Genomic DNA, 288,358 nt, shown 5'->3' on the forward strand with positions numbered 1-288,358 from the left:
CTCAGACCATTATTAATATAGCTATGGACAGGATTGATGGAGATGTGAAAATGGTAAGGTATACAGCTTACACACTTGTACATGTTATGGCAGCCACTGCAACACTGTCTGTTGGCCTCAAGTTCTGTCTCTTCAGTCCAAACTAGGCTCAGTCTACCACATGTGTTTCCATAGCCCTAAGGGCTGCAAATAACCAGTGTTGCACTGAAGGCAAGGAAAGATTAAATCTGCAAGTGCAGAAGACAATGTGTTGGCTTGTACTGAGGGGTAGAACTGGGTGAGCTATAAAACGGACAGTGCTTACATCCTATAATTAGGGAAATAATGACTACTACGGAAACACATGGAAACGAGCAAGGGAACAACCCTCTGAAGAATGAATTGCGATCCAAATGCAATCCTCAATTACAGAACTACTTCCTACGACGAGTTGCTGGTTATGTCACAAGCCATATCATCTACTCTGCAGTAGGCCCTCGCTGTTTTCAAACATGGTGCTTACTGACGACTCAGAGATAATGATTCACTCCTAAACCCTGTGTCTGAATGAAGGCATCACTCGCACATGGGGCTGAATGTTGCAATTCTAATCACTGCTGGAACTTGGAGCTTAGTGACTTTTGGCTGATGACTACAAAACCTGGAGCAACACTGAAAGAGATGTGTTTTGAATTGGAGGTGATGACAGATGTTGAAGTCCAAGAGAAATAATTGAACAAGTGTCTTCACAGCGCTCATTTTGCTATCGCTCCACCAGTTTTCATTTTAAAGATATTAAAATACTCTTCCAATACAGATTGTGGTCTCTGCAACCAGTTATTGGCTAGAGTTGCTTCAGCTATGCTACTTACTCTAAGTAAAAAACAGAAAGGAAGAGATGTGATATAAGCACTCCACAACCAGCAGTATTAAGAACTGAAAATGTAGGGGAGGATTGGAGGGGGGGGTTGGTAAAGAGATACTGACCTGTCTAATTACAATATGAGCCCAATAACGACCTGCCTAAAACTAAAACAAACATTACTCCCACACTGAGACTTTAGTGCAAATTACTATAGAAAAAAGAAAGACCAGCATTATTTGGAAGAACCACAGAAAACAGGTAAATTAAGCCCATTATAACACTTGAAAATCTAAACCAAAAAAAAAAATCACACACCCAATGCCAGACCTATGGTCAAAGGTACCAGCAATCTGTCAGAGCCCACAAAACTCAATGCTTTACCTTTTTGGATCCCTTAGCAGACAACCACAACCAAGCTTTCAAACCAGTCAACCTCATAGCATAGAAAGGGGCCTTTGGTTAAAAAAAAAGCAACAACAGATGGAAGAAATATTAACCACTTGGCTGCTAAGGCACCTGATGAGCTTCCATTGACTTTCCATTGAAATCAATGGAAAGTCCATGACGAGTTACCCTTGTCATTAGCGCTGAAGTGGTTAAGAAAAGATATATACATTTATCCACAAAACATTTTACCCCCCAAATAAATGGCTGTGAATAAACATGAACAGAAAGATAAACAAAAAGACTCTTTAAAGGACATTTCAGAGGATGAACAACTACTAAGTTGCTGCATAAAGATCCGGCTGCCTATGAAAGAAGCCCACGTTAAAACAGACTTCAAATGAGGTCAGTGAATCCCGTTAGCGAGCCATATGGAGAGAACATATAAGCAGGCAACATTACCATTTCCACACAAGCTCTCTGAACTACTCATTTCGACATTCGAGGACAGTAAACAAGGATAAAAAAAAAATTAAAAAAAATGCAGCAGGTTCAATAGCATCTGGACCAGAAATAACATCCAGAGAGAAGAAATCGATTGCAACATGGATACTTACGGACACATGACCAGGAAAGCAAAAATAAAGGAAATTTTAACCCAGAAGAACGGGTAAGAATGAACAAACTAGTTCAAAGCAGAAAGGTCATGAACAATGGAGTAAAAAAGTTGCAAAAAATAAAAATGTCCCAGGCAAACAGATCAGTCACAAAAAGGAAAAAAAACTAAAAGGGCACATGAAAGCGTATGCTGCACAATCCAACTTGATCAGCTTCATGTAACACAATATTCAATTCTTTTAAGAGGTGTTAAAAAGCTTTCCCTACATCGATAGGGTGCTAATTATTCAACGTCGTACCCGGGTGTACAAAAGCCAAGTCCAAAATGCTACAATAAAAAACAAAATAAGTTGTAAGGATGTCTTACAAGCACAGCAGCAACATTTTCTAAACCAGAAATGTGTGGTACTTTTCTATAGGCTACCAGGCAGTTCTAGTGGAGGTTTCAGTAATGCAGGTCGATTCCCTGTATATATACATACAATTATATTACATCATCATACCTTCAAACCCAAAGTAAAAAGAAAGTAGACCAGCATCAGTTGAACTGAAATTACATTATAAATAATTAGTTGTCTAATGTCTTTCCTGTTGTAACGTGAGCAGATATAACCGGTTAACAAAAGACTTAGCTAGTGGTCAAGAAGAATATCCAAATCTTATGCTGACTTCTCATGGCTAATTTCTAATTCTCCACAATTTGATACAACTTTGGAAGTGAACATTAATGCTCTCTCAAAAGAATAAATTCCTTTCAGCAATAAAAAAGGAGATGCTTTTCTAGCTTAATGATTACTTCTGTTAACAGAGCAAGTGAAACAACAAGAGTAAAGTCATAGAAATTCAAACTTTTGTGGGAGTGGAGTAATAAAATGCCACTGCTTAGGATTAGCAAGTTAGCTTTTTGTCAATGGGAACCAACTTAACCATGCCTGAAACTGATTTGCTTCAATTACTTATCGGTACAAGTTACCCATTTTCTACATTTATTGTTTTGACATTCAGATTAGTACTTCCATAATCATCTATTCAAATGTTTGAATTAGTACACTGAAACACAGTTCCAGGAATAACATTTTTCAAAATAAAACATTTACAATTCCTACTTCAAAAATATGTACGCCAAAAACAGTTTTTTTTAAAAAACAAGTTTAAAACACTAACGGAATACACTTGGCGCAAACATTTTGTTTTTCTTCAAGTTCATACATACAATTCAGTAGGCGATATGCTGAACATATTCCTCTATAAAGATTTTATCCAGTAACTGGCCGAGGTAGAAGCCATTCATGAAATCAGCTTCTTTTAAGTACATCACCATCTGCCGACAAATAGTAGAAAATAAAAATCTAAACAATTTGCTTATAGCCAGACAAATGTTTTAGACCTTGTACTTCTGCTCTTAATTTCATCAGGAGAACTAGATGCATTATACTTGTGGGCTCTTTTATGTTGCTCCAGATCAGTCTTTTTGGCAAACGCTTTCCCACATTTATTGCACCTAAGAAGCGTAAAATTTTTAGTCACTTTAACCTCAATGCCAACATCGGCACTTTCAATCTTTGTAATTGGTGAGACAGGGGGAGTACCCTGTATTGTAGCAATCTCATTCTCTTCACTATCATTGAGCTCTGTGCCATCTTCTTTATTAAGAACAAACTCTATAGGTTTTTTAACTGCTCTGCTTTCCAAATTAGAAGTTATCTTTGCGAGTGAACGAGACGTCTTTTTATGTACAACCGTTATATGCCGTATTACATCTCTTTTGCGACGTGTATCATAGGTACAGATTGGACATCTGTAGAATTTAACAAAAATTGTATTTCCATCTGTATGTAAATCAATGTGCTTTTGCAAGTTTTGCTTCGAGGTAAACTGGCGCTTACATACTTTACAGTAAAGTTGCTTAAAGTCAAACCCTGCAGACAATTTTGGTTTCCTCAACCTTTGCTCGCCATGTGTTGCAGAGGAGCCAGGTGATTTGGCAATTTCAGAATCCATTTTTATTTTACATTTCTGCATAGCTTGTGTGCTAGTGTTCTCATTTACATGATTCGCCCCCTTTAATTCGTTTTGTGGTGAATGCACAACAGTGAGTGGCAAGGATACTATAGGTTTTACTGGTTCAGGGACTTCAACCTTTACTTCTGATTTTTTGGCAGTATTATAGCGTCTTTTTGGTCGCTGAGGGTCTACTGCTTTCAGAATGGTCTTGTGAACTACTTGCATATGTTTTTTTAACAGAACTTGCGTACTGTACTTCCTTCTGCAATGGGGGCATTTAGATGCAAGTAATGTGGACGAATCCTTTGAAGAATCCTTTTTCACAGTCCCAGTTTTCACAGTTTTTTTGGGCAAAACAGTCTCTGTGTGTATGGGCTTCTGAGGCTTTGCAGGTATTTCCGCAGGAAGGCCAGCATCTCTTCTGTGGCCTTTATGAACTTCATCAATATGCCTCCTCACGTTTGCTTTTGTTGCAAAGGTCTTTTTACATTCATGGCAAGTGGTAGTTGGTGTTTTATAGATTAACTTCTTACTAATCTTTGGAGAGGTCAATTTTTTTTTCGCTTTCATCTCAACACACCTCTTCATTTCTTCATACTTCTTTTTGTGTAGTCTTCTCACATGACGGCGGATACCCCGTCTAGAATTAAATTCTTTAGTACACAGTCCACAAGTAAACTGGTGAAGAGTACCAGGAACCTTGGATGTTTCCAAGAAAGATTTGAATACTATAGGTAGTTTATCAGAGGGTGTGGCTGATGTATCTTGTTTTATAGGCTCAGAAGGTAGGGGCTCTAAAACCTCTGCTTGAGGAGGTGAAGGTACTTGCTCTGTTGTAGGTTCTTGCACTTGAACTTCTGCCTGTTCAGGAGTTTTGCTTCTCTCATTGCTTTTGTCTGGAATGCTGGCACTATTAACATGCTGAAACACTGCATTTGGGTTAGTCTCAATGGGTTCTAGGTTAATTACATATTCTTCTTTGTCCGCTTTTGGATAGATGGCTTCCAGAAGATCTTTTATGGCTTGACTTTGCTTGCTGTTTTCATCTGGTGATCCTGCAAATACAGACATTTAGTTTGTAGCATTTCATTTTAGGAAAGACTAGGCACATTTGCATTATTACTTAAAATATTACAAACTAAATGCATAAGGAAATAGGAAGAGAGAACAATATGCAGCAAATAGGAAGAGAGAACAATATGCAGCAATACGCAGTGTTGTACACTTGTAGAGAGATTTTGCTTAAAGTCTTAAAAGTAAGGATAAAGTTGAAAAAGACAAGTGCTTTCAGAAATATGAAGTATTAAATACTTGTTTTTCATATAATGATTTCTACAGACATAACAGTCACTTTATAGTAGTGTGAGTAGACGTTATGGTGCATCAGAAATATGGAGAGTGGAGTCTGCCTTGTCCAACCCCCAGAAATCATGTGTTACGAAGGCCAACAACAAAGATGGGTAGAGCACTTTGAAGAACTGCTGAATCAACCTGTGCCACATTCTCCACCAGACATACAGCCAGACGACAAGGACTTGCCAATCAACTACAGCAGACCAGCTAAAGAAATGCAGGAAGGAAGCAGGTCCTGAGAACAGACATTGAAACATCAATAGACATGTTCTACCCCATGTTTCGAAGGACCAGGGAAGAGAAGGTGCCATCAGACTGGAAGGAGGGATATCTCCTTCCAGGACAGATATCAACAAGATCCATAAGAAAGGTGACCTGAGTAACTATACAAACCACAGAGTATCAATCCCAAGCAAAGTGTTAAACAGAGTCCTCCTGAACAGACTAAAGGAACAAGTCGACACTCAGTAGCGAGATCAGAAAGCTGGCTTCCACAAAGATAGATCCTGCACAGACCACAATGCAATACTGTGCATCATAATCGATCAGTCAATGGACTGGAACTGCCCCCCTCTATTTCAATTTAGACTTTGAGAAGGTATTCAAAAGCATGGACAGAGACCTTTTGGAAACTCTTCTGCCACTATTGTGTGCCACATAAACTCATAAGAAACATCAGGAATTCTTATGAGGGAGTGACCTGCAAGAAAGTCCATGGAGGGCAACTTGCAGAAGCCTTCCAAAGTGAGGACCGGAGTCCGCCAGGGTTATTCGATCTAGCCTTTTCTCTTCCTGCTGGACACAGACTTGATCATGAAGATGTCCACAGCAGAGAGAAGAAATAGGATCCTGTGGACACCTTGGATGCAGCTTGACGACCTTGACTTTGGAGACCTTGCCATACTCACCCATTCCCTATCAGCAGCTGCAGGAGCAGACAGACAATGTGGCAGCTACATCAGTAAAACATAGCCTAAAAATTAACAGGAAAAAAACAAGATCCTGAAGGACAACACACCCCGCACAACTGCAGTCACTTTTGCAAGCAATGCACTGGAAGAGGTTGAGGCCTTCAGCTCCCCAGGCAAAGTCACAAGCAAGCAGTTTGACACAGACTTCAAGGCAAGAATGGGCAAAGCAAGGACTGCCTTCATTCAGCTAAAGATCTGGAGCTACACTGTAGACCAAGATAATACTTTTTAACACCAACATAAAACCAGTCCTTCTGTATGGAGCAGAAACTTGGAGGACAACATTGACCACTACCAACAAAGTCCAGACCTTTATCAACACTTGTCTGATGAAAATCCTTCAAATCTGCTGCCCAAACACTAGCAACAACAACCTATGGCAGCACACTTCACAACTCCCTGTGCTTTAACAAATCATGACAAAATGCTGGACTGGATAGGCCACACCCTCGGCAAGCCTGCATCCAACACCACCAGGCAAGCCCTGACCTGAAACCCTCAAGGGTGAAGGAAAAGGGAAGGTCAAAGAACACCTGACCCTAAGGCCTCGAGGCAGACTGCAAGGAGATGCCACACCCTCTGCAAGCCTGCATCAAACACCACCAGGCAAGCCCTGACCTGAAACCATCAAGGGTGAAGGAAAAGGAAAGGTCAAAAAACACCTGGCCCTAAGGCCTCGAGGTAGACTGCAAGGAGATGGGTTTACACCTGGAGTCAGACCCAGCTGTACATGGCTTTCAGCAATTCACAAGTTCATCGAAGTAGGCCTGAAACCATTCCATCAGCAAACTATTGTGATAACTATTTTCTCATTAGCAAATAGGTACACATATATTTATACTTGTGCAACAAACTGCTTCGCAAATGCAAATACACTATCTTTCAACATCATGAAAAACATTTTGCTTTTTTCATCAATAAACTTTCAACCTTTTCCAATGTGCTGAGACTGGAGGGAGTTGGTGAATACCCTTAAACATGCAAGTCTGTTGGTGTTCACAGATTAACAGGGCATTACGACCCTAAAAATACCACTTCATGACTGCTTAGAGCCCCTCTGTGGGCTAGATTAACAACTGTACTGGACTAGCAGAATGGTAAATCCACACCGATAAAAACTGGCAACTAAAATTAGTTTTTTCTGCCAGGCTTCCAGGCTACAGGCTGCAAACACATACACTCTGCAGCTGATTACGAATGTTCAACCAAGATAGCTCAGGCAAGCAAGCCAGAACACATGGTTACTGGGTAAGTAGCATAATCGGTTCGAGGTATGTGTGCTGCAGATACACATGCTTTGCTTAGACTATTTAGCAGTATTCTCCCAAAGCGGTGACTAACAGGTAGATGTTGCTTGAAAAAGTGTCTTTTGCACTGCTTGCCCTACATTGACTTGTTGACGTGCTAACACATCCACACAGTAGTGTTTGGTAAAGGTGTGTGGTGTGGACCATGTTGCTGCTTTACAAATGTCAGCTATAAGGATGTTACCTAAAAAAGGCCATAGACGCTCTTATTTTACGAGTGAAGTATGCTCTAGGAGTTATAGATCAAGTTCTTTTAGCTTTCGCATAGCAGTTTTGAATGCATTTACCAATCCACCTTGCAATACCTGATTTAGAGATCGGATTGCCTTAGTGAGGTGTAGCAAATGCAGCAAACGGTTGTTTTGCCTTACGAGAATCCCCTGTCCTTTCAATATAATAGTACAATAAAGCTCTTCTGACATCAAGAGTATGAAGAGCTATTTATGCTACCGAATCAGGTTTAGGAAAGAACACAGGTAACAACTGATCGGTTGATATGAAAAGTAGAAACCATGTTGGGAAGGAATTTTGGGTTGGTACGAAGAACTACTCTAACTTTATGAAGTTGAAAGAAGGGTTCTTCTAAGGTTAATGCTTGTAGCTCACCAGCTCTCCTCAATGAAGTGATCGCAATGAGGAAGGCAACTTTCCATGAAAGAAACTAACAGACAGTTGTGTAATGGCTCAAAAGGTGGCCCCATGAGCCGTGCAAGCACAATGTTTAGATTCCAAACTGGTGGAGGAGGTACCCTGGGTTGTATTACTCTTTTGAGGCCCTCCATAAAAGCTTTAATTCCTGGAACTTTGAACAAAGATAGATGTTGCCTGTTATGCAAATATGCGGCTATTGCTACAAGATGCAATCGAATGGAGGTGTACGTTAGACCAGCATGCTGTAGATGCAAAAGGTAACACATTTTATTTTGAATAGAGGCATCTAGTGAATCAATATTGCTGTTGATACGATATAGAACACATTATTCCCATATTGCAGCCCAACACGCTCTGTTAGTATGCTTTCTTGCTTCCTTAAGAATAGTCATACACTCTGGTGGCAAGTTTAGATGACCAAACTCTATGACTTCAGGAGTCAAATCACTAGATTGAGCTCCTTGGGATTAGGATGTTTGCCTTCTCCATGGTTCTGTGTGAGAAGGCTGGAATGAAGATGCAGCTTTTGATGTGGAACTACTGATAGTTCAAAGAGTGATGTGAACCAAGGTTGATTGGCCCACGTGGGAGCCACTAGAATCAGTGTGAGGGATATTGGCCTGAGCTTCCGAATCAGAAATGGAAGGAGAGGGAGAGACTGAGAAGCATAGGCAAATATCCCTGACCAATTCATTCATTGGGCATTGCCTTTGGATAGAGGGCGTGGGAACCTGGAGGCGAAGTTTGGGTATTTTGAGTTGTCCACTGTGGCAAACAGATCTATTTGTTGAAAGTGTGGAAGGAGAACTTGGGGATGACGTTCCCACTCGTGTCTTTGTTGCCGCATTCTGTGGAGGAGGTCAGAAATTTGATAGTTCATCTTCTGGCAGAGCACCTCCCAGGAGTGAACAATGTGATGAATTGCCCAACGCCAAATGGTCTGAGAGAAGTGTGCCAGTTGCAGTGAATGTGTCCCACCCCCTGTTTTTGTACACCGTACATATCGGTCATATTGTCAGTGCAGACTAGGACAACTTTCCCCATGAGGCGAGAATGAAAAGCTTTCAGTGCTAGATACACAGCTAGAAGCTCTAGATCAGTGGTTCCTAAACTGGGGTCCAGTGTCAAGATAACGCCGGTGATTAATGTACCTGCTGTAGAGAGATGGAGGTTTTGTCCAGTGGCAGCTTTGACTCATCTTAGGAAGCACTGGTGGTTAATATGCATGCTGCAAAGAATGTCTACCAGACATTTTTTATTAAACAGTATTTTGTTTTGTGCATGGCACAGTGGGTTCCTGCTTTTGCCACAGATTATTTTGTTATTGTGCAATTCACAAGTTCCAATTTTAGTCTAGCACAGTGAGCTATGAACTGCCATCAAATAGCTGCATGCAAACTGCATAGTACAAGTTAGTAAGTAATGCTTTTTCCCAGTCTTTCATTACCCCGATGCTGCTAAAAAGGTTTGTTTGGGTAGAGATAAATCCTTACTATTAAAGTCAATGATAACCCCTGTGTTATGGTCTGAATCCTGAGTTTGTGCTTCGGCAAACCAAGCATACTTAAAAAATGCCTACCAGTATGGATGATATGCAAATCCTACACCTTGAAGTCCCCTTTGCCTTATGTAACATTTTCTATTCACTGATTTACACACATGAATAATTGTCCATGTGTGTGATGTAAAGTGCTCCGACACCCTACAGAGGTATGAGAGGTGCTAAAAAACAAATTAAATACATGTGACAGTGGGGCTATGGAGAGACAAGAGGCACTGTAGGAGGGTAGTAGTGAGGGAATCTTTGGAGAATGTCAATAATTGAAGATTGACAAAAGATTGTTGTATCCTGGTGCATAGTAAGGTCTTTGTTTACTATTCTTTAAAAGCTGATATAATTTAATATATAATGACAAATGTGTTGTAAAATGCACCATTTGCCCCCAACTTTTCTTGGGCGAGAGCTCCCCAACGCCCCCTTTATAGAGGTCAGGCTCACTAGCTGCACTTGGTGTGTACTGTACAGGGACTGCTCTGACAACATTTGCCAGAGCAGCTTTAGGTTTCCAGTCCAGCCTTGGCAGGAGCATGAGCCTCAGGCTGCAAAATAAAACCAAACAATTAAAAGTTAGTCGCGAGATACAGCACCAACCTTCCCATTAGGATTTTTCAATTTTTGCAAATATTTTTAATATGAAAATACAAAAAAGTTTAGTTATTCAATTCTAATCTTTGTTTGAAGTGCACAAGTGTGTGTTTCATTTCATTTCGAATTACAGTTTTAATATTAGAGATTTAAATCATACAAATTGCTTGGGGGTGCCCGGATTCCAGTAGTGAAGCAACGGGGGTCCTCAGGAGTGAACGACTAACTTTTTTCAATGTTTGCTTTTATTTTGCGGTATGAGGCTCCTGCTTCAGCCAGGGCCATACTGGAAACACAAGGCAGCCCTGCAAATGTTGTCAGAACAGTCCTTCCACTGTGCGCACCAAGTGTAGCGAGTGAGCCTGACCACTACAAAGGGAGCTTTGGGAGGCTGTCACCCCCCCAAAAAAGTTTGGAATTTTTTTTGCATTTCACATACATTTGTCATTATATATTGAATTGTATTAGCTTTTAAAGCATAGTAAATGATGACCTTACTGTGTAGCAGGATACAATGATCTTTTGTTGGGGCTCCTCAATGATTTCCTCACTATCACCCTCCATTAGTGCCTCTTAGCTCACCATCGCTCCTCTGTCACATTTATTGCATTTGGTTCATAGCATCTCTCATACCAGTGTAGGGCAGAGACAATGAATCATACATGTGCAAATCAGTGCATAGAAATGATTACATAAGGCAAAGGTGACTTTAAGGTGTGAGATTTATGTCATCTATACCTGTAAGCATTTTTTTTAATAGTGCTTGGTCTGGAGAAGCACAAACTCAGGATTCAGAACATGACGTTAATAATAAGAATTTATTCTACCCAAATAAACCTTTACTAGCAGCATCAGGATAATGAAAGACAGAGAAAACATAACTTACTACCTTGTACCATGCAGTTTGAATGCAGCTCTTTCACTGCAGTTCATAGCTCACTGTGCTAGTTTACGATTGTAACTTATGAACAGCACAGTAACAACAGAAGCTCTGTGACAAAAGCTGTAACTGTATGGTACATGTTCTTTGCAGCAGGCAGATTAACCCTCTGCACCTCCTTAGAGGAGTCAAAACTGCAATAGACAAAACTCCCATCTTTCTCTCCAGCAAGTACATTAATCACCGGAGTTATCTTGATGCTTTTATTGTTGCTTTTACTACTGCCTGGGGATCCCCTGGGAATGTGTCACAGACCCCTAGGGGTCCAGGGACCCCAGTTTGGGAACCGCTGCCATTGACCTTGAATTATGAAAATGGGCAGCCCAACCTGTGAGAGAGATGTGTATGCTGTTAGCACGGTCTATAGAACAGGGTTGATGAAGAACTGCTCTTTTGCTAAGTTTTGAGAGTTCCACCACTGCAGAGATCAATGGGTGAGCGGTTTACAAATTGACCGTGAGACTGATTCCATTGACGTGCTTAACACTGTTGTAGATGACGCATGTGTAACCTTGCATGAGGCACTATTGCAATGCATGTTCAATAATCACAGCAAAAAAAGGTTATTAAGGCTACTCTGCCCGCACTGGTTGTAAAATCCTAAGAGTTTATCGATATGAAGGTGCAGATGGTCTGGGACACAATCCCCTAGGTCCCAATGATCGAAAGCCAAGAAACTTAACTTTCAAATAAATAGCACAAGAATTTCAAAGTCAAGTTCTTCACTTTTGAAAAGGTTTCTTTATTCACAATAATGATTAAAATCAATAGCCAACGCGTTTCGTCCGTGACTGGACTTCTTCAGGGCTTATCAAGTTTCTTTATAGAACAAAGTTTGTCGTAAATCTTCACACATAGAAGTTCAGGTAATTTCACGGAACGACAATAGTCATGGTCCCATGACATGAATGGTTCCAATTTTGATAGTTCAAGACAGAAAGTGAAAGCCGCAGAAAAGTATCGGCGTCTAGTCAGGCGTGTGGTCATCTGGTTCGGAATGCATGATGCCATCCTTCCTAACAGTTGCACGAAAGTTCTGACTGCTAAGTATTGATTGGTCTGAAACTGTAGTAGCAGAGTTTGAATATTTTGCATTCTGTTTAAAGTCGCTTCCAGATAGGATTGAATTTGTGAAGATTGAAGATGAGACTTCTGTGCATTGACTGTAAATCCAAAGTGGTGGAGTAGATTTAATGCCCAAGTGTGTTGTAAACACTTTTGGTGTGTGCTGGCTTTGATGAGCCAGTCATCTAGGTATGAGAAGACATTAATCTGTTGTGTTCCGAGATGTACTGCCACCACTGCTAAACATTTTGGGAATACTCTGGGAGCAGTAGTTACTCCGAATGGGAGTACTTTGAACTGACAGTGTTTTCCTGCTATCACAAATCTGAGATATTTGAGTTGTGCTTGGGTGAACCAGAATGTGAAAATATGCATCTTTTAAGTCCAGTGTGGACATAAAATCACTTGCTGTAGAAGTGGAAGTACTCGTTGAAGCGTAACCAAATGTTCCGATGTATAGATATAACGTTCTTAGATCCAAAATTGGTATTAAGGAGCCATCCTTTTTGAGGAATATAAAGTGCAGAGAGTAAACCCCTGTACCTTAGTACTGCAACAGAACTGGTTCTATGGCTCCTTTTGCTAAAAGAGCGTATACCTCCTGTGTGATGAGCTGTTGGTGCTCTGATGAGAGTTTGTGAGTGCGAGGTGGAAATATTGGGAGGATTGCCTGTGAGCTCCAGCTAATAACCATGTCGGATAATGTCTAACACCCATTTGTCTGATGTTATGGATTGCCAAAGGAGGGGAAATTGTTGAACTTTCGCCCGACATGTGTTAAATGATCGGGGAGTGTAGGTAAGTCACTGTTTATTGGGGGAAGGAGGATGTGGAAGGGGAGCGCCTCTCACCTCAACAGGGAGGCGTCAGAGCATAGATTCCATGGCCTCTGATCCCGTCCCTCCCGCGTCCCTGTCGACCAGGACTACTCCTCTCTCTCTTTCCCTACAGGAAGCAGTGCAACCAGTGGGGTCGCGCAACAAACTGGAAGCGATCTCCTGTGACCCCGGAAGTCCCGCCCCCATCACCGGCCCGACACACAGAAAAGCCGACGCCGAAGAGAGGAGAGCGTTCAAGGCGGCGGACTCGTGGCAGGAGACAGCGTGCGGAGAACCGGAGTGGAAGGATTGCGAGGAGCGGAGACGAGGAGGACGACGTCTGGACCGAAGATTGGTGGAGTCCTCAGGAGGTTGCTGGAGAGCGGCCGCAACTCGCTGGAACGTTGCGGCGGGGCACATGAGTACACTTATCTTTTCTCCGTGTCTCCCTGTACATAGTTGTAGAATAGCTGTACATAGTATCTCCCACTGATAGACCACATCTGCACTGTATATAATTCTTAGCCATTTCACTTCACAGTAGCGCTGCGAGGCCTCCGGGTAGTTACGCGCTATACAAGTGCAATTTTTCATTTCATTTCATTTCACCTAGTCCTGTGTAACATAGCCCCTACACTCCTCCCTCACTTCAGCACGCTCTTCCCCTTTCCCTCTCTTTTTCCCCCTTCTCTGAGCCCTCCCTTACCATCCTCGCCCTCACGTTCTCTTTGGCCCCATCACACCCCGGGTGTTGGCGGTAGTACTCCGCCGGTCCAACACAAAAAGGACTAACCGCCCTGTTCTCTCTCTCTCATTCCCCCTCCAAGGCGAAACCGGATCCCGTCCGTGGACCAGAAGCCAACCCGAAGACCTCCTCACCCAGACGGCCAACCCAGTGGAGAGCAATCTTGTTCCGCCTGCGTCCCGAGAAAAGACTTCAAGGCAACCAGTCTCACCTCCTTACAATCCCTCTTACCTACCCTGGTACAGAACAATAAAAACAGCTAAAAATAGCGCAATACATCCGGCCTCCACGCCTGTTATTCCGGTCCGCCCATACCCCTACTTCACACTTGATGTCAGAAGTGGGATATACCGGAAGCATGGAGGCCGCGGTTAAACAGCTGGCAGAAAGTCAGGAGCTACTAGGGAAGATGATGGAACGCTTCCTCAGACGGCTGAAGACGATCGTGGCCAGCTACATGTCGTCCTAAAGGATCAGGGCGCCGTTCAGGATCAGGCCCTCGGGAGGCTAGCCGACGTCGTGGGACAGCAGCGACCAACGGCCTCTCTTCCCTCTGTAGTCCTACAAAAGTACGTCCCGGGAGAAGACCCGGATTTCTTCTTTGCAAACTTCGAACGCCTGGCACAAGCAGCTTCCTGGCCGGCCGATCGCTGGGGACACTACTTGGGACCTCTGCTAACAGGCGAACTGCAGGCGGCATACCAACAGGCCAACGTACAAACGCCCTACCAGGACATAAAGACCTGTATCCTGGAACGTCAAGGGATCGATGAGACGACGTATAGGGTTCGACTGAGGCAAGCCCGGGAAGGACCCCAGGAGACGCCCCGGGCTTTATCTTTCCGCATCCAGGATCTGGCCAACCGCTGGTTGAAGCCTGCCACGGCCTCAAAGGAGGACATGCTGTCCAAGATCTATTTGGAGCAATTCCTGGCCTCTCGCCATCCCGCTACCCAGAAATGGGTGAGACAACACGCCCGCTTGACACTGGACAGCGACGTTGAAATAGCTAGCGCTTACAGCAGAGCACAAGAATTCCAGAAGAAGGACGAACATCCTCCCCGTATACCCCATGGAAGCCACCCCCGGGCCCAAAGGCCCGTCGTGCCCCGAAAACCAGAACCTGTTCCCTTGTTTCCCTTCCCGGTCTTGCCTCGACCAAGTCCTCTCGGACCACAGTGCTACCACTGGAGGGCATGGACATATTGCCCGCTTTTGCCCGCAGAAGGAAGATCCCATGGAGGTAGGGCTTGCCAGGAACTATGTTTGCCTCACCACGGATGCCAGCCCTCCTCCTTTCCGTTGTCAAGTGAAGATCGACGGCCACCCAATGATGGCCCTCGCCGACTCAGGCTGCCGGCAAAGCGTCCTGAGACCCCAGGAGAAGCCAACCCCTATTGGGCCTGTGACCGGTACAGTGGACATCCAATGTGTACACGGTGACAGGAAGAGATATCCCACCGCCAGGGTCCGAGTACAACACCCCACGGATGAAGGAAGCCCGCTTACAGTGGGGCTGGTGCCCAACCTACCGGAACAAGTCATCCTAGGTAGTGACTACAGCGGTCTCCCCCATCTGCTACAAGACGCTACGGACTCCTTAGAGAGGTGGTGGGCCGAAGCTCCCTTTTCTCGAAACCCTCCCCCCGTAGAGCCAACAACCAAAACTCCGAAGTCCAGGGGCCAAGAGAAGAGGACACACACCACAGCTTATCCTGTCCAGTTGAACCATCCGTGGGAAACCGAGCGGGAGTATCGAGTAAGCATGAGCGTAAAATCCGTTCCGCTCGCGGATTTTGCGGATTTTTGGTAAATTCGCAATCCGCAAACTCTCACGAACTTGCCGAAAATCCGTAAATCCGTGCGAAGCGGATTTTTTTGCTTGGTCGCACTTGCCAACTAGAATACTATACAATTTCGCGGGAGTAAACACTTGCGAACACGTAGATGCGGCGAGCAGCGACAATCTCGCAATTGCGAGATTGCAAAATTTGCAATTTCGCACAAGAAATCCACCAGCAGGCAGCATAAACCTTGAAAATTATGATTTTTATCAGAATAACTCGGGTTGACATTTGCCTGCACTTTTTTTTTTGCAAGGAGTCCATTTTGGGGGGGGAGGGGGGCTTGAGAGAGGAAGTGCCCCACAGTCTCCAACTTCCTGTTCCTGTCCATCAGGCTCCTCCCAGTGCTTTCTTCATGTGCTGGTCACTTTGATTTGGATCTTGACCTGGAAGGAATACTTTTTGTGGATGCTGCTGGATATTTGGATTTTTGCAAAACTGAAAGCACTCAGCAGGTGCAAAAGTTCAATCGTATCATTAGTAACCATTCCCTGTAGGGCCTGGAAGGATTACTTTTTGTGGATGCTTCTGGATATTTGGATTTTTGCAAAACTGAAAGCACTCAGCAGGTGCCAAAGTTCAATCTTATCATTAGTAACCATTCCTTGTAGTGCTTCCTCTGGGGCCCCTTCAGAGTTCAGTTGCCTACTTGCAACTATTCTATGACCCTGCTCTGACCCTCACAGCAGGCTCAGAGAATAGCTACAAGTATACCACAAAGGTCCTGTTAAAAAAATTACACTGCACCAGAAAGCAATTACAGATAAGGAAGCAGGTGCCAGCCTGGAAGTTCAAATTCAGTGACACATTAATCAGCCCCTAATTCATTCATGTCAGTTGAGGCAGGGCAGGTGTGCTTTTCCACCCATAATCTACAGTGATGAACTAGAGGGTGGCATGGGTGAGCCAGAGGGTGGCATGGGTGAGCCAGAGGGTGGCATGGGTGAGCCAGAGGGTGGCAGTGGTGAAACAGAGGGTGGCAGTGGTGAAACAGAGGGTGGCAGTGGTGAAACAGAGGGTGCTGTGATGAACCAGACGTAGAAACAACATGTTCGCGACCGTTGCTACCCGACAAGTAAGTTCGCGTTTGCGAACTGGTAAAAAACCCTTGCGAAATGGCAGAAACACTTGCGTACACAAAAAAAAAAGGAATCCGCAAAATTCGCGAGAGTTCGCGGATTTTGCGGATTGCGAATCCGTAAATACGCAATTTCGCAGATTGCCAATTCGCAAAATCCGCCCATGCTTAGTATCGAGCCGCCCAACAAGAAGACCCCATATTACAGGACGCATGGGGGCGTGCCTTGGAGAATGAAGACCCACTGCAAGTAAGTCCTTATTTCATCAAAAAGAACGGTCCCCTATACAGGAAAGGCGGACCCCAGCAACCCCCTCAGCTACTCGTTCCCGGTCCCTTTCGTGACAAAGTACTGTTCCTGGCTCATAGCCATTTATGAGGGGGTCATTTCGGGGATGATAAAACGGGACAGACCATTTTGAAAAGTTCTACTGGCCTGGTGTGTATAAACAAGTTAGTCAATACTGCCGTGAATGCCCTGTGTGCCAGAAGAACAGTCGGTACCGGCCCCCCAAAGTACCCCTCCAACCCCTCCCTCTCATCGATATCCCCTTCAGTATGGTAGGGATGGACCTTATATGCCCCATGTTACCCTCAAAGAGCGGGTGTAGGTATGCTCTTGTCCTCGTAGACTACGCCACCCGTTTTCCTGAGGCCGTCCCCTTACGCCAACCAACCACTCAGAACATTGCTAAAGCTCTCGTCTCCATCTTCACCCGGGTAGGTTTTCCCCGTGAGATATTGACTGACCAGGGTACTCCTTTTGTCTCCTCCCTTATGCGCCAGGTATGATCCCACCTTGGCATCAAACAGATAAGGACCTCTGCTTACCACCCCCAGACCGACGGGCTGGTGGATTGGTATAATGCCACCCTAAAAACCACCCTCAAGAAATTACTAGGATTGGAGAGCCGTCGATGGGAAGAAATGCTGCCCTTGGCCCTATTTGCAATCCGATGTAAAGTCCAAAGTAGTACTGGTTACTCCCCTTACGTACTCCTGTATGGGAGGGCACCCAGGACCCTGTTGGATATGGCTCAGGAGGCCTGGGAGGCCGAGCCAGATCGAACCCGACCTCTACCTGAATACGTAGAGAATCTTAAAACACACTTAGGACAAATCAGAGAAATAGTAAGGCAAATGAATATGCTACTTACCAGTATGCATCTGTTCTTGGCATGTAGGGCTGCTGACATTCATATCTATAGCATAGATCGCCGCCTAGTGTTGGGTCCGGATGATTGCACATTGTTGTCCTGGAAGAGTCTTCGAAGTATCACGAGATAGGTGGCTCCTCCCCGGGACTACAGTGCGCATGGGCATCGACTCCATCCTCAGATTGTTTTTAGCCATTGTGGCAAAGATGGAGTGCAATAGTGTAAGCGATGGCCATGCCTAAGAGTAAATGCAAGAAAGTCTGCAGCCGCTACAGGCGCCGGGGAGGAGGGCGGGCGATATGAATGTCAGCAGCCCTACATGCCAAGAACAGATGCATACTGGTAAGTAGCATATTCAGTTCGAGGCATGTGGGCTGCTGAATTCATATCTATAGCATAGAATACATAGCAGTCCCTCCATTAACGGCGGCCGCCTGTGCCAGCTGCAGAAGTCTGAAAAAGTGTCTTAAGAACAGCCTGTCCTACAGCTGCCTGCTGTTTGGAGTGCACATCTACACAGTAATGTTTAGTAAATGTATGTGGTGTAGACCATGTGGCTGCTCTACAAATATCTTCCAAAGGAATATTACCCAGGAACGCCATGGAGGCCCCCAACTTGCGGGTGGAGTGGGCTCTGGGGGGGACCGTTAAAGTGCACTTAGCCTTGTGATAGCAAATCTGAATACACTTAACGATCCACCTGGCTATCCCTGCTTTGGAAATGGGGTTGCCTTTGTGCTGGGCTGAAAAGGCAACAAAGAGCTGTTGTGTCTTTCTAAAGTCCTTGGTCCTATCAATGTAGTACATCAACGCTCTTTTGATATCCAGAGTGTGGAGCATTCTTTCTGCTACTGTCTCAGGGTTCTGAAAGAATGCGGGCAGTTCGATGGTCTGATTGACATGAAGAAATGCGTTACTTACCTGTAACTGCAGTTATCCAGTATTAGTGTCTTTCATAGATTCACATGCCTGAATCATTCCCCGTCGTCGAGACGGGAGCCTCCGGTATATAAAAAGTAATGTCCTAAAGACATACATAGAAAAGAATAGGCCCAAAGGTCTCACCTTAGTAGCCTATCCACGTCCTTTTGTAGGAAGGACCAAACAGAGCAGGCCCCAAGGGTCCCACCTTGGTGGCCTATCTGTGTCCTTTTGTAAAAAAGGACCAAATAAAGTACAACAGCCAATCAGCTACCACCTCCTTCTAGAACCTTCCTGCCAGAAGCCCAAGTCTCTCAGATTTTCGTACGCACCAAGCTAGTTAGGCGTAAACTCATTAGAGAGAAAAGTGAGCCCTGCTAGGGGAGGCGGGAGGGTGCATGTGAATCTATGAAAGACACTAATACTGGATAACTGCAGTTACAGGTAAGTAACGCATTTCTTATCCAGTATTTGGGTGTCTTTCATAGATTCACATGCCTGAATCAGAGTAGCGAGCAATACATTATGCACATTCTGTATGAAGAGAAGGTATGAACATGTAGATAAAACATATCACATGACTACAAATCACCAAATGCAATGGCATATAAATACAGTAAGAGAATGTGCATACCCGTAAAGGATGGAGGGATGTAGTAGGGCTCACCTCACTGGAATAGATGGCGAAGCACTGCTCGGCCCACTGCTGCATCCTTCATCAGCTCAGTATCCAGGCAGTAGTGCCTGGTGAAGGTGTGCGGGGACTTCCATGTCGCCGCTCTGCAGATGTCCAATATCGGCACTCCAGCGAACAGCGCCGCAGACGTGGACATGGCTCTAGTCGAATGAGCTTTGACTCGTGAGTCTAAAGGCCGTCCGGCCTAGTCATGACAAAAGGTGATCGCAGAAGAGATCCATCTGGAGATGCTCTGCTTTGTCAGGGGCATGCCCAGTCTTGGTCTACTAAAGGCAATGAAGAGCTGGGATGACTTTCGAAAGTGTCGTGTCTTATCGATGTAGAATTTAAGGCATCTTTTTAGATCGAGAGAATGTAGAGTTCTTTCAGCTGCCGTTGTAGGATTCGGAAAGAACGATCTAAGCACCACCGGTTCATTAAGATGGAAGTCCGAAGGGACTTTTGGAATGAAGCGAGGGTTAGTCCTCAGAATGACTCTGTCCTCTCTGAATTGAAGAAAAGGATCCTGGATGGATAGAGCCTGCAATTCACTGACCCTTCTGGCAGAGGTTAGTGCCAGGAGGAGGGCCGTTTTCCATGAGAGGAACTTGATCTCAGCCTTATGGATGGGTTCGAAGGGATGCTTCATTAGTTGATGAAGAACCACATTGAGGTGCCACGATGGAGGAATAGGCCGTGGTCGTGGAAAGGACCTGAATAGACCTTTTAGGAATTGTTTGATGAGTCTGTCCGACCACAAAGATGGGCCTGTAGCCTTTCTTGTGAACCTTGAAATCGCCGCTAGGTGCACTTTGATGGAGGTATGCGCAAGGCCAGACTGCGCAAGGTGTAACAGGTATGGCAGCAGCTGCTGTGGAGTGGCCTGGAAGGGGTGCAAGCCTTGATCCACACACCAGGAACAGAATCGCTTCCATTTTAGTGAGTAGGTTTTGTTAGTGCTGACAGCTCTAGCTTTCGCAAGGACATCTCTGCAATCCTGCGGGATGTTCAGATGGCTGAATTCTCGGTATTCAGGAGCCAGGCTGATAACTTCAGAGAGCTCAGGTTCGGGTGGAGAACCTGCCCTTGAGACATCGTGATCAGGGCCGGAAACTGCTGCAGGCGAAGAGGGGGCCGGGCAGAGAGGCGATGAAGCTCTGTGAACCAGTGCTGCCTCGGCCAGGACGGAGCAATGAGGATCAGAGTGCAGGGTTCCGATTTCATCTTCCTGAGAACCCTGGGAATCAGTGGGAATGGCGGAAAGGCGTACGCAAAGACGTTGCGCCATGCGATGGAAAATGCATTCCCGAGGGTTCCTGAGTGGTGATGCCTGCTTGCGAAGCTTGGGCATTTGGCGTTCTCTCTGGTGGCAAAGAGGTCTATGTTCGGGGTGCCCCACTTCTGGAAGATATGGTCCAGCACCTCCTTGTCCAATTCCCATTCGTGGGAAGGAGACTTCTCCCTGCTCAGTGCGTCCGCCAAGACGTTGTCCTTGCCCGGGACGTACTCCGCTTTCAACACTATGCCATGTGTCAGAAGCCAGTTCCAGATTTTCTGCGATTCTCGAGATAACGAGATGGAACGCGTCCCCCCCGGTTTGTTCAGGTAGTGCATCGTCGTGGTGTTGTCCGTCCTGACGAGCACTGGGGAGTGACGAATGCGTGCAAGAAACGCCTGTAGAGCCAGGAAAACCGCCCGTAACTCTAACAGATTGATATGGAGCTTGGTTTCCTGTGTTGTCCATTTGCCGTTGATCTGGAGGTCCTGGAGGACAGCTCCCCAGCCTTCCAGGGACGCATCCGTAGTTATTACGTGTGGCTCCGCTGGGAGCAGGAACGGCAGACCCTTTGAGAGGTGGTGGAGAGATGTCCACCATTGCAAATGATTGATAATGGGTCGAGTGACTCGTATGCGGTCCTCGAAAGAACCTTTGACTTGAGTCCATTGCTTTGTCAGTGCCTCCTGTAGTGGGCGCATTTTTAGGCGGCAGTGTGGAACGAGCAGGATGCATGAGGACATCATGCCTAGGAGAGACTTGAACGTGCGGATCGGAAGAGTCTTCCGCGAAGCCACTGCCTTGGCCAAGGAGATGAGCTTGATTTTTCTCTCCTGAGAGGGGAAAGCCTTGACACGGTCCGTGTCCAGAGTCGCTCCAAGGAATGTGATGACCTTGGTGGGTTCCAGAGTTGACTTGGCAGTGTTGAGGGTTAGTCCTAGGCGGTGGAAAATATCCAGACAGGCGCTGGAGGACGAGGCTGCGGCGGCTGCCGTCGGTGCCTTCACCAGCCAGTCGTCCAGGTATGGGAACACCTGGTGGCCTTGTTGACGAAGAAATGCCGCTACTGGTGAGAGGCATTTGGTAAAGATCCTCGGGGCCGATTTGAGGCCAAATGGAAGGACTCGAAATTGGTAGTGCTGTCCTGCCACCGCAAACCTGAGGAACTTCCTGTGCCCTTTGAGAATAGGGATATGATAGTAGGCGTCCTGGAGGTCTAAGGACGTCATGTAGTCCCCTTTGTCCAGCAGCCCAAGGATTTCTTGCAGAGTCACCATACGAAACGATTGTTTCTTTAGGAACACGTTGAGTGCCCTGAGATCCAGGATTGGGCGCCATTTCTTTCCTTTTTGGTGGATTAGGAAGAAGTGAGAGTAGAAACCCTGATTGTTGTGGGCCCGTGGAACTCTCTCTATCGCTCCCTTCTGCAGCATGGAAGCAATTTCCTGAAGAAGCAATCGTAGGTGCCTGTGTGATCGCTGGCACGGTGGCGTAGTTGGGGGGGATAGAGGTAAATTCTAGGGAATGTCCAAATCGAATGAGTTGGAGTACCCACCGATCCGTTGTTATAGATTGACAATTGCGATGGAAGTATTTCAGTTTCCCTCCAAGTTTTAAAGAATGTAGTGGTGGAGGGGCTAGCGAGGGAGACAAGTCATTGTCTATTGCCAGCAGGTCGTTTTTGGCCTCTTCCTCGGTAATTGGACTTGCCGTAGGAAGACTGTCGGCCTTGTTGAGGTTGTCGCTGCTGAAACTGCGGCTCGGACTGTGAATTTGTGTACGAAGACCTATTCTGATAGGAACCTTTGTATGCAGGTTGACCTCTTCCCCGGTTGCCACGAAAGGACTGGGTCCGGAATTGTAAAGTACCCAGAGCCTTGGCAGTATCCGTATCCTTTTTTATGGTGGTAAGGGCTGCGTCAATCTGTTCCCCAAACAGATGCTGGCCATCGTAAGGCATATCTAATATCCTGGTTTGCACCTCCTGGCGGAAAGTGGTGGCCTTGAGCCAGCCCTGTCGCCTCAGGACTGCAGCTCCTGCCAATTGCCGGAAACCAGTCATGGCGGCATCAATGGCACAATCGATGAGCTCTGAGGCTGAGGTCTGTCCTTCCAATAGAAGTGAATGTGCCTCCTCTCTGACATCCTCCGGCAGATCTGCTAGATAGGGTGCAATGTCCGCCCAGAGTTGGCGATTGTAACGTCCCAGGAGGGCTATCGAATTAGCCACCTTGGCCGTCATGGCTGAAGTGGTAGTAAAGCGTTTGCCAACGGCATCCAGTTTCCTGCCCTCCTTATCAGGTGGCGTTGATAGAGGCGAGGATGGATTGCGAGAGTTCTTCTGCGCCGCTTGAGTCACCACGGAATCTGGTTTGGGGTGACCTGTCAGGCATGCCGGTGCCGTGGAGGTGGCCTTGTATTTCTTATCTAGCCTGGGCACCACCACCTGTATAGAGGCAGGCGCTTGCATGATTTGTTTGCCCTGCTTCCAAATGTAGTCAATTATGGGGATTGATCTTGAGGTCTTCCTAGTGGGCTCCTTGAAGTGATAAAGGAAGCATTCCGTTTCCTGAGTTTCCATGGACATATGGAACCTCTTAGCCGCCCGCTCAATGATGTTGTGGAATCCACCGATGTCTGCAGGTGGAGACTCCGAGGCCTGCGGATCCGGAGAGGCTGGAGAATGTGCCACATAATCTTGATCTGCATCCGGGTCCGACTGGTCGTCATCGACTTCACCTTCCTCATGTTCCCTCTCCTCATCGTCAGATGAGGGAGCGTCCTGAATCGGAACCTGTGTCTTCTCAATGACCAGTGGAGTTGGTCTATGGCGAGACGAAGGAGCTGGCGCCTGTGCAGCTGGAGGTGCGGACGCAGAATGTTTCTCCGGGAACCTTTCCTTATAATCCTGTATGAGGAATTGTAGGTCCGAGACAATGGATGCGGGGAGACACCATAGGAGTAACCTGTGCCTGGGGCGGAGGCTGGTCCTGTTGTTGTGGAGGGTCTTCCTCCTCTTCAGGTTCCTCGTCCGTGGTTTGGCATTTCAGGACTAGGTCCGATGGACTAGTAGCCTGCGTAAAGGAGTCCTCGTCCGACTCTTGACCTTGTAGTATACAGGCCGGAGGAAGTTGTTGTATCCTACCGGGCGAGATCTGGTGCGGCGTAATAGGCCGTTTAGTAATTTTCACAGTGACATGGCTCACTTGCGGTGGAAAAGCATCCATGGCGTGGGAGAGGAGTGCAGCCTCCTTCCAGGGTCCTGTCGACGTCGAAAGCGACGGTGCCATGGTAGATATGCTCGTCGACGGTAATTTAGTCGTCGTCGACGGTGGTTGTGACGACGATGTCTTCTTCGACGTCATTTTCGTCGACGGTAAAGTCCCCACCGTCGACGGTGTACTCGTCGTCGACGGCTTTCCCACCGTCGACGAGATGATCCTCGTCGACGAGGTAGACTTCGTCGACGGCGTTGTCCTCGTCGATGGTGTCGTCGTCGACGCCTTCGACGACTGTCTCGTCGTCGACGACGAGATCTTCGTCGTCGATGGAGTGACCGGGATGGTCGACGGCGTAGGTCTACTCACCGACGATGAAGGCGTAGTCCTCGTCGAGGAGGAAGCCGATGAGGCCGTCGTCGTCGACACTGTCGTCGTCGACGTCGAGACGGTTTTCTGTGCTGAATGCACCATCGACGCCGTCGTCGTCGTCGCCGGGACCAGTGGCTGTTTCCCTGGGACAGGCAGGTCCTTGCCAGACACAGATGGCTTGCCCTCTGAGGACTTTTTAGAAGTCTTCATAGGAGGGGTGTCTGTGGGGCTAGGGGAAGAAACCCTTGGCCTCTTCAAGGTAAATTGCGACACTCCAGACACACTCTCACCTTCGGATACCAAGTCATCAGTCTTGGTCTTGAGCCTGTTGAGCCACAACAGAAGTCGACCTTCTCGGTCCTTGAGGGTCTTGTTGGAGAAGGTCCGACATATTTTGCAGTCCTTTGCCTGGTGGTGAGGGTAAAGGCAATATAAACATTTATCATGTTTATCGTCAATGTGAAGTCTTTTCTTGCTACAGGAGGAACAAGCCCGGAAAAGACCTTTCTTCTGACTATCAGACATAACTTTAGAGACTAATAAAAGTTGTTTTTTGAAGAAAAAGAGAAATTCCTGAGGAGAACTCAGGTGGAGACTCCCTAGCACAACGTGCGGTAGAAAATCTGAGAGACTTGGGCTTCTGGCAGGAAGGTTCTAGAAGGAGGTGGTAGCTGATTGGCTGTTGTACTTTATTTGGTCCTTTTTTACAAAAGGACACAGATAGGCCACCAAGGTGGGACCCTTGGGGCCTGCTCTGTTTGGTCCTTCCTACAAAAGGACGTGGATAGGCTACTAAGGTGAGACCTTTGGGCCTATTCTTTTCTATGTATGTCTTAAGGACATTACTTTTTATATACCGGAGGCTCCCGTCTCGACGACGGGGAATGATTCAGGCATGTGAATCTATGAAAGACACCCAAATACTGGATAAACTGCGAAACCACCTTAGGAAGAAATTTAGGGTTAGTGCGCAGCACCACCCTGTTGGAATGAATTTGAATAAATGGCTCTTGTACCGTGAGTGCTTGTAGCTCACTAACACGTCGTAGAGACGTAATGGCGATGAGAAAGGCCACTTTCCATGTTAAGAACTGAATCTCACAGGAATGTAGAAGCTCAAAAGGTGGGCCCATCAACCTGGTGAGGACCACATTGAGGTTCCACGCAGGAACTGGCGGGGTCCTGGGAGGGATGACCCGCTTCAGCCCTTCTAGGAAGGCTTTAACGGCAGGCACCCTGAAAACAGAGAGATGCTGCCTGTTTTGGAGATAAGCCGCTATGGCGGATACTTGTATCCGAATGGAAGCATATGCTAGATTGTATTTGTAAAGATGTAACAAATAGCAGATGATATTAGGAATGGATGCATCTAGCGGGTTGATGTGATGTTCTGTACAGTAAATGTATTTATTTTAAAAATTTCTAAAGCGCACAAATACCTTGCGGTGTCTCGGCACTAGAGTTTGCAGATTGCGGGGGTACCACTGACATCTTACTGATTATAGAGCCAAGTCTTGAGATGTTTTCGAAATGATAGTAGCGAAGAATGGTCTTTGACATAGGAAGGGACCTGATTCCATAATTTTGACGCTGCCACTACAAAACGTCTATCTCCCCATGTTACCTTTTTTGTGCATGGAATTTGGAGCTGTTGGGCCGAAGATGAACGTAGTGTTCGACTGGGTTTGTACACTTTGAATGCTCTTTTGAAGAAATCAGGTCCGTTATTGTTCAAGGCCTTGTGAATAATACACATGGCCTTAAACTTTATCCGGCTTCTTATTGGTAGCCAGTGGAGCTCACGAATTGTGGGAGAGATGGAAGCGTGCTTAGATATACCCATGAGAATCCTTGCAGCAGCATTTTGAATAAGCTGTAGTTTGCTCAAAACTTGCTCCTGTGCGTTAAGCAATAGACCATTGCAGTAGTCAACCTTGGATAACACCAAGGAGGACATTAAGGTTTTACCTGCAGTTGGGGGAAGAAAAGGGAGCAGTTTCTTCACCATTCTTATGACAAATGACAAACCGCTTCCATTTCGCCGCATAGCAAGCTCTGGTAGTGGGCTTTCTTGCCTCCCGGATGATATCCATGCATTCAGGAGGCAAATCAAGGTAGCCAAACTCTAAGACTTCAGGAGCCAGATCGCCAGATTGAGCTGTTGCGGATCTGGATGCTGAATGTCGCCATGGTTCTGCGTCAAGAGCCTGGGTGTGAGGTGCAGCCTTTGATGCGGTACCACGGAGAGTTCTAGAAACGTGGTGTACCATGGTTGGCGTGCCCACGTTGGAGCAACCAGGATGAGTGTCATCGAGTGCTGCTTTAGTTTTCTTGCCACCAGCGGTATGAGAGGTGCTGGGGGAAAAGCGTACGCAAATCTGCCTGACCAGTTCATCCATATCGCATTGCCTTGCGACTGTGGGTGAGGGAACCTGGCGGCAAAGCTTTGGCATTTTGCATTTTCCCTTGTGGCAAACAGGTCTATCTCTGGATGACCCCACTGCTGGAAGTACGGGCGGAGTACTGATGGATGTAACTCCCACTCGTGCATCTGGTGGCTGTACCTGCTGAGCAGATCCGCCATCAGATTATCCTTGCCCGGGAGGTGTTCCGCCATGAGGAAGATGTTCCTCTGAATGGCACACTTCCACATGCTCTGAGCCAGATGAGACAACTGTGGAGTGTGTGTACCTCCCTGCTTCTGTATGTAGTACATGGCCGTCATGTTGTCCGTCCGGATCAACACGACTTTGTTGCACAGATGTACTTTGAAGGACTTGAGTGCCATGAAGATTGCCATCAGTTCTAGGTAGTTGATGTGCATCTTCTGCTGTGTCGTCCATAGTCCCTGCACCGTGTAGTGGAGCACATGAGCTCCCCATCCCTGGAGAGATGCGTCCGTCGTCAGGATAATCTGTGGCACAGGCTCTTGGAACGGTCGGCCCTTGCAAAGGTTGTGTGGATTCCACCAATGCAGAGAGTTGTATGCCCGACCAGTCACCAACACTAGGTCGTTCAACTGTCCTTGAGCCTGAGTCCACTGATGTGCCAAGCATTCTTGGAGCGGACGCATATGCAACCTTGCGTGCGGGACTATGAAGATGTAGGAGGCCATCGTGCCTATCAACTGCATGAACACTCTCGCTGGAAGCGAGTGTTGCGGTCTGAACTTTTGGATCAGTGACTGAATGTTGTCGATCCTCACTGAATTCGGCTGAGCCGTGGCCGCCAAAGTATCTATCGTCGCGCCCAGGTACTGCCGCACATGGGCCGGCTGAAGGTGCGACTTCGGATAGTTCAGTGAGAAGCCCAGACTGTGAAGAAGGTGAATGGTGTGGGACATGTCGGTGGCGCACTGCTGGGCTGACTTTGCCTGAACCAGCCAGTCATCCAGATAAGGGTATACATGGACGTTCTGTCTCCTGAGGTGCGCAGCCACCGTCGCCAGACATTTCGTGAACACTCTGGGGGCTGTGGTCACTCCGAAAGGAAGGACCTTGAATTGATAATGCCGATTCTGAATGGTGAACCGGAGGTATTTCCTGTGGGATGGATGGAGTGGGATGTGAAAATAAGCATCCTTGGGATCCAAGGTTGCGAGGAAGTCTCCCTGATTGAGTAATGGAAGAACCTGCTGCAGTGTTAGCATGTGAAAGTGTTCCGAGAGAATGTACTGGTTTAGGGGTCTTAGGTCCAGAATAGGTCTGAGGGACCCGTCCTTCTTTGGGATTAAGAAGTACAGGGAATACACCCCTGTGCCTTCCTCCTCCACTGGCACGAGCTCTATCGCGCCTTTTTGCAGCATGACAAGAACCTCCTGCTGCAAAAAGTGCAAATGCTCTGTGGACATAGGACGGTGTCTTGGTGGCATGTTGGGTGGAGTGGATGTTAGCTCCAAACAATAGCCGAACTGGATAAGTTTCCTGACCCACCTGTCTGTGGTGATGGATTTCCAGACTGGCAGGAACTGCTGGAGTCTCCCCCCGAGAGGTGTTGGATGGTCGGGGGGGGGGGGCAGTGACAGGGAGTCACTGTTTATTGGGGGCGGAGGAACAGTAGTTGTTGTTGCCCCTGCCTCTGCCCTTGGTGCTGTTGCCGCGGTATCCTCCTCTACTCTGCTTGGTGTAAGAGGATTGCGACCCACCTTTGTTGAATTGTGTTTGCTGTGACATTTGGCCCCTGGAAACACCTCTATTGCCTGAGCGACGAAAAGTGCTCCCCCGAAACTGTTGGGACTGGAGTGCCCCCATGGACTTGGCAGTCTCTGTATCCTTTTTAGGTCTCGTGACCTACAATGCGCGCAAGCGCATTGAGGAGCGAGAATTCAAGTGCTCGAAATCCTCGTCAAACCAAGGGCTTCGTTCCTTGCGGTTTTCTTGAAGTTCACGTGGCCACAGGCACGCGCTTTTGGGCCATAAACTCTGTTCCCCACAGCCTTACATTCATTTCTCCTCCCCCTCCCCAGCCAGCTTCCCCCAGGCCGTAGCAGCACTCCTCCCACACCAGCACCTCCCCTCTCTCTCCCCGCAAACACAGCCTTTACTTTAATTTCTCCTCCCCCTCCCCAGCCATGCCGAATTCTCCTCCCACCTCCCACGGCCGTCCTTTCTGCCCGCACGAGCCTTCTCTTCTCTCTGCTCTCCCCTCAGGCGCCGTGACATACTTCAAAGGCTTATCACTTCACACGGCCGCAGGCCGTGCAACCAGAGCACTTCAGTTGGTGCGCAGCCCCCCTCCCAGCACTGCCTTGTTACTCTCGGCAGCCAACTTTCGTTTCATGGTGGAACAAACCTCACTGATAACTATCGTCTATTGTAGTGAACAACACCAGGTTCAACTTGTGACTTCAGGCGCTACACGCATCTTTGCACGGTGTGTGCACAACCTAACGCCATTTTTTGTAGCTACCTTTACGAGTATCATTGGGTATTACGACCCTGTCTACGTGCCTTGAAGTAGCATCCTGATGGCTTAAGGCGCTTGCTCACAAGTCCGCACTCGATGCACTCTCTTATCTTCTCCTTCCTGCTACCCAGGCTCCGCATTTCACCCATTGAAATAACTTTAGAGCAGCATAAAAGGGTATACAAACAAAGTAATGTAACTAAACAGAACATATATTCTTAACTAAATGTAGCATATACATGGATAATATATGGAACGTATGTAAGCATAACATGCAGAGTGCAGAGTGCAGAGTGCAGAGTGCAGAGTGCAGAGTGCAGAGTGCAGAGTGCAGAGTGCAGAGTGCAGAGTGCAGAGTGCAGAGTGCAGAGTGCAGTTGCAGAGTGCAGAGTGCAGAGTGCAGTTGCAGAGTGCAGTTGCAGAGTGCAGTTGCAGAGTGCAGTTGCAGAGTGCAGTTGCAGAGTGCAGTTGCAGAGTGCAGTTGCAGAGTGCAGTTGCAGAGTGCAGTTGCAGAGTGCAGTTGCAGAGTGCAGTTGCAGAGTGCAGTTGCAGAGTGCAGTTGCAGAGTGCAGTTGCAGAGTGCAGTTGCAGAGTGCAGTTGCAGAGTGCAGTTGCAGAGTGCAGTTGCAGAGTGCAGTTGCAGAGTGCAGTTGCAGAGTGCAGTTGCAGAGTGCAGTTGCAGAGTGCAGTTGCAGAGTGCAGTTGCAGAGTGCAGTTGCAGAGTGCAGTTGCAGAGTGCAGTTGCAGAGTGCAGTTGCAGAGAGAACTCAGCACCACCACCACAGCACCACTCAGCAGCACCACAGCATCACTCAGCACCACCACAGCATCACTCAGCACCACCACAGCATCACTCAGCACCACCACAGCATCACTCAGCACCACCACAGCATCACTCAGCACCACCACAGCATCACTCAGCACCACCACAGCATCACTCAGCACCACAGCATCACTCAGCACCACCACAGCATCACTCAGCACCACCACAGCATCACTCAGCACCACCACAGCACCACCACAGCACCACCACAGCATCACTCAGCACCACCACAGCATCACTCAGCACCACCACAGCATCACTCAGCACCACCACAGCATCACTCAGCACCACCACAGCATCACTCAGCACCACCACAGCATCACTCAGCACCACCACAGCATCACTCAGCACCACCACAGCATCACTCAGCACCACCACAGCATCACTCAGCACCACCACAGCATCACTCAGCACCACCACAGCATCACTCAGCACCACCACAGCATCACTCAGCACCACCACAGCATCACTCAGCACCACCACAGCACCACTCAGCACAACCACAGCACCACTCAGCACAACCACAGCACCACTCAGCGCAATCCCAGCATCACTCCGCGACATCACAGCATCAATCTGTGCAACCATTCAACAACAACTGGTTCAATTATGTTCTCTCAATGTTTCAAGCTTTATTACAAATGTCACAAAAAGATGTTATTTTACTCCTGTTCTTGGATTTTCATCACAATAAAATACACTGAACATAATCTTCACAAACGTTATTTACAAAAGTTTAAGCTATTGCCAATATAAATTACAATCACTTTTATTTAAGTATTAATTATTTTAAAAAATTAAAAGCCGTTGCTATTTGTAATATCAATACATCTAAGTCACGTAAATACAAAACATGTTGCATTACAAATGCTATAGTCGTCACATGTGCGAAAGTTATAACTATTGGCATTGAAAATGACAAAGCTATTAATTTAGCTATTTTCAAAATCAACACATAAATAAACAAATTGTCATTTACAAGACCAATAGCTCAAACTTTCATAATGCGAGACCTATCGCATTGCAAATGCTTGTTTATTTTTTCCAGGGTGGTGTCCACCTCAGAACCAAATAATCGGTCAGGGTTTACCGGCTGGTTAAGGATGGTAGTTTGTATTTCCGGCTTAAACCCGGAGATCCTAAGCCATGCTTGACGTCTCAGCATCACACTGGTGTTAATTGCCCTGGCTGCAGTGTCCGCAACATCTAGTGCACATTTGATGGAAGCGTTCGAGATGAGCTTCCCTTCCTGGATAAGCATCTCCCCTGCCTCCTTGTACTGATCTGGTAGATGTTGCAACAGGGTCTCTAGTGTGTCGTAGTGTGCCCTGTCGTATCTAGCCAAAAGCGCCTGCGTGTTAGAGATACGCCAGAAATTGGCCGCCTGAGCTGCTACTCTCTTTCCTGATGCCTCCAGCACTTTAGATTCTTTGTCTGGGGGAGGAGCTTCACCGGTGGTCTGCGAATTCGCCCTTTTGCGGGCATTAGAAACCACCAGAGTCCAATGGCAACTGGCCTTTGATGTAGGTAGGATCGCCAGGTGCCGGTCTGTATTTTTTCTCAATTCTAGGGTTGACTACCCTTGACCGTGTGGGTTCTTTAAAAATGTCTCTTTAAAAATGTCCGCAGCATGCTTAAGGACCCCCTTCAGCATTGGAAGAGTCTTTACAGTCTTTTCGGCAGTTGAGAAAGTGTCGAAGAGGAAGTCCACCTCCACAGGGTCAGCATGCATTTCAACGTGGTGGTTGGTAGCTGCCCTCTCAATCAAGGCATTGAATGCCGCAGAATACTCAGTGGGAGAGGTCTTGACGCTGTACACCTGAGGGTCATGGCCGGTGTGCTGATCCCCTTGGTCACCTGCCTCCACCCATGAGTCCTGTTGTTCATCAGGCTCTGTGTTGGCAGGAAAATTGTACTCCTCTTCCTGCTCCCCAGCATCCTCTCCCTCAGAGTAGGTGGGTGAGGGTGTTGTAAGTCTTGGAGTCTGGGGAACTATTGGTTCGACCAAGACCGGTGATTCTGGAGCAGGCCTTTAGCGCTTTAGAGAAATTGTGTATGACTCCAAAGGCTGCGATGCCGTGATTTTCCTTTTGTAAAGCATAAGCTTTCCGGTGTCGGCATCGATGAAATGCTCCGACTGCTCCTCTAGTAAGCGTGGTCGATGCTTCAAGCTCCCAGTCGGGTGAGTCGGCTACGACCCCACAGAGTCCTTGGGCACAGACCGTGGTGCGAAGGCCTTCGGCGCCACCTTCGGCGGCAACGTGAAGAGGATCGGCGTCGAAGTCTTTGGCGTCGGGACCGCTTGCTTCTGCGTGGAAGGTGTCTTTGGTTCCGACGCTGAAGCCTTGTCCCTAATTCGCTTGAGGGAGTCCGAGACCTGCTTCGTAAAGGAAGCGGACGGTTTCGTCGACCCGACAGCTGACCTCGGTCCACCCACAGGAGAAGATCCGAGCGTCGATGACTTCGGTCTTTCTGAACGAGGCGTAGGAGCATCCTTCTCAGGGGCGCTACGATCCCTGTCCGTGGCCGCAGACGTCGATGCCGACGGTTTCGGCCCGGCGGCCTTGACTGCTGGCTTCGGGGTCCCAGTCTTCGGCTCGACGCCATTGCCTCACTACGGCTCGACGGCCTTTTTGGACTTCGGCTCGACGGCCTTGCTTGACTCCGAGTCGACGGCCTTCTGTTTTTTCGGCTCGACGACTTTGACCACTTTCGGCACTTTGACCGGGTCGAGAGTTTTCTTCGGCTTCGATGGCCCCGACACCTCGGAAGACGATGGCGTCGATGGGGGAGCAGACGTCTTCGGTTTCGATGTCCCCTCGACCATCTTTGTTGTTGTCGACACCAATGGTTTCAGTTTCGACAATGGCGGCTCCGCCGAAGTGTCCGTAGCCAGGCCGGAAGGCGGGGCCGTGGATGCTGGTATAAGGTCTTGGGTAAGGCCATGTGGCGATCCCTCGACCTGAGCCTTTGTAATCGTTCGAACGGGGCATAGCCCTTCCTCTGGGCTATCTTCCATGGCCCCATAGGCCTCATTGTCGTCTCCTACCTCGTCGACGACTTCTTCCACGTCTTGGCCTTCGACATCCGCGTCGTAGTCATATTAGATGTCCACCATTGGAGGTGAAATCTGCATCTGAACCTCTTGTTCGACTGCTTCTTCGTCGTCGAAGATGTCCACCGGTACCGGGGCCGAGCGCCGGGCCTCGAGGCGCGCCACGCGCTGAAGCCGAATAGTCTTCTACGAACGAAACCTGGAACAGGCCATACAGCTGGCTTCGTCGTGGTCCGGCGACAGGCACTTGTTGCACACTGGATGGACGTCAATGTGGGGATACTTCGATCCACACACGGGACAGTTCTTGAACGGACTCCGTTCCATGCCGTCGAAAGTCTTGCTGCGTCGACTGGGCCTCGATCCCGAAGAGTCACACGACTCCTTGGATATCCGACTCGGACTGAGTTGGAACTGAACCGGGCACCGAACGCAAACAATACCGACGGTTCGAACAAGGCCGACGGGCCTCGAAAAAGTTGATTCCGAACTGGAGATCACGAAATTACATCCGAACCCAATGGCGGAAAAAAACAATCTGAGGATGGAGTCGATGCCCATGCGCACTGTAGTCCAGGGAGGAGCCACCTATCTCGTGATACTTCGAAGACTCTTCCAGGACAACAATGTGCAATCATCCGGACCCAACACTAGGCGGCGATCTATGCTATAGATATGAATTCAGCAGCCCACATGCCTCGAACACATGGTGACCGCTCAGGCAACCCAAAAACACCAGTATGACTGAGGAACCAAGGTGCGGTCCTTTGTCCCCGGGGACCTAGTACTGCTACTCATACCATCCTCCGACCACAAGTTGCTAGGCCAGTGGCAGGGGCCGTTCCCCGTCCTAAGACAAGTGACTTCGGTCACGTACGAAGTCGAGCTGGACTCCAACCGCAATCCCACCCAAATATACTACGTAAACCTCCTGAAGAAATGGGAGGGACCCCGGCCTGTCCTAGCCGGCACACAGGGCCAGAAACCCCTGCCATTTGAGTGTTGTCTGGACCCTGATTTGCCCGAAAGCAACTAACAAGACCTAAGAAAAGCCTTATCCCCAATACAGGCGGTCTTTTCCTCCCTACCAGGGCACACAACTATCATTGAGCATGCCATCCACACGGAACCCGGAAAAACCGTGAGACAACGGCCCTATCGGGTCCCTGAAGCACGCCGGACTGTTATCAGAGAAGAGACTAACCAGATGTTGCGAATGGGCATCATAGAACCATCTATCAGCAGCTGGAACTCGCCCATTGACCTGGTCCCCAAACCTGATGGCTCCACGAGATTCTGCATAGACTTTCGGGAGGTTAACAAAGTCTCTAGTTTCGATACCTATCCTTTACAGAGGGTAGATGAGATGGTGGAACGTATAGGCAAAGCCAGGTATATCAGCACCCTGGATCTCTGCAAGGGCTACTGGCAGATACCCCTGAAAAAGGAAGACAAGAAAAAAACTGCGTTCTCCACGCCGGATGGCCTGTTTCAGTTCAGGGTAATGCCCTTCGGGCTTCATGGGGCCCCTGCGACGTTTCAGAGGGCCATGGACATAGTTCTACAACCACATGCCCGATACGCAGGAACCTACCTGGATGACAGCGTCATCTATAGCGATGATTGGCAAGAGCATTTGTCCGAGCTGAAACAAGTCGTAACGTCCCTTGGAAAACACGGGTTTACCATCAACCAAACCAAAACCACTCTCGCTGCCCAAACCGTAAAATACCTGGGTTATCTGCTTGGTGAGGGTGTTATCAGACCTCAAGATAACAAAATAAACCATCCAGGCCATTCCATTCCCACAAACAAGGTAAGACCTCCGTTCCTTCCTCGATATATTAGGCTATTATACGAGGTTCATCCCTAACTTCTCCCAAACCGCCATCCCATTGACAGACCTACTAAAGAAAAGCACAAGAACAGAAGCAGTACTACAACAACCCACTCCCCTGTTGTTGCAAGCCTTTCACAGACTCAAGAAGGCCCTTGTTTCCGAACCAGTACCAATCAGCCCCGATTACACACAACCATTCATCCTACAAACTGATGCCTCAGACCAGGGTTTGGGGGCGGTCCTATCCCAGAAAGACCAGACAGGGATGGAAAGGCCCATCCTCTACCTGAGCAGAAAGCTCTTCCCTCGGGAAATGAACTACGCAGTAGTTGAAAAGGAGGCCCTGGGCATTAAATGGGCAGTAGAAAGTCTTCGGTATTACCTGGAGGGTCGGGAATTTATCCTGTACATGGATCATGCTCCATTGGAATGGATGGCCCGAAACAGGGGCCACAACGACCGAGTGCTTCGGTGGTTCCTATCCCTGCAACCCTATAGATTCAAAACATTGCACCGAAAAGGGGCGGAACAGGGCAATGCGGACTATCTCTCCCGCCATCCCCCACCTACCACCCCCACAAGAAAGACAGCTAGGAAAAGGGGATGTGGAAGGGGAGCGCCTCTCACCTCAACAGGGCGGCGTCCGAGCAGGGATTCCATGGCCTCTGATCCCGTCCCTCCCGCATCCCTGACGACCAGGACTCCTCCTCTCTCTCTTTCCCTACAGGAAGCAGTGCAACCAGTGGGGTCGCGCAACGAACCGGAAGCGATCTCCTGTGACCCCGGAAGTCCCGCCCCATCACCGGCCCGACATACAGAAAAGCAGACGACGAAGAGAGGAGAGCGTTCAAGGCGGCAGACTCGTGGCAGGAGACAGCGTGCGGAGAACCTGAGGCGGAGAGTGGAAGGATTGCGAGGAGTGGAGACGAAGAGGAGGACGACGTCTGGACCGAAGATTGGTGGAGTCCTCAGGAGGTTGCTGGAGAGTGGCCGCAACTCGCTGGAGAGTTGCGGCGGGGCACGTGAGTACACTTATCTTTTCTCCGTGTCTCCCTGTACATAGTTGTAGAATAGCTGTACATAGTATCTCCCACTGATAGACCACATCTGCACTGTATATAATTCTTAGCCATTTCACTTCACCTAGTCCTGTGTAACATAGCCCCTACACTCCACCCTCACCTCAGCATGCTCTTCCCCTTCCGCTCTCTTTTCCCCCTTCTCTGAGCCTTCCCTTACCGTCCTCGCCCTCACGTTCTCTTTGGCCCCATCACACCCCGGGTGTTGGCGATAGTACTCAGACGGTCCAACACAAAAAGGACTAACCGCCCTGTTCTCTCTCTCATTCCCCCTCCGAGGCGAAACCGGATCCCGTCCGTGGACCAGAAGCCAACCCGAAGACCTCCTCATCCAGACGGCCAGCCCAGTGGAGAGCAACCTTATTCCACCTGCGTCCAGAGAAAAGACTTCAGGGCAACCAGTCTCACCTCCTTACAATCCCTCTTACCTACCCTGGTACAGAACAAAAAAAAGCTCAAAATAGCGCAATACATCCCGCCTCCACGCCTATTATTCTGGTCCGCCCATACCCCTACTTCACAGGGAGTTACGTGTTGGCGTGCTCTTACCCCAACCTTTGAAATGGTTTCCTATGTACCCTCCTCTATAGAAGCCTCAAGAGGAAGAGGGTTGTGTGTTGGACTTGTATGATGAAGCATTAGGGTCTGAGGACGTAGTTTTGGACCCACCCCTATAAAATGAGCAGCGAAAGGAGCATCTGCTTGATGACGACTGAAGTGCTCCCATGGATTTTCCCACATCAGTGTCTTTTCTCATCTTTTCTAAAACCTTATCAACTTGAGGTTCGAAAAGATGCTGTTTGTCAAAGAGGGTATTAAAAAAGATTGCTGGGCATCTGGTTTAAGACTTGAAATCCTAAGCCAGGCATGTCGACATAAAAGAATACTGGTGTTAACTTCTCTTGCTGCAGTTTCAGCAGCATCTACAGAAGAATTAGATATAAGATTTCCTTCTTGGATTAGCTCTTGTGCCTTTTTCTTGTGCTCTTCTGGGAGATATTGAAGTAGGACTTCAATCGCGTCTCAGTGTGCCAGGTCATAGCTAGCTAGTAGGCACTGCGTGTTGGCAAAGCACCAGTTGTTAGTGGCTTGAGCAGCCACTCTTACCAGATGTGCGAATTAATTTAGACTCTTTATCCGGGGGAGGTGCATCCCCAGACGTCTGCGAGTTTGCTCTCTTGCAAGCATTAGAAACTACCATAGAGTCTAAAGGTAGCGGCCCTCTAATAAAAACAGGATCGGATGGTGATGGTTTGTATTTCTTGTCAATCCTGGGTGTTAAAATAAGGGCACAAACAGGGTCCTTAACCGCATGCGTGCGGGCGGAATTCCGCCCGTACGCTGGGTTTTTAAAAATCGCATGTTACGTGACGAGCTGGGCTCGTCATGAGCGTGCGAGGAGGCTACGCCATGACGAGCCCAGCTCGTCATGAGCGTCGAAGGGGTTAAAATCTCATCTGCATGCCTCATCATGCCTTTCAACATTTGGAGACTGACTAGTCCTATGTGAAGAACCTATTGTCCCAAATAAAAAGTTGTCATCTAAAGCCTCTTTGTGCAGTGTAACTCCAAGATCAGCTGCTGTCCTTGAAATCCGCTCTTGATAAGATAAGTTATCCTCTGGAGGTGATGGTTTTGTAGGGTATAAATCTGGAGCATTATCCACGGGTGGATTAATATTAGAATTGTCCCATGGATCTGTTGGTAAAGGAACATTGTCATCATCATTTCCTAAATCATGCTGTGTATGAGGAGACCCCTATGGTGTTATATGTAGTAGATCTGAGCCTGGCAGTTGTGGTAATGGTGAAGAGGTTGGAGGGGATGGCTAAGTAGGGTGGATAGGACTTGTTGCAATGCCCTCCTTCTTAAGAGGCATCTTATACTCTGTGTCCTCTGAACTAACTTTACTTTTTGAAGGAGTTTTAGCTAAAACGCGTCCACTATCTGGGTTGATGTAGAGCTCCCTGTTTCGGGTCAAATCTGTTCTTCAGGACATCTATGATCGGTTCCGGGGGATCTGGGAGATCTTCTTTTGATTTAGGCGCTAAAGGGTTCGGTGCCAAACCGAGCTAGTCCTTCGAAGCTGAAGGTTTCGGATCCGAACCAGACTTTTCTTTCGGAGTGGAATGTTTCAGTTCAGAAGACTGTCTTGACTCGTTCCGGAGCCAGAAGGCTTGACTACTTGTTTTGGTGCCGGGCCCGAGCATCGTCTCGGTGCCTGCCAAGGTCCGAAGGCAGAGGTGGTGACGAAGCCTTATGTTTAGTGGAAGAGAGTTTATGGGGTATGCGCACTTTAGTACTCACGGCACCCTGTCCTGCTGGAACGTCCAGTCAATTTCTAAGTCAAACTCAGATTCTGGGACTGAGAAGGATCCCACTTCTTCCTCAGCTGTCGCTTTTCCTTGTTCTGATTCACCTCCGGAAAATGTTGAATGCAGTAGCGCTGCATTTCTCGTTGTCGAGCCAGATGACCGCAAAGAATCTTTCGATCGAAATGACCGACAAGCCTCACAATCTTCTATCAAGAGGCACAAGTTGCAGACTTGGTGTAGGTCGATACAAGGGCACTTGGAACGGACTCTGTGCCACTCCATCAGCAGAAAGCTGGACCCAAAGGCCGCCCACAATGTTTGCGACCAAAGATGGAGACTTTCCCGATCAAATCAATATGCGGGGAGAGGGAAACGCGTACAAAAACAATATCGTCAAGGGTACAGTGGGTTGCGCACCGTGGGGAACCCGAAGGACTCTTTTGAACTGGAGCGCAGCAACACAAGTCCAAACCCGATGGCTGAAAGAAAACAACGGAGTCGATGCCCATGCGCACTATCACTGAAAGGAGAAGACACTTTACCTTGTGACTGGAAAAGACTTCTACGAAGAAAAACAACCTGCAAACATCGGCAACCAACACTAGATGGAAGGAGTATGCAAAGCATGTGTATCTACAGCACATATGCCTCGAACGGTTGTATGTTTAAACAACTACTACCGGAACCACGACTTCCTTAACCACGATTGCCTAACCACGATTTATCTTAACCACTACCTTTTTTTAGCACTACTTCCTTAACCACGAAATGTTATATCTCGTTTTTGCCCATTAGATGGCACTATTGTAATTATAATACTTCTTGCGTGAACCTTTTTTTTTTTACAAAAACGGATCTAAATGTATTATTTTATTATTCTTTTACAACGCATACCATTATCTCTTTTTTTTTATTTATCATTTTGTTGTGGGGGGAGACCCCCCACCCCCCCTTTTATCCCTTAATTCTTTGGAGTGATTTTTTACAGGTGCAGAGTGTAGTGGAGAGACTCGTGGTTTAGGGAAGTCGTGCTTAATGAAATTCGTGGTTTTTGTAAGTCGTGGTTCCGGCTTCGTTGTTCAGGTAAGTCGTTGTACAATCTTCGTTGTTAAGGATGTTTCCCGCCTCGAACACTGTTTTTCACAAAGCTACAAGGCATATTTTATAAGCAACTTACACACAGGCAGCCTACTGTGGTGAGGGATGTTAAACGGTTTAATCCAGATTGCAAAAAATGCAAAAAATGAGACGAAGGGCGGCTATCAAAGGCCATGCATGGGGAGAGTAAAGAGGCTAGGGGAGAGTAAAGAGGCTAGGGGAAATAATACATTTGCTATAGCTAATGGCAAAAAAACTGGGATGATAAAATCAGGCCATATTTACTTCTTGCTATTAATCTGAAGGACAACAGATCTTTTTTGCCCATTCTGTCCCATTGTAGCAGAGATGACCGTAGTGCATCACCATCATATTCAGCCTGAGAAGTGGGTTTCTCATTTTCATGAGCTGTATGCTCCAGAGGTCCTTGTTCTCAACAGCGATACCCTTCCAAGCACTATGACCGAAATCTTCATATATGCAATGGAGTAGCACCGGAGACTTCAAATACAGACCTTGTGCACTTTACTTCAGAAGACACTGCTGAGGCAATTCACTCTCTAAAGCCAGCCAAACCACCATTTCAGGTGAATCTCATGTGACAATCTCATTTCCAACGCTGTAGCAGGACGATGTGGGGGATCCCGGACACTTGGAGGGGTGCTGAAATGATCCATGTGTATAAAAAGGGTGACCCATATACTCCTTCAAATTATAGGCCTATAAGCCTTAGGCCTATAAGCCTATCCAATCACCTCACGGACCCCCTCCCTGCTAACGCTGTAAAGGACTTTATCCCTCTGCTCCTCCCACTCTGGACTAAAATTATCAACAGCTCACTTGAACAAGGGACCATCCCTGACTCCCTCAAAGTAGGACAAGTCACGCCTTTACTAAAGAAACCAACAGCCGGCCCCTCTGATTTAAACAACTACCGTCCCATTACCAATATCACCACTCTCGCAAAATTGTTGGAAAAATGCGCACAACTACAATTGACTAAACACATTGACCAGTTTGGCCTCCTCAATCTTCATCAATCAGGCTTCCGAGCGGGGCACAGCACTGAAACGGCTATGACTCATATAATTGACGACGCCCTTCAAATGCTAGATCAAAATGATACCTGTCTCCTCATCCTTCTTGATCTCTCTTCAGCTTTTGACACCGTTAAGCATGAGAAATTACTCGAACTACTAAACACAAGAATGGGTCTATCTGGGACAGTCCTCAAATGGTTCACTTCATTTCTACACAACAGGTCGCAGAAATTCAAGAGTAACAACCTGATGTCCTCGCCTATACCCGTTTCGTTCGGCGTCCCACAAGGTTCCTCCCTATCCCCAACTTTGTTCAACCTAGTCATGGAACCCCTCACCTCCTTGTTACAAGAGTCCAATATACACTTTCACATGTACGCTGATGATACCCAACTATATCTCAAATTACAATCCCCCAAAGACATTTTGCTCCTGAACTCAACGATCAGAAGCACCCAATCCTGGCTTGCCGATGATCATCTCAAACTCCATGCTCTGAAAACAGAGTTCCTTCTTATCTCACCTCCCGCCAAGATCTCTACCACACAACTCTGGCTTAAAGACCTAACTGCACTCAATGTCCAACCCACCATCGTAGACTCAGCAAAATCCTTAGGCATTACACTTGACACCAATCTCAACATGTAGCAACATATCAGCAAGGCAACTAAGGGAGCGAACTACCAAATCAATACCCTGAGGAAACTTAAACCCTTCCTCCCTGCCAATGACTTCCGAACTGCAGTACAAGCACTAGTCATCCCTCGAATAGAATATGGCAGCATAGCCCTCTGCGGACTCCCCCTAACTACTACTGCTCCACTAAGAGCTTCTCTAAACGCTGCAGCGAGACTCATCACTGGTTCGAAAAAACACTCACATATCTCCCCTGACTTTAAAAACCTGAACTGGCTGCCTTTCGAAGCCAGAATACATCTGAAAATCGCCTGCATGACGCACAAAGCTGTCCACATGAGCTCACCAAGCTATCTCACTCAGAAGCGGACAATCTCTGGAGGCTCTAGAAACACCAGAGGCACAAACAATCTTCTGCTGAAGCCTCGAAGATTGCGGAAGGAAAAAACTTATAAACGCTCCTTCTCAGGAATGGCACCCAGGATCTGGAACTCACTCCCCCCTGAAACGAGGCTTATCTCCTCCACTACACTGTTTAATTATTATTATATTTGGTTTTGTAGAGCGCTCAGCTACCCATAGGTTTCCCGGCGCTGAAGATCAATCTAGACAGAGGAGAGGGCAGAGGGAGGAAGCTTACATATTGAATAGCCAGTGTTTCACTTGTTTACGGAATTTGAGATAATTGGGTTCTTTTCGTGACTGAATGGGGAGAGAGTTCCAGAGTGCTGGGGCTAGCCAGGCAAATGAACGGCCTCCCATTCTAGCTTTTTTAATTCTAGGCACTGAGAAAAGGTGTTGATTAGATGAGCGTAGAGTGCGGGGGGGGACAGTGATGATGGACCAAGGAGGTGAGATATGGTGGGGAAAGAAAGAAGTAAAAGCTATCCTCATGGCTAAATACACCTGAAGGGCTATTCTGAATTTTGTTAAGACTCCGCACTGTCTGTACTCCCTGTTCGACCCCGTGGCTTATTTGTTTTATATGTATTTATGATTTATGTGATTTATGTGATTTTCTTGGCTACCACGTGTTGGTACTACTAGCATTTTTACTTACCTGTTTGACTATGTTCCCTCATGCTCCCCTTTTCTATGTGAAGCGCTCTGATATCTGTAAAGATCTTGTTCGCGCTATACAAAACGTTCAAAATAAATAAATAAATGGGACAACTCGCAGAAAAGTTTCACTATGCAGGTCCTGGGTAAACTATTAATTTGGGTCAACAATAAACATGTTTTGTCTCCACTCCCAAGTCGAGTTTTAACCAAAGACCAGTACTTCTGATCAGGTATTCACATTGGCTCTTCTTTATCAGAAATACGCTTTGCTACTTAAGAAAAAATGGTATGTGGCACTTGCCCACTTCAGAGACACTTTTAATCTCATCCCCGGGGGGAAATGATGGTGTCTCTTACTTAAAATGGCTGTACCTGGGAACTTGTTCAACCTTCTTGCTAAACTGCAGATGGAAAACTATGCTCCTGTCCGTTGGGGCAGCAAAGGGGAATGGACAGATCACATTCCCATTTGGTGAGGTGTACGCCAAGGGTGGGTCCTTGCTCCCACTTTATTCATCTTCTATATTAACTCCTTCGCTGCGGCGGCTATTCCGCCGCCGCGCTAAGGGGGCGGGGCGGCCGCATGCTGGTGACGGAACCGCTCCGTCACCAGCCACGGTTGAGCTATGCTGATGACGGAGCGGTTCCGTCATGGCCCGCCCCGCTCAATAGAACGCTCAGTGCAGGCGCGGAATCCGCGCCACGCAGGCGTGCCGAGCGGGCCATGACGGAACCGCTCCGTCATCAGCACAGAGCAACCACAGCTGATGCATCGAAGGAGTTAAAAGTGTGGTACAGTTACTTTCAGACTGCCAAAACGATTTGCCGGTCTTAAACAACAAAAATATACCAATCTGTCTTATTTGCTTTCGATAGTCTCCTCATCTCTAAAACACCAATGGGGTATTAGTTAATAAATTTCGGGAATTCGGCAAAACTAGAGCCTTAGAATTAAATTAAACTAATAACAAGTATATGGTGTTTGGATTAGGGACTGTTAGAAGTTGTGCAGTGAGAGTAGGACAAGAATCCCTAGGAAAGAGTCCATAATACAGACTACCTAGCAGTCAGGATTACTGACAAACGTAGGTGGGAACGCCAACTCAGTAGAGGCTCACTCCTTATTCAGCCTGGATCCCAGGCTATTCTGCAGCTGCACAAAAAAACATATGCTCCCAGTTGGTGTCTCCTGCACTGGAAGTTTACTGCACGAAGGCCCAGAGTGCTGCAACCTCCGCCACAGAGGTTTGGGGGTATGCGAACACTGCGGAAAACATCTTCGAGAGATCACTGCTAGCTTGTCTGGTCAGGACCCCTTTAAACTCGCTCTTTTTTTTTTTTTTAACTTGTGCATGAACCGAACCTCAAGCCTGATATCACTGAAATCTCTAGTGTGCTGGGTTCGCTTGAGGACTACACCAGAACCTAAGGTAAACAGGGAGTCTTTCAGGGAAGAAGTGTTTTTAAACAATATTATGCAAGTTCCCAGATTGAAATACGTGTTTAATTGGTTTTTGAAGCCTGGCCTTCTAAGATTCTGACATGATCCTAACACAATCGGCAAATCAGAAGTATAAAAACATGTTATTGGGCCTATGTCCATGAACAATGTATTGCGTGACAGGCCAACACGTGGCTAACCAACACATTTTGGGAATTTAAGGTTACTCCTTTATTTGATCTTTATCTGGACAACATCACCACTCCATTTGCTAAGAGCCTTATTAAGAGTCCAGCAGTCCATAGAACCGCCGTACTCGCGGTGGTTGTCCGACCACCGCCACACTGTGGGCCTGTCTGCAGTATTATGAGTGGGGCATTCCGACCGTCACAGGAACGCTGCATCTGCTGGGGATCCAGGATCCCGCAGCGGTCGCGCTGCAGACAGGAGCAGAAATAAGCTGGTAGTGCTGCCGAGGCACCTCTAAATCAAATCATGTGCTCGAAGCTCACTGTAAGCAGAGAATATGTCCTGCAACAGACAGCACAGTTGCGGTCTAGTAGCAGAGAGCTAAAAAGACACTGACATACATTGCAATTTGAGGCTCTCAACCCATTAAGTACAAAAGTGTTATACACCCAAGTAATAAAGAGTTATGTCATTTTTCATGCTGCACCTACGCATTAAAATGAGTTTTATAAAAGCACAAACGATTTGTTAATGGCATCAATGTTTTGCTAAATAATCACACCAGTAAAATAACAAAACGAACGCCGAAGTGGGTTCCAAGAAACCAGCTGATTTATGAGTATTGAACATAGCATTTTTTATATTATTTTACACTTTGATATAGTGCAAACATTTTATTTACAAAAATATTATGCTCAAAAGTTGTATGCACAGAAAAGTTAAAACGAAAAAAAGTTTTTATAAAATAAGCTAGTTTAAAAAAAAAGAAACAATAGAATGAAAGTGTAAAGAAATCATGTAATTCAAATGGATTTTCAATAAGAAACGTATTGTGGGGTAACTGGTACTAAAATGCACTGAATGCAGTTTGGTAGTATGTTGTCCATATCCGTAACACCATGTGACTGACTGCTCCAAACAAAGGGAGGGGAGCAATGGAGCTCAGTGTGTGAGCAAGGCAGGGAGGGGATCCCGTCGAAACGTGTGACAGCAAGCTAGAAAAGAAATGCTATAATCTCATCTATTTTGTGATAGAAGGCCAATTTTTACTTTTAACTATTTGAAATGATTGGGTATGGTAAAGGCATACCTTAACACACAGAATAGTAGAAAGCTGTACATTCCAAACAAAAAAAACACATGTTGAATCAAAGAAACGGTCTTTAAGAATAAATATGCAGCACTTTCCATGTATACAATTTTTGTTTATGAGAAATTGCAATTTTTTTATAGTGTGGCTGAGAAGGATTACATATCCAGAATGGTCAACGGAATAACGCCTTTCATTGGTCTGGCTGGGAAATTGGAAGCAAAACGTTTCCACAATGTACAGAAGCGTAAATTAAAAAATAAGTTAACAGTTGCTCTCTAATAAACAAAATCTAGTTTTGCCGTAAAGGAGTTGGTAAAGCATCATGTTTTTCTAAATGTTGCTAGAAAACATGTATTCCAACCTACAATAAATCCTACCACTTCATTCAAATCAGATCTACAATGTCCAAAATTGGTGACTTGCATTCATGCTAAAATGATAATCACAAGTGAAACCTAATTCAAACTCAAAAGAAAATTTGAATGACTTGGTTTACATTGCGAACACCCAGTCTAATTTCCTGACGTTTTTTAAAAACACAATGCAGGTTAAAATACACTTGCTTTTGCCTTATGATAAGTTAGTATAACTTGAAGTCAAATATTTTCAACAGAAAATCTATTACCATCCATGCTGAACCTGGAAAGGCAGTAGTACTGCTTGTGAGTAATTAAATTCGGTAATCCTCTGAACAGACTGCGGCATGATCTGCACTCAAAGATGGTGTCCACTTCCTTTAACAATATATGTTTCAGTTGTTTTGTCCCTGAAACACAAAAACGGTATAATTTTTAATCGAGGAATTGGATACAAAAACAAATACTAAAGTCAGTGGTCCACAAAGCAAGAGGAGTATGTTCGATAACATAAAACACTCAGAAGTAGACCGAAGTAGACCTAAATAGAATGGCCATACTTTTTTTTATTTTTATTTTTATTATTTTAGTCAGCAAACAACCAGATCTCTTCCTTTACATACTACATTTCAGCATAATTCCGGATACAACAGTAATTCAGTAGTACATTAATTCATAACCAATTAGCCAGAGGAGACCAAAGTTTCTGCCCAAATAGCTTTTTCCTAATTCCTTTTGCTTTATACGCAGCAGTCTCTAAATAAAATATGGTTGAAAGCTTTGTATCGCCAGCAAGTGCCGCCGCGCCCCCTGGAGACCACGCCCCCCGCCCGGCCAGGTGCCAAAAGCCAGCGCTATCGGCAACCAAGCGGGACAGCATACCTGTGGGCGACGACGTGTGGGATTGTGACTCCCGACCAAGCTTGCTCTTCTCCCCTTCTCAGGGGCTACCGCTGACTGCCTGACTGCCTTCACCGCTCGCCGCATCCGCTCCGCTGGTGCCGCTTCGTGCAGTCAGCGAGGGGCAGCTTGGTGTTCCTGTGGGTGAGGAGCTGCTGACGTCCGGGAGTGGCGAGGAGGCGGAGCAAGCGGAGCTGGGTCAGTAATTCCAACTACACTGACCAGAAGGCTCAGCGTATCGCCAGCAAGTGCCGCCGCGCCCCCTGGAGACCACGCCCCCCACCCGCAACGCCCCCTCATTAAGGCTTGGCAGTCGCGCAGCGGGACGCGAGCGGGACGCCGAGCGAAGCCCGGGCAAAGGGCGGGCAGTCTGTGGCAGTCAGGGGCTGACAGAGGCTGGGTCACGTCCCTAACATCGTGCCTGTGGACCTGGTAGGTTGCGTGACTGTGACAGAGGGAGTATACCCTACTATGTCTACCCGTTCTGGGAAATTGCTCAGATGTGGGGGAGAGGGAGGAGCGGCTGGGAGTTCTACAATTGGATCTATGGACCGTTTCATAACCAGAGTAGCAGCGGTCATTGAGAAGGAGATTGTGATGACCGAACGCCGCCTCTCTGAGGTCTACCTACCAGCTAGACGCTCCTCCCTTGGTGTTGTGGCCCAGGCCTTGTCCCCAACTTCTGTACGGGTCCCATCTCTCCACCCCTCAGATGCCCCAGAGCAGCCTCGGTTGTCGGCAATAGGAGCAAGTGTAGATAGACTGGAGAATCTTGCTGCTCTTTTGCCAGTGGAGGTTGGTATCGAGACGGCAGGGGAAATGAACTCTCAACCTCCATTGTGCCCCGCCATCGGACAGACTACACCACCGTTACATCAGGCTCCTCCTATGGAGCCGCGATAGCCCGGCCTGTCCCAAGGCACCACAAAACAGGCGAAAAGGAAAAGGGCTGTGAGCTCCCGCAAAGGTAGTCACGCCACACTCTACAAGCGTCCAAGGAAGCAAGGGCAAAGGGGGCTCGGGTCAAAGGTTGAAAATGTCCTAGTACCAGCTCACAATGGTAGGGCAGGGGACCCTCCCATTGCGGGAACTACTTCTGATACCTTGCTTGTACATCCTAATGCCCATGATAGGGTAGCCGTCCCCCTAGAACCGGATTCCCTCAAATTAATAACGGATCTGTTTAAAAAGTTATTGGACCCGTTGATGGACCAACTCAAGGGTTTGGGGGCGAGACTGGACAAATTTGAACAATCCTCCCTTGACAATTTTTTCTCACTCAAGACCCTTATTAAACACCAGCCTAGAGTGAGTGAGGATATCACGGGAAGGAACATGGGAAAAGGAGTGTCTGCAGTTCCTGTCCCTGTGCAGGTTGTACCAACGTCGACTCCTCTCCCTGAGGTAGCACTCTGCAGGGATTTATCTCTAGCCCCCCTGGTCCCTCCCACTTCTAAGCCAGGACCTGCCCCTCAGACTTCTTATACAAAAACAAATCCCCTCGTGGTCTCCAAAAACCAGCACAAGAAACCACCTCAGGTAAAGACACCGGCCGGTGCGGCCTTGGTTAGGACCAGCCAAGATGCCCAGTCGAGGGTCAATGACAAGGGGGTCTGGGTAGCACTACTAGCTAAGGTCGCCAGAAGCAATCTGGCGTCTGACTCCAATGTAGTTGCTCCCCCAAAGGCCACCCCTCGGAGCCCTCCGACTAATCTTCCCCCTGATTGTCATCCCTACGTAGTAGTGCTTGTCAATGTCCCACCACTGAAGGCTAATCAGATTGAGACTCACCAGGCACTAAAAAACAAGAGTCTCCACTGGTTAAAAACAAACAAACCACTTCCAATAGGTGTGGATGGATTAATTCTCAGTGTCCGCAGGGTAGGTTGGGTGAGACAGGGCAAGAAGCGACTGGAGGGTGACTGTATCATCATTAATTTTCAGGATAATAGAGTGGCAAAGATAATTTGTGGCCAAAACCAAGAGGCGGATGGTCCTGGTGTCAGAGCAGTGGATTTGACTTACTTTTACCCTAGGCCTGTTGTTAACTTTTTCAGGCCTGTCACTAGGGAGACTTGCTATGGCCCTAGTGGAGGCCCGGGTTGCTTTGTGGCACCCCAGTCTTATCCCCAAGCTGGGTGGCCGGAGACTACTTGGGGCTCCAGGGGTTATTGACTTGAGGGCAAGGAAGGGACGGTGGAGGGGGAGTTGAGAGAGTCTCCATCCTCTACCATAGTGCAGCCCTTATCCCCAACCCCAGTTAAAACCCATTCTACATTACTCGATGTCGGGGGAATGGTAGAGACCCATGAAACTACTGGCGTATGTGGAATATCGGTGGACTCGCAAGAGGCGGCCCCCTGTCATGACCTTATATCCGGTAGCGTCCCAGCTGTGACGGACACAGCCTTTAAGGTCTTCAGCTGGAACGTTGCTGGAATCTCAAGGAAGCGGACACTGCCCGACTGGAATGCATTGGTGGAAGAACATTCCATATGCATTTTCCAGGAGACATGGAGCACGGAGCCCACCCATAAGGTGGGTTTTTCGGCTTATTCTATCCCAGCAGTATGCTCAGACTCGGGGAGGGGACGCCCTTCGGGTGGACTCCTCATCTGGGTTGCTGCCTCATTGAATTGTAGGATAGTGGAGCACCAGACCGGTTGTATGGACCTCCTTAATATTATTTTGAAGGACTCCAGGGGCCGTGCCATTCTAAATATTTATAATATTTATGCACGAGGCACAAAGGGGGGAAGGCAGTCCCCAACAATTGCACTTCTAGAGGGCCTCTTAAGATCAACCCCATACAAAGCATGCACCCTGGTTGCTGGCGACGTTAATTGTACGTTCGAGCCCTTAGGCTCGGACGTCTCCCTGGACCAGGATGAAGAGGATGTTAGGAGGGGGATTCCCCCTCTAGAGATGGCTCCCATCAAGAGGTGGACAGAGGTAGCCCTGCAGGTGTTTACCCTAAGTATGGAGTTCAACCTGAGGGCATTAAACGGGAGGTCAGAATCGGACAAGGGGGGGCCCACACTTATAACAGGCCCAATCACACATCAAGAATTGACTACATCTTGCTTGATGTGTGTTTGTGGAACTCGGTGAGGGACATGGTTGTGGTCCCCTCAGTAGAGAGCGACCACAACCTACTCTCCCTCACTCTAGTCTCCTGGTGGTTAGCCGGCAGGGGAGGCTCTGCTCCCTCCTCCACAGCAGATCTGGGCGAGGCGCAGGTATCGCTTTGTGGGAGACGAATGAAGTGGACGAAACTCGCCCTCTCTGTGGAGAAGGTTGCAGCAATAACCCCAAGCACAACTAAATCTGGGGACTACTACGGGAGGGATAGGGGCGGCCTGTGGGGCTTTTTGTGATCTTACCGAGGCCATAACTAATCTCTTCACTGCTCACCCAAGTAGATCAGGGACCAAAGAAAGGCAAGTGAAAGTTAAGGGATGGTACACCCACATATGTAGGGTGATGAAGACCAGACACCCGAGATGTTGGAGCAGGCGCTCTCGAAAACATCCTTGTCATCTCTCGGGTGATCTGGAAAAAGACACGGAGGCTCTGCAGCGGTAGCTGACGGAAAGGCTAGACGATTTTGCTCCAAAGGCTGCCCCTCGGGCCACGGTATTTCGGCAATCTGCGCCGTGGTTTACGGAGGCACTGCGGTCGGCCCGCAGCCAATGCAAGGTTGCGGAGCGGGCCTGGCGTCTTCAGTATAACGGGGAGGCCAAACTGGCCTATAGAGCGGCTGTTAAGGCTTATCACCGGGACATCTAAGGTGCCAAGAAAGAATACCTTGCTAGGAGGATTGAGATGGCGGCGAACTCCTGTAAGGAGATCTTCACCGTGGTGAGGGAGTTCACCACCCCCAGTTCCCACTCACCCCCGCCAGTATCATCGGATGCGTGGGCGTGTGATCTCGCCAATTTTTTCACCAATAAGATCAAGGCAATTCAGGCTTCTTTCTCGGAGTGGGTGGAGGAGGGTGGCTGCGGCCCCGGGGTGGGACATGAGTCATCACCCACGCCTGCCGCAGTACTGGCAGATTTTCCTGCTGTCTCTAGCGAGGCGTCCCGGGTATTGCTGGCCAGCCTCAAATCAGGCTCACCACTTGACCCCTGTCCTGCCAAATTTTTGGCAGAGATGGCGGCGGTGGTGAATCCCCTGGTTAATCCCATCCTCAATACCTCTCTGAGGGAGGGGAGAGTTCCTCGCACCTGGAAAAGGGCGATGGTGATCCCCCTCCTGAAAAAGCCTGGTCTTGATGCCGATGTCTTGGCCAATTATAGGCCAATTTCACTTCTTCCGGCTTTGGCGAAGATCACCGAAAAACATGTTCATGGCGTCTTGTCGAGCTTTCTTGAAACTAACAATCTGCTCCATCCTTCCCAATCCGGATTCCGTCCTAATTTTAGCACGGAAACGGCGTTGTTGGAGGTCTCTGAGATCATCAGGGAGACCTTGGATGTTGGTGGCAAGGCCATGTTAGTCATGTTGGACCTGTCGGCGGCCTTTGACACCGTCCCCCATGAGGCGCTCCTCGCCAGGCTCCATGACATCGGCATCAGGGGGACGGTGTTCAAATGGTTTACATCTTTTTTGGAAGGCCGCCGCCAGACGGTCTGGGTCTCTCAGAGCTCCGCCGAGATGCCGCCTTTGGGAGTAGGGGTTCCACAGGGCTCTGTGTTGAGCCCGTCGTTGTTTAACATCTATATGTCCCCTTTGGCGGCGGCGTTGGAGGCTTATGGGGCCCAGATCGTGTCCTACGCCGATGACACGCAACTCCTCTTCACATGCGGTAAAGACCTAGCATTTGATGGAGAGAATATCCGGGGTTGTCTTGGCATGGTATTTGATTGGCTCCAGCGGAATAGCCTGAAGGCTAACTCCAGTAAGTCGGAGGTGTTATTCTTCGGCTGTGTCACCGACCCTGAGTGGCAGCTATGGTGGCCGTCTGAAATGTGCCCTCCCGCACAGTCATCAGTGGTCGCCAAAAATCTGGGGGTTAAACTGGATAACAAGCTTTCGCTGAGGGCACATGTCCTGGGTCTGGCCGGCGCCTGTTTCGGCATTCTGAAAATGCTCCGCAAGTTTCTTCCACTGCTTTCTGCGGAGCATAGGCGGATAACCGTCCAGGCGCTTATCGGATCCAGGTTGGACTATGCCAACGCCCTTTTTCTTGGCCTCCCTGACTACCTTGTCCAGCGCCTACAGGTGGCTCAAAACTCCGCTGCCCGTGCCATCTTTGGTTTGCATAGGCGAGCACGAGATTCCGGGCTGTTGCAAATGCTCCACTGGCTGCCTATCCGGAAGCGGATTATGTTTAAATCCCTGACGCTGATGCATAAAGCACTCTTTAGCTCAGGGGCTGGGTACCTAAGGTGCAGGTTGGCCTTCTATCGCCCAACCCGCTCGCTACGGTCTGAATCTCTTTTCACAGCTGTGGTTCCGCGTGTGAGGAAGGCCCGCACTGGGGGCCGTTCTTTCAGCTGTAAGGCCCCCCAGCTGTGGAATACTCTTCCACTGGCGCTACGCAGTATCCCTAATTTGCTTCAGTTTAGGAAGAGTCTGAAGACGTGGCTTTTTAATCTTTAGTTTCTTCTGGGTGGGCTTTGCTCTGTCTGTTTTTTGTATTTGCGTTTGCTGTTATGTCACTCTGTATTGAGCTGCCTGTGGAAAGCGCCGGGACACTCTTTTAGAGTAGCCGTGCGCTATATAAACCTGGTTTAACATAACATAACATAACATTGGTAGAGGCAGTCAAATCTAAATCGCAAACTAAGATCAGGGAGGCTAGAAAGACTTACTCTAGACCCTCCAAATTGCCAAGAACGAATGGGAGGAAAAGTTCTGGGCGGACCTACTGGTTGCCAGTAAAAGTAAGGACGCAAGAGGGTTTTGGAATCTGGTGGGCTCCCGTAACAGACCCGACGAGACCTTGAGGACATGTAACATCCCTCCCAAGAGCTGGTCAAAACACTTTGGGGCCTTATACTCATTGGCAGAAGGGCCCCTAAGTGACCCAGCTGCACTCACCCTCTCGCTAGGGGATGTCACTCTTGACCTTTTTTCAGCACGGGAGGTAGAGAAGGTTATCAAGTGGGTGGCACCACGGAAAGCTGCAGGACCGGATGGGCTTCCAGGAGACCTCTTGCGTGCATACCCATCTGACTGGGGCATTGTAATTTCTGCGCTTCTAAATGACATTTTGAAGGGTGGCCCAGTACCAGACTCATGGAGAGGGGCGATGGTCGTACCAATTTATAAAAAGGGTTGCAGAGATAGCCCAGGGAATTATAGGCCAATTAGCCTGCTTGATTCCACGCAAAAGGTGGCAGGAAAGGCAATCCTGGGAAGGATTCTCCACTGGGTTGAGGAGAACAGAGTGCTGTCTGATTTCCAGGCCGGATTCCGCTCAGGAACGGGCACCATTGAGCAGGTTTTCAGGCTAGCACTCTTAAACTGGAAGGTCGTGGAACTAGGCAAGGGCAGTCTTTACTTGGCCTTTATTGACCTGAAGACTGCCTTTGACCTGGTCCCTAGGGAGGAACTTTGGAGGGTACTACAGGGCTTGGGGCTACCCCCCTACATTTTGTCCCTACTCATTAAACTCCATACCAGCAATTATGCCCAGGTCCGTTGGGGGAAAAATGGGGAAACAACGGACAGGATTCCGGTTTGTAGGGGTGTCAGACAGGGTTGCGTGTTGGCTCCCACACTCTTTTCGCTGTATGTCAACGGTGTGGTTGAGCATTTACAGCAAGAACCAGCGGACGCACCCTGTCTGGGGGGAGTACGGATTCCTACTCTGTTTGCAGATGATACCCTCCTCATCTCAAAGACTCCCCAGGGGCTACAGAAGTTATTGACCCACTTCCAGGACTTCTGCTCATCCAGAGGATTGGTAATCAATGTGGACAAAACTAAATACCTGATTTTACACCCTCCAAGGAAACTAGGATGCCCGCCTGTTTTGAATACAGTCCCATTGGAGAAAGTTTCCGAATTTGTTTACCTGGGGTTACGCATAACTGACAATATGAGTTGGTCCTCCCATATTGAAAAGATGGTCCTGAATCACAAAAAGGTAGGGAGTGCTCTGCTTAGGGAATTTCGAGCATCACCCAAACATTTCGTGAGACCTGCAATCGAGATCTACAAGGCCAGAGGCGTAACATCAGCATTGTATGGGGCAGAGTTGTGGGGTCACTGCAATTTGGAGTCCTTTTACAAGGCTGAGAGCAAGTTTCTGAAGGACCTCCTAGCCCTCCCCTCGAGCACCCCGACAGTCCCGGTACTCCTGGACGTGGGTTGTAAGAGCATCAAAGACCAGGCTCGCCTTCGACCATTGCTTTTATGGTCCCGCATATGGAGGGTCCCGGAGTTAAAATCTTATGCTGATGGCTTGGCGGAGGTAATGAGCATGAGAGGCTGGGCCAAGATAAAGTGGCTGAGGGACACCAAAAACCTTTTGGGGGAGCTGGGCCTGGGGGACTGTTGGACCACAAAATCTGCTCCACCAAAGGCTGTCCTCAAAAAACTCTATTGGGACTGGGTCTCTGGTCAACTTATTGGGAACTCAAACCACTGTAACTCGACTGCAGTATTTTTGAAAATAAAGGATGTGGTAGTCTACGAGCCCTACCTGGACTTAATCACCGTGCCAATAGATAGGGCTCTGTATTTTAAGCTCAGGGTAGGCACTCGCCCGATCGGGGCCTTTGTGTCAAAGTGGAAATCCGGTGCTCAACTATCGCCCTTCTGTGCCCTGTGTCCATCCAGGCTTGAAACGGTAGCACACATCTTCTTTGAGTGCCCGGACTATATTAATCCTAGGAGATATTGGCTTAAACCTCTATTTAGATGCCTGGGAACACGTAGGCATTTGGTCGCACTACGAATTTTATTGTCCGATACCTCCCCTTGTATTGTTTGTGCTGTCTCCAAATTTTTAAAATGCTCATGGTTGATTCGCAACAAGAGATTGTCAATTTCAATTTAATTAATCTTTTAGTTAATTTATCTAGGGTTTAATCCTATCTTATTGTCTTAATATCTAAATGTTGACATATCTATTTATTATCTTGAAATGCAGTTTTTTTATGTGTATGTATGCTTTCAAGATATCTTCCATATCGAATAAAAGCTTTCAACCAACAAAATAAAATATAGAAAGTAATCTGGATTGCCAATTACTAAAGACTGGTGTTTCTGCATCTAACCAATGGGTTATTACACACAAACGAAAAATGGACATACAAATAAATAAGAATCCCTCCTCTGCTGCCGTCCTATTTCTAAGTGGATTTGTCTGGAGGCTGATAATTATCATTTCCGCTGATAACTGAACCTGTATCCCCAAACTAACGTTCAAGAAATATTCCACATCAATAATAAATTGATTCAGTTTAGGACACAAAAAAAACCATATGAGCAGCATCTGCAGCAATAAGACCGCATCGATTACATTCATCCCCTTTCACGGATTTCCATTTGGCCAGTTTCGCCGGCGTATAATATAATTCAAATAATGACAAAGTGTTGACTTGTTAAAGGGCCATTAAATAATACTTTCCTCGATAATTCGATTACTCTCACCAGATCTATTCCATCAATTGAAAGTTTTCTTTGCCATTTATCCTCCCAAACTTACAGATCATCATCTAACTTATTAACCAAAAATTGATAGATTGGACCAATTTTAACTCTTATTCTAATTGCTTCAATGATGCTAACTTTATCGGTCATTATTTGATTTTGTGTTTTCCTTTGATCCAAAAAGCTTCGTAATTGAAGATATCTAAAAAATTCTGTCCCGGTGAACAGTTCTAAGCATATCAAGCTTCACAGTGCGAGGCAACCTGGTATTTCCAGAACATACATGCAATTTCAGGCCCACTTAGACAAATTTAGTCAAAAAGTAGGTTACTTGCCCTCCAAAAACAGAGACAACGCACTGCTGACCTTGATTCAGGATTCAAGAGCAGATCAGCCAGTAACATGTAGAATAGTTAAAAAAGATAATGCAACAAGAGTAACGTCTATTTGTTCAAAAACATATACGGTAATACACTAGTTTTGTTTAGGTTTCAGTTTCCATTAAAATGGCCATTTATGGTTTGCTCAGAATTATCCCACATTTGAGAGAAATTGCACTAAACTGGTTGGACTATTTGCACAACTGGCAGTGCCTTTTGGCATCCCAAGCTAGTCCAGATACACCCAGTGAAGTATCCAAAAATGGTTTTTCCATTCTGGCTTGATAGGAATTTTTGTTTCCTAGCAAAACAAAAACTAAACCGAAGGACGCAAAACATGCCATGAAACTTTGTTACGCAAAAAAAGCCTTTTTGAGATCTGATGGTAATCCGATGGGTAGAGTTATAATGAATATGCTACTTACCAGTATGCATCTGTTCTTGGCATGTAGGGCTGCTAACATTCATATCTTAGCATTAGATCGCCGCCTAGTGTTGGGCTCGGATGATTGCACATTGTTGTCCTGGAAGAGTCTTCGAAGTATCCTGAGATAGGTGGCTCCTCCCCTGGACTACAGTGCGCATGGGCATCGGCTCCATCCCCAGATTGTTTTTCGCCATTGTGGCAGAAGATGGAGTGAAAAGTGTAAAGGATGTCCATGCTAAAGAATAAATACAATAGTATATCTGCAGCTGCGACAGGCACCGGGGAGGAGGGCGGGCGATATGAATGTTAGCAGCCCTACATGCCAAGAACAGATGCATACTGGTAAGTAGCATATTCAGTTCGAGGCATGTGGGCTGCTAAATTCATATCTTAGCATAGAATACATAGCAGTCCCTCCATCAGCGGCGGTTGCCCGTGCCAGCTGCAGAAACCTGAAAAAGTGTCTTGAGAAAAGCCTGTCCTACAGCTGCTTGCTGCTTGGAATGCGCATCAACACAGTAGTGTTTTGTGAAGGTATGTGGTGTGACCCACGTGGCTGCTCTGCAAATATCCTCTAAAGGAATGTTCCCTAGGAAAGCCATGGATGCCCCCAGTTTGCGTGTGGAGTGCGCTCTGGGGGGTATTGTTAAAGTGCGCTTGGCTTTTTGATAACATATCTGGATGCACTTAACAATCCACCTGGCTATCCCTGCTTTGGAAATTGGGTTGCCTTTGTGTTGTGGTGCGAAGGCAACAAAGAGTTGTTTTGTCTTTCTAAAGGGTTGTGTTCTGTCTATGTAGTACATCAACGCCCTCCGTACATCTAAGGTATGGAGCATTCTTTCCGCCACCGTTTGCGGGTTTTGAAAGAATGCTGGTAAGTCAATAGTTTGGTTAAGATGAAACTGTGACACCACCTTAGGAAGGAATTTAGGGTTAGTGCGTAGCACTACCCTATTTGGGTGAATTTGAATGAACGGCTCTTGTATGGTGAGCGCTTGCAGCTCACTGACACGCCTCAGAGACGTAATAGCTATCAGAAAAGCCACTTTCCACGTAAGGAATTGGAGCTCACACGAGTGCAGTGGCTCAAATGGTGGCCCCATCAGTCTGGTGAGAACGACGTTGAGGTTCCACACCGGAGCTGGTGGCGTCCTTGGGGGAATGACTCTCTTCAGACCTTCAAGGAAGGCTTTAATGGCGGGCACTCTGAAGACAGAGAGGTGCTGCCTGTTCTGAAGATAAGCCGCTATGGCTGAGAGATGTATCCTAATGGAAGTGTACGCCAGATTGCACTTGTAGAGATGTAACAGATAGCAGATGATGTTGGGGATAGATGCATCTAGTGGGTTGATGTCATTGGACGTACAGTAGATGACAAATCGCTTCCACTTAGCAGCATAGCATGCTCTAGTAGTTGGTTTCCTCGCCTCCTTGATGATACTCATGCATTCTGGAGGTAGGTTAAGGTATCCAAACTCTAGGACTTCAGGAGCCAGATCGCTAGGTTGAGCTGTTGTGGATCTGGATGCTGAATGTCTCCATGGTTCTGCGTCAAAAGACTGGGCGTGAGGCGCAGTCTTTGATGCGGCACCACTGAGAGTTCGAGGAACGTGGTGTACCAAGCCTGTCGTGCCCACGTTGGAGCAACCAGGATGAGAGTCATGGAGTGCTGCCTTAGCTTTCTTGCGACCAGCGGTATTAGAGGGGCTGGCGGAAAAGCGTACGCAAATTTGCCGGACCAGTTCATCCATATCGCATTCCCCTGCGACTGTGGGTGAGGGAACCTGGCGGCAAAGAGTCGGCATTTTGCGTTCTCTTTTGTTGCAAACAGGTCTATCTCCGGATGACCCCACTGCTGGAAGTACGGGTGGAGAACAGAAGTGTGTATCTCCCACTCGTGCATCTGATGGCTGTATCTGCTGAGCAGATCCGCCATCTGATTGTCCTTGCCCGGGAGGTGTTCTGCCATGAGGAAAATGTTCCTCTGAATGGCCCACTTCCACATGCTCTGAGCCAGATGAGACAGCTGTGGCGAGTGGGTGCCCCCCTGCTTTTGAATGTAGTACATCGCGGTCATGTTGTCCGTCCGGACTAGCACGACCTTGTTGCTCAGATGTACAATGAAGGACTTGAGCGCCATGAAGATTGCCATCAGTTCCAGATAGTTGATGTGCATCTTCTGTTGCTGCGTCGTCCATAGTCCCTGCACTGTGTAAGTGAGCACATGAGCTCCCCATCCCTGGAGAGATGCGTCCGTTGTCAGGACAATCTGCGGCACGGGCTCTTGGAACAGTCGGCCCTTGCAAAGGTTGTGTGGAGTCCACCAATGCAGAGAGTCGTATGCCCGACTGGTAACCAACACTAGGTCTGTCAATTGCCCACGAGCCTGTGTCCACTGATTCGCTAAGCACTCCTGGAGCGGGCGCATATGTAACCGTGTGTGAGGGACTATGAAGATGCAGGAGGCCATCATGCCTATCAACTGCATGAACACTCTCGCTGGCAGGGAGTGTCGTGGTCGGAATCGTTGGATCAGCGACTGAATGCTGTCGATTCTGACTTGGTTTGGCTGAGCCATGGCTGTCAGGGTGTTGATCGTAGCACCCAGGAACTGCCGGACATGTGTCGGCTGAAGATGCGATTTTGGGTAATTTAGGGAGAAACCCAGATCGTGAAGAAGGTGAATTGTAGTCGACATGTCTGCGGCGCACTGTTGCTCTGACTTGGCTTGTACGAGCCAGTCGTCTAGGTAGGGGTAGACATGGATATTCTGCCTCCTGAGGTGCGCCGCCACTGTCGCTAGACACTTGGTGAACACCCTCGGGGCTGTTGTGACTCCGAAGGGTAGGACTTTGAACTGGTAGTGCCTGCCTTGAATAGTGAACCTGAGGTATTTCCTGTGTGACGGGTGTAGTGGAATGTGGAAATAAGCATCCTTGAGATCTAAGGTTGCTAAGAAGTCTCCCTGGTTTAGCAAGGGAAGAATCTGCTGCAGTGTAAGCATATGGAAATGCTCTGACAGTATGTACAGATTGAGGGGACGTAGACCGAGAATGGGCCTGAGAGAACCGTCCTTCTTTGGAATAAGGAAGTACAGGGAATATACCCCTGTGCCTTCCTCCCCCACCGGCACGAGCTCGATTGCGCCTTTTTGTAGCATCGCCACCACTTCCTGCTGCAATAAGTGCAAGTGCTCTGCGGACATAGGCCTTTGCCTCGGTGGGATGTTGGGTGGAGTGGATTTCAGCTCTAGGCAATAACCATACTGGACTAGTTGTCGCACCCACCTGTCTGTGGTGATGTTTCTCCAGACGGGCAGGAACTGCTGCAGTCTCCCCCCGACAGGTGTTAGGTGGTCGGGGGGCAGTGACAGAAAGTCACTGTTTGCTTGGAGTAGAGGTGCGGGAGCTGTTGTTTCTTCTGCCGCGACCTCTGTTGCTGTTATTCCTGTAACCTCCCTTGTTCTGTTTAGTGAACGAGGATTGCGCCCCACCTTTGGAGAACTGGGATTGTTGACCCATTTGTCCTCTGGTGACTCCACGTGCACCTGAGCGACGAAAATTGCTGCCACGAAACTGTTGGGACTGCAGGGCCCCCATAGACTTAGCAGTTTCCGTGTCCTTCTTTATTTTCTCTAGGGTGGTGTCAACATCCGGACCAAACAGACTATCAGGATTGACTGGCTGATTCAGAATTGTTGTCTGAATATCCTGCTTAAACCCTGAGATGCGGAGCCAGGCTTGTCTTCTCAGCATAACGCTAGTGTTGATAGCCCTAGCAGCTGTGTCCGCAGCGTCAAGTGCACACTTGATGGCTGCGTTTGATATTAGCTTTCCTTCCTCAATAAGCATTTTGGTGCCTTCTTGGAACTGTGGGGGCAGGTGTTGTATAACCTGTTCTAGGGTGTCGTAGTGCGCCCTATCATAACGCGCCAGGAGCGCCTGTGTATTTGCGATGCGCCAAAAGTTTGCCGCCTGTGCAGCCACTCTTTTGCCTCCTGCCTCAAGCACTTTGGACTCCTTATCCGGGGGAGGAGCTTCACCCGTTGTCTGGGAGTTGGCACGTTTCCTGGCATTGGCAACCACAAGAGAGTCCAGTGGCAATTGTCCCCGGATGTAGACGGGGTCCGCAGGTGCAGGCCTGTACTTCTTTTCAATGCGAGGGTTGACCACTCTCGCCCTCGTAGGCTCCTTAAAAATGTCCCCAGCATGTTTGAGAACACCTTTCAGCATAGGAAGTGTCTTTACTGTCCTTTCAGATATGGCAAAGGTGTCGAAAAGGAAGTCTTCCTCAACCGGGTCGGCATGCATGTCCACATCATGATTGGCCGCCGCCCTTTCAATTAGTGCATGAAATCCTGCTGAGTCCTCAGTCGGGGATGCACGTGCATTAAAGGTCTGCGGGTCTTGGCCCACACCTTGGGTGTTCTGGTCACCAGTGTCGTCGTATGAATCTGGTTGTACATCAGGTTCATCGATAGGGAAATTGTACTGCTCATCCTCATCATATTCCTCACCCACAGAGTGTCCTGGGGAGGGAGTAGGGCTCCGTCTTGGAGGAGGCTGAATCGGTTCCGTGAGGCCTGAGGCGTCAAGGGGCACCCTCTTCTTTTTCAGTGGGATGATGTAGGGGTCCACCGGCTCAGAAGTGATCTTCCGTTTATAGAGTGTCAGCTTGCCGGTGGCAGCATCGATGAAATGCTCTGAATCGTCTTCCGATTCGAGTACACGACGTGGAAGAGGGTCAGGCAGCGAGGAACCCTGTTTCGGAGCCGATTTCGTCGAAAACGCTTTCGGCGCCTCCTTAGGTGGCAAGAGAAAGAGGAGTTTCCCAGAAGGCTTAGCCGGAGCGTCTTTTTGCGGCTGCGGTGATGGCATCGGAGCCGATGGAGCAAAGGCTTTCTCCCTGATTCTCTGCAGTGACTCCGCAATGGGGGACGGTACACTGCCAGTGGGTTTCGTCGCCGACAAGGATGCTTTGAGCGGTCCCTCGGATCCGACGTCCTCGCGGGCCTTGTGCGTTTTGGGCGCGGAAACCGTCTTCGGCACCTCCGAATCTTGAGGCCGGGGCGCAGACTTCTTGTGCGTAGCCTCTTTGGAGCCGACCTTGGCGGGCTTGGACGGCGCCGTAGCCGCTGATCCGTGCCGACCATCTTTCTTGGGGGCCCCTTCCTCGGGCGTCGGTTTCGATTTCGGAGCATCGGAATCGACAGACTTCCTCGGCTTCTGCGGACCGGAGGTCGACGGAGCCGATGGGGTGACGGGCACCGACTTCTTCACAGGCACGGCAGCCATCTTAGGGACACTCGAGTCCTTAGGTTTCAGTTTTGATTTCGGGTCGGCCATTTTAGGTGTTGACGACCCCGATGGTTTCAGTTTCGGTTTCGAAACAGCGTGCCCAGCAAGTGAGTCCGTAGCCGGGCCCGAAGGCGGGGCTGTGGCTTGCGGCAACGGGTCCTGGGTAAGGCCGACAGGCGATCCCGTGTCCCGGTCGGTATCCTCGTAACCTTCGGGGCAGAGCTCGTCCGCTGAGCTATCCGCCGCGGCCCCATAGATCTCATCGTCGTCTCCTACCTCTTCGACGTATTCGAGGACTTGACCCGCGACTCCGTCGTCGTCTCCCGGATCCGCCTCGACCTCCGTCTGTGATGGGGAGATTTGTAGATGGTGACCCTGGACCTCTTCTTCCTGGTCGCCGAAGATGTTCTCCGGATCCGGGGCCGCTTGCCTAGCTTCCAAGCGCACCGCGCGCCGAAGCTTGAGAGTTTTCTTGGAGCGGAACTGTGCACAGGCCTTGCACTTGCCGTCGTCGTGGTCCGGTGAAAGGCACTTGTTACACACGGGGTGTAGATCGATGTGTGGGTACTTGGACCCACAGAGCGGGCAGTACTTAAACGGGCTCCGCTCCATGTCCGTAAAGGCTTGCAGTCGTGTCGCGATGAGAAGGCCTCAAAGTTTAGAAAGCGAAGAAAACTCCGCTTGTTCCGGCTCCAAGAGACGGAAGGCTCGAGACCGTGCGCAGACAATACCGACGCAAGAAAATCGAGGCCTTTTGGCCGCTAAAAGTTAGTTTTACTTGGTTCCGACAGTAAGACGTCGAGACCACATCCGAACCCAATGGCGGAAAAAAACAATCTGGGGATGGAGCCGATGCCCATGCGCACTGTAGTCCAGGGGAGGAGCCACCTATCTCAGGATACTTCGAAGACTCTTCCAGGACAACAATGTGCAATCATCCGAGCCCAACACTAGGCGGCGATCTAATGCTAAGATATGAATTTAGCAGCCCACATGCCTCGAACATGTGTGTTATAAATGGAATGGTGTCCAGCAGGCTCTGAAGGGTTAAATGACTTGATAATCTACATTCCCAGGTGAGCTCGGTGGTTTCTTCCTCTTTTCTGTCTCTCCGCACCATCCGAAGGGTCTCTCGGTTTTTCTCATTCACGGCCCTAAAACTCATCACACTGGCTATGGTCGTCTCCCGATTGGACTACGCCAACTCCCTCTACCACGGCATGCCGGCCTATAACGTCCGCCGACTACAGTTGGTTCAGAAGCAAGCTGCCCGCCTGGTCTACAATCTCTCTAGATCCCACCATGTCACCCCCCTTCTGAAATCCCTACACTGGCTCCCCATTCTCCAACGCTCTCAATTCAAGGTAGGCTGTCTTGCCTTTCAGGCCTTATCAGGCTCTGCCCCTATGTTTATCTCCTCAGAGATTAAACCTTATGTTCCCAGCAGGGAGCTCCGCTCCTCTACCCTGCATCTGCTGGTCATCCCCCGATTTCGCCGTAAGAAATGGGGAGGTTCCAAATTTTCCACTCTTGCCCCCATATTTTGGAACTCCCTCCCGGCCCACCTGAGAGGCACTACTCAATATCCACTCTTTAGAAAGGCTTTAAAGACATTTTTATTCACCAAAGCCTTCCCCCAATAAATTACCGTCCATCTCCGTTCCATGCTTTCGTCCTCTAGGACTTGGTTTATCACAGCGCCATGAAACCGTTCCGGTGAACGCGCGCTTTATAAATATTTTAAAACTCAAACTTAATCATGTCAGTTAACATGCGAAAGTTCGCACATTTTCATGCAGACAGCAGACAAAAACAAAGGAATAACAAGCAAATTGCACTTTGTCCATTATGGGGAATGCAGACCCCAACGTGACCTGGTTAGCTGTACTCAGCAGTAACATTTCTGTTGCTACTGACCTCCATCAACATGGCTCTGAGCCCATAAAGCAAAACAAATAAATAAGAATAACGGTTGAGAAAACAACTACAAGACGATCAAGACAAGGTGAAGGGACTGAAAAGGCAACAATGAAATCCTAAATTTGATCCAAACCCCGATAGCACCTGGGAGACCAAAATGCAGGTAATAAAAGTAAAAATGCCACTTATTTGTGGAGGCCGGATTGCACCCTGCAAGCAATCCGCCATGGCTGAAGGTTGAGCAAAGAGGGAGGAGAGTTGAGCAATGTATTGCACAAGTTACTATTCTGTAACGATATATCTGTTAGAAACATTAGTTAGTGATAGATTCATTACCTTAGAATATCCCCAGGCGTCAGACTGGATCCGGAAAGTTTCCGTCAGCAGTGCCCCTGCTCGTCGGTAGGTGGCGTCGTGCGGCTCCGTGTCCGTCGCAGGCATCGTATGCGCCGAGATGATGTCACGGAGACTACTTAGGTGCCACCCATGCGCACGGACGTCTGTTCTGTACACGACTTTTCGTACCTGGAACGCAGAGCCATGCAAGAAACTGCCCATGAAACTTGGGCCCTGAAAGGGATGACCTTAATCCTAGAAATCAGTTCGCAGAACGGGTGGGTGGGGCGGAAAGGAATCGGTCACTAACTAATGTCTCTTACAGATATATCGTTACACAAGTAGTAACTTGTGCATCTGAAAGAGACACGTTAGTGATAGATTTCTTACCTCAGAATAGATACCCCAGCAATTCCAAACCCGGTGGTGGGTCTACGAACTAAGATCACACCAGAAAGTCCCGACGAACTGAACGGCCAAAAAAGCAGTCTCTTCGGACTTGGCTGTCCAGGTAGTAGTGCTTGGTAAAAATGTGCAGCGAGGCCCACGTAGCTGCCTGACAGATGTCCTGCAAGGGAACGACTCGTCCCAAAGCAGTAGTGCTGCTATTGCCCTGTTAGAATGGGCCCGCAGCCCCACAGGAGGCTCCTTCTTAGCCAACGAGTAACAGGCATTGATGCAGAGAACGACCAACCGAGAGATGATCCGTTTGTGCACGGCCCGACCTTTTTTGGTGCCCACGTATATCAACAAAAAGTTGGTCATCCACCCGGAACTGTTGTGTGCGCTTTAGATAGAATGAGCACGCACGTTTTGGGTCCAGACGGTGGAGCCGCTCTTCTTCTTTTGTAGGATGCGGAGGCGGAAAGAAGGTGGGCAAAGTGATGTCTGACCGATGTGGAAGGGCGTGACAACCTTTGGCAAGAAAGAAGGACGAGTCCTTAAAACCACTTTGTCCGGATGAACAGAGAGAAAAGGAGGTTTAGAAGAGAGAGTCTGGAGCTTGCTCACTCTTCTGGCAGAGGTGATGGCTACCAGGAAGGCCGTCTTTAGAGTAAGAAGACGTAAGGGACAGTTATGAAGTAGCTCAAAGGGAGAGCTCATAAGTCATGTCAAGATTTTAGTCCCATGGAGGCATTATGAAGGGCACGGGAGGAAACGTGTGTAATGCATTTCAGGAAGCGATTAACAATTTGGGACTTAAAAAGACTTAAAAAGAGATGGCTGATCTGGAAGCCGTATATAGGCAGAAATGGCCGAGAGATAACCTTTGATAGTGCCCAGAGCAGAGCCGTGCTGGGCCAAAGAGAGAAGGAACAGAAGGACCTCGGAAAGAGGGGCAGCAAGGGGATCCACAGCCTTTGCTGTGCACCATGCCACAAATTTGTTCCACCTGCAGGCGTATACCCTCTTAGTGGAGGGACGCCTGGCTGCCAGAATAAGTTCACAGAATTCGGAAGGAAGGTCAAAAACTGTCAACTGTCCCCGCTCAATCTCCACACATGGAGATGGAGGCTGGGCAGGTTCGGGTGGAGGACAGTCACCTGTTGCTGCAACAGAAGATACTCCAGAAGAGGCAGTCGGATCGGGGAGCAAGTGCCATGCTGAGCAGCTCGGGATACCAGTACCTCCGTGCCCAATCCAGAGCCACAAGGATGACTTGGGCCTTGTCGCGCCGAATCTTCTTCAGCACTCTGGGAAAAAGTGGTATAGGCGGAAAAGCGTACAACAGACGCAGCTCCACTCGTGGCGAAAAGCGTCGCCGAGTGAGTGCCGCCTTGGAAATTCCAATGCGCAGAATTAAGGACATTGAGCGTTCTCTTCGGTGGCAAATAGATTTAACCCAGGCTCTTCCCACTGCAGAAAGAGACCTTGCGCCACCTCTGAGTGAAGACGCCATTCGTGTTCCATCATGCACCCACGGCTGATTTCGTCCGTTCTGGCGCTCAGAGAACCGGTCTGGTGTTGTACCATTAAGGTAATGCCTTGATGTTCCAGCCATGTCCATTGGCGGAGACCCTCCTGACATAGGACCCGTGACCCACCCCGCCCTGTTTGTTGCAATACCACACGGCGGTGGTGCTGTCCGTGAACACCTGCACTACACTTCCCGGACAGAGGGAAGGAATACTTTCAGTGCAAGTGGGATTGCCCAAAGCTCCAAAAGGTTGATATGGAGCCGGGACTCCGCCGGAGACCAAAGGCCCCTGATCTCCGACTCTCCCATGTGGCCGCCTCATCCCAGGAGGGACGCATCCGCCACCACTGTGTGCTCAGGAGAGGGATCTGCCTTTGACGCAATCGCGATTCGCGAGCCACCACTGCATGTCTTGTGCAGTGCCCTCCGAGATTTGGACGTGATCGGACAGGTTGCCCTGATGCTGGGCCCACTGGAACTTCTGGTCCCACTGCAGAGGCCGCATATGCCATCTGGCATGTTGCACTAACAGGATGCAGGAGGCCATGAGGCCCAGGAGCTGGACGGTCACCTGGACTGAAACCCGGGATAGAGGCTGAAAGATCGGAATCATAGCCAGAATATCCTTGACTCGCTGCTCTGGAGGATAAACCCGAAACTGCGTTGAATTCAGAATCGCTCCATTGAAGGGGAGCTTCTGAGAGTGACTCGGGTGCGACTTCGGCACATTGATGGAGAACCCCAGCAAATGCAGCAGGTCGGCTGTAGTCTGGAGGTGGGAGACGACTGCCTGGGGCGAGCCCGCCTTCAACAACCAGTCGTCACGATAGGGGGAAGACTGAAAGCCCTGATCTGCGCAGATGAGCTGCGATCACTGCCATCACCTTTGTGAACACCCGAGGGGCACTGGTAAGGACGAAAGGGAGCATGGCAAACTGAAAGGGCTCTTGGCCCACCTTGAACCGCAGGTAACGCCGGTGGGCCGGCAGGAAGGGGATGTGAAAATAAGCGTCCTTTAAGTCCAACACTACCATCCAGTCTCGGGAAGCCAAGACCTGAGCTAAAGTCAACATCTTAAACTTCTTCCGGAGGAAGCGGTTGACGTTCCCAAGGTCCAAAATGGGACGCAGGCCCCCTTTCTCTTTCTTGGGGACCAGAAAGTAGTGGGAATAACAACCACGGACTACTTCTAGCCAAGGAACGCGCTTAATGGCCCCCTTGGCCAAGAGGGACGCAACCTCCAGCTGGAGAAGCACTAAATGGTCCCCCGACATGTGGTAGAACTGAGGTGGCATGGCTGGAGGTGTAGTCTTGAGGGGGAGGGAGTAGCCCCTTCGGACGATTTGCAGCACCCACCTGTCAGAGATAAAGGAACGCCAGTGAGGAAGGTGATGGCGAATCCTGCAGCCCACCGGTGTGCCCCGAAGCTCGGACTAGGAAGGCTTTGAGGCAGATGCTGCGGGAGCGGAGGTGGACGGACTCGCACAATGGCCCCCTGCCCCGGCTCAACGGGAACCTCGTACTTGGCAGCACAGAGGTTGGTTCTGTGCATGCTTCTGGCTGAACAAACGTGTCGGGCGCTCCTTCCGTGGCCACGAAAGGAGGAACGAAAAGTAGACGTGGCCAGGCGCGTGCTGGAGAGACCTAAGGACTTAGCCGTAGCCCAGGAGTCCTCCAGCGCAATATCTGCCTTATAGTCAAATAGGCAAGTATCATCAAAGGGCATGTCCATAAGAGAACTTTGAACATCTCCCGAAAAACCAGTGGACTGGAACCAGGCGTGGCGATGGAGGACCACTGTCGTGTAAATCGCCCTACTCAGTGAGTCCGCGGTGTCCAGTCCACACCTAATGGCAAACTTTGCTGCATCTTTCCCCTCCGCAACAGCTTGGGAAAGCACTGTCCGAGCCTCCTCCGGACACTGAAGCAGCACCTGCGCAACTGTGTCCCACACAGCATGGGAATAGCAGCCCAAGAGGTATGCGGTGTTCACAGACCATAGCCCTAAACTGGCAGATGAAAACAGTTTCTTGCCGAACTGTTCCAGCTTTTTGGATTCCTTATCCGGCGGAGCGGTAGGGAATGCGCTTTGGGAAGTGAATGCCGGGGCCGGGCGAAGTCGCAGGTCCATATTCTTATCCACGGGAACCCCCGTGGCCGGTCTAGACCAGGTGCACATCAAGACGTCCGTTAATGTCTCATTGAACGGAAACAGTGCCTCCAAAGAGCTTGTCGCCGTCTGAAGTACTTCAGTGAGGAGATTAGTCTTGTGGGTCACTGTAGGCAGGTCAAGGTAAAGGGCCTCAGCTGTTCTACGGAGCCCCACAGTGTATGTGGCACCCTCCTCCATAGCTACCGCAGGAGGAGAAAGAAAACCAGGGTCAGAGGAAAGGTCAAGGCCACCAGCATCCTCTAGCTCTTCTGTCCATTCCTATTCTGACCTGCACTGCCGTGCGAGAGGGTCCTCAGACCCCCTCCCAGTCATCCCCTTCCTTCACTGCCTGTGGAACGGGCTGCGGTGGTGGGGCGGGACAGGGGAATACAAATGGTCAAACGACGCTGGGAACGGCACCAGTCGATGCCGGTCTGGCTCCGTGTCCCAATTAGGGTCCCAATCAGGAGCAAAATTGTCCGGGAACCCGGGCAAGGGTGGTGGTGGTGGAAAGAACGGAATCCACTGCGACGCCGGGATCGGAGCCGCGGGCGGCGTTGGAGCAGCCGGCAGAGGTCCCTGCGGGGCCGAAGCCGCCGGCACAAAAGGGGGTGGTGATGGACGGAGCATCTGAATCAATCAAACACTCACACCCAGTCAAAAGATCTGGGTTTAATCCATCACCGTTCTTTAGCCCACTCTGCCACCCCAGTTCAGACATGGCTATATGCAAATCAGTCTGACCCTGTGCCTCATGGGAACAGTCCAGCCCGAACTGCCAAGCCATGTCTTCCTGGACCGGAAACAAGCATCCTGGGACCGGTTTCTGGCATTCCAGCCGTCTTCAGCCCGGCTTGCTTGAATCCAGTGGCAAAGTGAGCAATGCCAGCAGCGGAGCAGGCAGCAAGGAAGGGCCCTCAACTGGGACCGCGGGGCCGGAGGGTGCGCCGGCGGGAGCCCGAGGCGGCGGTCCATGGCTGCAAGAAAATCTTGCACCCGGGCAGGAGTCGCCGACTGACCCGGATAAGGTGGGTAGGCCGCGGAACTCACATGCTCCAAAGGAGCCGGGGGGTGGAACCCCCGGCCCTCTTGTCCACGTCCAGAGACCGAGGAGGGGACGTCTGAGAGCGGAAATGCCTCTTCAACTTCTTCTTATGACGTCTCTTACCCGAATCAGAGTGTGAAGACTTCGACCCCGGGAACCGATGACTATGGCTCTGCGAGCAGTTCCTCGAGCGACGCCTGGACCTCGAACGGTACGGAGACTACTGCCGGAACTCCAGCAGCTTATGGTAACGCTTCCGCAAGGCCTTCGGAGCCATGGCTAGACAGTCGGAACATGACCGGGAGTCATGGTCGCACTCTAGATAGTAGAGACATGGGGGTCGGCCACCGACATCGTACGGCGACAGGCCCCGCAGGATTTAAATCTAAACATCCCTACGTGGCACCAGGAGTCAGACTCAAAAATGGAAGACGAAAAAGTCTAAAATAGTCAAAAAGTGACTAGGATATGTGGTCTAACCGGATCTGCGCTTGCTGGCGCGGAAAAAGAAAGAACCGACGTCAGCGCGCATGGGTGGCGCCTAAGTAGTCTCCGTGACGTCATTTTGGCGAATACAACGCCAGTGACTGACGCGGAGCCGCACAACGCCACCTTCTGACGCGCAGGGGTACTGCTGACGAAAACAGACGCCTGGGGATATTCTAAGGTAAGGAATCTTTCATCAACGTGTCTCTTTCAGATGGGATCATGATCTGGCAAAAGGTCCGGCATTTTTCCCAACTTCTGCTATACATGCTCTTTGGTTAGTAAAGGCACAAGCAAGGCTGAAGACAACTCCGAGCCCGGTCCACACCCAGTCCAAAGATGTTAAATGTTTTGTTGAGACCTTACATTCAACCTATGAAGTGACAGAAAAATAATCTGTTAAGTGAAGAACACATTACTTACACTAGGTAATTCTCTTTCTGGTGAATACTCTTGCAGATTACTCACCTTTAGAATATCCACAGACACCAGACTGGATCCTGAAGTTTAAACTGCATTGCTCTTACTGGACTTCCTCCTGTCCAAAGAGTGACGGTGAAATCACACCCACACCCCAGGGCATCAATCGTAGTTTCTTTCTTGACACCGTCAGCAACCTAGGATGTGCAGCCAAACAGTGATCAGAGGAACCAGTATGCAGATCGCTAGTTTGAGACCCTATTAGATGAGAAAAGAGACCATTCCAAAGAAAGGGGAGGTGAGAAATCTGCTGTAATAGAATTTCCACCAGGGAGAGCTTACCAAATGTAAGTAACTTTTTCTTGTAATTGATACTTTTAACTTCTGCTGCATGGCTTAGACCAAAAAGTACAGTAGGGCCGAACAGTAAATATGCCCTTCTAGGACGTGACTGTTAAGGCTGTAGTGGTTTGTGAACCTGTACATGGACTTCTTCGTTGCGGCCTAACAGATGTCAGACAGGCACTACGCATGTCAGCACAGTGGCAGCAGCCTTGACCCTGGTGGAATGGGCCCTCTGTCATTCAGGAGGCTGCTTCGTGGCTACTATGTATCAGATTTAATGCAGAGCGCCATCCATATTGACAGTTCTTTTCTACACTTTCTTGCCTTTCTTTGCTCCAGAGAATCCCACAAAAGCTTACCATCTACCCAATGGCTTTTAATGCAATCAATGTAGAAGCTTAGGCTCTTCTAGGGTTACTCTTATTCCTTTGAGGGATAAAACAGGGCAAAACACATTTGGAGAGTGATGGATTGCCCAATGTGAAAAGTAGTCACGACCTTTGGAGAAAAAAAAAAAAAGGCAGCCCTGGTCCTCCACTCCAATTTCTCAGGAAAAAAGGTGGTGTAAGGCGGCTGCACTGAGAGCACATGGAGTTTACTAACGTGACAAACTAAAGTTACAGCGACCAGGACAGTTGTGCATTTGTTGAAATAGAGAGCACGTGAGGAAAGCAAGTACCAAACTGAGGTTTCACAGTGGCATCACAAAGGGTTTCGGGGGAAACATGTCATTGACTTAGAAAACCTCATTCCACAAGTGATTTGAACAGGGACGATAAGTCTAGCAAAACACAAAGGACGAAAGACTCACAAATGACCTTTAACAGTGCCCATTGAAAGTCCTTGCTGGGCTTGAGATGAAGCAAAAAAGACATGCAACAATTTTGCCTGGAAAGGGTTTGTATTGTGGGTGCCTCCACAGGTCACAAATGTATCCCAGTGCCTAGTGTCAACAGACTTTGTAGAAGGATCCCTGGCAGCATGGATGACATCCAGAACATCGAAAGAAATGTTAAACACAATCAACAGTCACTGATCAATCTCCATGTATGGAGCTGTATTATGCGCAGTTTCAGGTTCATAACCCTGCCCTGCGACAGTAGATCCTCCCAAAGTTGTAGCATATACGGAAGACATATGCTCATGTCCAGATGATCCAGGTACTAGCATCTCCCAACCCAGTGTGGAGCTACTAAGATGACTTCAGATCGGTTGTTTCTGACCTGCTTCAGAGCTCTTGGCATGAGCGGTAGAGGCAGAAAGTCGTACAGGAGTACCATGCTCCACTCTATCTGGAAAGCACCCTTCCACCCCTTCGGAGAGAGTACTTCATTCAAATTTCCAATACGCAATATTTTGACATGAAACATTCAATGGTGAGAAGATCGAGCTGGGGTTCTCCTCATTACTGGAAGATTCCAAGTGCCACCCTAGGATTTAATCGCAACTCTTTATCCACCACGTGCAGACTGCAGAGTTTAGCCGCTACAGTGTTTAGAGATCCCACCATGGGGCTGACGACCAGGGATATCCCAACTTCAAAAGGTGAAGTCTTCTGGCACCAGGCACGCTTTCTAGAATGCCAACTCAGCGGTGTTGCCTGTGAGAACCTGAACTAGACTCCCCCCTGATGAATGGTAGGAAGGCTTTCAGCACCCAGCAAATGGCACATACCTCGAAAAAGGTCATTTAGAGTCAGGTCTCCACTGAAGACCAGAATCCCCATGATCTCCGCTTCTCCCAGATAGCCTCCCCAATCCAGCAACACCACTACATCTGTCGCCATCGTCAGCTGTGGTGCAAGGAAAGGAGTTTGAAGCTAGTCCAACTGCTGTCGAGCAGCCACAACTGCAACTCTTTTCAAGTCTCTGACAAAACCTGGATAGATTCAGAGTGTCTCCCCTGGTGCTGAGCCCACTATGACTCCACATTCCACAGCAGAACAAAGCAGATGAGCAGGATGCAGGATCCTAAAAGACCCAGAAGCCTCAGAGTCACTCTCATCAAACCCCAGGACTAAGGATAAAGCATTGGGATCATAGCCAGAATGTCTTGGACCCACTGTGGTGGAGGCCTAAAACTACAGTCTCCAGGGCAGCTTGATTTAAAAAATAGGATTCTGTGAAAGTCAGGTGTGAACTTGGCCAATGATGTCAGAAGTTCGCTGTTGTCTGGAGATGGTCTAAGACTATGGAGAGTCAACCCTCAACAGCCAGTTCCCAAGTTCCTTAAGGAAAGACTGGGATTCCCCAACCTCCGAAGGTGTGCAGAGACCACCGCCACAACTTTGGTGAATAGCAGAGCGGCACTAATGTGGGCAAAGGGGAGCCAAGGAAACTAGAAAGGCCTCTGATCCGCCTTGAACTACAAGTAGCGTCTGTGGAACCGCAGGACTGGCACATGAAAATAGGTGTCCTGCACGTCCAATGCCATCATACAGTCACCTGGATGCAGAACAGTACCTGGACCAGTGTGAGCATCCTAGATGTGCCCTTGCACAAGAAGGCATTCAAGTGACAGACACTCAAAACAGGACGAAGGCACCATCCCTTTTCTGAATAAGGAAATATCCGGGGTATGAATTGTTCCCTACTTTTCCAAGGCTGCTTTGGCCAAAATACTCTGCACTTGAAGCAAGATGGACAGGTGCTCCTCTCAAAGAAGCTCAGCTGTACATGGTAGACCCTTCCTCCCTCACGTGATATATTTTGCCACCAATGGAGGAAATCGTGATTGGTGGAAGCCAGGTAGGCCCGGAATTCTTCAGGGCTGCCAACATGATCTCACGTGTCACATGTCCCATGAAAGCATGGGAACGTCTCTTCAGCAAACAGCTGGCAGTGACTTACCAGAGGGCTAGACTAGCTGAAAAAAACATAAATTGTTTCAGTTCACCCTGCTGGTGGAAGCCTGAACCACCAAACTTCCCAGTGTTGGTGTTGTGTTAAGAAATCAGGCTGGCTGGTAAAAGTCTGTGGAGCCTAGCAACCTGTCTGCTCCAGCAGGCAGGAACAAGGCTAAGACTAGATGCCGATAGGGTGTATGTCAGCTTCATTCAATGCTATTAGGGGCTCAGACAAGTCCAGCCAAGGTCGCAAAACCTCCATAAGAACATTAGTTTGGACTTCCAAAGTTGGCAGCTGTAGGTTCAACAACTCAGCTGACTGTCACATTACCACAGCGAAGCAGCCACTCCCTTCAGTTTATGGGCCAGAGGGAGAAAGCAAACCCAGTGTCTGGGGAAGCATCCAGCCCACTAGCCTCCTGCAAGTCCACGTACAGATGGTATAGTGTTGAGGAAAGTAATCCTCCCCAATCTCCAATTTAATCTCCAAAACATCGGTAACGCTGATCTTAATTTGTTGGAGCGCTGTGGTGAGGCTCTGCGCGCCAGGCATGCTTCTGTTGGATTGAACTGGGACTTGGTGCATCGAAACGGCTTTAGCATGCAACCTCAGTCAAATCAGAGATCAATTCAGCTCTGAGTCGGATAAGACCATAGCAACAGAGTGCGTCAATGATGCAATGACCGCTGTGGATTTTGGAGATGTATTAGAAGTTGGCTCTAAAGTCAAGAGCGGAACAGAGGCAGGTTGAACAAGGCAGATTGCGGAGAGGACAGCCCACGGGTGGTGAGCTAAATTAAAAACCCACCTCTATGTTAGATAAGTTGGTCCGCTTAGCAGCCTCTTTTCTCTGTTTTATGCCCTCTCACCGTCAGCGCGGGGACACGCCGGTGCGCGTAACTCAGCGCTCTACAAATGCCCCTATTATTATTATTATTATTAATCCCAATGGAGGCCTCCGCAGATCCTCAGGGCCAAAGGCACGCCAGAGGGAGCCAAAAGAGTGCCAAAGGTTTGCAACTGGGCCTCTCAAAAGGTTTCTTTCTGTGTAATTGTAAATTGTAATTGTAAATAAATTTCTTAAGCGCGATTGCTGCCCAGGGGCGTCCAAGCGCTGAGTGAGCAAACAGAGATAGGCGATGGAAGGAGAGTAGGACTAGGTGGATTTAGCAAACAATAGGGTTTTCAATTGTTTGCGAAAAGATAGCAGGTTCGGGTTAGACCGGAGCTGGAGTGGGAGGGCATTCCACAGCTTCGAGGCGTTCGAGGAGAACATCCTGCCTCCGGCCCTAGCTCTCCTAATTCTGGGTACCACAACCAGGAAGGCCTCGGTGGAACGAAGGTTTCTGTTGGGGTGATACGGTATGACTAGTTTGTTATTGATTGCCGGACCTGTCCGCCAAAAGGCCCGATGAGCGATACAGAGCGCCTTAAATGACACTCTCTGTCTTATTGGTAGCCAATGTAAACTTTCTAGTCCAGGTCTGGCTGACTGAGTGCGTGGGATTTGTAGCAGGGTGCGGGCTGCACAATTCTGTGCCACCTGCAACTTCCGAAGCGTCATCTCGGGGGCCCCCACATATAGGGCGTTGTTTGAATCTAGGCGAGATTGGATCAGGCCTTGCACCGCCACCTGTTTGGCTTCTGATGGTAAAAGCGGAAGAACTTTTCTAAGTGTTCTGAGTAAGCCAAAACATGTGGCGGACACCTTGGTAGCCTGGGTGGAGAGGGAGAGACCTTTGTCCAGCCAGACTCCTAGGCTTTTTACACTTTCCTTAGGGATAGGAGGGGGGCTGAGACATGGAGGCCATAGGGAGGTGAAAGGCACTGGTGAAGTTGGTCCGAGGAGCATGAGCTCGGTTTTATCTCCGTTCAGTCTGAGTGAGGAGGCAGACATCCACTCCCTTACATCCTCTAAACAGCTCCTTAGGCCTTCCGGAGTTTGCCTGTTGTTCTCTTGTGCCAATGAAACCACTAGCTGGGTATCGTCGGCATATGATATAATTTTGATGCCGTGAGGTTCAACGACCCCAGCAAGTGGCTTCATGTACACGTTGAACAACGCAGGGCTCAAGGAGGAGCCCTGCGGCACTCCGCAATTTAGTGGTTGTCTAGCTGACACTCTGTCCCCATCAAAGATCTGAAAAGATCTATTGGTCAGGAAGGATTCAAACCACCTAAGTGCCTCGCCTGATACACCGATGTTGGATAGACGGTTCAGTAAGGTGACATAACTGACCGTATCGAAGGCTGCACTTAGATCAAGGAGGATCACTGCCACTGATCCTCCCTGATCTAGTATCCTTCGTGACTCTTCGGTGACCGCTAATAGGGCGGTTTCAGTACCATGCTTCGGTCTAAAGCCCGTCTGCGACGTATCCAATATTGCGTTGTTCTCAAGGAACTGGACCAGGTGGGAGTTTATGTACTTCTCCAGGACCTTGCTTGCCCAGGGGAGAAGTGAGATGGGGCGGTAACTGGAATGATCGTTTGGGTCCAGGTTGGGTTTTTTCAATAACGCCCGTACCATGGCTTGCTTCCAGGCGATGGGTACAGTGCAGGAGGAGATGGAGGAATTTAGTAGCTCCAGGATAACAGGCAAGGTAGCCTGGCTTGCTTGCATCAGAGTCCCTGGTGGCGCTGGGTCCCGTGGGGAACCCGATTTAACTTGACGTGCCATTTTGCCAAGGATGTCAAGGTCTAGCGGGGGAAAGTGCTCAAGGCTTGGCTGATCAGGTGAGGGACGGTTATTATTCGAGAGAGGCAGGTCAGTTACCTCAGGGGTTATAGGTGATGTTGGAAAGGTAGAGTAGATTTTTAAGACTTTATTGTGGAAAAACTCCGCAAGCTCGTCGCATTGTGCCTGAGTTTTTTGCGGAGGGGGAACTGTGTTCACTTTAGTGCATTGTTTTATTATGTGGAAGATTTCCTTGGGCTTGGATTTGGCTTCCATAATACTGTCCGAGAAATAGGTGGTCTGGGCCGCTATAATCTCTTCTTTATAGGCCTTGATGGCATCCCTGTATTGTACCTTTTTTTCTGGTAGAAAGTCTAGACGCCATGCTCTCTCTCGTTGCCTACAGAGGCGTTTTTTATCTTTCAAAGAGTCTGAAAACCAGGGGGCTGATTTGTGCAGCCTCTTTGAGGTGGAACTACGAAGAGGGAGAATCGCGTCTAGGGAATTTGTAATCCATCCTTCAAAATTTGTGTTTGCCACGTTGGGGTCCGTGCAGGGGGGAGGGCGGGTGGAAGCTAGGTTGCTTGTCCAGGAATCCAAGGGGAGTTTGGTCCAGTTTCTCCTTGTTATGACTTGGGGGGTCAACAGGGGGGTTTTGTGTGTGCACCAGGTGAATGGGATTAAAAAGTGGTCCGACCAGGGCAGGGGGGTAGGTTTATCGACTGTCAAATTGCTGCAATTGCTGAAGATTGGATCGAGAAGGTTGCCCTTTTCATGAGTAGGGGCTGTGACCAGCTGAGATAGCTGGAGAGCACCTAGATCATCAGTCAGTTCTTTGGCAGTATGATCTGAAGGGGAGTTAAAATGGAAATTAAGGTCCCCTAAGACCGTATAGTTAGCGGAAGTCATAAGTCTTTTGGCTATGATTTCGGGAAGAGACTTATGGAACAGTTTGGTAGCCTCCGGGGGGCGGTAGATCAGAGTACCGGAGAAGGTGCTGTTTGCATTAAAATCTATTTTAAATTCTAGACTCTCGCATTCCGGGATGGTTTCGGCTGTGGTCCGACAGCGATGCGAATCTTTTAGTATTATTGCCAGACCTCCTCCTCTCCCCTCTGGCCTGTCCAATCTAAGAATTTGAAAACCAGCAGGTAGAGCTGAGATTATGTCTGGTTCGGATTGGGATGTGAGCCATGTCTCAGTCAAGAAAATGGCATCTGGTTTTTGCTCCTCTAGCAGCAAGGCAATTTGTGTGCTATGCCTCGGTAAGGATCGACAGTTTAGTACATACATACGATACGTCTGAGATTCAGCTGGTAGCATAGTGCTGCGAAAGGAGTGTTTACATCCAGGGCAGGAAAAAGGGAGCTCTAATGGTGCATAGATGTGAGTACATTTAGCATCCAATGTGCTTCGTATGTTACGGGCGGCTGCCGAGCTATACGTCCTGCGCTGTGTTGTGTGAGAACCAGGGGGTATGGCCCCTGGTCCCGTCTGGTCGCGGACGGGCGCAGACGGGCTTGCCTTCGGCGCACCGCCGGCGCGCCCGCTGCGCCCGTCCGCTGCGCCTCCGGAACCAAAACATCCTTATATGTCGGGGTGTGGCCTGTGTCAATGGGCGTGGCCCGGGGGTCCCGGCGATTCTCCTGCGACCCGCAGCAGCGCCTGACTCGGCTGCGCGGGGAGGGAATCACGAAGGGGAGCCAAGAGAAAATAGCGTGGATTTAAAATCAAGTACACGTTATCACAATACACAAGTTTAAAAAAATCTGTCTTTTTTAAAAAAGGTCCTGCTCTCGGCTTTCCGCCTCAAGAGCTCTGCTTGCTAACAAGCGCTGACGGGAAGGGCGCGCTTTTGTAGCGAAGGGGGCGTGGCCTGTGTCAATGGGCGTGGCCCGGGGGTCCCGGCGATTCTCCTGCGACCCGCAGCAGCGCCTGACTCGGCTGCGCGGGGAGGGAATCACGAAGGGGAGCCAAGAGAAAAATAGCGTGGATTTAAAATCAAGTACACGTTATCACAATACACAAGTTTAAAAAAAATCAGTCTTTTTTAAAAAAGGTCCTGCTCTCGGCTTTCCGCCTCAAGAGCTCTGCTTGCTAACAAGCGCTGGCGGGAAGGGCGCGCTTTTGTAGCGAAGGGGGCGTGGCCTGTGTCAATGGGCGTGGCCCGGGGTCCCGGCGATTCTCCTGCGACCCGCAGCAGCGCCTGACTCGGCTGCGCGGGGAGGGAATCACGAAGGGGAGCCAAGAGAAAATAGCGTGGATTTAAAATCAAGTACACGTTATCACAATACACAAGTTTAAAAAAATCAGTCTTTTTTAAAAAAGGTCCTGCTCTCGGCTTTCCGCCTCAAGAGCTCTGCTTGCTAACTGCTTGTGTTCAGAGACATACAGCTTTGCTTCACTTCGCGTTCTCAGATCACCTTCGGCTTCATAAGGGCACACTCCTTGCAGGACTTGGAGTTGTGATCTGAATTTAGACACCAGAGTCACACCCTGGGGTGATCGGTCATAACACTTGTTTGTGACATTCCCTACAAGGTTTAAAATTGTTTTACGATGGTGCCCTTGCACACATTTGTAAGGAAAAAACTTGTGAACGGACTAGAAAGAATTTGGCAGCAAATATGAAGGCACAGAAGGAATATGCTACTTTCCAGTATGCATCTGTTCTTGGCATGTAGAGCTGCAGAGTTGTACACCTTAGTATTAGACCGCCACCTGGTGTTGGGCTCGGATGATTGCAGGTTGTTGTCCTGGAAAAAGTCTTTGAGGTCACGAGATAGGTGACTCCTCCCTTGGACAACAGTGCGCATGGTCATCGACTCCATCCTTAGATTGTTTTTCACCATGATGGGAAATTATGGAGTTAGTAGAGATACAGTACGAAAGTGATGTCCATGCGTGTGCATCTAAGTAAGATGAAAAACTGGAACGGATACAAGTCCCTGGGAGGCAGGAGGGCGTGTACAACTCTGCAGCTCTACATGCCAAGAACAGATGCATACTGTTAAGTAGCATATTCCGTTCCAGGCATATGAGCTGCAGATTGTACACCTTAGCATTGATTGTGCAGCAGTGTCTCCCCTTAGCGGTGGTCACCTGTAACCGTTGCAGTTGTTTGAAATAAAGTTTTAAGGACAGCTTGGCCTACTATAGCTTGCTGCTTGCCTTGCACATCAACACAATAGTGTTTAGTGAAAGTGTGTGGTGTAGACCATGTATCTGCCTTGCATATGTCCTCTAGTGGTATGTTTCCTAAGAAAGCCATAGAGGCTCCTAGTTTGTGAGTGGAATGCGCCCTAGGAGGAACTGTTAATGTAAGTTTAGCTTTAACATAGCATATTTGTATACACTTTACAATCCACCATGCAATCCCACCTTTGGAGATGGGGTTGCCTTTATGAGGAGGAGAGAAAGCTACAAACAGTAGTTTTGTCTTCCTAAAGGATTTAGTTTGATCTATATAGTATAAAGGAGCTCTTTTAACATCTAATGTGTGTAGAGCTCTTTCTGCCACAGAGTCTGGGTTTGGGATAAACACTGGTAACTCTACGGATTGATTTAGGTGAAAAGAAGTGATGACCTTTGAAAGAAATTTTGGATTGGATCTAAGAACCACTTTGTTAGGATGCATTTGAAAAAATGGTTCTTGTATTGTGAAAGCTTGTATTTCACTCACCCTCCTGAGAGAGGTAAGCTGTTTTCCATGTTAGGAATTGCAGTTCACATTTATGTAAAGGCTCGAATGGGGGTCCCATAAGCCTTGCGAGTACAATATTAAAGTTCAACACAGGAGAAGGTGGTAACCTTGGTGGGATTATTCTCTTTAATCCCTCCATGAATGCTTTGATTGCTGGTACTCTAAAGAGAGACAGATGTTGTCTGTTTTGTAGGTATGCTGCAATTGCTGCAAGATGCAGGCGTATGGAAGAATATGTCAAGTTAGACCTTTGTAGATGTAACAGATAACAGATGATATTCTGGATGGATGCATCCAAGGGATCAATGTGATTATTTTTGCAATAAATTGCAAATCTCTTCCATTTAGCTGCATAACACGCTCTAGTAGTGGGTTTTCTAGCCTCTTTAATGAATTTAGATAACCAAACTCTAAGACTTCAGGAGCCAGATAGCCAAATTCAGTTGGTTCGGATCTGGGTGTCCGATTTCTCCATGGTTCTGTGTGAGCAGGGATGGTGTGAGGTGTAGCTTTTGATGCGGAGCTAGAGAAAAGTCTAGTAGTGTGGTGAACCATGGTTGGCGTGCCCATGTGGGAGCTACCAGGATCAGTTTGAGAGACTGTTGTCTGAACTTGCGCACTGCTAATGGAATGAGTGGGAGAGGCGGAAAAGCGTACGCAAATCTGCCTGACCAGTTCATCCATATCGCATTGTCTTCAGACCGTGGGTGTGGGAATGGGAACCTGGCAGCGAAGGCTGGGCATTTTGCGTTTTCGTGGGTGGCAAACAGATCTATGTGTGGATGCCCCCACCTTTTGAAGAATGGCTGAAGAACTTGTGGATGTAGTTCCCATTCGTGAATCTGTTGTGCCTGCCAACTTAACAGATCTGCTATCTGATTGTGGACCCCCTGGAAGGTGTTCCGCTAGCAGATGTATGTTCTGAGGAACGGCCCATCTCCAAATGTTCTGTGCAAGTTGGGACAGTTGCAGAGAGTGTCCCCCCCCCTGTTTTTGTATATAGTACATGGCTGTCATATTGTCCGTCCGGATTAGGACAGCATTGTTTTGTACTGGAAGTTGAAAAGTCTTGAGTGCTAGAAATATTGCTAGCAGCTCTAGGTGGTTGATATGGAACCGTTTCTGTTGAATGGTCCATTGGCCTTGAGTTGTGTGATGTAAGAGATGGGCCCTGTGAGGGATGAGTCTGTTGTAACCACTACCTGTGGAACAGGCTCTAGGAACAGCCACCCTTTTGTCAGGTTTTTGGTGTTCCACCATTGCAGAGAGCGATATGTGCGGCTGTCTACCAACACCAGGTCCTTTAGTTGACCTTGAGTTTCGTTCCACTGTTGTGCTAGGCACTCTTGCAGGGGACGCATTTGCAGTCTTGCATGTGGTACTATGAAGATGCAAGATGCCATCATGCCTATGAGTCTCATGAACACCCTAGCTTGCAGATACTGCTGGTGTTGAAAAATGGCAACTAAGGCTTGAATGCTCTGTATCCTGGCTGGACTGGGATACGCTAGAGCTGCGGACGTGTTTAGTGTAGCTCCTAGATACTGATGTACATGCGAAGGCTGTAGGTGCGACTTGGTGTAGTTTATTGTAAACCCTAAGTCGTACAATGTTTGAATTGTTTGTTGTTTGTGCTGGACACACTGATTGAACGATTTTGCTTTTATGAGCCAGTCGTCTAGATAAGGGAAGACATGTATCTGTTGTCTTCTGAGATGTGCTACTACTACTGCTGGGCACTTTGTGAATACTCTTGGTGCTGTTGTTACCCCGAATGGAAGGACTTTGAACTGATTATGTTGTCCTTCTAGTACAAATCTTAGATACTTTCTGTGAGCAGGATGTATGGGGATATGAAAGTAGGCGTCCTTTAGATCTAGTGTTGTAAGGAAGTCGCCCTGTTGCAGTAGTGGAAGCACTTGTAGAGTGATCATATGGAAGTGATCTGATTGTATGTAATGGTTGAGGGGCCTGAGGTCCAGAATTGGCCTCAGTGTTCCATCCTTCTTGGGAATTAGAAAATACAGTGAGTAAACCCCTATTCCCTGTTCTTCTAAAGGAACTATTTGAATAGCATCCTTCTGTAGAAGTGCTAACACTTCTTGTCGAAGCAGAGTTAGATGGTCTGTAGACATTGGACGCTGTCTCGGAGGTATGTTTGGAGGGGTTGCTGTAAGTTCTAGGCAGTAGCCATGTTGGATAATCGGTCTTACCCACTTGTCCGTTGTAATGGAGTTCCAGACAGGCAGGAACTGTGTTAATCTGCCCCTACAGGAGTGGTATGCTGTGGGGGGAGCAGAGGGAAGTAATTGTTTGGTGGTGTAAGAGGATCGGTTGTTGTTACCGCGACCTCTTCCTTTGTTATTGTTTCCCCTATATCCTCCTCTAAAGTATCCCTTGTTGGAGGATGTCTGTGACTTAAAAGACGTTGTAGTGTCTGCTCCAGACTGTTTGGAGCCTCCTCTGTAGGAGGAGCGACGAAAGGAGCCTCTATTTGGTGTATACTGTAAAGCTCCCATAGACTTGGCAGTGTCGGTGTCTTTCTTCATTTTTTCTAATATGGGGTCTACTTCAGGACCAAATAATTGGCTTTGATTGAAAGACTGGTTTAAAATGGTAGTTTGCACTTCTTGTTTAAATCCTGAAATGCGTAGCCACACATGTCTTTTAAGTATGCCACTGGTATTTACGGCACTAGATTCTGTGTCGGCGGCATCTGGTGCGCATTTTATTGAGGCATTGGATATTACCATGCCTTCTTGTATAAGGTCAGTTGCTTGATCCTTGTACTGATCTGGTAAATGTTGAAGTAGTTTTTCTAGTTGATCATAATGAGCCCTATCATAACGAGAAAGTAGGGCTTGTGTATTTGCTATGCGCCACATGTTTGCAGCTTGTCAGCTACCCTTTTCCCTGATGCATCAATGACCTTTGATTCTTTATCAGGTGGGGGCGCTTCTCCAGATGTCTGAGAATTTGCCCTCTTCCTAGCATTGGGCACCACTAATGAATCTAGTGATAGGTGTCCTTTAATATAGACTGGGTCTGTGGGTGCTGGTCTATATTTCTTTTCAATTCTAGGAGTCAATATTCTTGTGCGTACAGGGTCTTTACATACTTCTGGAGCATGCTTGATTACTCCCTTAATCATTGGAAGAATGTGAGCAGTCCTCAGAGTGCTCAAAGGTATCCAAGAGAAAATCCTCATCAATATCATCAGAGTGCATAGGGACTCCGTGATAAACCGCAGCTCTGTTTAACAGATGACTAAAACTAATTGGGTCTTCTGGAGGGGAAGGCTTTGATGGGTATTAGTGCGGTTCTGGAATGTCAGTCATACCCTGTGGGTGTGGAAAGTCATATAGGTACATCTTTTGGGTTTGAATAATCCCACATATCCTCATCCATGTGATATCAGCTAGGCTCTTCCTCATCCTCCCCTCCCTCAAAGTTATATTCATCATCATTTTGCTGTGAGGAATGTGATGATAATGGAGAATGTGTAGGAGATATATGAAGTGATATGTGAGGAGGTACAGGAGAAGGAGGAAGAAGAGGTGTAGGAGAGGAAGGGTGCATAGGAGATGTTGCACAGTCCTTCTTTGCAGGCACCACAGGTGTGGGTGGTGTATCTGCTGGTCTCTTCTTTTGAGGTGTAGTACCCACACGTCCTGTCTTTGGGTCTATATAAATCTTCTTTTGTTGAGGATGTAGTGTAAAAAGTTCCTCTTCTTCTACAATCTTCCTTGGCTTAGATTTTTTCGGCTCCAGCGGAGGTTGTGGTCTTTCTTTAGCATTGGGAGGTGTTGTAACGCCCCGTGGCATAGTTTTTGGTGCCGAAGGAGTTTTTTTCAGCTTCATAGGCATGTTCGAGGATTTGGGCACCTCAGAATCAGGCTTTTTTGTCCTCGGCACCGATGTAGAAGTGGACGGCTTCAGAGCCGGTGCTTCTTTCGGTTTCGGTACCGGTACGATTTTTGGCTTCGGTATCTAAGGGTCTTTTGGTTTCGGCGCAGAGGTGTCTTTGTGTTTCGGTGCCGACGGGAGAGTTTTACTCTGTGTCAAGGCACTAAAAGGCTTTGTTGGTTTCTTCGGAGCCGGGCTCGATGGCGGGGCTGTCAAAGTGGATTTTCGTCTCGACTGGGCCCCTTGGGCGGAGTGCTGAGCTTAGCCTTCGATTAGGGCAGAGTATGTGGTGCAGGGGCGGTAGTACTCACACGCTGACCCGATGGCATGGAGTCATCTGAGTCGTCTGCCTCGGATACGATCTGGAGATCAGGAGAGTCCTCTTCGAGAACGAAGGGGACCTCTTCGTCAAAGATATCCTCCGGTGCTGGGGCTGATCTCATCTCGTGTCGACAGGCCCTCCGATCCGGATAGTTTTCTTCGATCGGAAGGACGCACAAGCTGTGCAGGTCGACTCGTCATGTTCCGGCGATAGACAGAGGTTGCAGACCTCGTGGTGATCGCTATGTGGGAATTTTGCCTGGCATTTCGGGCATTTCTTGAACGGAGTTCTTTCCATGTGGTGTAGGCCGCACGGAGTCGATAGGCCTAACGGCCCACTACGATGACCGGAATGGAAGTAGTCGTCGAAAAGCCTGGTCTTCGATGTCGAAGGTAGTTTCTTGAAGTTTGTGGAAGTTCTGCGCTTCGGAGTTGCTGAAAAATCTTTTTCTGTCCGGAGCGGAGAAAGTTTCATCCGAACCCAGTGGCGGAAAAAAACAATCTAAGGATGGAGTCGATGACCATGCGCACTGTTGTCCATGGGAGGAGTCACCTATCTCATGACTACAAAGACTTCTTCCAAGACAACAACAACCTGCAATCATCCGAGCCCAACACCAGGTGGCGGTCTAATGCTAAGGTGTACAATCTGCAGCTCATATGCCTCGAACAGCAAAGAACTGGTGTCAACGAGCAGGGATGTTTACATGCATCTCCAACGTCCCTTCTGAGGAAGAATAAAATCAATCCAGAGCTGTATAATGCCGGTAAGGAGCAATGCTGTTTTAATCTTCCGGGTCATGTCTGGCACCTAGGGATTTTCTAAATTTGAGAAATCTGCAGTTAGAAGCATCCGTCTAACCACATTTATTTAACCTAAATATTCCCACATGTCCCACTCTTGCATAAGGATTCCAGTATTCACATGCTCCTCTATCACTTTCACATATAATGGCATACTGCTGGAAATGTGCGACTTTAAAACATATCTGCAAAGCATTTTGTTTTGCAACAAGAAAAATGACCCTACAAAAAGTAAAATGTATGGTTCTTACCGGATTTAAAGCAATCAATAATTTGCAAAATTCCAGATCTTGACATCTGCAGCGGCTTTTGCAATAAAGGAGGGTCTCCAGGTTCCAGCTGATACTCTGCAAGACAGCAAATAAAATAAAATAAATAGTTTGAAAATAGCCACCAACAAATAGGTTTAAACGGGGGTGGGGGAGGCAGGGGCGTGGCCAAGCGGCAATGGGGTGCGGACAACTCAGCCAGAGCTCCTGAGGACGAACCACTACCCTCCGCCTCCCTTGCAAGACGTTTTATACCTGCTTGCTGACTACTAGGGGCTAGAGCAGCGCCCCGCCTTGAGGCTTCTAGCAGGCTGAAATGAACATGTCTTAGTAAGCAGTCTCCAACCTAGTAGGGACTCAGGAATACTGAAGGAGCATCTCCATAGTCCTCTATACCCCCACGGGGGAGACCTGGAACAAGTTCCCCACTCAGACATACTAGCCATGGGGTGCTTGGAACCACGCCTACTATGTGTATTGACTGGAGGTGCTGATTGAGGATTTTCCCTGGCGAGACCCAAACCCAACCACATTGCCTGGAGCACAGTAATATTGCTGTCAACCTCGTAGAGGTGATCGCTGCAGGTAGTACTGGCGACGTGTATGGATCCCAGAGCTTAGCAGATGAGGTGACGAGGCAGCATTTCTCAATCGGTGCTCAGCTAGCAAGTGGCCCCAACCTTGACTCGGGAGTTGGCATCATTGAAGGGCACGTGGCAGAGAAGGCCAGGTCCTTGATCTGGGATACCGTGGGACTACACCCCTGAGATGTCCTGTCCATGTTCAGAAGCCCGAAAACCCGTACTGGATCACCGACCCCTGCCTGAGACTACTGCTGACTGGTGGGCCAGAGTGACGCCCTATTTGCCACCAATCACATCAGGAACTTTACCCAGAGGGCATCCACTCCGTAAAGGGGAAGAACTGTGATTCAACTACGATACCAGATACCTGGAGAAACGCGGGCCTGGCGAGGTGCCCTAGAACCAGGGGGGTGGGTGGGGTTTTGCATTGAGGTGTCTGACTTTGCGGACGCCGATATATGCCCATTTGCTCCTTTGACTTAATTAGCACTGAGGTGCCCCTGAAATGGTGCAGCTGCACTGTAATTACCCTCTCACTTCGCAGCACTTTCCACCCTGAAGTCGCCTAAATGGATATACGGACTAGGAAAAAAGGCTCTGAACTTGGGGGAGCTTGGCCTAGAGTGGCTCGGTTGCCCATGTGCCACACAATGACACAATTACTACTCTGGATAGGTCACCTGAGGGCCCACAGTGAAAGATATCCTACAGGGCATCACTGCTTCCAGAGAAGTACTAGAAATTAAAGTTGACACTGGGAGCAAACCTGGGCATTCTCAAGGATGACCACCGAAGACTGGTGGAACAAGTCATCACAACAGAAAGAACGGTGGCAGAGATTCCCTTCAATTCACTGACATGTCGTGAACAACACTTCTGGAAGGAAAAGTGCAGATACTGGAACACAGGGCGGATGAAGCAGAAAAAAGATAGAAGAGGAACAGCATTTGAGCGAATAGCCTTCCAGAGAGAGTTGTGGGGGAACAATATGCTGGACTACAAGGAGAGATGCCTGAGGGAGGAGATCACTCCTGAGGAGCTCTCACCCATTTGTTCATTGGAAAGGGCCCACAGGGTGCCTGCACGGGCCCAGTTGACAGATGCAACCCAAACACTAGTGGTGGCCCGACTACTATATTACAGGGACAGGGACTATATCCTGGAACAAGCCAGAAAGAAGGGCGACATCCTGGCAGATAATAGCAAAGCCATGATTTTCTCAAACTTCACAAAGGAGGTTAAAAAAAAAAACACAACGGTCGACACTCCTGGTCTTCGCCAAAAGGGCTTGCCTTATGCCAAGCTGTTCCCTGCTAGTCTGTGTGTTGTGACCCCTAACAGGTGCAATTCTTTCGATCCCTGCAAGAGGCATTAAAGTCGATTGATCTACATCCACCGGCATAACCAGCCAGAGATCTGAGGGGCCTACCAGATGGCAGAGATCAAGACGTGGAGAGAGTTCAGAGGATATGCACAGGTGAAGAGATTCACTGAGAGTAGCAAAGAGCGGTGGAAGTGGTGGCAGCGCTCAGAGGTGAAGGGACAAGCCCAACATAGTCTATGGATGGAGATGAGATGCGTGATTCCGAACTGGAGCCAGTTTTGCATTGAGAGAACTGTGGAGACAGGGGGCGCCCCCTGGGCATGTTCTTCATTCAATTTTCTCGACTATGCGATCGGTGTGGAGGACCCTGAGGCTACGGGCTCTAGGACACTCACCAGCCCTCCTTTTACTTTTTTCTTATTTCATTCCTTGTCAACAGAGTAAACAGTATAGAACGGCCGCAGTTCTGTTGATATATCAAGCGACATCATGAAGAGGAAAGAACAAAAGGCAGGCAAATGTTAAATAACACCAACTACCCCCTCCTGCCCCCAACTCCCAGACAATTGTGACCACCGCGCTCACCACCCCTCCTTGTTAGTGGTATTTTCTGTGGGCACACCCATGAGTATATTAGCTGTTCGAATGTTGAATACGAGTCGTGCCCCACAAACAGTTTAACTATTGTCACAGGGCAGGATGAGAACAAGGTTTTTTTTTTTTTTTAACTTTATTTCGTCTGGTCAGACAAGTTATTCACATTTACATTGTGAGTATTCAGGTCACAGTGTACAGTAATAGTGTTGAAATACGTACAAGCCACAGCAGGACATTAGCAATAGTCACATAAGATCTTATATTAATGTATTAACATTTACTTGTGTATCTTAGGGCTTTCTACAGGATATAAGTTTCTTATGACATTTTACACCTTATCATTTACACATTCCTTTGGATAGATGCCCGTCGCATAATCATACTGTTCTTCTTCCTGCAAAGCATAATCACTACTGACCTCTTATCATTTACATCTTCTATCACTACCTAATCACCACCTTGCATACTCAAGAGATATTGTTTTAGTGGTTCCCAGAAGTCTTTGGGCCTCAGTGGCTGCGATAGTTCTTCCGCATATACCTCCATAGTTTCCCTGCAATAGGACATGTTAACGAGCCAGTCCTTAAACCTGGGGAGGGGGCTTGCTACCCCATCTAATAGCCACTCTTCTTTTTGCTAGCAACAAGGATACCGCTAGGTACTTGCGCCTCTTTGCGGGCTTTAATTTATGTATCCCCAGCAAACACACCAGAGGGGTGTTCGGCTAGCATACCTGTTAGTGTATCCATTACTTCTTGCCAGTATTTGTGTATCTGTGCATTTGTCATACGTTCTGAGTCCGTAGTTGTGTAATTGAGTCAAGGAGTAATAAAATTGGTGTAGAAATTTGAAGTGAATAATACGGAAGTTACAATTTGATGTCAGTAACTGTAGTTGCGTACAGCTATACTCCCAGTCCTGTTCTTCAATGGTCCAACCCAGCAGTTTTTCCCACCTAAGGAGTGATTTGGTACTACGCTCTGTTTGCTCTGATTGTGATGCAGTGTATAGGCGGGTTATTCATTTCTGACGCGTTGGTGCTTTCAACAGGGCTTGTAGTGCGAGTAATGTTGGTGGTTCCTCCAGATAAGTTGCATACATATCCCTGATCGACATCTGTAGAGGCATATGGGCGAACACCTTCATCGGAGTGTTATGTATGCTCAGTGATGGGTCGATTCTTTCTATGAATCTGCCATGTGGGAATATATCCTTCATTGTGTAGATCTTCATGTCCTCTAGTAACTGTGTCATTATCTTTTCCTGCGTCACCGACAATCTCGGGTGGTTAGCTATCAGGCTCGACAAATCTGAAAAATGGTACTAGTCCTGCAGGTCTAGTACTTTAAAAAAACTCCTCGAACTAACAGTAACCTACTTTACCTCCGTCTCTGAAAGCAGAGCAAATGTGACAAGATAAGATTTAAAGGCCTCTTTATTGCTCATTTGCTTTGTGAGCAATAAAAAGGCCTTTAAATCTTGTTATCTTGTCACATTTGCTCAGTTTTCAAAGACGGAGGACAAAAGTTAGTATGTTTTCCTACTCGCCCTTTTATCTTTTACTACTCGCCAGAAAGGGCAAGTAGGACCTAAAAATAGCTCGCAAATGCGAGCGGATTTGTCGAGCCCTGGCTATGGGTAGTGCTGGGACATAAATGGGTAGTTTATCCACCCTGCTCGCCAGTGTGTGCCATGCTCTTGAGGTGCAGCGCACAGGTTTGATCGTGTCTGCAGGTATATAAGACATTGGGTGAGATACAAAAGCGATCAGTGGAGTTGGGTGTACACTGTCCGTCTCTACTGCAACGTGTGGAATGTACGCATAATGTGTTAACCAATAGTGCGCGTGCTGCGCCTGTGCACAATAAAAATATAGCTGCATGTCCGGTGCTCCGAAACTGCCCTGGTGGTATGGCTTCGTCAATACTTTCCAGCTTACTCTGGCCTGATTGCCCGCCTACATGAGTCTCTGCAACAGAGATCGCAGTTTGGAGAAAAACGCCTGCGTCAGCCAAATTGGGATATTGATAAATAAATATAAAAATTTAGGTAGAATTATTATCTTCTGCAGTGCAGTCCTACCTGCTAACGACAAAGGTAGCTGTATCCATCTTGTTATCTGCTCATCAAGTTTACCATAGTTTCTCCCTTAATACTTGATCTGGGTCCCTATGTATCCATACTCCCTGCTGGATAATGCAATGACCACGGATTGTGACTTTGAATGCCTTCCACAGTATTCCTGCACTCGACACCGACCCAGCATTTAGATAAAAATATTCTGTGATTGCCTGCTGCAGCTCTGTGTGGAACACTTAATCTAACAAGGCGCTTCCCTGTAGCCGCCACGTGAATTGTTTGGGGATATGTGTAGGGATCTCCAAGGTAATGTATACCGGGGAGTGATCTGACAAGGTTTTGGGTAAATGTTTAATTGAGGTCGTCCAAGTGCTTGCCTCCGCTGTGAGTAACTAGTAATCTATGCGTGACCATGTATTATGTGTCGCTGACGTGCACGTACCCTCCCTCCTGCTCATGTTTCTCATTCTCCAAATGTCCGTCATAGCCCATAACTCCATGCCGTCTTTTAGAGCCTTGGCTGCTCTTTTGCCATGACGCTAGTTACCCATAGATCTGTCGAGGGCCGGGTCTAGACAGGTGTTGAAGTCCCCTCCCCATAATATAGGCGCACTATGGAGTTCTCGGAGTTTAGTCCATATATCTACATAAAAGCTGGTGTCATCTATGTTAGGGCCATATGATGTTATTACCATTAGTACAGTGCCACCAAAATGTCCTTGCACTATAACTAATCGACCTTGATCATCTCGCAATGCCTTTATGAGCTGAAATGGAACACTTCCCCAAACAAGTATTAAGACGCCTCTAGCATACGTAGAATAGGAAGAGGCCATGCGGTACACCGCCCATCTTGTGCCCACCCGTGTTTCAGTATCGGAGGTAAGGTGTGTTTCCTGTATGCATGCCACATCTATCTCGTGCCTATCTAAGTATGCAAATACCTTGCGTATTTTCTGTGGGTTTTGCAGCCCTTAAACATTCCATGTTAAAAGCGTTACTTTTCTGGTTGTCCTACTAGTATCAGCCATGCCCATCTGTTCCTGCCAAAGACAGCCAATGCCCTGCAAACTTCACATGTAAAGTGATAACTGTACCAGTGCTTTCTCTTGTCAACCAAACATTTTCTGCTTTCCCTAGCCCACTCCCCACCCCCACCCACTCAGTCATGTACCCTTTGGCGGAGCCAGACCACAGTTATGCTTCCTGAGATCTCCACCTCCTCCTCCCCTGTAAAGATCGAGAACAGCCCCTTCAAAAACAGAAAACAGTAACTTGTAGTGCACACAGAGGGGCATTAACTGCCAGCCCATTTCTTGTGGAACTCCTCCACATGGGCGGATGGCCGGCCAAACCTACTATGTCTACAAACCTACCATCTCGTGACATATTTTTAACAAGTCCGGGTGATGGATTATAAGAATTGCATTAAACTTCAATAACAGCTATGTCAGAAAACTTTACAGTCATTAACTTCCAGCCAGCACAACCCCGCACCACGTATAGCCCCAGATCGGTCCCCAGGTGTCCAGCAGTTTCCCTGTCCGCCTCTCAGCTGGTGCCTTATGCCTCCACTTGCTCTCAGTGCACTGCCAGGTGGGTAAATGCCACAGCGAACTTTATAAGGCGGCTAGAGACACGGGCCTTTTGTCATCATCCACCCGGAAAGCCCATGACGTGCCCCTGCTCAAACCTGGGATACCAGCTCATAACAAAGGCATATCCACCGTTGTATATGCTGAATATAGGGTAGAGGATCCTTACTCGGATTCTTGCCACTAGGTTTCTCCCACGCATGCCTCGACTCATACACTCCAACCAAGAGTGATTTATACCTGGTCGCAAATATAGAAATTAAATATAGAGACTCCTATGAGTTTAGAGACAGATACTTATGATTGAGAGGAAGTGGCCATTTTCACTGTGGATATAGAGATTGCCTTTGATGATCTAGAATTGCCATTTCTCTACGTAGTTGTGGAGCGCTTTGGTCCAGGCCACAAATCTCTGCCCCAGGCCAAACTGTTAGCGTTCACTATTTCTGAAAGATGCCAGGTGAGCCATAGAACCAGACAGGGGTTCCCTTTGACGCCTCTGTTGTTATCCCTAGCAATGGAGCTACTAGCATGCAATGTCCAGATCGTGACTGCTTGGAGGGGAGAGGGGGCGATAGAGATCAAAGGATAAATCTATTATATTGCTCTATATACAGACGACATCCTGATCTTTTTAAGGAACACTACTATGTTGCTAGAGGGTGCTTGAGGGGTGCCAGAGAAATTAGTCTTGCTCGCGGGAATGAGAGTAAATAGTCAGAAATCACTCTTATTCACCACACCAGCAAGTTGTGACCACCCTCCCCCAAGGGACCTGGTGCTGTTACAATCGGAACCCTGATGCATGCACTACCTAGGGGTACAAATCTTTCACAACCCAACTGACCTACTCGCGGGGAACATTGCGAAAGTGATACGAACTCTCAAGATGAAAATGGAATTCTGGACTGCATTTCCCCTTTTAGTTGCGGGCAAATTTGCCTTGTTGAAAATGGTCGCCCACCCCCAACTTATTTTATTTACGGTGTTGCCTGTGTGGATTACTAAAGTGTTATTTAAAGAGCTCGATCCCTCATGAAAGCATTTATATGAGGCTCGGGCCGCAGTAGAGTGGCTCTGTTCACCCTGGCAGCCCCTGAATTTAAATCACATTACTGGCACAGCTCCAATAGTTGAAGCAGTGGGTGGCGGGTAGACTAACACCAGGGAGTGAGATGGGTTCTTTTGTACCTGACCTCCACCACCTACTTAGGATACTACTACAGCTTAGATGCCCTACTCAGGTAGCTACCACATAATTTAAGAGGGATGTGTCACTGTTTTGTCTGCTGCTTGCAGAAAGCACACATGAAAATAGCCCAGAAGAGACTGGCAAGGACCGACAAAATGGGCGGATGTGGGAGTGACCATGTTGGGCAACCAGTTCCCAGCAGAGGTACTCCTTGTACTGTAGGACTTCCATTCGTGACACTTCCTTCTCTATGGCACTGTAAAATCAGCAATGCGTAAACACTGCTAAGCTGGCCTGACTGTACCTCCCCACCATAACAGCGGTCACTACATGATCATGCCAACACAGACCTTCAAGGCAGTTACTTGCCCATATAGGGCAAACAGAGGACAAATTGCGCTGCCTCACTGCCCTCTAGACACGCTGGGAGGAGGGCCTAGGGAACCACGTACCCATGAAGGACTGGGCTAGCATACCGGAGAGGGTCCCCAAGGTATTGAGAAATGCCCGCTTTAAGCTCAAAGTCTGTACCTTGCATGGCATATCTCACTCATGGGCGAGTGAATCAACACTTTAACACGACCAATGCGAGATGACCATGGTGTAGCGGGGAGGAATTCATGCACATGTTTAGGTATTACCCAATATAACTGTATATTGGCAGAAGAACGCTACAGAGCTCACGGAAGTCTTGGAGAGGTAGGTCGCCTACACCCCAGAAAACTGCTTATTACATTGGTTTACACATGCTGCTCAAACTAAAGCTACAAGAAGGTTTCAGGACCTAGTTTTTAGGTTGAGTATTCAAGACATCTTGTATTTACTTTAGTATATACTTATATGTGTATATACGTCGTGGGCTCTGGAGATCAGCCCTGAGACTAGTCTGCTTCCACTTAGGGACATTTTGTTCTGTTCAACTGCCTCTATTTAACTGTCTGGATAGAAAACGACCAGTAGAAGTCAGTAAAATAACAGAGTTGCTTTCTGGTAAGGGACTTTATTTTTTGGTATTTTTCTGGCAACTGCCTCTATTTAACTGATAGAAAACGACCAGCAGAGGTCAGTAAAATACTAGAATCACTTTAGCATTCTCCAGATTCCAGTCGATAGAAATGGTCTTCCACGAGCACCCGTAGACAATATTTTTTTCAAATCTTGTATTTTTAGTGATATGACCACCAAAGGCCCCGATTTTATATTAAAAACAGAGCTTTGGACTACACCATTTCCCACTAAAAGGCAATATTTCTCTCCATGTGTTCCCATACCTGGCGTGTCACGCAGCTTGGTGCTTACTTTCCCTCCATGTTTAAGAACAGTAGATGTTTCAGCAGCGAGGGTAATGTGCTGCATAGCTAAATACATATAAGGTCCCAAAGGAGAAGCCGATTGCACTGCAAATGCTTGTTATACTTGCAATGGTTGCAATCGGAGGAGCTGGGATAAGACCAGATTCAAATGCCAAACAGGTGGTGGACGCCGGATGGGCAGAAATATCCGGAACAGGTCCTTAAAGAACTGACGAATGATCCGAGAGGAGTACAGTGACGTGAAACCATCATGGCGAAAGCGGGAAATCGCCGCCAGGAAGACTTTAAGAGTAGAATGCGAAAGTCCTGACTTAGCCAAAAGGAGGAAAAAAGGTAGCATTTGCTCAGGTGTGGCGAGCATAGGATCGATTTTCTCCTTGTGGCACCAGATACAAAACTGTTTCCATTTCAGCTTATAGGTCTAAACTGTGGAAGGAGCGCGTGCATGAGCAAGCACCTCTCTGCACTCGGGAGCAATATTCAAATGTACAAACTCATTGTGCTCAGGTTCCAAGCGTGAAGCTGGAGAGACGCCGAATCCGGATGACAAATCTGGCCCTGGCTCATGGTGAGCAGATGAGGTAGAGGGCGAAGAAGAATCGGATCGCACTGGAAAAACAGAAGGAGATCTGTGAACCATGGGCGACGCGGCCACCTGGGCGCAATCAGAATGACGTGACACGGCTGATGTCTCATCTTGTGCAGCAGGCGTGGAATCAGAGGGAATCGGCGGAAAAGCGTAAACAAATTAAATCGAAAACGCATTCCCCGCTCGATCCTCTGTGGGTATGCCGACTTGCGAAGTGTAGGCATTTGCGGTTGATTGGAGTCGCAAAAAGATCCAGCTCCGGCTGGCCCCACAAGCGAAATACATACTCCAGAGTCGGTTGATGAGTTCCCACTCTTGATTGTCCGTAGCCGATCTGCTGAGCGAGTCGGCAAGGGCGTTGGAGGCACCCGGTACGTGAACTGCTGTCAGTTGGACACGATGTTGAATCGCCCATCCCCAGATCTGTTGTGCCTGTCTGGACAGCAGAAGAGACCTCGTACGTCCTAGTTTGTGGAGGTAGTGCATACTGGTGGTGTTGTCCGTACGCACCAGCAGCGATTTCCCTTCCACCAGCATCCGGAAAGATTTTAGGGCGAGGAAGATGGCTAAAAGTTCCAGGCGATGTATGTGCCATGTGCATTGATCTGCAGTCCATTTGCCCTTGACTGACAACCCTTGGAGGTGTGCACCCCAACCCTCCAAGGAGGCATCCGTCATGATGGTAAGTATGGGGTCTGTGTCCTGGAAAGGTCGCCCGGTGGCGATGTTTAGAAGGTGAGTCCACCATTCCAATGCACCCAGGATGCGGGGGGGGGGGGGTCAGGCAGACTGTCGTTGAACGACCCCGACACTTGCCGCCAATGTTTGTCCAACTCCTCTTGGAGGACTTGCATATGTAGCCTGCAATTGGGGATCAGTTGTATGCAGGAAGATGCCATGCCCAGAAAAGATTTCAATATCCGGACAGAACGGATCTTCTTGAGCTTAGAAGAGCCACTATCTTGATTATGCGAGCTTGTCGCTCCTGTGAGACAAACACCTTCGCCAGACGAGAGTCTATCAATGCTCCCAGAAAAACTCTTCGTTGTGTTGGACGGGCATGAGATTTCTCGTGGTTGATGGAAAGGCCCAAGGCGTGAAAGAGACAGGCAAGTCTGAGTGTGTGGTCTTGCTACATGAAAAGTTTGAGCTTTTATCAGACAGTCGTCCAAGCAAGGGTAGAACTGAATGCCCTGTAGGCGAAGAACAGCCGCAACCGGAGCCATGATTTTCGTGAAGACTCTTGGCGTGGAACGAAGGCTGAAAGGTAAGACCTTGAATTGGAAGTGTTTGGATCCTACTGTGAAGCGAAGATACTTTCTGTGCCTGTGATGTATTGGCACATGAAAATATGCATCTTGGAGGTCGATGGTGGAGAGGAACTCTCCGGGATTTAGAGACTGTAAAATTTCCAGTAAGGTCAGCATCCGAAATGTTTGGGATTTGATGAACTTGTTGAGGGCTCGGAGGTCCAAGATAGGGCGCCACTCTCCTGGTTTTTTCCTGATAAGGGAAAAGTGGGAATAAAAGCCCTTGACTTGTTGTAATCGAGAAACCACTTCGACAGCCCCTTTCTGTATCATAATTCTGACCTGCGCAAACAGTTCCTTCAAATGTGCTGGGGCAGGGCCAGAGGGTGGGCGGGTGGGTGGGAGGAAATTTGGGAAATTCGAGAGCGTGGCCCTTTAAGATGACATCCAAGATCCAATGATCTGAAGTTATTTGTGACCAATTGCAGAAGTGCTGGGAGATTCGACCTCCAATTTTCAGAGCAGGAGAACACTTGATCCTGGGAAAGTCACTGTTTTTTAGAAGGTAGCACCTCCTTTGTAGGTGCTCTTCCTCCGATAAGGCCTGGGATCTGATTGCCTATTCGGAGTTTGATAGGAGTATCGCTGTTTGTTGACACCATAGGAATGGTACTGGGAGGAGCCACGAAAATTGGAGGAAGTACCTCTGCCATGTACTCCGCGAAAGGGCCGCTTCCGGTACTGGAGGGATCCCAGAGCACGAGCAGTGTCCGTGTCCTTCTTGATGGACTCTAAGGCATCGTCCACATGCTTGCTGAAGAGGGATTCTCCATCGAAAGGCAAGTCGAGCACCCTCGCCTGTACTTCAGGCCGAAAAGCCGTTGCCTTGAGCCAGCCCTGCCTCCTTAAGACAACAGCATCTGCGAGCTGCCTGAAACCAGTCGAGGAAATGTCAAGGGCACTGTCAATTTCCGAAGAGATCTTCTCTCCCTCCTGCACAATCTTATGGGCTTCAGCCCTGGAGGATTCTGGAAGTAGGTCAACCAAAGCCGCCATCTCTGACCACATCGGACGGTCATATCGTCCGAGGATGGCCAGGGAGTTTGCCGCCCTGACCGTCGTGGCAGCCATAGTGGTGAATTTCTTCCCAATGGTATCCAGGCAGCGACCTTCCTGATCCGGTGGCGAAGTCAACGGAGTCGCCGAGTTACGCGACCTCTTCTGGGCAACTTGCGTAATGACCGAGTCAGCCTTAGGTTGTGACACAAGGCATGCCGGTGAATCTGCAGGCGCCTTGTATTTTTTGTCAAGGCGCGGAAGCACGGCCGGGATGGAATTAGGCCGTTCCATAAGTTTAAGCCCCTCCTGCGATATGAAGTCAATGATTGAGATGGTATGTACTTGCTTCAAAGGTTGATCCTTGAAGTCATAAAGGAAGCAGTCCTGTTTGACGTCCATAGGCAAGTCAAAACGTTTCGCGGCTCTCACCATCAGGTTGTGGAAACCCCCAATGTCCACTGGGGGAGAAGCTAGGGGAGATTCCGGAGGAGGAGACGGTGTCTGGGCCCGGTAGTTATCCCAATCTGTAAGGATAGCGTTGTCGTCCTGGTCCATATCATGGCGGACATCATCATCATTAGTATCAGGATCTGGACGAACTGGCAATCTTGGCTGAGCAACAGGTAGTGGCTCTTGTGCTGGAGTATGCGGAGCGGGAGAATTTTGCGCAGAAGGTGGGAATCTGCGATTATAATCATCCAACATGTGTTGGAAGGTTCAATATCAAAGACACTGGTATTTGTGCCATAGGAACCTCGTGGTCAACATCCAGCTGGTCATCGTGAACAGGGAAGAGTGAACCCCTGTCATCATTGTCCTCATCCTCAGTCCTGATATTTTATATTGAGTTCCGAAGGACGTGATGCAGGACGAAAAGTGTCATCAACATAGGAACCATCTGAAGATTCCTCCTCTGCAGACGCAAATAATTGAGCTGGGGGACGAGAATCACCTTGAAGAGGACTCAAATCCCGGGTAACGGGACGTTTTACAATGGAAGCCGTCACCACGGTAAAGGTTGTTGCAGTCGCTAGAGAATAGTGACCCGTCGACGAGCTCGTGGTCGAAACCTCCGTAGAGGGATTCGACAAAGCAGGACCAGGCGTCGAAGATGAAGCGGAAGCAGTCGACGGAGCCAGGGCTTTTTATTTCAATGGTGCGGCTGTCGACGACGAGGTTTTCTTCGCCGTCGTCGAGGAGGCGGTCTTCGACAATGAACTCACGGTCGACGAAAGTGGGACCGTCGACGAAAGTGGGACCGTCGACGAAAGTGGGACCGTCGACGAAAGTGGGACCGTCGACGAAAGTGGGACCGTCGACGAAAGTGGGACCGTCGACGAAAGTGGGACCGTCGACGAAAGTGGGACCGTCGACGAAAGTGGGACCGTCGACGCCTTCGTCGAAGAGTACTTCTTTGGCAAGGCCGTCGACCAGACGGATTTCTTTGCCGTCGACGAGATCTTCACAATGGATGTTATGGGTCTAACCTCTTGGAGCGTCGTCGACGAGGCGGACTTTGTCGCCGTCGTAGTTTGTCGACATAGAACATGTCGTCGTCATCGTAGGCACAGCGTAGACGGATCTTGTAGACGGGCGCGTCGACGAGGTAGACGACTAGGGCACAGCTTGGGACTGCGATGCGAGAGAACCAGGTCCCGTAGGCGTAGAGGCCGGCAGATCCCGTGGGGAGACAGACTTTGGAGCGTCCACAAACTTCTTCCTTTTTAGGAAAGGAGAAGGCATCTCAGTCTCTGACCCACTCTTAAGAGAGGTCTTAGAATGGTAGGAAGACACACTCTCCACATCAGACATAGGATTATCTGCAGTCTTCAACTTCTGTAGCCACAGAAGGAGACGGGCCTCTCTATCCTTTAGAGTCTTAGAAGAAAATGTCCTGCAAAACTTGCAGTTCCTCACCTCATGTTCCGGGTACAGGCAATAAATACACGTTTTGTGAGGGTCCTCATGGAACAGGTGTAGTTTTCCACATGAAGAACAGGGCCTGAATAAAGATTTTTTAGTAGAAGACATTTTGTAGAAGTTGAAAGGTTTGAAGTAGAAGAAACTGAGCAGAGCTCAGGGAGGCTCCCTTCACACGACGTGCTGTAGAAAATCTGAGGGCTTGAGCTTCTGAGGAGAAGGTTCTAGAGGGTGCTGCAGCCTGATTGGCTGGAATGTGGACTATTATAATGACATGGATACGTTACTAAAGTGAATTCTCCCTTTGGGCCTCTATGGGCCTATGTTGTTCTATGGTACTTTAAAAAAAAAAAATTATGACTATTTATATATATTATATTTATGATGTTATATTTATGATACTTATGATGTGTATATATATATATATATATATATATATATATATATATATATATATATATATATAACTATTTTATGTACCGTGGGACTCCCACTTCGACGACTGGGAATTATTCAAGCATGTGAATCTATGAAAGACTCCCTAATACTGGAGAAGTACGAGTTCTTACAATTCCCACATTGTCTAAAATACAAAGTCTGAATTTTGGTCTACATATATTACCTCAGCCAAGGAAAAGCTTCAAATTGTATAGATTGAGGACAGGCGAGCTACTTACAAGTAGCAGGCGAAGCTACCAGTAACTCAAGCTTGGTCTAGGCACCAAGTTAAGGAGCTACTGAAAAGTTAAAGGTTGGGCCTACGGTTTTGATACCCATCTGTATTTGCTCCAAGCAAATTACAAACCATCTCACCATTCTTTGTGTGTTATTTGCTGAGTCATACTGTTTCGGAATTTCTGACCCCACACCATTTCTTGGAGTAAGCCTTGACTGCTCAACTACCGTATTGTATGAGTCCAGAGTATTCACTCATTCAGTGTATGTGAAATAGTGCTGTGGCCGCAGGACACCAGTGATAAACAACAATTACCCCAACAGTTATTGCCTAGTAACCACAGACTACAACATGAACCACACACAAAAAAGACGCTCATCTGCCTCCATAATCCACCAGGTTAATGTGTAAAAAAAGAAACCGGTAAAAACTTCAGTGTGAGGATCAGTAACTAAGAAATGTACATTATAATACTCTATACTACGGTAAACATAGGGGCTCAGGCATGGAAAATGTCTGGAGGAAACCTAATCTGTAGTCTGTGCAAAAGCAAAACAGCAAAAACTCCAAATCATTTCAGGTTAATTTCTTTCATAGCACACAGGCTCCTTCTGGCGTGAGCATTACTCATGTTCTTTCAATAAACTGTTCTGAATTGCACCTGTTTAATTCAAACTCCAAGAGGCAACCAAGTAAATCAACGTACCTCTTTCTCAACAAATTGTTTTTGTAAACCATTTAATTTGAATGAACAATTCTGACACTGAATAGAATTCTGCAAAAGACATCCTTGGTACAACTGGACAAGTCAACATCAACAGCCAAGTTTGGACACAAAACGAATAGTTTCTTTCCTGTCGGTGTAGTTTTGCAGCTTGAAGATCTTTCTGGTTTCACTATGCTGTGCATATTCCGCAATCTGGTGGTTGAGTCCGGAATCGTAGTCTTTTTTCACTTTTTTTTTTCGTAGCCCAGGTGGGCGTTGACGTCCCACCATTTGGTGTACCTTCGGTGACGTCGGCATGCTTCCGGCGGAAGCTCCCACCCTTGGGCGCCATCTTCGGATTCTTTTTTTCTGTGTCTTTTTTCTTTTCTGTATTTGTAGTGAATCCATGGCTATGTTTGTTAATCCTTTTTCCAACGCAATTCTTTTCACGTATCTTGTAAGCTTCAACTTGCTTTCTTTTCCATGTGTTTCACCTTCTTTTCCAGCCTCATCTTTCTGGCGGAGGCGGGTGGGTTCGCTAGTGAATCCAGAAAGATCTTCAAGCTGCAAAACTACACCAACAGGTAAGAAACAATTCGTTTTGCAGCGTGAATCTTTTTGGATTCACTATGCTGTGCATAGATTTTGTAGCAGGTTTGTTACTTTTGTGGCGGCTGGGTGGAAGATGAGCGCTGGTTGTTGAATATATGTTGAAGCACTCTTTGTCCTACTTGTGCATCCTTTTTCATCTGTACATCCACGCAATAGTGCTTAGTGAACGTGTGCACTGAAGCCCATGTTGGCACCAGGCATATGTCCTGAATTGGTGTGTTGGCCAGAAAGGCAATTGTTGCTCCTTTCTTCCTGGTGGAGTGGGCCTGTGCCCCTCCTGTTAGCTCCTGCCCCGCTTGTTTGTGGCAGAATTGTATCGTTTGTGCGATCCATCGAGCTATGGTGTTCTTAGTCACTGGTCTACCCATGTAACTGTTTGCGAAGGATACGAAGAACTGTTTGGTCTTCCTGTGTTCCTTCGTCCTTTCAATGTAGTGCATCACTGCCCTTCTTGCGTCGCGAGTGTGGAGGGCCCTCTCAGCGCTTGTCGTGGGGTTCTGGAAGAAGCTAGGAATCCGAATACTCTGATTCATGTGAAACCTTGACACCACCTTTGGCATGAAGTGCGGGTCTGTTCTCATTACGACCCGGTCACTGTGTATCTGGATGTAGGGTTCCTGCAGTGTTAGTGCCTGTAGTTCGCTCACCCTACGTAGCGAGGTGATTGCTACCAGAAAGGCCGCTTTCATTGTCCGCATTTGTAGTGATGCCTAGTGGATGGGTTCGAAAGGTGCTTTCATGAGCTCTGTCAGTACCACATTCAGGTTCCAAGCCGGCGGCGGCATCCCCTTTGGTGGCGCTATTCTTTTAGCCCCTTCCAAGAATCTTTTTACTACTTGAGATGTAAAGAATCTTCTCCCTGTTTCTCCTCTTGTGTATGCCACAATCGCTGCCAGGTGTACCCTCAGCGAGGATGAGCTTAGCTTAGCTTTTATTAGGTGCGTGAGGTATCTTAGCACCGTAGATTCCCTGGTCAGTTTTCTATGGAGTTTTTTCTTGTAGCACCATTGAGTGAATCTTTTCCATTTTTCCCCATAGCACTTGTGTGTGCTGGGCCTTCTTGCCTCTCGCAGCACCCACAGGGTGCTCTCAGGTAGTTTTAGGTGTGCAAACTCAAAGTCCTCAGGAGCCAAGCTGAGAGGTTGAGGCTCTCCGGCTCTGGGTGCAGAACTTCTCTGTTTTCCATGGAGAGTAGGTCCCTTCTTTTTGGGAACTTGTGGGGTGGGCCCTGCGCCATCTCCATTAATTGTGAGTACCAGGTCTGCCTGGCCCATTGTGGTGCCACCAGGATGAGCGTCATGTTGCTCGTCATGTTGAGAACCCTGGGGATCAGTGGTATCGGGGGAAAAGCGTAGGCAAATGTTTTGACCAGCTTATCCATAGGGCATTCCCCTGGGATAGTGCCTCTGGTTGTCTGGATGCAATGTACTGGCATTTTGCATTCTGGCGTGTTGCAAACAGGTCTATTGTCGGAGTGCCCCACCTTCCGAATAGTCTCTCTATTTCCTGTATGTTGAGTTCCCACTCGTGGGATGCTGAAGTCTGCCTGCTGAGCCAATCCGCTTCTACATTGTCCTTCCCTGGTAGGTGAATAACTAGCAAGTCTATTTTGAGTGGTATTGCCCATCTCCAGATTTCCTGTGCCAAGCTTGACAGAGGGAATGATTGAGTTCCCCCCCTGCTTGTTGATGTAAAACATCGTTGTGGTGTTGTCTGTTTGTATCAGCACCTTCTGGTTGTACAGTTGTTTCTGAAAGGTCTTGAGGGCAAGCAACACTGTTTTCAGCTCCAGGTAATTGATGTGTCTGACCGCATCCGCTGGGCTCCACAGACCCCTCACTCTGAGCCTGTTCATGTGTGCGCCCCATCCCTTCTGGGATGAGTCTGTGGTGATGGTCACTGTTGGGTCCGGTGGCGTTAGAGGCTTCCCTTTTGTTATTCTCTCTTTGGTCCACCACTTCATTTCTTCCTGCACCTTGTGCGTTACAACAACTACATCCTCCCAACTTCCTGTAGCTTGGGACCATTGTTGTTGCAGCCACTCTTGGAGTGGTCTCATCTGTAGGCGTACATTGGGGACCAGGTGTATGCATGACGCCATCATTCCCAAGATCTTGCTCACTGTCCTCACTGTCAGAGCTCGCCACTTCCGGTAGTGACGTTTCTCCCTCAGTAGGCTGAGTGTCCTCTTTTTGCTGGGTAACACCCTGCATTGGATGGTGTTGATTTGAGCTCCCAGGAAGATCTTCACTTGCTCCGGTTCCATCGAGCATTTCCCCCAGTGTATGGAGAATCCCAGGCTTGCAAGCGTTCTTGTGACCAGCTCTGCATGACCCTTGCATGTCCTGTAAGAGCTTGCCTTTATGAGCCAGTCGTCGAGGTAGGGGTACACGTGTATCCCCTCTCTTCGCAGATGTGCGGCCACTGCTGCGAGGCATTTGGTGAATACCCTTGGTGCGGACTTTAGACCGAATGCCAGGGTTGTGAATTGGTAGTGATCCTTGTTTACTGTGAATCTTAGCATGTGCTTGTACTGCCTGTTCATGGGGATGTGCAGGTACGCATCTTTGAGGTCTACGGTGGACAAGAAGTCCCCGACCTTTATCTGTGGGATAACCTCTTGTAGGGACGTCATCTTGAATGTTTGAGTCTTTACATATTGGTTTAGGAACCGTAGATCCTGGATGGGTCTTAGGCTTTCGTCCACTTTTGGCACCAGAAAGTAGTTTAAGTACACTCCCCTGTTCCGTTCTTTGAATGGGACCGGCTTGATGGCCTCTTTGAGGAGGAGTTCTTGAGCTTCCTCTTGAAGCAATTGCAGCTCTCTTCCCGAGTGCTCTCTTTTCTTTGGCTTTCTGTTTGGTGTTCTCTTCTCCAACTCTATGCAGTATCCGAACTGTATGATGTTGAGAATCCACTGGTCTGTGGTTATTTTTCTCCACTCCTGGAGAACAAATTTCAGCCTGCCTCCTACTGGTGTTACATGTTCTCTATTGTCTTGTCCGTGTAGCCCTCTCCTCTTTCTTTTCCCGTGCTCCTCCCCCGGAGGGTTTGGGTGGGTGAGCACCTTTTTCCATGTGAAGTCACTTAGAGGGGGGTTGTTCACCGCCTCTACTTCTCTGGCCCCGTCCGTTCCCTCTTGCTCGAAAGGACTGGCCCCTGTTCTGATAGTTCCAGTGTTGCTTCTGCTGGTCCTGGTGACCTTGGTTGTCATTCTGTTGACCTTGGTGGAACGCCTGGTGTGATTGTCCTTGCTGGTTTCCACCCCTCCGTTTGGCCTCCGCGTAGGAGTGCCTCTTCTCATCCCCCTGAATTGCAGGGCCCCCATGGACCTTGCCGTCTCGTTGTCTTTCTTCAGTTGGGTGAGTTTCTCATCAACTGGGGCTCCGAACTGTGTTTCTCCATTGAAAGGTGTGTTCATGATGTTGTTCTGAACCTCAGTTTTGAAGCCTGAGATCCTGAGCCAGGCTTGCCTTCTCTCTGATGCCTATAGCCATGAGTCTGCTCGAAGTTTCAGCCCCATCCAAGGCGATCTTCAGGCACAAGTTTGCAATGCTTTTCCCCTCTTCCACGAGGTGTGATGCCCTCTGAAGGTATTGCTCTGGGAGGTGCTTGAATAATTGGCCGATCTCATCCCAGTGCTGGTCTTGGTGCCTGTTCAGGAGGGCGTTGGAGTTAGCCATCTGCCAGTGCATTGCGGCGTTCCTCTCAATTTTTCTGCCCGTTAGGTCCATCCTCCTGCTTTCCTTGTCAGGTGGCGGGCCAGATGATGTTGGGACGTTGCCCTTCTTCTGGCCGTTGCAGCGATTATTGAATCTGCCGTGACGGACCCCTTGATGTAAGGAGGGTCCTGGGAGGAGAATTTGTATTTTTTCTCTGTCCTCGGCGTGACTGATCTGCATGTAGTCGGGTCTTTGAACGCTTCCTTCCCCTGGTCCGTGATACTTTTCAGCATGGGCAAGAACTGGCTCCTTGTCTGCGTGGGGAGCAATGTTTCCAGCAGGAAGTCTGCTTTAGGATTCTCCTCTTCCAGCTTAACCCCATAAGCTGCTGCTGCCTTCCTGACTACTTCATTGTATGCCCCAATGTCATCCGGCGGTGAAGGCCTGAAGGGGTATGTCTCCACAGCCTCCTCCGGGTTCTCGGCCTTGATGTCCTGCCATTCCAGGTCTTGGGCCGCGAGGAGCCTGAGCCGTAGCTAGACTGCTGCTCCCCATATTCACCCTCTGTATAATAGAGGTCCTCTTCCGCTTCGTGTTCCGAGGGCTCTAGAGTTTTCGGCGGCTCTTCGACGTTGAACTCCACGTGCTCCTGCACCTCAGCAACGGCCGTCGCTGGCTTCGAGGGGATCCTACACTTTTCATCTTTTTCTCGAAGTCCTTCTTCCTCTGAAGGATGTTCTCCATCTCGGCCTCGCGCCTTCTTTTCTTCCTCTCCAACTGTGCGGCCTGCTCGTCGTCGAGCATTTCGGCTGCTCTCTTAGATGGTGTCATCGACGTCGAAGCTTTTTTCGGCTCCTTTGAAGTCGAAGTCCCTTTTTCGGGGGCTTGCTTCGACGACCTTGGCTTTTCGCCGGTCTTCGGCGCCCGGGAGTCCTTCTCGAAGGATCCGCTGGGCTCCTTTTCGGAGGATGCAGCTTCGGTCGTCGAAGTTTTTGGCGCCGGTGTTCCCTTTGAGGCTCTGGACTCTGATTTCCAAGAGTCTGCCTCAGGCTTTCGAGGCCCTGTCGAGGTTTTCGGGGTCGTAGACTCTCCTACCTTGTCAGACGTTTTCTTATCGGTCTCTGCGACCGTGAAGTCATCTGGGCCTTCGGCGATGTTGTCTTCGTCGTCGGTGGAGAGGCCCAGTTCGTAAAGCGTCGGGGCCTGGCCTTTGCCCTGCATCGTGTAGTGAGCTACACCGATCCAGACCCAGTGGCGGAAAAAAGAATCTGAAGATGGCGCCCAAGGGTGGGAGCTTCCGCCGGAAGCATGCCGACGTCACCGAAGGTACACCAAATGGTGGGACGTCGACGCCCACCTGAGCTACGAAAAAAAAAAAAAAGAAAAAAAGACTACGATTTCGGACCCAACCACCAGATTGCGGAATATGCACAGCATAGTGAATCCAGAAAGATTCACTCTGCTAAAGTTCATATTGTAAATGTGACTTTACCACCACTAGAATGTTCTTAAGACAAAACTAAATATTTGATCAAACAATAAGTTATATGTTGTTCCCCGCTGCCCAGTTAGTCTTTATTTTTTAAAGGCAATTACCTCAAATACTATAAAATGATTTTATTACTATCAGTTACTCATTCAGAAATGCCAAGTTCTCAGTAAAGGCAAAAAGAAATTCATAAAAAAAGGAACTGGGATGAATTAGCTACATACCATCGGTTGATTTCAACTAATATTGTGGATAATCTTACTACTAACAAATGAAATGAGGTTGAAAATTGGTGGGTGGCTAGTGGCTACAAATATGTATTCATTACAATAAATATATGCAGAGCTCAAACAAATAAATGCAAACAAATCGAAACGACCACTGTAATAAAACTTCTCTGTTTAGGCATGAAATTAGTTATCTAAGAAAGAGAGTGTAAACTATTTAGTTCTTTAAAAAAGAAAATATATATATATATATATACACCTTGTTCACAGCAGCCATGATGATGGTGATCAGTCTGAAAACATTTGTCCCTCAACGGAATTTTCTGCGTGCCGGGCCTATTTTCTTCCAGCTCTGGCTCATTTTCTCCGTTTTGCTGAGAAAAAATTAAAGTAACAAACAATAACTAATTATGTCTACCACACATTACTTAAGATGCAACTCGAACCCTACACCTTGATGTACCATTTAGCAATAACAAAAGGCGAAATGGACACATTGCGGAGGACAAGGCAACAAAAAATATTTTTAAATCTTTCCAAATACCTGATTGCGCAAAAAGCGTTTCTTTTTACGAAGATTACTGCATGTTTTGTCCATAATTATGGCAACAAAACAGCACTCTTAAAAGTGCTCCAACAAATTCTGAAAGAAAGGAAAACAGATTTAGCATCATGGAGTGATAGTTTTTCTACACAACTGAATTAGTACATAAAAATCATGTATGTATAAACGTTCACTAATACTAATATAATCCATTAGGCTGGGTAGCTAAAGGATGGATGACTGACTACCTAATACTTTGAGTTGCAGTCAATTTTTCTCTTGTAAAACATTAATGTTTGTAATTTACTAACTGAAGTCATCTTATGAATTTGTAAAATTAACCCTTGAATCGTGTGTTTGCAAACGTATGTTTTATAGGTGCCTGTTCCAGGTAAGTACATTAAAAACTAAGATAACTCCCTCATCCTCCGAGTGAGCTACCAGCATTTACTTCCACAGCTTCAATTTATCGAGAATACAAAAGAGTGAACCTGTAGTTCAAGTGTCTGGTGTAAATGAGAGGAAGCAAATGTGGGTTAAGTTATTGGTATGGTAAACCATCAAGTGAAGGCACTTGAGTGTTTTGGGAGAAGAAGTGCATGGCATTAGACACCATTGGTTGGGAAACACAAGGAATGCTACTCCAGGTTTCTTTATTGGGGGGGGACTGAATGTCAACTTGCAGGACTGTTTACTTCAACCGAGCTGCAAATAAATTTCTTTGTCAGAGCCCCTTAAAGCTTCTGTGAATTTGCTCTTCAAGGGATGAAAAGAAATTAACTGAATCCATAGATGAAAGACTGGAAATATAATACTCCAAGACATGTCAGTGTAATTTTACTAATTCCTGGTTTTATTTAATGCAACACTAATACAGCTAATAACAGCACTAAAAACACACCTGCAACAAACCCACACAATACTGACCACTCTTCTAACAAACAAAGTCCCTCTATCACCAATGGCCACTCACTAAACTATCTACTAATAAATGCTCGATCCCTCTCTAAAAACGAGCATCACATCTACGACCTTCTCACCGATGCAAAACCAGACATACTATTCATAACCGAATCATCGTTGGGAGAAGATATGGCTCCAGTCCTGCATGAAGCCATTCCTCTAGGCTATCAAATCACCCAAAATCATATAGCCAAAAAAGGAGGTGGTCTAGCGGTTGTATTCAGGCAAACAATACATATCAGTAAAATTGAAAACATCTCCATTAAGAATTGTGAGGCTCTTCTAACAAGATGGAATCCTACATCTTCTTCCTCCTGTAACTTCCTGCTCCTTTACAGACCTCCACCTAGCAAGGCAACATTCCCAGACGTACTTCTAGACACAGTTTTAAACCTGATAACAATACACTCCAACCTATGCGTTCTGGGTGACCTTAACATTTGGTTTGATAAACCCAATATGTCCTATCCAAAAACGATAATCACCGGCCTAGATGCATTGAACCTGAATGAATGAATAAAGTTTTGTAGTGCGCAACTTTGTCCGAGGGCATCAAAGCGCATAGGATGGAACAGCTGAAAGCAAGGCGAGGCACAAGGAGGAAACTAGAGGTATGCCTTGGTGAAGAGCCAGGTCTTTAAGGCTTTGCGGAATTGATCAGGAGGCGCAAGGCCCTTAAGATTGTCAGGGAGGAGATTCCAGAGCTTCGGGGCAAGAGCAAAGAAGGCCTTACCTCCCCATCTAGCCTTCCTTGTACGGGGAGTGGACAGAAGGCTCTTGTTGGCAGAGCGCAGGGCTCTGCCAGGGGTATAGAAAGATACAAGAGACCTAATGTCCTCTGCACCGGATTCGTGGAGGGCCGAATGGGTATTACAAAGAACCTTAAAGTCTATCCTGGAAAGCAGCGGGAGCCAGTGGAGATGTTTTCTTATGGCGGTACCTGAAGATCTTCTAGGAGCGTTGACGACGAACCTAGCTGCAGCGTTCTGCACAACTTGCAGGCGCTGTGCCAGTCTCTTGCTTATGCCTAGATAAAGTGCATTGCAGTAATCTAGGCGTGAAGAGATAAGGGCCATTGCGAGTTGTTTTCTAGAGTCCAGGGAAAGATAATTTGACAGCTTGCGTAGGATCCTTAGGACCCCGCAGCAGGTGGAGACGGTTCTGCTTACTTGTTTATCGAGGGAGAGTGAGGTGTCAAGTATAACTAAGTTGCGAGCTGCAAGGGAGGGCGTGGGGCACACACCAAGGGCAGATGGCCAACAGTCGGCCGGCCAGATCTCATGCTTGCCTCCGAAGATGAGAACCTCCGTCTTTTCCCCATTTAACTTGAGGTAATTGTTGGTCATCCATCCTGCTACAGCTTCCATTCAGTTCCTGAAGTTGGATGCCTCGGTCTCCATAGGTTGGTTGAGGGAGACCATGATCTGGGTATCGTCGGCGTACGATAATACTTCCAGTCCATAGGATCTAACAAGTCTGGCAAGGGGGGCCACGTAAATGTTAAAAAGAGTGGGGCTCAAAGATGAGCCCTGCGGGACCCCACATTGCCCAGGCTTGGCGGGGGAGAGGAAGTCAACCAGTTTGACCGTCTGCATGCGATGGCTAAGGAACGAGGCCAGGAGACTCCGGGCAGGCCCCTCCACTCCCATCTCACTAAGGCGGGCAGTCAGAATAGAGGGGGACAGGATGGGATGGGAGTTTAGATGGGCCTCGAGTAACTTAGCAGGGGCTGGGAGCAGGGATATCTGACGGAGGTTCTTTAAGATGGCAGGATCTAAGGAGGGTTTTTTCAAGAGTGGCTTGACAGTGGCCATTTTCCAAGATGCTGGGAAAACGCCCTTGGAGATTGCTTGATTCATGATACCCAGAAGAGGGGGCAGCAGTACCGCCCTACACTCCTTCAGGGTTTTTAAGGGACAAGGGTCAAGGGGGAACCCGATTTAAGTTTGTCAAGAAGTTGACAAAGGAGCTCAAAAGTCAAAGGGGGAACATTTGTCAGCCTGTCGCGGGGCAGGGACGTTAGTCCCTGAGGGAGGGGAATTGCCGGAGGAAGGGAATCATTGGAGTTGTGGTTATTCTCTTCTAGAGCTGTGCATATATCTCTGATTTTGGTGTGAAAAAAAGTAGAAATCTGGTTGCACAGCTCTTGAGATGGAATAATGGAGTCAGGGAGGAGAGTCATGGATAGGTTATCCACGATTTTAAATAGCTCTCTGGGTGATCTGAGAGTAGCCGTGAGGTTAGTGAAGTATGACATTTTTTCTGCTAGAACTGCAGCCTTATATTTTTTGAGCATGTCCTTATGTTTGGTTCTTTCGTTAGGGTCAAGATGGGACCTCCAGAGCCTTTCTTGCCTCCTACAGTCTTGTCTAAGCAGTCTGAGGGAGTCGATAAACCAGGGGGCCGAGGGACGCTTTCTGGCCAAATAGTGAAGTCTAGCCGGGGCCAGAGTATCGAAGGCTTTGGAAATGGAGCTAGAGAGTTCAAGGGAGGCCATGTCTATGTCTGATATAGATGAAAGATTCAGATTGGCGATGAATGGGCCTAGCGCTTCGTTATTCAGGCCTTTATAGTTCCTTTTGGAAACCTGGTGATTGGTGGGCTCATGGGGAAAGGTTGAGGGACAGAAGGTGAGCTCGAGGGGAACGGCCATGTGGTCGTCCAGGAGAGGGGGAGCCAATACAGAGCCTGGAGTCGTTGGTAAAAACTCCGTCCAGGGTGTGCTCCGCAGAGTGGGTGGAACCCGTAACTTTTTGCGAGAGGCCATAGGATGCAAGGGAGTCAAGCAAAAAAGTAGAGTCAGCCGAATTGGGGTTTTCTAGGTGAAAATTAAAATCCCCTAGAATGGTGAGGGTATCTTTGTCGATGTAGGGCTCCATTACATCGAGGAGGGTGGAAGCAAAAGTGGCTCTGGGGCCGGGCAGTCTATAGAGTAGAATGCCCGCAAAGGAGGCTGTAGGTGTGAATTTGAGCATAAAATGTAGAGCTTGAAAGGAGTCCTGCGGGGAGGAGAGGGGCTCAACCCGGCAGTTTATGGAGGATTTATGCAGGATGGCAATCCCGCCCCCTTTCCGCCTTTCTCTATCAAGTCTCACGAGGGCATAGCCCTCTGGAATGGCGTTTACTAGTTCAGGCCCAGAGGAATCAGTGGCCCAAGTCTCAGTGATAAAGACCCATGATGGTCTCATTTCCGAGACAAAATCGCTGAAAGTGATGTTGTTCTTAACCAGCGATCGGGTGTTGATAAGAAAGCCAGATTCCTTGTGAGGGGGTGGGGATGTACAACAGTTAAGAAATTTACATAGTCCTTGGGGGGTAGACCTCCGATGACATGGCTTCCAGGGGGGTTTTAGGGCTAGGAGGGTGTCGTGGGAGTATAAGTGGGTACCAGTGTCAGGAGTAATTTTTCCAGTAATCTCACCAGCCCCCGGCACCTCCTTGGCGCTGACTGGCTGGACTCTGGCGTGACTCCGGCGCTGATACGGCGCGTCCGCTTACCGCGTCCGCTGCGCAGAGACATCACCGTCTCCTTAAGTAAGGAGGATTAGAGCGCTCAAGATCCTGGTGCCTCCCACCCAAGATGTCCGCTGTGGGTGCACTCCGCCCTGGTCTCGGTGGCCAGCCCGAAAATCGGCTGGAACCGTCCAGGGAGCGGGGCAGGGGGACAAAAATGGCTGAGAGGAGCACAAGCAGAATAGTAGGTGAAGGGGGAGAGGAAAGAAGGGAATTTTTAAATCGGCAAATGCAGGGAGCGAGTCGCACTAGCAGTCAGCACAACACACAATAAAATTATGCAGAGGCTTGCAAGTAGTCAGCGCGATGAACAAGGTTTAAAACACAATAGCCTACCTCCCGGCTCCCGCCTCACGAGGGGTTCAACCTAACAAATGCTAACCTGCATCAGATTGTCCACAATCCGGCACACCGCTGCACATAGCCTAGATGTATTTTTTGCTAATACTGAACTAGTTACCTTTCAAACTATAACTCCAGTCACATGGTCAGACGACCACTTGCTTGCCTTCCAACATAAAACAACGCTAAGCGACTCACCTAAAACTACCTTACATCCATCCAGCCACCTATCTGCCGTGGAACAAACTCAATTTGCAACACTTGGAAACACAATTAACATCCAGTACAAATCTGGAAACCAAAAAAAAATCTATACGAGTGGCTACAGGAAGCTTTTGACATCCTGATACCACTCAAAACCACACAACAGAACAAAAGAAAAAAAGCACCTTGGAGAAACATAGAAATAAAAGACATAAAACAACAAATTAGAAAGCTGGAACGTACCTGGCTCAAAACAAACGCCAAACAATACAAACTTCACCTACAGAAAAGTAACAGATTATACAAGTGCTATCAAAAAAGCTAAGAAAAGGTACTATTTAGACAGAATTCAAAACGCTAAATGTGCAAATAAAGAATTCTATAAAATACTCAAGGAATTACGCAAATCAAAATTGCCTAGAAGGAACTCATGGGGTTACTCAAAATTTCACAGACAAAGTGGCAAATCATTACACGGACAAAGCAGACACGTTGGAATCGTACTTAAAACAGAAACAAAGCACCAGCACTAACCCTTGTACAAAACAACAATCCAAGAATGTTCTAATCAAGCCTCTCAACACATCTCACACGAGGATTTATGGACCTGGTCAAAGCAAGCACGCCTGCCGGCAGCCCTTCTGACCCCTGTCCGCCACAAACTTTCAAGACAATTCTTTTAACAACCTCTGCTGCCACTCCAGTAAGAAGAATCATCAACGATTCCTTAACTACTGGAATATTTCAAGAAGAACTAAAAAAGCCATACATACTCCCTTTACTGAAGAAAACAAACTTGGACCCGCTGAACCCTGACAACTACAGACCCATTACAAATGGACCATTCAAGGCAAACTGATAGAAAGAGCAGCATTCGCCCAGATGTCACAATTCATTGAAGAGAATGACATACTTTCAGACTTCCAAACAGGATTCCATCCGGGAAGAGGCACTGAATCTGCCCTCCTTGCCATCTGGGATGACCTAAAGAAAACAGTTGACTGCAACGGGGTTGCTGCGCTACTCCTCTTGGACCGCTCAGCTGCCTTTGACATGGTTGACCATGACACTCTGAAACAAAGACTTTATGAAGCCGGCATAGAGGGAACTGCTCTAGACTGGATCGCGTCCTACCTTCGAAACAGAACTAATGTCATCCATACCTCACCTTTCTCGTCCAAACCGTACTCCACAAAAGCAGGGGTCCCTCAAGGTTCTATCATCTCTCCCATGCTTTTCAACATCTACATGAAGTCATTACCAGTACTGATCAATAAATTTCACCTTACGTGCTATAACTATGTAGATGACACGCAAATACTCCTGCAACTGGAATGCCCAAAGACATTGGAAAATCACCAATTTTCAGCTGTCTCTGAGCCGTGGATTCGTAGATGACCTGGAGCCATCTCAAACTGAATGCTTCAAAAACTGAAATACTCATGTGTGGCGATTGGAAACATTACAACCCGCTTGACGCATGGCCTGATGAACTGGGATCACGGTCTAAAGTATCGAAGGAAGTAAGAAACCTTGGAATGACCATGGACTCCAAGCTGTTGATGAATGCCCAAGTGGATAAACTAGCAAGATCAAGCTTTGCTACTATAAAAACACTGCAACGAGTTTTCCCTCATTTGGGATTTCCACACAAGGTCCAAGCTACCATCTTTCTTTTTCTGTCCAAACTCGATTACACCAATAGCCTCTACCACGGATCACCTTTAACGAACATGAAAAGACTACAACGGATTCAGAACACAGATGCCAGACTACTCTTGCATATCAAAGCGCGAGACCACATCTCCCCTGCCTTGAAAGCCCTGCATTGGTTACCAGTTGCCAGAAGATCCACGTTCAAGCTCCTTTGTATCACCCACAAAGCAATACATGGAATGGAACGACTCTTCATCAGAAATAAAATCACCAAACACATTCAACAAAGGAACCTCTACTCTAAAGGAGCATCTTGCCTCAAAACCCCACCATAGAAGAAACAAGCATTTACAATACAACGGTCTCGCCTTTGCAAAAGTTAGAGCTATTTGCATTGAAAATGACAACATTTTTATGTATGTGTTGGTTTTGAAAACAGATAAATAAATGGCATTGTCATTTACAATGCCAATAGCTTAATCTCTTGCAATTGCGAGACCTATTGCATTTACACCCACACACAGAGCGCCACACACACACACACACACACACACACACAGAGCGCCACACACGCACACACAGAGCACCACACACACAGAGCCACATCAATATATATGCTCAATGCATAAATGAATCTATATATAAAAAAACGTATTGAGGCGCTCTGGCGAGATTATATATATATATATATATATATATATATATATATATATATATATATATATATATATATATATATATACACACAAACACACACACACACACACACACACAATGAAACAACTCCTGCTACTTCCAGTGCCGCGAAGGAGAGACGGACCACTGCATCCAGGCGAGATGTTTTATTAGACCCAGTTAATCCAGCAAATTTAATGACGCGTTTCGGGCTTGTAAGTCCTTATTTATATATATATATCCACATGTATTTAAAATAAATATATATACACATAGTATATTCACGAACACACATACATCTTTGATTTATTTCGAAGAGTTGGTATAGCACAGCTCACCCCAGGTGGGACATCTGGGCGCTGCTCCTGTGAAGGATAGACATTCTAAAACAACCAAGGCTTGTACCGGTTCTTGAGGGCAGTGAGATCCGGGCAGGAACGGCAATAAAAAGGGCATTTATTTCCGTGATATGGGGCTGTATAATCTATGCTTCTTTAGATATGTATATATTAACATTTGTATGTGGTTCTACAGAGGCAGTTTAACATAGTTATACATTGGATATTATACACACACAAGCACGTATATTCCATATGTAATCATAGGCGTGCAGACACGCGTTTGCGCACATTTCTGCTCGTGCCTGCAGTCTGCCCCCCCTCCCCGTTCCTTGAATGTGTGAATAACCATGAATTAAACCCTCTCTGGTGACGTGCAGGTTGGGCCGATAGTGCGCCCCCCCACCCATGACGGCTCCTCTTAACAGCTGATAGTGTGTGTGCTGGTCTTATCCTTGGTTGGGTCTTCACGGGCGACGCCCCCCCACCCCCAAGGCATGAATCTGGTTGCCACATCCGTACTGTGTGTGTGTATGAGAGAGAGAGAGGGGGGGAGAGACACATTGTGAGAGGGATTGTGTGTGTAAAAGATAGAAAGACAGATTGTGTGTGCGTGAGATTGTGTGTGCGTGCGAGAGAGGGAATTTGTGTGTGTGTGCGCCTTTATGTGAAATTACAAGTTATATGGATGGTGTTGGATTTTGCAGAGCCTGGCACCCAGCCACCCCCACCTGGCAGTCTATGCGTCCAGGGGCACAGTGAGAGTGTGGGTGTGGGTGTGAGAGAGCGAGAGAGCGAGAGAGCGAGAGAGCGAGAGAGCGAGAGAGCGAGAGAGCGAGAGAGCGAGAGAGCGAGAGAGCGAGAGAGCGAGAGAGCGAGAGAGCGAGAGAGCGAGAGAGCGAGAGAGCGAGAGAGCGAGAGAGCGAGAGAGCGTGAGAGCGTGAGAGCGTGAGAGCGTGAGAGCGTGAGAGCGTGAGAGCGAGAGAGCGAGAGAGCGAGAGAGCGAGAGAGCGAGAGAGCGAGAGAGCGAGAGAGTGAGAGTGTGAGAGTGAGAGAGTGAGAGAGTGAGAGAGTGAGAGAGAGAGAGAGAGAGAGAGAGAGAGAGAGAGAGAGAGAGAGAGAGAGAGAGAGAGAGAGAGAGAGACAAGGGCTGTACGAAAGTCTTTACAAGCCATAGAAACAAGACAACCGTGGTTAAAAAAGACGGAGCCAATTGTAAGGAGAGCAGGGATTGGAGAATCGCGGGCAGCGTGGGTCTGAGTTCTGGCTTTGTATACACCGGACAGCTTTGGCCCTTTAACAATGGATGGGCTGCACATTCTTGACCATTCATGTGCCGTAAACATACGTTCGCTGAATACGTTACAGTTCTTTATAATATACATCAAGTAAATTATCCCGGGTGCTGGCGGTATTGCAGGCATGGGAGAGTGATGCTTTTTCTTTGATAAGTGGCTGGGCTTCAACTATGCATTTCTTTCATTTTAGTATAATCGCGGCACCCGCAATTTACTTCTAACATTTTAAAAGTAAATCGCGGGTGCCGAAATTATACTAAAATAAAATACATTTCTCTTTTAGCCCCATTCTTTTCAGACGGGCTCGGCATGACTTACTGCTGCAGTAAAAGGTTCCTTATCTTCTTTATGGGGCGAAACAGATGGCCCCATAAAGAAGATAAGAAACCTTTTAAGCCAACAGTAAGTCAAGTAACCCAATCTGAAAAGGACGGGGCTAAAAGAGAAAGAAGAACGTCACTAGGACCTCTTCTCCAATGGCTGGCCACCATTTAGGAGGCCAGCCAATGGAGAAGAGGGGCGGGGCTCAACCCTCGCTAGTGAAGTACACTCTAAAACAGAAACTCTTGCGAGCTCGACTGCGCATGTGCGCAGTACGCCACGCGAGACCTAAAAAACAATAGGTGCCTCATCCTTCTCTGTGCAAGCAGCCGAACTATTGAACTCTTTAACCCCAAACATAAGGTCCACCGACAACCACCTTATCTTCAGAAAACTACTCAAGATTTGGCTCTTCCCCACATAAGCACCCTACGCAAACAGAAATTTACAGCATATCCCTCTGTATACAAGCATTTTTTTCACTACAGATATGTACCAATCTTTGTGTATTACTTTGTATAAGCATGTAAAATAATTATATTTGTTGAGAGAAAAAAATAATAAATAAATAGAAATCCTCTTTGGGCTACATGTACATACTTCCATTGTGTATCTATGTACCTTCCTTGGATCTGTGTGTCTGTTACTTTTCTCCTGAAAAAGCATATCCAATGCACTACCATATTTCTCATCCTGTGCCTCTTATCAATATCTTTAATCTACAAATACTTACCTCCTTTATGTATCTATTTACTTTCAATGTAATTATGAATCTATATATTTATCACTTTCTTCAAATTTAGCATTTCCAATGCACTACCCTATTTCTCAGCCTATACTTTGCTCAATATATCTTCTAGCCCCAACCTTCTGACTCATCTCAAATTTCTTCTACTACCCCTTCCAATGCACTACCCTCTCTCTCATTCTATACATCTTTCAATATATCCTCTACATCCAATCTGTCACTTATCCCAAACTCCATACCACTACTATGATTGCCAAAATAACCCTTTCTAGACTCTCTCCTACTCTACCCCTCCTTGCATAATTGGACACCTCTTTTACTATACCGATCCCCTAAAACAAACCTTTCTAAACTCTTCCCTCTGACTCCTCCCCTCCAAAACTCCTTTCTACTCATCCAAAAGCCTCCTCCTACTGCTAAGACCAAAAATACTAATTTTCAACAGTAATCCTTTATGGGTTCCGGAGTGGCATGCTACTCACCAGAAAAGCGCTTCGACACTCATCAGGGGTAACAAGTGCTATATGAATGCAAATCTTTCTTCCCTTTTTATCCCTCCGCTATCCTTCTCACTCCAAGTAACTGACTAATATCCACCACTGAAATTACTTCATATTTCACAATGTTAATTCACCACTAATCCTTTGTAGGCTTCCTGAATAGCGAGCGTCAACAAGCGCTATATAAATACAAACCTTTGTCCTCCTCTATCCTTCTGCTATCATTCCAAATCCAATTAACTGACTAACCCTAACAACCATTTAAAACGTACTTGCATGTTTCACTATACTAATTCAACACTAATCCTCTATGGGTCCCGGAGTAGCGTGCTACTCAACGAAAAAGCGCTTAGACGCCTCGTGAGGAGTAGTAAGCGCTATATAAATGCAATTACAATACAATACAATAAATGACAAAATAGAAGGAAGCCTCCATTTTCATTAATAGAAAAACATACCGAAAAACAGTTGCTCTCCAACTTTAAGAAAACAAGGTCAAATGGAGATATTTTGGCTCTGATAACTTCATGAAGCTGCTCAACTTGTGGATCTAGTGTGTGTGTTGAATAGACACCACAAAAATATCAGAGGTGCATGCATACAAGAGTAACAGGAAGCCAAACAGGTTAAGTACGCAATAGGGGTTAGGGTAGGGGCACTATAAAAGCCATTATTAGGGCTCACTGAACATCTAATGTGATAAATTACATTTAAAAAGTGTTTGTAGAGTGTTTAATCAGTGAGGTCAGGCAAACTAAGAAAATGCCTCTTCGTAATTAACTGCACATTGTAAAGCGGAAGCAATATGCTCTCTTTATGATTGCAAAGAGGTGATCTCTGGCTTCAGATAGCCCGAAGGGCAATTGTATCTTGAACATTATGTTGTCAGGCTAAAACATAATGCACCTGGATTTATGCAGCAGTCACCTGTGGTATGGTCTTTTGTGGGAGGAAGTGTCTTGGAGATGTACAACTTCACAAAATACCGGATAAAGGAAGCTGTGGTGCACTTGGGTGAGCTAAGACCACCCGAGTTGAAAATAGTGGCAGTTATTCAGAAGCTTCCCCATTTTAAGGGTGACTGTTGATAAAGGACAGTCTTGAGCAATATTAGTACTACGATAATAATGTTGATAAACTTGTAGCTTGCATACATTTTTAGCAAAACCCCTACATTGAATGGTTCACTGCTTCTAGGAGCTGTTCTGCCGATCTCTGAGAATCCATGATATAGACTGCAGAATGCTACCTTTGTACAAAATATCAAAGGTTGAGGCACCTCAAAGTGCTTGGCTTCTAGCACATCACACAGTTATGATTTGAATGATGAACAATAAAAACGATACCAACAGTTGGAGGGTTCTTCTAAGACACAGGTAGTTCCTGCATGGAACTAGTTTTTAGTCTTTTAGGAATATTGACTAACATAGGAGTCCATTATCTTTGGTAAGGGCTCTTTCTGGTGTCTAATTTAACTTAAGATTCCTCCTCATGCGACTCACAGTACGTGCAACACTGTATCCGGAAAACTTCTGCAGCAGTTCCTGCATGCCAGAAGCTGGAGCTATTTGTCTCTATCATAACTTGGACCCCCCCCCCAATGAACAAGACACCCCATAGCCACATATAGGCACCAACCCAACACGGTGGCATCAGTAGTTTAGGTCTTCCCTACCCCCAGACTCGAAGTGTTATTGAAAAGGCAGAGTTTGTACCAACAACGTGTCAGAACATTACTTCTCCTGAAAGCCCACTCCAACAGAAAAGAAAATTAGGACATCTACTGCAAGTCATATTGCCATCCATCAGCCACAGCTACAGATCATGAGCCAGGTCAGACACCCTTCTTATCCAAAATGTTTCCCCAATTGAGCAGACTGCAAAAGCAGATTACACAGAAGGACCAGCATGTGGCCCTGCCGGATGGACGATACTAATAGGGAAAGAAGCTCAAGAACCATAAAGGCTGGAAAAGTAGCTTTCACCTTAAAAATAAAGATCGTAGCGTCAATGAGTCGACTCCCTTGTGAGGGGGTGGGTAATAAAACTCCTGCCCATAGCTACAATCCTCTTGGATTAGCCATCCAGAAAAGCTGCAGGAAAAGAGTTGATCCACCTTGTACATGGAGGCCTGGATCACCATTCTCTCTGGAGTTTGATCTTGTGTCAAACATGTGGACATCAGGAGCCATTCTAGGACATTAAACAATGAGGCGATCCACCAAAGGCGAACAAAGTTACTGGCCAAATAGGGCTAACCAGCGATTTGTTAAAGGGCTACAGAGGTTCAGAAGTACAAGTCCAACGTTGCAAAATCTCCTTTACAAGATTTTCCTGAGTCTTCTCAGTGGGCATAGAATGCTCTTGCACTTTTGCCATCCTCCTAACCACAACAGTGAAATAGGCACTTTCTTCACTACGAAGTGCCACAGAGTAATCAAGAGTTAGGAGAGGTATCTAGGCCACAGGCATTCTGTAAGTCGAGAGAAGCTAGAATCAGTAGAATTAGAGGGCAGCAAGATATACACCTACTCAAAGTTGTCATCACTATCATGTTGGGCACATTAAGGACCTAATTTTGTTTGAGAAAGAAACGCAAAAAAATAGCCTCCATCGTCCTGAATTATTGCTGCCAAAGTAGAGGAACTGTAGGAGTGGTTGCACCTTTGCAATTGTAGATCGAACCTTAACCAAAGTTCTGAAACAATTTTAGAATTTCATTCTCCATATGACCTTCTGTCTCCACAAAGGCCCAATACCAATACGATGTTTCCTTAAGCCACTGTACGGTTCTCATTACTTGGTCAGATTTATCATCCTCAACCTCTGCCCAGTCTTGCGTAGCCCACCAAGAGCTTAATTGATAATATTTGAACCTTGTCAGGAGACCGTTGGTGCAATTGCTCAATACTTCCCAGCTCATCAAATTAGTACCGACCTTAAGGTCCGCCCAATAGCACATACCTCCAGTTTTCAAGGGTTGGCTCACATGGTCCCTCAAACACTCCGGTGTACCGGGAGAGTCCCAAATCGGTGCCCAGGATGAAAAATTTGGGATTTTTAAGGTTTTTCGCAAATACATCCATACATTCAGTGAGGACTTTAAAATCTTAAGCCTCACTTTTTTTTAAATTTGGGATCCCCGTATTTAAAAAGAAAACCAACTTGACCTTGTGGTACGTCAATCAATAATGCTTCAAAAAGTGCACATATCGTTGAATTATTAACTTTATTGGCCCGCATACGAACATTCTTGAATTGAAAAGCATAACAGTATGCTAGTATATCTGGTAGCGCCAGTCCTCCTATTTCAAGTCTCCTATGCAATTTCTTCCAGGAAATCCTGGAACATTTTGATGCCCAGATAAAACTTCCTATTCTTCCCTGAAGTTTTGCTATATCTTTCTTTTGAAAAAACAGTGGGATAGAATTAAACATACATGTCACTTTTGGCAAACAATTTATAAGGTAAACCCTACCGTAAATATTGAGTGGTAAATTCGCCCATTTAGAAAGCAAGCCTATAACTTCATGACTAACTTACTTCGAATTTACTTTTAGGACATCTTCAATATTCTGAGTTATTTGAACTCCCAGATATCTTATTTGATTCTTCGCCCCGCTGCTTGCCACCCCCGGATTCCAATCCATAATCTGTTTTCCCTGGGTTCACTTTATAGCCTGAAATGTGGCCGAAGGCCTCCGCCTTCCTCATCAGATTTGGGATTGCTTCTTGTGGATTACTTGTATAGAGCAGCAGGTCAAGTCAAAAGGAAAGCTTTATTCAACAGCTGTTTTGTAAAAACAAACATAAAAGCACATAAAATGTACATTTCATTATATTTACACAAATAAAACGATAATACACAATTAATTTTTTACAAGGTGCTCCAGTTACCATTCAGTGATTATACATTTCCTGAGTTGGAGCACTTTCTTTAAAAACTTGGCTAATCTCCATGCTATATGCTAGTTTTCCAGTAGCTGGATTAAAAACATGGCTAGGCGGCACTGCCTAAGCCCCATGTCTTTTAAAAAAGGTATAATCCTTGGCTCAGTTAAAACTTACAAAACAGGACAGGGTGCATAGTGGATTGCTCAGAAATGTTATCACAGGGGCACCGTGACAAGTCATGCGACCAATCATTCAATTTCGGGAATGTCACTAGCCTATGTACATTTCCCAGTCTGAGCCTAGTTAAGAGTAGTCTGTCGAACGTTCCAGGAACATAAGATAAATAGGGCTCCATCCCCAATGTTGTGCGTAATAGCTGCTGTTGTCTCACACTAATTTTAGAAAATTCCCCTGCCGCTCTGACAGATTCCAATAGCGGAAGACTCTCTTGTTTTAAGATCTTTCTGGGAATTCCCATCATAGATGTAGAATTTGAAAAATATTCTGGGTAGCCGAGTACGTTCATGAAATCATGAGCAAATCTGATCCATGGAATCCTTAAAGCCCCCTCTAGCCTCAAAGTGTCTTGCATGATCTCCCTGTTTAACTTGGTCTGCTCTTTGCACCAAACTCTGTGCCACAAGAGTATTGGCTCTACTTTTATAAGGTCGACTATATAATGAAGACCCAGCTCTTCATAGCAGACAAACGAAGAGGTACTCGGGGGTAAAGAAATAATGTACCTTAAAAAGAGTTTTTAACTATTTGTAGTGGAATAGTATTTGCAAAACCCCACACCCTTGCCTCATAAAGTGCCATTGATACATTTTGCTTTACATATTTGCAGGAGTTCTGGGGGTTGTTTCCTACCTAGTTTTTTGGCAAATATTACTAGGGCTGATGTAGATCTAGATTTTTTTTTTTTTTTAGCAGATAGGGTTTGAACCCATGAATCATGCGGATTGTATAATATGCCCAGGTAGGAAAAAGTTTCTAGTTGAAAGTAACTTCTTCCCCGTCTATGAACATTTCTCTTGTCCTCTGTGTCCCTTGTCCAGATCTCATAACATAGGTCTTAGAGATGTTGGTATTAAGACCTAAAGCCTTCATAAAATCACTGAATCTATCCAAGACTCTCTGGAGGACTTTTTGGGTGCATGCCACAAGCACAGAGTCATCCGCATAAAGAAGTGCGGGTATAGAATGGCTACCAACTTGGGGGAAGTCTTTGCCCTTCAAAAGTAGCGCTTCTACTAGTCCGTTAATGTAAAGATTAAAAAGACAAGGGGCCAGCACGCAGCCTTGTCTGACCCCTCTCCTAATGGAAAAAGCCTTAGTGTATTAGCCCTTAAGACCATACCAAATACTCGCATTAGCTCTGCTGTACAACCGCCACAGAAAAGAGATAATTTGGGGATCAACCCCTTACAGTCTCGACCACCTCCCACAGCCTGTTATGTCTAACTGAATCGAAGGCCGCAGTAAGGTCCACGAAGGCCAAAAAAATGCTCCCTTTTTTTGCTTTGGTATATTGGACTATGAGAATTGACAAATTCAAGCTCTGCTCGATTGTATCAAGCCCAGCACGGAACTTATACCGTAGGTCTGATATAATCTAGGTGTCTTCTGCCCAATCTAGTAGGCGCTCCAGAATGACTCTTCCTACCACTTTGACCATGGAGTCCATAAGGAAGATTGGCCTGTAGCACCCTGGGTTCTGGCGATCCCCCTTTTTAAAGATTGGAATTATTGTTGGTTGCACCCAGGTCTCGGGAAATGATAACTTTATGCTGGCAGGTAATCTGCATAGAGCCCTAACTTAACTTCAAAAGAATGGATTTAAAAGGAAGAATAGCCATATCCGCTCTGATCAAATTAGCTGAAGGATCGATATATGTATATTAAAGAGGAGCGGGGAAAGGGGGCAGCCCTGCCTTGTCCCTCTAAAAATATCAAACCAATCTGAACCTCCCGTTTATCAAAACTCTGGCTAGAGGCCCCTAATGTAAAGTCTGGATCGCCATTACCATATTCTGTGGAAAGCCAAAACTCAGCAAAGCCTCCCATAGATAAGATATGGCGGGTGTACCTGGTCAAAGGCTTCGGCTGAGTCCACTGCCACTATAGTCAAGGGTAGTTTCCGAGCCTCTGCCAAATCTATAGCTCGTAATAGCTGGAAGGTCAACTCATTTAGTTGCCTCCCAGGAATAAATCCTCTTTGGTTGGGGTGAATGACCTCATGTATTGCTTTGACCACGCGAGATGCATTAATACTGGAGAAGATCTTGTAATCCGTATTTAATAAGGAAATTGGCCTATAATAGTCTAGCTTCAGTAGATCCTGATTAGGTTTCTGAATCATGGTAACTGTTGCTTCTAGACAAGATTTAGGGGGCTTCTTTCCACCCATGAATATCCTATTAAATAAAATGTGTAAAACTGGGGTTACAGAATCTATAATACACAGGAAAACGTCCACTGGGAGACCATCCGGTCCAGCTGCCTTTCCCGTAACCATTTTATAGCGCTGGACTCCTATCTCACTCTCCTTAATCTCTCCTTCTAAGATTTTCAATTGCTCAGTAGATAGCCGGAGGAGAGTTGTTAACCCGTGCCACTTCATTATATCTACTTGACTGGGTGATGTTTCCTCACTATATAATTCTTTCAAATATCTACAAGCCTCCTTACACATATCTGAATTAAGTTTCAAAAGGGCACCTGATTCTCCGCTGATCAGCTCCCGTATTGTATTTCTTGCCCTATCTGCTTTTGCTTTCCAAGCTAATACTGATCGATAGTTCTCACCATAGGCGAAATGTTGAAGTTTGCTCGCCTTCCACCTATCCAATCATTTTTTTTTTCAATTTTTGCTTGGAATGCAGCTTGTAACCCCTCTAGATCCTTACTTAAAAGGCCCACTCTGTTTGGGTCCTCCATGGATGCCTTCTGTAGCTCCCAGTCTTTATTCTTAATGTCTTGAATCACACTTTATCTTGATTCTCAGCTCGATTTTTCCCAATCAAACTAGATTTTAGGGTTCCCCTTAAATATGCATTAAAAGCATCCCAAACTATATCTTCTTCTGCTGAACTCTTATTAGTAATAAAAAAACTCTCCTATTTCTCCCTCAACTCTGCGACTACCCTCTCGTCTCAGAGGATCGCCCTGTCCAGGGTCCACCTTCTACACTCCTCTATTTGATGATATCTTAAATATAGTACCACTGCAGAGTGATCGGATACTATTGCCGGGATGTGGTCACCTCAATAACATCTCCACATAGCTCCTGATCAACTAAAAAATAACCTATACGGGAGCGGTGTCTGTACTTTTTATAATACAATGTGTGAATTCTCTCTTATGCTGATTAATTATACACCATATATCTACTAAATTAAATTCTCTCATTATACTTGTTAGTCTGAAAAAGGTCTTTGGCTGACTATTATATTTTGCTTTCGATGTCCTGTCTAATCCTTTATTTAGAACCAAATTAAAACCTCCCCCTAATACAATAGGGTCTGTCTGCTCCAACAGACAGGACTCCAAAATTATTCGGCCCATAATGAACGGCGCATACCAAGGGCCTGCCATGAACTAAAAAAGTTGCCACCAACCACCTGCCCCAAAAGTCTGATTCATATTCAAGTAATCTTACTTCATGGTTAGTTTTGACGATTATGGCCACTCCTCTAGAACTCCCACTCTGGTCGGAATAAACTACCTCCTGTATCCATCTAAATTTTCCAAAGCATTGCTTACATTCTATTCTTTCTAAATGGGTTTCTTGTAACAATATTATTTGGGTCACGCTATCCTTGCAAAATTCAGCAACACGTAACACTTTTTTGCTAGTTCTTAATCCATTTACGTTCCATGTTAATAAATTTATTATTTTAGCTTAATCTATGCTCATCACATCAAATAAAGTAAGTCCTGGACCCCCTTTACAACAACCCTATCTAGTTCCTCCCACAGGAAAGAAATAAAAACTACATAAATGAGGACAATTTCTTTTGTTTTTTTCCTCCCACTTTTGTTGTAGACCATCCAGTAGCAAAGCTTTTGTGCTAGTGCATACTGCTGGGGAGAGTGTGCGTCTTCACTTTATTTGTAAGTAATGCATGTCTGTCATATAGTCCGTCTTTATGAGGACTACTTGCCGTGGATAAGCCTGTAGAAGCCTTTGAGGGCTGGAAGGATGGCTACCAGGGTAGTAGGTGTGTCAACCCTTGTGGGGAGGGGTTCAGGTACCTTGTACCGTCACATTACGTTACAGAGATATGCACCCAGCAAGATAATGCGTCAGCGGTAATGGTCACCTGCGGGAGAGTGTCTAAGAAAGGCCTACCAAGTGAGAGTTTGCTACTGTTCCACCATCGCAGACAGTGCTGACCATTATCAACCCAATATCTTCCCAGTGACCCTCTGCTTGTTACCACACACAAGGCACTATTGGAGCAGACACATAAATAATTTGGTGTGTGGCACAATTGCTGTGCACAACACCACTATAACCAAAAGTTTCATTACAGTCTTACGTTGAGCAGATTAGAAGACTATAAAAGAATTAGCAGCTGCTGGAATGCCATCATTCTCTACTGGTTAGTGTATGCGGTCCCCATAACACCATCTAGTATGAAGGCAAGGAAGGGCCATGTATGTTTGGGTTGGAAGTGGTACATGTTTTGGTTTACAGTGATCCCTGTAGGCTGTGGAAGTATACAGCAGTTTGAGTGTGTGTAGCCATTGTAATCTACTGCTGCTCTTGATCAGCCCATCGTCTAGCAATGGGAAGACATGGATGCCCACTTCCAACAGATGAGCAGTCACCACCACCAGACACTTGGATACGACATATGGAGAGACAAAGACTCCAAAATGGAGTACACGTACCACAAACCAGAGGTACTGGGGATGGGCATGGGGGATGTGAAACTATCCTTGAGGGGTAAAACCATAATGAAGTCACCATGGTGGAGCAGCGTGTAAGGTTGTAATATGTAAATGCTCCAACAGGATGTGATTGATTGACCTCACATATAACATTGGCCGGATGGAGCGGTCATACTTTGGAATGAGGAAGTACAGCAAAGAAAACTCCTTTAGCCAGTTGGTGTGAGGGCACGGGCTTTATCATGCTCTTTTGGATGAGCTTGAATCACTCCCTGTACGAGGGTGATGAGGTTTTGGCAGACAATGTGTTGGTGTAGTGGTATGGTGGGTGGCGGTTCTGCGAAACTCTAAGCAGTGACCCTGTTGAACTACTGCGAGTACCCACTAACCTGGGGCGCATTTTACACAGTAAATGTGGAAATGCTTTAATGTCCACCCAACAGGTGATGTGTAATGGGGAAAGGAGCATGAGCGAGTCAGTGTTGGCGAGCGGAGGCTCTTCTACTAAAGCCACCTCTACCCTTTCCATTACTGCCACTCGAGTATGCTCGGCTGGCCAAGGACTCATTAAAAGGCCTGTTGTGGACGCTGGTAGGTTTGCAACTGGGTAGAGTGGGTTCCCTGGATTACTGCCTACTAAAGTGTTCCCTTGGGAGTAGTAGACTGCGGGGCACCCATTTACTTTGCAAACTCATCCACTTGAGGACAACATTTTATTGGACCTCCAGATTCAAACCAGAGCCGAAAAACCATGCATGGCGGCGGAGCAGGATGCTTCCATTTACACTGTAAGAAGCAATGTCTGCACCATTTGCATTGGTATTAGAAATAATTTTCTCCTCCGCAACTAGCTCCTCGTACCTCTTTTTGTACAACTCAGAGGGATATTGTACCCATGCCTTCAGTTTTCACCAGCGATGTACCACTGGTGGTTTGCACCAGCTGCTAGGTGCTTGCTAGTGGCATCGAGGCTCTCGATTCCCTCTTCGGTCTCCCATTCTCTTAGTTGAACTCTGCTTTCTTGATGTATGTACCATCAGAGAGCCTAAGGGAGTCTGGCCTCTTGTAAAGAAGGTAGGTAGGAGAATCCTTAAACTTCTTATCTGCCACAGGTGTGATCAACATTACCCATAACTGAAGTCTTTACATTTCTGAGAGGCTGATTTAAGCATGCCCTTGAGAATGGGCAGGAATTCAACCATGTATTCCGTCTTGGAGAGGGTCCCAACAAAAAATCATCCTCTTACTGGAGGACATGCATGTCTTCTTTATGACGACAGGCTGCCCTCTGAAAGACAACATGATTCGCAGGGGTATCATTCAGTGGGGATGGATTGGCAGAGAAATGCTATAGATCTGGGTCATCTGTAGGGTTGACATTGTAGTCGTCCTATAGGTCATTCCCGTGCCCTGCCCCAGGCAGCCTGGTCATAGGATTCTCCCTCCCCGTATGGGCTGCCTAGGTCAGAAAAGGAATAGACTGTCCACTCAGAGGATTCTGGTGGAGGTGAATATGGCGGAGATGATGAAAAAGAATGCCTGCTGGTTGAAGGTTGGGGAGGGGGGCTTGATGCCATGTCCAAATGCCGCTTTCTCGAATGTCAGCCTAATGGGGTCCAGACAGATTGCCAAGAATGTATACCTCATGGTTTTGAATTATTGCCAATAAAGTCACCTGACACCCTTTTCTCAGTTCCTTTTTAATCTCCACACTTCCATTTGAAGCCAACGTGAGTGGTCCAGCTTTTCGTTGCTACACCATAGCTAGGCTGACAGAGCCACGGTTGGACGTGCCGCGGGATTGGCCTACCATTCACGCCCTTTCCACACGCTGGTAGTGGCCACACCCCCGGCGACGCCGGTTTTTGCGACACTGCGACCTGAGCTCCTCTTAAAACACTTCAGCACACCAGACTTCCCATCCTCTGGGTGCGGTTAACGAGGGCAGCATACAGGCTCCAAGCGGGTGCCTGGCGATGTCGGAATGAGTATTTTTTCAGCAGTTCCCAGATAATTAACCGCTGGTGGTTGTGAGCTCTACCCTCCACTCACACCATTCCTCATCTTACTCTCCCCCCTAGGGTGTGCCATTTTCGCCGCCACCACCCCCCCCCTGCCGAGACCCATAGTGTGAATACTCCTTACACCTAACGTGAGAGACCTTCTGTGTATATTTTTTTTCAAATATGTTCGCAATCGCCGCATGTGTGGGTTTTGGTCACGTCCCTTTGGGCTCATGGTTCTTGATCAGTATTCCCCACTATATAGGATATACCGTTAAACGCCCTAGTAGGCGTGCAGGAGCAATAGCCCTATTAAAACGAGACCGGTCTTTTTGAACGGATTTGGCTATTTGTTTAGAAGTGCATGTTACCTTACCACTCAGGTTACTGAATCAACCTGCGCATGAGTGCACTTTGTGTGAACACAATAGCACAAACCTTCTTGTTACAATCAAATGTGCACCTTTGAGAGCACGAGAGCATGATATCGCTGTAACAAACAAAGTACTCAAAAGGGTTATTAACTGTTTGTCTTGTTTTTCTTTATATGTTTGTTACTGTCTATTTTTAATCAAGATGTACAATCGGTTTCTCTGCAACAAGAGCGACCACTTACTTTTTGATTGCACCATTTCCCTACTTTTCACTTTCACGTCCTCAGGTCAGGGTGAGCCTTAGCGTGCCCATACCGCCGAGGTATAGTCTGTCTGGTCCAGATGAATGCTCGGTAAATTACACCACTTGGGCAGAAACATGTCGACCCCACTCCATGGGAACCAGCTGAACAATTAATTCAGCCACAGTTTCCCACACTCTGTTTTTAGTGTGTCTGACTGGCCATTTAATAAATCTTTTTGTGGACACAATCCAGACATTTTTAAAACGCTTGATCACACCATCACCTATCACCACAAAATCAGCTCTGCAGTAACTCTGGCATTGCAGCACACCGGTGAGGCACTCGGCCTCTCCCGGTGGGCCAGATGATGAAGCATGTCACCAACTAGGTTGGTGAGTGAGGGCTTTCTTAAAGAATCTAATGAGTCTTCAAGCTCGCTCTTTTTGTTTGAAACTACACTCTTTCATTGTTTATACAATTTAGACTGGGGGACCAAGAGTGTTCCGTTTCTACCATCCCTCACTCTCTTGTTGATACCAAATGGCTCTTAGGCACCAGGTGTTCAATGGCTTTCCTGAGCGAGATTTACTAGAAATCTGACCAGTTTCTGGGTGAATTCAGAGCCTCTCCCATTTGGTATCAAGGTCTCAGCCTGTCTACGCAGGATAGGAGCCTAGGGCTCTTCAGATCTCCACATCAAAGGAGCCCTCTATGTCAATTTAGTGCTTCGTCTCAGAGGCACTTTCGGAGTTGATTTCAGTTTAGTGTCCTTCTGGCGAGGGGGTTTGAGGCGGACAGGGATCGAGAAATGTCATTACAACACCCTACGCTGGGAGCTTGATCAACACAAACACTTTCTCTTGATGTCAACCAGAACTTGAGGCGCGGTGGGCCACAGGCTTATACCCTCTTTCTGCCCTGTTCACAGTTCAATACCGGACTCCTGCAGGAGCAGTGCTCTGCCTCTGCAGAACAGTGATTACATGAGTGGAGTTTCATCCTTTTGCTTAGCGCTAGGGTGGAATTTATAGTGCTCTGTGTCTTCCTGTTGTGAGGGCATGAAGGTGTTGATGTAAAAGGCTTGCTGCCGTGATCTCCCTCTGGGCACTCAAGGACAGAAACTCAGGACTAGGTGTCAGTTAGGCAAATAGGATTCCAGAGAGGACAGTTCTTCCTCTACGATGCTCAGCGCATCCTGTTCACCGAAGACGTTGGCATTTAGTAGGATTACTATTGCTGCATTTACGTGTACATCTAAGTTCTTTCCTTTTGGTACCTCCAAGTCTTTGGACCGAAAGGCGAGCACACCTCATGAGAGATCTTGTTGCAGTCATGAAGAGGATATGGTTGCAAATGTCGTCTCGTCTGCCCACAGATATTTCGTGCTGCATCTTCGATAAAATAAGAAGGGTGTGCATTCCATCACCCCGTTCTTTCCCGCATTCTCCAAACGAGCTCCATGGAGATCGAAAAAAAAAAAAGACTCCAGAGACAGGGACCGGATGGTTAGCTGCCTGGTTGTCGAGAAAAAGTGGTCGGTAACAGTGCAAAGGTGTCCCTATTGGGAAAACCTTGAGCAGGGATTGTAATTAGAGTCTACGGTCTTAAAGACTGGAACAGTTAGGCCCAAACAATCTGTGAGGAACGAGTATCTCTGAGCTGTTGCTGAACACATCTAAAGCAGATGGTGAGAATGAAAAAAAAAAAATCTACAGTGGAGTCAGAGCCCATGTGCAGGTGAGCTAGAAAAGGAGTCCAGTCAAAAACATGTTATGTCACTGCCCAACTATAGATAGCAGGAGTATGCAGAGCATGTGCATCTACAGCCACACAAATCGTTTTATCCGGTCTGGAGTAAGAAGCGTCCCCTAAACACCCTTCGTTCATGCCATCCTCTGCTATTCCCCACAACAAAAGACCTACATCCTATGGGAACGGGCTTGCTCCACAAAAACGACACTAATTCCTTCTTCATGGGAGATACATTATCTTGCCATCAGGGGAACAAAGACTTAACGTCTTTAAAAATTCACATCCTGCATTAGTTTATAAACAGGTCAAAATGCAAAGCTCCATAGAAAAATTTGGAAAAGGAGTACCACATTACTTTTTTTAATTAGTTGTTGGAAAAATGCTACATAAAACAGAAGTTGTATCTTACATTTGAAAGACGAAGATACTTTGATACATAGTCTCCACTCAAACAAAGCAGACTTAAGTAGTTGCTTCACACTGCCAGTAGGCATAATTCACTCTTCCTCTGTACAAAGACAGTACAGGAAGACACTGTAAAGGTTACTGAAACTTGTATTTATGCAGTATCTTGAAAGGGGCCATGCTTACAATTCAACCACTTTCTTTTTCGTACAAAATGCAGCATTAGATTGTATTAGATAGTTCCTCTACAAACCTTAGGTTTTTTCGACAATCTTATCCTATGATCCACTGTTTACCATTTAACTCCTTTCAGTATTCCAAGTCTATACTATTTGCTCGCCTAAAGCAGACTTTTCCACTTCTCTATCTGCCTGCTCTACACAGGCTGTCTGCTCTGCTCATAGAAAAACATTTACATTGCAGGAGGGTGAAGCAGCGGTCTCCTTGATGAGGTTATTGGAAAAGCCGGGCCTTCAACTTCTTGCAGAAGTCGAGAAGCGATGAGGAGGCTGATGTAGCAAAGGCGGTTGTTCAATGCTTTATGGGATATATAAGAGAAGGCACAGCATCCAGCTGTGGCTTTCTGGATGCAGGGTAGCCGTGTCAGTAAGAGTCTAGCTAAGCGGAGGTGCCTGGGAGGTGTGTAGAAGTGTATGTGACATAAGGTAAGCCGGGCCAGTGTTGTGTGGTGCCTTTTATGTGTGTGTTAGCAGTATGAACGGTTGCGTTTGTAGGTTGGGAGCAGTATTTTCATATATTTCACAATACTAATTCACCACTAATCATTTATGTTTTCCGGAGTAGAGTGGTACTCACCGAAAAAAAGTGCTAAAACACCCCATCAGAGGTAAAGCACTATAAAAATGCAAACCTTTTTCCCTCTTCTATCCCTCTGCTATCCTTCTGAATCCGAATAACTGACTAACCTATCCACCACTCACATTACTTTCATATTTCACTATACTAATTCAACACTTATCCTTAATGGGTTCTGGAGTAGCGTGCTACTCGGCGAAAAAACACTTTGAAACCTTGTATGGGGTAGTAAGAGCTACATAAATCAATTGCAATGAGAGGTAGATTGAGAAGGAATCTAGCTGCATTGTTTTGACTAGCTTGGAGCTTGTTCAGCAGATTCAGTGATTACAGCATAGATTGTGTTGACATAGTCAAGTCTGCTGATTATCAGGGCCAGTGTAGCCATTTTACTGGTGTTCTCGGGAAGTCATTTGAAGATTCAGCTATCAGTCTCCAATGCCTGTCGCCCATTCAACCATCTCTGTGGGCAGATTTTGGGCTGCTATAAACCTTGTGCTATTCACCAGGATACTGTTTTGCTAATTTTCAATAGCCCTTGAAAATTAAACCATGTAGGGGCCCTAGGCTTTTTGGTATAGGTTTATGTACCTATGTAGTCATTCTCACTCACATGCCAGTGTGTTAGATTCTTGCAGCAACACAAGATATATCCTATGTAGCTTCATCGCCTCTCTACATCTAATAAAGGTTCTAGTTTATCCCAGTTTCATAACTTTGTAGCAAACTGGTATTTAAGTTGAAGTTGTCCATCCCAACATGCTCCAACTCACATTTCTACTTTGAATTTAAGTTTTTAATAATCAGAGCCACCAAGCAATATTTCTTCTTTAACCACTGTGCTTACATTGTATATATGGTCAGAGAGAATACCCGACATTATTGCCCAGATGATTTAATAGTCGAACACCCAAGAGAATTCAGTCCTTTTATTTTTTACTAGCCCTGTTGAGCTCCTTGGTTCCTCCATCAACATATCTGTTGAAAGCAATTACTATTTCCCCATATACATTCATATTACAACTCATTTCCAATCTGCATAGCGAGTGGTTCCAGTGCTAGAATAAACAGACAACAGAGGTCATGCTGGTCTTGTGCAGGCATATATTATTACCACTTCACACATCCAGTCAGATTACCATATAGAATCTTAATTAATGATGAAGCCTTCCTTATAGCCTAAACAGAGTACATTCAATCGAATCAAAAGCGCTTCATGCATCTCCTGGAATAGCGCCTAGGGATACAATTCATCTTAGGCATTGCAAAGAATGTACAAGATTAGCTTCATGGTATTTTGGAGATCCATATCCATTGTACTGAACTGCAATATTAATATAGTCTGGGGAGGCTCTTCCACTATGGCAGAGGAAGGTAGCCCCACTACCCGCCGAGCAAAACGATCATTTTATTTTTCGTCTTGTGGCTGAGTGTTGGTGGCAGGGGCATAGCGCTGCAGCAGGGGGAGGAGTAGTGGGCCCTGCTGTCAGCGTACATGACAATGTGGCCTGTCTTCTTAGGACGCCAAACCGTCACGCACACCGAGAGCTCTCCAAGCACCTGTTTGGAAAGATCAGCAGGGACAGGGTCACAGCTCCCGATGGAGCACAAAACAAGCCTCCTCCTTAACTGTTGTTGCCCCCTTGTGCTGCCCCCTGCGCTGCTGCACCACATTTCCCTTACACCAGTCACTCCTGTATATAGCTTTCTTACCTCTTGCTAAGGCCTCCAAATACTTTACAGCAGCAAGGCTAGTAGCTCCTACATCTATAGTGCATGGAATGGAGATGTTTGTTGGTACACGTCACATATATTAGTGTTGAGTGTTGTCGTTGTGTGCGAGGGCCAGAAGTATGCTCCAGACTTTGTGCACAGGCATGAACATGTGGCTTATGAAGGAAGTTGTTAAACAGGAGTGTGAGGGTGGGATAGGAAGTAGACCATACAAACAACTGGACGGCTGCAGCATGGGCTGTATTGGGTCCAACAATTTGGAAAAGCTAGGCTTTAATTATAATCTGAATTAACAACTGCTGTTGGTGTTCCTAATCCTCTTTGTGGAGTGTATTCCGGAGCTTGCATATATGTACTGGGAAAGAGCTCCGTCTAGCCAAATTACTGGAGTCAGGGTCAAGGACAGAATTTTCACGAATGGCCCATACTTGACCTAAGGTTTGTCCCTTGGTTTTAGAACCTTAATTTGGATTGTAAGAAGCCTAGCCGAAGCCCATGGATTGCTCTGTCTAAACAGAACTTTTGACCAATTTCTACTTGCCACGGGTAACCAGAGTGCTACGGTTTCTTCTTTTCTTTAAAGTCTAGTGCAAGTCTTTTTGGGCTGTACAAGCAAGATCGCACAAACGCATGACATGCCTGTATCCTGCATTAAAGAGATCGTCAGACAATAAGTTTAAGCATTCAAATCATATACTATGTTTAGCTCATCATTTTGTTGATTAAACTTTCAAGCGAGGGTTTCACATTCATGATCAAGCTATGTTTTTTTTTTCACTTCACTTAATATTTTGTGAAGATCATACATGGTTAGGATTTTGGCAGGACTGTATAGGGTGGGGTTTCGAATGGAGCTTCTGAGACAATCTAAACTTGAGGTAGGATTTTATCAATTCAGCTTATCCATGAGTCAAAGTGTTTTTGGGATGTATTTGGTGGTCAGTCGTATCAAATGTTGATAACAGGTAGAGTGGGAATAGAGCAGCCACTGCGTTAGTGTAGAGAAATTTCTAGACGTTGTCAGATATGGAAATAAGTGCTGATTCTGCGCTTGTTCTGGGCTTGAAACCAATCTGTTTAAACGAAATCTGGGAGAAAGCCACCTTTTTGTTCAGTTTAAAGACCAATAGCAAGTAAACTCTTTTTGGGCAGTTTGCTTGGTCGGTCTGGTCAAGTTGCTGTTTCTGTAATATAGGTTTAAGTAAAGAGGCATTTTATTCACACGGGCATTCACTTATACACAGGGGGAAGTTGACGTACGTTCACTTTAACTACAGAAGAGCATTCGAAGATAATGGTTTTTAAGAGGTTTGTAGTGAATGGATCTTTAAGGTAGCCTATCAACTGTATGCTTCCGCTTTGGTCAATAGGGTGTATTAGCAATAGTTATTTCAGTTGGGAGCATGAAGACTGGTCGGTGTTGTTCACCTTTATTTGGAAGTAAGATTAGCACTTTTTACCATGAAGTGCGTCAGTAAGGCGTCACAGAGGTCCTAAGAGGGTTTGAAAACTTGAGTGGACACAGGTAGGATTACAAAATTCATGAACCAACTTCAAAAGTTGTTTAGGAGGGCATCCAGCATCATGCGATATGTTGGGTCTAGTGTGACCTTTCTGATTTTTGGGAGGAATTTCTGTAGAAACAATAATCCCTCTGGAGTTTTTCTTTTGTTGAAAACATTATATGACATCCTCCATAGGATTTAAAGTGATCTGTTTTCTCCCTTTCACATAAGAGTTGAACCATCCTCCTTCCTTTTGAAGGGGTCATAAATGTATGGGGTTGAAGAAAAAAAAAACAGTTTTTAATGGCAGTTTTGCCTTAGAAGGGAAGGAAACTGACTTTTTCTAGTACCTAGTTTTGTTCAAAGTTCGTCCGAAATAAATATGGATTGGGGGTATTGAATTCTAAGGGAGCCCCGGGTGCAGAAAGCAAGATAGGTTTGAACTGGACAATATGTTCATTACCCCATGTGGTAGGGATGTTTACTGTGACTGATAACAGGCTTCAAGAGCGTGTCCTCCAAAGTGGGTTGGTCTAGGGCCTAGCTGGTTAAATTGAGCTAATGAGGCTAGATGCCTGACCTAAACCTAGTTGAACGAACCAAATATTGAAAATACCGGTGTTTCCCCAGTGCCTGCTCTAGAGAGCACACACGCCTATGTTAAAGGAGGGATATACAGTGGTGGCACTGCATGGCAGTAAAATAATCTCCCAGATTATTAACCCCCTGCGACATCTAGAAAGCTGTGTGTGATGCATGTTTGGGGGTTGAGGGAATTAACGTGCCACAGAAACATGGGTAGATTTAGGGTTCCTGGATGTCGAAATGAATTCTTGATACACTGACCTGAATTATTGCTGCTACTGCATCATAAGACACAGGTTACCCAGCCTTAAATAGACAGAGTCCCAGCAGTACACTTGTCAAGTGTTTCTGGGTACTGCATACAGAAACATTTAAAATGGAGGGCAGTGAGTGCTTGCCTGCAATTAAATGCCCAAAGATTCTTAAATGGATGGTAAATTTAAAATACCACAAACCTGGTTTATAGAAAACAATAGCAAGTTGTAAGCCTTCCGTTTTAAGGAATCCACTGACAATACTTCCCTCTCTTTAATATTGTACCTTTATGAGTTCATTGTTAAATTTATAAAAAGGAAAAGCATGCACAACCGATTGCCTCTTGGTCCCAAAATACACTCTATATTACCCACTACAAAGATGACATGAATTGCCCACCATAACAAGAGAGAATGAACAGACACATGGCATTCAGGGCCCCCTTAACAGAAAGATAGCATTTGCTACACGGTTGGTGGTCAAATAGGTTGTCCTAGAACGAAGGCCCAAATTAATTCAAGATATGCCACTCACAACTTTCACATTTAATTTGTGGATTATGCAGAAGGTCATTCTGAGATAAGTGGTGTTAAGTCTTGTAACGGATAAAACACTGCCCAAGATCAAAAAGCTATGACCATAGTATGCCAACTCAGTAACATGATTACAGTTTCTATATAGCGCAAATCTCCAAATAAAAGGTTCAACTTGTTATAACCTGTCCAAAGCAAATTACGAAAAGCAACTGTTAACACTGCTAAAGTAGTTAATGCACGTGAGGAAGCATGGGGCTAACGAGTTATGATATTCAAACTGAGGAAAATAAAGATCTTAAACAAAAAAAGTACATAGTGAACACAGACTGAAAAGACTGCATTCGCTTTAGCATAAAGATCACCATCCATGACAATACACAGATTTAAACTTTAGTGGTTCTAATCATCAGATCAGTTATCATGAATAAAGCAATACAAAAGGGGATGATGGACGGAGCGTTTGAGCAAATCAAACACCACCCCCCCCCCCCCCCCCAGTCAACTGATCTGGGTTTAATCCATCACCATTCTTTAGCTCACTCCGCCACCACAGTTCAGACATGGCCATATGCAAATCAGTCTGACCATTTCATATCTGACAACGTCTAGAAATGTCTCTACACTAACGCAGTGGCTGCTCTATTCCCACTCTACCTGTTATCAACATTTGATACGACTGACCACCAAATACATCCCAAAAACACTTTGACTCATGGATAAGCTGAATTGATAAAATCCTACCTCAAGTTTAGATTGTCTCAGAAGCTCCATTCGAAACCCCACCCTATACAGTCCTGCCAAAATCCTAACCATGTATGATCTTCACAAAATATTAAGTGAAGTAAAAAAAAAAACATAGCTTGATCATGAATGTGAAACCCTCGCTTGAAAGTTTAATCAACAAAATGATGAGCTAAACATAGTATATGATTTGAATGCTTAAACTTATTGTCTGACGATCTCTTTAATGCAGGATACAGGCATGTCATGCGTTTGTGCGATCTTGCTTGTACAGCCCAAAAAGACTTGCACTAGACTTTAAAGAAAAGAAGAAACCGTAGCACTCTGGTTACCCGTGGCAAGTAGAAATTGGTCAAAAGTTCTGTTTAGACAGAGCAATCCATGGGCTTCGGCTAGGCTTCTTACAATCCAAATTAAGGTTCTAAAACCAAGGGACAAACCTTAGGTCAAGTATGGGCCATTCGTGAAAATTCTGTCCTTGACCCTGACTCCAGTAATTTGGCTAGACGGAGCTCTTTCCCAGTACATATATGCAAGCTCCGGAATACACTCCACAAAGAGGATTAGGAACACCAACAGCAGTTGTTAATTCAGATTATAATTAAAGCCTAGCTTTTCCAAATTGTTGGACCCAATACAGCCCATGCTGCAGCCGTCCAGTTGTTTGTATGGTCTACTTCCTATCCCACCCTCACACTCCTGTTTAACAACTTCCTTCATAAGCCACATGTTCATGCCTGTGCACAAAGTCTGGAGCATACTTCTGGCCCTCGCACACAACGACAACACTCAACACTAATATATGTGACGTGTACCAACAAACATCTCCATTCCATGCACTATAGATGTAGGAGCTACTAGCCTTGCTGCTGTAAAGTATTTGGAGGCCTTAGCAAGAGGTAAGAAAGCTATATACAGGAGTGACTGGTGTAAGGGAAATGTGGTGCAGCAGCGCAGGGGGCAGCACAAGGGGGCAACAACAGTTAAGGAGGAGGCTTGTTTTGTGCTCCATCGGGAGCTGTGACCCTGTCCCTGCTGATCTTTCCAAACAGGTGCTTGGAGAGCTCTCGGTGTGCGTGACGGTTTGGCGTCCTAAGAAGACAGGCCACATTGTCATGTACGCTGACAGCAGGGCCCACTACGCCTCCCCCTGCTGCAGCGCTATGGCCCTGCCACCAACACTCAGCCACAAGACGAAAAATAAAATGATCGTTTTGCTCGGCGGGTAGTGGGGCTACCTTCCTCTGCCATAGTGGAAGAGCCTCCCCAGACTATATTAATATTGCAGTTCAGTACAATGGATATGGATCTCCAAAATACCATGAAGCTAATCTTGTACATTCTTTGCAATGCCTAAGATGAATTGTATCCCTAGGCGCTATTCCAGGAGATGCATGAAGCGCTTTTGATTCGATTGAATGTACTCTGTTTAGGCTATAAGGAAGGCTTCATCATTAATTAAGATTCTATATGGTAATCTGACTGGATGTGTGAAGTGGTAATAATATATGCCTGCACAAGACCAGCATGACCTCTGTTGTCTGTTTATTCTAGCACTGGAACCACTCGCTATGCAGATTGGAAATGAGTTGTAATATGAATGTATATGGGGAAATAGTAATTGCTTTCAACAGATATGTTGATGGAGGAACCAAGGAGCTCAACAGGGCTAGTAAAAAAATAAGAGGACTGAATTCTCTTGGGTGTTCGACTATTAATAATCAAGACAGTAATCCACAGTGTCGAATGGAACAAAGTTCCAAAAGGATCAAAATCTACCAAGTCGCCTTCATTTAGGATCATCCTTAACCAGCTTTGAATAAAACAGTCTCCAAGACTGATTGCGAGGACTCAAAACTGCAAATATCTAAATGTATCCATATCTGCAAAATAGGTCTAAAAGAGAACTTGAAAACAAGACTTTGGATCTTAACCTTCACCAGAACTGCATGGTGATAATTGCTGGGATTGTACTTTGTAAGCAGGGGAAAACTATTCATCCTTCCCATGGGAGGGAAAGATCCTAGAGAGGAGAGACTAATTGAAAAGATCAGTAATGGACTGTCAAAAGTTCTTGCCCAGTGAATTGCAGACACACAAGGTAGATGTAATCTTGATGCCCAGATTAAATGTTAATTTGCAACAGCTCCTTGCTAACAGTAAAAAATAAGGCTCAAAGGTGTGCATTTAGAGGTACACAGAGGCTCTTCAGAACGGAATCCCCAAATAAATTATGTGAATGTTTGAACTAAGATGACAGGTCATCACAGAAATCCGGAGAGGACTCAACTCAGCTGAAAGAGCAAACAGGTTTCAACAAGCATTTGCAATGCAATAGGTCTCGCATTAGGAAAGTTTGAGCTATTGGTATTGTAAATGGCAAAGTTTTTATTTATGTTTTTTTTTTTAAATAGCTAAATTAATAGCTTTGTCATTTACAATGCCAATAGTTATAACTTTCGCAAATATGATACCTATAGCATTTGTAAAGCAATATGTTTTGTATTTACATGGTCGCTGGAGATACGAAACACCAAGCCCTCAGAATTCATGCAAACGGAAAAGCTCCTTAACTGCATTTGATATGTTATCGCCATTCATAAATTGAGGGCGAGCATATGGCAGGGGGGGAAGGCGCTTTGAAATGACTGCTTTAAGTAACAGCTTTAACTGGGTCTCTGCTGTACCAAATGAGCTCGTCGGCTTAAATCGCTGATTGATGATTTCAGTAAGAGTATTTGCCAGACGCTCGAATGCGTTCATTAGATGTGCGCGTGGTGAGCACATTTTACCCGGAATGAGGAAATGCGGCCATTAGTGAGGGGGTTATACGCTTCCGTTCTGACTGGTGGATTTGACGAAGGCTCGAGACTCACGCGCTGAACCAGAGTAGTCATGTGGTGCTGGGGCATAGAAAGGGCCGATTGTGCTTGGACTCCTACTTCAGCAGATGGGCATCAGGCGTGCAAGGTGGACAAAGTGCTTATGAAAACCGGTGCACTTCAATCGAATCGCTATTCCCCGTCCTCTGCTTGCGAATCTGTGGGTTCACAAAATGTTACGGAGCGGAGGTCCCTGAGCTAATTAGCAGAGACAACATTGAATGAATAATTAATGCCAAACTTCATAATGGGTGAAAATGAATGCCAAACTTCGTGAAGGACGAACACTTAGTTGGATCAACTTCTTCCTTGAAGCTAATTCTCATTACTCTAAAAGGCCACAATTCTTTTCCTAAACTCTCTTCAATGACTGCTGAGAATTCGCAAGCCTCCTGAAACGTCTCACCATAATAGTCTTTTTTTATATCTTAATTTCGAAAAAAGGTTCCAACACTGCACAGTAAAATCAAAATCAAAATAAACACCATAAGCCTACTGAAGAAATGACCAAACAGGAAAAGCGCGCTTGGCATTGGCACGTAACTCATGATTTTCTGAAACCTGTAAGCAGAAGCAATGGCAACTGAAACACACAAGGATACACATGTTAGAGCCCCCGATTTAAACAAGTTAAGCATTCGTTGCAGTATTCTCTTACCTTACAACAACTGCGAGGGCAGGGAAATCTTCGCGTGCTGCAGTCCGTCCAGAGCTCGCGCCGCCGGCCTGCGACCAGGAAGTCAGGCAGGCCGGGCGGGACAACCGGAAACAGGAAGTAGGAGGGCGGGAGCCTACCCCGCCTCCCACGGAAGAGCCGCGATTGTTTGGAGCACCGGAGCAGGCAGGAGCCTACTCTGCGCCCCGGTGCCGAAGAAGGGAGGAAGAGTCCTGCTGCCGGTGAGAGCCGCTGCACCAAGGAAGCCGGTGAGTGGGGCTTCGCTTTGTTGCTGGCCTGCGAGGGCGGGGGGGGCATGTGTGTGCGCGCGCGGCGGCGGGCTGTGTATGCGTGCGTGCGTGTGTCTTGGAGTCTGTGTGTATGCGTGTGTGACTGTGGGGGAGGAGGAGGGGGTTGCCTGTCTGGGTGCCTGTCTGGGTGCCTGCGTGTCTGTGTAAGTCCGTGTGCGCGTGTGTGTGTCTGTGTGCATGCATGCGCGTTAGGCTGGCTTGCTGGGAGTATGGGAGGGAAGTGCACGGCGCGGCGCAGGACGGAACGTGCGCGTTCGCGCACACAAATCCAGGAAAAAAGCGCAGACCACTTTCTTGTCCCTGCTTACCCCCAGACTGATAACTATACGTCTCCAGCTGGACACATGCATCCTTTGGATGCATTACCAGCGAGACCCAGCCAGCTGGACACATGCATCCTTTGGATGCATTACCAGCGAGACCCAACAAGTAGGAACTGATGAATCACTTCCTAATAAAATGTCTCCACAGTCAAAGAAACGTTTAGAAAGTTCCACCCTCGGCCAGTAAAGACTAAAGCGAAGTGTTATTCTATACATTCCTGGGACTTTTTTTCAGTGAGCGGCACTCCGATTGACAGCACAGCATGCGTTATAATATACACAGTAAGAGGACTAGGATGACACATGTATATTAACATTTGGCGGACATCTTTCCAATGAAATGTAACTGTTATAGGAAACAGAGCACAAGTGTGCCTATACAAAATAGCAAATCCTTTTACCAAAGTATTATTTTTATGTTTTCTTGTTTTTGAAGGGAAATATTAAATGTGCTTGTACTGGAAAATAAATGATTTATTTTATAACAGTGGCACAAGATTTCTGCACTTCATTTTTGTATATCAAAGTATATCATTATTGAATCAGTTTACCAAATTCAGCTGTGGACTTTAATATCACAATATAGGACTTCTGTAGCTTCGGACCCTGTACATTCACCCTCTGAAATGGCCTACAGGTAGACCCACACTGAAGCTGCAGCGGGATGATGACTGTAGTTTCAATCGTTGCTCTGTGAAGAGCCTCCAGGCAAAGCATGGCAGCTCCACCCACAGTGCCCTCCTGATTGGCTTTTTCAAACTGCGCTGAAGTGTGGAGCAAATGAGTGGATCCTGGGGATGAGCAGCTGGGCATTCGAAGAGTAGCTTAGGACAATCAAACAGCTGATCAGAGCCCGCATAGCAACAGGAACGAGGAGAGGCGATGGGTTCGTGAGCACAATGTGTAAAAAATATAAAAGCGGGCGCTGTGCTAATACAAAGCACGGCGCCTGTGCAGTAATTTAAAAATAATGCTGAAAGCGGACGCTGTGCTAAAATAAAAAGTACGGCACCCGTGTATATAATTTAACATGTGAATGGCGGCACAAAGGCACGTTTCCGAGGAGAGAATTTTTTTTTATAAAAGCAGGCGCAGTGCTAATACAAAGCACGGCGCCCCTGCAGTAATTTAAAAATAATGATGAAAGTGTGCGCCGTCACCCTCCAAACCATCCTAGATCGGTCCTTGTGACCTAACCAACGCACCGGGCCGGTATCCGCACCAGAACAGGAGGCGAAGCAATGGATTCGCCAGCACAAAGTGAAACCAGCTGAAGTAGCCCATGTCGTGCCTGCAGCGAGAGAAACTCATTAAACAAACAAGTCCCGCGGCGACCCGGAAGCTCTTGGCCGGCCGGCCAATCCGGTTGCGGCCGACCGGAAGTCCCGCCTCCCGAGGTCCGCGAGCTGCCGGCGCATGGAGCGCCCTGCCTGTCCGAATCAGCCCGGGTCCCCAGGAGGGGGCCGGGGAGAAGGAGGAGTGTGGCGTCTGTTGTGGGGCTCCTCGGACCTGAGGGAGCCCCGATTGTGAAGAGGAGACGAGACGCGCCGTGAGGCGCGGAGCGCGAGAGGAGCCCGCCGGAAGAGCGCAGTCGGTGAGTGGGGCCCAGGGCTGAAGTGAAGTGCGTGCGTGCGTGCCTGTGTGTATGCCTGGGAGTGGTGGGGGAGGGGGAGTGTGTGCGCGCGTGTGTGTGCGTGTGGGAATGTGTGTGCGCATGCATGACTGTGTGATTGAGAGAGAATGCGAGGTAGGGGATAGTGTGCCTGTATGTGTGCCTGTATGTGTGTCGTATGCCTGCGTGTGCATGCGCGCGCCTGTGTGTGTGCGTGCATGCAGAGGGGTGGGGGCTGCCTGTGTGTGTGTGAGCAAGGGATTTGATTCGCGCATGCGCAGCTACCAGACGCTCGCTCCCGAGGTGAAATCTGACCTCGTCAAAGCGCGCGTCTGGTAGCTGTCCACTCTCCTGAATACGGGCCACATTAGGTCTGTAGCAGACTCTCAATGCTCACGCATTGAGAGTAGTCTGCTCGACCTAAAAAGGACAACAATTGTTGAGGAGTGTTTGCAGGGTTTGGTAATGCATAAATACTTTCTTGGCAGAAGAGATGGAGTCTTTAATGACCTGTCAATCAGGCCCCTTAACAAGTTGAATACAATTTTCGGCACATGCTCTCAAATTAATGGGTGACGAGTTTCTCTTCTGTTAAATCTGTGAATTATGTCTAACGTTACAGCACAGCTTTGTATTCTCCAGTTTCCGAGGGGCTGTTTACATTTATCCATTCTGCCCCACTAGGAGTTTACTAGAAATGTATTCCTCCCACACTTTGATACTTCTGAGGGCAGAAAGCAATACTGGCTAGAGCATTTGTCATTCACAAAAATTAGGTACCTTCTCTGACATCACCATTTGGTGGCCTACATTCCAATTCCATTGCATAGGGCTATGATATAGGTGCGCATAAGATGCCCCCCCTAGAGTGGATGGTTGGCTACTGTCCTTTCTGCACACCAAAATCTACATTTCCAACATGACAAAGCTATAAGGCAATCTACGCACACCTACAACTCCTTCCCGTCACCACCACTTAATCCTTTGCACACTTCAACATCAGTTCAAAGTTTTCTGGTTAGGTAAGGGGGTAACTGCATGGCAAAGGGGTGGGAATAGGTTGTAATAGGACAGCAACATGCAACTATTTGTTGTTTTTTGTGGTTTGTTTTTTAAGTTAGTCCTAAGGGTAGAAATAAGCTGTCCAGCAATCTAGTATCAGTAACCATCTGCCTCATCAGTCCCAATAACACGCTCTTCTTCTAGGTGATACTTTAAACAGATGGTGGGGAGGGGAAACATGCTAGCCAGCCCACTGAAAATAAACTTGTAAAATTGTGCCTGGAAGGCTGCGCACTACAATTTGTTAATTACATCTGCTATCTGAAGACTAGATTAGTGAGAAACCATTTGAACTTAAAGGCAAATAGAAAAAGTGTGGCTGGGTTTCTAATAAGTAATGACAGGTTTATGTTTTTCAATAAGGGGCACTTTTGACATCAACTGGACAAAAACAATGACGCACGAGTTGCCTACGCCATTCAGAACATTAAGCTGAAAAACATTCCTTTTATTCATAGTTCAATTTTATGTTATGTATGGTCCCTCTGAGTAATTTCCCACTGCTGTCCTCAATGCTCATGGCCCACCATGAAGAACAAAAGTTACTTACCTGTAAACAGCGAATCTCCAGTATTGGTGTCTTTCATAGATTCACATGCTTGAATAATTCCCCGTCGTCGAAGTGGAGGTCCCATAGACAGACAGACAGACAGACAGACATCAAAACATACATATTAAGAAATAAAACCGTAAAAGTACCATAGAACAAACATTGGCCCATAGAAAGCATTGAAGGAGAGTTCACTTTAGTAACAGGCTGTAGCACCCTCTAGAACCTTCTCCTCAGAAGCTCAAGCCCTCAGATTTTCATAGCACAAGAGTGACTGACCAAGAGTGCATGAGGAGAAGAGAGCTTCTGAGGGGAGGAAGGGTGGGTCGCATGTGAATCTATGAAAGACACCAATACTGGAGAACCATAGTTTACAGGTAAGTAACTTTTGTTCTTCTTCAGTATTAGGGTGTCTTTCATAGATTCACATGCTTAAATAAGAATAGAAAGCAGTAAGCCAATATAGTCATAAAAGGCAATAAAGAAGAAATGCAATCATATCAATACACATATTAACATTGCATATTTGCACCAGAAAAACCTTTTAGGACAGGAGGCGGGAAGCAACAGAGGCTCACCTTCATATGAAGAGATTTCGCAGCACCGCTTGACCCACAGCAGTGTCCGCAACGTTAGCGGTCTCCAGACAGTAGTGCCTCGTGAACATGTGCCTGCTGGACCACTTTGCCGCCCTGCAGATCTGATGTAGAGGCACTCCAGCAAACAGGCGGTAGACAGGGGAGGGGAATTCCTATCGCCCGACGCCCGAGACATCTAGATTTCTTGCAAGGGCAAGAAGTTTTAATGTCTGTTTTGTCCAAAGGACAAGAAGACTGTGCACTGTAGTAAATCAAGACAGACGGAAACAAAGTGCTTTATATGAGAGGTAGTTACATTACACAAGGATTCATATTGTATTGCTGTAGGCACGGGGAGATTAAAAGCTATGCCCAGACTCACAGGATGTTGAACAGACACGGAGAACCGAACCTGGTTCCCCAGCTCCCAAGTCGGCCGCTGCGGCTTAGGCAGCATCGTCTCCATTGAATACGAGCATGTTTAAGTTCAAATTGGCAGGTTCAAACAGAAATTGCACAGCGCTGTCAGCTAAGAGGTTTTTGTCTTTCTCCACGAAGCCTTCATGCAGCTTCCAGGCGCCTCTTCTGGCTCTTTCAATCCTTAGAGCAAGAGGGAAACATGATGCAGCTTCTGCAGTCCGAGAACAGCCCGCATTGGAGGGTAAGAGCCTGGCGGACCCTGCTCTCACCTGGACTCTTTGTTCACCCTTTTGATGTGCTGCCTTTGGGCCTCTCAGATTCAGCACCCAGGTCGCTCCCCTCTCACTTGCATTTGACTCCTGCAGTGCAGTAATTCACGGGCCCCTCCCTTCGCACATTGCTTTCCCTCTGCACTTATCTGGTGCCTGTGCTCCCCCCTGGCCTCACCTGCATCCCCTGCTCCCCGCCCCTGGACCTCTCATGTTACAACCAGAGTGTGCAATAAAGCTCCGGCCAGTACTTCCCTTTCCATGAGCCTCTCACGTTTCACACGGTACCTGCACTATGCCTTTATCTCTCCTCATGGCTTATCTGGCCCTTTGAGCCTTAATTTCAATTAAATAACGTTACCAAAATCTTGCAGTTTAAATTGTCAGGGACTTAACGTGCTTTTCTGCGCAGCAGTAAGGCTGACTTTAGGGATGCACTGGGGCGCTAAACTAAGGGTGATCTCTTCAATTTAACACTTGCCCAGGATCACACAATGTGGCTCCGCGCCCCCGTGTGGCAGCCGATAATAAAGTCACATTTCCATAAGAGCCTGGTTCCTTTTTGTGCCTGCATAAGGCAGAATGTACTTCAAATGTACTGGGAGAGGTAAATAAAGCAGCATGTACGGTAGGACAGTGTGTTTATGCAGTGAACAGAAACATGCTTCTTACAAATAGATAGGAAAGTAAACTGGGTTGAGAAGGTAATGTAAGTGTTTCCAAAGAAATCTGCCTCTAGAGCCCCGGATTCTCTTTCACAGCTACATCTTGCAATGAACATGAAATGCCGCCACAGATCCAAGGCTTTTACTCTCAGGCAGTCAGGAAGGAAGTTTTTTTTCTTCTGGAAAGTAATCGTATGCAAAACAAATAAATACACCACATGGAAAAGTTCCAGGTAGAAGCTTCTTAAAGCAGAAACAGCTAACTTTAAAAAACCTCTCAGGAGTGGCAGCATAACCAATTGAATGTGTACTTATGCTGTGTGCCAGCCGGCATAAATTACAAAAGTACAAACTATAGAACATCCTCTACTTGCTATTTAACACCCTAACCACCTCGAGCTATGTCTACCACCCTTTCCTTCTCCTGTTTGCAGTCTCAGATCTGTCTTTTTTCTAATTCCCTGCTCAACTCATCTCCTTTCTCTTGCTGTGTCTCAAGTCTCTGCCATTGGTACAGTTTACCATTGTGATCCAGTCTAACCCCCATGCTGTATTTCTTACCCAATCAAAGTCCCCTTTCTTTTCTTGCTGCCCTCCCTTCTTTCTGCCCTCTACCAACCATCTAGTTCCCTGTGATTCTCATCTGCCTTTTCTTTTAAAAGACAAACCATCTCCTTTCTTTAAAAATCAGCATAGCCCTAGCTTTGTTGTATTCCCTCCCCTGAAGCCATAAGTGGTTCCTTCTTTAACCCGTTTCATGCCCCGCCGATTTTGCGGAAGTGCAGCACTTCCACAAAACGGGCGGGCCGTAAACTGGGCAGGTAGTGCTGCCGTCGGCCAATGGCAGCATGGAAGGGGTTAAGACCTCTCCTATATTTCGCTGTGAACTAATGGTCCATCAGTGGTTCCCACTTTAACCCCTGCCTAAGGGCATCACTGCCTTCCTCTGCAAATCCTACTTCCACCTGCCCACCCCGTTACATCACTGCCAACCTGTGTAACTCCTCCCTCAGGACATCACTGCATCCCTCTGTAACTCACCTGCACCCCCCATACATCACAGGCTCTCATGTAACCTCTTGGTCATCACTGACTCCCACTGTAACACATTTTCATCTCTAGAACGAGCCCAAGTAATGCTGATGTGAATGTTTGTAAATGTTGTTACCTCTGTCATACATGTGATGGAGGGTTTTCCATGTTCTGGTGTCAGGGCATGCCTAGAACATATTACACCTGGAGGACTGACAGGTGCTTCATTTTAAACGTCTTGTGTACAGTGCACAGTGCACAGGTGCAACACTTGCCTCACTGGTCACTATTGACTTGTTCTCTGGCTGCTGTCCTGAGGGAGACACCTACGGATTTGTGAAGTATTAATCACATACTGGGAACATTATCAATTTTTGGAGGCTGAATCCTGGCGCAGCCACCGCCATATTAACCTCATGACCAAGGTGACTGCCACGTTTACTGTAACTTCATCATTTTCATCCTATTTTTCCATTCCTCTTTCTTCTTTTGCAAATGTCCTTAAATCTCCACTCTTCCCGTCTCTCTCTGACTTTTTATGTTGTCTTTCTAACAACCAACTAGGTCACCCTTTCTTTAAGTTGCCATTGATTTTTGACCCTATTCCATAACCTATCATTCCTTTCTGTCTATCTTCAGACTTGTGAGTTGGCTTTCCGGGACAAAATGATGGTTGAGCACATCTCAATAGCACTAAGTCAAAACTATTCGTAAATTGTTGTTTCTGGTCAAAATCCTCTGTGTCTGCAACCAAGTCCTTTCAAAATGCCCCCACAATTTGCTAGAGTACTCTCTAGCCTCCATCTGAAAAGATGGGGAAAGTTTTGAAAACAAACAAGTTAATCCTTTTGGCTTTTGTCATCAGGCCCCCAAGTTCTTTATTTGCTAGATTTGTCCTGCCTGTCACATTATTCATGGTTCTCCCTCGATGTCTGCTTATACCACAATGTTCTTTATTTAAAAAAATGCAAGGTTTGGTTCCAGCTGATTTGTGACAATCTTTTATATTCATTGTAAATATCTTGTAGAAAAACCATACGTAATGTTAATATGTAATATTGATTTAGCAGTATAGCATACACTGGGTAAAGTATAATTTCTGAATCGTGTATGCTCCCTCTTTGTTGACATTGTTCTCCCAATACTTCAGCACTAGGATGTCTAAAATGCCTCTAACACCAAAGGTACACTTTTGGCGGTCAGTTTAATTGATTTAGGAAATAGGTTAGACAAGTAGATTTCTTTGCAGGACAAGTAGTTTTCTGCACAATTTTGTCCACTGGACAAGTAAAATTTTTTTAAAATTCCACACCCCTGGGTAGAGGATGCAACTGCTCTCGTCGAGTGTGCTCGCACCGGAGCAGAAAGAGGCTTGCCAGCTCCTTGATGGCAGAAGGATATTGCAGAAGAAATCCAACGAGTGATGGTCTGTTTAGTGACCGATGTCCCTTGCGCATCCACCCATAGGCTACAAAGAGTTGGTCAGACCTTCAAAAGACAGCAGTGCGTTTGATGTAGAATTTGAGGCAACGCTTCAGGTCAAGGGAATGAAGAGTACGCTCAGCGGGAGACTGAGGGTTAGGGAAAAAAGTCTTGAGAATGACTGGTTCGTTAAGGTGGAAGTCAGATGGAACCTTTGGTATAAACTTAGGGTTTGAACGAAGTACAACAGCGTCCTTTGAGAATTGAAGAAAAGGCGGCTGAATGGTGAAAGCTTGGATGTCGCTCACTCGCCTGGAGGATGCAAGTGCGAGGAGCAGGCAAACTTTCCAAGTAAGGAATTTCAAATCTGCTGAGTTGATTGGTTCGAATGGAGGCTTGAGAAGCTGAGCTAAGACAAGATTCAGACGCCAAGCAGGTGGAGGACGCCGGATAGGTGGAAACATCCGGAACAGACCCTTAAAGAACTGGAAAATGATTCGAGAGGAGTACAGAAATGTGGAACCATCATGGCGGAAGCATGAAAGTGCGGCTAGGAAAACTTTGAGAGTGGAATGTGAAAGTCCTGACTTTGCCAAAAGGAGGAAGAAAGGCAGGATTTGCTCAGGGGTGGCGAGCATAGGATCAATGTTTTCCGAGTGGCGCCAAACACAAAACCGTTTCCATTTCAATTTATAGTTTTTAATGGTTGAAGGAGCACGTGCATGAGCAAGGACCTGTCTGCAGTCAGTAGCAATATTTAGATGGGCTAACTCATGGTGATCAGGTTCCAAGCGTGAAGCTGGAGAGATGCCGGGTCTGGATGGCAGATCTGTCCGTGGTTCATGGGGAGAAGGTGAGGCAGGGGGCGATGAGGGATCGGATCGCACTGGGAAAGAAGAAGATCCATGAACCATGGTCGACGCGCCACCTAGGCGCAATCAACAGGATGCGACATGGTTGTGCTCTCATTCTGTGTAGGAGACTAGGAACAAGTGGGATTGGCGGAAAAGCGTATATGAATTCTTTCGACCAGTTGATCGAAAATGCATTCCCGCTCGATCCTTTGTGGGGATGCCAACTTGCATAGCGTAGGCCTTTGCGATTGAGTGGTGTCGCAAATAGATCCAGGTCCGGTTGGCCACACATGCGAAAGACATAGTCCAGAGTAGGCAGATGGAGTTCCCACTCGTGGTTGACTGTGGCAGAACTGCTGAGAGAGTCTGCAAGGGCATTGGAGATGCCCGGTACATGAACTGCAGTCAAATGGACTCGATGCTGTATCGCCCATTCCCAGATCTGCTGTGCCTGTCTGGAGACCAGAAGAGATTTCGTACCCCCTTGCTTGTTGAGGTAGTGCATACTGGTGGTGTTGTCCGTACGCACCAACAGAGACTCGCTCTCTCCTTCCACCAGCAGACGGAAGGACTTCAGGGCGAGAAAGATGGCCAAGAGCTCCAGGCGATTGATGTGCCACCTGCGTTGGTCCGCAGTCCATTTGCCGTTGACTGACAACCCTTCGAGGTGTGCGCCCCAACCCGCTAAGGAAGCGTCCGTTGTAAGGGTAAGTGTGGGGGCGGTCTCCTGAAACATGCGCCCTGTCGCGATGTTGGGAGGGTGAGCCCACCACGTCAACGCTCCCAAAGTCGAGGTGTCAGTGAGACCTTGTCGTTTAATGTGCCCGAGACTTGCCGCCAGTGTTTGTCCAATTCTTCTTGGAGTACTCTCATGTGTAACCTGCAGTTGGGGATCAATGGTCTGCAGGACGACATCATGCCCAGAAAGGATTTCAATATTCGGACAGAAGTAGACTTTTTTGAGCGTAGAAGAGCCACCAGTTTGGAAAAGCGAGCTTGACGCTCCAGTGAAAGAAACACCTTTGCTAGGTTCGTGTCTATTAATGCTCCCAGAAAAACTCTTTGCTGTGCCGGAAGGACATGCGATTTCTCGTAGTTGATGGAAAGATCCAAGTTCTTGAAGACTGACAGGCAAGTCTGAGTGTGTTGTGCTGCGAGAAAGGTTGGGGGGCTTTATCAGGCAGTCGTCTAAGTAGGGGTAAATTTGTATGCCCTGTAGGCATAAATAAGCCGCTACCGGAGCCATGATCTTTGTGAAGACCCTCGGAGCGGAATGAAGGCCAAAAGGCAGAACCTTGAATTGGAAGTGTTTTGTCCCTACTTTGAAACGCAGGAACTTTCTGCGTCTGTGATGGATTGGCACATGAAAGTAGGCATCTTGGAGGTCGATTGTGGAGAGGAACTCCTCGGGGTTTAGGAACTGTAAGATTTCCAGCAAAGTCAGCATTCGAAATGTTTGGGACTTGATGTACTTGTTGAGGGCTCTGAGATCTAATATCGGGCGCCACTCTCCCAATTTCTTTTTGATGAGAAAAAAATCAAATAAAATCGTGAGTAAAAGCTCGTCTCTCGTAATCGAGGAACCACTTACGACTGCTCCTTTTTGAATCATGACTGCAACTTGTGCAAACAGTTCCTTCAAGTGTGCTGGAGGGGGACCAGTAGGTGGGCGGTTGGGAGGAAACTTGAGAAATTCTAGGGCGTGGCCTCTTGAAATCACATCCAAGACCCAACGATCGGAGGTTATTTGCGACCAATTTGTAGAAGTTTCAGGAGATTCGACCTCCAAATCTGCAGAGCAGGAAAAGAATTGGTGTTTAGAAAGTCATTGCTTTTTGGAGGAGTTTCCTCCTCTGTAGGAGGATTTTCTCCTGTATGGTCTGAAATCGGTCTGTCTAGACCAGAGGTCTTCAATCTGTGGGGCGCGACCCCCAGGGGGGCCGTGGTGTCCTGGGAAGGGGGTCGCACATTCCCCAGCTTCACTTGTGTCTGCAATACAAAATGTTTGTTTTCTTTTGGAAAAAGACAGCTGTCCTGGGGCTAATTTAGATCGTTATCACCTGAAGTTTCATCAATTGAGTGTCTTGTGCTGTGAAAAGCTTTCGTGTCAGGGTGCCTGCTTGACTGAATGAAATACAAATTATTAGTTAATCTGCAAGCGTAAAGGGTGCTTGGGAGCTGGTTCTGGTTTTAATTGATTGAATCATTTCAGGCTTTGTAATGACAACGATTTGTTTGTTTTGAGTGGTAGTACAAAGAGTTAACAACTGGGCTGTGAAGGGCTTGCTTTTAATTGGGACTGCATTTACACAACCCTTAGTACCCCTGAGGAGGTGTTGAAGGAACAGTTATGAGAAAAAAAAATTGCATTACATACGCACTGGTATTACTAAACTTTACATTTTGGAAGCACTATTTTATTGTAAAACTAATTGCACATTGTGCAGAATTCTATCTTACACTGTGTGTAATGCAAGTTTAAAATAATGACTTACATATTCACAGTGCTTTCTGTCACAGGCTGTGACCTCGTAGTACTAAAAATACAAATCACTATTCTACACTGCACCAATCTAGATTTAATTATGTGGCTCTCTAGTTACACACAGATCTCTGCAGTACATTAACTAATAGGGGTTACACAATGTACTACAGTGCATTTCTGACTGACAACTTTCGAAAATGTATTTTTCATTTACCCTGCCCTTTATGTTATATGTAGGTACCTGATGGTAAAAGACCTAATACACTTTCAGAATATTTTGGGACTTGTTTATGAAAGGCTTAAAAACACCCTGATTTATCGTTCTGAATATATTTCAAAACAAAGAGACAAGAGGAGCAGGGAGGCCGACGTACAAATAAAAGGTGAGAGGGGCCGTATGGTTATTTAGATCGAGGGTGGCATCTACTTAAACGTGAATGTAGTAGAGAGAGATAGAGTATCTCCAATGTGAAAAGCTATTTTTAAAGCCCAATACGGGATGTGATATTTTAGCACAAGGGGAGCATATCTCGTAAAGGACATAGAGACTTCTATTCGGATTAAGACTACCAATATCTTGAACACGAGGATAGCAGAGTTAAACATCGCATCCTTAATGCGGAAATATACATCAGAAGCCAAAACGAGGTTTGTTTAGGAGCAAGGTAGGGGAAATGTCTGCTAGAGACAGTATGCTTCGTTAATTAATGGCGGGACAACAAAATGAATAAATCTACTTATGGGAAAATATAGATAGCGTCTTTTCAATATAAAAGAGGAGATAGAGATATGTTAAACAAGACTGTCTAAATATCATTGAGGTTGATGGAGTATACTTCTCTTTTCTAGAGCGTGATAAATGATAAAATCAGTTCTTGATGAATTTGAAGAAGGTCGCGCTAATTAACCAGAGCGCTGAACGAAAGGCACAAGTATCAAAGCATCCAGCCATGCGCTGTGTTTTTGGTCTTTTCCCATATTAGTGGGTATGTGGTGATTCTGTTTCTTTTTAGAGGCACGAATTAAGACAAGTATCGGATATCAAATACTAAGGTGCACCCCCCTTTTTTGTGTTGTCTCCATTAGGACATCTTTGACTATCTACAAAAAACCGGTGGCTCCCTTGACTCAAAGAATATTCCGAATTTATAAGGTAAATAGAGTTTCGTTAAGTGGTGCAGATTTAGGTAACTAACTTAGACAACACTGCCATTACTAATATTAATCCCCCCTTTTTTGGAATTCAGAATCGTGCACTATTCATGAAATAAATAGCGTACTACCTCGTAAGAAGGTGTCTGGATCACTATCAACTAAAGTGGTGGTGACCTTGAACTAACCATAAGACACAGATATTTCAAGGTAAATATAGCTTGAATAACAGGTGCAAAGCAAGTAAACCAGTTTTGAGAACATCCTTATTGTTAACATCATACCTTGCTTTGAACTATTTAGATGTGTTCAACTATCCAGTGACACTGCACCATTCCATAAGAAGGTGACCTATAAGATCCAGGAAGAATCCTTTAATTGAATATTAAGGATCGATTACTACCCTCTTCCCCTATAAGGTACACTCAATTGAATAAAGATGTGGTTTTTGCAAGAACCTCTTGTAACAACATTAATCCCTAGCAGGAGCACTTCACTCCCCCCCTTTTTTTTCCTTTTCTCACGTACCCAAACCCGGCATACCACATGTTTAATAAATAAAAAGAGGATATAACTGTGCCATAAAAGTTTAGTGACTGTTTCAATTGTATTTCCTATCAATGTTACTGATGTATTTTGTAAAAAAGAAAAAAATAGTGACTGTACCTAATAGTATGTTTCTTTTTAAATTAGAACCTTGTCCTGATGAAGGTCCTATCATAACACCGAAACGCTGCGTCGACAACTTTGTTAAAAATCTTTTTAACTGTTCTTCATGTGGATTAACACATTTTTAACTGTTCTAAATGGTACTGAAAATTTTCTTTATGAATGTATTATTTTTTTAATAAATTGTATAATTTTCTATATATCATTTTAATTGTTTTTTTTAATCTCATTTCCTCTATTGTTGTGATCTATTATACATGTAGTTATGGCATCAAAGGGGTTGTGAGTTCTTCCTTCTGCATTATCTTGTGGATGTGTTTTTCCAATTTTCTGGCAAGTTAGGAACTCCTCTGTATTTCTATGAAAGGCTTGCGCCACCAGAGAATCACTTTTTTTGATGCTCTGGCTGTGGAAGCGTCTCAACCATACCTATGAAGTCACCTGCATGGCATTGCACGGCCTCATAGATGTAAGACATAGCAGCGCAAGTCACTGCGTTGCCCTACTCTGCGTCAAGGAGGGGTTCCATGGGCTTTGCATGGGGTTCCCACGCAACACCCATGGATTTTGATGCTACCCCATATTTACAAAATCATGTAAACCTAGGGCAGCTCCAAAAAAGGACCACTCCCCACTGACCTTTGGTTTGCTAAACACGGTTTGATATTATTTCCCCATCGTAAAAATTATTTGCTGGGGGAATGGGGGTGTTTATTTTATTTATTCATTTAAATTTATATAGCACACAGCTACCCGGATGTTTCCTGGTGCCTACGGACCCACACTAGAAAGAAAGAGGGCAGAGCTCTAGTGGTTAAATAGCCCAGTTTTTGAAGTCTTTACAAAATTCATGGTACATAATTTCATGACGTAGTTGAAATGGGAGTGAGTTCCAAAGAGAAGGAGCCAAATAGACAAAAGACTTTCCACCCATACGTGCTCGTTTGATCCTGGGGACTTGAAATTTAAACTGATTAGAGGATAGCAGGAGACGTAAGGGAAGGTATGGATGAACCAAGGCACCAAGATAATGTGGTGCTCAACCCATTTTTATCCTATGCATATAGCAGAGGGCTTTAAATTTGGAGCGATTTTCCATCCTAAACCAATGGAGATCACGGAGTGGACCTGTAATAGAGGCCATTCTTGGTAACTGGCATAAAAGTCTGGCCGCCAAATTCTGGACCACCTGCAGCTTCCGAATCACCTCTTTACTGGCGCCCAGAAACAAGACGTTGCCGTAGTCCAGTGTGGACAAAATCAGAGCCTGAATGACGTGTTTTGAGTGGAAGGTGGAAGAATCGAGAGAATTATTTTGAACCATTTTAAAATTGTGAAACAGGTAGATGCAACTTAAACTGCTTTCTGTTTCATAGACAGCTGGTCATCAATATTATACAGAGGTTACGGACAGATTGTGAGGTGTTGGAGAGGTCAATCATCTGAGATGGCCAATGCTGGGGACCCCAAAGAATTTAATTTCCACCAAAAATAAGAAGTTTCAGCCTGTTTGTACGCATCCAGCCAGCTATCATTTGCAGCCCAACCTGTAGAGAGGACACGTTCGAAGTTTCCTTGGAGGACAAGGGGAAAATATGGTTTATAGTTGTTGATGATGAGTACCAGGTTCTTGAAATTTTTGTCAGAAGGGGGTCCATACGCCTAAATAATACTGACATGGGGGTCTCGGCATCAAAAAGTTTGAAGACCTCTGGTCTAGACTGAGGCTGGTTGGAGTAACGCTGTCTGTTGCCATCGTAGGAGCGGTACTGGGAGGATCCTCGAAAATTGGAGGCTGTGCCCCTGCCACGTGCTCCACGAAATGGTCGCTTCCGGTATTGGAGAGATCCTAGGGCGCGAGCAGTGTCCGTATCCTTTTTGATGGACTCCAAGGCATCGTCCACATGTTTGCCAAAGAGGGACTCTCCATCAAAGGACCAGTCGAGTATTTTTGCTTGCACCTCCGGCCGAAAGGACATAGCCTTAAGCCAGCCCTGCCTTCTTAATCCCTTCCACGCGGATGACAAAGCCAGCTCGTCATGGGCGTTACCTGCGCTACGCGGATGACGAGCTGGCTTTCTCACAAACCACGCATTTTTTAAATTTCAGCGCACAGCAGGAAAACCCGCAAGTGCGCTAGAGGTTAAGACTGCAGCGCCTGTCAGTTGTCTGAAGCCTGTCGAGGAAATATCGATGGCGCAGTCTATAATTTCTGATTAAATTCTTTCACCCTCTTGCAGGATCTTTTGTGCCTCTGCCCTGGATGATTCAGGTCGACCAAAGCAGCGATTTCCGACCACATTTGTCGGTCGTAACGGCCGAGGATGCCAAAGAATTTGCAGCCCTTACAGTTGTCGCAGCCATCGTGGAGAATTTTTTGCCGATGGCGTCTAGCCATCGACCTTCCTGGTCCGGCGGTGATGTTACAGGAGAAGCCAGATTACGTGATCTCTTTTGGGCAGCTTGCGAAATGACAGTCAGGCTTTGGTTGAGAAACAAAGCAGGCAGGCGAATCTTCAGGCCCCTTATACTTTTTGTCAATGCGTGGGAGTACGGCCGGAAGGGAATTAGGCTGTTCCATGAGTTTGAGTCCTTCCTTCCAAATGAAATCTATGATTGGAATGGTATGCACTTGTTTCAAAGGTTGATCTTGAAAATCATAAAGAAAACAGTCCTTTTGCCTGACGACCATAGGCAAGTGGAAACGCTTTGCTGCTCTCGCCATCAAAAGGTGAAAACCCCCAGTGTCCAATGGAGGAGATGCCAGAGGAGAAGCAGGAGGAGGGGACGGAGTCTGAGCCTGGTAATTGTCCCAATCCGCTAGGGAAGGGTCATCATCCTGGTCTGTATCGTTATGATGGTCAGCATCATTATTATCATGGTACTGTGGAACTGGTGACCGGGTCAGTGCGACCTGAGCGGACGCCTGAATTGAAGGACGTGTTGGAGAGGCCTCCGAAGAAGGTGGGAAGCGGCGATTATAATCATCCAGCCTGTGTTGAAGATTGGAGATCAACGACATTGGCAACTGCCCCATAGGAACATCGTGGCCATCATCACGTGTGTCATCTGGAACTGAGTTGTGTGACTCCCGTTCATCATCGTCATCATAGTCATCATAGTCTTGGCATTTGATATGTAGCTCCGACGGGCTACTGGCAACACGAAAGGTGTCATCTGCAGTTGAGTCATCTGAAACGTCCTCGTCCTCAGACGCAAATAGCCGAGCCGGTGGGCTTGAGCGAGGTTGTAAAGGGCTCAAAACCAGGGGAGCTGGACGCTTAACAGTAGTAGCCGTCACCACTGTGAAGGTGGTTGCAGTTGCCAGAGAATATAGAGCCGTCGACGGTCCAGTCGACGAGCTTGTTGTCGAAGTCGTCATCGAGGGCTTCGTCGATGATGTCCTGGCGCAGACGAAGATGGTGCTGCCGTCGACGAGGTACTGGCTGTCGACGAGACCACCGTCGACGAAGAGGTTGCGTCGACGAGACGTGACACGTCGACGAATGACGCTTAGGAAGGTTCGTCGACGAGATTTCTTCGCCGTCGACGAGATCTTAACAATGGACGAGATAGGCCGGACATCCTGGACCATCGTCGATGAAGTAGTCGTCATCATCGACATAGTGCTGGTCGTCAAAGTTGGTATAACGTCGACGGATCTCGTCGTCATAAATGAGTTAGTCGACGAGCTGGCACTCGTTTTAGAGGACGAGGGCACAGAGTGGATCTGCGACGCCAGAGAACTAGGTCCCGCAGGCGTAGAGGCCGGCAGATCCCATGGGGAGACTGATTTCAGAGCATCCACAAGCTTCTTCTTTTTAAGAAAAGGAGAAGGAATCTCAGTCTCAGACCCATGCTTCAGAGAGGTCTTAGATTGGCAAGAAGACACACTCTCTATATCAAAAACAGGGTTGTCGGACGTCTTCAACCTCTGTAGCCACAGAAGGAGACAGGCCTCTCTATCTATTAGGGTCTTTGATGAAAATGTCCTGCAAAATTTGCAACTCCTCACCTAATGGTCCGGGTACAAGCAGTAGATGCATTTTTCATGAGGGTCCTCAGAGAAAAGGCAAAGTTTCCCACAGGCAGAACAGGGCATGAATAAAGACTTTTATAGAAGACATGTTCTTGAAGTTCCGAAGGTTTGAAGTTGAAGAAAACTGAGCAGAGCTCAGGGAGACTCCCTTCACACGACGTGCGGCAGAAAATCTGAGGGCTTGAGCTTCTGAGGAAAAGGTTCTAGAGGGTGCTACAGCCTGATTGGCTGGAATGTGGACTATTATAATGACTTGGATATGTTACTAAAGTGAACTCTCCCTCAATGCTTTCAATGGGCCAATGTTGTTTTATGGTACTTTAAGGTTTTATTTCTTAATCTCTATATCTCTATATCTCCAAAGACTGCAACTCCTGCTACTTCCACTGCAGCGGTGAAGAAGGAGAGACGGACCACTCCATTCAGGCAAGATGTTTATTTAACCTTTACATCCAGTACAGCTACGGCAGATGGCGCGTTTCGGGCTCAAGAGCCCTTGATCACATAGAGACTGTGTGTAAATTCGCCATTTTTAAATGCTGCTATGTATCCGCCCAGATTACAAGGTGCAGTCACATGTCAGTAAAGCTAAAAGGCAGACTTCTATCATTAGACTTTCCAAACACAAATGTCTTCATCATTGTATGTTTGTATGTCTTTTGCCAAATATTGCTTTGTAAAATGTATACACAATACCTCATGATACATTCAACGTCAAGAGCACACTTGCCATCTGATTGCGAATTAGTGTACTATTTCTGCTTAAAATGCATTATTTTTAAAATAACATACAATTTGTACACAAATCACAGTATGAAACATCCTGATTGGAAAAATAAATTAAACCAATGAGGATTAAAATAGCTAGAATCCATGGCATGTAATTTGTTGGCCATATTTATACCCGGTTAAATCCGAGAAGATTCTGTCCATCTATTCATGTGGATTTCATACATTATATTAGACTGTAAACATGGAATAGTGAATCACTGCCACTTTTTACGGATGTGCAAAAAAAATGCATAGCAGAAATAAATAATTTGTGAAAACAGTGCTGATATGATCTCTATGAATTTAGAGAAATAAATAACATGTTATAGTATGAAACGATATGAATAAAGAAATATCGGTAAAAACAATATATAAATATAAATTTCATATTCGTAAAAAAAATGTTTTCTTTGTGTAAAAACAATACATTCATACTACAAACATGGTGCAATAGTGTTGTATATAAAAACAATATAGCAGAATTATGATATCTAGCTAACGAGGAATTACATTGGAGCTTGCTATGAATCCATATAAATATCTCAAAATTAAAGCAGAGGCAATGAAATGTAATTTGTATACTGTATCGGATATAAGAATTATTATAGCATATCCGTAGATTTTTTTATCGTATACTAATGTTATACTAGAATCTAAACATATTAACGCCTCATGAGAGTCCAGGAACCAGTCCTCGAATAGCAAAATAGCACAGGACTAAGCAAGTCTCAATGGACACTGACAGCTAGAGAAAGGTGTACATATCCTCCGAATTATTAAGGCTATTAGGGCATTTACTATCAAATTCAAGAATAAACCTAGTCTCCAGTTGTCCTAATAGCAACTCTCCGTTTCCCCCTCTACGTTGTTTAGGTACGGAGGCAACAACAAAGCATTGCAAACAATTCACATTGTTGTTATGGACTTGCTTAAAATAGTGAGCCACTGGATAAGTGGTGTCACTGTGCAGTATTGCTCGAAGATGCTGCAAAATCCTCACGTGCACCTGCAACTTGGAACTCCAGATATAATTCAAGCCACAGGAGCACGTGAGGACATAAACTGCAAATTCAGTTTTGCAATTGAAACTTTCCACTATTTTACTTGCAGTAGAGCTGAAAGGCGTGCGATACTCGTTTTTATTGGCATCAAATTTGCACGCTCTGCAAGACGAACATTTGTGGAAACCTGGCATTGGTTTCAACCAAGTGGAGTTGGTTCTAATTTCAGGACTAGGTTGATCCAAAATAGAACCCATGTTCCTAGCTCTACTGAATGTGATAGTAGGAGTCAACGGTAAGCAAAACCGGATCTGTAAGTACAATTGCCCAATTCTTTTTCATTTATGGATCTGATCTTGCGTATATGAGATATATATATATATATATATATATATATATATATATATATATATATATATATATATATATATATGAAACTCTTCACAAAAACCAGGCAACCGCCAAAGTCTTTCCACAAACAACGAAAGCAGACCCGATTTCAGTGCTAATTCAAGGTGTATTTATTTCTCCAACCAGCCAGCTGCCATTACGGGTTTTGCTTCCAACGAAGCTTGATCACATGGCAAGTTGCGGTAGGCAGTGACCAGTATTTAAAGTGCAAGTGCATGGGTAATACAGAGCATCAAGTGAACAACATGGAAACAATACTATTCAATGGCTGTGCAGATTTACATAATTGATGGAAATTCCACATTTGAATAATTTTAAGATGAATAAATATGGTAAAATCATATAAAATTCATAATATCATATTTCAAGAAATTACTAATTTCTTTAAAAAAACTCATTTACGATTTTCAAAAAGTTTCGTCCTCGTGTATTGTTACAACTGCAGAAATAAATTCATTGCTAATACCCATTTTAGTTCTTTACTGGAGGGGAAAGGATTATAGATATCTCCATTCAACTCTAGTTATATATATATATATATATATATATATTACCTACTGGCGGTCGCCAGTAGGTATATATAGTTAGGATTTTTCTCTATGGGATTTTTGAAAATTCTATGTCGAATAACTTTGGCGTTTGAGGACGGAATTGGCTGAAATTTTCAGGAAAATGGCACATTTTGTTTCTGAGCAGCCCCTGAAAATTTGGGGGGGCAGAGAAAAAAGGGGGGTCCCAAAACGCGTTTTCCCCATGCAATTTTCCATAGGGCGGTTGGCCTCACTTTTAGCTCGAACGGCTGAATGGATTTCCACGAAACTTGGCAAAATTGTAGGGACTGGTAGCCCGATGTGCCTTTGCTAGGTCTCAATATATGTGTTCCAGTGGATTCTGAGAAATTAACGTTCAAAAAAATATATATATCTGTAAGCGCGCTCCGGGCAGCGCCCCGGTTCGCGTACCTGACGCGTAACGGAACTTCGCGAAGCGAAGCTGATTGGCTCTCTGGTGTCTGTCAACATTCTAAACAGTTCGGAGCGGCCGCCATCTTGTCTCTCGGTAGGATCGAGAGACAAGATGCGGTGAAAAACGAAGGGGGAAATGAAGGAAAGGGGGCAAGGTAGACCCCTCCTGACCCCCTAGGATTGATGAGGGGGATATTAAAGTGCCCCGCGGGGCAAACAAAATTTTTTGCGATTTTTCGCCATAGCGGCGCGTCCCGGTACGCGAACCGGGCAGCTAACTGGCAGCGTAACGGGAGTCCGCCATCTTGTGTTTTTGGAGCGTCCGGTTCGCGTACCGGGTAGCGTCCCGGTAAGCGTAACAAGCGAAACAGTAAAAAAAAAAAAATTCATGGAATAGATTATCAAGAAAACTTTCAAAAATTGTAGGGACTGTTTGTTTGATGTGCCTTTGCAAGGCCTCAAGATATGTGCACGTGTGGATTTTGTCTAATTAAGGTTAAAAAAATATATATATATATCTGTAAGCGTGCTCCGGCGCGCTTACGTTACGGGTTCTGTTTGCGCTGCAGAGCCGATACGTCACGGTTATGCGACGCGTCATGAGGCCTCTCACGTGGCTACGTGATACGTCACGTAATAAAGAATATATTTTACAGATATAGATATTAGCTTTTAAAAAAACATTGAAATTCACTGAAAAAACCATAGGTTATAGACCATATATAGTTAGAAATTAGCATTTACAAAACCTTGAAAATTCACTGAAAAAACCATAGGTTATAGACCATATATAGTTAGGAATTAGCATTTACAAAACCTTATTTTACTCACACAAAACCATTGAAATTCCATATATAGTTAGTTGCACTAACTATATATCGCGCACGTGCAATCCACTGCGGATGATGTCACATATTACATCATTCATGACATGGTCAGTGACATCACTGATGACATCACTGATGACATCTCAAATGACATCACTGATGACATCACTGATTACAGAAACATACAGTCACTGGATGTTGTTAAGTTAAAATATGTCTTGCATATTGAAGAATGAGTGGATTTATAAGTGTCTGGATGAAGGATTTAGTAGGTGCATGACTGACTGTATGAGTGAGTGATTAAATGTGTCTCACTGAGTGCATGGGTTAGTGACTAAACTGTCTTAATTTGTGCATCATTATATCTTTTGTTCTGTAAACTGCTGCATGTGTTGATCAGTAGCTATATGAGTAACTATATGGGTTATTGATTGGTTGCCCATGTATTTGTATGGGAGACTGAGTGTGTGTGTGGGTGTGTGTGGGTGGGTGTCTGGGAGGTGTATGACTGTGCATAGATGTGTGAGCAGTTGATTCACTAGATGTATGGGTTCAAAAGTGCATGTGGAAACAGCTGTATGGGCAGTTGACTGTGTGCATGAGTGTATTGGTGAGTGAATGGATATCTCAGTGCTACATGTCAAAGTAAGTACATGTGTAAAACACAGTACATGTGAGAGTTGACATATATAAATAACTGTGCATAAGAGCCAGTGAATGTGTGAGTGGCTGTATGGATCATTGTGAACTTGTATCCGGGATTGTATAAGAGAGTAAATATGTGTTAGTATGTGTTTGAATAAGTAAGGTGTGTATAACTGTATAGTTGAGAAAATGGAGGTGTGATTGATTCTTTGCATGACTGACTAGGTGTGTGTGTAACTTCATGGATGAGTGACAGTCTGAGTGTCTGTTTACACTGAGTGTATCTAAGGTTATATTAGAGTCTGAAGAAGTTCATCGTATTATCACATGAATGATGTCATCAGTGATGTGATCAGTAATGTCAAATGAGATGTCATCAGTGATGTCATTTGAGATGTCATCAGTGATGTAATTTGAGATGTCATTAGTGATGTCATCAGTGATGTCACTGACCATGTCATGAATGATGTAATATGTGACATCATCAGCAGTGGATTGCGGGTGCGCGATATATAGTTAGTGCAACTAACTATATATGGAATTTCAATGGTTGTGTGAGTAAAATAAGGTTTTGTAAATGCTAATTCCTAACTATATATGGTCTATAACCTATGGTTTTTTCAGTGAATATATATATATATATATATATATATATATATATATATATATATATATATATATATATATATATATATATATATATATATATATTTTATTTTTATTTTTTTTTCTTACTACTATTTTATGTACCGTGGGACTCCCACTTCGACGACGGGGAATTATTCAAGCATGTGAATCTATGATAGACACCCTAATACTGGAGAACTACAGGTAACCCCCTGTTGGCCGGAAGGAAGAATGTGAAAATACGCATCCTGCAGGTGTAGTATTACCATTTAGTCGTGAGGGTCCAACACAGAAAGAGGCAACATGTGCATCTTGAATTTCTCTTTCCTCAGGAACTAGTTGAGAGGGCACAGAGCTAAGATAAGAAAGTCCTCCGTCCCTTTTCCGCACCAGAAAGTAGCATTAATAGCAACCATGACCTACATCTGGTACCCCCTGGATGACTCCTTTAGCCAAAAGTCTGCACTTCCTGACTGAGTAATGAGAAGTAACCCTTCGTCAGCCGTTCTTAGAATGGCGGTAAAGGCGGAGGGGTTTCCATGAATGAGATGGCATACTCCTTCCATACAGTATGAAGCATCCACTAGTCGGAAGTAACTGAAGACCACTGACCGTACCAACTGATGTCAGAGTGGCGCTTATGTGGGCACTGCAGTGTCTTTTCCGACTCAGGCAACGCCAACACAACTGCTCAAGATTTTCCAGATCCAGTCTGATGTCTGGGTAATATCCTAAGGGGAGGTATCTGCAGTTAGAAGTCTATCAGAAACTAATAAAAATTCAACCAACCCAAAAACGAGTTCTGGTACCTACCACTAGCAATCGCTGAAATGAATTAAGTACATTGTGAATTTACACCAAAACACCAGAGTTCTTCAATCTGTGGGGCACGACCCCCAGGGGGGCCTTCGAGTCATGGGAAGTGGGGGCCTGCATTTCCCAGCCCCATTTCTGCCTGGAACTCAGAAAATCACAACCGTTTCTGAATGGTTAATTCCAATAGTTAAAATGTTTCAGGTGTCATTCAGGGAGTGCCTATGCTGTGAAATCGAAAACCGGTCAGACAGCTAAACAAGGTTTCCTGCCTGGGTGCCTGCTTACCTGAAAGAAATGCAAACGTGTGCTACAAGTTAATATGCAAATGTAAAGGATGCTTTTGAGCCGGTACTGGCTTTAACTGATCGAATCACTGGAAGCTTTGTGAGGACTAAGATTTATTATTTTGGAGTTATTGTGTACAGAGTTAACAACTGAACTCTGAAGTGTGTGCTTTTAATTGTATTCACGCAGCTCTTACTATCCCCGAGGAGTAGAAGGCCAGTAACGAGCTAGAAACTGAAAGCGTGGCCTAGGGTGGGGAGGCTGCAAAAGAAATTGTAGTGAAAAGTGTTGGAAGTATAGGCGTGATTAATGTATAAAAACATTTTTTTGTGGGGGGGGGGTTGATGTTAAAGGAGGAAGGCTAGACAGTTAGGGAGGGCAATATTAGCCATGGGGATGGGTCAGAGCAAGTGTTAATACAATTGTAAAGATCCAGGTTGTGCGGCCAACTGAAGTTTCTTGTTTTTGTGGGCTCCGCATGCTTCCAAAGAACGTAACCTTTTCCATTAAACTTATGCAAGCAACAGTCATTTCCCAAGATTGGAAATTTGTTTTCAGAATTAGCCACGTCCAGAGTTTCAAAGGGGGCGACTTAGGAGTATAAGAGACACAAACACATACCCAGAGAAGTGCCCTACCACCCGGTAATATGCATTACAGACTGCTGCTAAGTGTCACTTACCGGCAGGCACATTACGAATTCCTGTTGTGACTTTTATAGCTGACTTTTTATCAGCGGATCAGTAGCCCTGGTGCGTTTTATGGGAGCTGACAATTAGTTAAAATGTTGGGGGAACTTCAGTTACATATTTAAAATAATTTTCATAAAAGTATCAATGTACTGAAATACTTTAGTAGAAAAGGTGTTTCTGAATGGACAACTGAGCTCCGAAGTGCGTGCTTTTAATTGTGATTGTATTTACAAAGCACTTACTAACCCGAGGTGTTCAAGGGACACACAAATTGCACTACATACAGTCTGGATATTACTAAAGTCTACATTTTGGAAGCAGCATTTTATCACAAAACATTTTGCGCATTTGTTAGCAGTTTATCTTATACTGTGTGTGATACAAGTATAGAATAATGACTTGCACATTCACAGTGCTTTTATGTCGCAGGCTGTCACCACGTAGCACTACAAATACACATCACTAACCATGATTTTATTCCGTAGCTTTCTAGTTACACATAGACCTTTGCACTGTATTAACTAACAGAGGATTCATAATGTACTAAAGTGCATTTCACATTGAGTAACAAGTTTTTGTATTTTTTTTCCATTTAAGCTGCCCATTATTTTATTACATCTACCTCACTGTGAAAACCCTAAAAAAACATAGAATTTTTTGGTTTTATTAGCCACGCCTTTTACCTCGCCCCCACACTCAGACACTCATGGCCTTCTGCCCTCCCACCCAATGACTGAAGTCAACAGCAGCAAACTAATGAAACTAGGAGTCAGTTTTTGCTAAAATAGAAGCGTCTGTTTTCATAACAGTAAAAATGTACACTTTTTTCGAAAAACTGTGAAATAAGATTAAGGGAACACTTCCTCTCCTGGAATGAAAGAAAGCATCCTACTTAAACCTTACAGTTCATCATTAATGACTGTAAATAGTATGTTTTAAATATGATGAATGAGGTTCCATCAACCTCCCGTTCCATGCAGCTGCAAAAGCCAAGCTGTCAGCATCCCTTGAAATTTAGTATGGTCGTCCTCTGATGGCGTGCACCAACGTTGCAGCCGATGCATTACAGCCATTATACTCCGGGCCACAGGGAGTATGAGATTGTGCGGCCACGTACGATTTTCTTTTGCCACATAATCCATCATCTGTTGCATAATGCGCTGATGTTAACATTTTTTTAATAGGTTAACTGATTCAAAAGTTAGTTAAAAGTAGTGCGCATGCAGGAGAAGGCCCTGTGCAAAGCTGGGCTGATTACCTTTTTGTTGTTTATTGCTATATTTGAGTATTAAACTGGTACTAATGAGGTGCAACCACATATTGACCATCTCTCTGGAGGAAAACAGGCACGCCCATCAACTTGGTTCAAAAAAGTGTTATTATCCAAATAAATTGTGTCAAATTAGTTTGGTTTGTGAAATATAAAGTACCATTGTGTATTTTTGATTCTTTTTGAAAACTGTATTTGAATTGTCTGGTAGGCCTCCAACACCTAACAGTAACCCACAAATCTTTGGTTTGCTAAACACTGTTTAATATTATTCCCCACCATAAAATGATTTTCTGTGGGAATTGGGGACGTTTATGGTTGTCAATGAGGAGCACCAGGTTCTAGATTTTTTGTCAGGAGATGGTCCTTATGCCTAAACATTTTTGACAGGAAGGGGGGCTCGGCATCAAAATGTTTGAAGACCTCCGTCACTTGTGCAATAGCCTCTTTACCTACAATGACTTGGTGTGGAAGTATGGCATTATAACACCGAAAAACTGTTAAAAGAAGCAATGGTCTAAAGAATCAGGCATTGAGAAATCTACTCGCTAAGGCAAGTCAGATTGTATCAGAGCGAGCTATTATTAGGGCCTACTTCTGGCGAGCTGACAAAGAACAGTTCTGTTCACTCACAAAGTGAATGAACAGTAAAGATGCATTTAAATCTTGTTTTTAATCTCATCACATTTGTTCTGAGTTAAGAGATCGAGGTCAAAAGTCAGTTTATGTCTTCCTGCAATTAACTTGGAAGTCAGAGAAAGAAAAAGTAGAGGATTTTGTACAGAGAATTGTCTGAAAAATGTGATGTACAAAGTGTGAAACGAAAGGCTCTAGGAGGTCAGGTTATTTTTCTAACACAAATATCTAAATATTCAAGAAGTGAATTGTACAAACATTTTAAATTATAATTCATTGGATACAAAAGCAAATTATTTGTAACTGATGAAAAACAAGATTTTAATAGGATGAAAAGAAATCGTAACACTTTACTTGGTGATGCAAATGATAACCGTTTTTGCTGAATCCCAATTACCAAAAATTGTTTATATGCTATATAGTGTTACCAGTAAAACTGCATATTAGTACGAAAGTTTATGGCCATTTCAATTAAAAACATGCAGTCTGCAAAATGACAGTACACTATCTTATCATGCTTTACTAATATATTTATTAGAAATGAGTTTTTACATATGATCTGGGAATTATTCTTGACCACGCCCTGACCAGGTTACGGGCCAAGTACATTACAGTTAGGTGGTGTAGATTATTCCAATTACTAGACCTGCGGGCTTAGTAAAATTTTTATGTACTGAGGTCCGTGAAAAAAATTCTTTACTATTTGGCCTTCACAGCAACATAGATGGTTTTCAAAGCCTTGATAACCTCGAGGTTGGACTATGGCAATGCCCTCAACTTTGGTCTGCCTGGTATCAGCTAGAGAAGCTTTAGGTGATCCAAAATGCAGCAGTTTGCCTTCTTTTGAATTTGCCAGTTAGAACGTACATGTCCCCTGATCTGCACAGTCTTCAATGATTTTCCGTCAGGAAAAGGGTTATGTTTAAGGCCTTGCTGCTAGTTCATGGAGCCCTATATTAGACTGGCGCAATCTACCTCAGAACTAGATTTAATTTTCATGTTCCAGCAAGAAAACCGAGGTCAGCTAATACATTTTTAGCAGACACATCCAGAATCTGGCGTGCGAAAGTTGGGGGAAGTTCTCTAGTCCAACTGAGATGTATAGCTTCGAACAAACTCACTCGAGCTCCGAGCAGTTAGCAACGTGACAATGTATAAAAAGAGGTTGCTTAAAACTTGGCCATTTGTCCAGGCTTGAAACAACCAAAATGATTTTCTCTTCTGACCTTTGCTTGGCACCGGGACACTCTTCAGAGCAGTTGTGCGCCTAACAAGTTGCTTCATAATCATCGGAGCTCTGCTCTCGGAAATGTTTCAATAGTGACAGTTAAACTGCTAAATTAGCTCTGCCTAATATAGATCAGTCCAAAGATCTAAATATAGCAGGGAATAATTATTACATGGCCAGTTAACGTAGAAGATAAATAATGTTTGCTGTAGAATTCAATTAAAATAAACATAAAAAGTAGCTAGCGGACATTATGGCACCAATACAAAACCTAACATGGAAAATGGCATGGCAGATAGGGTGCGACTGAGGAAGCAGGCAGTTGCTCTCCCACTTTCAGTATTAATCTTGGCAGTCTTCACTTGCCTCAGTAGCATTCAGCACTGCCCAGCCATGGCTACTTTGCAGTATTGTCTACCACGTGTTTGTGATCCGTTTGTGATAGCCCTAGAGAAGGGTTTAAACATTACCTTAACAGGTTGAGGGAGGAGCAAAAGCTAGCTCATTCCTCAGTTACCAAGTTTTTTAGGGCCTCCGCAAATTTCAACTATTACTGAAATTAATAAAGAAGTAGCTCTCCATAGGGCCTGTCATAGAACGAGACACGTTTACTAGGTAGAGGCGAATCACTGTGGCCTCTCCACAACTCTACTATTCCATGACATTCGAAGGTCGCCAGCTTATCCTCAACTAGTAGACTCAAAGTGCACTTAACTTCTAGTAAAAGAAAAATGGAAACACTAATGTTAGCCAGCCCCCCCCCCCCCTTATCAACTATGGGAGACTAATGATATGGGAGAGGCCAAAGCAGGTCACTTAATGCTAAAAAAATGACCAACTTGTGGGACCTCAAGATGGATTTGTCAATTAATAAAATAGTTTTTACAATGATTAAGAAGAAAAGCATTCTAATATAAGACTGGCGAAAATCCAAGAGGCAAAATAATACTGGTTCTGTCGGACAGAAATACACACTGCTTTAGTATTTCAATGTTTCCTCTTGCAAGTCTCGTTCCTAACCAGGATATCAAGACAAGTGTACTAATACATTTACAAACAAACACACTGACCACAAAGTAAAAAATGAAGGCACATTTTTACTCATCCACTTGCAAATATGAAAACAAATTACTTCAATAGCTGTCCCTAACGAATATTTAAAACACACATGGCACGAAAACTTTGTGCTAAAGCATAATACACACTAAAAACAACAAGTGAAATTGTTACTTCATATACTTTTTGGAAACAACTATATATATATATATATATATATATATATATATATATATATATATATACACAATAATCCTGTAGGTACATCAATTCAATCTTGGATCCTACAGGGTTTTGAATAGTTTGTTCACGCCAAAATAGGGATTGCGTCGACGTTTCGACCCTGGGGGGCGATGCGGAGTTTTCACGCATCAAGGGCGGGTCTTCATCAGGACTGTATATATATATGTAGGACAGCCTCTCGCAGACCTAGCTCCGCATGGAGTCCTGGTCTCTTTCTGAATCGTATTGTCGGTCCGTGTTACTCAGGCCGGCTGGATGTTCAATATACCTCTGTATTGATTTAGTCTACACAGATGGTCGTAAAGTTGCTCCTTTGTATTTCTAACTCGCGCGGGTCGCGTCCTTCTCCTTCCGTTAGTATTGGTTCACGGAAGGTGAAGGACAGAGGTATATTGAACATCCAGCCGGCCTGAGTAACACGGACCGACAATACGATTCAGAAAGAGACCAGGACTCCATGCGGAGCTAGGTCTGCGAGAGGCTGTCCTACATATATATATATATATATATATATATACAGTCCTGATGAAGACCCGCCCTTGATGCGTGAAAACTCCGCATCGCCCCCCAGGGTCGAAACGTCGACGCAATCCCTATTTTGGCGTGAACAAACTATTCAAAACCCTGTAGGATCCAAGATTGAATTGATGTACCTACAGGATTATTGTATATATATATATATATATATATATATATATATATATATAGTTGTTGATTCCAAAAAGTATATGAAGTAACAATTTCACTTGTTTTTAGTGTGTATTATGCTTTAGCACAAAGTTTTCGTGCCATGTGTGTTTTAAATATTCGTTAGGGACAGCTATTGAAGTAATTTGTTTTCATATTTGAAAGTGGATGAGTAAAAATGTGCCTTCATTTTTTACTTTGTGGTCAGTGTGTTTGTTTGTAAATGTATTAGTACACTTGTCTTGATATCCTGGTTAGGAACGAGACTTGCAAGAGGAAACATTGAAATACTAAAGCAGTGTGTATTTCTGTCCGACAGAACCAGTATTATTTTGTCTATTACCCACCCAGGTTCTGAGGGTTACAGGGTCACCCCATTATATGTAATGAAAATCCAAGAGGGGCAGCCATGGAGAATTTGGTGTTAACACATTTAGATGTTTGCAGGAAACAAATGAAGTGGGGGTTGGTTTGGCAAATACCAGACACAAAAGGAATTACAGCTACCGACGCAATCTCCAGAGACACTTTTAGAGTCCAAAAAATTACTAGAGGCAAGCACAAGAATGGCTCCCACACTTGCAAGTCTAGCCAAGAGCTATTTAGAAAAGCCCTCATAACTGGAAAAGAACATTGTAAGGAGTTTGAGTTTATGGTCTCTAAATTCAGTATGATACAGCCAACTGTGGAGACAGTTGATAGCAGAGTACAAAAATTGAGGACAGCAATAGAACGCTAAAAGCTGCTCACAAAAAGCTAGTCACGCTGATGAGGAAACAAGGAACAGCTTTAACAAAGGATGAAAAAGACCTGAAAGCCATGAAGAGCAAGGCAAAAGAATCCAGTTTATTTTCAGTTGTTTAAGGTAAGGGTAAAAGTGCTCCCCCAATACCAGACAAATTCCTAGCCTTGTTAACCATTCTCAATAAGCCCTTAAGAACCAGGAGAGACAGACAAGAGGCAATGACAGATGCAGCAGCTCATCGGAAAGCTTAAAGCAAATTATGAAAAAGCCAACGTTTTATTTTCAGGTAGGTTACTAGTCATACAAAATGTTTAAGGTGAACACCTACTTCACAGTCATTAGAAATGTTCCCCATCAGGGCAAGACGTACAAGATAAGTTCTCCAGAAAGTAATGTATTTTGGAGTCCTAATTTTCATACCTTTACTTAACTGATGATTTATACACACAATTTCTTATTGTTTATCCTCTGAAAAGCGCTCTGCAACACTCACGGTCTTGTCAACACTGTACACTACCACATAAAAAATTAATAAATATCAAATAAAATAAATCAAGAAAAGATAAGGGAAGACCTGTCTGAAACTCAACTAAGGTCAGACCATACGAGGGGATGCTTCAGGTGCAGGGTTTGAACAGCAGCTGGGGATGGATACAGTGAAAGATGCTGCCAAAATGTTAGGAATGTTTCAATGAAGTATTTTTTTTAGGTGATGTAAAATCAATACGTGCAGATAGTAAAAAAATGAGAAACCAATATTCTTAGAATTTAAAAGATGTTCAGAGTGTGTTAATAGAATATAAATGGTAATTGAAGGTTTAAAAGTTATAATTGCTTAACTGCAAACTTAAATCTTTCAGGAGGGGAGGCAATATTATTGTAGAAAAAACTCAGTAAAGATTCTTAGTTCTAGGTCTGATGTCTGAATAGAGATAGTATTTGAGACAATGCTGCAGGCTCAAGAAAAGACAACCTTATTATGGTATACAGCCTTAACATGGACGATCCATATTGCGTTATTTGACAGATGGGCTAGTGGCCTTTTTGGGTCTCTTTACTATCGCTGGGAATTTCAAACACTAAGAAAACAAAGATAGATACATCTAATACAGCTTCAATTTACCACCCCCCTAAATTAACATTAGTTGTGAGGAGAATTAGGGACAACCAAAGTTCACCGAACTGTGGTTCCGTTTATAGTGATGGGACATTTTTTTTTACTCCATATTTTAAACAGAGACTGTAGAGGCATTTCAAGACTTTTCCAAAGATAATGGGAGAAGCAGGGTGTGGCCACAAGCAAGATGACCACAAATGTCTAAGGAACCATGCAACCAGACCCACCATGTGCCAACTTTCTGCAAGATGGTCATCACTGTCACCCTGCAACAGGCTTAATGTGGTGGAGAGGAAAGATGGACTGGCAACGGCCATAAGGGACTGCCTCTGATCCAGGAAAGGTTTCCCCAAATCTGCTGGAGTGGAGACAGGAGGGAGAAATATGTGCCACAGACCAGACCACATAGGATAATCTTGCCACCCGTGAACACTGTTGCAGAATCTCTCCCGTTGACCACTCTGGTAGAAGAGAGGTAGCTGGATCACAAAGTCGACCGGGCCTTGTGGCAACATCCAGGAGGTAGTGCCAGCGCCCAAGAGGGGGTCTCGATTGGCTTCGCTAAAACATCGCTCCCTGCACCCAGCTACCTGCCTCGTGTGCAGATGTATGTACAGCACAAAGCAAAGTGCAGGAAACGCAGGCAGATACCTTAAACAATGACTGGGTCCAGCTTATGAACCGTCATAAGTGTGAAGCAGAGGACCTTAAGAAACCTTCTGGCTTCTACACTGATTTAACAGAGGTCAGTTTGGTACTTCTCATCTACCTTGCTCATTTACAGCCAGCAATAGAGTGCGCACCCATGGTACTCTGCTCGTGCTGTCCCATCACTGCTTGCCTGGCCCCGGACTACAGCCTTCCCCTACCTGCCAAGAGGAATGGGGAGTTTGTGGATGGTGGGACCTTTACTATTGTTGGAAACTGTTGCACATCCCTGAGTGGCTACATTGGGTACTGATGTAGGCAAGCGTTCTCGCATACATGGAACAGGCTATGGAACCACAATGCAACATCTCACCTTCCCTCTCAGAGGTGTTGGGCTGGGCCAAAGAAAAGACAAAGGTGATCAGGGCACCTCAACCATGGCTAAGGTCACTATGGAAATGATCCTGAAAGAGCTCACTTCAACTATAGTATCCATATAAACGTTGTAGGGGAGGATGGCTGACAAGTACAAAAATGTAAATCAATTCTCTCCGATATGGCAAATTTTCAGACCATGCTAGACTCTACGGAAAACAAACTTGAAGCAGCAAAAAACCTGCTGGACTAACTCGGCAGGATGTCAGACTGGGCCAAGAGCTTTGGGCACTCCGTATAAGGCAGCAGCGCTGGAGCAAAGAAGTAGGCAACACAAGGTCAGGACTACTGGTCCTCCAGAAAATGACACTGATGCTATAATTTTCCTAGGGACATTTCTTCGTTTCTTTTGGGAGAAACTTTCAGAAATGTCAATAAGCCCACAGAGTAATCTCAATAAGCTGCACAAAACACCCACCTAATACCGGTGTATCACGCCCCCTTCTGGCTCGTCTTCTCTTGAATCCATAGGCAGGACAAACCGCAATATTGTCAAAATGAAAATATGTTACTTTTCTTTACGCGAACCATAAGGTTTTATTCTCAGCAGACTTGTCCCATGAGACTTACTCAATATAGACAAAAGGCCATACAGATAGATATATATCCTAGGTTCGGTCATCATATTAACAACATTGAACTGCAGGAAAGATTTATTGTATGAATAAGACGACTTGTAGGCATTCTTGGAACGCATGGATGAAACCACCATGGCTATGTCACAACCGTTGATAGGTTAGCTATAAGATACTAGCTTGCCAACAAGTCGAACAGGTGAGGGGAGGATGCCGCAGCCAATGCACCAGAAATGAAAAGAGACCGGAATTTAAATTACTCAAGAATACGTGGGAGGCCAAACAGCTTGGCTCTGAGGGTCTGTCAACGAGACAAGGACAGAGGCAAGTGCTGCCTACACACCACCCACCCCTTGTCTCTCACAAACCTTGAAATACTTCCGACAAAGTTGAGGAGTGTAATAGTATGATGTAAGATGGACATTGCAATAGGATTATGGAGGTGTTAGATGGACACTGTTGCTTCTCCGGCACAGTTACATCACCTCTGAGAACGTTAACCAAGGAGGAATGTCTGCTTAGTGAAGTTAGGTGCAGACAATTCACTGGGTTCAATGGCCACACAGTCACCAACGGACTTCTTTGAAACCCAGGTCTGTTTTGCCACTGTTTTCAACAATTTCTGCCTTTTTTTTTTTATTCCACTCTGGATTCACTATTCCAAGCGTGCATAAAATATACTGCTCTATTTTTTTTTATTTTTTTTTACTTCATACATAGTATTTTTTATATTACATATTTCTGCAGACTAAATCTATAGTAAACATTCAGACATAATATGTAGGCGAAAAAAGAAAAAAAGAGAACAGCAAAGGAAAGAAAAGGAGAGGGCAATAATATTAATTCAAGAAGAAAGTTCCCCAGATTTTATCCAACTTCTTAAGCGACTGGGCCACTCTAATCTTAGCTAGGGAGGATTCCCTAACATAAATTTCGTTCACCACTGACCACCATTCACAAACAAGAGGTGAATTAGAGGATATCCATGCCCTAGCAATGGTAAGTCTCGCGCATGAAACAAGCACAGTTAATAATTCTTTATGTACGCCAGTACCAGATTGCATGTCGAGTAATACCATTGTTGCTGAAAACGAAGTGCACATCACTTGTTTCTGTTTCAAAATACTTTCTATACCTACCCAAAAGTCATGTAACGAAGGACAGGAGAAAAGCATATGTTCGAGATCTGCTGCAGCCAAACCACATTAAAGGCACTTAGTGCGGTCGCTAGTCGTATTGCTTTGGGACCATTTAGTGATTAGTTGCGGGGTGTAGTATAAATGACAAACTGTTTTATATAGTTGAAGTCTTAAACTGGAAGAGTGAATGAGATCATTAATACAGCTAAATGAAGAAGAGATATTGTGCGTAGTGATATGCGTCCCCAATCTAGCTGACCATTTCTCCGCTAATTTGGGGCAGTCATTAGCCTTAAATAAACTAAGGCATTTATAGCCTATACTGACTGGGGATTTAATTTTTTCCGTATAAATACAGGTCAAAATTTCTGAATCTGATATTTCTCTTAAATTCATTTTGCGTATAAGGTAGTCTCGGATTTGTATGTACTTGAAGCGCATTTGTTCAGGCAAATGATAGAGGAGCTTAAGTGTCTCAAAATCCAAAAGACCAGTTAACCATATAAATCCCCTAACATTGTTGTTCCAAATTTAGCCCAAGCACTACCTGTTCGGTCATAAAAAATCCCAGGTAATCCTGGGCTGCCCCACAATAATAGTTTGGAGTGAAAAAAAGAATTCCTACCAATGGACATGATTGCATTCCATATACGTACTGCCTCCTTAGCGGTCTTAAACTTAACGCTCTTAAAGTTGTTTGGGTCGTTGGCTCTGGCCAAGAATTGATTAGAATCAGAGCCTAGCAAAAATTGACGGAAATAAAACTGATTATAAGAATTAAAGAGGCTGCTAAGTCGACCCAAGAAAGTAGCATAAAAATACATTTTGAAATCTGGGAAATTAAGCCCCCCTTTGCTAAGTGGTAACTTCAATAAAGATAACGACCGTCGACTTTTTTTTTACGCCCAAATAAAACTGCTGAGAATCCTATCCAGTTTTCTAAAAAATAACTTGCTAACACATAAGGGGATAGACCTAAACAAATACAAAAATTTAGATAGAATATTCATTTTGATAAAATTAATCCGTCCAACCATATTAAGAGGGAACTTATGCCACTTGTTTAGGAGAACTGTAGTTTCTTTCAATAAAGTATCATAATTAAGTGTGTTAATATCTCTTATATTGGGTGAAATTTTAATCCCTAAATAAGTGGCAGTCTGACAAATACCAGGAACGGGGACTACAGAAGTATAGTTCAGGATGACTTGCGTTTTATTTAGATTTAATTTGTATCCAGAAATGGTTCCAAACTCGCTTGCTTCCTTCGTAATTCCTGCTATTGCTTTCACAACATCTGTTGTATATACAGCTAAGTAGTCAGCATACGCTGTAATTTTAAGGGTGTTTGTGCCATGGATAAAAGGTTTAATATGGTCTTAGGACAGGAGTGCATTTATGAAAGGCTCCATGGAGAGGTGAAAAAGCAATGGCGACAGAGGGCACCCTTGACGTGTGCCTCTCAAAATTGGGAAAATAGGAGACAGCATATTGGCGTAGCCAATTTTTGCATTAGGACAATCATACAAAGCCTGTATTTTCCTCAGAAATTGATTCTTAAAGCCAAATTCAGCCATAACTACTCAAAGATAATCCCACCCTACTCGGTCGAATGCTTTTTCAGCGTCTAATAACACCATTCCGAGTGGGGAGGGATTAGTTGTGGCCACATCAAACGCTGTTATTGCCATGTTAACATGTGCAGTTGTATCCCTGCCTGTCACAAAACCATGTTGGTGTATATTAATCAGTTTTGGCATAAGTGGAGCAAGCCGCATGGCAAGTAATTTCGCGTATGCTTTGGCATCCGCATTAATCAAAGATATAGGCCTGTAAGACCCGCATTCCACCGCAGGTTTTTTTTTTTTTTTTTTTAAACACAATCTTAGCAGTTTTCCACAAATTAGGAGCCTGGCCAGTTAGACTAATCTGATTGATAACTGAATAGAGAAGAGGGAGCAATTCATCGCCGCAGATTTTGTAGAGTTCAATTGAGAGCGTGTCCTCTCCTGCAGCTTTCCCTGGGGGGGAGAGAAGCAATGGCGAGTCTAAGCTCAGTAAGCGTAATCTCTTTCTCTAACTGTTCCATAGCTTTAGCTTCTTCCCCTTTGTCAATAACCAAGTTCTTGCAGATATACCTCTGTAAGCTACCCTCCGTAGGACATTGCTCCGGAGTATACAATTTACTGTAATATGCGACGAACTGCTGCAAAATCTGCGCTGGTTGATTATAAATAACTCCATCGGCTCCTTTGATACCTTTAATTAGTGAGCTAGCTCTCTCGTCAGCAGCTTTGTAAGCAAGAATTTTGCCGATTCTGTCTCAGCTTTCATATTGAGATAGCTTATACTTATGGAGTTTAATACTACATCTCTCTCTAAACAATTTTTTATTATTAGAACGAAGAGTTACTAATTTAAGTTCCAGTAGAGAGATATTTTGCGACCGCTGTAACCCTTGGACCCCATGTCTGAGAGTTTCTGCCAAATATTTCTCCAGTGTCCGAATATTAGATGTCATGTCAGAAATCGCCATCCTTCGACTTGCATTCGGTCTAAATATGAACTGCTGGACGTACCCTCTTATACTCGCCTTGCAGGCATCCCAAACGTAGATAGATGGGGCAGAATTAGTGTTAAACTCTAAGAATTTTTTAATGTATTCTTTGAGTTGGGCAATAAATACAGAGTTTGCTAACAAGTATCTAGGAAATGAGAATATCCTAGGTTCGTGTGTTTTAGAGATGATATTGAACCCCAAGAGAATCGGATTATGATCCGAAGTAACACTTGGGCAAATCTCCATTTTACATGATCCTAAAATATTGTCGGATACCCATGCCATGTCGATCCGTGCACACATTTTATGGGGTGCAGAGTAATAGGTAAATCCCGCTAGATTAGGGTACAAGTTCCTCCAGACATCTTTTATATTATGAATACGGGAAAGTTCTAATATAGCAGCCAGTGTCTTTCGCATAGGTTGGGAAGTACCCTGTCTCGTAGTGTCTTGCTCATAGTTCATAACGCAAATAAAATCACCCATGAGTATCAACTCACCCTCCCAATTTAATAATTCCATATTTAACCAATCGAAGACATATGAATCGTCAGTATTTGAACCATATACAGCACAAAGGACATATTTACAGTTTTCCAGAATAATTTGTACTATAGCCCACCGGCCTGCCTTATCGGAAGCTGTTTTCATAATTTCTACTCTAAATTGCCTTTTCTAAATTATAGCCACCCCTCGAATGGAAGCATTTAAAGTTGTACAGGTCACTACCTCATATCCCCCTAGTTCTAAGAGTTACCTATCTTTGTAACAGATGTGGGTTTCTGTTAGCAGCGCCAAATGAGGGTTGTACATTTTAAGTTCCTCGAAGACCAATTTTCTCTTGCTTTTACTGTTAAGGCCCGCAACATTCCAGGCTAAGCAATTCATTTGGTACTTATCTTGAATCTGAGTATGCAACTATCTTCTGCATTAGTCTGCTACAAAACAATTCTCTCATATTGTACCTTACATACACCCTTAGTGCCTGTGTTGTCTTTTTCAGCCATATTAACCTCCCCCCCCCCGAATTTCTATCTCCCAACCCTCTCTAACCCCTCCCATATGTGCCTACCAGGAAAGCCCCCCTTTATCTACTGCTGCCGCTGAAAGGGCAGCCTAGGAGAGAGGTCACCCTGGGATCTCCCGTCACTCCTTATAGAACTTTATGGCTGCAGACAAAAAAAAGAAAGGTACTTAAATACACATCAGAGCAGAACCAAAGGTGAAAATCAAATCTGCTCTTTATTACAACGTGAGGAAAAACATTTTTTATTCTAAATTTAAGAGAAGAAAATAAAAAAAGAAAATTTAGAATAAATAAATAAATAACTTTGATTTTTGAATTCCCTAGACTTTATCTAATTTTAGAGAGAATTAGCTCAGCTTCTTTAGCATCAGTAAAATAATAAGTATGTCCTGCTCACAAAACTTTCAGGAGTGCCGGTTCCTGAAGGTATACCTGCGCCTTCTGATGTGAAAGGATCGATCAGTTGACGCAGTTTCCATCTTTGGTCCATGGTGGCTTTACGGAGATCGGATCTCACAAAAAAGGTTACATTTTCTGATGTCACCGGAGTATTGGGTCTAGCTTTAATAGAGACAGCCTGCCTAAGTAGATAGTTACCAAAGTAAATCAAAAAAAGGACGAGGGAATTTACTATCTTTGTTTTTATTAATAATTGGCAGTCTATGTACTTGTTGGAGTTGCGAGTCCCAGTCCCAGTCGGTCAGGTCTGGAAGGCCCTTTGAAGCAGTCTGACCATATATACCCGAGGGTCCTAGCCCTCTGACCCTTCTGGAATACCAAAGAGTCTGAGGTTCTACCGCCTTTGTCTATTTTACATGACCTCCACTTTGTTCTGTAAGCTCCCTATATCGATTTCAAGCTGGTTAGTTGCTGCCTCAGAGCGACTCGCAGTCTCTACTACATCCGCAATCCTTTGCTGCAGCTCTTCGAAATGAAACGCAAAATGAAATGCCGGCATTTGTAAAGCGCACAGCTACCTCCACCGGAGGTGTCCCGGCGCTGTCCGTATACCGCTTAGGAACCCTTCCTGGCTTTTTCCCTGTGAAATGTCTACTCCTGGGCACCCCCAAGGTGAAGCCAGGCATCCCAGCGCTGTTGGGGCCGTTGTGGAGATTAAGCAAGCTATTGCCCAGAGTTGCAGAGTGGGACCCATGATTAGAATAGGCACAGAGGTGATAATTATCAGGTCCGAGGAAATTGAGCCCAAGACCCGCGGCGGGTATTGAACCCTGGTCCCAGACCAGACCTCTGCATCAGCGTCTGCCGCTCTAACCATTTAGATAACAAGCATAACAAGGGAGAGACTTTGGACCTCATCATTGCAAAATCTAACATCATCCTACTGGAATCCATCACTCCCTGTGATTGGTCTGATCATTACTGCATCCTCTTCTCCATCAATACTGAAGTAATGCATAAAAGGGGACAACCGTCAAAGTTAAAACAATGGAAACGGAATCTACAAAATATCAATCCCATCTCCCTAGTAAACCAGTACAACTCCGCGCTGTCCCTAATGTCTGACATAACTGATGTTCATGAGCTTACAACCTTCTACAACGACAAGATGCTTGAAACTCTGGACTCCACAGCTCCACTACAGGAAAAAAAATGTTTCCACCAAGAGATCCAAACCTTGGTTCAATGAAGACCTGAACTTGGAGCGTAGACAGCTAAGAGCTGCTGAACGTCTTTGGAAATCAGCTCCTAGCACTTCCAAAGCTTGATCATCTTAGAAAATTGAGGAACTCATACAATAGGAAGATTCTTAAGGCAAAGGCAGACTTCTTCCGAACTCAGCTGAACTTAGCGATCAACCGATCAAAAAAACTCTTTGAAATCATCAAGGAACAATCTTGCAATACAACTAACTACAGTGAGTTAAATGACCTGGCCACACCTACATGCGATGTTCTTGCCAGTTTCTTCCATGAAAAGACTAAAACTATTGAGCTAGACATACAATCAAAGCTGGCCACCCGCCATCCTATGGCTCTAGATCCCAAATTGGACGGTTTATCTGAAGACCTTATTAATTATATTAACCCAAGGGAAGTACCAAAAACAATGCCTCCTGGCACACCTTCTCGCCAATCTCTCAACAAACTATCTTCAACACTCTACAAGAAATCAACCCTTCCAATCACTTCTCGGATCCCTTGCCACCTGCCCTATTCAAGATCTTGAAAACCGCTATACTACCTTTATGGTCTAAAATTGTAAACGCCTCCTTGATTCAAGGTGTCATTCCGGATTGCCTTAAAATAGGACAGGTCACTCCTATACTAAAGAAGGCTGATGCTTCTCCAGCTGATCCTAACAACTACCGTCCTATAACCAATATCCCCACCTTGGCTAAACTATTGGAGAAATGTGTTCAAATCCAATTATGCAATCACATTGAGAGCTTCAACCTCTTAGACAGTCACCAATCGGGCTTCCGTAGTGGGCACAGCACTGAATCTGCACTCACGCACATTATGGATGATATACTAATCATGCTTGATCGAAATGAATCATGCCTTTTAATACTCCTTGATCTGTCTTCCGCCTTCGATACGGTCAAGCACGATAAGCTCCTAGCCCTATTGGAAAGAAGGATGGGCCTCTCGGGCGTTGTGCTACAGTGGTTCTCCTCCTTCCTGAATAACAGATCTCAAAGATTCAAGATGAAGAACTCCCTCTCGCAACCATCCATGGTCACTCTTGGTGTACCTCAGGGATCTGCCCTTTCACCCATTCTCTTCAATTTGTTAATGGAGCCCCTGGCGAATGCTCTGAATTCTGCGAACATTCTATATCACCTTTATGCGGATGACACGCAGCTATACCTTAAAATCTCCTCGCCAGATGACTTCGTTGCTCTTAACACTACGCTTCTGAACACGCAAAGCTGGCTCACCAATAACCATCTCATGCTAAACACCAAAAAAACGGAATTCATCCTCATCTCACCACCAAACTACACCCCAAAGATAGACCTCTGGTTAAAACACCTAACCTCCTTTGACTGTGTCCCCCTCATCATAGACTCGGCTAAATCCCTAGGTGTCACCATTGACAAACATTTGAATATGCAGGCGCACATCTCTACTGCCACCAAGGGAGCTAATCACAAAATGAATATATTAAGAAAACTTAAACCCTTCCTCACCCAGGCTGACCTAAAAGTTGCAGTACAAGCTCTGGTACTACCTAGACTAGACTACGGAAGTACCACCCTCGCTGGTCCCCCGAAATACAGGCTTGCACCGTTGAGAGCAGCTCTGAATGCTGCGGCTAGACTGGTATCAGGAACCAAAAGAAACAATCACATCTCACCAACCTTGAAAGCATTGAACTGGTTGCCTTATGAAGCAAGAATACACCTTAAAGTGGTGTGCATGACGCACAAAGCAATTCACAACAATACACCCAGCTACTTGGCGCTAAAGTTAGAAAAATCAGGTGGCTGCAGACAACTACGAAGTGCGACCACTCTACTTCTGAAACCCCAATCCTTCAGAAAGAAGAGAACAGGCTGTAGAGCTTTTTCAGGGATTGCTCCAAAGATCTGGAACTCTCTTCCACCCAGAGTGCGTGGAATCACATCCCTTACTGTATTCAAAAAGGAAGTAAAAAGTCTATTAATGAACAAACTAATGTCCTAAATCCAAGTATGGGACGTATCTGGCTGCATGTCTTTTATCACATCCCATGTTGCTCCACAATTGTTTGCTAATTAATGTTTTTCGTGGGATATAGATCTGTGCGGCTGATAGCACAATGTCTAATGTAATATGTTCTGCAGATGCTATTGCTCTACTATGACAATTTGACATGTTGTTTGTATTGACTACCTTTTCCATGGCTTATTCTTCTATTGTAAAGCGCTCTGATACCCTTGTGGGTCACGTTCGCGCTATATAAGACTTTATAAATAAATAAATAAATAAATAAATTTAGGCCACACTTCTCCACTCGATCTCTTTTGTCACCCCGCACAGCTTACTGGTGACCTCTAATAGACAGTTCTGCATCTTATTATCTTCTTTTAATTGGAGAACATGTTGTTGTGCCTCCTGTCGATGCTCTAATAAAGTTTTAAGAATTCTATCCAGTGAGGATACCTCAGGGATAGCAGGAGATGGCAGATTTAACGGTAAATTGGTTGTAGCGACCATAGTCTCTTCTGCAAAAGGCGGAGATGAATGCATAGATAACGGCACTTCCGCGCCTAGTTTCTCGAATTCTGCAGTTTTTACTGTTGTAGATAAGGTGTTGTTTTTCTCACATTGAGGATTAGTCTCAGCAGTAGCAAGAGAAATATCAGATACAGCTGACATTTGAGGGGCCACCGGGGGGGCCGGGGGAAACAACCTTGCCATTACCGTTGCCAACGGTAGATCTGTAAGAGTTCTTCAAACTTTCCCCTTCAACAGGAATAGTCCCCGATAAATGCAGCGCTATGTTCTTAACTCCCCTTTGGCTTGCATCCACTTGCGCATGGGGCTCTCCTCTCGAACTGATTTCCCTCGGCTATTTAAAGAAGTTATCATAGTAGAGAGGGCTGAAGCGTTTCTTCCTTTCCTTGATTTGTTTTTTGCCTTAGACTTTCCTTTTTTTTAGACCAGGTAATTTGGAAGCATCTGTCCCCTCTTCCAATTCTTCATACTCCTACTCATACTCATCATTGGAAATTTCTTCTAGACCTTCCGAAGTATTAGTAACGTTAATCACGGTATCAGTCATTACAACTCTTGATTTCTCAGAGAGCAAGACAGACTCAGGGTTCTCAGAGGGAGTTACAATGCGTAGATTAGGAGTGGTGTTGGCGGGGGCTCTTTTGAATTCAAGCTCTTCATCGTGGAGAATTGTAACCGCGCTCCCCAATGTCTCTGAAATTAGCTCAGGCTCCAGCGCTTTTTATTACTGTTATTGTTGCATGGTAATAAGCCTGAGTCCAAACCAAGAGCAACATCAGTTACCTTCCTCTTTTCACTGTCATGGTCTACCTTTTTAATAGTATCAGTGGCGGCTACATTGTTACATACTCCTGTAACTCTGGGAGTGACTGTAGTTATGTTGCCGGGCTCCCCCCCAGTAACCCCAGCTCTTAGTTTAGTCAGCATAGCTTCTTCCCCTGGGACAAGAAATAGAGGAGGGCGGATCAGCTGCTGCTTACCGGCTTGTGTATCCAGGCCGTCAGCCTTCCCCATTCTCTACGGGGTGATTACAGGGAGGCAGACCTTGCTTGAGGCTGCTATTACCACTGCTGATTTCCCTGGCACCATGGTCGAATCCTCAGCCCCTTCTTCGGTGTTTGAAATATCCGTTGGGGTGCCTCTAGCTGCTCGGGTGGATCTTGGTGCATTTTTTGGCGCCATATTGACGAAGATCACGTCTGTCTCCTTCCACACTATTTCCTCGGCGTCTGTGAGTGTAGGCAACCCGAGACCTAAGTAGCCAAGCAAAGAGCAAGCCAACCTCGTGACACCTACACCACACAGCACCGCCAGGGGTCGAACACCAATTCTGATCCAGCCGTGTCGGGCGCGGAAGCGGAGCAGCGGGGGCATCAGACAGCTAAATAGCAGAAAAAGACGTAGGTAGGTTCTCTTGTTATTTTTTTTTATTCTCTCCCGGAATTCTGATTAATCGATTTCAAATCACTGCAGATTCTATAGCTCTCAGCGTCTTCAACAACTTTTCGGCACCATTTGTAGCGCCTGCATTACATCGCCATCGCTATGCTATTGAGCTCAAAGGAGTTCAGGGAGACCTCGCTGGTGCGTCCTCTCCGTGGCGGCTTCAATCCGCCATCTTACTTTCCAGTGTCTAACCCAGGGTGGTGTGGAGTGCAAAAAAACGATGGATTTAGGCCCAGATCCCTGTACTGGGGTGAATGTATGACATTGTTCTACATTCTGTCCATCAACTGTGTTTTTTGCAATCTTACTTTCCCCCAGCGTCGGGCGGAGCATACAATATACTTCTCAGCTCCCTCTTTCGCTTTTTATACCTCCCGGTGCTGTGCATTACACCTGTGCTTTCTTGGGCCAAAGGTAGCACCCAAGTGCCTTACTAGCATCTGCTACATGAGACAGGTCACCTGTCCAGTCCTTTGCTACATGGATCTAGGATGATGCATAAACACACGTGCATCACATTGATGAACCATTAATGGGCTGACATCACACCAAAAATAAGAAAACATTGCTATTCTAATCTCCTAAATCTCCAGACATTGCTTTATTGCAAGAGATGCACCCTTCATCATTTGAGATCACAAAACTGAAAACAAGACTTTGTTGGTGGGGTACTTTATGCTTGCAAGGTAGTAATAAATCGGAGAAACTTGCTTAAGCGATATATAGACTAGGTGGGGGAGCCATTCGGTTTAGGAAAATCATTACAGTTGATTGCTTAGGAGGGTGGGATAATATTGAGGGACGTTAAATTTTCACTCTTAATTCAGTTCTGTGTGCAGTACTGGTGGTGGGCTCAATTTATGTGCCTCCTGGTCTTGGACGGTCCTTCGCACAACTACTGGGATGGTGCCAGAGTTCGGCAGGCACAAGGACTGGACCAGGGAAGCTGATCCGATCCCAGACAGATCAGGAAGGCTTGAGGACAACTGCCTTACTTATGGATCACTCACTCAGATTTTGCAGATTCCTAGAACCCGGAATACATTTATATCTGTGCATGCCAGGTGCACTGGTATTGACTGACTTCACACATCTTGCTGCTGCATATGAATGTGTGCTCAATTCAAATGGTGCAGTATCTAAGAGCACAGTCCAGTGCTTTTGCGGATGACCCGAATATAGGGATGTCACCCAGGTGTAGATGGAGCATGAATCCTTATAAACAGAAACAAGAAGAAGGAACCTTTCTGATCTCACAGACTTTCACCTAGACAATAACGGCTCTATAATTTTAAACCCTACACTTGGGCAACCAACAAAAACCCAAGTTCTCACTGCTGTTAAGCAAGACATTTTTGGATGCTGAATGAATAAGGTAAGTGTGACCCCAGCAGGCAATTATAGTACCGATACTGAAACCTGGTAAGGAACCCCTCTAGTGCAGCAGCTACCAGCTTATTTCATTGTAGAACACTAATATGAAGATACAGACAGGGGTTCTTGCCAACAGATTCAATCCACTAATGACCTTGAGTAATCCACCCTACACCGGTGCGCTTCGGGCCCAGGAGGTCCTTAGGAAACAACATGCAGATGCCTATATAGATGCTTTGGCAAGGCAGGGACAATGCAGATAAGAAAGTGGCCCTCACCCTTGATGCACAGAACGCATTCTATCTAGGGGATTTGAGCTACCTTTCCAGAAGCCTTGAAAGAGCAAGTCGAATCATTGATGTTTTTAGGAAAGGTATATTGGTTGCTCATGTGGCACAAATAAGGTGTACTGGCTTCATTTCTGATGCTTTCCCCGTCAGGGGAACATGACATATAATCCTTCGATATCATTAAGAGTTACTTTTGTTTCCAGTCAAGAAGTATGCCTCTTACATAGGTTCCAGGGCATTACATTTTTCAGAAGTCAAGTTCAAAACAATAGGCAACTCAATAGCAAGAGATTACTTGGAACTTAAGATGCCTCGTTTTTAGGTCTCGCGACCTGTCAATGCGCATGCGCATTGAGCGAAGCGAGACTATAGGGGCTTAAACAGACTTTAACCACCTGGCGATTTGATGCTGTGCCCGTGCGCTTTTGCATTGACCTAAAATGCGCTTGCACAGCATCAAATTGCCAGCCATCTGTTCCCCTGCAGCTCTTCCCGATCCACCCCACAAGCTTCCCCCAGCGTGCGCTCTGGCTCAGCCGAGCCGCACTCCTCCCACACCTTTGAAGTGAAGCTTCACTTCAAAGGCCCCGGCTGCTTCACACTGTGTCGCATTTCTCCTCCCCCCTCCCCACAGCAATGCCCTCCGCCGTCCGTACTTTCACTTTGACTGCCGCCTCTCGTGTTTCTCCTCCCCCCTCCCAGTGTTTTTTTTTTTTACACTGGTTTTTAAAGAACACATCTTTTGCTTCTTCCTGCGTTTCATCTTTGAAATGCTGACAAAAACAAATCTGTTCCATTTCTTTTCACGTGAACGCAGCAAAATACTGCGTAAACGACAGCTTCGTTACCTATGCTGGCGATACATATAATGTGAAGCAAAACCCTTTCACCCGTTTCCTATGGTAAAGGATGCAAACGTATTAGCTAGATATTCAGCACATACTCAAAACGATTACAAACATGGCCCTGAGCAAAGTCGTACAAGAATTTGGCAACTGCAAGCAGCTAACTTACGAGATCACAATAAAAGGGACTCGGAATGGTGCACCCTAAAGACTAACAGTGATTTTGCCTAGTGATTCGGAAAGCGGACTAACAAGCATTTGCAATGCAACAGGTCTCGCAGTTGTGAGAGTCTGAGCTATTGGCATTGTAAATGGTAATGCCTTTATTTCTGTGTTGGTTTTCAAAACATAAATAAAAGGCATTGTCATTTACAATGCCAATAGCTCAAACCCTCGCAAATGTGAGACCTATTGCATTGCAAATGCTTGTTTAAAACAAAGCTTGTTATAGGACAGAGGGCTACATGGTTTCGAGGATAAAGACATACTTAATATGCCACTATACAAGAAAATTCGGAGTCATTCAAGAGCGATTAAAGATTTATATCCAAGTAAGAGGCGACCAACTATGAAAGCATTCATGTCAGGCGTTGTGGGACTTCATAATTATAACTCGTGTTTGAAAGAACATGCATTTACGGTATTGAATACACAGCTGAAAATATGTATCTGTTACTTTTGCATTCTCTGTTCTATGCATTAGACATTTTTTTTAAAGCTATGTGCTTATTCCTAATGATTGACTGAACATTGTTTCCTCCGCTTTACCGGCGCCTTTGTTTATCGGCAAGGAGGAGAAGGGGGGCGGGGTGGCTGCGGACTGCAGCTCTAGTCAGATCACGTCAGGTGACATCGCAGCTGCTTGGCAGTTTGTGGTGGAGTGAAAGCCGAAAAGGTGCTTGGCCATTTTTCTGTTGGAAGTAAAACTGCTGGAATTCGCATGAATTTGTGTTGGGAGAAAAAGGACTGAAAAACACTGCTGGTGCCGGTAAGCGTAGGAATGACTGCAATCTCGGGGGATAGCTAAGCAGTTTGAAAAATGCTGTGAATGCTGTGAAAACGCTGGGGCAGGATTAACTGTTAACTGTTAAAACTGTTAAAAAGATCTCTGCTGCCTCTGCTGAATAAAGTGGAGAAAAAACGCTGCCAGTAAAACACGAGGGCAGCCCATTTGGGGGAGCATCTGAATAGCTGAGACGTCGTGGAATGCTGGGACTGGACTGGCCGCCTACGTTGTTCCTGCGCCCGGAGGCGCATTTATAACCACCTGGGAGCTCTGGGGAAGCGGGGGTCGTGAGGCTGAACAGGGTGCACTGACCTCTGGCTATTGCTCCGCCGCTGCCAAAGCTGCCCTGTTGCTGCTGCAAGCGCCGGCTTCCTGGCCGGAGTATCGGGACACCTGTGCTGCTGCCTATCCGGGGACTACAATACCCGGCAGCACCTGCTGCTAGGACGCCGCCCACATTGTTCCTGCGCCCGGAGGCGCATATAACCACCTGGGAGCTTACGCGTCGCGGGACACGCGCGGGCAGCGCCGGGAGAAGCCCAGGACAAGGGTGGGACCGTCTTAGGCCGAAGGAGGCCTGGCTGGGCCACAGAATTAATATTCACTTTTTGGCTAATGTAAGTTCGTGGCCATACCTGGTTTACCTTGAATTGGAAAACCTTGGCACATAGTTAATTTGACATTATCGAGCAATATACATGCGCATGTTCTTTTGTAGGGCTTAGAATTGTTTGGACTTTAATTATATTGGTAAAAACTGTTGATTTGCAGGGGGGGCACATCCGGAATGGCAAAACAAAGGGATGATAGCGGGAAGGGGTTAGTTGGCACCTTAGATGCCTATTTATTAAGAGCTGAAAATGCCATAATTCATAAAATAAAGCAAACAGAGCGCAGATTGTCCTTGGACTCTCAAATGCCACAGACGCCCCATAATGGCAATACTATTTCAAGCTCTAATATCATTGATTGTCCCGTTACTGAAAGTTTACAAACTAACGGGTGTATTTTATCATCGCCTGCATCACCAAGAATTCAGGAGATTTTCGATTCTTTAGAACAGGGTTTGGAGGGGAGTTTTTGGGCTAAACTAGAAGCGGTAATCTGCTCTCATTTAAAACCGGTGCTTCACAAATTGACAACCATTGATAACAGATTGTCGCGCCTAGAAAATCAATATCCTAGTGCTTGTGCTTCACACCCCGAAATAAGACCCAGTACAAATAGACCCAAAGGAAACTCTGTTAACATGGATTTAGATAAATCAGACGCCCTGGGGAAAAATACAACACAGGATGGGAACCGGAGGGGAAATCCTGGGATTGCAGGTCTTGTTTTAAATACCACTGTGATAACATCGGATGACCGGACCAAGGATGGCTCCCAGGTCCCTAGTATTAATAAACCCATAAGGGATCGAAATATTCAAAACAAAGACACAGGAAATATGGCCACAAATGAGGATCATCTACGCTAGTTGTCCCAGAATAGCCCGGATTCGATTCTTAATCTACCTCCTCAAACTACTCCCTACATTATTGTTCTATCAAATGTCACCCCGTTAGCTCCTGGAGAAAGCGAAGATTGGCCCTCTCTGAGGAATAAGTCCTTACATTTCATAAATGCTAAAACAGGTATAAATCAAAGCTCCCTGTTTTCTGAACTTAAGATGGCTCGTAGGGTTAGTGGGTTGGCCCTGCCAAGAAAACAATGGAGGGAGATTGTATCGTCTTGACCTTCAGGCCCCCTGGCTTGGTAAGAGCAATAATTGAGAGGGTAAAAGAGCAGAATATGGACAAGTCTAGGGTTTTGATACTTCCTCTGGGTTTTTTCTATCGACACCTTGTAGGGCGATCTAGCCAAATAGAATCTGTATCTCAAATAGGGCCAAAGTTATTTCCATCGTTGCCCCCATGGTATCATCCAAACCTTTTTGACCCCTTGAGTTCCTTGGCTGAGGTAGATTGACTCCAATTAGAGAGGGGTGAGGAAAATGGCAATATAGAAATAACTCCCCCCCCTTCCCTGATCCCTTGGACATTAATATCGACTTGCAGATGTCTTTTAGTACCATTAATAAAATCAATGGTTTACTAAAAGACAGCGAGGAGGATTGGAATATGATCCAAGCTGACCATATAATAGATAGGAATCAGTCTACTAAAACCACTAGTGTGGCAAATAGTCAGCCAACTGGTGGAACTATCCGTCTGATTTCTTGGAATGTAGCAGGCATTTTAACTAGGCTATCGGATGAGGCTTGGATAGAATACATCAAATCCTTTAACATCATTTGTCTCCAAGAAACGTGGAGTAGAGAGAATCTTTACTTAGATGGTTATAATACCCTGACTGTTGCCACTGAACCGTCCCCCTCTGGAAGGGCAAAGGGTGGCTTAATGACTTCAATTTCAATATGTAACATGTCGTTAAGGATAGAAAAAAATATCTTCTTCCCCATGGTATCAATTGATCTTGTGCACCAATTTCACTGTTGTGCCTTTGCTTATGGTTAACTGGTATTATAACATCTTTGATACTCACACGTCTGTTATCATCGACACTTTGCAGGTGGAAATCACTGAAGTGACTGGGAAAATTTCATCCTTATGTATTATGTGGCTTGGGGATTTTAATTGCAATCTATGTCCATTTAGTGGGAGTCACGCCTGTGGGTTATTGGACATTGATGAACAACCTATGGCGCATTTTAAGAACACTACACAGGGAGATGCTTTAAATAAGATCATTGTGGTAAATGACCTCTGCATACTTGACACCCCTACATTGAGGGCAATGGTGCTAATTCCAACTTTTCAGGGAGCTAGAGGGTCGACGAGTATAATAGATTTTATTTTAATTTCCAGTCGCTATGCCTAATTAGTTGATGATTTTAGAGTAGAACCTAATCCTGCTAGCGGTCATAACCCCCTCACTTTATCATGGAGTACAGTGATACCAAGGACAATGGCCCTAGAACAACCAATGACATATAATCATAACCAAGGGGTTAGAATAAAATGGGACAAGATCGATCCCAAGAAAATGGAGAAAGGGATCCTTGAGGAGAATTCATTAGAAATAATGACATGTCTAGCGGCCACTTCTGATTCAGAGCAGATAGTGCAAAATTGCGAGGCCCTCTGTAAGAGTGTGGCCACAAATCTACTCAAACCGGCCAAGAAAGGTGTTACCAAAGAGAAGAAATGGTTTAATGGGGAGCGTACCAAAGCGCAAATAGCGCTGAGGACGGCTCTCCATGTGGTACCCCGGGATAAAGATATGTTCAGGAATGCAAGGCAAATGTATAGAAAGGTAGTTGAGAAGAGAAAAATAGAACTGAAGGAGAAGGCCTGGGATGACTTGGAAAAAGCAAGTGACCTGCGAGATAGCAGGTTGTTTTGGGAGGTCATAAACAGTCCACTTTTCATCAGTGAAGAGAGGTCTATGGTTTCGCATAGAACCGTGGAGGCTTGGGAGAACCACTATTCAAAGATATTTAATCCGAAGGGTATTTTAATAGGAAACGACTGAGGATGATGTTCCTTTAAACGTTGAGTCCTCGCGGCAGCTCAGCCTATCGCTTTCCTTGGAGGAAGTGGAGGAGGCTTTGAGAAAAGGCATCGCCCTGAAGGCCCCAGCGCCAGACGCCCGACCATTGGAGCGGTTAAAAAATAACCCTCAACATTGGGCACCCCTATTGTTAAATGTTTTTAGAGCAACTATTGTGGGACGTATTCCATCGTCCTGGAAAGAGGCTGTAATCATCCCCATTTTTAAGAAGGGAGAAAAAAATGATCCCCCGTTGCTATAGACCGATCTCCCTAATAGATGCCTCCTGTAAACAATTGGGGAGGGTAATATTGGCGCAATTGGAAACATGGGCGGATACATCTGGCATCATTGTGGACTCCCAATATGGTTTTAGGAGAGGCAGAGGGACCACAGAACAGTGCCTAAATTTAGCAATGATCATGGGTAAGTACATGACGGCCAAGGGTGTTTCAATCCATTTGGCCTTTATGGACTTATCCAGTGCTTTTGATACTGTATGCAGGGGAAAGCTCTGGTCATTAATGGAGTCTATGGGGTTTGAGGAGCCACTGGTTACTTTGTTGCGCAGATTGCACGCTGCAACTTCTGTTGCTGTACAATATGGCCCGGGCGGTGAAAAAACTGGGAAAATTGCCTCGTCTGAAGGCGTCCGCCAGGGCTGCATCATGGCACCTTTCTTGTTTTTAATCTACAGAAATGTTTTGGAACAGTTTTTATTGCAAAAATGTTTAGATTTTCCCAAGATAAACGGCAATTATGTACCGTTACTGTCATACACAGATGATACCGTCTTGATGACTTTAACGGCTAATAGCATGCAGAAATGTCTGGACGCCTTTAATGAATTCATGTCGGGTTTAGATCTCAGGGTCAATTTTAATAAATATTATGCTATGGCTTGTGGCCCAAGTAAAATTAAGACCTGTAAATATACTGTGGACAACATGGTCATTAAAAAAGTCACAAATTTTAATTATTTAGGAAATCTTTTTAATAGAACATTGAACTGGGATGACTTGATAAACACTCGGATCCAAAAAACAACTAGATCCGTAGAGGCCCTTTTCCGTTTTGCTTGTAAATTGGGGCAAAAACCGATAGGGGATTTGATGACTCTGTATCAATCACTCGGATCCAAAAAACAACTAGATCCGTAGAGGCCCTTTTCCGTTTTGCTTGTAAATTGGGGCAAAAACCGATAGGGGATTTGATGACTCTGTTTCAATCACTCGGATCCAAAAAATAACTAGATCCGTAGAGGCCCTTTTCCGTTTTGCTTGTAAATTGGGGCAAAAACCGATAGGGGATTTGATGACTCTGTATCAATCAAAGTGCGTGTCTGTGGCGACTTACGGAGCAGGGGTATGGGGATGCCATAAAAGCGAACAGATTCAAATTATGGAGAATACATTTTTAAAGTGATTACTATCGATCCCCAATAGTACCCCAAATGTTTTCTGCTACACAGAGGTGGGCTGGCAACCTGTGAAGGACAGAATTCATGTGTCCCCTTTACTCCTCTGGGGAAAAATATGGACCTCTGAGGATTTGTCATTCTCAAAAGAAATTTTAAAGGACTGCATGAATCTCGACAAGGCCATGTGAATACCCTGGTTACGCTATGTAAAGGAAACTTTCTATAAAATAGGGCTAGAAAGTTTTTATGATAATCCGGCCTCTATTAATTCGAACATAAAGAAGGTCATCAAGATTGCATATTGTACTGTTGAAGGATCGCATAGGCAAGAAATTTAAACATCTAGTCAAGCGGTCATTTTACAATAACAGTTCTATTTGTCCTTTACCACACACATACAATGGCGTTTCTATCTGACTAGATTTCGGTTGAAAATATTTCACTTTTTGGCTGCTTTTCCCAAACAAAGGGGCTGGTGTGAGAGACTGCCCCCTTGCCCGTGTGATAATGTAACCGAACAATGCACAGTGCACTTTGTGCTCTTCTGTTCACTTTATAAAGTCCCAAGAGACCGTTTTATCAAACCCCTTTTGAAGGATATTAGACCTTGTACATATATGGAAGGCTTTGAGTATCTGAGATCATTGTCATCTGTTGCTATATGCAGCTCTATGCTTAGTTTTATTAGATGTGCACTTTTGATTAGGAACCGTTATGAATTATTAACTTTTTATTGATGTTATGTCTTTTTAAAAATTATATTTTGTATATTGTGTATACTGCCTATGATCCTATTGTATGTATATAAAATATATTTAGTGATCTGGAGATGATAAATTTATTTTAATGCATTGCACTTTAAACTTTTCTGTGAACATGTAAGGTCAACATGAAAGATTATAACCAGGACTATTCAATGATCTACCCCATTAACGTATAGCTTCTCAGTGATTATTGTTCGTGATTTTGGGAATTGTGAATATGACCCATGAAATACCATCTGTGATTGAATGTATGATAGTCATTTTATAATTTTAATAGCATACTTTTAGGATTCTTTTAATTGAATCGAATAAAGTAACTTGAACTGAACCAACTGTACCAAGTGCAGCAGGTGGTCTTCAGGTTAAGTTCTGTCATTTTTATTTTGCTAAAAGACAGAACACCTGCACTAGGTTTGCAGCTCTGAATTAAGTAATACTGATGCAAAATCACCAATGACATTGATGAAATGTTTTATATTTTTGATGTGCACGATCATAAGTAATAGAGGCTGAGCAGGCTGTAGTTATGGTTGCATAGTTCACCATAACAGGTGGATTGGGTGGCTTTTAGTTAATAGATGTAAATAAAAATTTACATAAATCACTCTACTGAACGCCATCACAATTATCAACTTGTTGAGTGAAGCCCAATTCAAGAGTTGTACATCGTTTCGAATTTGATACATGCGTCATATATGAGAAATTCGCAGCCGTCAATGAAGCAACATTTTGTACTCCTTGATGCGTCCAAAACAAGGTCATTTGGGTCAGACCTCCAATCATTCTCAATTTATGAACTAGTATCAAATTTCCTTCAACAGGAACTCCAAATAATCAACTATACACCTTTAAATGAAGTATTTAAAAAAAAAACACTAGCAAGCTCCATATTTTAAAACTGCCCTTTAACTTAAGGATTATTAATTTCTGACACTTTGAAAAAAAATAGGCAGAGTTAAGGTGCAGCAAGAAAGATTGTGTGTGTTTCATCACTTCTTATAAAGCTGGGCTACCCTCATTTCCGTAAAATGTTTTATGGTGTCTTTTAAATGTGCTTATCTCACACTTAATACACATTCCAGAAGCTAAGTATTACTTGCCTTGAAACATTTAATGTAAGATTACCAAGAAGAACAGAGGACGACTTTTTAAACTGTGGATACTGATGGCTTGAAATTCACAAACCAGAAAAGTACATACTTAGTTAATGGTTATGTTACACCTGGTATCTTTTGGAGTTTTTACCCTGTCTTTTTGCTTCTCACCGCCTGCTTTTTTAGTTACTCTGGATCTTGTTTTTGCTGGTTTAATGTTTCTGCGCACCTAAATACTGCTGATCAGTACTAAAGTGCAAGTGCTCCAACTGTAAATTATGTTAATGGATTGGTGTTTCCATGATTGGCTTATTTCATTTGTCCCTATTACAGTGCACTGTGTGTCTCCAGGGCATGTAAACCAAATACTGCTAGTGGGCCTGCAACACTGATTGTGCCACTCACACCAGCAGCCTTTCAAAGGGTTCTCAGACCTGCCACCGCTGTGGCTTCGTGCAGTTTCTACTGCCATGTCGACCTGGCAAGTTCATCCACTTGACAGGGCCCAATTTTCCCTTTTCTCACATATAAGACACCTCTGAGGTAGGCCCAAGGTACCCCTGTGGGCAGGGTGCAGTGTGAGGGAAAGGTAGGACATGTACTTGTGTTTTTTGCATGTCCGAATGGTGAAATGCTGTGCATTTCGTTTTCACTGTTGAAAGTCTCTCTCTCCCATAGGTTAATATGGCAGCTGCTTTGTAACACTTTAACAAATGTAGCTTGCCAGGGGAAGCTGATAGAAAAGAGGCATTTGGTATGCCTGAACTCAGGAATTTAAAATGCATCTTGTAGTGAAGATGATTTTTGCATTGTGTGTTTGGAAAAAGCACTTTTAGAAAGTGGATATTTCCATATCTAACCATCCATGTGCCTCTGCTGATTTGTGGATCAGGTGTCTTGATTTTTAGACTGACAGGGGCTGGTTTGTGCATTCACACTAAACAGGGACACAAAGGGGACTGAGGAGTGCCCAGCCTTTCCTCAGTGACTCGTAGCCTGGCTAATGGGTCTGTCCTGCATCTAGAGTGGTGGTAGGAATTGCTACAAGCACCTGAATGGACTGCCTGCCTTCCACAATGCTGTCTCCACCTCCTGTAGTGAACCTGGCCTGAATAGGACAGAACTAGATTATGTGGCCAGTAGAACTTTGTTTGTGCCAACACCACAGATTTTCACAGGGAAATGTGGTATACATATTGGGGCTCTGACTCCAGGATTTTAGAATTCTTTTGGATCAAGAAGCCTGCCAAGAAGAGTTGAAGAAGCTGTGAGAAGAGACTACCACTTAGCTGTGTGCTTTGTTGTGTTGGCCGGCAGTGGCTGCTTCTGTCTTGGGCAGTGAAAAGACTATACTTACTGCATCTTATTTTCTTGAGTTTCTCCAACAGCTTGAGGTAGGGCTTGCCCCTTATTCAAGAACTCTCCGGAACAACAAAGACTTCAAGTTCATCTGCTACCAGCACTGGGAACTGTATGCTTTGGCAAGCAACAGAAGAAAAAACAACCAGACATAGTAAACGACGCCGCTGCCGGCTTTGTGACCGAAGGCACAGCGGAGGACACCACCGCATCTCGCACCGCAACCCTGGTCCCAACGATGGCGACGCCAACAAGCCGCTGCTTGTACCACGACCTTGGGTACCGCACTTCTCACCACTTTGAACCTGGTATCCCCAACGACGAGGCAACGCCGTCACAGACGCCGCCTGCACAGTGACCTGATGACACCACTCGTGGAGAACATGTAGCATGTCCCACTCCGCACCGCAGCCCGGGTCTAACAGACGACGCCGCTCTAAACTGACCACGACCCCAATGCCTGCCCCATGGTTTCGGGGCATCGCAGATAAGTTGCACGGCGCACCACCCGGTCCCACCCCGAAGCCTTCGCCCACCAACATAGGCGCCATTGACTCAAGTTCGTCAGCCAACGATAGTGCTTCAGCATCAACACTGCCTGCACCGTGACCTGCTAGCACTGCAACAAGCACGCCACACTTCGCACCGGAGCCCTGGTCTCACCGATGCCACTAGACGCAGTCACCGAGCCGCTGCCTGCACTTGAGAGCACCAGACGCAGCACCACTGCACTTCGCACGACAGCCCCGACACCTGCCGACACTGGAGCTCCCGACTTCAACCGCACGGAGTTCAGCCTGCAACGCATATGATTTCAAGGGCCCAAAGACTCCTGCCGGGACCTCTGGAACGAATGCAGTCTCATTGGAGATCATCACAAGGTCCTCAACGCCCTGCATTTCTAAAGGTACTGTTTTGCGGGTCTTCCCGACACCTTAGCTGGCCTGCAAAGACGTGGCCAGCCAGAACTGTTGGATTTGTTTGTTCAAGACGCAGTGATAGCCCCGGACGGAGCTATTGACTTCAAGGAACTATGGAGTCTATTTTTGCTTTATGGTTATTTTGAATAACTATGTTGGATTATTATCGTCTTTGGTCTTGTTTTACCCAGATAAATATTGGCTATTTTTCTAAAACTGGTGGGGTCTACTTTTGTAGTGCTTTCACTGTATTACTGTATGTTAAATGCAAATACTCTACACACGGACTGCTCGTGCCAAGCCAACAAGGGGGTGAGCAGGGGTTATTTTATAAGTGTAAATCCCTTAACTTAACTAGAAAGAAGGGTCCCTACTTGGACAGGGCCACAACCTGCCAACTAGAGTCCCCCACATTTCTAACAGACTACAAAGAGTAGATTCAAGTGTGCGAGTTAAAAGGTCAATATGTAATGAATACACTGTACAATACCTCACACAGGGTTTACCTTTTATTGCACATACAGAGAATGTTAAAGTACCGATCTCACAACAAACTAATTTGGCTTGTCATCCATCTTTATTGTGACAAGAACAGTCTACTGAATCTAGCTTCAACTTTCACACTACCTCCTCAGAGTTCGCCCATGGCTGCTTGATTATTATTAGAATATTCAAGTCACAAAACCAGGTCTGGTAATAGTTTTACAAATTTTGGAGGGCCACTATAGAACTGGTCATCAATACCTTTTGTTTGGCATAAAATTAGGGTTCGGTCCAGGCTGCTTTTATACTCCACATCCTCGTTTGTTTCACTATAAAAACAATTGTTGTGTGGTGTTTTAAGCTCCAAGTGAAATTTCCCGAGCCATGCCCTTATATAGGTACAATTCACATTGCCCTTATATAGGCATAGAAATCAATCCCTTATTTAGGCATAGCCCATGCTACCCAAATACAGGCATGCCTACTTCCACCCGTATCAAACGTCACAACGACTACTTGGAAAACCAGCTTAAGCAGCCAGGGACTTCCCCTTGCTTGAATATTGATTTGTCCAAGAACTCAGTTACTTTACAAAGAACAACTATTCCCTAGGGGTTCTTTAACGACGTTCATATGACCGACTTTACGTCAAACTATGGCATTCCTAAACACCTTCAAGGAATAAATATACCTTGACTTGCTCTAGCAAGATACGGTGGTTCGGAGCAGTTCGAAAACCTACTTGCCCGACGCAACTTGCTACAACAAGTGCAGAAGGAAGCCCACTCTCCAGCTGAGGCACTGATCAGGAAGCTGCCCTACTCCTGTCGAAAATCCAGCTCTAGTGTTTTTCCGGCTCCCCTTCCGGGGTGTTGGGAAATCGAATCCCGAGACAGAGATACCAGACCTCCTTCATTCTAACCAAGGTATGGAGCTGATTAGAACCTAGAGAAATCTCTGGTAGATTCTTGGCAAAAACTAAACCTATGCTACACAATACTTACTTCATCCCTCGTACTAGACTTAGGTTAGGTACATCAGGGTAGGCGTATTTTAGAAGCACCAGTTGAGTATGTTAGTCAATGTTATTTATGTATGTATTTTTATATGGCTTAGAAACCATACAACGCCCTTACAGTATTATTTCATATTACTGTTTACGCTGTACGCATTATACTTTGCAGTCTGCATAGCGATTGTAGCAGTTCACTTCTCTTGCATGAGCAAGAAGACTGTTAAATAAACCCTTTTATTGAAAACGCCCGTCTGACTGTTTCTCTGCAACTCTGTAGAAACAAAGCATGCACGATTGACTGAGTGAAATACTTAGCTATTGTTTCCGCAACTCAGCGATATATTCTTATTCTTGGGAAACAAAGTTGTCATGTTTAGGTGGTTGAAGGAAACAAATCCCTTCTTGTGTATTCGAGAAAGTTTCTAGTGACCACCGAGTTAGCTGGCACACACACAATTAAGTTTAGTATATTCGATAGAGACCTAGTTGACCTCAGTCCTACGTCTAATCTATAGGATATATTATTACAATGCGCAGAGCCTATTGGGAATATAGGAACTACACTACACAATCCTAGTGGGAAGCGTACAAACGTGAAGAGGCTTTTAGCTACAGCATTTCGAAAACTACAAAGCAACACTGAACTGATTCAAATTAGCAGATTATTTGTATGAACATTACCAAAGTATCTAGGTTAATACTGAACTTGCTGTGTAAGCTAATAAACATTGATCTTCTGAACGAATGGTCAAACTTCCCCCAACACCACAACTAGCACTTTTCAGAAACATTTCCCAAAAGAAAGTTTGGTGTAGTAAATATGTTACAGATATGCGACTATGGATGAATCTCATTTTATAGGAAGCCCCATTTTCACAACCCTGGAGGAAGGTTACATTAATCAATCAATCAAGCAATCAATCAGGGATTTATAAAGCATGGCAAATAACCCTAGGCACTGGTATTTCTCACTGCCGTGTGGTGTTCCGTTCATCCGAACAGCCAGGGCTTGAGTTCTTTCCTGAATTGCAGGAGTGATTAGGCCATTCTCAGGTGCAGGGGAAGGTTGTTCCACACTTTGGCCGCTAGAGACCTAATGTCCGGCTGTCCACTGAAAATATTTTCTTGCCAAGGGTCTCCAATTTCTTAGATTCTGTATCAGCAGGAGCCCTGGTAAATGCCCCAGGAGACTGCCTAATACCACATGAGGTTTGAATATTTATGTTGTCAGCGAAGGATGAGAGGTGAGATAAGATGGGCTCCCAGTTGTAGGGAGAAATCATCTGGCCAGAACCTTGATGACTGATGTAGAAATTGAAGGATTTCCTTGGCTGCCAAAATAGACTCCAGAAGGGCATATTTGAAGAGGGCTGATGGCTTTCAACGAAGCAAAAAGGAAATTTAAGCACCTCTTCTACGTTCCTTATAGCAGAGTGATACAGGTTTACTTTCTTCTGGTAGTGGGGGGCCCACAGAATAGAGCAAGTCCGGCTCCGGAGAGGTATCAATGCCACTAACCACTGCCAGTGCTTGTTATCAGGATCTATGGCTAAAATAAAATTACCTCATCAGGATTATCCTCCAAAGGAAGAGAATCAGTACCTAAAACAGCATGGGCTGCGTCATTGTAGGAAGATTGCTTTCTATACTGTTCCTCTTCCAACCACCACTGAGCTTTCCTTCAGGATCTGATCAGAGGAAGCTCCAATGCCGCTGAAGGCAGAGTGGAGGCTCTTGCCACCAAAGCAGAGGTCAGACTCCGCTATTGAGGTAGGGTAGGTTGTAGCTTGAAATGGAATGGGTGCTGTTGGAGGTACCAATACAGATGTCAAGGCTTAAAAAAATAAATAAATAAATAAATAAATAAATAAATAAAAAAGAGGCAAACAGAGCCAAGAGGAATCCCGTCGATGAAAGACACCTCACAACCCTAAAGGTCATGTTTGGTCCAAAGACACTCCAGAGGAGATTATGGTCCATCTGAAACAGTCAAACATAGCATTGAGGAGCATAGCAGGGTATTCACCCAGAGAGGGAAACTAAAGGAACGCCTAAAGCTTCAGCACAGATTATGCAGCATGAAGGGCCTGGAAGCCACGGATACCACTTCTTCAGTACCTGCCTTTGGATTAGCATGTTGAATATTCCCCATACCTCCTCTTTTTCTTGTACTTCTTTCTTGACCTCGCAAAGTAAGACTCTGGTGACTTCCACTAAGAGGCATGTTTCCTGCCTTGGAAGTCTAACAGGCTCTGGCGAGGAAGAGCTTAGCTAACTGCTGTGTTAGGGTCTTGCATTCTCTAACCGGAATCGCAGGTTTTGGTATCGTGGTCAGACTCAAGCTATAAAAAGGTAATCGTCATGAGGATCTGAAATAGACAGGAGTTTATCACTGTAGGAGAGTAGGGTCTGCTATCCTATGGTCACCCCAAATTTTTGCTTTTTGCTTCACTAGTTTATGACTTAATGTGGCTGTGGGCCTGCTAATCAGACCCACAGCCCGCTGTTCTCTCTCTAAATTGTAACCCATGTACTTTAGGTGCATAACGAAATTGGAACTGGTTCACCTTATTGGCCCCTGTAACAGTGTACCCAGGTACCCAGGGCATAGGTTCTTCCAAGGCCTACCAGGGGCTGCAGCATGTATTGTGCCACCCCTGGCCTGGCCTCCATATTTGACACAACTGGCTGATCACTCAGCTGGGGTAAGTCGGTGTAACCACCCCTTACTTAGGTGTAGTATGCCTATACCTAACCTAAAATGGACACATATGTTCCTATCAGCCACTCCTATGGAAGGCCTCATCAATCCTGGAGGCAGAGTGCTTGGAAATATGTGAGATGGTGCTCTGGCATGAGCTGAGCCTGTCTGCAGCTTTCGGAACCATGTCCTTTAGCTGTTCCATGATATTGCCATACCATATACTCTTAAGTGCATTATGAACCACGCGGTTAAATGCTATCTTAGGTTTGGCTTTATCAAAACATGTCAAGTAAGGTGTCATACGAATTGGAATACTACCCCCTCGCCAGTTCTGGCGACGGGGGTAGCATTCCACCCTTCTAGAGGGACACGACATGTACCTAGCCTGAACCCCGGTTAAAAAGTTAAACAGAGCCTTAGCATCTCAAAATGGATGCTGCCACCACAGACACAAGTCTGACCTCCTGCTGCTGGGAGTCCTTCCAGCGAGGGCAGCTTGGACAAAGGGTTTCCTGCCTGGGGAGGTGCTAGCACCACTCCAGACAGGATTTTGTGTATTGGGTAGGACAGGGCTGAATAGAATCAGACATGCCTGGGGCACACAAGGTGTCCCTGTGCATAGGCCAGTTCAAACCGGTGCTGGGGCTTTCCAGCCCCAGTCCTGGCGCGAAATTGGACAAAGGAAAGGGGGTGTAACCACCCCCCTTCCTGGTTCCACCCAGAGGAGTGACCTAGTAGGTGATCCGGCCCCCCAGATTCGAATCAGAGTGGGAGCTGTGTCCTGAGACTTCAGATCATCCTGAATCAACTTGAAATACAGAAGAAGACTGGACTTCGACATTCTGCTGCACAGAAGACGGAAGAGAATCTCCCTTGTGGCCAAGGAGTGACCACCCTGTGAACACAGGCACCAACCAGCAACTCGACGTCTGCTTTGCCGCCGCCTCTCGCCGGAGCCCGAGCCCAGAGCCTGACAAGACCCAGACTCCCAGACTTCTCACAGCCCGATCCACAGTCCCTGCAAAGAAGGGACCCGTGGAGGCACCGAGAGACGTGGGACCGGACATCTTGGAAGACCCCCGAGACGCTGACTGCGCAGCATCAGAGGCACCCTCGACGCTGTGCTTTGGGGTTTGAGAAGCCCCAACCTCGAGCAGCCCTTGCACCGAAGATCAGCCCCCCAGCATCTCCACGATCTGCGTGGGGCCCTTTTGCATCGTGCCACTCGACGCGCCTAACCGTCCACTTGCCACACGGCTAGTGGCCATCTTGGCGACGAAACCTACAACTTTCACTGCGGGTCTGGTTGCTCCAGACTTGCCCTTGCTCCTGTAAAAAGGAGTACCTGCTCTGACCTTGCTGGTCCGAGTAACAAGCCTTTTTCGATTCCTGCGTGGCTTGCATTAGCCAAGGCCTGTTTGCTTCTATCAAGTCGCCGACACCGCCAACAGCGAGAAGCCTGCGTGGGACAGCTCGTGACCGACTCCTGGACGTCTTCGACCCCTTGTGTCCACGTGGCTGCAGAGAGAAGCTACACCTCGACGCCTGTTTGCACCCGACATCGCCTGGTTCCACTCTGGTTCCACGGTAGTCACTGGCTAGTGACTTTGAACATTGTCCCCTCTGCTTTCAGGTCTTCACCTCTTCAGATCCACCCTTGGATCCACCGGAACTCTTCACATCGAGCCGCCTGCAGCATCTCCAGCTCCAAGCACCATCGACCTGCGTGACGAAACCCGACACTACTTCGACCCTATGCACCCGCTTCCTGTGGGTGAGGTAACTCAGCTCCGCCGGTGTTCCCACACTGGTACACACCTCTAGTGTCTGTGTCTCAAGTTTCAGCTTTCTAGGTCACTCGGAAGGTTCCTTTCTAACTAACTTTGTACTTTTTACGCACCATTGACATTGCATTGGTAAAGCGTGCACTTTCCGCACTGCTCCCGAGTCCCGCGGGCCTTTCCCGACTTCTTCACTGCTAGTCCCGAACAGCTCCAGCGATTCCCCAGGCCCTAGGCTTCTTCACTTTCCCCATAGTGGTTCTTATACCACTATTTTAGTATATGGTTTAGGTGGCCGCTAGGGCTCATCCATATTATGCAACTTTTGTGTATTTAAACTGTGTTTTGTTTTAACGCATTTGCTTCTGTGCTCATAAAGAGTATCAGGGATATTTGTAGTAATAAATCTATATATATTTTCAATATATATCTGTGTGGTGTCCTTTCATTTGGTATTCAAGGGATTGTGTATGGTAAAACAGCTTGCTTCACATGCCTTACAGAGTTTAGCCTAAGACTGCTTAGTCCATGCTACCCCTAGGATAGCTTGTCTATAAGGTTGACTTTACAACCTGCACCATAAGGGTTGCTTGGCATGATACAAGGTGATCACTAGAACTAGTGAGCATCATATATCAGGCCAACTTCTCACATTGGTGGCAGCGGTGGGATTTGAGCTTGCTGTTGTTTTACCATTACAATCTTTGAAAATATCATTTGAAAGATCATACAGGTACCTGATAGGTACACTAAAACAAGACTAGATATACTTAAGTTCTACTGAACTTAGTTGTTGTAGAGGATAGGGAGTAGCACACCCTGACTACAACTACTAGATAGGTTTTGTAGGAAAACACCAGTGTAGGTAGATTGCAACACATCCACCACACTAGAGAAATGTCTGGAACAGAGGGATCCAATGGAACCACCTCTGTTGAGAGTGACCCTCCAAGGGCACCATCCAAATTTGCTACCTTTCCATTTAAGGAAAGGAGGCAACTGTGTTCCATGAGAGGAATCAAAACAGGTCCTTCTCCTACAGCAGGACACCTCAGAGAGCTGTTAGACCAGTCTGAAGCTCTAAGGGACTCCAAACCAGGCCCCTCAGGGACTGGAGATGGAGGATCCCCCACTGAAGATGATAACTCTGAAGCCCCTGCCCCTGTCGTCCAGATAGATGAGAGAACCAGACCCCTGGGAATACTCAGCCTGAGGAAGAAGAAGAGGAGGAGGAGGAAGAAAGTGATTCTGATGATGGGACTAGCCAGGTGTTAGTCAGCAGGCTTAACCAGGCTAACTTAAGCTTATTTGGGACTGAAGGTGGGTCCAACCCATTCAGACCCCCAAATGGACTTAACCAGGAGCATAGGAGGAATCACTCAGGTGAATCCAATACTTCCCATGTTTCTATAGGTTCTCATGGCAACTCCAGAAGGGAGTTGACTAGCCCTCAGAGAAGGGAACATGAGGCCAAAATGAGAGAGGCTGAACTTAGGATCCAGAGACAAGAATTAGAAGTTGCCCTGGCCAAAGAGAAACTTGCTAGAGCAAGGCAGCCTAGAGAGAGTGGATCAGATTCCACTGGTGGCAGCACTATCCATAAGGATAAAGACAGGTCCTATGACAATAGAAACCTGAGTAAGATTGTGCCCCCCTACAAAGCTGGGGATGATATCCACAAGTGGATGACTGCACTTGAGAGAGCTTGCAAAGTACAGCAGGTTCCTCAGGAGCAGTGGGCAGCAATCTTGTGGCTCTCCTTTGAAGGTAGAGGCCGAGACAGACTCCTCACAGTTAGTGATGGGGAGTCTAGAAACTACCTGGTCCTGAAGAGTGCTCTGATTGATGGGTTAGGCTTAACCACTGAACAGTACAGGTTAATGTTCAGAGATACCCAGAAGACACAGACTCAGGACTGGTCTGAATTTGTTGAATGTGCCACTAAGGCTCTGGAGGGCTGGTTGCTGGGAAGTAAGGTTACAGACTATGAAGGATTGTACAATTTGCTTATGAGAGAACAGATTTTAAATAACTGTCAGAACCAGCAGTTGCATCAACATTTGGTTGACTCAGATCTAACCTCTCCCCAAGAATTGGGAAAGAGGGCAGACAAATGGGTCAGAACCAGAGTTAAGCAGAAGAACCAGAACCAGGGTGGTGACCAAAAGAAAACAGACCAGAAGGGTGGGGAGCAGAAAGCTAAAGACCACAAGTCTTCAACAGGGCCCCAAACTAATACTGAGGGTGGGTCCCAACCTTCCAAGAAGAAGAAGAAAGAAGGTCAAAGAAAACCCTGGTGTAGCTTTTGCAAAAACACCACTCACTGGACAAGTGATTGTAAAAAGGGTGGAGCCACCAACACTGCAGCCCCTAAGGCACCTGCACCCACTAGTACAGCTGGCAGTGTTGGACCACAGACTAAGGGGGTAGTGGGTATCACCTTGGGAACTGATGGAGATTCTGACCTAGTCAGAGTCCCCACACAGGCTGTTCTGATCTGTGATGGGGAGATTGATTTCTCCCCTACTGTCAGTCTCAATAATTTGGGCAAGTACAGACAGACACCTTTAATTAATGAAAAAGTGGCTCAAGCGTACAGGGACACATGTGCCAGTGTCACTATGGTGACGCCTAGCTTTGTGGACCCTGGACAGTACATATCAGGTGATAATTACCTGGTGACCAATGCCAGCAATGTCACTACTACACATAGTGTGGCAATTGTTAACTTTTCCTGGGGAGGGGTAACTGGCCTAAAAAGAGTTGTGGTTAGTGCTGATCTCCCAGTAGAATGTTTGTTGGGCAATGACCTGGAGAGCTCTCTATGGTCAGATCAGAAGTTGAGTACAGGACTCATGCAGAGATGTTAGGGATATCATCACATGTCCTTGCTGTGACCAGGTCACAGGCCAAAAAGTGCCTCTCTGAACCTCAGGTCTTGGATCCTGGAACAATGGACCAAGTACCTTCCAAGACAAGGAACAGGAGGGCAAAGGCTGTGCCTTCCCAAATGCCTACAAGTGAGGATCAGCCTTCACAGGAAGATGATTCTGAGACCCCTGAAGGAACTGTCCCTATAGAGCTTGAACCTGATCAGGTTGAGTTTCTGGGGACAGGGGGACCTTCTAGGGCAGACTTGGGGCAGGCTCAGTTATCCTGTCCTTCTCTTGAACCCCTCAGACAGCAGGCTGCTGCGGAGGCTGCTGGGAATGCTCAAGGTACCCATAAGGTTTATTGGGATGATGGGCTCCTTTATTCAGAGGGTAGAGACCCCAAGCCTGGTACAACCAGGAGGTTGGTCATACCTCTGCAATTTAGGGGCTTCCTTCTTACCTTGGCACACGATATTCCCTTAGCAGGACACCTAGGCCAGAACAAAACATGGGACAGACTTGTCTGTCACTTTCACTGGCCTCACATGTCAGAAGATACAAAGGAGTTTTGTCGCTCCTGTGTAACCTGCCAAGCAAGTGGCAAAGCAGGTGGTACCACAAAGGCCCCCCTAATACCACTACCTGTGGTGGGGGTGCCCTTTGAAAGAGTGGGGATTGACATTGTTGGTCCAATGGATCCCCCTACAGCATCTGGGCACAGATTCATACTGGTGGTGGTGGACCATGCCACCAGGTACCCAGAGGCAATTCCACTTAGGACCACAACCGCTCCTGTTGTGGCCAGGGCCTTACTTGGAGTTTTCTCCAGAGTGGGGTTTCCTAAGGAGGTAGTATCTGATAGAGGTGCAAACTTCATGTCAGGTTACTTGACAGCTATGTGGAAGGAGTGTGGTGTTAACTATAAGTTCACCACTCCCTATCATCCACAATGCAATGGGCTTGTTGAGAGATTCAACAAGACCCTAAAGGGCATGATCAAAGGATTACCTGAGAAGCTCAGGCGAAGATGGGATATCATTCTGCCCTGCCTTCTGTTTGCTTACAGAGAGGTCCCACAAAAAGGAGTTGGCTTCAGCCCCTTTGAATTGTTGTTTGGACATCCTGTAAGAGGACCCCTATGTCTGGTGAGGGAAGGATGGGAGTTACCTCTCAAAAAGCCCAAGCAAGACATAGTGGACTATGTACTTGGTCTCCGCTCCAGGATGGCCGAGTATATGGAGAAGGCCTCCAAAGACCTTGAGGCTAGCCAGGCCTTACAGAAAGCCTGGCATGACCAAAAGGCTGTCCTGACTGAGTACCAGCCTGGACAGAAGGTATGGGTGTTGGAGCCAGTGGCCCCAGCAGCACTCCAAGACAGATGGTCTGGACCCCATACAATCATGGAGAAAAAGGGAGAGGTTACCTACTTGGTGGACCTTGGAACTCCCAGGAGCCCTTACAGGGTGCTCCATGTTAACGCTGAAAGCATATGTTGACAGGGCAGACATGGGCTTGCTCATGGCTACAGATGAGGGGCAGGAGGAAGAGAGTGACCCTCTCCCAGACCTGCTGACTCAGAACCCTGAGGATGGCTCAGTTGATGGTGTGGCCTTAGATGGCAGCCTCACTGAACATCAGCAACATGACTGCAGACAGGTTTTGCAGTCATATCGACATATGTTCTCCCTGACACCCAGTCAGACTAACTGGTGTACCCATGTGGTGGACACTGGTGATAGTCTTCCTGTAAAGAACAAAATGTACAGGCAGCCTGACCATGTCAGAGACTGTATCAAGGCTGAGGTACAAAAGATGCTGGAGTTAGGTGTCATTGAGCCTTCAGAGAGCCCCTGGGCTAGCCCAAGTGGTTCTGGTCCCCAAACCTCACACCAAAGATGGGAAGAGAGAGATGAGGTTCTGTGTGGACTACAGAGGACTCAATGCTGTCACTAGGACAGATGCACACCCAATTCCAAGAGCAGATGAGCTCATAGACAAATTGGCTTCTGCCAAGTATTTGAGCACATTTGACTTGACAGCTGGCTACTGGCAAATCAGGTTAGCTGAGGAGTCTAAAGCCAAGACAGCATTTTCTACCCCCAGTGGGCATTACCAGTTTGTGGTGATGCCCTTTGGCTTGAAAAATGCACCTGCCACCTTCCAAAGGTTGGTGAATCAAGTCCTTACTGGGTTGGATGACTTTTGTGCAGCATATCTGGATGATATTGCTGTCTTTAGCTCCACCTGGGAGGATCACCTGGTCCACCTGAAGGAAGTGCTAGAGGCTCTGCAAAAGGCAGGCCTCACTATCAAGGCAACCAAGTGCCAGATAGGGCAGAGTAAGGTTGTGTACTTGGGCCACCTTGTGGGTGGAGGCCAAGTTTAACCACTGGAGAGTAAGATTCAGACCATAAAGGACTGGACTCCTCCAACTACCCAGACTCAGGTCAGAGCTTTCTTGGGCCTGACTGGGTACTACAGGAAGTTTGTTAAGAACTATGGGTCCATTGTGACTCCTCTTAATGATCTGACATCCAAGAAGATGCCCAAAAAGGTTCAGTGGACAGAATACTGTCAAAAGGCATTTGATGACCTGAAGAAGGCCATGTGCTCTGCACCTATCCTGAAGAGTCCGGACTACTCCAGAGAGTTTATTGTCCAAACAGATGCTTCTGAGTTGGGAGTGGGAGCTGTGCTTTCACAGCTTAATGTAGATGGTCAAGACCAGCCCATTGCTTTCATTAGCAGAAGGCTGACCCCCAGAGAGAAACGTTGGTCAGCCATTGAGAGGGAGGCCTTTGCTGTGGTGTGGGCCCTGAAGAAGTTGAGACCATACTTGTTTGGCACTCACTTCAAGATTCAGACCGACCATAAGCCCCTCTTATGGCTTAATCAGATGAAGGGTGAAAACCCCAAACTGCTCAGGTGGTCCATTTCCCTACAGGGGATGGACTTTACAGTGGAGCACCGCCCAGGGACTGACCATGGTAGTGCAGATGGTCTCTCCAGGTACTTCCACTTAGAACATGAAGACACAACTGGTCAAGGTTAGTCTAATGTCCCTGCGTTTGGGGGGGGGGGGGTTGTGTAGGAGAGTAGGGTCTGCTATCCTATGGTCAACCCAAATTTTTGCTTTTTGCTTCACTGGTTTATGACTTAATGTGGCTGTGGGCCTGCTAATCAGACCCACAGCCTGCTGTTCTCGCTCTAAATTGTAACCCATGTACTTTAGGTGCATAACGAAATTGGAACTGGTTCACCTTATTGGCCCCTGTAACAGTGTACCCAGGTACCCAGGGCATAGGTGCTTCCAAGGCCTACCAGGGGCTGCAGCATGTATTGTGCCACCCCTGGCCTGGCCTCTATATTTGACACAACTGGATGATCACTCAGCTGGGGTAAGTCGGTGTAACCACCCCTTACTTAGGTGTAGTATGCCTATACCTAACCTAAAATGGACACATATGTTCCTATCAGCCACTCCTATGGAAGGCCTCATCAATCCTGGAGGCAGAGTGCTTGGAAATATGTGAGATGGTGCTCTGGCATGAGCTGAGCCTGTCTGCAGCTTTCTGAACCATGTCCTTTAGCTGTTCCATGATATTGCCATACCATATACTCTTAAGTGCATTATGAACCACGCGGTTAAATGCTATCTTAGGTTTGGCTTTATCAAAACATGTCAAGTAAGGTGTAATACGAATTGGAATACTACCCCCTCGCCAGTTCTGGCGACGGGGGTAGCATTCCACCCTTCTAGAGGGACACGACATGTACCTAGCCTGAACCCCGGTTAAAGTTAAACAGAGCCTTAGCATCTCAAAATGGATGCTGCCACCACAGACACAAGTCTGACCTCCTGCTGCTGGGAGTCCTTCCAGCGAGGGCAGCTTGGACAAAGGGTTTCCTGCCTGGGGAGGTGCTAGCACCACTCCAGACAGGATTTTGTGTATTGGGTAGGACAGGGCTGAATAGAATCAGACATGCCTGGGGCACACAAGGTGTCCCTGTGCATAGGCCAGTTCAAACCGGTGCTGGGGCTTTCCAGCCCCAGTCCTGGCGCGAAACTGGACAAAAGAAAGGGGGTGTAACCACCCCCCTTCCTGGTTCCACCCAGAGGAGGGACCTAGTAGGTGATCCGGCCCCCCAGATTCGAATCAGAGTGGGAGCTGTGTCCTGAGACTTCAGATCATCCTGAATCAACTTGAAATACAGAAGAAGACTGGACTTCGACATTCTGCTGCACAGAAGACGGAAGAGAATCTCCCTTGTGGCCAAGGAGTGACCACCCTGTGAACACAGGCACCAACCAGCAACTCGACGTCTGCTTTGCCGCCGCCTCCCGCCGGAGCCCGAGCCCAGAGCCTGACAAGACCCAGACTCCCAGACTTCTCACAGCCCGATCCACAGTCCCTGCAAAGAAGGGACCCGTGGAGGCACCGAGAGACGTGGGACCGGACATCTTGGAAGACCCCCGAGACGCTGACTGCGCAGCATCAGAGGCACCCTCGACGCTGTGCTTTGGGGTTTGAGAAGCCCCAACCTCGAGCAGCCCTTGCACCGAAGATCAGCCCCCCAGCATCTCCACGATCTGCGTGGGGCCCTTTTGCATCGTGCCACTCGACGCGCCTAACCGTCCACTTGCCACGCGGCTAGTGGCCATCTTGGCGACGAAACCTACAACTTTCACTGCGGGTCTGGTTGCTCCAGACTTGCCCTTGCTCCTGTAAAAAGGAGTACCTGCTCTGACCTTGCTGGTCCGAGTAACAAGCCTTTTTCGATTCCTGCGTGGCTTGCATTAGCCAAGGCCTGTTTGCTTCTATCAAGTCGCCGACACCGCCAACAGCGAGAAGCCTGCGTGGGACAGCTCATGACCGACTCCTGGACGTCTTCGACCCCTCGTGTCCACGTGGCTGCAGAGAGAAGCTACACCTCGACGCCTGTTTGCACCCGACATCGCCTGGTTCCACTCTGGTTCCACGGTAGTCACTGGCTAGTGACTTTGAACATTGTCCCCTCTGCTTTCAGGTCTTCACCTCTTCAGATCCACCCTTGGATCCACCGGAACTCTTCACATCGAGCCGCCTGCAGCATCTCCAGCTCCAAGCACCATCGACCTGCGTGACGAAACCCGACACTACTTCGACCCTATGCACCCGCTTCCTGTGGGTGAGGTAACTCAGCTCCGCCGGTGTTCCCACACTGGTACACACCTCTAGTGTCTGTGTCTCAAGTTTCAGCTTTCTAGGTCACTCGGAAGGTTCCTTTCTAACTAACTTTGTACTTTTTACGCACCATTGACATTGCATTGGTAAAGCGTGCACTTTCCGCACTGCTCCCGAGTCCCGCGGGCCTTTCCCGACTTCTTCACTGCTAGTCCCGAACAGCTCCAGCGATTCCCCAGGCCCTAGGCCTCTTCACTTTCCCCATAGTGGTTCTTATACCACTATTTTAGTATATGGTTTAGGTGGCCCCTAGGGCTCATCCATATTGTGCAACTTTTGTGTATTTAAACTGTGTTTTGTTTTAACGCATTTGCTTCTGTGCTCATAAAGAGTATCAGGGATATTTGTAGTAATAAATCTATATATATATTTTCAATATATATCTGTGTGGTGTCCTTTCATTTGGTATTCAAGGGATTGTGTATGGTAAAACAGCTTGCTTCACATGCCTTTACAGAGTTTAGCCTAAGACTGCTTAGTCCATGCTACCCCTAGGATAGCTTGTCTATAAGGTTGACTTTACAACCTGCACCATAAGGGTTGCTTGGCATGATACAAGGTGATCACTAGAACTAGTGAGCATCATATATCAGGCCAACTTCTCACAATCACATCTAACAGAAGATTTAAAACCAGAGCATTTTTTAGGGGCAACCATATTTTTGTAGTAAAATCTTTGAGATGTCTTTACAGAGTGAGCTCAGAGTCCACAGTGCTGAAGAAAAAGAACTGATGTGGCAAAATTGATGAGGCACTTTAAAGCACAATTAAGTCGACTCTCGTGCCAACGTGGAGCAGGCACCCCTTAATAGCGTGGGAGAGCTATGAAAACGTTCCAGATCCAGTCTGCACCTGGGTATATTCAGAGGAGGAGGAATTCCCAGGTACTCGTATCCATCAGAAATTAGTTTAAGATTTTAATCTTCATTAAGGACATTTTGGCAGAGGCATAAACTCAGTCAAATGTTGATACTATATTCATACTCTTGGGAAAGGCCAAATATTTGTTTTCTGGTGTAAAGTACTATGCAGGTATAAATCCTAAAGAATGCTATATACAAAGTTTTGAAGGACATTGGGGGACCTCTAAAGCAATACTTAAAGCAGTTAAATGTGTCCCCTAAATAAAAATTATGAGGCCCCATCCCTGCCCTGATGTGCACAAAATACTTTTCAGTGAAGTTGGCTACCACCACTACCCACTCTGACTGGAATGTGCCTCAGAAAACTAAATGCAGTCATACCACTAATGCAGAAACTTTCTTTTGCAATTAATGCAATTAAAAGTACAACACAACTCAAAATAAACTCCTACCAGGCCCAACACAACTAGTCCTGTTTTTAAGACAAACCAATACAGAACCAAGAAAACAAACCCATTAACACCACCTGTGTAGGCCTCATTGAAGGAAGTACAAATCCACATACCTACTTCAGTATCAACTTACAGAACCTCAAACAACTCTCATGACTTAAACACTGTGTTTAAACCAATATGAGCACTTTGGCAGCAACAACTATTGATACAAAATGAAGAGGATATAGCAGAATCAGAAATTCATCTTAGTGATTACAATAAAGATTTGGAATCCCAGAACCCGAAGGTATAATGCATACTTTCTGATACTCTTTACATACACTTCAATCAATCAATCATGCCATTTGTATAGCGCACTACTCACCCGGGAGGGTCTCAGGGCGCTTGGGGGGAGGGGTATGCTACTGCTCGAACAGCCAGGTCTTGAGTTGTTTCCTGAAGGCGAGATGGTCCTGGGTCAGCCGAAGGTGGATGGGGAGGGAGTTCCAAGTCTTGGCAGCCAGGTAAGAGAAGGATCTTCCTCCGGCGGTGGCTCTTCGGATGCGTGGTACGGCTGCGAGGGCGAGGCTGGTGGACCGTAGCTGGCGGGTGGGCGTGTAGAAGGTCAGGCGGTCGTTGAGGTACTTGGGGCCCAGGTCGTGGAGAGACTTGTGTGCGTGGGTGAGGAGCCGGAACGCGATCCTCTTGTCGACGGGGAGCCAGTGCAGGTTCCTCAGGTGGCTGGAGATGTGGCTGCGTCGGGGGACATCCAGGATGAGTCGGGCAGAGGCGTTCTGGATGTGCTGGAGTCTTTTCTGTAGCTTGGCTGTGGTTCCGGCGTAGAGGGCGTTTCCGTGGTCACTTGCAGGGATAATTATTGAACACAAAGAAGAGTTATACCTGAAACACTAATGAACAAGGAAGAGTTTTCTGAACAGTCTGCTTAACTCATCACGTAGGTCCGATATTCAAAGGCCCACAGAAAGACAAAAATCAGAAGGCGATTTAAATCTTTGGCCACTCTCGAGTTCATGGGTCAAGAAAATACAGTCCTCCTTTTGAAATGTTAAAAGACTGAAATGTCATTTTACTGCTCGTATTTTTTCAATAAATAGCATGATGGTTCCAGGCAACTAAAGAAGTCCTATCCTGTTTACAGCTCTTCAAAACTTTTATAGACAAATCTATTATACTACAAGGCAGCCCAACCCCGCTCCCCGGCATTGCCATAAGATACTCTGTAACTGAGCAGACGGCCATAAACAAGGCAAAGCACTGTATATGGTGAGATAAAGCTGTTCGAAAGATGACCTCGTTTTGGAGTCTAGCCTAACCTCTGCTGGTTACGGATAGTTGAGCCTCGCACAAGTTTATCCAAAGCGGAGGCCATCACGATTTTGTAAACCTCCACCAAGACAGCTATAGTCGGTATGGGGCTTCTCGAGCTTCGTTCCACAGGAACTAAACTTTTACCCAGCTGCTTAAAACCAAAATATATTCTTACGACTGCAGTGTGCTCTAGAAAGGATGATAATTCAACCTGCTAACCCTTGTGCCATGCAGACAGCATTCTCCTTGTAGGTCATTCCTTCAAATAATGCTCACTTCCAATCCACGTTAGCCAGAAAAAAATGTGGTCCACTTTGATAGTTATGCGCATGTGTTCTTTTTTGCTTCCATACCGCTTTTTACCATTTGTGCTCATTACAACCCCAACATCTGTCCAAGCTTGACATTTCACTAAGCTAAGCCCTTAGTCAGCATACTGAGCTTCTGCAAAATCCCTATTAGGGGGTCTCCATCAATACGTTATAGGTATCGGAGGGGGGGGTCAGGGTGGTTCCGCTATCTGATGAACCTAGAGAGGATTTGAAAAATCTACTTACCATGGCTAGTCAGATTTTATCAGGGCGAGCTATTTTTAGGGCCTACTGTCCCGTTCTGACGAGAGCACGAGCTGACAAAATGCTCTGTTCATTCAGAAAGGGAATAAGGATGCCTTTAAATCTTATCATATTTGCTGCGAGTTCAAGATAAGAGGCCACAGGTCAGCTTATATCTTCTTACAAACTACTGCTTATTTTCTCCTTTGGCTGGCCTTTTCTTTCCTTTGACTGCAATGTCAAAGAATGTTTTTTTAATGAACTGACTATTGCTTTGGGGTACAATGAGGGTCAAATGAAAGAGGTTAGGTTTTGTTTTAATAACATTTAAATGGTCTGTAAATGAACTTTAGAAATATTGCACTCTATATCAGCACCTAGGAAAGCACTTTTTTTAAATGAAGAGCGATGGAAATAATAGGATGAAACCAAATCAGAACACTTTACTCAGTGATGAGCAAATGATGACAATGGTATTAGAGAATCAAAACTCAAGTCAGGGGTCATGTGTACCCTATATCTGAGCTTAATTCTTATTATTCATAGATTAAATGTTTAGTCTATTGGATTAAACAAAATATTTTTTTGCACAATAGATATTGAACTCACATATTTGAAGGTTATCTCATATGTAATAATAAAGAAAAATGCAACTCCGTGGAATAAAATATTTGCCTAGGATCAGACAATTTAAGCCGAGCTTATGGTTCAAGCGCATTACAGTTAGGTTGAGTATATTATTCAAGTCACTAGACCTCAAGCTCTGGTAACAATTGTATGATTTTTTGAGGATTGCTTTAGAACTAGTTGTCAATACCTTCTGTTTGACCTCAACTGGAGGTTTGGTACAGTCTGCCACCCCCCACCCCCCACAATCCGTGTTTCCCACTACAAAAGACAATCCTAATGGGAAGTGGCCATAAGTGTGTTTCAATAGAGCATCTTGAACGCTACAAAGCAACCTTAGGCTGATATAAACTAACTGACATTTTAATGAATGTTAATTCCAGGGAAATAAGTAACTGACCAGTTAGACTAATAAACATTTAACATGTGTAAGATAGTTACACATCTATATCTTTGAGACGGCGGAGCGAAAATTGAAAGGATCGTTGAACTTCCATTAACAACTCAACTAGGACTTTTCAGAAACTATTTCCAAAAGAAAGTATGGTGAAATAGGTTACAGAGGAGTGCCAAAGGATGAACCTCACTTTATATGAAGTCCCACTTTTGCAATTGTAATACGTTTGAACCTCTTGATCAATCCGTATTAAATTTGTAGGGGGAAACCATGTACATCAAGAGTGTGCCAAATTTGGAGCACAATGCTAGGATGGTTATAAAGGTAATAAGGATGGGCGAAAATATGCTGAATGCTCCCTTATTAGATGCAGATACTTTCAGAAGCTTGAAAGCAAGATTGATGATACTTTGCTTTCAAAATAAAATGTTCACAAAAAATATGCAACTAGTAGAAAAGGTTTTCCTAACTACAGTGAACTTTTAGGTACCATTTCTTTGAAGAATCATTTATAAAACCCGTTCGATACATGCTGGTGTTTCCCAAAACACATTCATAACGGAAAATCAGAGTAAAACCAGTTTCAACCAGATTATTGGTGGTCAGCCTTCTGGTTTTGTCAATGTCTTGTTTTGACAGGTTTTTTGTAAAACTTTAGTGTTGTGGGAGCTGCTAGGCCCTAGCCATAAACAAAAACATTGGCTAAAAGCAAAAATATTTTCGGGTCTCAAAAAGCTTACACTGCCATAGTAGTCCTTGGCACGGAAGGAACAACTACTTTTTGTTGCAGATATGCAATAGACATTAAATAAAAACAAAAAGGTATTGATTAATACCAGACCTAATTTGCGGCTCAAATTCTAACTTCTGAAAGTGCACCCATGATATATGTCCATGCATTAGTGTAGAGTTATGACTTTCATGAACTCCAAAAGATTTAATGAAGTAGGATTAGAAATTATAATCTTAGAAAAGGATTGCGAACTGTATTTTAGCACAAGCAAATATGCGTGTATATTTCTGCTCATGCGATAATATGCTGAGCGTTTGCAAGTTCCCTTACCCTCCAAACCCAGGAAGAAGTTTAACTTCTGTCATGGTCAGGAGTAACTCTCCAACCTCTCTCAGTGTGGGGAAGGATTAGAAAAAAGCTGGTGAAAACAATTAAACATGCAAGTCTGTAGGGATGTACAGGCTCGAAAGTCTATTCCAACCCTGGAACTACTGATTCACGCTCCTTCCAGCCCCAGTATGTAGATCAACGGAAAAGTGGCACAAACAAGGACTTGCTAACATTCAAACCCTGCTATAATATGAGTGTGGGCTCAATCAGAGAAGCTATTATCAAAGTTCTTATATAATGAGACTGCTGCCATAATTTGTCACCTCACTGGATAACACCAAAGGGACAAGTAGATTCATGAAGTATCCTGTCCCATGGACAAGTAGATATTTTATTAAATTCTACACCAATGAGAAGGGGCCGCAGACGCTTGTGAGGCCCTTCTGTAATATGGTAATCGCTTGCGCTTGCTAGCCCTATCTTGAGAGGTCATTCCGTTATTTGCATAGGGGTCTGGCCCCATGCAAATTAGGGAATCACTTTGCTCTGCGCCGCACCCGGTCAGGAACACAGAGGTAAAAAGGCCCCTAGGAGGCACACTGACAGTAAGCCACAAAAAGAAGGGGCACTATCAGTACACTCCCAGAGGGCAGCCCTCTTAATGGGATAAAAAGGGTTCCTATGGACTGCCCCAGGTACCCCCCTGCAGGAAGGTGTCGTCACTCACTGCACCCATCTGTAAGGTGATCTCGGTTGCTTCTTTAAAGCACAAGGAGATAAAGCCTGCACAGAGAAAGAAGGAGCGACTGCTTCGGTCACCCGCTCTATATTTCATGAAATGCACTACTCTGGGGAAGCGAGTTCATGGCTTCCATGTGGGGCGCACATTATTTCTAACAGGACACGCTATCACCGTTTGTGCATGGTGCACCGATTTAAAAGTGCACCATGTTGCAAACAGTCACAGTTCCCCCTCTATAATATATGGGCCGTGGTGGACCAGAACACCCAAACGATGGCCTTTGGCAAGGCAGGAGTGTTCATCATAAACTCATACACACATCATCCAAACACATGGCCATCATAATACATCCACACACAACCACTATCATAATTACTAACAGCTATCATATGGCCTCTCAAGCAATATCGTATGTTAGTATACTCACCAGTGTATGTTCAAACAACAAACACATGCAATGCACCCAACATAAGTCCACAAAGCCACAAGATATAAATGCCAAAAATAACAGAATGATCAATTTACCCCCAAAAATAAAGAGGAATGTAAGGGTAGGTTCTAGCTTACCAGCTAAGTCGCATGTGCAAACCAGCTTTCCAATGTTGCCCCCACCCCACCATGCTTAACCATGGAAAAACGTCTCTGTACTACTGCCAATACACATATCCAGGTATTATCATTCAAATCAGGGGAAGATGCCCTTGATGATAGTGGTGACAAACAGTCTGGGATGGTAAGCTAGGCCAGGTGTTCCTGAAAGAGATATAGTAATTCAGTTGTACTCACAAGGGCATAACATTCTTGAGTAGTAGACTGGATATTATTCTTTATAAATTACTCATGTAAACTTTTTATACTTCCATGGCCCTTTGGAGATTTTGCGTTAGGGAAAATTCCAGCTGTGCTAGATCTGGTTCCCTTGAGGCAGGTTTTCTATATCTGGCATGGTCACCCTGCCTTACTGAGACAACGCCATTTTTATGTGATAAATGGGATGCGTTTGAGAGACCCACTGAGTATGTTTACAAGTTGGAAAAGGTTGAATGATGGGGTGACTAATTTACTGGTGTGACACTTTATGCAATGTCAAACAGTAGTGGTGTGTGTGTGTGGGCAAAATGTGTTATCTGATAGACATACAATGGTAGGGTATATGGACATCACTTGTCGGAGACAGAGTATAATTCTTGGTGTGTTTGTTCGTGGGTGGGCGGTCAGGTGATGGGGGGATGTTGGAGTATGTAATTAATGCTGTAGTTTGAAAAGATTTTGGGTATTAAGAAAAGGAATTTTTCAAGTCCACCTTGTTTTATCATAGAAATGTGGCAAACTCTTTAATGTAATGGGAAAGGGAGCACAACCTTTTTTTACAATTTTGCATTAACCACGAAACCACTCAAGTAACACGTTAAGCTAAGAGGAAAACTGAAGTACACAGAATTTTCTTAAACATCTCAGTAGCTTTCAACTACAAGAACACCCAAGTCAATTTAAGGGAAGATGTACACCTAAATGACCAGATTGGGTGGTGAGCTCCGTTATAGACTAAGAACAAATCAGAATAAGTCCCTAAACAATTAAAAAAAAAAAAAAAAAAAAGGGGTAATATAGAAAATTAGGAATGGGCCCGAAAACTGTAGCTGTGATGAAGGTCAAGCCCCTGCCTCCGACACCCAAATTGGGCAGCCATCCTTCGTAAAAGTGCTATTATCAACAATGAGGGAGCACTCCGATAAATATGCATGAATTGGTGGGCCACGGTTTATTTGTTTTTGCATCTTGGAAACATACCTTCATCCCTAAAGTGGGGCTGCAGGGGCTGTTTTTCGAATACAAAAACAAACGTCCTTGGCACACAAGAACATTGTGGACATCGTTTTCAATTCGATGCCATGGACAGTCATGGCTCCAATGAAGGTCGCCGTTATGTTTCCTGGACAGATTTGTGTCTCTGCAAGGAAAAAGTAAACAAAACACCATGGCCGCAACCAAGAGCTTTAAGCCAGAAGCTGAAATCATGCATCGCCATCAAAAAGGAAAATTGCAGAAGTCCCTGCGTCAGAGGCGGATACCAACAGTGCTGTTGGCGCCACAAGATCCTTTTCCCATTTACTCACCTGTATGTTTGGGCTCCAACTGCTTTAGCTGAGAATGACTCACTTGTGCCTCTATGCTACACCATTCACCAAATCCTTTGGGGAGGACTGAGCAACAGTATGGTTATCATCCACTCTCCAATGAGAATGACTCACTTGTGCCTCTATGCTACACCATTCACCAAATCCTTTGGGGAGGACTCAGTAACAGTATGGTTATCATCCACTCTCCAATGAGAACAACTGCTCTACAAAATGGATGCCTTGTTATTAAAAACAGCGTACCTTTTTAGAGTTCATCAAGGCGACCATCAGATGCATTTAATTAATTGTCTCCAGATGCACTGATTGAAGGCTCTCTGCAAACACCTCAAACTCTTTCTACAATGCTATTTGCAACAGTTACACTGTACAAAGTTTCTATCTACCCACTTTGTTCCGAGGTCATGGCTGGGTGTTTGCCTGAAGTCTTCAGAAGGAATGGCATGGCCAAACAGATGCCACTTCAAGTAATTAAGAATTAAGTGTGGGGATGGTACTGGTATTCTATGGTATCAGAGCATGTGATGGCGATTAATAGAATACTCCTAGATTTCTTTAGCTCCATCACCAAACTACCTTCGATCCATCGGATAGTGACGCAAGCACCCAAATTTGAGCCATATAGCTCTTTGTCCCAGAGCAGTGTATGTCAGGGCCGGTCACCCCATGCTCCCTCCATCTTATATTTCCAGAGTAAGAGTTGGAAATAGGGTTCAATGACATACTATTATCCATCTTTGTGCTTGAATATGCTCGCCTCACCACCCCATGCAATTAAAAAAGGAATAACCTCAGAAGAAATGCCTTAAAACCACCAGGCCTCTTAACATGTACACACTGGCGGCCCTGAAGCAAATGGACCCCCAGTCTAAAGCTTGAGAGCAGGACTGATGTGCCTCCTTCACTGGAAAACAGGCAGTTTTGTCCCCTCTTCAAGAGGAGGGGAACCAAGAGTTTGGTAGGGTCAGACCACAACCAATTTACAGAGCTTCTAGTATTCATACAAACACTAAATGGCCCCCAAACTTAAATAATTATTTTAACAGACCAAGGATATGGGTCTAGAACCTGGCACATGCAAGCTCTTATCACACACCATCTGGTCATGTACCTTTAAAACAAGTTTCAAGTAAATCTAAATAAGTTACACGATACATGACAGTGCTACAAATCCTATGCCTATTTCCACTCCATTCCTTTCAAATGAATAGCTTATGCTTTTTTCCAAAAAGGTGCATGTTAAGGTGGGTTCTCGCTGTGCTCAAAGAAAATAAATTTGCCCCAGGCCTTAAAAATTTCAGTGGGCTGGGAGTTCATGATTAAAAGGAAGAAAACATGATTTTACTAAAGCCCATAACTGCCATATGCCATTCATTAGGTCTCGGCTGGCGGAGCGCGCATGCGCTCCTCGCCTGCGAGAGCTATAGTTAGTCAGTTTCAAGAAGGGGACTCGAGCACCGCCCCTCATTTCCATTGGGTAGCGTAAGCGTTTATGGTAAACGCTGGCTTCCCATTGGAAAGGCGGGTTTTTCATTGCCTCCCTTTGGCTTTTTGCCGGACTGGCTCGCCTGATTCACAGCTGTCATGAAGACTTTTCTTATCTGCTTGTTTATTTAACAAGCAGATAAGAAAAGTCTTCACGACAGCTGTGAAGCAGGCACGGAGCTCAGAGGGTCACGGGGAGGACAAGGCAATGGGGAGCGCTTGTATAAGCTAGGTGGTCAGGGCTATCCGATTCTATGGAATTATAAACATTCATACTCCCCGCCCTCACCAGACGACAATGCCAAATACAGTAAGCACCATTCATCCAGAAACAGGCTCTACTGGAAAGTTTACTGTGCTTTGTATTTGCTCGCGTTTGACTCTAAAGTTGCACATATAACTAATTGCTCAAGTCTATTTGTGAGTGACAAGAATATTGGTAAAACGCAATTATTAACACCTCGCACTACAATCCAATTTATCGTTGCAGCCCGAACCTCGTTCTTTGGGGGAGAGGTGGCTCGTTTACCAGCAGTCACTCACCAGCACTGTCTGCAGCTGCGGCTGTAAGGGCACCGGCTTGCAGTCTGCATGTTGGTGCTCCGCACACGGGGAGCAGACTGGCTTTCCGCGGACCGGACAGTCAAGCTCCAGAGGCCGGCCATGCTCTTGGCACAGCCAAAGCACCTCCGCCCCAAGCGGTCTCAGCTGAACGTGGTCCCCTCTGTGGTGCGGGGCGAGGAGCGTGAAGCAGTAGGAATAGTCGCAGGTCAGGCAGACGTGATCTGCCCGCTCTCCAGCACAGTCCAGGCACCAGAGCTCTCCGTTGCCCCTCTTGGGCTGCTGCCTCTTCATGAGTTTGCCGATGGTAGTTTTCTTGCTCAGCCTGGGCTTATTGTACCCAGTGCAAGACACGTTGGCACTTGTACTCCCTGAAGCCAGTGCTCCAGTGTTTGTCGAGACAGCCCATGCAGAAGGTGTGCCCGCACGGAAGGGTGACGGGGAACGAGAATAGGTTAGAGCAGATGGAGCAGTCCAGCTTGCTGTCCGCTTCTTTAGCCGAGGTAGCCATGTTCAGCCGCCAGAATCAGCTGTGAGAAAATTAAACTGAAAGTAAAACAGAAAAGTTGAGGCTGGCTGAAAGGAAACTTGTCCAGTCTGGATGTGAGGTTTGTCTGACAACCGATAAGTTTCCACATGCTCCTGGTGTCACCTAAGAACGTAAAGAAGGGATCATTGAGGCAGGATGTTACGCATCGCAGTGCCCGTGGTAGCTTTGTAAACCATGTTTAGCTCTATTAAAAACAAGCATTGAACATGCAATAGGTCTCGCCTTTGATTAAGTTAAAGCTGTTTGCGTTGCTATACAATACCATTAGCAAAGCAAATGGCTTTAACTTAATCAAAGGGGAGACCTATTGCATTTTCAATGCTTGTTTTTAGTAATGTGTTGAGTTCAAGAGATGGAGCAAACAAAAGAGTCCAATACCATGGAATATATTTTCAATGGTTTGGGTCACTGAGTGAACAAGCGTTTGTGAAGCAAACAAGACTAGGTTTAATGTGCTAAAACATCTAGAGCAAGCACATTAAAGCCAGACATGGAAACAAAAAGGCAGACTGTACTGAAGGCCGCCCTTCCCTTCAATACAGTTCTGTTTTTGTTTCTATTTCAAATAAATGTCAGATGGCATAAGAGCATTCTTAAAGTCATTCATCAGTTTTTATAACACAAGAATAAAAGGAAGGACTATGATGGATTCCTTGCCTTAAGACCTTTTTACATGGAAAGCAAGATTGAAATTTAAAGGCAAGCAATCCCTCAGCATACACGGTAAAGGAAAAAAATAGATATCAAGTCCCAGAGGCTGGCATTAGAAGCCACTAGGAATGAAGTATACAGAAAGCAAAAGGGGGTTGGGGTGAGAACTCAAGAGTGTCAGGAAGAGGTTGGTACAAGCCTATGTATGGAAAGAGGAAGGGTGTTTTGAATAATGAGAGGTCATGACAGCCTGGTGTTGGGTCGACAAGAAGCACACATTGGAAGGAGGGAGGGGCGAAGTAGAATGGGTATTGGGCAGAGGGCAACTAGGAGCAGATAGGGATTAAGGGGGAACAATGGGAGAGATGAGAAGGTGGACATCTATGAATGCACAGATAATTAAGGGGGAAAAAAAGAAATGGAGTCAGCAGGAGCTAAAGGAAAATGGTACAGATACTAAGCAGGCCATCATGAAGATCTATGCAAACATTCAAGTTGAGGTTGAAGCGAACGTACAAAAAGAGGGGTTGGGATTCCTATAGCTCAATTCCCAGGATATACTGTGTGGGGGTCAAGGGCTCACAGTTTTCATGTTGATTTTGTCCTTCTGACAGGTAGGCCCAACCCCCTGCAGTTCAAACCCTTTGGTTGCCAGTTTACAGTACCACATTATGATCAGAAAAGGGCATTGTCTGGAGTGAAGGTAATATTTGCGTCCATACGTTAATGCTGTTTGAACTTGTATTTATGGTTCATTAATATAAAGCCTTTCTTATCAGGTTGAGAGTTCTAAGGAAATGTAAGCTTGGACTGCCCTACTGACAGTGGTTCCAGTGTAGCAATGTGTACACACTACAAAGTTTAACAATATTAGGCAACCTACATTGATCCCAGAATGCTCACTAATTAATTGCAAATATCTTCAGAAGCTTGAAAGCAAGATTGATGATCCTTTGCTTTTAAAATAAAAATGTTCATAAAAACATGCAACTAGAACACAAAATGTTTTGCTTAACTACTGTGAAATTTTAGGTGATATTTCTTTGAAGCATCATTTAGTAAAATGTGTTTATGCATGCTAGTATTTCCAAAAAATATTCATAATGGAAAATCAGTGCAACCGGTTTCAACAGATAATGGAAAATAAATTAGCTTTGGCAAAGCCAATAGGTCTGATATTGGTGGTCAGCCTTTTGGTTTTGTCAGTGCATGTCTTTTTCTGATATTTTTTTTGTAAAATTTTGTGGTAACTGCCAGACCCTCACCATTATAACAAACATCGGCAAAAAAGCAAAAACAATTTTTGGTCTCAAAAAGCTTACTTTGCCACAGTAGTCTCTGGCACTGAACAAAACTACGTTGTGAGCCGATATGCTCCATTGGAGAGAGCAGCAGCCAGGCAAGAGAGAGAGTGCGCTTTAATAAAAACAAACAATCTTGCTTAACTCCAGACCTAATTAAGAGCCTAATTCTTTAAGAGTCACATACCTGCACCCATCAAACATGACCTTGCATTAGTGCAGATTTGCAGCTTTCATGAATTGACAAGAAATTACAGAAGTAGGACAGGAAATTGTACTCCTAGAAAATATTTGTGAGCTGCTTTTTAACACGAGCAAATATGCAGGTGTAGAGTCGCTCATGCGAGAATCTTCAGAGTGTTTGCTAGTTCACTTTCCCTCCAACCACTTTTTTTTAAACCTAACCCTGGAAGAAGTTTTACTTCTACCATTGTCAGGAGTAATTGTCCAACCTTTCTTAGTATGGGAAAAGAGAAGAACTGGCAAAAACGGCTAAAACATGCAATTTAGTAGGTTTGCAGAGACTCAAAAAAGCCATTACAACCCCTGACCTTTTGCTTAAGGCTACCTCCATCTTCAGTATGTAGTTCTGCATATATGTGGCAAAAAAAGGAAATTACTAGCATTCAATCCCAGCTATAGTATGAGCCATGGCATAAAATCAGAAAGGCCAATATCAGAGCGTTTACATAATGAAATTGTTGCCATAATTTGTCACTGCACTACGTGGCATTAAAGGTACAAGTTGATTTTTTTTTCAGGACAAGTAGATTTATTAAGCAACCTGTTCCATGGACAACTAGATATTTTATTAAACTCCACACCCCTGAAACAGTCAATAACATCAAGTGAGAGAGCAATGCTCCAGTGGACTAAGCCAAGATGTGACTGACGAAGTCTGAAGTCAAAGGCAGAAGAAATATGCTGTTTGAGGAAGGCCAATGTTTAAAAGGGGCGGAAACAAAGCCCACTATTTGTATACCACTATCAAAAGTTCAGTTTCACACATCTGTGCTGTCACAACCAGACTTTAAAAAGAGTGCGTGCAATGACAAAATAGAATCTAGTTGCTCATGGTTTCATGTAGCATTCAACAGTATGCGGATTGATCTTGTACTTCCAAGGAAGTCCTGTTTTACCCTTCGCTACAACTTCAAAAGTGGTCGCAGTGGCATAACCTAAAACAAGCATTGAAAATGCAATAGGTCTCGCAATAGAAGAGTTTAACTTTTTTCGTTTTGCAAATGGATGAGTGGCGTTGCGTGGATGAGTGGCGTTGCGTGGATGAGTGGCGTTGCGTGGATGAGTGGCGTGTGAGAGTGGCGTTGCGTGTGTGCCCCCTGTTCCTGCCTGTGTGAGATGCGCCCCCTGTTGTTCCTGTCTGTGAGATGCTCCCTCTGTTGCTCCTGTCTGTGTGAGAAGCATCCTCTGTTCCTGTCTGTGTGAGATGTGGCCCCTGTTCCTGTCTGTGTGAGAAGCATCCTCTGTTCCTGTCTGTGTGAGATGTGGCCCCTGTTCCTGTCTGTGTGAGATGCGCGCTCTGTTGTACCTGTATGTAAGAAGCGCCCACTGATGGTCCTGTCAAGTGTGGGAATGAGTGAGAGAAAAGAGAGCAAGAGGAAAAAGAATAAAGGTGATAGAGTAAATGAAGGGGAGTCAAAGAGAGAGAGAAATAAGGGGAGATAGAGTAAATGAAGGGGAGTCAAAGAGAGAGAGAAATAAGGGGAGATAGAGTAAATGAAGGGGAGTCAAAGAGAGAGAGAAATAAGGGGAGATAGAGTAAATGAAGGAAAGGGAGAGAGAGAGAGAGAGAGAGAGAGAGAGAGAGAGAGAGAGAGAGAGAGAGAGAGAGAGAGAGAGAGAGAGAGAGAGAGAGAGAGAGAGAGAGAGAGAGAGAGAGAGAGAGAGAGAGAGAGAGAGAGAGAGAGAGAGAGAGAGAGAGAGAGAGAGAGAGAGAGAGAGAGAGAGAGAGAGAGAGAGAGAGAGAGAGAGAGAGAGAGAGAGAGAGAGAGAGAGAGAGAGAGAGAGAGAGAGAGAGAGAGAGAGAGAGAGAGAGAGAGAGAGAGAGAGAGAGAGAGAGAGAGAGAGAGAGAGAAAAAACACAAGTGATAAAAAAAAGTAAGCCATGCACGAGTGATTAACGAATGCTGATATTTTTAAGCCCACAGCACATGTTACTTTGCCTAATGGGAGAATATAAGAAATTGACAGAGTGCGCAAACCACAGAGTTAATGGCCAATAAAAATAAATCCAAGAGCGAGCCGTGCACGAGTGAATAAGTACTGCTGATATTTTTAAGCACACATCTAATGGTACTTTGCCCAGTGGTAGAATAAAAAACAAATTGACAGAGTGTGCAAACCACAGTGTCAATGGGCAATAAGAAAGCAGGAGCAAAACTCCGAACTGTACTCTATTACCTGTCAGCCTCCTAAACACGATGTTTTGTGCGCAAATGATTCTGGAGGGATGTATGGTAATTAGCATTTCCTGTTCACGGCTGGGGCAAAAATTCCTTTAGATGATCGATTCTTGCTCTACACATTTTCTTCTCATTTAATACCTTAAAAAAAAAGAGAGAGAAGTCCACTGTGTCGTAGCCCATCACCCCCGAAAAAATGAACAGCAAACAATAACTACCAGATGGGAGAATTAATATATTCGTCCAGGCCACAAGCAGCAAGGAATCCAGGCGCCTGAGCTGAGTGTGCACCACGTATGTTCCTCGCTTGCATCACCCACCAGAAGGATTTCACAAGTGCTGCAAAACCAGTAGGAATAGAAACAAATGGAGAGGGAGGGGTGGGCTGCCTACTGATGCGTGTGGCAAGAGATGGAGAGTGAGAGCAATTAGGGGGGAGGAGAAGTGAGGCCAGAGCGAGGCTGATGCCTTTGATGATGGAATGCGAGCTCCCAGAAGCTGTGCCAATGGAATTAACGTCTAGACTAATGGTACATTAGTACAACTGTAACAAGCGCTATTTAAAATGGAATTCTGTTTAATAAGGCAGAGTTATGTACGTAGCACATACATAATGTTTAGCAACTATTCTGTCTGCATCAAGAACGGATGGTGGGGCAGACTTAACGTAGAGTTACTTGTGCATGTGCTTAAACTGGTGGTTTCTTTTATCCTCTCCTGATTTGTCAAAAGTAACATGAAGCAGCTGACAACTCCCTGCGGCGCTGTCAGAGGAAATGCAGTCGCATCACATACCGGCGAACAGTCTGTGTACTTAGCAGGCAGTGTTGTGGGAGGAGTTGCAGAGGTGGGTGATGGTGCGGCGCTAGGCTAACTGTAGTGGCTAGAAGAACAAGCTGCGAACAAAGCATCCGAAAGCAGCCTAAAGGGGAGAAAGGAGGGGTGAGTGTAAGCCGAGGTCACACGGCGGGCAGGGGAGGGGGCGGAGCGGTGAGAGCGGGGAGAGCGAGAGCGGCATGTGGGTGTGAAGAAGCCGGGCCTTTGAAGTGAAGCTAAGCTTCACTTCAAAGGTGTCGGAGGAATGCGGGCGGCTGTGCACGCGCTTTTAAGCTCAATGCACATGCGCATTGAGCTTAAAAGTCACGGGCACTGCAAGGAATCGCCACGATTCCTTGCTTGTTAGTTAAAGCGTGGTTAGGCCGCAATAGGCTCGCAAGCTCGATGCGCATGCGCATCGACAGGCGAGACCTAAAAAAGACGTTACTATTAATTAAAACAAGCAAATCTGAACAAAAGTGGATATAATTTTGCATTTCAATTGAAAGGCACAGAATCATATATATATATATTCCTATATCAATCAATCATTTGTAAAGAGCACTACATACCCGCGAGGGTCTCATGGCGCTGGGCGCTACTGATGGAACAGCCAGGTCTGGAGTATCCTCCTGAAGGTCAGCAGGTCTTGGGTCTGTCGTAGGCTCAGTGGGAGGGTGTTCCATGTCTTGGTGGCAAGGTGGGAAAAGGATATCCCATTGGTGGTTGTCCTTCGGATGTGCGGGATGGTGGAAAGTGAGAGGTCGGCGTAGCGGAGCTGGCTTTTGGGATGTAGAAGGAGAGCCGTCTGTTGAGGTAGGCTGGGCTGGTCTTGTGGAGTGCCTTGTGTGCGTGGGTAAGGAGCTTGACGGGGAGCCAGTGCTGGTTTCTCAGGTGGGGGGTGATGTGGCCGTGGCGTGGTACGTCGAGGACCAGTCATGCCAAGGCGTTTTGGATGCGTTGTAGTAGTTTCATGAGCTTGGTCGGGGCTCCCACGTAGAGGGCGTTTCCGTAGTCGAGTCTGCTGCTGACAAGGGCCTGGGTGACTGTCTTTCTTGTATCTGTTGGGATCCATCTGTAGATCTTGCGGAGCATGCGGAGAGTGTTGAAGCAGGAGGAGGAGACGGCGTGGATTTGCTTGGTCATTGAGAGCGTTGAGTCGAGGATGATTCCCAGGTTGCATGCGAGGTCGGTGGGTGTCGGGGCTGCCCCCAGTGCCGTCGGCCACCAGGAGTCGTCCCAGGCTGAAGGGTTGGAGCAGAGGATGAGGAACTCCATCTTGTCCGAATTCAGCTTCAGACGGCTGGTCTTCATCCAGTCGGCGACGGCCTTCATTCCTTCGTGGAGGCTGGCTTTGGCGGTGATGGGGACCTTGGTGAGGGAGAGGATCAGCTGAATGTCGTCGGCGAAGGAGATTATGTTGAGGTTGTGCTGTCGGGCTACGTGTGGAAGCGGGCCATGTAAATGTTGAACAGCGTCGGGCTGAGGGAGGATCCCTGGGGTAAGCCACAGATATCTCAGAGGCTTTGGAACGGTATGGGGGAGTGTGGGAGGGGGAGGGGTGGCGGACGCTCTGGGTTCTGCCGGAGAGAAAGGAGGTGGTCAAATCCAGAGCCTACTCGGATCCCTGCGGCGTGGAGGCGTGCGCGTAGTGTGCTGTGGCAGACGGTGTTGAAGGCGGCAGAGGATTTCATATGGTAGCTGAACTGATAAAGAAAGAAGAAACTGCAAAAGGCTTTTGCTGCAATTGTCTTACTTGTTTTGTTAAATTTGTCCCACTATGAAGTGTATACAACACGATTATGGCACAGCATGTAATAAATAACAGCTAGATCAGGTGCAAGGTATACACCAACATTACATCAGGATCCCAGAATAGTGTGACTGCGCCAACCAATTGGCATAAGGAATACCTTTGTGCAATCACATGCAACCAGGTGTTGGCAAAGGAGCTCATGTTCAACAGCTCAGTATTTTTGACAAAGGACAGATTACGAATGAAGATGCAGCGGATTACGAAAATTTGAAGTAAATGTTCGAGCAGACAACTATACCTCTAATGTATCTCTATATTTCGACTAGTGCCCAACTCTTTCTCTGCACTGTCATTTTGTTCTTTAACCCGTTGCGTGCTCATGACGGAACCGTTCCGTCACGAGCCTCGGGTGGGCTGTACTGGTGACGGAACGGTTCCGTCACGCCCGCCATCCGCGCCTGCGCTGAGCGTTCTAAAGAGCGGGTGAGCCGTGACGGAACCGTTCCGTCACAAGCACAGCTCACCTGAGGGCCGTGACGGAGCGGTTCCGTCATGAGTACGGGAGCGCCGCACGGCCCCGCCTCCCCCTTAGCGCTGCGGCGGAATAGCCGCCACAGCTAATGGATTAAGAAATAAACAAAATATGCCATCTTCAGTTACTATTTACCCTAGTACCTCATAGAAGAAATAATTATTTTGCTCTACTTGTCAAAATAGTGTTATGACTTACAGGGCAGGCCCTTCATACTTTAAAGGTAATTCTTAGTTGCACACCTCAACTAACTTGCAGAAAAAAACATGCTTCTACTCAAGTACAACTTAAATAAATCTTGTAAAAATGTAAGCAGCTTGACTGGTGCAGTCTGGAAGACACCTTGCTAGCTAAACATCAGCTCCAAATATTTGATGCTGCCATTTTTTTTGTAATTACCGTTTAGTGAATAGGATGCCAAAGATGCTGTCAGCTATTACTAATAGTGTAAGGAACAGCTACTCCATTCCTGTACATGGCACAATTTAAAAATAAAAAAATGTCCTTTCAAACAAGCAATTATACTCAACTGTAGCACTGGTTGGTAACTACAATTTTATTTTAAAAAATACCTTTGGCAACGCATAGATCATGAAAACTTGCTGACAAAGCTGTGCCAATGTACTCTTCACTAGGTAGCCTCCTCAGGGGCAAACCCTGCCTTTGGCATTCAGCACTTCCCAAAGCAGAAGAGTAGGAATGAGTGCAAAGCTATCCAAGAAGGTCCAGTGTGCTGCTTTAGCAGTCTCGATAGTAGTTCTACTAAGCAGCTACACGAAAATAGCGAAAATGTGATGCCAAGCATGGCAGACAGTAAGTCACAGAGAGACTTACTACAAGATAAAATTCGGAGTTATTGCTGCGTGGAGCTGTAGTGCATAAGGTAGGTTTCGATATTGGTTCTTCAGCGACAGGCTAGATAGAACATATCCTACCTAGATTAAGGTGCTGCAGCAAATTTCAAGCAGATATATACTGTTCTATTACATAACGTTTTTATTAAGACATACTTAATTATATTTATTCAACTAGTTCTTCTCAAAGAATTTAAGAGATAGCATTTGGAAAGATTAACATACAAATGTTTGGGCATTGGGACTAGACATCAATCCCCTTCAAACAGACATGATATGCAAAGAACAACGTGTTCTTTTCTGACAAATCCTCAAGTCTCTTCTGTAGTACGGGTGTAGTGTTAACGTAGCTAAGAAGCAATAAAGTGTTCTACATTACATGGGGGTTTGGGAGGCAATCTATAAGATATGCACACCGAGTTGAGATTACACAAACATTTCACAGTTTGGGTACGGGGAGCTGAAGTGATTAGCTCAAAAACGTACAAGGATTTGAGACCAAGGTTTTAACCTGGGTCCCCGGGTTCCAAAGTCAGAAGCTCTAGCCACATTTCCGCTTTGTGACCCATCTCGATTTTTTTTTTTTACTATTCTCCGTGTCATCAGGGAAGCACTAAATTACTTAGCCAAAAGTCTCGCTAAATGGTGTCTAGCTTGAAAGGACAAACAGCCATTTGTTTTAAAAGAAGACAGGATGATCACATGAACAGAATAAAACAAACTTTTAACTGACTTTTGTTTTTAAAAAATGGATGCTGTAGTTCAGGGTTCTCCAAAGTCGGTCATTGAGGGCCGAATCCATCCCAGATTTTAAGATAACATTTATCTAAATGGGGATATGCAAAAAATCTGGCATAACATAGAAGTCTGAAAAGACCACGGTGGCATTGCGGATATTCTAAGCTGCTGATAAACAAATCTCTGCTACACGTGTACAACCTACTGACAGAATTTCATGAAAAGTCCCACCTATCCCACGCAATACCTACTTGAGGTGGTGGTTGTGACTGTTGGGTGGCATTAAAATAATAATGACAGTTCCGCACTCTGAAAAAACAAATAAAGGAAGGACCCCAATCTCAATTCAGCCAATCCACAGAAATTTAGCATGAGGAGTATTGTGATTTGTACCCATGTATGTCAGAAAATACATGTTATTTCTTCAATTAGTACCATGTGCGCCTACTGATATTGACACAGCAGAGACTGCTGTACCCGACAAGTGAAGGAGCAAGGATTCGCACGTAATGCGACTTGCTTGAATTCAGTCCTCTCGACATAAAGTTAATGCGCTAACCAACATGTTTGTTTTATTAATATTGCATTTCACAAAATCATTCGGTATCTAGAAGAAGCTTGCATATGTGTTTCTACTAACGATAATCTGCTTGCACTAAAAATGACCGCTGCTACGCGGGATTTCCTACTGCGCATGCGTCTGTCATACTCATGTGACGTCTTTCTCTGCTTGGATGGAAACTTTCGCTTCTGCGCATTAAAACTAAGATGGCTGCTCTGTGTTACCTCATGCATGAAGCTTGCACTGCTGCTTTTGCTAAGCTGTTTGTTCTGCCTAATTCCTAATGCAATAGTTAAAATAAAGTAATGGAAATAGAATAGAGACAAGTGGTATACAGTCCATTCATTTATTCCGTGTTCTCAAACTGTTTCTTTTCTATTCTTACATGTAAATCATTTTGGGCCTGACTCCTATCGCTGAACTCCATATTGAAAGAAACTGCGTCTGCGCAGAAGAAACACAAACCCTGAAGCACTGGCATTGAAACCCGGCCAACTCCTGACTTGCTAGAAGATGTTCATGGGAACGTAAACTCCTGACGCCTGTGAAAGAAGTTGAACTAAAATATGGACTACATTGTAATCATTATTGATACATTCACTGCCGGGTGGAATAAAACATACGTGGGAAAATAAAATGATGGGCAGGAACGCAAACGTTAATATTCATTCAAAAAGTCTCATTTTGGTATGGTGTGATGACCTCTCCTCATTCTTTTGTCCAATCAAAATTGGGGATCCTTACACTTGCAACATTGGGGGGGTGGTAAACTGACCTGGAAAATAGTATAACTAGGGTAGGCTTAGCTAGTTAGGTTGTCTGAATAGCTGACCTGTCACTGACCCAATGCACTCAATAGGTGATAGGGAGCAGAGGTGCTGGCGGAACCCTCTGTCAGAAGATTCGAAACCCAGATCGGGGTTTGAGAGCTGAAGTGCTGGCGAAGCACTTTGTCGGAGAAATTGATAACTCTTGCTGGTTCTGGCTGTTAGCTGCAGAGAGGGAGTAACGCAGGCGTTGCAACTTTAACTGCGGGTGCCGGTCTTAGCCTGTGGTTGTCCTGATCCAATTTGGCTTTACCTGTCCTGATTCTGATCTTTACCTGCCTGCCTTAAAGGTGCCTGCACCTGCCTGCCTTAAAGGTGCCTGCACTTTCGGGGTTCTGTCCTCTAAACTGACCCATGGCCAGGGTTAGTTCTTCACACCATTCTAGGTAAATATAAAATGTGGGTATGTCATTGTTCTGTTTCCTTCACTCTACCCACCCTAATGTTAAATGATAAAAAATTTGCATATTGTCGTATATTATTGTTCTGATTCCTTCTCTTTTCCCACTCTCGTCAAATGCGTGAAGACTGCTTTATAAAAACTCTGCATATTTTCATTCTAATCGTTATTTTCCTAATTGAGAATTTTCTATTGTTCAACGCTTGGATTATGACATTTTAAAGATTATAGATAAAGAGTTTAAACCTTTCCCGAGTTGTGGTTATTTTATGAGTGCAAATGTTATTATTCTACCTATTATTCTAACTCCTTTGATCCCTTAGGACTTTAGGGACCGATGACGAGGATTGGTAAGTCAATGGTACAGGTCCTAAATGAAATTTATAAATCACTGATTAGAGTAAATGCACAGGTTATCGGATTAAATCTTATCACATGTTGTTTATGGGCCTAGGTAAGTATGGTAATCTGAGTCGGGTGACCTGCGCGCTCTATCACAAGGAGCAGCTTGGAGGGGAGGGGGGGTACACACATCGTTAGGAAGCATGGAAATGAGTTTTGATGTAGGTCGTACTTGCTCAGAGTAATTCAGTTTGAATCAACAGATCTCTTTTTAGGATTGCCTGGTATGACAATAGCAAGCGTTGGTGTGCAAGTGCTCCATAGTCGTGAGACAGAAAGCCTACACTTGAAACGAAATAGCGCAGCAGTGCTAAGCGCAGCCACAACACCACATGTATCATACCTGCCAAACAAAGCAGTGCCCTTTTGAAAAAAATTATAAGAGACCATGCCTTCCTATTGTCCAGCGGTCCACCCACATCCATCCGTATTGCTGATAGGAGTCCTTAGTACGACGCACCAATGCAAAAATAATTCGAAGCTAAATTAGCAACGTGTATAACACGTGTCCAATTTCCTACCACGGTCATCTTGTACGGATGCACCAAGGAACGGTAAGAGACAGTTAGATGTTTACATGTATAATTCCTTAAGAGCACTCAAGTTTTACTCCACTGACCGTATAGTTTTTACTAAATGACAAATACTTCTCTTAGACTAAATTTGAATGAAGTGGATACAAACACGTTACACGTTTGTGCAACTAAATAAAACTATGCAGCGAAATTATTTTTTCTCCAGAATGGATATTTGAAGAGTAACAAAATTACATAGCGAGAACAAAGCGCGAGGAAGCCAACATAAAAACACAGGTCCCCCAAAGCAGATGAAAACGTCCCCTAACGGCCAACGTAATTCAAGAGGTTGTTACAGATCACTGACAGCACCTGCATGATACCCTCTGAGCGGGAATCAACCACGAGCAGCAGCATCCCGGCTCGAGCAGAGGTGGGTAGCCAGGGTGCAGCTAAGCCCCGCCCCTCGCGGAAGGATGGGTGCAGAGCCTAGGGAGGTTAGTTCCGCAGACGAGTAGGTGCGGAGCTGGAGGAAGCCCTACTCATCACACTCACCGCCCTCGCAGCGGCCCTACGCAGTAGGGGTGGCCCGTGGTGGGATGTATGCCCCGACTTTCACCAGTCGGCCGGCGTCCTGCGCACACAAGTGGCACTCTGCGGTGGCGGCACAGGGTGGGGCCTGGGTCCAGGGGCAGAGCCACTGTGCTCTGAGGGAGGAACGGAGGGGCGCAGAGGGCGACGCGCTCCTGACGTGTGCAGAGGCCGAGTGGCTCTCGGTTTCAGGTGGCGTTAGAGTAGTTTCTGCTGCAGCGGCGTTAGACTACTGCTTTAACAAATAGAGTACTCACCAGCATCCACCTAGTTTACGCGGATCAAATGGGTATTTCCAGATGCCTCAGTCCAAGCGCCAACTCACTGGGGTAATGGGCAAAATCGCCCAGTGAAAAATCAGGGAGCCCGCCCACTGTCAGAGATAGGTACGTGCAGCAAATTCTATGCCGGGGCACGTGCACTGTCTGGATTAGCACAACCAATGATCAAGTGGCAAGCATTTTCTTGGGCAATCCTAGTCCGCGGGACAATCATTTGGGGCCAACAGCCAATGGACAATGAGAACTCAACTAGCTAATCACGATGACTGTGCTCACAACCAATTAAATCTTAATACGCTTTCCCACTACAAATACAAGATGCTTTGCCGTACGTGATTGGTTGTGAGCACTTGGTTTCTCAAGCTTCTGTACAGCTCTCTTCGAGAATAGGACAAAGGCGTTTATGAAGAATTGTTTTGAAATAAGAGTGCACTGCGAAATAACGAATATTTATTTATAGAGAAGTACGCCTTTAGGCACCGTTCAGGAACCATATTCGAGTTTCAATGTCTGCTCAACATACTCTGATTTTAGGTAAATCTATTTAATTTCCAGTGCCTGAAAACAACAAGCATTGGCAAAACCAAAAGCTCCTGACTTTGGAAACTATTGGTGAGCACTTGATTTCCCATGTTCCTGTACTGCTCGCTTCGAGAATAGGACAAAGACGTTTATGAAGAACTATTTTGAAATAACAGTTCACTGCGAAATAACGAATATGTATTTATAGAGAACGCCTTTAGGCACTGTTGAGGCACCATATTCGAGTTTCAATGTCTGCTCGACATCCTGTGATTTTAGTTAAATCCATTTAATTTCCAGTGCCTAAAAACAACAAGCATTGGCAAAACTAAAAGCTCCTGACTTTCGAAACTTTTGGCTTGCTATACCTGTAGGGTGACCAGATTTTGTAAACCAACAACTGGGACAGTCTACAAACAGAAGTAGGGCTATAAATTGTCCTCGACTTGCAGCACAGAAAGACTTCATTGACAGTTGCAGTGTGGGCAGTTAGGCCCTGTTGGCGCCCAAAGGATGACGCACACAGTTCTATTCATTGGTGGTCTCCGGACTGAGCCGTACCCAGGGCGATTTATGTACTTACGCTAGCAAACGCCAGCGTTACCACTGCATTTATGGGCACCGGGGTTTATAGACATTCCCCTTGTGCGCGGATCACCTCATGGTGTTGCCCATGACCCGGTACACTAGATTCCTCCCTTACCAGGAGATACCAAACATTGAACAGAAAAATATCAAAATTAACAACAGTGCCTTGTCCAGATCTGGCATACATCTCACATCACTCTCTTACTTGGTGTAATGGAAAAGGTGAAGCTACTCACGAACGAAACACTGCCATCAATCCTAGGTTAGCCGGATATAAAGTCTTTGTGCTTCTGAGATGGCTTGGGGCTGCATCAGATATTGGTCACCACTGGCTGAGGATTCTGGTGAAGATCCTCCCAGGCTCGATGTGTTGGAGTCTCTAGGGCTCCTGCTGAGTTGTGCCGGGGGACCACTCTCTGTGTCTTGTGGGGGGCTGGGAGTCGACCCTGAGAACACGTTTTCTGAAAATGTGCCTTGCTCCTGGTCCTGCTGGTGATTGCCTTTGATAGCCGGGGAACTGCTAGCCGCGGCATCTTCCTACGGAGCGACTAACTTGGGTGTAATGGGGGGTCTCCACAGGACTTTCTTGAACTGGGAGACGTTCTGTGTAACGCACTCGTGGCCTCTCTTCGCCGTCACTTTTTTTCTTATGTCAATGACAACCCTTTGACCCAGTTTGAAGGGTAGTCTGAACTTGCCACCTGGGTAGCAGTCTTTCACAAGCACTTGGTCACCCAGCTTGATGGGGCTCTCCTTAGCCCATCATTTTCGGGAGGCGTACTCATAGGTGCGGTTTCTCCAGATGTCCGATTAATTCAGGGGGTTTGGCACTTTCTCCCATGCAGGCGAATGGAAAATGGTATCAATTACTGATCGGCCAAAGCATAGTTTGCTAGGGAGATGCCTGTTGTGCAGTGAGGTGTGAGTCTATATTCCCGTAAGAATTGGTACAAGGCATGTTCAGTTTTGGTGCCTTCCGGCACTGCAATTTGAATCACTTTGGAGAGGGTTCTCATCAGATACGCCACCTTACTGAGGGTGTGGCGCCACCAAGAGGTTATGTGGTGGTGCTTGATATTGTAAGAGTTCAGACACTCAGCTAGCTCGGAACTGTTGTAGGGAGGCCCATTGTCCGTACGGATCTCTTCAAACAGGCTGTGAGTGGCCATGAACTTTTCCAGCTTCTTGATGACTTACGTGGCAGAAGTTGTCGCCATGATTTCTACCTTGGGATAGCGTGAATAGTCATCTACAATGACCAGCATGTGTTGTCAACCAGGTAAGCTGCTGAAGTCTGTGCTTACTCTCTGCCATGGGGTACTGGGGCCCGCTTCAGTGATAACAGGTGCCAAGCGGTCGGGTGGACTCGTAGCGAGGCAGACTGGACAACTTTGTATGACTGCCTCCACTCTCTGGGCCAGACCTGGGAGCCAGACCTTGCTCCTGAGCTGGTTCTTGGACTTTCTGATGCCTTGGTGTGCTCTGAGTGCCAGGAGCACTGCTTTCTGTGTGAGACTTTCAGGTAGTACAATTTGTGGACCCATCACTGGTTACAGACAGCTCCTGGCAGATGTGATACAACGCCTTGAGGACTGACAGGGTGGCTACTGTGCGGAAGGATGTCGGGTTTTGAAATGTCCACCAGTCACCGGTGGCGACTGTCTTGATAGCGATCTGTAATTAGTCATCGCATTGGGTGGCGTCTATTACTTCCACCAGGGACACAGGAGAGATTTGGAGAGATCCACCGTCATCCTCACGTATTCATCGATTTACGCGGCCTCTGGAAGAGTAGCTGGTCGGACATGCCTGGACAGGAATTCGGCTGGGTTCCAGGTGCCAGGTCGGTATTCCACAGTGAACTCAAACTCTTGCAGCCGCCGGATCCGCTTTTCAATCCTCGGGGGAGGCATTGACGAGGACCCTTGGCAGAGCGGTATCAGTGGCTTAACGTCTGTGATGATGGAGAAGGGATGGCAGTACAGGTGGATGAAGAAGTGCCTTCAGCCCCATAGGATTGCAATTACCTCATCCTCTATTTGGGAATAGCGCTGCTCGAAGAGTGTAAGCTTACGGCTGGCATATGCCACCGGACCCCATTCTCTGAATTCTTGCCATTGAGCCAGCACTGCACCCAGGCCAGTGGGACTAGCATCTACCACTAGTTGCGGTTCCCTCTGGGGGCTGATGTACACCAGAGTGGTATCGGTGGACAGGGCGGCCTTGGTCTGGCGGAATGATCATTCCTGCTGTGGCCCCATACCCATAGACTGGACGACTTGGTGAGATCCCTGAGCAGGCCAGTGATGTCTGATAGGTTTTTCATGAAGTGCTCACAGTATGTCACCATGCCCAGGAAACTACGGACTCCTGACACGGATGATGGGGCAGGGCCTCTTGAATGTCCTTTACTTTGTCGGGGCTGATGCCTTTGTCGAAAAATCAGAACCTGAAGAAACTGATGTCCCTACGTAGGAAGTCGCACTACTCACAGTGTAGCGTGAGCCATGTGAAGACGACATGGAGGCAAGTCAGATGTTTTCAAGCATGGAAGCGTGAATGAGGGTATCATCACTAACATTGAGCTCTCCAGGTAGGCCATGGAGGACGTTCTTCACGATGTTCTGGAAGACTTTGGCTGCGCTGGAGATGCTAAAGTTAAGCCTTGTGTACCTCCAGAGGACTGTGTGGGTTGAGAAGGTGGTGATGGGAAGGGAGTCCAGGTGCGTGGGATTTGATGTTAGCCTGACCTGAGTTCCATTTTGGTGAACCATTTTGAGCCCGCCAGCTCCCCAATGATGTAATCTGTGGTTGGTGTAAGATGACGTTCCCGTTTGATGGCTAGGTTTGGGACCCTCTTGTAAACACAAATACAGACTGCGTCTGGCTGCTTGTGCTTTTTTGCCACTACGATAGGGGATACCCATGGTATGGGCCTCTTACCCACTCAATTTTGCTGGCCTTTTCGAAGAGCTTCAGTTCAGCCTCCACCTTGGGTCTAAGGTGGAATGCAACCCTTCAATGTCTGAGGGCCATGGGAGCAACAGACTCATCAATGTGCAGTTGAATGGCCGGGCCTGCCAGGCAGCCGATTTCGTTGAAGAGCTGTGGGAAATCCTGCAACAGACGGTCTAGATCATACACATGCACGCCAGAGGCAATTTGTATGAGGTTGAGAACCTGGGCCATGCGACAACTAAGGAGGAATCCTGACCCTTCTTGCGACAAGTAGACTTTCGCTCTTCGGCAAGTGGAGTCGTGGGACATGCCGCAAAGCTGCATCGGTGAGCGGTTGCCAAAAGCGTATACTTCCATGCTAGTGTTCCGGAGTGCCGGTGGGTCAGTTAACCTGTGGTAGTCATCTGCGGCCATGACATTGATCGAGTCTCCAGTGTATATGAGAGCAGAGACTGTGTGGTCCTGTACATCAATCTGGCACATAGGGGCTGTCTGGTTGGGTGGCCTTGAGGGTATTCAGCATCCTCACTACACGGACAACAGCTGCATAATCTTCATCCATGTCAGCGTCCGACAGGTTGTCTCGGTGTGGTTCTACAGCACGTACCATCTTCCATGGGCCTTTGGTTCATCGTCCTTGCGAGGAGCGGCAGACTTTGGAGAAGTGGTTTGGCTTGCCACACGCACTGCAAGTATTGCCACTGGTGGGGCAAGTTCCGGTGTGAAGGTAGTGGCCACTGCACCATCCGCAGGTGTGGCCTTGTGGTCCTTCTTTGGTGGAGCTGGGGGAAGGCTTGGCGGATTCCGGTTTTCATGCCTGCCCCTTTTTGGATGGCATTGACGCGCTCTTCTTTGATGGGGGGTAGGTGACTGTGGGCCCATGGGGGTTGCTCGAGCTTTGGAGAGTTCTTTAGAGTGCCCAACTGTCAGGATGTCTCTCATGGACATATGGGGCTCCTGTAAGATACGTTCAACCAGTTTTGAGGAGTCAAACCCTTGAATAAATTGGGCCCGGATTTTGTCATCTTCTTCTGGAAGAGTGCCTGTGCTGGCAAGCTCTCTTAACCGCCCATGGAAAGCATCCACTGATTCATCTGGTAGCTGTAGAGCTTAGCACAGAAGACACCTTTCATAGTCTGGGTTGGCGTAAGGCTCGAAGTGCGCTATGATTACATCCCTCAAGGTGGCATAGCTTCACGCAGGTCCCGCTTCGACCACTGACTTCGAACTATTGCTCCAGTTGCAGCACTTGTGGCTGAGCGGGCTGGAGTTAGCTGAGGAAGAAGAGCCGAAGCTGAGGCTCCTTTTTAAATTGCTTACCGACCCTGAAGAAACACATGTAAGCTAACACATCCTGAGGCGGAAGCCGGGAAGCAAGTAGGCTCTTTTTAAAAAATATTTGCACTGTGTTTTTACATTGTATTTTGTTATCCCTATTTTGAAATTTTAAAAATACTTACATTTTCTGCGGGGATTCCGGTCTGATTCCGCCTACCTCCCCAGTCCATCAGGCCCTCGCAGCCGACTAGGTGCTGCTACGGCCGATATTCCAGTTTAGCCGCCATCTTGGGGGTAGGACGCGGGTTGCGGTCTAGCAGCCTGGCCCCTCCCGACCTCTCCTGCTCAAAAGGTCGCGTTGGATCTCGCTTGCATTGATCAGTAAGGTACACAAATGACGATGACCAGGTAATGATCAGGCGCTCAACATAGAATAATGGCTAATGCCTATTGCTCTCAATATACCAATTGTGCTCCGAAGCTGATACAAGAAAGGTCACCGCACTTCCTTACAGTTACCAAGGATATCCTTGGTTATAGAATTTGAGAATAGTTCAGCTGAGCAAAAAATATACCATCAGTTTTTAAAGTCAATATTTTCTCCAGACGTTATATATCAACAGTAATAAAAGTGTCCACTACTGTAACTCCAGCTCAATATCCAGAGCTTAGTTATCTTCACAGTAACATCACCAGGGTACTTTGTCCAAAATGAAGTGTCATTTATTTTCGTATTTCGTTTTCCATCAAATCAAGCCACAGCCAACACGTGTTTCGTTGGGCATTACAATCATGCCTTACAACTTCTTCAGGGCTGCAAGCCAAGAAGATAATAATTCTAAATATATTTCAGTTACAACGTTATGTCTCATTATGTTATGACAATACTAACGGTTTTATTCTTGTGTAGGATCACCCTGAAGTACTATAAGTGAATTTTATCATAAAAGAGTCACCTAAAATTAAAAGTGCTGCCCTGGTTTGTGATACGATGCACTAGAAAGGCCCATAAGTCCCAAGAAATGATAGAAAAAATATAAAGTATAAAGGTATTACCAAGAAAGAATATTATTATCCTTCCTGTGTTCTTGGCTCTCGAGGTGTTACCACAAATCAAATCCTAGAACAAGAGAAGACACTCCTCATTCTTACTAAAGTATATATTACTAAACCATAATGTCAAAAACAAGCAATTTAGTTCTATTGATCCTGTACTATAGTCACAATAGTTGCAATAAAAGAGATTCAATAAATTCCAATCTATTCCACATAACCTAATAGTATGACACAATATATTCAAATTCATTCCACTTAAACTACAGGTAAGCAGTCGCTACGCCTTGGCTTAATCATAATAGCTCACCTTAAAATCCAGTTCTTGTGGTTCCAAGGTTAGCATTCAAATTAATCACGAAAATTATATCCCCAATCTCTTCTCAAGACTGACCGTTTAAACTGTATGTCCAATATCTGTTACAAAAGATATTTTTAACCCAATCATTACATATTGAAATTATTTACTACACAAGAAAGCCATGGCAATAATAATTGTCACCCACGACTTGTACACTCACCCGTATTAGGGCTGACAAGTTCCTTATATCGACTCTCATCCGTTTTAATACACGAGTACGTGACAGGTGTTCCTCCCTCTAAGGACACGCAAAAATAAAATAACAAAGTATGTATAAGTTCATATTATAGATGTAAGAGTTCTATTCTGAAATATCAAAGAAAGGTATGGGATATTGCCCAACCACAAGCATTGATTGGCTTACGACTAAGATTGATTTGTACAAATTTTCTAGACTTTTAAAATTGAAAAAGTATTTTGCTAAACAAGATATCAGACAGACTGCAAAGGCCAAACCAGTACTCAGTAACATTTCAATCCAAGAACTGCATGACACCAAATTACTGTTATCATTAACTGAAAATGAAGATGATCCTGTTACCGTTAATTCCTTGTTGGGAGATTTAGAAATCAATCCAGGATATGCTGTGTCTAGTGGACTTAAGGTTAAGTCTAAATGGACTCCACAATTGTCTGCAGGTAACGTGGTTGATGCCTTTTACAAATCTGTCACGGCTGATATTGATGATTTGATTAAAAAACAAAGAAATAACAAAAAGCAATATAAGGGTGGCAATCTCAGTTATGGTGAAAGACTTGCACTTAAGGAACTAACATCACGCTCTGATATTATGATACGTATGGCTGATAAGGGTGGCAATATTGTGATTATGGACAAAAAGGATTATGACTTAGAGATTTTATCACAATTGGGTGATTCTAGGTATTATGAACGAATTACTGTTAACCCCTTACCAAAGACTTTGTTATTGATTAATGGCAAACTTAAACATTGGTATGAATGTACTTTACTTGATTATGATGAATTTATGTATTTGAAAGTGGAGAATCCGAGGGCCCCATGCCTATATACTCTGCCTAAAATACACAAAAACCGACAGAAGCCACCAGTCGATATAAGGAACTTGTCAGCCCTAATACGGGTGAGTGTACAAGTCGTGGGTGACAATTATTATTGCCATGGCTTTCTTGTGTAGTAAATAATTTCAATATGTAATGATTGGGTTAAAAATATCTTTTGTAACAGATATTGGACATACAGTTTAAACGGTCAGTCTTGAGAAGAGATTGGGGATATAATTTTCGTGATTAATTTGAATGCTAACCTTGGAACCACAAGAACTGGATTTTAAGGTGAGCTATTATGATTAAGCCAAGGCGTAGCGACTGCTTACCTGTAGTTTAAGTGGAATGAATTTGAATATATTGTGTCATACTATTAGGTTATGTGGAATAGATTTGAATTTATTGAATCTCTTTTATTGCAACTATTGTGACTATAGTACAGGATCAATAGAACTAAATTGCTTGTTTTTGACATTATGGTTTAGTAATATATACTTTAGTAAGAATGAGGAGTGTCTTCTCTTGTTCTAGGATTTGATTTGTGGTAACACCTCGAGAGCCAAGAACACAGGAAGGATAATAATATTCTTTCTTGGTAATACCTTTATACTTTATATTTTTTCTATCATTTCTTGGGACTTATGGGCCTTTCTAGTGCATCGTATCACAAACCAGGGCAGCACTTTTAATTTTAGGTGACTCTTTTATGATAAAATTCACTTATAGTACTTCAGGGTGATCCTACACAAGAATAAAACCCTGTTAGTATTGTCATAACATAATGAGACATAACGTTGTAACTGAAATATATTTAGAATTATTATCTTCTTGGCTTGCAGCCCTGAAGAAGTTGTAAGGCATGATTGTAATGCCCAACGAAACACGTGTTGGCTGTGGCTTGATTTGATGGAAAACGAAATACGAAAATAAATGACACTTCATTTTGGACAAAGTACCCTGGTGATGTTACTGTGAAGATAACTAAGCTCTGGATATTGAGCTGGAGTTACAGTAGTGGACACTTTTATTACTGTTGATATATAACGTCTGGAGAAAATATTGACTTTAAAAACTGATGGTATATTTTTTGCTCAGCTGAACTATTCTCAAATTGATCAGTAAGGTAACACTTCCTGAGGCGGAAGCCGGGAAGCAAGTAGGCTCTTTTTAAAAAATATTTGCACTGTGTTTTTACATTGTATTTTGTTATCCCTATTTTGTAATTTTAAAAATACTTACATCTTCTGTGGGAATTCCGGTCTGATTCCGCCTACCTCCCCCAGTCCATCAGGCCCTCGCAGCCGACTAGGTGCTGCTACGGGCGATATTCCACTTTAGCCACCATCTTGGGGGTAGGACGCGGGTTGCGGTCTAGCAGCCTGGCCCCTCCCGACCTCTCCTGCTTGAAATGGCCACCCTCATTCGGCAGCGCAGTGGACGAGCGCAGCGGGCGCGCCAAAGGCGTGCCCGTCTGTGCCCGTCCACGCTAGAACCGGGCCCAGGGCTACACCCCCTGGCCAAAAGCATTCCACGAGCACTCTACGCTACTCAAGCACGACGCTTTTACATCTTCGTCCTCCAGCTAGCTGCCAATGTACTCAGTTTACATTCTATGACACTCCAATTTCCCTATCAAAATATGCATACATTGTACTTTTACAATAGACACTAACTTAAGCCTCAACATAGGCTCTAACTCCACTTTTCCAACGCGTTCTATTAATAAAAGGAATAACATCCAAGCAGCTCTCATCAACGCCCGGTCATTGAGTAAACATAAAGAAGAGACAGCAGAGCTAATCACCAGTAACAAAATAGATCTGCTATTTATTACGGAAACCTGGACCAACCCTTCGTCAGAGCCAGATCTGATAGTAGCAGTCCCAGAGGGTTATAATATTTTGAGACAGGACAGAACTCTCAAAACAGGCGGTGGAATAGTCATAATACACCGACAAAACCTGACTACCTCTATAAGCCAAGTCCCTATCTCCACCTGTGAGGCAATGCACTTTTCCATTGCCTTGGGTCCATCACAGCGTTTCAAGGGTATTCTACTATACCGCCCACCGGGCAGCAGATCACTATTTCTACATTCTTTTATCGATATAGTGGAATCCCTAGCCATTGATAACACAACCACCATCTTGGGTGATTTTAATTTCCCCTTAGAAAACCGGTCTGATAAAGATACAAATACCCTCCTATCAGATTTAAAATCGCTGGGTCTTACACAGCGGGTCTCTGAAAGTACCCATGAAGCAGGTCATACCTTGGATGGTCTGTTTCTAATGTTGGAAACATCAAAATAAAAGATGTATTACCCCTGGCTTGGTACGATCATCATGCGGTCATATCTGAAATCCCTCTGGACAGTTCACTTCCTGCTCAAAGTATGATACATGCTGATACCATGTTTAAATCATGGAAAAACATTGATAACCAACAGTTTGCTGATCTTCTAACTGCATCGAAATTTGAAAGTCTAGATGATCCTAACCTAGCCGCGGAAGCCTATACCCATTGGCTAACCAAAGCTACTAATAAATCAGTTCCCACTAAATCATTGTCAAAAAATCGAAGCACACCGTCCGCCCCATGGTTCACTGGTGCCCTTAGAGAGCAAAGACAGAAATGTAGGAACAGGGAAAGACAGTGGAGAAAGAGATACTCTCCCGAAGAGAAAATAACATATAAAAATGAACTCGTGATATATAAAACCATGATCGCCTATGAAAAGAGTCTATATTATTCAGCCCAAATAGAACAAGCCAAAAATTCTAATAAACAACTTTTTCAGGTTGTAAATAAACTTTTACAAACCACTCCGTCACCTACACAAGAATTCTGCAATAACTTAGCGAATTATTTCTATGGAAAGGTTAATGATATTTAAACCAATTTCTCATCACACACCAATGAACTTTCCTCCCTTCAACATACTGATCATTCTGAGCCTACATTTAGGTTCTTTCAAAAGGTCGAAACATCCCAAGTCAAGGACATTATGGCCTCTATTAAATCTGGCTCAGCTAATGACCCTTGTCCGCCAGCAATTCTCTCCCCTGTTGCAAATATCATAGCTTTTTCCCTTACAGAAATATTTAATTCTATGTTCCTTACCGGTATCTACCCCACCATCTGGAAAAACACTCTGCTTAAACCTCTTTTAAAAAAACCACATTTGGATCCGGAGGACTCCAAGAACTATAGACCCATTGCCAGCCTGCCCTTTGCAGCCAAGGTGGTAGAAAAACTAATGAACATCCAAATTTCCCAGTATATTGAACAACATTCTTTGCTGGATGATACCCAGTTCGGTTTTCGAAAAAGTCACAGCACGGAAACAGCCCTGATTAAGGCTACAGATGAAATAAGAACCATCCTTGATCAAGGTGGGACAGCTGTTCTCATCTTGCTGGATTTGTCAGCGGCCTTTGACACGGTCGATCACAACATCTTGGTCGACCGTGCCAACTCCATGGGCATTCAGGATAGAGCCAGAGACCTGTTGCTCTCTTTCCTCTCCGACCGTTCCCAGATGGTCATGTTGGGCAAATACCACTCTGCCCAAATGACGTTACCATGTGGTGTCCCTCAAGGCTCATCCCTAAGCCCGACGCTTTTTAACATATATGTATCGGACTTAGCTAGAATCATCAAGTCATATGGGATAAGCCTAACATCATACGCAGACGACACTCAGTTGGTGCTGGCGATAAAAAACAATGGAGAGAAGATAGCGGCCAATTTCCAGCAAGGCATGCTTGCCATCAGTGATTGGATGACAGATAATTGTCTTAAACTTAACTCCGATAAAACGGAGGTAAGGATTTTTGGTAAAGTCTACCCAACTTGGTCTAACTCTTGGTGGCCTTCTGATCTAGGTCCCCCTCCTAACCCAGTTACCAAGGTCAGAAATCTTGGAATTGTTCTTGATGAAAAGCTGACATTTGCTGCTCATGCAAATGCCAATGTCTCTGCATCCTTTTATAAAATCAAAACAATTAAAAAAAATCTACCTTCCTGCGCAGGTAGAACATTGGTGACTGCTTTTGTGATGTCCTCCTTGGACTATTGCAATGGACTCTTTATGAATGCACAACAGAAGGTCATTCGTAAATTGCAGTCAGTGCAGAATGCGGCTGCTAGAATGCTCTCGGCGAACCCCCAAAGTACAAGCCCATTGCCCACGTAATCAAAAGCTACCATTGGCTCTCTGTGAAAAACAGAATAAAGTTCAAGGCACTATGCATCGCCTATAAAGCGTCCCGCAACCAAGGTCCACGCTTTCTCTTAAATGCCTTAACCTTTCATGTCCCCAACAGACCTTTACTATCTACAAATGCTCTTTTGATGTCTGTACCAAGAACCAAAACTGTTTCTTGGGGTGACAGGCGTTTTGTGGTCTCCACAACTAAATTATGGAACTCTCTGGACCTAGAGGTCCGATCCTCTCAATCCCTGATGGTCTTCCGAAGAAAAATTAAAACTTGGTTGTTCAATCAATAACCAGCTGTTGCCTGACCTATAGAGTTTTCTAGCTTACTGTCATGTTCTCAGCGCCGAGACGCCCTCGGGCATTTGCGCGCTTTATAAGTTTCATAAAATAAATAAATAAATAAACATGTTTGAGCCGGTTCTCTATGGTGCCGTGGCCCTGGGCCCCCGGGGATGCTTGTTTGTGTTTAAGGCTGATTGGACTCTCACTCAATTGCAGCTGTGGGGTGGTTGGCCTATTGGGCCCACAGTACACAAGGGGAATCCTTCCCCCAGTTTGTAAAGCGCCAAGAAAGGCCCCTGCAGAGTCTGGCTTGAGAAGACGTGCCTTCGCCCTAACAGCTGAAAGTGGTAGAACAAACCCGCGGAGCGGTACTCACAGAGTGGCAGCTGCGGTGTAGTTGACCTCCTTGGACCCACAGTACACAAGGGGAAAAGCGCTAGTGCAAACCTGCGGGACTTGCCCGGGCTAAGGGCAGGCCCGTCCTGCGCCCGTCAGTGACAGGAAGAGGCAGGGAAGGGTCACCCCCATTAGCCCGCACAGTTTTCCTCACCGTGCTGGGTAAGAACAAAAGGAACTGTGAGCTGCTTCATAATAGTATGTCTGGCGTCCACTCCTTGCACGACGGGCTGCTAGCCAATTCTGATTCTGATCACTGTGGTGTGTTTCACTTTTAGAATGTGGAGGTAATTTCACTTCAGACCCCCAAATTAATCTTTGTTTGTAACTTTGGACTGACTATTTTTTGTGCTGGATACATTTTACCGTTTAAAGTATGGAGGTCTCTGGAGGCTTTTCTAATGCTATCTAATCCATGAGTATCTGCTGTCTGTGGGCTGTATATATTTTAGTGGCCTACTGGGAGAACTAATTGTTTTATAGTGGGCTGTCTTAGTTTTGTATTGGTGTGTGATATAGCTGCCTGCTTGACACTCTTTTATAACAAAAATAGCCACACCACAAGTAAAGCACCTGGGAGAGTTTATTTTTTCTTTCTATTTTTCTGGGGCTAAAACTTCCAATATAGCCCCAACCAGCTTGCTTTTAAGTACTTAACCATTATTTGCCACCATGGTCAAATGAAAGGTCACAGAGAAACCACAGGGAGCAGAAGGAGCGAGTAAAGTACCCAGCCACTCTGCAGAGAACTGCACTCTGACAGAAATAGATAACCTGATAGAAGAAGTTGAGGGCCTTCTTGCCACGAGAGAATTAGGAACACAATCTAAGAAGGGGAGGAAGGGGACTCTACAAAAGGGAATTTGCTTCTAACTCAATAAAAACCAGGCTGTGATAGTGGGGCTGGCCTAAAAGACAAACATACTTGTATTTCCCCTATGGGGAATTCCCTAAATTCTGCCATGGCAGCACCTCTTCAGGCTTTGCACCTGGAGCAAATTCATAAAATTACTACCTCTATGGCTAATATTGAGTGTCCAAACTGATACGCAGTATTGGAATCTGTTGATCTTACAGAACCTTCAGAAAAAAATATAGAGTATGACCACACAGGGATTGAACTTCTTAAAGCTACTACCAATGAGAATGGTGTGGAGACACCTGCCCAATGACATCTATTAAGAAGTGAGCTTCCAAGTCAACGAGAATGTATGGATAGATTGGCCAAAGTGTTAAATGAATAACTGGACAAGTTATCAGCCATGGTAGTAAACATTAGCAATACCCTTGATGACAAAAAGAACAATTTACCCTCAATTCATAACCAAAAAGATGTCCTTCAAAGCCCAGCCCTAAATGTAGCTAGAATAGTTGATCCAATTAATGGAAACCATCCCAGAATGGAAACAACAACTTCCAAGAATAACGCTAGAGGGGAGTTTATTGAAGGGAGATGCATATCTAAGCAAAATTTGACTTCAGCTATACTCACAGCATCTAGGTGAAAACAACTGAATACAAGCAGGAAACCAAATATCAACAAACCAAACAAGGTGACCGGAAAGTCCTAAGATATCTACACGACAAATGTCACTAAATTACTGCAAGGAACTAGAGAAATTCACAAATCTTGTGTCAATAAAGCAGTCCATTGGTTAAGATTCATTCGAGGATGCAGATCAATAATTAGGGACAACATTTTGTATGCCATTCGCCTCAGGGACAAGGATACTCAGTTTGACTGTATAGGACTGAAATAAAAAAATCATTACTTGGCACTAGTGTTCAGGTTCAGATCTGACACAAAGTCACAAATAAGACGTAAGCCTAATGCTTCTAACTCTTCAATAGAAACTAAAGAGGCTCCGTCTCATAAATGCCTTGCTCCCCAACAATGTTCTCTTAACTCAGCTGAGGTTTGCAATCTGTCTGAGAATGATTCACTGCAGGGTAACCTGGTGGGGGGTACAACAATCACTACTACACTGATGGAATGGTTTTGACAGATCAATAATCCCACAAGAAGTAGTCGTCAAAGAAGTCAGAGGGGGAACACAAAGTAATCATGTCAGCTGAGCAAGATGTTAATGTATATAAAGGCCAGGCTTGTATCGCAAGTTTGTATAGGACAGAAAGGGGGGAGAGTGGAGGACATTCTGTAAGACTAGTGTCTTTGAATCAGGCGGGAGTTAGAGCAAAGCTCTCAGACCCTGAACGAGGGAGCTCATTCACCAACATCATATTATTCTCCTACAGGAGACTTGGGCAGTGGCCCCGGTATTCAGATATGGGTTTATTACACACTGTGCCAACGCAGTACCATCTAGGTCTGGAAGAACCTCAGGAGAATTCCTGATCTGGCTATGGATGGATCTTTTTCCAACAGCCAAAATCGTTCCATCAAATATTAATAACTTATTGGGGCTTGAAATTAAAAGAAATACTCCACATGGGGTGAGATATATTGCTATTATCAATATTTACGTCAGACCTGAACCCCAAAATATCCTATCCCCTATAATGGACCATCTCTCAGACATGATGAAACATCTACATCGAAATGCCCTAAAACCTATTACAGGAGACTGGAAATTGCGTCTTGCTACTATTCAAATTAATATAGATCAATCGCTTCAAACATTTGATTTATTAACTAGATCGAGGGCCGCAGAGCAAGTTGCAAGGAAACGAACTGCTGTGGTAGTGCAGTTGGAAGATTTAACTGCAGAACATGGCTTAAGGATAGCTAATGGCAACACTAGATCGGACTCCCCCCGCTTCTCCAACTTTTAAAAGAGGTCCTTTTACTTGTAATATCGATTACATACTGCTGGATCAGGTACTTTGGCCTTTTCTGTTGGAAATATGACGGTAATCCCAAGATCAGATAGTGACCGTTGGAAAGTGGATTATTAGTAGGGGCAAATCTATATCTGCCACTGCCAATAATGCCACTAACACAGTATAGGGCTCCGAATAGGTCTTAGAAAATTATTCCCATGCTCAACCCTTGGTAGCTTGGCTGCGTGCAAGCAGGCTTAACTTCACAGACAGGCATGTAAAGCATTTGAAAGCACCAATTCAGTAAATAATTAAGACACAATGCACAATAAAATCCAATACCAATTTATAAAAATAGGAAATATTTGTATCTTTAAAATGACAAAAATCCAATGTAGGGAACCGGAAATATGAATTTTTGAAGATGTAGCATTATCTAGCACAGAGAAACCTATAGCGCCTTATCGGGACCTCTGGACGCGATAGACCAGGTCAAAGTTTTTAGGCCGACCACGATGGAGCGCTGGGCAGTTACCCCTCGTGGTAGCTCTTGGTCAAAGTTTTTATTTTCTGAAATAGAAACTTTTTTGGAGCTTTTCTTCCCGGGGTCTCTCGATACTCTCAGCCAGTCCGGATTTGTGAGGGTTCGCGGTCAAACTTATGTGAGTCCGACCTCTGCAGCGTTCCAGCAGGACAAACCAAGGATCCAGTGTAAGAAAATGGCTCTGTATATACTGGACCAAAGTAAGGTACAGTGTGCACTGAGTCCCCAGTCCCCAGAGGTTTGGCAGAGGCTAAAGTTAGATATAACCTTACTCTCTATAGTGGTAGCTTGGTCGAGCATTAAGGCAGTATCAGAGGACAGTGTAAAGCATTTGTTGTACACACTCAGTCAGCAAAGGGTCTCACACACTCAAGAACTGAACTCTAGGCCAATTGTTTTGTATCAAAAGATATAGTTTTATTTTAGAACCAACACAATATACTTTCTCAGAATGAGATACTTTAGATAAATACTTTTCAAATGGGCAATAGACTTTTGAATGCAATAGCTACAGTTGTTGCAATGGGCAACACAATTTCGACACAATATAACATTGAGCTCAATGGGAATTTCTAGTTAAATGCAATTGATTACTTTTCAGATTACTTTGCTAACCACAGGACTGGATCCTGGATTCAGTCCTGTGACATTTCCTGTAAACAAATGAGTAAAAGCGTTTTGGTTACAGTAGTGATTTTTAAGGAATATTATTGTATTTTAAAAGTTGACACTTAGAAACTTTTCCAGGTGAAATGACCAATGTTATCCTATGGAAGGAAATTCAGTTTGCAGGTAAAGTAGGTTCACGTTACTTATGTAATCCAGTGCTGGGCTCCTAGGTTCAGCACTGGGATATCAATCTAAAACAGGCAAGTAATTAAGTTTTTATCGTTGGCACGATTTTTAAAGAATATTTGTAAGTTTAAAAAATCGACAGAAACTTTTTCAGCAAAAAGCAGGCAATGATATCCTATGGAAGGAAATTCAAGTTACTGGTAAGTACGGTTAAAATTACTTTTCAGGGTCAGCACTGGGCTAAAAGATGCAGCACTGATGCCTCTCCTGATAACAGGTGAGTAAATCGGAATTCGTTGTTTGGCTGATTTTAGATGAATATTTTAACCCGTTGGCCGCGGGGCTAATTCCCCCGCTGTGCTGGGGGGAAGGTTGGCGCGCACAGTGCCCCGGTGCTCGTGACGAGCTCAGCTCGTCATGAGCCACGGTGGCCGTGTGCTCATGACGAGCTGAGCTCCTCACGGCCACACCCGTTTTCATAGAACGTTCAGCACAGCGGGGGAATTAGCCTCGCGTGCGAGCGTTCGGACCGTTATGACGGGCTCAACTCATCATGAGCACACGAGCACCGTGGCTCATGACGAGCAGAGCTCGTCATGAGCGTCCAACGGGTTAAAGTTCCAAAACTCCACTCTTAGAAGAATTTCCAAGTGAAACCAGTTAATGTTAGCCTATGGAAGTAAAGAGAGTTATCGGCCTTTAGGTTAGTACTCGACTGGCAGAGTTAAGGTTCTGGGCATAGACTCGGGGGTCTCCCAGGGTCAGGTAGGTACAGTTGGTACACCCTCAGCGGCACAGGGGCAGCCGGGTGCAGAGGTAGTTAGGCCCAATGTTATCCAATGAGGGACAGGGGGCCTCCGGTTGGTGGGTGCTGGCTAGCAGGCCACGCGGCTGTGGGAGCTGGGCTCCGAGTTACTTGCTCAGGGCAAATGGGGAAGTAGGATAGGACAAAGGTTGCACTACCAGGATCACTCGGGCGGCTGCATGCAGGGTGCTTTTGAGCCGCCGGGAACTCAATGTTATTCAGTGGAGATCTTGAAAAGGGAACGAAGACTGCAGTCTTGGGGACGGAAATTCTTCAGGGGAGACCAACACTTCGAGGGGTGAATTGGGATCTTGGAGGATAGGTAGGCACCCCGAAGTTGGGCACAGGGGGCCGGGGGGGGCACCGGGTGCAGGGGTGTCTTTTGACGTCTGGAAATCTTACCCTCTGCTGGTCTCGGTTGGAGGGGTCCCTGGTTCTGAGGCTGCAGGCGTTGTCTGGATCGTCGAGGAGGGTCCTTGGGCACTGGAATCCAGGTCAGAATCGCTAGGGGGACGTCCTCAGGGTCTTTGTCCACTCAGGCACAGGCCGGGCTCAGCGGATGCAGAATGTGCTGGACTTGCGGTTCCTGGCTGGCACCAGGGGTATTGCTGTTTGAGCAGAACCACGGCTCATGGGAGTCCCAGTCTCTAAGAGGGTCAAGGCAGGCAGGTCCTCTGGGGTTCTCGAGGTTGCTGTCCGCAGGAGACTCCTGGATTTAGCAGGAGCAGGTTCAAGGATAAACAGGCCGGTAGGGCTGGGGCCAAGTAAGTTGGTGTTGTCCTCTTGTTAGCAGCTGCACGGCAGGTCTTCTTCTTCTTCTTGGTCTTCTTTCTTGTTTCAAAATCAAGATCTGAAGAAGGAAGGTTCAAGGTGCCCCTAAATACTAAATTTAGGGGCGTTATAGGTAGGGGATTGGCAGGGACCAATAGGTCCCTGTCCTGGGATGAGTACACCCCCTATCCTGCTCCTCTCCTGTGGGAGGGGGGGCAGGAGCCGATCTCTGATTGGGCAGGGCTCCCCATCCTCAAGATGGCTAGAGCCCGGAGTTGTGCTTCACCTCGCCTCTTCCACCTGAGGGGTGGAGTTGGCACAGGCTGGCACACCCCTTTCTTCATGTAGGGTTTCTCGCCAATCTTTCCGCCAGAGTGGGGGTCAGAACCGGTGGGGGCCAGTTGCTGAATACAGCAAGTGGTCTGGAGAAGCCCACAAAGGCGGTATGTCTTTGAAGCTTCCCCCTTCCCCTCCTGGGGGAGGAGACCTAGCACCTCACACAGGATGTGCATTGTTGCAGGCCCAGGAGAGCGGGGGGCTCTCCACCCAGGGGTCCAGCAACATGTCTGCTGTGTGGCAGCCTGGGCAGCCTCTCAGACAAGACATGGATAGTAGGTTAGGTTTCAGGGGGCATCTCTAAGATGCCCTCTGTAGTGCATCTTACATTAAATCCCACACTGGCATCAGTGTGGGTTTGATGTGCTGAGAAGTTTGATATCAAACTTGTCAGTCTTAGGTGTAGCCATTATGGTGCTGTGGAGTTTGTAATGACAGCCTCCCAGCACCATATACTCTTAATGGCATCACTGTACTTACAGTGCCCAGGAATGGCCCTGGGTACTGTAGGGGCACAGGGCTCATGCACCTGTGCCCACACCACTGGCATAGGGCACCCAGCTAGAGGGGTGACTGATGTATGGCAGGGCAGTGGGTTTGTGGGCATGGCACACAGGGATGTGTGCCATGTCGACTCTTTGTTTAGTTCTGCACCAGGACACTCAGCCTGCAAAGGTAGTGTGTGTGTGTGTGTGTGTCAGGGTGCTGGGCCCCTAAGGGTGGCACAATAAGTGCTGCAACCCTTAGGGGTCTTCTCTGGTCACAAGGCCGTGGGTACCTATGGTACCATTTACCAGGGGCTGACATGTGGTCAGAGATGCCAAATGGGTTTTAGCTTCAACACAGTTTTAGGGAAGGAACACAGGCCCTGGGCACCTGATTGGCAGGAGCCCAGGGCACACTCAGTCAAAGTACATCAGCAATGCAGCAAAAAGTGGGAGCATACCATGCAAGAAAGATGGCACTTTCTCACATCCAGGCCAACACGCGGTTGAAAGCAGGCAGCTTGGCTTTTGAGGTTGCTCTCGGTCACCTTTTCTTCATTCGGACTTGGAAACCTTTACAGAGCTTCTTCTCGCGGGGTCCCTCAATGCTTTTCACCAGGCCGCATTCGATGAGGGTTCGCCGGCCTCTGATTTCGACTACTCCCGGTCAAACTCTTTAAGTAGGCCCTACGGAGCTTTCCAGCTGGACAAACCTGGACAGCAGTCCGACTCGCGGTTGAAGGCAGGCGGCTTGGCTGACCAGGTTGAGTCGGTCCACTTATGGAGCTTTTTTCCAAAGTTCTCCAAACATTTGGAACTTCTTCTTGAAGTTCCCCAAAGGGTCCCAAAGTGTCTCAAACTCACTCCAAGGGCCTGGAATCTCCAAGATGGTCCTTGAAAGTTGAGGACTTCAGTTCCCACAGTCTACTTGTATAAAACCCTTACAAATCCACTGGTAGTTCTCCAGGTTGAGGATTCTTGGTGGTGATGTTCCAGGTGAGCTCTGTTAACCTGTTGCTTGGACGGAGTCCACTCTTTAGTCCTTTAACAGCAATACTCCTCTGGGTCAAGCAGGAGGCCACTCCTGTCCAATGGGGTGCAAGGTACCACCCAAGGTATGATCACACCCTGCAAAGTGTGGTACTATTTTGCCCCAGAGTGCATCAATTCTTCCAAATTCATAATGGCTGATTTTCAAGCAGGGAGAGAAGAGCTGGCTAAACACACCCCTACTATGGTTAATCTCTATAGCCTCTTCCCCTTGCATCTGCTGACTCCTTCCTTAAACCTAGCATCTGGCTGGGTTCAAAAGAGTAGAGTTGTAAATGACACTGGTGTCTTCCCCTTCCCTTGAAGTCCATTGTTTACAACCCTTCCCCTGCTCTGGCATTCCTGTGTAACAGAACACTGCCCTACCAGCTGAGCTGGCTAACCACATGGGCACCTTATCATCTCTCCAAATGAGCCTGGCCAAACCACTTAACTCTGATCTATCAGGACAGACCACTGGAAGGCTGAATCTAGGCTTACAAACAAGAAAGTCTTATAATTTCTTGTCTGTACATTTTAGGAGAAATTCAACAATATCATTTTGTTGAGTTTATTAATACCATTCGTGGAAGTCTTTGAATGGTATTTTTAGCCTTCTCCTCCCAAGAGTTAGTAGTTAATAACTTCTTGCCATGTTAACCTACGTGGCATGGGATTTGCAATGGGAAAATGACTTGAGTACTTTTTCCAGCACCATGGCTTATTAAAACATATTTTATAGGCCCTCTGCCTATATCTACAGGACCCCACCACTGGAACACCTGGGGGGAGACTGTAGGGGCTTTGAATATGTAAAAATATTGCAGATCTTCCCACCACAGTGCCCCTAGCACCAAAGTTGATTTTGTGCAGCACTTTATCACAATGTGGGGAGTGAAATGTGCAATTTCACTTAACCTAGGGCATATAAAACTCATTTTATTAGGGTTGTCCTTATGAATATCTGATTCCCCACCCCTGGGACACCGAGGGGAGACCGTGGGGGTACCTAATATGTCCAAACATTGTAGGTTATCCATTTTTAAGTGCCCCGAGCACCAAAGCCAAGTTTGGCCACAATTTACTTTTTTAAAGCAGTCCTGCAACACAGAGCCACTTTTAAACGGACCTCAGGCTTCAGCAGGGCACACATGCAAGTGCAGAAAGGGCTGCTGGCCTCTAAACTGCTATGCCCTATTAAATACTAAGGACTGAGAGGTAGTTTCAATCCCCCTGACACTATTATGTACTAGGGCCATGTAGGGTAGGTCATGCCAAATCACAGGGTTACCCCAACCCATAGTGTACCCAGGTGTATGTAGATGTTTTCACTGTATTCTAAATGTGTCTCTTTCAGCATAGCACTGGCCCTGGGCCTGCTTAGGCAGAGCCCAGGGTCAGTAAGAGTCAGTTACCACCAGTACCAGTCAGCAAAAAGTTGGGGGGGGGGTGCCCAGGGCACAGGATGACTTTCCAACAGTGAACATCAAGCGCTGAGTGCTAGATTTTTAAACTCTATTTTTACAGTGAAAATTTGCCTTCTGCTATCTTTAAAAACATTGTTGAGACAGTGAACAACAGGTGAAATGTTTAATGGGCAGATATAGAGACTAAACCTGCTGCACAATCATTAATATATGAGATGTTTGTGGGACACTTGTCTTCAAAAGCAAGTACAGAAATGCTCAAGTCAGAAATTGTCACTGTGCATTACCAAATAATGACACAATTGAGGCCCCTCTTTAAAAGAGTTGGCAAAATGGGGAGCCTTCCTCAAAAAAACTCACCCTGCTGGTTCAGTAAAAAATGTCTTCTCGCAAAAAGCTGCCTATGAGAAGCCATAAGGAAGGGTAGTCAGGCTGAATTCATTTCCTCTAGGAAGAGTTATAAGAACATCCCGATTAAAGCTAAAAGGAGCTGGGGGGCAGAACAGCGGACAGAACTTACTAGTACACTTGACAATAAGAACATGAAGGCTTTCTGTAAGCTAATGGCAACTGGCACAAGGGAAATTGACAACCATCTAGAGACAATGGTGCCACCAGATACGTGAGTAGCACACTTTAGAGCACTTTATAGTGAATGGGGTCAAGAAATGCACCAGGATGAGAATGAGAGGGGGGAAAATGTATTCGAGCAAGTACATTTTGTAACTATTGAAGGGGGTGGGGGGCACTGCAAAGAGGGAGTCCTCATATTTCACTCTGATAGAAACAGAGTAGGCACTTAAACAAATAAAGAAAGAAAAGCCCCCTGGAATAGATGGTATTCCGGGAGACTTATTCCTGTCACATCCTTAAGTATGGGTCCCTTATCTAAATTTTTTGAGCAGTGCTATTATATGGGGAAATAATATTCCATCTACCTGCCTTGGTGTTGCCATAATCCCAATCTTTAAAAAAGGAAACAGAGACTTGCCCTCCAACTATAGACGCATAATCTTATTGGATAATAGCCAATAAATATTTTGCAGGCAGGTCCTGGTAAGGCTACAAATGTGGGTTTCGGATAAACATATCTTGGAGGACAAACAGGCTGGTTTTAGGAAAAAGGTTAGCACCCTCGACCAGGTCTTCCGCTTTATGGTACCGTGCTGGAAGCACGTGACCTTGAAGAGGGACCATTTATATGTTGCATTTATTGACCTGAGGTCGGCCTTTGACCTGGTTCCAGGAGATAACTTATGGAAGGTTCTGGAGGCATATAGGATACCTGGTGATCTTCTCTGGATCTTAAGAGTCCCTCATACCAATGCATATGCAAGGGTGAGGTAGAACATGGGTTGTGATTCAACTGACAGGATCCCCATCAGACGGGGAGTAAAGCAGGGTGCGTACTTGCCCCGCCTCTTTTAAGTCAATATATTAACGGGACAGTCAAATGGCTGTCTAGATGTACACATGATGCACCTAAGTTAGCAGCAGCACCGGTACTGATCCTAATGTTCATGGATGACAATCTGCTTATTTTCAGAACTCCAATGTGCCTTCAGTCAGAACTGGATTTTTTTGCTGCCTTCTGCAAAAAGAGGGGCCTTGAAATAAATCCACCAAAAACAAAATTTATGGGGATAAACATACACAATTCCTTCAGAGCAAGGATAGTGATCGAAGGTTTCCCAATAGAATAGGTCAAACACTTTGACTACTTAGGAATATAACTTTCAGAAACTATGACCTGGGGTCATCAAATCGAGAACAGGAAATTAGCTCTTAATCAGAGAGCACAGCGGATTGGGAGGACATTTTAGGCTTAGGCTAAAGCAGTTTCCCCGGCCCTGCAGATATATTGAGCTACGGCGGTGATGGAAACCACCTATGGGGCAGAGGTATGGGGGTACTCTGATGCAACTCCTCTCACAACTGTAGAAAAGATATTTATTAGGGGTCTGCTAAATTTACCATCGAGCACACCCCTTGTTCCTCTGAGGCTAGATCTAGCTCTAAACCCCATCCACATGGTGTCTATTTTAAAACCACTGCTGTATTGGGTGCGGCTATGGCAACCTTGGAGTTGACTCCCTTTAGGGACTCCTTGGTAGATTTAATTTCCTGTGATAAACAAATCCGTAACCCATGGTTGAAAAATGTTTAGAAGCAGTGTGAACTGATGAAAATGAGAGAACTATGGAATTCACCAGCAGAACTTGCGAAGGGTCTCAATCAGAAATTGAAAAAAGCATACTGGGAAAATGCTATGCTTCAGATTTGTTATGGCCTATATAGATGGGAGCTGGACTGTGCAGTTTCTGAATTACACATGTTCACCTAAGTTTGAGGCTTTCATGGACAGAATCTATCCTCCACAAGCAAAACATCTGTAAGTGCATTTTAAATTTGGGACTGTACCCCCAAGATTATTAACATCGAAGTGGGAAAAATCAGGTTGTTTCCCAGAACACTCTCCATTTTGGCCACAGGGAAAAGCATTGGTAGACCATTTGTCCTATTTTTGCCCCAGTTACTCACTCCCGCGTAAGAAATAGATAATTGGAGCTTGTAGGCTAGAGGTGATAAGGCACCACTGGGAGGCTTTAAAAATTCTAAAAAGTGATCCATAGTAATCGATAGTCTTCACAGTGGCACGCTTTCTACACTGAGCATGGAATATTAGATCAAAAGGGTGGTCCTCTGGGAACCCATAAATCCTTATGAACATCTAAGGTCCAAAGTGTATACATGTATTTATTTCAAATTCCTGTGCACAAATTGGTTGTGGTGGTTGATTGAGTAGATTCTAACAATTCGGAACCACAGAATAATCTATCCCTTTCAGGAGATTAAAAACCATTAGGCGAATTTGTACCTTTACGATTAATCATCCAAAAATATGCTGCCTCAAGCCCTGTATGCTTAATGTTGCTAAAGGGGTTCCAGAGTTTCGATATTTACTGTCCTTCCATAAGCTAGCAATGGTCTTATGTTTCAGTTTCAGTAAGAAGGTTATACCGTTTTATACTAGTGCCATTTAATCTAGTGTTAGACTGAAGAACCTAGACAGCACAACAGACCCTTTTTAGCCCAATATTAGGTCTTTTTAGAGGTTTTTGCTGCAATTGGTTTTACTTGTCCAATTAGGAGGATGGATTGATAATGTGGGCTTTTACTCAATATTAGCTTAATGCTTGATAACTGCTCTTGTGTTTTATAACATATGTATTTCAGTAGGTATTTTACCTTATTCTTATATGTATATATGTATTTTATTAGATATTTTAACCTATTTTTTATTATGGATTGTACTGTATTGCATGTTGTACTTTTATGGTCATTTGACCGAAATTAAGTGTATTCGTTGATTGACTCTGATATTTTATGGATGTTGGCTTCTCCTAGGTGTAGGAGCATGGGGCTCCTGCAGCCTGCAGGGACTTCGATAGCTTCAAAGTAATTCTCTAAGTGCTCTACCCATGCTTTCCAGCGAGCAACTTGTGAAGGAGGAGGTTCTGTGATCATAAAATGTTCCAAAGGAAGGATGGATGCCATATGGCTCAGGGGTTGGAGTGCAGCAGAGGTGATTGTGGGGTCCAAAGAGGTCACAGTCTGGGGGCTTGATGGGCTGTGGTGCTGGCTGTTAAGTAGGAAACTGCACAGGCTTTGCTTTCTGGTGCATGCATGGGGAGGGTGTTTCTTGTAGTAGAGTGGATCAGGCGTGTCTGCGCAGTTGCGATGTGCGCTGCAAATGGTCGATGCAGAAGCTTTTTCTGTTTCACTTGTTGAGGCTCTTCTTGATCTAGGAACCTTGAATTGTTGGCATTTTCCTCACTCTTTTATAATCTTTTTTTTTGTTTGTTTCCTGATGCCCCACAGCCTTGTGGGGGTTTCTCTTGGGGTATGGAGCTCCGATGAGTCAGCAGCAGCAGGGGTGGCCGCTACACTGCTGTGATGGTGATGTGTTCAGCTTGCAGGGCAGGACTTCCCTTGTGGTGATGGAGAGAGAAAAAGAGCCCCGCCGTTCAGGCACAGCGGAGCAGGGTGAGGTGGGCCGCTGCATGCAGCCGGCAGCTGTACAGGCCCGTGAGTCTCTGTCGGCGATGTCCCGCAGGTGCTGAGTGACACGTGAAGCGTAGTTGCCGTGACCTGGCCCCAGTGAGAGACTGATATGAACCTATAAAAAGTACTCACAGAGCCAAACGCAAATTATACAAGTACAGACATGCCTACGACATATAACATGGATAGATCCACAAGGATCCATAAAAATAAATACATTTTCCTGTGCTATAATATGGAACCAAAAATAGAACATACAGGGTTTCTTTTTAAAGGTGAGATAGCATTAAAGTTGTGCGAATGCTCTCTCCTTCATTCCCAGATGTGGTGATTAACATTAGGGGACAGCTGAAAAGCTTGGGTGTCAACTGAGGATCGTTTCGGATTCTGATGTGCCCCAATTAATATCCTAATGTGCTGCTTCAATAACACGGCAGCACAGTATGAGACTCTTTAATACGAAAGCAAAACAATTTACATCAAATGTGCACGCTACCCGCCCTTCTCCCTAAAACAGGAACATTTGTCAATTTTAATTAAAACTGTAGGGACGCCAGGACAGTCCACAAAAACTGGACTGTCCAGGGAGATATGGAACGTCTGGTCACCCTACATACCTGCCAACTTACAAAATAACTTTACTGTGTGAGGAGGGGAGGGGCCTTGGAGGGGGTGGGGCCTGGTTCTGAGAGCTATCTAAGAGGCACTCTGCCTCTCACTGAGCCCCCACCCCTCCCAAACAAAACCCAAAACAAAGGGTCATCGAGCCTGTCGCTGATGTCCTGGCGTTTTCTCACACCTTTTAATGGACATCGGCTGCTTACAGCCTCCGAAAACGAGCTGAAAATTCACTGCCTACAGTGGTTTTCAGCTTGTTTTCTCTGCCACCATGTGATTTCGCCTCCTCACCAGGTGACCGTGTGAAGTGAGACGAAATCGTGTGACACACGGTGGCACCATGTGAGTTGGCAGGTATGGCTTTGTCAATGGTTTTAGTGATCTTGTGCAGCATCGCTTAAGAGGAAACCAAAACCAAAAATGTGCTATGGCACAGCCACCTGAGCCATGTCATTTAGTAGTTATGTACCCCTATGCCTACAAATGCAAGGGTTTTTAAAATTCTTTCTATTTACTAATCCAAGATTGGGTTGGCAAATTAAAGCAAAAAGTTAGTGCCAAAGCATTAAAGCAAAAAAAAAAGTGGGTCAGGGATACAACAAGGAGAATACTGGTGGAAGCGACACAGAGGGGACTGATGGGGGGAAAGGATCACGGATGACAGGGTTAGAAGTAAGACAGAGTTGGCAGAGGCCAGAGAGAGCAATGTCGAGGCACACAGGCGAGAGCGCAATGTGGAAAGGTTATTCACCAATGACTAGGCCACACACAGAGCTTAGTATAACACATCTTTATTCTTCTGCGGGTAACCACAAACTCAATATTCTAAACCTGCATTCACTTCATTTCGCTCTGATGCTTACCTCACAGTTCTGCAGAGTTCATCAGGAGCCACAAAGGTTCCGTTATTACAGACTCAGCACACGGAACACTATGTCTCCTCCTCTGTTAAATAAAAAAAAAAGATACATTTTTTACAAATATGTACACAATTATAGCTCTTCAATTAGTCCTCCTGGTGCTTTGATCACACGTCGCAACCGTGTCTTTGGAAACTGGGGACAGGAAGTAGAAGTGTCCATGACTAGCCTTAGTGATGGAGAAACAGCAGCACTTCGGGGTTCTTCACTTGTCCCTTCAGACCCAGTCTCTACATTGACATCAGTGCCTGACGAGCAATGAGCCACATGTCAGAAATGCGAGGAGTATGGCGTGATGGACTTCCCACAATGTGTCCTTTACCGGTCAGAGCATCAAATGGATCAGTATTGAAAGGAGCATGAGACTTTCATATTCTATATTGATGAACAAGCACTCTCCTCTATTGAACGTAACATCTTTTGCATGTCGACGCTTGTCTGCATAGGCCTTCCTTTTCCTCCTACGATTCAAGCTTTTCAAGCAGGTGTTTTCCTCAATATTTGATCTTCTATTGGTCCATTGAGGTAACTTGGTTGTCATGGCTCTCCTGAGCATCATGGTTATGGGGCTTTCACCTGCGGTCGAGTGAGGGGTCAAACAGTAAGTTTGAAATGTCGAATTTAAGACATTTTTAAGGTCAAGTTTTTCTAGTACAGCATGCTGGACAGCTTTCTTAAGATTACTCATGAAACGTTCGAGAAGTCCATTGGCCTGTGGCCAAAGAGGTGTGATTTTCCGATACCTCACATTAAGATGGCTGAGAAAGTCTCAAATTCTCAACTGTTGAAAGGTGGGCTGTTGTCAGATCTTAAAGTCACAGGAACACCCCTGATCACAATGTTGCGGTGTAATCTCTCAATGACACGCTCTTGAGTGATAGGTGAAAGATCTTCTATCAATGGAAAACAGGAGAATTCATCAACGATCACCATCAGGTGATGTCTGTTGTCAAGAGATTGAAGAAGTCAACGGCAGTTCTCTCCCATGCCTGCGTTGGCAACTCTGACATGTTTAAAGGGCATTCAGAGGTTTCAGATGGCAGGCAGTTGCATAAATGACAGGCCTTTAATTCTCTTTCAACTCTCTTATTGAGATGTGAAAGCCAGACTCAGTCTCGAAAAGCTTGTTTACTGCCAACAATTCCACAATGTCCTTCATGTGCCTGTTCAATTATCTGTTGTCATAGACTCTCCGGAATGACACTTCTCAAACCAGTTAGAATGATACCTTCATGAGTAAACAGACAGTTCATCTTTGACATTTTTAAACTTCTGCTATTCACGGTCATTGATAAAAGGTTGAGGGTGCTGGTACCAAGACTGATGTGTCATAATGACTTTCAATTTCAGCATATCACTATCCAGACTCGTGGCAGTGACCATTTGTTTAAACAAAATGGCAGCTGGGGTGCTTGATTTCACTATGAGATTTATGCAAGCTTCAGCCGTCTTAGAATGGAAGCCAGGGCATTGAGAGGCCCTTGGGAGAAGCAGTCGGCTGGGTTCTGATCTTTCCCTGGACAATGAACCATGGAGTAGTAATAGTCCATTTTTCAATGCGAGTAGGCATTTTTGACTTTGTATTGTCTAAGACAGTCAACAATGCTTGATGATCTGTCACAAGCTTGAAGGGCTTTTCGTACAAAAATGTGTTGAAATATTCACAGGCCCACACCACTGCTAATCTTTCCTTCTCAGGTTGTGCATATGCACGTTCAGTTTGGGACAAACTTTGGTTTGCATATTCCACAACACGTCTTCGAACATTTGGGTATCCGCTGTGCTGTGTGAGGATGGCGCATAACCAGGCAGGGCTAACATCAACAACAACCTCAGTATGAGGCTTTGGATCAAAGTATGCCATTTCAGTAGCGTTCTCAATAGCTTGTTTCATTTTCTGGAAACTTTGCTCGCATTCATGTGACAAATCAAAAGACAACTTTTTGTCTAGTCTCTTAATGGCGCACTGATAGTGGTGAAGTCTTGTTTGTATCTAGAGCATTAGCTGCCCATGCCAAGGAATGAACATAACATGAAAACATCTTGTGGGGGACTAGCTCTTGCACTTTAGCTGGATCGGTTGTCATACCGCCATCAGAAAAGATATGGCCAAAGAATTGTAACTTTGTCTTATGGAACTCACATTTCTCTGCATTCAAAGTTAAACAGACATCAGCGAGCAACTGACAAACCTACGTGAGAGCTTTGTCGTGCTCCTTCTGTGTAGCTCAGAAAACCAAAATATCATCACTAGACAGCTGTATGATACTTCGAACTTCATCTTGGAATAGCTCTGCAGCTGATGACTCACCAAAACCTAGTCTTTTGTAACAGAACAGACTAACATATGTAGAAAGGTTGTAATGTATATGTGATTATCTTCGAGTTTCAACTGATGATATCTTATATTCAGATCAAGTTGAGAGAATACCTTCACACCATTCAATTGCGTTATCATGTCAGCAACGTGCAGAGCTGGCTGTTGTTCTGTTTCAATTGCCTTATTTGTGTGATGCATACCCACACAGATACATAAAGTTCCTTCACTGTCCTTTTTGGGTATTACCCTATGGGAGAAACCCATTGAGCTGGACAAGTGGAACCTTCAATGATATTGTGTTTGAGTAAGGATTCAAGATCTTTTTCAAGACGTCTTGTAAGTTAAATTCAATTAATAGGTGTCTTTAAGTAGTATGAGAGATGTCCTCATTAATGTGTAATTGGACTTTCATAGTCTTGAGTTTTCCCAGCTCATGAAACAGCTAAAGGAATTGACTTACTATTTCGTGATGAGCATTCATGTTATAGTTCACAGATATTAGTGACATATTATCAGCTGTGCTTAAGCTGAGCAAACATGCACTTGATGTTGCACCTTGAAGTACATGAATGGATGCTTGTACTTTTGTTTTCTTATGCTTCATCATTGCTTTAAATGAACCTTTTTTTGTGATGTTGATGCAGCTCACGTACACAGTTTAGTTTTCGATAGCATAAGTTAATTTTTATTGATGCACCACTATCGAAAATGGAAGGTATTTAACAACCATTGACCTTTAGTGTGTTTGTTTCGGACAATCTTTGAATGACTTTAGTGCTTTGTCATGTCATCTTCTCTTGGAGCAGTATTTTTCCTCACATGTGGCCTACAACATGCGCACGTTTCTCTGAGGTAAACATCGACTTGGCATAATCATCTTCTTCACTTTTACTTGACATTGATACAGAAGAACTGTTTGACAAAGATATAGATGTCGATTCACTTCGTTAGGTGCGATCTGTCTCATCTGATGTGGTCGCTTGGCCTTATCGGCATGTGTCTAAAAAGGTTCGGGCAGCCATTATGTCTTCGTTCCCTGACGCACTTACATTTTCCTTCTCCTTGCAAACCATTACAAAATGGTTCTCCTTTCCACAGCCTTTGCAGATTTGCCCACTGGCTGGGCATTTACCTTTGTGAAGAAACAAAAATCCACACCTGAAGCACAACTTCTTTTTCTTTGAAGAATTCACTTTGCGTCCCTCGGCCTTGTGCTGTGGCTTCCTTTTCACATTCATGACTGACTGGCTCACTCTGGGCACCTTCAGCCTACATGTCAGCAGTTTGTTGATTACCACGCTATTCATCTCTGGCAGCCAGGAGAACTCGCTTCAGACTAATAGTTTCTCTCAGCATTCGTCGTCTGAACGAATCTGACAAGCATCTGTCAATCACTCTGGGGTGTATGGCTTCCTCATTAATAAATTAATAGAACTTCCAGTGTTTGAGCATATCCAGACTCTCAACAAATTTGTTAATGGTCTCACCTGCCTTCTGGGGATCTTGACTGAAGATTTACCTTTCGTAATCTACATTTGGCATTGGATTGAATTTGAGATTCAAGGCTTATTTAATTGACTGTATGTAATTTTGTCAGCTCACAGCATTTTCTTTATGACTTCTTTGACATATTCACCAGCAAAATTCTTAAGGTACTTGATAATCTTCTTGTTATCTGTTTCTTTAATCGCATCAATTAAATCATCAAATGTCTCTCTCTAGGCAGTCTATCTGTCGCCAATATTCTGCTTCTTGGTGGTATCAAATGGGGGTGATGGTTTTAAGAAGGTGACAGCACTGTAGACCTGTGCAGAACTTACTGACAGTGATGGTGGCATTCTCTCCGAAGCTGTCTGGTGATCTTTTTCATTCAAACCATCTCTGTGGCCTTGTGACATGCTGATCTCGTGGTCATCTTTGACAATGACTGGAAAAGTGGCCTCTTTCTTCACTATCATTGGAAACTTTCGCTATTCTGATAGACACTCTCGGCTCTTCAATCTTTGACCACCTGTGGAGTTGTGCTGAGCCCCACCCGGCAGCTTTGGTGGTGCGCCTCTTTGGATATGGATGGCTTCACACACTGAGCACTACTCCTTGGGCCACTTGGTTCAATGATGTGGTGGTTAGGTTGGGGGCTTGGGTGATGGTTAGGGTAGATGTGGTGGTGGTGTTGATAGTGTGGTGGTGGTGTTAAGCATAGGGCAGTGGTTCTTAAGCTGGTAGTGGTTTAGGGTAGTGGCGGTTAGGGTGCTGTTTGGGGTGGTAGTCAGGGTGGTGATATGGTGATGGATGTGATTAGGGTGCAGGTGGGGAGATAGGGGTGTGGTGGTGGTAGGCTGGACAAATCCACAGGTAAGCCGCTTTCCTTGGGGGTCACTCAGGGATCCTCCCTAAGTCCGACCCTCTTTAATCTGTACATGTCCCCGCTGCTTTACCTGATTGACTCCTTTAACATCGAAGCTATTGCCAATGCAGACGATACTTAATTGGTTCTCACCCTGGATAAAAACTCCATCGCAGCTGAAGAAAAATTCCACCTCTGCCTCACCTCGGTAATGAAATGGATGGAATCAAATCATCTCAGATGCAACAGCTCAAAAACAGAGATCATGTTGTTTGGAAAATCAAACAATTTTCAACCCACCCTATGGTGGCCTTCCAACTCAGATCCCCCGCCCACCACAGTATACACTGCAAAAAATGAAATGTAGGTTTCAAATTCGACCCCACGCTCTCCTTTCACAAGCAGGCACTTACTGTGGCAGGCACTATAAGAACACTAAGAAAATTCTTTGATCTACTCCCCCTGCATGCTAGAAAGACTGTGGCAGTTGCCCTGATCCTATCTCGCTTAGATTACTGCAACAGTTTATATGCAGGAACAAAAAAGATGGTGGTAAAAAGATTACAGGTAGTCCAGAACTCCGCCGCAAGGCTCCCTAAGCGCTCTTCCTCGGTCGAAGCGCTAAAAACCCTCCACTGGCTACCTATCCACAAAAGGATCCTGTTTAAGGTACTAGCCACCATATACAAAGCCATAAGTGGAACTGGTCCACAATATCTGAGAAAGAAAATCAGCCCCTATAAAACCAAACGAACCCTGCGGTCTACATCTGAAAACCTACTGACAATCCCCAATTTCAAATTGAAAACCCGGGGAGGTAAAACACTGGCCGCACTCGGTTCAAAGGCCTGGAACTACCTGCCAACTCAACTAAGGCACACCAATAACGAACCCACCTTCAGAAAGCTCCTAAAAACCTGGATTTTTTGTACTTCAGACCAGCTAATCCTATTGTTAATAAGATCCCTCTCACCCTCTCTCTGCTTAAAATCATCTCCTTGCCCTGCCACACCCTGCCCCCCTGTCCTTTCTTCAGCTGATGTTCAAAAAAGCGCCAAGATGCTCCCTGGAGTGAACGCTGCGCTATATAAAAACTCATTTAATTTATTCATTCATTCATTCATGATGGTTAGGTTGATGGTTAGGTAGAGGGTGGTGATGGAGGTTAGGTTGATGGTGTTAGTGTGGTGGTTTGCATAGTGGTGGTGGTTATGGTGAGCGTGGTGGTGGTGGAGTTGATAAGTAGGGTGGTGGTGATAAAATGTGGTGGTGGTAGCAGGGTGATGGTTAGGGTTTGGTAAGGTGGTGGTATAAGGGTGGTGCGGTAGGGTGGTGTGTAGTGGAGGTAGGGTGATGTGGTGTTGGTGGGGTTGCGGCGGTGGTTGTGTTATGGTGTTAGGATGGTGGTACACATGGTGATGTGGGTGGGTTAACAACAACAATAAGAATGACAGGGAAAAAGAAAAAAAGTGCCTTAATCATGCAGCGAAAGAACACTAATCAACAAACAACAAGGGTGGCAGGGAAGAAGAAAGAAAAAATTAAACCTCAATCCCAGCACTAGCAGAGGAAGGTTGCTAATCAAAAAGAAGCAATCAGTGTGGAAACTAAGCCAACGAGTTGTGGAATGAAGATGAGAGATTAACTAAAATATCTTTCAAAAAGAAGGGCTTTCATTTTCCATTTAAAGATAGAATGCACAGCAATGTCCAGTTACTTACTTGATGGCGCGCGGGGTTACCAGCTCAATAAATCATACTCACCTGGGCCCATAAACATTCACACCTTTGAAACGGTAATCCTGCTTCTATTTCCTGACTATCACGATTTTTCTTATTTAGGACTTATACCTGTACATCATGACTTACCAATCCTTTGTCACCTATGCTATAAGTCCTAGGGATCGAAAAGGGGGTTAGCATAATAAGTAGCAATTTAACAATTTGCTTTTCCTGAAATAACCACGGACTCGGGAGTAGTTTTAAACACTATGCAAGTTTTGTTGAGTCAGCAGCCACAATACAGTGACCATAACTTTTACAAGTAAGAAGATGATTAATAGGACATAAAGTTTGCAAGAAGTCACAGCTACACTTTTAGCCATTGGTACCTGGGAAGGGTGAGAAAGGGAAATAGCACCAGGACATACCACATGGATTATATTTACCTAGAATGGTGCGAGGACCAACCCTGGCCACGGGCTGGGACAAAGATGGGGCTCCCGACTAATCAGGTGCCAACAAGACAGGACAGGTGCAGAATAGGACAGGTAACCTCCAATAGTGCAACACCAGCGTCACACCCCTCTCTACGGAACTTAGGTGCCCCGACTGGGTAATCGATAATTCTCCCTCAGCAACACCTCGATTCTTCTGACAGAGTGCTCCGCCAGCACCTCTGCTCTCGATATCCTATAGCATGCGTTGGGTCAGTGACAGGTCAGATAATGGGACAAGTCGGACAAAATCTTCAACTAAGCCTACCTTAGTTATACCATTTCCAGGGCAATGTACCACCCCTAGAGAAATGGACAGCACCCTTCAGAATTAAATCCACAGTTTAGGATAGATAGTAAGGTGATATCTCAACATTTGTCAAATCCCATGTAACAGTATCACAATTGTTTTCCCAACAAATACATAGGCAAGAGACTTTGTGTCTTCAGTTTTCTGTCCTTTATTCAGTTTTTCATTTTCATTAAAAAATTGCTGATAGCCAACGCGTTTCGTCCGTGACCGGACTTCTTCAGGGTTGGGTAGGACGTGTTATTTTCAAGTTCATATGTGGTCCATATTTTAATGTCCAGATGTAGATAACATTTATAATGTTGTCCTTTCCCATTAGGGAGTATAGGTAATACGAAATAAAGTAATGGATCAGTGTGACAAGGTTTTTTATTCAGGCCAAGGTAAGCCCAAAAAAAAACACCGCAAGAACGAACGTGGCAAAAAAGGTCTTCTGGTTCGAACCAGAAGACCTTTTTGCCACGTTCGTTATCAGCAATTTTTTAATGAAAATGAAAAACTGAATAAAGGACAGAAAACTGAAGACACAAAGTCTCTTGCCTATGTATTTGTTGGGAAAACAATTGTGATACTGTTACATGTGATTTGACAAATGTTGAGATATCACCTTACTATCTATCCTAAACTGTGGATTTAATTCTGAAGGGTGCTGTTCATTTCTCTAAGTCTAGTACGCCAAGGAAGTAGGGTTTTCCTTACTTTCTTTGTTAGGTTCGTATAGGGATTACGTTCCAGGTTCTAGCACCTTTCTTTTGGACTTAGATATGGTACTTGAATTGTGGTGCAAACGTTTTGCCTTAATCCCTTAAATGTTCTTTGTTTGCAATGTACCACCCCTAAATGTTGCAAATCTATGTGTTCCCTTTCAGTGATTGGTCAGAAAGACGAGGAGAGGTCATCACACCATACTAGGATGAGGTAATTTTCATTGACTTATATTGATCAAGTTCCCGCCCATAATTTATTTTCCCATGGGTTTTATTCCACCCATCAATATTATTTCATTTTATTAAACAAAGTTTCTAGTCTTTTTATTCCCAGGTTGTGAGTTCATGGTTCCTAGGCACGTTGCCGGAAAGACAGTCACTGGCACCAGTTCAATGCCATTGCTTGAGGCTTCTCAAAGTTCTCGGCTCATGCGCAGAGCGGTTTTCAATATGGCTGTTCATGTCACACTTAGGCTCACATACGAGCTAGTAACAAAGTCAAGAAAACATATTAGAATACAAAAATTCATTAATGCACTGTGTACCACTTATCTCTACTCTAACCCCATTACTTTATTTATAATATAGCATTAATAGTTTAGCAGAACGAACAAAGTTTAGTTGAAGCAGTAGCAGGTGCTTAAATGTGTGAGACATGAGGCGGCTATATTGGCACTAGTGCGCAGCTGCAAGAAATTCCCACCAAAAGCAGAGATGCGTTACACCCCGTAGATGTGGCAGACGCATGTGCAGAAAGATTCCCGTGTTTTCGGCAGCCATTTTAGGACACTCGGGTTACTGTTAGTAAAAGCACTTAGACAAGCTTCCCTTAGATGCTAGAAATGTAGTGTATATGCAAATATTAGTAAACAAAACATGTTGATTAATTAGTTATATGTTATTTTGAGAGGGCTGAATACAAGCAAGTTTCTGTACGTATGAAACCTTGCTCCACCAATCCCCTCTTTGATGATATTTTATATAACCACTAATTACAGAACCAGATGCCAACTTAAGCACTCTCCAAATTCTATTTCTTCTATTTCTTTAGGAGTTCTTTTTCCTCTTCTTTTTTGGAAATCTTTCATTCTCTTTTAAATGTCCCCCTTTAATTCCTCCATTTGAATTTCATCAATCTTTCGTTTCTTTCTTTTCTCATTAACTGCATACATTTGCACCAAATTATTATCACCAAAATTAGTAGGGCTATCCCCATTATTGGCTTCAGTACTTTACCTACAATGCTTCTACAACATTAGAAAGCCAACTACCTACTGGGGAGAGACCATCAGTTAGTCTCTTCCATGCACTATCAACCTCCAGTGGTTTCAGTTCTTCCTCCAAATGAGTAATATTTCTGACATACCATCCAATTTCAACACTTTTATCAGGTATGTAAGTGCAACAATGTTGTGCCTTCAGCATTCTACAGACTCCGCCCTCTTTTGCCAATAATATATCAAGAGCAAGTCGGTTTTGTACAACCATTGATCTGATCGCAACTAATTCAGTATTGATCATTAAAACTCCTCCAGCAGTGTCAGTCGATAAGCGATCCACCACTGTAGACAATTACAAATTCTTTAAGTATTCAGAATTACTCCCACTGAAGGTATTAATACACTAAATACATCTCCAACAATTTCTGGAAAACTAGCTCTTTTATGTTGTGTTAATTCATTTTCGTTTTCATTGATTCCAGTGATTCTTTTTACATAGTATACCTTTGGGAATACCATTCTGAAATAGCAACTCCCATACCAATGATCAGGCAGCTTAAAATAAGCTTTGTTTCCACAAATATAATAGACTCCAGGAAATACTGGATCAGTTCCCCCTTTTAGTCCCCAACCCCCAATTATCAGGAAATTGTGTTCACATTCACTGGAACCGATGAATAAATTGTTATACTCAGTTTTCAATCTATGGAGATAGATTTTCCCCTTCTTTTCAAAATCCAGAGACATAGCAGCATGAGTCTTGCCAGTTGCCATAAATTCTTCCCTTTCAGCCCATTTGGGTATCTGGGGTTTCGGTTCAGTGGCTTTTCTATGGAAATCCTGTCTCATTTTCTCTCCTAAATTCAAAAATATTTTCTCTTTTTCATGTAATCTACATGTTAAGTTCTCATTGTGTGCTTCAGCTATATCTATTGTTTTCATTGTTAGGAAAATTCACCCACGAACTGTGAATCTCTACTGCTAAGGACAGGATTCATTTTTCTGCGTATAGGAATTTCAGAAAAAATTACGTCTAGATTAGAATAATAATACTGTAGTTTTCCAGTTCTATGAAACAAACTAGTTAATATACTACATGAAATACCATATGTCAGTGGTAAATGATGGTAAGTAACCCCTTCAGCTACTGATGTCCGTAATTTCATTCAGACATAGCAATCACTAACTTGCATTGTCTCTACATAATGTAAAAAATAAGTTAGCAAATACATTCATCTCTGTTTCATTTCTGTTTCTAAAATGATATAATTCTATCTCATCTGCTGCTTCTAAGTCTACTCTAGCTGGTTTATGGCGAGCAACCTTTCCGTGTATACTAGTGTTATTCCGTTTAGAGCCATCAAGTCAGGTATTGCTATTGTCAGTCCTAGCCATACTATAAGCACTATCAATACACTGTGTATGCATATTTTACAGCATGTCTTTATAGAATTTCTTTTCGAGTTTCCAGTAACTCTAGCATCAGCCATTTTGACTAAGAAGACTTAGCCCCTCTTTGTAAACTTTACACACAATATAACTGTGAATTTATCTCAAGTTGGTCTCACTTCTTCGATAGACTGATCAGCAATCAATTCTTCATCACTTTCATCACTGATTTCCAGATTCTCAAATTCTTTGAGAATAACGCAAGTCCATTCAGGTCCTTTGAATTTATTGTTCAGTTTTTTCAAGCGTGGACTTCTTCTTCTTTGATTACTTGTTGATGGTTCAGTTTGACTTATTACTTCGTCCACTTGTTCAGGTTCTTCATTTATTGTGACTAGGTAGTAGTAGTAGTAGAAAAGCTTTATTCGATTTTTGTAAAATAAAAAATCATAAAAGCATCAACATCAGAAATCAATACATGTATAAAACTGTACGATGCTAGAAATAAGTAACAATATTTACAATGACTTTAGGAACATGATAGAATTTTCCTTTTTAAAAAGACACTCTTTAAAAAATTAGTCATAGTTGCCACACAAAGTTCATCATTTAAGAGCTGGAGATACAACAAAGCAATCCGACAATGACGCCATGGGTCAAATTTATTCAAAAGTGGTTTAATCCATCGGACTCTTTCATTATGATAAAAACCACAGAAACAGATCACGTGCAGTGTTGATTGATCAGATCTCCCATCACACAGACAATTAATACGTTTTTTAGACCAATCATTAATTTGAGGGAAAGACACTAAGCGGTAAAAAATATCGAATCTAAATCTGGTGAGTAGGTACCTATCAAAGCCCCTGGGACACCAGATCAGATAGGACTGCATATTTTCTGAGGTGAGCAAGGAATGGTACCGCAAGACCGTAACTTTGTTCAGTTCTACCGCTAGCCTCAGAGATTCCAAATGAGCCCAATATTCTTTCTTTAGGGCTACCCTCGTGATCCTGCATAGCCCCTTCGGTTCATTGTAATACTCGGGTTTACCCAGGTCAAGGCAAAACATTCGGATGTAAGTTAGCCATGGTATTTTATGAGAGTTATCGAGGGCCATGACGTCGAGCATGATTTCTCTGTTTAAAACTAACTCGTCTGCAGTCCAGACCCTGTGCAAAAGAAGTAATGGCTGCATCGCAATCTGGTCACTAATGTGACTAGGTGATATTTCAGTCTTTTAAGAAAACCAGGCCATTTATCACCTATTCTGAGTCTTTTAGCTGGCATTGTGCTTTCATTTTCTTCAGATGTTCTTTTGTTATCTTTGAGTTGTGGCACAATTTGATTTTCATCGTCTTCACGGGTCCTCTCTATCTGACCTTGTCCAGGGATTATTACTGTTGACGTTTCTGCCTGGATGGGTTCATCTACACTAGTCTGACCTGGTTCAGGATATTGCTTTGCTAGGCCTGGAATTTGTTCTTCTTCCTGAACCCGTTTTGATAATCCTGTCTGGTCCTGTACAGGTCTTGCAATTTCTTGATTGTCTTCTGCCTGTGAGTTCTCTCTAGTACCTATCTGTCCCTCTTCAGACACAGTAGTTCTGGTGGGTGTTTCGTTGGTCTGAGTATATTGCTCTTTCCTTATCTGGTCCTCCTCAAGATTACCATTAGCTGGGATTTCTGCAATCTGAGTATGTTCTTCTATTCCTGTCTCATCCTCACTATCACTCTGACTATCTAAATACATTTGGCTTCTTGTTCTTATTTCAGGTATGTTGACTACTGGAATCCATTCATCCTGACTGGTGCTCGGTTGTTCTTCGTCAACTACTTCAGGATCAATTTCTTGAGACCCTTCAGCTGCGCAACCTTCAGCCTCAACTTCGTCAGGTTCTGTTATTCTTTTGGTATGGCTGGCATGGATCCAGTTTGGGATTCCCTTTCACTTTACAGCTGTGGTGCTCAGTCCTCCTTCCTCATGGAGCATACACGAGCCATCTACAAATAGCTCATGTTATGGGTCTTTTAAAGGTTCTTCTTGTATGTCTGTGCGAGGTTTAGTACTGAAATCAATGAGGTCGATACAACCATGTTCGACTTCCTCCCTTACTTCTTCAAAGTGTGAATTTGGTAACAGGGTTGCCAGATTTAGAATAGTTCACCTGACTATTGTCACGTTCTCTGAACCAAGAATTATTCTTTCATATTTAGTCATCCGACTAGGAGTTAAATACTGAGTACGTGTTCTGGTTAACAGAATAACGACTGCATTCGGGACATATACTGTTACTGTGACAATTGATTCACTTTGCTCAAGACTCATTGAAGTTGCAGCTACCGATTTTAGGCAGCCTGGCAGTACTGATGCCACTGGGTCCAATGTGGCAGAAAAATATGCCACAGGACGTCGCATGAACCCATGGGTCTGGGTTAGAACTGAGAGAGCACAATTGTCTCTTGTGTCACAAAATAGTGTAAACTCCTTTCAGTAATCATGCATTCCTAATGCTGGTGCTTCACATAGGCTATTGCGTAATTTTAGAAAAGCAGTCATGCTTTCATCATCCCATTCAACGGGATCTTTTGCCCGTTTTTTTGTCAGCTGAATCAAAGGTTTAGCTAATACTGCAAATCCCACAATCCACTGCCTGCAGTAACTTACAACTCCGAGAAATATTCTGATTTCTTTCTGAGTTTGGAGTCGTTTCATGTTTTGAATTATTTTGATTCTCTCAGATGTCATTCTTCTGACCCCTCTTTCTATCTGGTGTCCCAGATACTTGACTGAAGTTGTACAGTATTGTAATTTTTCAGGGGACACTTTATGTCCACCCTTTGCTAAATGGTTCAATATTACAATGGAATCAATCATGCAGTCATCTCTGGTTCTCAATGCTATTAATAGATCATTGATATACTGCACTAGAACAGATTGTCCGGGCAGCACCAGTGATTCAAGACACCTTTTCAAAATCTGTTTAAAGATGGATGGGCTTTCCGTGTACCCTTGTGGAACATTATTCCAGACGTAAACATGCTTGTCAAATTTGAACGAAAATAAAAACTTGCTATCTGAATGTAATAGAATGGAGAAGAAGGCATGGCATAACTCATTTACAGTGAACCATCCTGCCCTCCATGGTATTTGATACAGAATCACTGCTGGATTCAGTACTACTGGGCAACATGGGACGACAATTTTATTAATCTTTCAAAGGTCCTGGACGACCCTGTACTTTCCGTTTGGTTTATTTATGCCAATTATAGGTGAATTACAAGGACTGCTCATTATTTCATCTAGAATGCCTTGTTCAACCAAACACTCTATTTATTTTGCAACACCTGCTTTTATTTCAGGACTCATTTTGTACTGTCGAATATTTGGGTAAACTGCACCTTCTTTTACTGTTACTTTTATGGGATAGACATTTCCCATCAAACCTACTTCTTTTCCAGAAAAATCCCATACGTCAGGATTCACAAAGTTTTTCAGTTCTTCTGGTAAATCGTCTAGGAACATCTTTTTAACTTCTGTTTCTTGTTTGGCTAACATAATTTTGTATACTCCGTCTTCATCTGGAGTCTGAATTTCAACACCATTTGGTGTGCAAAAAATGGTGCAATTCATCTTGCACAGTAGATCCCTTCCTAGCAAGTTTACAGGACTAGAGTCGCACACAACAAACTTGTGCATCTCTCTAAAATTACCGATACAGACTTCCATTGGTTCTGTGACAGGGGTTCTAATTTGTTTATTAGAAACGTCCACTACTTGGATCGCTTCTCCCGAGAGGGGTAGGTTTGGGATGTCTGCTGTTATCACAGTAGAACGGGTAGCACCAGTGTCCAACAAAAAGGTAACATCATTTCACTCCACTTTTCCCTCAATATTTGGACCTGATTGATCTACCGGTAAGGATGCGCCAAGTACGCATTCCTCTTCCCCCCCTCTCAGGCACCGTCAGTAGGGCTCATCCTCAAAAAATGTGTCCTGTAAAAGAAACTGTGGTGTTACCGTATTTTTCATACCACTTCTCTCCCGAAATCCGGTGTCCACACTTTATTTGGCTTGACTCACAAAATCAGGCATAGGGGCAGGAGGTAACTGATTCTGTATTACCTGTTGCGGCTGTCTCATTGAAACCTCATTCTGCGTCTGTGGATCTAAATTTTGATTTTGGACATTATTATTCTGTAGTAATTTACATTTGTTTCTCCAATGCCCCAATGTTCCACACCCATGAAAGGGAAACTTTTTCTTTGCCTCTTCTTTACTCATTTTTCCTCTGGGCTTGCCCCCACTTCACCTTGGCCTTCCCCTTTTTCTGATTATTTGCTTGCTGACTTAACTGAAGTTCGTGCTGTTTTGCCATTTTTACTTGAGCCCACATTAATATTTCTTCTAATTTCTTTAGCTTATTATCAATTTCATCCTCACAGTATTTTGCATACTTGAGAATCTCGTCGACAGGCTTCGCTTGCCAACATAGTTTATGTTCTTTAATCGTTTGGGAGATTTCTGGTTTTAGTACGGACACAAAACGATATATAAAATGGGTCATGTCCTTATTATCAATGTTTTCTGAACCATTGTACTGTTTAAATACCTGCAATATGCGTTCATAATATGCATGTACAGATTCATCTTTATTTTGAGTGGTTCTGTCAATTTTAGTCCAGAGTGTTTCTTCTGGGGGAATCTTTCCCTTTAAATAGGTTATTACCTGATTATACTTTTTCATTACTTCTTCTGACGGGGCTCCTGTCTTTGGATCTCTAGGGTATTCCTCATTTGGCCACTCTTCTGTAATTTTACACTCGGTCCATGAATCAGCTGGAACAACAACGTCAAATAAACCATCTAAATCCTTTAACAGTACCTTCGAAACTTTCACAAACCTTTCAACTTGCCGGTACCCTTCTACAGGTTTTTCTCTAAGCTTTGGGAAATCATTAGTAAATGACAAAATATCCTGTGGGACCATGGGACATGAACCTAACCTCGTCCTGGCACTTCTCTCATTGGACATAACCTTTCAGCTTTTTCCGTTTCTTTTAGTAAATACTCAGATGTAGTTTTATTTGCCTGTGCTTCTTCCTTTTTCTTTGTCCATCTGGCTTTCCATTTGTCAAAATCTCCCCATTTCTGCAATAATGACAATTCCTTTAATTTTCATCCTGACACATTCATGTTTTCTAAATCTTTGTCAGAAAATTAAGCTCTATATGGTTTCTGTAACACTTTTGATTTGCCAATGTCAATTCCCATTTCAGAAGCCAAATTCATAAATTTTTCATGGTATATTTTCGGATTTCGAGAAATACTTCTGCATATAAACAATTCATTTTCATCAAAAGAATTTAACCTTTCTAATCCTACATTTCCAGCTACCATTTCGTCTAATTCTACTCTTAATTTGAATATGTCCAATACCTTTGGCTGTGTCTTTGGCTTTTCTATGTCTCGAGTCCTTCTTTCTAATTCGTCAGGGCTCACTACAGTTGCACTTCTCGTTCCTGTAGATGTCTCGATCTATACTTCCTTTGCGCATCACGGAGAAATATTTCTGATTGAGTCATTCACTGGTTCTCGTATAGGTAAATCCATTAAGGAAATCACTGACTCGCATTCACTTGCTTGGTCATCAGCTATTAGATTTTCTTTCCTAGGCTGTACAATGGGTGTAGTCAGAATGGGAGTTTTAGGACTGGATTGCTTATCTCCATATAAAGGAACTACGGGACCTATAGTTACTGGTATTTTCAGGGCTTCAGGACTCGTATTTAATTGGGTTATTTTCTGTATTAATTCACTACACTGTTTATTTAATGCTTCTTTCTCTCTTTCTCGTAGTACCTTTTCCAATGAAGTTTCATGTATAACCTGCGGAACCCAGGGAGGTTGTAGAAATGGAGCACTAGGGATAACTCTATTAGTTTCTTCCTGATAAGGTGGCAGATTTTTCATTAAGAGATCCTCTAAATAATCATCATCTGAGTCACCACCACTAGTCATTAAATGTTTTGTTTTCTCAATACTTTTACTTCCAGTCGGTTCTTCTGTGGTAAAAACAGGATCTAATCCTTCCACTAGCATAGACTGTCTCCATTGTTTCATCTGCTTATCTCGAGTTTCTTTTGGAAATCTGGGATAAAACCTGCTAAAATGTTTGTAACCTCGAGATCTATCTCGCTCAAAAGCCTCTGTCTCCCACTCTTCTAGGGCTTCATATTGCGTTAACCTTGGTCTAGGGTCTAACTCATTCATGCGAGTTCTTAAATTGTGCAATATTCTACCATTAAATGTACCATGTTCTGGAAATGCTAATATGCCATCATCTTTGGTATACTCTATTCAATTTTCCAACCACACACAAGTGTGCTAGCCTCTTTCTACCATCATGTATGATGCCGGCGTTTTCGGTGGTGGAATAATAATTCCTTCTCTTGTTTTCACTGGTTTATCTTTTTTAAAGTAATTCTTGATTTTCTGCATAAAGGAATTTTTTCTCTTTTCTTGCCTACATGTTGTATGGTCTTCTTCTAATACTCTGCTCTCGGGCAAAACCTAAATATTTTCTAGATGGACGATTACCTATGATTGCTGGGTCTAAATGCCACATGTACCGCTGTCTAAATTTCTACGAAATTCTAACTAATTTAATTAAATTAGTTTGTTTACTTTGCAGATTTTTTTCTCCAATACCAGGGCGTCTCTTAATTTCAATAACCAATTGGTTTACAATCTGCATTAACCAATGCTTGTGCGACTTTTCTGTGACATAAGTCTCCCTCTATGCACTCACCCCTTCTTTAAAATGTTCTCACAGCTACACACCCGCTGCTTCTACCAATCCCAGCGTGGCTCTCTATGACGTCAGTGCAGCAACCGCGACTGACTCCCTCCTTTGCAAGGTAATACGACAGTTCAATTTCTTTAAATTCTAATTACACATCATTTTGATTAACAACATAAAACATTCGCTACTGTGCCTGATTGACTAATTTCAAAAAGAAAAGACAATTTCTTTCACAGCGAGTAAAACTTTTTCTTTCTACTCCTCATGCACTATGAGTAAAACAACCTTCCGCCTACTCTTTACTCAAGAACTTGTTACTCCTTCAGACTTACCCTTTCTAGGTGATATAAGACCAAAGTTTCATCAGCGAACTCCTTTACTATCAATCACTCTCACTTTTATACATGAAAATAATCCCTAACTAGTGCTTCAAGTTTTACCTAACTTTCCGCACCTATTCCATCAAGGCAAGTAACCTCACTGCAGTGTGGCTTCCATTTACCACCCGCTATTCAATATCCCGGGATTTCCAAACAACAAATAACAATACAAACGGGTTTTGGTTAGTACATAAATTTAAATTAAAATCAACAATCAATACACAACTAACTACCTATTTTTAACTAAACCCTAACCGTCGCTCTGCTACCAGAATCATTACTGATGGCGCGCGGGAGTGCCAGCTCAATAAATCATACTCACCTGGGCCCATAAACATTCACACCTTTAAACCAGTAATCCTGCTTCTATTTCCTGCCTATCAGGATTTTTATTACTTAGGACTTATACCTGTACACCATGACTTGCCAATCCTTTGTCACCTATGCTATAAATCCTAGGGATCGAAAAGGGAGTTAGCATAATAGGTAGCAATTTAATAATTTACCTTTCCTGAAATACCCACAGACTCGGGAGAAGTTTTAAACACTTTATCTATGCAAGTTTTGTCGAGTCAGAGGCCACAATACAGTGACCATAAATTTTACAAGTAAGAAGATGATTAATAGGACATAAAGTTTGCAAGAAATCACAGCAACACCTTTCGACATTGGTACCTGGGAAGGGTGAGAAAGGGAAATAACACCAGGACATACCACATGGATTATATTTACCTAGAATGGTGCAAGGACCAACCCTTGGCCACGGGCTGGGACAAAGATGGGGCTCCCGACTAATTAGTTGCCAACAAGACAGGACAGGTGCAGAATAGGACAGGTAACCTCCATTAGTACAACGCCAGCGTCACACCCCTCTCTACGGAAGTTAGGTACCCCGACTGAGTAATCGATAATTCTCCCTCAGCAACACCTCGATTCTTTTGACAGAGTGCTCCGCCAGCACCTCTGCTCTCGATCTCCTATAGCATTTGTTGGGTCATGGACAGGTCAGATAATTGGACAAGTCGGACAAAATCTCTAACTAAGCCTACTTTAGTTATACCATTTCCAGGGCAATGTACCACCCCTAAATGTTGCAAATCTATGTGCTCCCTTTCAGTGATTGGTCAGAAAGACGAGGAGAGGTCATCACACCATTCTAGGATGAGGTAATTTTCATTGACTTATATGGATCAAGTTCCCGCCCAAAATGTATTTTCCCATGAGTTTTTTTCCGCCCATCAATATTATTTAATTTTATTATACAAAGTTTCAAGTATTTTCCTTTCCAAGGTTATGAAGTCATGGTTCCCAGGCGCGTAGCCGGAAATACAGTCACTGGCACCAGTTCAATGCCATTGCTTGAGGTTTCTCAAAGTTCTCGGTTCATGCGCAGAGTGGTTTTCAATATGACTGTTCATGTCACCCTTAGGCCCACCTACGAGATAGTAACACAGTCAAAGAAAAACATATTAGAATACAAAAATAAATGAATGCACTGCATATGACTTATCTCTACTTTAACCCCATTACTTTATTTATACTATAGCATTAATAGTTAAGCAGAACGAACAAAGTTTAGTTGAAGCAGTAGCAGGTGCTTAATTGTGTGAGACATGAGGCGGCCATCTTGGCACTAGTGCGCTGCAAGAAATTCCCACCAAAAGCAGAGATGAGTCACACCACGTAGATGTGGCAGACGCAGAAAGGTTCCCGTGTTTTCGGCGGCCATTTTAGGACACTTGGGTTACTGTTAGTAAAAGCACATATACAAGCTTCCCTTAGATGCAAGGAATGTCATGTAAATGCAAATATTAGTGAACAAAACATGTTGATTAGTTAGTTATATGTTACTTCAAGAGGGCTGAATACAAGCAAGTTTCTGTACGTATGAAACCTTACTCCATCATACTGGTAATCGTAATTATCCTTAGTCCTGGGAATCTTTCTCACAGTAATCAATTTCGAGGGTGGTTCCACCCTTGTAGGAGAAAAACAGGAAGTGAGATAGGGCTCACCCACCACTAACCCCTTTTGTTATTTATCATATCTCGCTTCTTGTAATACTATGTCCAAATTGAAGGGGAGCAAACAGGGAGTGGTGTGTGGGACGTAATAGTGGTGTGTGGGACGTAATAATGGTGAGCGGACCCCAGAGACTACGGCTAATGAAGATTAATGAAGATTACAAGTAAGTATTTTAGCATTATCCTAAACATCCCTCGGTCCTCATCCTAGCCATTTCTTTCGAGTATACCAAAGCTCACAGGCCTTCTACTAGACAATATTTACAAGATACCACACTAGTCAACGCTACACCCTTTAATTAGTGCTCATAAAAATCTAAGAATGTGAAGAAACAGCAGTACTCAAAACCTTTTCACCAAAAGAGTAGCCCTCCTGTTTAACATTTTGAATTATGTGATGTTTGACAATGGTATTAGTTGATGTCCAGGTGGCTGCCCTACATATTCCTGTTAGGGGACTGCCTGACATTTCACCCAAGAAGTAGCCACCCCATGGGTAGAACATCCCTGAATGCCTTCAGGCATATGTCTTCCAGAGATTAATTAAGCAATTGAAATGGTGGTACCTCACTTGTGTGGGTGGGCCATGTGCCCACGGCAGGGAAGGGCCCAGAACGTATTGTGGAGACATCGAGATTACCTATCACAAAACAATCTAGTTTTGCAAGGGGTCACCTGGGTTTTTGGCCCCGGGCTCGGAGGCCATCTAGGGAAACCTACCAAACCCACACATTTCTGAAAAGTAAACACCCAGGGAGGTATGGCTTATGTGGACCGCCGAATGTTTTCCTACCCAGAATCCTCTACAAACCTCAAATTTAGCTGAAAAAATCAATTTTTTCTCAAATTAACGTGTGAGAAAGTTGTGGGATTGCCGGGCTGACACAAATTTCCTACCACCCAGCATTCCCCCAGGTCTTCTGATAAAAATGGTACCTCACTCGCAAAAGTGGGCCAAGTACCTGCGACAGACAAGGGCCCAAAACATATTGAGAAGACATCAAAATTACCTATCACAAAACAACTTGTTTTTGCAAGGGGATCACCTGTTTTTTTGGACCCTGGCTTGACAGTCATCTTGGGAAACTACCAAACCCACACATTTCTGAAAACTAGACGGCCGGGGGAGGCCAGCGAGGTATGGCTTGCGTTGACCCTCTAACATTTTCCTACCCAGAGTCCCCCGCAAAGCTCAAATTTTGCTGAAAAAAATCAAATTTTCCTCAAATTTCTGTGTGGGAAAGTTGTGGGATCACCGGGCTGACACAAATTTCCTACCACCCAGCGTTCCCCCAGGCCTCACTCGCATGAGTGGCCCAAGTATCTGCGACAGGCAAGGGCCCACAACGTATTGAGGAGACATCAAATTGCCAATCACAAACCAACCTGGTTTTGCAAGGGCATTCACCTGAGTTTTTGGCCCTAGGCTCTGTGGCCATCTTGGGAAACCTGCGTGGATATTCCAACGTTTTCCTACCCAGAATCCCCTGCAAACCTCAAATTTAGCTGAAAGGCCCCACATGTTTCACATATTTTTGTATGGAATCACCGTGCTGGCACAAATGTCCTACCCCACAGCATTCCCCTCAGACTCCTGAGTAAAATGATACCTCACTTGTGTGGGTGGGGCAAGGGCCTGTGACTGGGAAGAGCCAAAAACAGGGATTAAGGGTATAGCACTGCAAATTCTGAGCGCTACATTAAAAAAAAAATAAGTGTTTAGCCAATTCTGCATTGGACACCCACACAAGTGAAGTATCATTTTACTCTGGAGATAAAAATATGTGGAAAATTTGTTTTTTCAGCTAAATTTGAGGTTTGCGAGGGATTCTGGGTAGGAAAACGTTGGGGGTTCCATGCAAGCCATACCTCGCTGGACTCCCCCAGGTGTCTAGTTTTCAGAAACGTGTTTGATTTGGTCAGTTTCCCAAGATGGCTGCCAAGCCTGGGGCCAAAATCCCATGTGACCCCCTTGCAAACCAGGTTGTTTTGTGATAGGTAAATTTGACGTCTCCACAATACGTTTTGGGCCCTTGCCTGTCGCGGGTGCTTGGTCACCCCCGCAAATGAGGTACCATTTTTATCAGGAGACCTGGGTAAACGCTGGGTGGTAGGAAATTTGTGTCAGACCTGTGATCCCACAACTTTCCAACACAGAAATTGGAGAAAAATTTGATTTTGTCAACTAAATGTGAGGTTTGCAGGGGATTCTGTGTAGGAAAACGTTGGGGCGTCCACATAAGCCATACCTTCCTGGCCTTCCCCAGGTGTCTAGTTTTCAGAAATGTGTGGGTTTGGTAGGTTTTGTTAGATGCCCACTGAGCCTGGGGCAAAAAACCCAGGTAACCCTCCTTGCAAAAACAGGTTGTTTTGTGATAGGTCTTTTTGATGTCTCCACAGTATGTTTTGTTTTTTTTTCCTGTCGTGGGCACTAGGCCTACCCACATGAGTGAGGTACCAATTTTAGCGGGAAACCGGGGGGAATGCCGGGTGGTAGTAAATTTGTAGCAGTTCGGTGATCATACAACGTTCCGAGACAGAAAAGTGAAGAAAACGTGATTTTATTTTGTGCTAAATTTTAGGTTTTCAGGGGATGCTGGGTAAGAAAATGTTGGGAGATCCACGCATGCTGCACTGCCCTGGACTTCTCTAGGTGTCTAGTTTTCAGAAATGTCTGGGTTTGGTAGGTCTCCCTAGATGGCTGCTGAGCTCGGGACCAAAAATGCAGGTGACACCCTTGAAAAACGAGGTCATTTTGTGATAGATATATGAACACCTGTGTATTTAGTCCTGGGCTTGCAGACATCTAGGGAACATAAATAGCCCAGACATTTCTAGAAACTAGACACCTGTGATAGTTCAGGGTGGTATGGAATATCTGTGTGGGAACGTTGTGGGATCACTGCACTGCACACATTTTATACCATTCAGCGTTCCTCTCAGTCTCCCGATCAAAATGATAACATACTTGTGTGGATGGGCCAAGTGCCTTTGACATGAAAGGACCCAAAACGTGTGGAGATTGAGGGGGCCCAAGGCGGGTCCAGAAGGACAATTTGTTTATATGTTTTTAGACTGACGCTACTTTTGGACACCCACACAAGTGAGGTATCATTTTTCTCGCCAGACCAAGGGGACTGCTGGGTTGTAGGAAAATTGTGTCTGCGCGGTGATTCTACAGTTTACCCACACAGAATTGTGAGGAAAATGTGACTTTGTAAGTAAATTGGAGGTTTGCGGGGGATTCTAGGAAAGAAAACGCTGCGGGATCCATGCAAGCCACATCGCCAGCCAAGAGTCAGTACACGAACACGACCATCCACGCACAACACTAACCAAGCGCCATCCACGCACTCCGCCAGCCAAGCGCCATCCACGCATTCAGCCAGCCAAGCGCCATCCATGCACACTGTCAGCCAAACGCCAGTCCACGTACACTGCCAGACAAGTGCCACTCCACACACACCACCAGGCAAGCACCAATCTACACACATCGTCATCAAGCACAAGTCCACAAACACCATTAGACAAGTGCAATCCCACACAAACAGCCAGCAAAATGCCAGCCTATGGTCAGTACATGCAGACGTCAGCCAAACTCTAGTTCACACACACACACACACACACAAACTCTTTCTGGCTTCTAGTGGTTTTCGGGCCCCCGCTTGGGGGTAGATGAGACTAAAAATAATACTGAAACAACCAAAATGTGTGCCTAAAAAAGGGGGGTGACCCGTGCCTACGGGGCTTCTTCCTGACATGCCCAGAAACATATCCCTGGTTTCTAGTGGGCTTTCTGCCCCCAGGGGGGCAGATCAGGGATATTGGCCCGATCTGCCTCGGGGGGGCAGGAAGACTGTGGAATTCTGGGGAGGTTTGGGAGGGGCAATGCGCCGGGAGCCGTCAGAAGCACATGAGCACTGGTGCGTCGGACGGCTCCATTTTACATGAAAAAGTATAAGCTGTACGACATCCCCTGCAGGGTTATGTTTGTTTCCATGTCTTTTCTTTCTACTGCTTATCATCTGGTGCCAGTATAGGTCTCTCCATCCGCCAGTCTCACAGTCTGATGACCTTTACCATTCACCTTATGCATCTTGTCCTCCGACTGCTTGAAACTGAGTGGTAGGGAAACAAGTAGAATCATTGTTATATGGATCTTCAGGACGTTCACTATTCCTGGGTGCCCCAGGTGGTTTGAGCACATATGGGCTGCTGCTCCCAACTTCTCTGATGTTTAAGAACTGCCTCTTGCTAAATCTGATTTCGGTGAAGCATCTCCTCAATGTTCTGATTTGCGTTCATTGTTTAACTGTTCCTCCCTTCACCCCTCTCCCCTAAGTGAACAAAGCATGTCTGTATTGTATGGTATTGCAGTGTCTCCAGGAGCCTGGACCCTATTTGGCATCCTTTGCCATCAACATCAGGCTTTTTCTACAGGTCGTTCATTAACGGGCAATACTGATGCTTATCACTGGTGTCCCAATACAGAGGATACCATTACACCGCTAAAAGTTAAACAACACGCCCTTTGACGCCCTTATGGTAACTTTATTGGGCAACCATGGATTAATCTAAGAAGTTGTATAGGTTGGGGTCTGAGTACTATGTTGCACTCTAGTCCCACACAATAAAAATCAACATGTGTTTAAATGGAATCTCACTTCTTTTTATCACCTTGAAAAGAAAGAGCAGTTAAAGAGACTGGACAAAGCAAACCAACAGGTCTTGGCAACTTTAGAAGCCAATAAACAAACATTCAAGTGCTCTAGCACTTAAATAATTAGCCTCAGTGTGACTGTTCACTCAACAGGGTATAATGTTATACTGTGGCTAAATCGTAAAGCAGTCTCAAAGCTCTTCAGCTTGATTAGATGGTACAAAAACGTACCTATACTTTCTAGGATTATTATAGTTTTGGTTCCCACTCTTGAGGAAGCAAAGTCATTAGAGAGCGAAAAGGGGAATTCTGAATCATTACAGAAATGCAGCAAGATTGTGTAGCTGACCGCATACAAGATTTTTCACCTTTCCATCTGTCAGTTAGGAACCAGAAGCATTTCAGTAAGTGATACGTCTACGTGAATTACAAAGTGAACTGAACCTTTTTCCAACTTTTTCGTAGTTGAACCATACTTATATTTACTTACATAGTTATGCAGGACTGATACACAAATTTCATTTTTGTGATTACTTTCAGTTTTCATAGCTCATGACAGTGCTGGATGACAATATACTTTTTGTTGCTCAACTGTCAGAGCCTACCACAGAACACAGGTATTGCAACTAGCCCCATTTTCAGCGTCCTTTTAACCTTGAAGGAGTGTGCAATCTTTTTGTGATGAGTTGTTGGTGCCTTCAGTAGTGGGTCATTGAGTGCCCTTGTGAACTGGTAAGGCACAAGAGCCACTTAGTTGTGTTCTCTGGGGGATAACCAGATAAAAGTAGACTAAGGGCCTTATTTTTGGGTTGCACATATGCCCTATTGAGGGGCAAATTATGATTTCGGTCGGAGTTGCCTTCGACCGACATCATCGCGGAATCGGGACTGACCAGCCTCCGGTCGGCTTTCCAGACCGTAGAATTACGATGCGACTGCATGGTGCAGTCACATACTCCAATTTCATTATGGGAGATTGTACTGCCGTGGTAGCACAAGCTCCCATAGAGAAATGGGAGATTGTGTTCATCCCTGCACCATGTGGCAGGCACCTCACGGAGCCTGCCACACAGTGCAGGGATTAACAGAGGGGCACCATGGGTGCCCCCTCTGCCCCCACCCTGAGGCTGCAAAGAGAAAGGGGCCCTGCTAGGGGCCCCCAAACTCACTTTCCATGCCAGAAAGCATGGCATGGAACGTCTGTGGGAAACTGAGCTTCGTAATCCCAATGGGGGAAACGTCGTCCATTGGGATTACGGGCCGGGCTCTGACTGGCTGAGGGACTCCTTGAGCCTGTCACAATCCAGCGGGAATGAGCAGCCGGTTTCAATTCTGACCGCCTAGATGGTAATTAATTGGTGTCGGGATCCTCCCAGAGGTCCTGACGCTCCCGACCTGATTGATGCTTTGGGTCCTTTTTCTCTTTCTCAGCTCCCGTACTCGGAGGTGTGCCTGCCCGAAAGTGACCCTACCGAAGGGACTTACTACTGGCACTTTAAGGATCCTCTAGAAGCCGACATCAGCCACGCCCCCTGGGGGTGGGAACCCATGACGTCGGCCAGTAAAAAGAAGCCATCCGCCAATGAAGGGAGTGTCCCAACCAGGAAGCAGGAAGAGGAAGAGACCGCGACGTTTCCTGTGACTACCGAGCCCCGACCGGAGGAGAAGACGCCGATTGTCGAGCCGCTTGGGAGCGCTGAGGAACCGTCAGGAGACCAACGTCCCTGTGCTGCACCCTGCCACGTTCCCGGAGAAAAGTGGCTAGAGCAGGTACGTGCTCGTCTCCTGGGTCCTGGGAGGTCGTTGCCTGCTCTGCCGGGAGGCGGGAGGGAGCGGGGAACCTGATCAGGGAGAGCCTGGGGTTCAAGAACGCGCTCAGCGTAAATTGATCTACCCTCCCCATTCCTTCCCTCCGGTGACGGTTCCCCAACCCTGCACATCCCCAGCCTTATGGTGAAGCCTCCCACCACTTCCTTCCCCGATATACCTCTCAAGGCTCAACACTAACGGAGGGCTTTCTCTGCTTGTTTTTGTTTCCTTCGGTCGGCGGAGCTCCGGCTAGCCTTTCCCCGCAAGACGCCAAGGAGGGAGACAGATATCCCCCTGCAGAAGACGTTGTGGAAGCCAGCACCAACCCGACTCAAATGGCTGAACGAACTTTCCTTTTGTTGCAAGACCCTTGTAATATAAATAAACCCCATTTTTCTGATCTAAACTATTGTGTGGAGTCACATGGTTACCTACCCCAGGTTACAGTTGGTCAGAATTGAAACCGATGATCTCAGTCGGAAAACCTCCGACCTCAAGTCGGAGGCTTGGTCAGAAAGCCTCCGACCTCAGGTCAGAGAATTTCTGGCTGAGATCGTAATAGGCTCCCTAGTGTGTATGATGCCTCTATCTAAATTGGGCAGATTTGACATCTATCGAACTGAATGATGCCCTAAGTGTCCTTATTAGGACTAGTGCCTACTGATGTGCTGGATAAAGAAGTGCATCTAGGGCAGTTTTGCTATGCTTTATTCCTATCCTGGAGTGTTCTTGAATAGACTGGTGTGTGATTACCATTGGCTACAGGCTACGCCACTAAAGAGGAGAGAGTACAGTTTAACTGAAAGTAGTCCGCAGAGCCCACCCCAGAGTTTAGTCTTAAAAATATTTTAAAATAGTTGAGGCTTTACCCCGCTCATTCCAGGTAGCTGAAAATATTCAGTAGTAAAACCACCCAGGAAGTAACTGTTACCACATGGTCCTGGTGTTTAGTGGTGTGGGTTTACTATAAACTCTGAGTTTCCGAGACCAGTAGGGGGCATAACATGTTGTTTCGGTTTTACCAGCTTTAAACTCACACATGGTTTCCCTTGCTAACCTGCTAACCTGTTTTCCCCATTATCATTCTTTTAGGTAAAAGCTCATGAGATATGTATAGTGCAAACAGAAGGTACATAGGACTTGGAATCTAAAATCGGTTGCAAAACAATTTGTGCCCAATATACTATAAGACTTGAAATTATCCCACTATTCTTGGTGCATTTGTACAGTACTTGCAGACGTTTGCAGTAGACAGTGGGTGCTGAGGTGGTGAAAGCAATTGAAAGATGACCTGAAGCTGAACAATGAGTCCAGTCTTCTGGACAGTATGGCACAGGGCCCAATCACTTAAGCGATGGTGACTCATATATTAGGAAAGACTGAGTTGTACAACTGTAAGCAGCAGCTGTTTCAAAACCTTTCAGGGGTAAATGACTGGTTTGAAGTTAAATATTGGTTCAAGCACCAAAGCAGTAACTCATTATATATTGCAAAATCCCTGAACATTTGTCTTTAACCTCATGACTTCAACTGGCATAAATCATGATTCCAAGTGGATGTATAATCAGCTTAGTCCACAATAACATCCAAAACATTTCAAACTGGATATATATTCCAAGGAACAGATTGCCTGCTCAACTGGCAGGAATCCACACCTTTCTACGTTTCGTATGTCCACTTGGTCTTCAAACTAATGACGAAAAGGGGTTTGAAAGAAGCCTACAGCAAACTAGATAATCCCTGAAATAGCAGGCATTGGTCATGCAAGCTGGATGGCAAAGAAAACTGGTTGAGCGCATACACTGGTCCTTTTGTATGGAGCAGAAATGTGGAGGAAAACAGTGACCACCACCAGCAAAGTCCAGACCTTCATCAACACCTGCCTGAGGAAAATCCTCCAAATCCACTGGACAAACACCATCAGCAACAACAACCTATAGCAGCAGACTTTCCAAACTCCCTATTCTTGAAGAAATCATGAAAAGACACTG

General features: G+C 45.4%; 1 protein-coding gene across 3 annotated transcripts; it reads right to left on the reverse strand.

Annotated features, from left to right (window-relative positions):
• Nucleotides 1–2,809: 2,809 nt before the first annotated feature.
• Nucleotides 2,810–233,054, reverse strand: ZNF800 (zinc finger protein 800). Of its 3 annotated transcripts, none has more exons than XM_078679098.1 (6): nt 232,896–233,054; nt 105,504–105,602; nt 105,219–105,333; nt 84,068–84,163; nt 45,590–45,730; nt 2,810–4,905 (listed from the first exon to the last, which is right to left on the reverse strand). In XM_078679098.1, the coding sequence occupies exons 2-6, from the start codon at nt 105,555–105,557 to the stop codon at nt 3,209–3,211; spliced, it is 2,103 nt and encodes a 700-aa protein (XP_078535224.1). In that variant the 5' UTR covers nt 105,558–105,602; nt 232,896–233,054; the 3' UTR covers nt 2,810–3,208. The 3 variants fall into 3 exon arrangements, with proteins under 3 accessions (XP_078535224.1, XP_078535226.1, XP_078535225.1); XM_078679100.1 differs by lacking the exon at nt 232,896–233,054 and adding an exon at nt 232,420–232,753; XM_078679099.1 differs by lacking the exon at nt 232,896–233,054 and adding an exon at nt 232,603–232,736 and having other exon boundaries at nt 3,066–4,905.
• Nucleotides 233,055–288,358: the final 55,304 nt, after the last annotated feature.

The sequence above is a fragment of the Lissotriton helveticus genome, chromosome 1_1, assembly GCF_964261635.1.
Source record: "Lissotriton helveticus chromosome 1_1, aLisHel1.1, whole genome shotgun sequence".
Classification (NCBI taxonomy): domain Eukaryota; kingdom Metazoa; phylum Chordata; class Amphibia; order Caudata; family Salamandridae; genus Lissotriton; species Lissotriton helveticus.

Coding starts and splice junctions, on each gene's coding strand:
- ZNF800 (XM_078679098.1), bottom strand. CDS start 105,557: ATGGACAAAACATGCAGTAATCTTCGTAAAAAGAAACGCTTTTTGCGC. Junction 105,334..105,503: donor AACGCTTTTTGCGCAATCAG/GTATTTGGAAAG, acceptor ATTTTTTCTCAG/CAAAACGGAGAAAATGAGCC. Junction 84,164..105,218: donor TCATGGCTGCTGTGAACAAG/GTGTATATATAT, acceptor GCTGTCTTGCAG/AGTATCAGCTGGAACCTGGA.